The sequence below is a fragment of the Leuciscus leuciscus genome (assembly GCF_965113295.1).
Source record: "Leuciscus leuciscus genome assembly, chromosome: 1".
NCBI classification, from domain to species: Eukaryota; Metazoa; Chordata; class Actinopteri; order Cypriniformes; family Leuciscidae; genus Leuciscus; species Leuciscus leuciscus.
Window position 1 is genome coordinate 29,524,309 of NC_138725.1, and position 205,636 is coordinate 29,729,944.

The 205,636-nt window shown below is 38.0% G+C and overlaps 6 protein-coding genes, 5 long non-coding RNA genes and 1 pseudogene across 26 annotated transcripts in view; 6 read left to right on the top strand and 6 right to left on the bottom strand.

The window, feature by feature from the left end:
- The window catches only part of LOC309502065 (uncharacterized protein), a 15,956-nt gene extending 5,866 nt beyond the window's left edge, over positions 1 to 10,090 (top strand). The window contains exons 1-3 of one of the 4 annotated variants that reach the window (XM_082174365.1): positions 5,085 to 6,959; positions 7,306 to 7,382; positions 7,590 to 10,090. In XM_082174365.1, the coding sequence (XP_082030491.1) occupies positions 8,650 to 9,558 (909 nt within the window). In that variant the 5' untranslated portion in view covers positions 5,085 to 6,959; positions 7,306 to 7,382; positions 7,590 to 8,649 and the 3' untranslated portion in view covers positions 9,559 to 10,090. Of the gene's footprint in view, positions 1 to 5,084 lie in introns of those variants that run through there. The other 3 variants (XM_082174364.1, XM_082174363.1, XM_082174362.1) reach the window with 3 other exon arrangements.
- The window catches only part of LOC309498713 (uncharacterized protein), a 170,939-nt gene extending 140,675 nt beyond the window's left edge, over positions 1 to 30,264 (bottom strand). The window contains exon 1 of one of the 2 annotated variants that reach the window (XM_082169583.1): positions 28,816 to 30,264. In XM_082169583.1, the coding sequence (XP_082025709.1) occupies positions 28,816 to 29,029 (214 nt within the window). In that variant the 5' untranslated portion in view covers positions 29,030 to 30,264. The remainder of the gene's footprint in view (positions 1 to 28,815) is intronic. The other variant, XM_082169595.1, reaches the window with a different exon arrangement.
- A 19,486-nt stretch (positions 30,265 to 49,750) lies between these two features.
- On the top strand, positions 49,751 to 51,870 carry LOC309503949. Its single transcript, XR_014207950.1, has 2 exons — positions 49,751 to 49,835; positions 50,745 to 51,870. It is a non-coding gene; the product is annotated as an uncharacterized lncRNA (long non-coding RNA).
- A 6,427-nt stretch (positions 51,871 to 58,297) lies between these two features.
- On the bottom strand, positions 58,298 to 75,324 carry LOC309494563 (uncharacterized protein; the record flags this gene model as incomplete). The annotated part of the gene is made up of 13 exons (XM_082163988.1): positions 58,298 to 59,862; positions 59,959 to 60,177; positions 60,246 to 60,306; positions 60,392 to 60,528; positions 60,611 to 60,713; positions 60,799 to 60,986; positions 61,550 to 61,687; positions 61,773 to 61,831; positions 61,915 to 61,986; positions 69,607 to 69,904; positions 70,242 to 70,370; positions 72,126 to 72,319; positions 75,315 to 75,324. 13 exons carry the CDS (start codon positions 75,322 to 75,324, stop codon positions 59,767 to 59,769), a joined length of 1,704 nt encoding a protein of 567 aa, XP_082020114.1. The 3' UTR covers positions 58,298 to 59,766.
- Positions 75,325 to 87,959: 12,635 nt separating this feature from the next.
- LOC309502109 (uncharacterized protein) lies at positions 87,960 to 198,681 on the bottom strand. Its single transcript, XM_082174366.1, has 3 exons — positions 198,347 to 198,681; positions 89,779 to 90,067; positions 87,960 to 89,038 (listed from the first exon to the last, which is right to left on the bottom strand). The coding sequence occupies exons 2-3, from the start codon at positions 89,834 to 89,836 to the stop codon at positions 88,191 to 88,193; spliced, it is 906 nt and encodes a 301-aa protein (XP_082030492.1). The 5' UTR covers positions 89,837 to 90,067; positions 198,347 to 198,681; the 3' UTR covers positions 87,960 to 88,190.
- Positions 97,223 to 101,373, bottom strand: LOC309496504. The gene is made up of 3 exons (XR_014205136.1): positions 97,967 to 101,373; positions 97,537 to 97,725; positions 97,223 to 97,337 (listed from the first exon to the last, which is right to left on the bottom strand). It is a non-coding gene; the product is annotated as an uncharacterized lncRNA (long non-coding RNA).
- Positions 101,611 to 106,917, bottom strand: LOC309494657 (GTPase IMAP family member 9-like; annotated as a pseudogene). Its single transcript, XR_014211735.1, has 5 exons — positions 106,899 to 106,917; positions 106,342 to 106,629; positions 104,762 to 106,039; positions 104,514 to 104,653; positions 101,611 to 101,686 (listed from the first exon to the last, which is right to left on the bottom strand). The product of XR_014211735.1 is annotated as a GTPase IMAP family member 9-like (transcript).
- On the top strand, positions 141,984 to 146,186 carry LOC309502459 (uncharacterized protein). Of its 4 annotated transcripts, none has more exons than XM_082174835.1 (9): positions 141,984 to 142,601; positions 143,472 to 143,573; positions 143,771 to 144,004; positions 144,372 to 144,768; positions 144,860 to 144,977; positions 145,064 to 145,155; positions 145,268 to 145,374; positions 145,583 to 145,756; positions 145,903 to 146,186. In XM_082174835.1, the coding sequence occupies exons 4-7, from the start codon at positions 144,478 to 144,480 to the stop codon at positions 145,352 to 145,354; spliced, it is 588 nt and encodes a 195-aa protein (XP_082030961.1). In that variant the 5' UTR covers positions 141,984 to 142,601; positions 143,472 to 143,573; positions 143,771 to 144,004; positions 144,372 to 144,477; the 3' UTR covers positions 145,355 to 145,374; positions 145,583 to 145,756; positions 145,903 to 146,186. The 4 variants fall into 4 exon arrangements, with proteins under 4 accessions (XP_082030961.1, XP_082030962.1, XP_082030963.1 ...); XM_082174836.1 differs by lacking the exon at positions 141,984 to 142,601 and having other exon boundaries at positions 143,241 to 143,573; positions 144,372 to 144,465; positions 144,569 to 144,768; XM_082174837.1 differs by lacking the exon at positions 141,984 to 142,601 and having other exon boundaries at positions 143,241 to 143,573; positions 144,372 to 144,423; positions 144,569 to 144,768.
- On the bottom strand, positions 169,885 to 187,659 carry LOC309502317 (GTPase IMAP family member 4-like). The gene is made up of 5 exons (XM_082174671.1): positions 187,556 to 187,659; positions 186,952 to 186,992; positions 186,805 to 186,838; positions 185,016 to 186,684; positions 169,885 to 170,813 (listed from the first exon to the last, which is right to left on the bottom strand). Exons 2-4 carry the CDS (start codon positions 186,952 to 186,954, stop codon positions 186,017 to 186,019), a joined length of 705 nt encoding a protein of 234 aa, XP_082030797.1. The 5' UTR covers positions 186,955 to 186,992; positions 187,556 to 187,659; the 3' UTR covers positions 169,885 to 170,813; positions 185,016 to 186,016.
- Positions 172,017 to 176,044, top strand: LOC309502994. Of its 6 annotated transcripts, none has more exons than XR_014207455.1 (8): positions 172,018 to 172,317; positions 172,429 to 172,533; positions 172,630 to 172,702; positions 172,786 to 172,858; positions 173,379 to 173,469; positions 173,562 to 173,660; positions 173,882 to 174,005; positions 175,654 to 176,044. It is a non-coding gene; the product is annotated as an uncharacterized lncRNA (long non-coding RNA). The 6 variants fall into 6 exon arrangements; XR_014207456.1 differs by having other exon boundaries at positions 172,634 to 172,702; XR_014207454.1 differs by having other exon boundaries at positions 172,017 to 172,317; positions 172,429 to 172,702.
- On the top strand, positions 188,567 to 195,983 carry LOC309503108. 3 transcript variants are annotated; one of them, XR_014207505.1, is made up of 4 exons: positions 188,567 to 188,721; positions 191,503 to 194,612; positions 195,117 to 195,191; positions 195,325 to 195,432. It is a non-coding gene; the product is annotated as an uncharacterized lncRNA (long non-coding RNA). The 3 variants fall into 3 exon arrangements; XR_014207506.1 differs by lacking the exon at positions 195,325 to 195,432 and adding an exon at positions 195,475 to 195,983 and having other exon boundaries at positions 188,568 to 188,721; XR_014207507.1 differs by lacking the exons at positions 195,117 to 195,191; positions 195,325 to 195,432 and adding an exon at positions 195,475 to 195,983 and having other exon boundaries at positions 188,568 to 188,721.
- LOC309503929 lies at positions 197,006 to 197,634 on the top strand. The gene is made up of 2 exons (XR_014207945.1): positions 197,006 to 197,077; positions 197,215 to 197,634. It is a non-coding gene; the product is annotated as an uncharacterized lncRNA (long non-coding RNA).
- Positions 198,682 to 205,636: the final 6,955 nt, after the last annotated feature.

The following is a 205,636-nucleotide window of genomic DNA, read 5'->3' on the forward strand; positions in this document are numbered from 1 at the left end:
CGTCAGCCTGCGCGAGCGCAACTACGCCATCTCGTGGCGTTCTAAGATAATACCTGCTTTCAATTTAATTTTCTCTCCTTTTCCCCGAGTCTAGCTCCCAAATACTTACCTGCATTCAAAGCTTAGCTTATGCTGATGTTATTTGGAGTTAGACAATTCTCTTTTCTGTTTTGATTGTCACACCTTAAGTGAAGTTCGAAAAAAAAAACTTTTTGAATTAAAGCTTAGATTGATAGTCCACCTAGAAAGGAGCACGCCACCGTGTGGCCATCTTGGGTCGACTTATCAATATCTGTCTCACCCCCAGTCTGCATCGAAGTGTCTCCTTGCTCCCCTTTTCGTTTGATTATTTTTATGATCCATACTAATAACCTCAGTGTTATTGTAAGGATTATAGGAAGTCATTCTGAATTTCAGTTTTGATTATTTTTAGTATTGATACATCACTGTTATCATTCTAATTTTCTTTCCTTCCTTATTATTATTATTTTGGACCTCTCCTTGCATGCTTATTTGAATTTTAATTTAAACAAGTTTGCATTTTTCAAATTGTGTCTATTCAACCAGGTGGACCACTGAGAGGAAACACGGCCCTCACCCTTGTGGCACAAACCCACTGCCGGGGCCTTTTCCTCTGCCTGCGTCTCAAACCTGTGTTGTTTATTCAAATTTTATTTCAGTGATAATTATTTTTCTCTTCCCTCTTTCTCCAGTCTCTCCAAGGGGGGGGGGGGTAGGTTATTCTGATAATTACAACCAATTATCGTAATTTCCTTTTGTTGTATCATTATTTTAGTAAAGCCTTTGCCTCTGACTCCTGCATACATATTTACTCAATTTGATGAAACCAGAAAGCCTTAATTTACTTTAAGTCTAACATTTTAATCCCTCATTGTGTATCTATTGGCAGGACTCAGTCAGTGCACTGTGGTGAGTGAGACGTCATCACTGGTTGGTTTCCGGTGGGCGGGGATCATCTGTCCGACGTTACTGACACTGCACTCCTTCTGGTGTTGGGACCGTCGGAGGGTCTGACCGCGCCCGCTGGTTTCCGCCTGGATGACCTCTATTCACCCCAGGTAAACTAAAATTTGATAGAACCCATCCACTTATTATGAACCACAGAATACTAGCTATTCCTTCGGAGTATTTTAAGTGCTTAGACCCACCTTTCTCTCTCTAAGACACACCTTCTTTCGAGGTCCTGTCCCGATAACCCACGCATCTCCTGGCCCGATCAGGAACTCTCGCAGTGTTAATAAGGCTTAGGCCTCTTTATTTTATTTTATTTTATCTTATTTTATTTATTTTCCTTAAATAACGCTCCCCGTGTTATTGTTTGTGACATTTCATTGCAGACCAATTCACTTCCTTGTGTTGTGTTTCCCTCTGATCTTCCCTACCTTCAACCTTGTCTCTTTCTCCACTCTGTTGTGAGTTGTTTCTTTCATTTCACTTAGACACAGAACCTAAGAGAGACCCCAGGAAAGCTGAATAATAGAGTGACGATCAAAGCGGGCGTCGCTAAAACGACCCCCAGGCTACCGCCTGTCCAAATTTCTATTGTGGGTTTCATCCATACCCACGAAATTGGCTCAGCTAACTGTCGGCATCAGTTAGCCCCGAAATTCTCATAAACGGCATAGCCCGTATGAGTATAGCTCATTTGACCCTAAAACAAACTTGCATTGTGTCTCTTTTTGTGTGTGCTGTGCTTCTCTCACCACAGTAAGCAGAGATGTCGAGCTAACCCAGTCCCACAGTACCTGGACCAGTTTGAGACCTACGATCCAACCCAGAAGTACGACCACGAGCAGCTGGCCAAAATCTTCGGAAAATCGCACTCAACCTCGTCACCAAGGCCCGGGCCAGCGAAAGGCTCAGCCTCGATATGGAACAGAAGGCAGCCGCACTACAGCTCCAGGCCACAGAAGCCCGGAAGGACCGAGCCCACACACAGAGTCGGCTAGACCAGCTAATCTTCCTGACCGAGGAAGAGGACGAGACGGACACAATGCTACAACAGGAAGTTGAAAGACTTCAAAATGCCCTGGACGATCTTCGTCGGCACACAGACCTTACCACAGAGAATCAACACCGTTCCAGGCCAGCAGATGGCAGCACGACGGTGACGGTGCTCATCCAAAGCATCGGACCGAGCGCTCGGAAAGATTCTGGAACCAGCACCACCCGCCGTCCAGAACTCCAAGCCCAGACCGTCGAACCTGGAACCACTCTCCCCAAAACACTGGTGAGCCCGAGTCTTCTTACACAACAGATGAAGACAGTGCAGCCACGTCTGACACAGACACAGAAAACGAACACTGACACCTACTGCTTCAAGGTCCTGACTGACCTGCAGTTGAGTAACCAAACCAATGTCTGCGCCACATACAGACAACCCACCCACCCACCCTAACCATTGCAGTGATTACACAGCACAAACGAACTTTACCAACTACATTGCACGCCTCAGAGCCGCTAAAACGCTACCTCCGCTGTGTACAAAGAAAGTCATGCGGGCCTCTGATGAACAGACTTTTCCTATGCCACCACTTACCCCTCCACCACCCTCGCAGGCCATCCGAGCTCACTGACAACCAGTGCCTCATACAGCTGTCTGCCACCACGCACATGTTGCGTTCACAAGACTTCAATACGCATTGTGCACCTGTTGCCATCACAGCGCCACAGCTCGTAAAGCCACAAAGCACAAGGGGGGGGGCCAGGCGTAACAATGACGCCACATGTGCCAAAAAGCCATGCATGGGACATCAAAGCATGTGGCATACCAACCTCAGCGAACCAAAAAGACTGTCCTAAACCAACTAAGGACCTCCATCGCTGGAATTTTTTTTTTCTCCTTCTCTCTCTCTCTCTCCCTATCGCCTCTAACAGGATGCAGGCCGCAGTGGTTCGCGAGGAAGCAGCCACACTCACCAGGTCTGGCATCCGGCATCGCACGGAGAGAGCAACCCTGAGTCCTGAACACCAAGGCAGGACTCGCACTCAACACAGTCCCTCCAAGCATGGGCAACCGCCCAGCCTGAACACCTCACCTGTGTCCATACCTGGACCGCAGCTGACGCTGCGCTGTGTACCTCCACAGCAACCGACCACGCCCTGACTCCCGTCTTGGCTTTCACCCTGTACCAGACCCTACCAAATGTGAGCAGCCACAGCAAAGCTCACAAAGCCGTGTCTGGTGGTTTCCTATGGAACCGCAAAAAGGGGGTCCCGATCCGGGGCTCGCCTAAACCTCATTTGACCTGAGTCCTCAGTCATCAGCCGCTTGCCATCGACCATTGCGCTAATTTGTTGTTCGATAAAGTCCTTCCGAGGTCTTTATCTAACAAAAAGGGGGATATGTAACGACTATGGCTCGATGGTGTGAGCTTCAAAGACATTACTGACATTCCGATCTCAACAGAAAACCCGCTCTGAACACCCACACACGTACACACACACACACACACACACACGAAAGCCACTAAAGTGCAACGTCATGTAGAAATATGGCTCTTGAATGTATACCTTCCGATATGTATGTGTGTGATTAGCTTTGCCTTATAATAGAGGTGTGTTTTGCTAGAGTAAAATCTTTAATTCTGAAGATTCATTGAAAGAATATTCACTCCATAGTGTTGTAACCCTAACTCAGACCATAAAACTTTACGACCCAAGCCTCAAAGGCATTCCAGAACACACACACACACACACACACACACACACACACACACTCTGGAACTTTGGAAACAGATATTCTTCCACATAACAAGCCACTGAATGTTGATATGTATTCCTATGTTTCTCAAAGTGTCGTCACTTGCCATAACGGAAACACTGACAACTTTATTGTGTGTTTAATCAAACTTTATTTGTGTGTAATTATGCATATAAGTGTAACGTTATGTTTCCCCAATCTTTACCTGTCATAATTGATATCTCTGTAATCCTCTCCCTCTCACGGAGACGAATCTTGACTGCAAGGTACAATAATATGCATTTGATTCCAGGAAATATCATATTTCTAAGTATGAATCCTTTCCCTCATAAGACATATGGTAAAAGGGGGCGTGTTTTTCTTCACACAAAGAAGACTTCTTCCCGCTACAAATCAGAAGTTTTGATTCGCTCTGTCCCCAAAACAGGGCGTAAACAGATGTCTGTTAAAAGGAAGATTCTCTCTTCTCTTCCCTCTCTCATCCTTCCGCTTCCAACTCATCCAACTTCTCTGGACCCTCCTCCCCGGCGCAGCGCTTCTCCAAGGAACATCTGAAGGAGGCCCTGGCCTTCTCCTTCGAACGAACCCATGTTCGAATCGTAACAGCCGGTCTTTGCAACTAAGATTTCCAGCCTCTCCCATCCCGGGAGACGAATCTGAACTTTCTCGGTAACGTTAAATTCAAGTGAGCCTTTACATCGTTTTGCGAAACGACCCAGAAGACAAAGCTAGACGCAAACCAGCCGGACACGCGCACGCGCGCGTCCCCTTTTCAGCATCACACTGAAAGAGTACCACAACTCGCAAGTATATTGATTCCTATAAAAGCTGTTCCAGGTGTCTAGGTCTTAGGTCTGTGGACTAAGTTACCCTCTATCTTCCCTCTATATCTTTCTTTCTTTCATTTCATGTTTTTGTGTTCGGTTAAATGTTTATTTGTTTGTTTGCAATTTTACGTACGTTTATGTTTGTAGTTTATATAATCTCTAGTGTGTGCCATTTTATTAATAAACCCATTTATACTTTTAATGGTCTCTGTGTTTGAAAACCCACCTTATAAAAGTCAATGAAATTTCAAGATCTAAGCTACAAGCTCGATATTGACTACCTTGAGTAGTTTTAATTCATAAACTCAGAAAGTTTGATATTCGCGGCCAGAAGATAAAACTTTCGTGGAGTTTAAAAGGGATACCCCTTCTTAACTGTAATGATCAGACAGTACAGAACAAGGTAATCTCGATAATTGATAAAATAAATGTACATGCGACTTATGAATTATGACCATGCGTTATAAATATTAATATTCCCTATATTCTTGAGCTAATTCACATTTACACCGAGTCGTTATTGTTACAGGGTATTTGCAGTATTAAATCGTTTTTGACGTAATTAATTTGCACTGAAATGAGTCTGACACACGAGTCTGTCGGCTGTCGGCTATGACAGCGTTGCATCATGTGCACCTGCGCAATATCATAGCCTATGATTTCCGAAAATAGTACTATGTAAAAAAAATTGACCAATCAGAATTTTGGTCGAGCCAGACCGTATCGACCAAATAATCGACTGGGAGAATATCAAATTACACAGGAGTTTACCATGCCCGTATTTTGCCGGATTTGAGTCTTTTCATGCAGTGCACCTTCAACTAAACCTTGCAAAGACAGAGCTACTCGTGGTCCCGGCCAACCCAACACTTCACCACAACTTCACCATTCAGCTAATCAGCTGGCCTTCCAGCTTGCACAGTCAAACCTCTGCAACTGATCCAGAATGCAGCAGCTAGAGTGGTCTTTAAATGAGCCAAAGAGAGCATGTGTCACTCCTCTCCTCACAAAATTGCACTGGTTGCCAGTTGCCGCTCGCATTAAATTCAAGTCACTGACGTTTGCCTACAGAACAACCACTGGCTCTGCTCCCTTTTACTTAAAATCATTCGGGCTTATGTGCCATCCAGGAACTTGCGCTCTGCAAGTGAACGGCGTCTTGTGGTGCCATCTCAAAGAGGCACAAAATCTCCTTCTCGGACCTTTACCATGACTGTTCCCTGCTGGTGGAATGATCTGCCTAACTCAACCAGAGCAGATGAGTCCATAGCCACTTTAAAGAAACGGCTGAAGACGCTTCTTTTTCGACAGCACTTGATCCAGTAATACTAACTTTCTCTTCTATTCTATTCTATTTTTAATTATTTTTTTTTAAATAATTAACATGTACTGTGTTAGATTAAAGCCCCATTATGTAGGATTTCCGTTTTGGTCAAACAACGACCCCTAGAGTCGCTGTGGACTACTTGTATTTAACGTTACTGTCGTAAATACCACTCACGCAGCAGTCTCTTCACTCACTGATCCTGAGCCTGATGCTGCTGTATACCGGTCCCTGTTCAGTCGGATAGAAGCTGTAACGAGTGGCAATAAGATGTGTCCCCTTTAAGAGCTGCGCGCGCCCTGTTTAACTGACTCGGCACAGTCTGTATTGTATGTGCGCCTCGAACACACCGTAAGCGGATTGTTTCTGTTTGATGCTCATTCTTGTCCTATTTTTGTCTATCAAGTAATGCTGTGGACGGTAGAACGTGGTGTGACAGACAGTTACACGAGTTCGATTGGGAAATAAACACAACGCGTTACAAATCGTCGGACATCGAACAAGCACAGCTAGCCTCCGAAGATGTCTACTAATCCATCAACAAGAACGCCAGGTGCTTTTTAGCTCACACCAATGAGTAAAAAGCTTGTCCGAGTGATATACAGTATAAGCAATATACTTACAAGTTCAACAGCATGCGAGGACGTGTTGGGGGAAGTGAGGTAGCCTATGCCGTAAAGCAGTCGAATTTTGTAGTTATTTTTGTGCGTGGGTGTTACTACCCGAACCCCGAAGTTTAAAAGTACGATTAAAAACTATACAAACCCCATCAGGCTATGGCAGACACGTCATTCAACCTATTTTAAGTCGATGTACCATCACAAGCGTTTTGGAAATATATTATGAAGGTTGAAAAGTTACTTAGTGTTACTTTAAACTGAGACTAAACTTAGTTTAACTGCTTCTATTGTTCTCATTTGTAAGTCGCTTTGGATAAAAGCGTCTCCTAAATGAATACATGTAAATGTACTTTTTTTCCCTCCCATCCCAAATATTTTCCACCATCTCCCATTAGGGGCTCTGTAGAAATGAGCTTTCAGTGGCCATTTACAGGAGATCTGAAGACATCAGCATAATAAATGAGGTGAAAACAGGAACTATTGTCATGAAATAAAGAGTGTTTTCAGCAGATCTGTTAATATTGATGAGCCTCAGACTATCAACACTCATTCAACAAGCCATTCAGGATCATCAGCAGATCATCTCACTTTATTCTGAGTGTTTGCTGTTAGAAACACATTATTTGAGTCAAGATATAGGACAAAAGCCTATAAAACTGCTCTATTGAAAGATGATGGTTATTTCTCTCAATATGACTGTGGCGAGGGGGGCGTGGTTTTGCGAAGTCTGTAGCAGGAGAGAAAGGAGGGGGCCGATCGGTGAGTAAGTAGGTCAAGTGCAAAATGATGAACACCTGTGTCTGATTGCAGTGATTGGTGTGGAGAGACCGGATATAAGCCAGCATGCGGGAGGAGATGGGAGAGAGAGTTGGACTGGAACCTCACCTGTACGCTGGGTTTGAATGAAGTTGTGATTGTTATTGGTTTCTCATTGTTATTGCTGTGCGTGGCACGGTGAATACGCTACGTGCGCCCTTTTGTTTATTTTGTTCATTTTGAGTTGGTAAATAAAGTGAGTGTTTCAGTCACGCCGACCCCTGTCTTCTTCCTTCCTTACAATACAATATCTGAACCTCGTTACACTGGTGCCGAAGCCCGGGAAGGAAGAAGATCGCCGCCGCCATGCAGACTCCGCCAGGTACGCCATTTGCGGACATCATTCAATCGCTCGCTGGTCTTCACCAGGAACATCATCAACATCTGCTGGCCATAAAGGAGGAGCAGGACAAACGGTTCGAGGCGCTCCTCCGAGGCCAGCATGAAGACCGCGAGCTTTTCCGGAGCTGGATAGACCGGGAGGTTAGGGCCGACCCCCATCATACAAAGACTTGTCCTCGCCGATACCTCTCAACAAGATGGGCCCCGAGGATGATCCGGAGGCATTTCTGGAATTGTTTGAGAGGTCGGCTGAGGATCGGGGATGGCCCTCGACGGACTGGCCAATGCGGCTGATACCCCTGCTGTCCGGAGAGGCGCAGGTGGCCGCACACCAACTGCCAGTCCAGAATCTCCTGGTCTATCAGGATTTAAAGCGGGCCATTCTCCAGTGGGTTGGCCGGACTCCGGAACAACACCGCCAGAGGTTCAGGACGTTGAACCTCGAGGAGTCTGGCCGACCCTTCATCATGGCCCAACAGCTCCGGGACTCGTGCCGCAAGTGGCTGATGGCCGACGTCGAGAAAGTCATCGATCGTGTGGTGCTGGAGCAGTTCGTGGCGCGGTTACCAACAAAGACTGCGCAGTGGGTCCAGTGCCATCGCCCGACGTCGCTGAACCAGGCCATCCAGCTGGCGGAGGAACAAATGGTGGCGTGCCCGGGGGTCGGCGAACCCCTGCCATCTGCTTCTCTCTCTCTCTCTCTCTCTCTACCCCCCCCCCCCCAAGCCATCTCCCCTTCCCAGGTACCGGGCGAATCTGCCGCTGAGGCCGGCTCCAAGGTGGAGGACAGGGGGTGCAGCGGAGCCGGTATCTGCCCCCAGGCCTCTTCCCCGGGGAGGGGGCCCATCGAGGGGGGGATTTTCTCCCCAGGCTGCGCTACCTCTCTCTCCACGCCAATCCCTTGACCCGCTTCCTGCCACTGGAGCGGCAGGGAGGCCTGGGCCGGCTTATTGGCGCTGCGGGGACCCGAGTCATTTTATCGATCGGTGTCCGGTGATGGAGGTGGGGACGCTGATCCGGGTCCCCGATGCGCTGCAAGCTGCCCCCGATCAAGCTGGCCTGTACCAAATACCCGTGAGTATAAAGGGGGGTACTTTTCAGGCTCTGGTGGATTCAGGCTGTAACCAAACCTCTATACACCAAAGCCTGATTCAACCTAAGGCATTAGATAATGGCCGCATGGTTAAGGTACGGTGTGTGCACGGGGAAGTGGTGAATTATCCGTTAATGCCTGTGGATATTCAATTTAGGGGACAAAAGCATAGTGTGGAGGTGGCGATTAACCCGCACCTCCGGCATCCGCTGATTTTGGGGACGGATTGGCCAGCGTTTAATGAATTATTGGGTCATTTATGTGCGGATGCTTCTTGGGTAGAAAAAGATAAAAGGAAGGTGGCAACTGCTCAGTTGGGAGAAGCTGATCCGGAACCTCTGGGTACTGGTTCAGGGGAACAGAGCGCACTGGAGAGAACCATTCTCACAGAGCGCGATGATTTTCCCCTGGAACAGTCCCAGGATGACACGCTGAAACATGCCTTTGATCAGGTTCGCTCTATCGACGGCCAGCTTCTCCACCCCGACCAACCGCTCACCTATCCGTATTTTACAATTATAAAAGATAAGTTGTATCGGGTAACCCAGGATGCCCAATCAAAGCAGGATACAACTCAGTTGTTGGTACCCAAAAGCCGTCGGGAAATGCTTTTCCAGGCGGCTCATTCTAATCCAATGGCCGGGCATTTAGGACAAACAACGACACTAAACCGTCTCATGGCCCGATTCTTTTGGCCGGGCATTCACGAGAATGTACGCCAGTGGTGTGCGTCTTGTCGTGAATGTCAGCTGGTGAATCCACCGGCCAACCCAAAAGCACCATTGTGCCCTATTCCGTTGATGCAGGTCTAGGGGTGTGACGGTTAGTATATAACCGTGAGACCGACGGTTATAGTTGAACACCGTCATTAGAACTCTATAACCGCCAAAACCGTGTTATTAAAATATTTTTTACAAACATTTTTTTATCATAGAGAATGTTTAAATACTAATTAAAAACAATTGTTAACAGTCTGTGTTATTAGTGATCTAAGTCGTTTCCAACTGTATTTGATTCTTTGCCAAGTACCCCCTGACCGACCGCCAATCATTTGAGATAGAAATAAAAGCTACGACTATGATATAGTGATGTGCCATCATTATGAGATTTATTAAACAAAGGAAAAACATTTGCAATAATAAACATTAGCAATAAACATTTGCAATAATAACAAATGTATCATTACCGTGATCGTGCAGTTTAGCCCTTGACTGGCCCCAAACATGTTTGATAAACGAAACACATACAGTGTGTGTATATATGATGTGTATTACATTTTAGCTCAAAAAACAATTGTAATAAAAGATTGGATCATAAGATGCGCAATATTTCGGGAGACATGGTTTTTACTAGGGATGGGACGATACACTTAAACTCACGATACGATGCACCTCGATATGCCAGGGTCACGATACGATATGTCACGATACGATATCAAAAAAGAACAAAAAAGAAAAAAAAAGGTAGTGCAGACTAACTTTTTTTTTTTATACATGCCATGGGATTAATCAATGCATGCTGATGAATGATGTATAATAATAATAATTAATCTGCATACCCTAGTTTTGCACAGATGTAACAAGACTGACAGTGACACAATAAGACCTCATGTTAGCATCTTTTTATTTATGTTCTTTAATGTTTGATTATAATTTTACTGTCTTCACATAGGGATGGGATTTGATAAGATTTTATCAATAATAATGCCACTGACGATTCTGATTATCGATCCAATTCTTTAACGATTCTCTTATCGATTCTTGATAGCACTGTGTGGAAAAATGTTTAAAATGCTTTTAAAAAAAAGTGGTTTTATTTATTTTAAAGTTTAAGCTTGAGTTAGCAAACTGTACTTTTTATATAATGTATGTAATAAATAGAACCTTATTGTAAAGTGTTACTGATTAGTTATACACCGATTCAGACGTCTCCTGAGTTCACTGTTGGAAAGATCAGTTGTTTTAACGATTCATTAAAATGAATCGGTTCAAAGGAGTCATTATTAGTTCGCAAATTGGACGTGTCGTGCGCGTTGTGTGATTATCCCAGCAGTTAGGACATGGACATCCAAGATTTGTGTCAAGTTGTCAACATAGAAAACATTTCATCACAGTATAGTTTTATTTCGTTTAATTAAAGTGTTGTTTTATGTCAGCTGAATGTCCGGAACGCTTTTCAGAGAAGATAAGGAAACTTATTTAGCACAATTCACACCCAGCAGTATAATTCAGGGAAAAAAAATATCCGAATGCTCCACACGAAACTTTGGTCTTCCGACCTTTTACCACCGTGTCGATTTATTTTGATTAATATGTGCGAGGGAGAGAGAGCAACACAGCGCCTAGTTTGGAGACGGTGAAGTCGTTTACACAGAGAGTGCGCGCGCGCGACCGGCTCTCTCTCTCTCTCTGGTCGTTCTTTTAGTTAAAACATGCGCCCTGTCACAAACGCAGCCGTTCATCTACATTACTCACCGATCAAATAAGACTTTGGCGGGACAAAAATTCACTTTGGCGGGCGCTAAAACAAGTTCAATGCAGGAAAATTCATGCGTGAGTTTCCATTAGACTCGCACTATTAGTGTGTGTGCTTCAAGATTATGACGCAAGTGCTAAGATTCCGATTGGCCAAGAGAAAAAGTGCTAAGATTCCGATTGGCCCAGAGAAATGTAAATTATAAGAATTATCCAATAATGTTTCGCAATTCTAGCCTGCATGGCAGTTTACTGTGAGAAACAAACCGCTGTCTTGACGTGACGACGTACCGCACCGTTCCCCGGATAAAATTTTTTTTTTCATTTAGTTTTACCCTGCTTGATCAGCAGATGGTGCTGCCAGCCTGCCACCAACTGTATGTCTGCCCCATATACATACACACACATATAATACACTAAATTATTTATATACTACGCAAATCATGCAGCAGTGCCATCTATCTTTATTTCGCGATCCATTTTTTTCGACCTCGATGCGTTTCGTCACGTTTTGTATCGCGATATTTTGTCAAACGATATTTCGTCCCATCCCTAGTTTTTACCACTTAATGAAGTTTTGTTTTGTAAATCATCAGACATGATTTTTACCACTTCATTAAGTTTTGCTTTGTAGAAAGCCTTTCTTTAAAACGAATTTCGTTTTGTACAAATTGTATCTTAATTTTCATAAATGTTTCATCAACCAATTTCATGTAGCCTATTTAATAAATAAAAAGAAAACATAGTAGACAATATAACAACCGCGACATGCAGGCGCGGGCGCGCCGCGTTCACTTGCATTGCATTTCATTGTGAACTAGAGCGCATCTCATCGTAAATGAATGAAACTCAGCATAGGCCTATACCTCATACATTAGCATTAAATATCTTTGCTGCATCCTTTCTAGAACAGACAAGGGCTTTCTTGCGGCTCGCATCAGCAGAGCATTGCATCGTCCATAGGCCGCAAAACAATCAGCGGATGGCGGGCGGGTGCGGCTTTGAAAAAAAAAAAAAAACATTGGTGCGGATGTTGAGATATTAATTTTCTTTGTTTAATAGGCGACCAAGTAGCTAATCAGTGTCTGCTCGTTTATTCAAACTAAGTTGTCCTATAACAGACGACCTTCGCAACCCCCCGTCCCCCGGCCGACGGTTATGTTATGAACCGTCACATTTGACTCACGTCATAACCGTCATCACCAATTCTGAAACCGGCACACCCCTATGCAGGTCCCCTTCGAACGAATTGGTATGGACCTCATCGGGCCATTAGAACGGTAAGCACGGGGACATCGCTTTGCTTTAGTCCTGGTGGACTACGCAACACGATATCCTGAAGCAGTCCCGCTTCGCAATATTTCCGCAAATAGCGTGGCGAGCGCTCTGTTTCAACTAATCTCCCGGGTGGGAATCCCGAAAGAGATTCTCACCGATCAAGGCACGGCGTTTATATCACGAACGATACGCAAACTTTACGAATTATTGGGCATTAAATCGATCCGGACCAGTGTCTATTACCCACAAACAGACGGGCTGTTCGAACGATTTAACCGCACTTTGAAATCCATGATTCGAAAGTTTGTACAAGAAGACGCCAAAAATTGGGATCGGTGGTTAGAACCCCTCTTGTTCGCCGTACGGGAGGTCCCTCAAGCCTCCACGGGGTTTTCCCCCTTCGAGCTTCTCTATGGGCGTCAGCCCCGCGGGGTGTTAGACGTCCTTAGGGAAACTTGGGAGGACGGACCTTCAGCTAGTAAAAATGAAATTCAGTATGTCCTGGACCTGAGAACAAAACTCCACACTTTGGGGCGGCTGTCAAGGGAGAATTTGTTACAGGCTCAGGATAAGCAAAGTCAGCTGTACAACAGGGGGGCTAGACTGCGTCAATTTACACCGGGAGAGAAAGTGCTTGTATTACTTCCTACCTCTAGCTCAAAATTACTTGCAAAGTGGCAAGGACCTTTTGAGGTTACACGGCGAATTGGAGATCTTGACTATGAGGTAATACGAACAGATAGGGGCGGGGCACATCAAATTTACCACCTCAACCTGCTTAAAAAATGGTCTGAGGTGGAATCAGTGATGCTGGCGATGGTAGTGAGTGGAGAGGAGGATCTCGGTCCAGAGGCGAATGTCAAAACAAAATCTCTCGCCCTGGCCGCTGGGGGAGACCACCTCTCACCATCCCAACTCACTGATGTGCATAATTTACAAGCAGATTTTGCTGATGTGTTCTCGCCCCTGCCTGGTCGGACGGACCTCATTCAACACCACGTTGAGACAGAGCCGGGCGTGGTGGTTCGCAGCCGGCCGTATCGACTGCCAGAGCACAAAAAGAAAGTTGGGAGTAATAGAAGAATCTAACAGTGACTGGGCGAGCCCGATAGTTTTAGTTCCTAAAACGGACGGCTCGATCCGGTTCTGAGTAGATTACAGGAAGGTGAATGCTGTGTCGAAATTCGACGCTTATCCAATGCCAAGGGTTGACAAATTGCTTGATCGGCTGGGTACTGCTCGTTTTTATTCGACATTGGACTTAACCAAGGGATATTGGCAGATCCCCTTATCTCCCTTATCTAAAGAAAAAACAGCTTTCACCACGCCGTTCGGATTACACCAATTTGTCACTCTTCCTTTCGGGTTGTTCGGGGCTCCGGCAACGTTTCAGCGTTTGATGGACAGGATTCTCCGACCGCACGCTGCATATGCCGCTGCCTACTTGGATGATATCATCACCTATAGTGGTGACTGGCAGCGTCATATGCAGCAGGTGCGGGCTGTCCTGAAGACGTTGAGACGGCAGCGGTTGCGACTTGTCCGAGACCCAAGACCAAAAAGGAGGTTAGACAGTTCCTGGGGCTGGCGGGTTATTACAGAAGGTTTGTGCCTAATTATTCGGACCTCGCCAGCCCGCTGACTGATCTAACTAAAAAGGAGGTACCAGATACGGTTCAATGGACGGAGCAGTGTCAGCAGGCTTTTACCCAGATAAAGGCTGCTTTATGTGGTGGACCGCTCTTACCCAGCCAACACAGCCATGTGGGGCCCAAATGGGTTTGACCTGGGCTATCTAACTGGGACCCAGCCAGTTTTGTCCTCGGTTTCCATGTAGGCCCCACATGGGTTTGCCCAGATGAAATGAACACTGCTTAGTGTGCACAGTACAGGCTGTTTAATGTAACACTGAATCAGTGTTGGAGGTAATGAGATAATTAAGTGATTGAATAATGATTGTGCATTAATGATGAACACCTGCTGTTAACAAGCATAATCACTGAAGGAAAGAAAAACACAAGAACTACTTCCAGCCACTGCCTTGGATGAAATCAACTGAAGATAAAATACATTAAATCTCTCAAGATCTGATTAAACAACTCCACAAACAGCATTACCAGCTTCACTTATTACTAACCAGACTGACTTTATTTATGTCAGACGTCTTCAGAAATTCTTATTGAGAATTAACAGAGGTTTAGATGTTGATTACTTATTTGAAAGTAATAGTTTGATTTGATGTTACCATTGTGGCGATCAGTGTGTGCTTTAGTCAGGCTCTTGACTTTTTAACATTAGTTTTTCTCTGGCAGCTGTGTCTGTTTGTTATGGTGAGAACAGCAAGAGAAAATATAATCAGATGCTGTAAGCCGATTGATGATAAGAATATAGGCATTGTTATGTAGTGGTTTAACTCACTGATATTTTGTGTAAGGTTTGTATGGGTAGTATGTCATTCATTTTGTTTTATTGTTGTGATTCTACAGCAAGAGATCCAGCACAGTTTATTCAGAACATCAAATTATTTTTAAAACCCCATTTACACATGTTGGACTACTGAAAGTTGTATTCGCAAACAGACATCAAGAATCAGCATATGAATCTCAACAATGGTGACATGCTTCATGGTGCAATGCATTCTGGGTGCATCATACAAAACTTATCCATAGCTCCCAGAATGCATTGCACCATGAAGCATGTCACCATTGTTGAGATTCATATGCTGATTCTTGATGTCTGTGTGTGAGCAAGATTAGGAGGAGCCTAAAATATGTAAGTGGTGTTAAAAATCATTTGACGTTCTGATTAAATTCTATTATTCTCTTGCTGTAGAACCACAACAATAAAACAAAATGAATATCATACTACCCGTATGAACCTCACACATAATCAATGAGCTAAGCCACTACATGATGATTATATTCTTATCATCAATCAGCATACAACATCTGATTACATTTTCTCTTGCTGTTCTTGCCATAACAAACAGACACAGCTGCCAGAGAAAAACTAATGTTAAAAAGTCAAGATCCTGACTAAAGCACTCACTGATCGCCACAATGGTAACATCAAATCAAACTATTACTTTCAAATAAGTAATCAACATCTAAACCTCTGTTAATTCTCAATAAGAATTTCTGAAGACGTCTGACATAAATAAAGTCAGTCTGCTTAGTAATAAGTGAAGCTGGTAATGCTGTTTGTGGAGTTGTTTAATGAGATCTTGAGAGATTTAATGTATTTTATCTTCAGTTGATTTCATCCAAGGCAGTGGCTGGAAGTAGTTCTTGTGTTTCTCTTTCCTTCAGTGATTCTGCTTGTTAACAGCAGGTGTTCATCATTAATGCACTATCATTATTCAATCACTTAATTATCTCATTACCTCCAACACTGACGGGGGGGGGGGGGCTGCAGGCCGGATGGCTCCCCGGCCTGAGTCGGGCGGTGGGGGTATGTGGCGAGGGGGGCGTGATTTGCGAAGTCTGTAGCAGGAGAGAAAGGAGGGGGCCGATCGGTGAGTAAGTAGGTCAAGTGTAAAATGATGAACACCTGTGTCTGATTGCAGTGATTGGTGTGGAGAGACCGGATATAAGCCAGCATGCGGGAAGAGATGGGAGAGGTCAAAAGATTGACCAAAGGAATAGAGAAAAAGGACACTGAGTCAATACTGATTGAATTTGAGGAGAAAGAGTTACCTAAAGAGGTATACTTTGGATATGTAAGATATAATGTGAGAGAATATGTACAGAAACCAATGAGATGCTACAACTGTCAGGAGTTTGGGCACACTGCTAAAATGTGTAAGGGGAAAAGAAGGTGTGCTAGATGTGGAGGTGAACATGAATATGGGATGTGTGGTGAGGGAACAAAACCTAAGTGTTGTAACTGCGGAGGAAATCATAGTGTAGCATACTGGGGATGTGAAGCACTTAAAAAAGAGGTGGAGGTACAGAAGATAAGACTAAAAGAGAAGGTGTCATATGCTGAAGCAGTTAAGATGAATGGACAGAGGAATCAGAATATAGAGGGAAGAGTGGATAAAGGACAAGAGGAAATGGATGATCAGCAAGGGATGAGGAAAGCATGGATAGAAAAAAGGAAACTGGTCACATTCATTGCAGGAGTAATTAATGCAACACATGAGATTAAGTCAAAAACAGAAAGAATTCAAGTAATTGTGAAAGCGGCAGAACACCATTTGGACATGATAGGGCTGAAGTGGGAGGAAATAAATGATGAACTCAGGATGCAAGCAAGCCAGGAGGCATCATGATTAGGTTTTTAATCCTAATAATGCTGATTTTACAATGGAATGCGAGAAGTCTCTTAGCTAATGGGCAGGATTTTAAGCAATTTGTTGGTAGTAGGGTAGAAAAGCCAGAGATAGTGTGCATTCAAGAAACTTGGTTAAGACCTCAATTGGATTTTGTTTTATATGATTATGTGGCGGTAAGGTATGATAGAAGGGAGGGGGGAGGAGGAGGGTGTGTTACATTTATAAAGCAAGGAATACCGTATAAAATCTTAGGAGTGGGAAATGAACAAGAATATGTAGTAGTGAAAGTATGGGCAGGAAAGAGAGAGTTGGTGATTTGTAATTATTATAATCCTTGTAAAAGACTAGAGAAAACTAAGCTAGAAAAGATAGAGGGACAAAATTGTAATAATATTATATGGTGTGGGGATTTTAATGGACATAATACTTTGTGGGGGAGTAAAAAAAGTGATTACAATGGTCAAATAATAGAAGAAATGATAGATGAGAAGAATTTAGTGTGCTTAAATAATGGTGTAGGTACAAGAATTGATGTTAACACTGGAAAAGAATCAGTATTAGATCTCACATTAGTTTCAAATAAAATTGCAGCAAGATGTGATTGGACAGTGCATAAGGATGGCACAATAGGCAGTGATCATTATCCGGTGTGGTGTAAAATAAATATAGAGGTAGTATGTAGTATTGGGGAAGCAAGTGGAAAATGGATTTTTGAGAAAGCTGATTGGGGAAAATTCCAGGAGGAAAGTGATAGGTTGTTTAGGGAAACTAAAGATGAAGTTAGTGTTGAAATATTAGATAATCAAATTAAGCAAGGTATAATATCAGCAGCAGCAGAATCCATTCCCAAGAGTAAAGGAAGATGTAAAAAGAAAGCAGTGCCATGGTGGGATGGAAAATGTAAAGAAGCAGTGAAAAATAGAAACAAAGCATTTAGATTAGTTAAAAGAACACATAATTATGATCATTTGATTCAGTATAAACAAGCACAGGCAATAGTTAGGAGGATAATCAGACAGACAAAAAGAACATTCTGGAAATCTTATTGTGATACAATAGGAAATACAACACAAATAGGTGAAATATGGGGAATGATTAAAAAGATGGGGGGGGATAAAAGAGAATGGAATTATCCAGTTCTGACTGAAGGAAATGAGAATGCGATAACAAATAAGAAAAGGTAGAGATGATGGCAAAGCGTTTTGTTAGTATAAACAGTTCTAATAACTTGTCAGAGGAAGGAAGAGTAGCAATAGAAAGAACAAAAGCGCAGTATAAGGATGTGATATGCAGGAAAGATAATGGGGATGAGGAGCAAGATGCTCCTTTTAGCATGGGAGAGTTGCAGAGAGCGCTGGATAGGTCAGGGAAAACGGCTCCAGGGAAAGATGAAGTGTGCTACAGTATGTTAAAACATTTAAGTATAGAGGGTTTGGGGAAATTATTAAATTTATACAACAAGGTGTGGGAGGAAGGGAGACTTCCACAAAGCTGGAAAGAGGCAATAATTATTCCAATAAGGAAGCCTGGAAAGGATTCAAGTAATCCTGGTAGTTACAGACCAATTGCATTAACATCGCATATATGTAAGATAATGGAACGTATGATAAATGAAAGACTAATATATCTTTTAGAGAGTAGAAATAAAATGGCTAGATGTCAAAGTGGTTTTAGAAAAGGAAGAAATACAATGGATCCTGTGATCATTTTGGAGGAGGAAATAAGGAAGGCACAAGTGAATAAAGAAACTGTAGTAGCAGTATTCTTTGATGTGGAGAAAGCATACGATATGCTGTGGAAAGAGGGTCTTTTAATCAAATTACATTTAATGGGAGTTGGAGGGAAAATGTTTAATTGGATTATGGATTTCTTAAATAGAAGGAATATACAGGTGAAAATTGGGGTAGATTTATCAAAGCAATATGTTGTAGAAAATGGAACACCACAGGGAAGTGTGGTTAGTCCAACTTTATTCTCCATTATGATTAATGATATTTATTTAAATCTTCCAGGGGATATAGGGAGGTCTTTATTCGCAGATGATGGTGCTATATGGAAGAAAGGTAGAAATATTGAGTATATTTTAAAGAAGATGCAGGAAGGAATTGATCAAGTTGAAAATTGGGGATTAAAATGGGGATTTAAGTTTTCAGTGGAAAAATCAAAAGTAATGGTTTTTACAAATAAAAAGAAGAATAAGGAAATTAAGCTGAAAATGTATGGAAGTATGTTAGAGAAAGTAGAATGTTTTCGTTTCTTGGGAATATACTTTGACACAAAACTAACATGGAGAGAACATATAAAGTATACAGTTAATAAATGTAAGAAAGTGCTAAATGTGATGAGATGTCTTGCTGGGTTGGAGTGGGGTGCAAGTGTTTCAGCTTTAAAATATATATACATTGCTTTAATAAGATCTAAATTAGACTATGGGAGTATTGCGTATGGGTCAGCAGCAAAGACAACATTAGCTGAATTGGATATTGTGCAAGCGTGTGCCTTAAGAATATGTTTAGGGGCAATTAAAACTTCTCCAGTATGTGCACTTCAGGTGGAGGGAGGTGAAATGCCATTGTGGCTTCGACGGAAACAACTGACTGCAAACTATTGGATAAATCTTCGAGGGCATGAGGATAGTCATCCAACAAAAAAGGTATTACAAAAGTGTTGGGAAAAGGAGAGAAGAAAGAAAGAAAGTTTTGGCTGGACAGCTGATTTAATTGCAAAAGAAATGGAAGTGTATAATAAAAGATTTGCTAATACTGTGTTATGGCCTGTTAAGCCAATTTGGACATTGGAAATTCCGAAGGTTGATCTAGAGCTTTTAGTAATTAAAGGTTGTAACAGAAATATAGATTTAATCAATGAATATTTTAAATATAAGAACAAGTATAAGGACAATACGGAGATTTATACAGATGGGTCAAAGGACCTACAAACAGATGCGACAGGGTCTGCGGTATACATCCCTAAATATGAGATAGGAATTAGCAAAAGAACATCTGACAGCATAAATGTTTATGCAGTTGAATTATGTGCTATACTTGTTGCATTAGAATGGATTGAACAATGCAGGGATATTAACATTCTAGTATGCAGTGACTCAGTATCAGCTCTTATGAGTATGAAGACTGGAAAAGCTAGTAGTCATCAAGAAATATTATATGAAATCTTGTTTTTAAATTCAAGGGTATGTAGACAAGGGAAAAATATAACATATATGTGGATACCAGCACATGTGGGCATACAGGGAAATGAGAGAGTTGATAAATTGGCAAAAAAGGCAACAAAAAAAGAGCATGTTGACATTGAAATTAAATTGTCAAAATCAGAAGGGAAGAGTCTAGTGTGGAAAAAGATAATGGAAATATGGCAACATCAATGGGATCATGAAAGTAAAGGAAGACAACTATACATGATTCAAAATAAAGTAGGCAGTATAAGAGAGATGTCAAATAGAAGGACAGAACAAGTGGTACTAACAAGACTTAGGATTGGGCATTGTAAGTTAAGTGGAACTCTTCATATGTTAGGAAAACATCCCACAGGCCAATGCGATGAATGTCAAGAGGAAGAAACAGTTAGTCACATTTTTATGTCATGCAGGAAATTTATAAAAGAAAGACAAGAGTTGAAATATAGCTTACAAGAAATTGGTATAGGACAGTACAATTTAAAAAGTATATTAGGATGTGGAAAGAGTGAGCAAGGAAAGAAATGTTTGTTTTATTTTTTAAAGAGGACTGGACTGGAAAGAAGAATATAATTAAAAAGTGACATGATAATAGACAGCAGATGGCAGTAATGTAACATATTGGATACCAACTGCCTTAAAAACCCAAGGAAGAAGAAGAAGAAGAAGAAGAGATGGGAGAGAGAGTTGGACTGGAACCTCACCTGTACGCTGTGTTTGAATGAAGTTGTGATTGTTATTTGTTTCTCGTTGTTATTGCTGTGCGTGGCACGGTGAATGCGCTACGTGCGCCCTTTTGTTTATTTTGTTCATTTTGAGTTGGTAAATAAAGTGAGTGTTTCAGTCACGCCGACCCCTGTCTTCTTCCTTCCTTACAATACAATATCTGAACCTCGTTACAATGACATGGATAAAACACCCAATACTACAACAAACAAACACTAATGTCACTCATCTTCAACCACTACAGCCACATAACTATGAACTGAAACATGGTTTGATTTTATGATAACTACATTCGTGGTATTAAGGTAATTAGATCTCTAACACGTAACAGTTTTTATGTGCAGAGACTGACAATCTTCAATGACAATTAGATGATTATCTTTGCTTAATGTTGCGAACAGCAGCTTAGCTAGTTATATTCCTTTGGCTTCGCTGTTTTATCTCGGGATGCCCATCCTGAGGTAACTAGAGAGTACGTCAGCTCCAGTCTGGATCCAGCCTCTTATGAAGACTTGAGATGCCCAACACCTATGAAGAGACCAACTCTTGACAGGACTTCAGATGACGCCAAATCTGAATCAACGTGATCTCATGAGAATACGTGTGCACTTTTACATAAAGTGTGGTTATATCACATGTACATTACGTACACGTATGTATGATTATGTAGTTGTAAAGTTAGTATAACTTTATTATTATAAAAAACATCATTGAATGTAATTTAAGTGTTTTGTCGTGTTGGGGCAGGGCTTTTTACATGTCTCAAAAGTAACAGATCAAATTGAAATATTTATGGACATTTATGAGTTACTGTTGAACTTTCTTTTGTACTTTTGTATAAAAAAAACTGACATTGTTGTTTTATCAAATGTTTCCTGAGGTAAATGCAGAGGTGGAAGTAACGAATTACAACTACTCACGTTACTGTAATTAAGTCGTTTTTTTGGGTACTTGTACTTTTTTGAGTATATTTTTAAATCTGTAATTTTACTTGTACTCAAGTACATATTAAGCTAAGTAATCTACTTCGCTACTTGTAAAATCACATTTCGTTACTGAGTACAATTTGAATTGATATTCAAATCTTTGACCGGCATTTCGGTAGCCAATAAAAATATTCGATCGTAAACGGACCAATAAAACCCCTGATATTTGGACTGAATTAAAGCCGCCGCAGTCGCAGCAGGTTTTGAAGAGCTGATCATAGGTGAAGGAGACGAGGAGCTCATAGTGATTAATGGCTGGACTGAAAGTTTGGAGAAACAGCAAACTACATAGAAGTATTGTCAAAATATCTATACTGTATTTTGATACATATCAATACCGAAACATCTGTCAATACTCATTTTCTGCAGTATAGGCCTACACTGATACGATACCAGCTGCGCGTTCTCATTCTCTCATCTCAACGACATCAAGTTTGACACACCCGCCTCCTCTCAGCGCGGGATTGCAGGTAGGCCCATTACGCATAATTTTTATTAATACCTGCAAGTTTCTATGGCATATTTTAATGTCAAATGTCACGAGTGCAATATTATAACGCGAGGGCACATTCATGTAATCGCAGAAAACTGGACGCGAGCTCTCAAATATACGAATGAACTGGACTCGGATATTGTGTGCGCGCTCTCGGACTGTGTCATATCATGTGCAATCGCGAATCTCTCCAAGTGGTTCTCACTGCAGCCTCAAATGACGTCCAGCTCCAATCTCTCCATGCTCTTGAATTAAACGTTGTCAAAAGTTATGAAAAATCTAGTCTTTTGTGAGTGGACGTGTCTCTTCAGAAGACTTGAATTAAACTTTTCCATTGAATAGATTACTGTTACAATGAGTGTTGTGCTTTTCGATGCTTGAAAATAATGATTGCCTTGACAAAATGGATGGACAAAATGTAGATATTAAAATATTTAGTATGTGGTAGTTTTCCTGATGGTATTAAAAATTATAGGCTAGGCCTACTGAATGTTGACATATTTCAAGGTGTCATAGAAATTCCAGTATCATGACCACTAATTAATGTCCTTCGACAATAAGGTAAAAATGTGTTAAAAGTAGCTATTTTCTACATAAATCTATGATTTGGTTGAATATTTATTGGTAATACATTAACTATCGCCAGCTAAAAAGTAACTAGTACTCTGAGTAGTTTTTGAGAAGAGTAATTTGTACTTTTACTTAAGTACTTTTTTGACACCAGTACTTTTACTTGTAATTGAGTATTATTTCAGCAATGTAACGGTACTTGTACTTAAGTACAAATTTTCAGTACTCTTTCCACCTCTGGGTAAATGTTATGTGACATTGTTCTACAGCTGTTTTATTGACCCCTTTGTTTGTTTGATTTGTCGATGTATGAGGAATATACATTTCGGTAAGTTGTAGCCTACTGTATCTTTCAAAAGTGTTAATTCGTGTTTATTTACTATTAGTTAGAGATGATCTGTTCACGTGCCGCTAGGGATCTGTCGCGTCACATTTACAAGCAGCAAAACTGTATTGTCTGCATTTCGTACACTGAAAAAAAATGAGTCGTTGGATCAAAGTAAAAAAATTACTTCAACTTGTTACAAGTAATCGGTTTACATTATCTCAACTTAAAAAAATTAATCAAATCACATTTCCATTGTCAACTTAAAGTAAAAATACTCTTTCAACCAAAGAGATTTGTTTAATTAGCATTAAATTATAAATTATTATTTGGATTAACTTAATTTTTAAAACTTTTATATATTAAATATCAAAATAAATACAAAACAAAATTACAAACAATTTTTGTCTGAAAAAATTAGCCTTTTACACTCTGCAATCAAACATTTAACTGTTTATTTAGTGCAATCTTCCAACAAACTCACAGAAACCGGAATTTCTACTTGTTCTTAAAACATTTGATGAAGAATCAAATGATTTACAAAAGTCAATACTGAAACCGTTTTAGTGCATGACTTGATAAAAAAAAAAAAAAAAATACATTCAATAATAAAACCGTCAACAATGTAATTTTGTACAACAACAAAAACAACATCCATCAATAAATGTATACATCAATTCCATTTGCTATGGTTAAATTGTCACTTGACATTTCAGATTATCTTGCATTAAATTTAGGAATGTAACAGACATTCATTACTCAGGTAGAAGTATAGATACTAGGGTTTATAGATACATGTGTTGTGTTGCTTTTGTGAACACGTCAAGAAGATGAACGAAAGTCTTACGGGGATGGAACAACTTGAGGGTGAGTATAATTTTTTTCATTTTTGAATGAATTAACCCTTTTTAAATCCATTTGCATCTTCGCTATGTCCATGACAATTTTTTTTAAAGGCCACAAAGGTATATTTAAGTACTTCAGGATACCTCAAGTTCTCAGTACGTGATTACAAACATCATGGCACAAGCAGATGATACTGAGGACAACTCATGTAAAACCTCAGTACCACCAATGACAATGCTGATGTCCAGGGGAGTGCTTAGACCATCACTTTCACAGAGCACAAAAACTGTTCAAGTTCTCTCTGTGCTTCATCTTTCTGGCCAATCTGAAAGACACACAAGCAAAAAAAAAAAGAGAAAAAAAAAGGAAACAATTCTTACTCAGAGAGCTAATTCATAAATTCAACTGCTCTTACCAAAAAGAGACCAATTACTTACCATTATCTTCTGACTGGACTACAATGACTCCAAACTGTTGTCTTTCAACATCTGTATCTTAAAAAAAGACAAACACAGCAATCACCAACTTTCATAAAGAAAATTAAAATGCATGGATATGTTTTTGCACCTAAGAGCCAAAATTTTTGCAAGTTTAGATATTTATAAATAATATGTTGTTGTAAACTTTTTCTTTCTTCAAAGCAGAGACCAGGAGACGTTGGGGATCACATTCATGAAGTTATTCTTTATTGAGGACTTCGCGTTGACGCGGCTGCAGTTCTTCCCAAATCTGTCTAAAGTATATAAATTTACGTGGTGTCTTATAGGCATTTTAGGAGGAGGGACTTTTGAAGGTGGAGACAAATCAAGACAAAGCATAGGCATATGATCAATCAAGTCAAAACCAGTTTGGCAGGTTATCCGGCTTGCTCAAGAGAGACAGAACTAATCAGCATAACACTATTATTCAAATGATCCAATCAGCCCTTACGGTATCACCCATATCTTCACATGATCACAGAAGGACAAAGGGTGAGGGTGAGAGTTTCAGGAATTGACTCATTTAGAGAACAACACTGGAAGGAATCTCTTGATATACTCATCATAACCGCTGCTAAACTTTCTCAATTTATATTGGAAACTAAATTAAACATTTAATAAAATATGTAATCCAACAACGTTAAATAAGTTGGTGTAATTTGAACGTTCAAAGTTTCAAAGATGTCATGTCATACAGATTTCATAAAATAATGTATTTTGTGTAACGTATTATGTAATAGCCTAGGTCATTGTGTACATGTATGCATGTTTAAACTTTTATGACGTAATCGGAACCTACTGCAGTGTGTTAAAACGTCAACAACGTAATTGATCAATCAAGTATTTACCATATATTTATTCTTTTAAGGTTATACAGTAGTATGTATATATGAGGCTACTGTCACTTTAAGAATTAACACACATACCAGCAAAGACAAACTCGATTTTTTGGCAAATGTTTCAGACACAACCAAATGTGTTAAAGTGAATACTTGGCAAGGTAGACATTTTCAATTAAAATAAAATATCTATGACCATTCAAACGTCATATGACACTAAAAAGAACTCAATTCAGTGCTGTGCAATATATTGATAAAGTGTAAATTCTCTGATGTCCACTTTGAATACAAACTTTGAATTATTTGATAAAACACGTTATTTGCATTAATCAGTTAACTGATCCTCATGTGATTATAAATGTATGATAGAAACAAACTTAACTTAATTTGTAAGATTACTCACCATATGTAATTTTGTGTCCACCATGAGGTTTTCCTGCAGCAAAAGAAGATGATGGTCGAGAAGAATTTTGTCCGTGCGTGGTCGTCCGTGGTCACGTGGCTTAAACAGAATGCAAACTTGTCATTTGATTTGAAGCATAGTCACACCAACTTAACTGTTGCTTGACTCATTTTAAAGTATTAACCACTCTTGCTACTTTATTTTTCTCATTCACCAATGTTTCTACATCAATCAAATGTCAGAAACTTATGCAATCTACTCAATGAATGAACTGCAGATACGCAATGTATTATAACGTTACAATCTCTACCGATAGTAACAAAATAGTATTTTAGGGTTTTTCCTAGATCAAAATGAGTTGAAGGTGGTAAAATCCTGCTTGGAAAATAGGTATCTGAACTTGGGCTGTCACGATTATTAAATTTGGTAGACGAGGAGTTTTACCGCGACGCGCTGTTTGAATGCTGAATGGAGAATGATTGACAGCTGCAGCGGAGGGAAGACGAGTTTGCGTAAACTTTAATTTAACGATGTAAAATTTCTTCTGTCCCTCACAACAAGATATGAAATGGCTTTACACCACTTAAATCATTATATTAGAATTTGTGAATGATTGAGTAACAATATTTCTGATTATTTGTCGCGACAGGCCTAATCTGAGCCTGTCTGAGTTTTGAGGACAGCTGGATAGGGCACGCCATTTGACGGAGGCGGTCGCCTTGTAATTCTCAATGCAGGAAAAACCCAAATAAATAATGTAATTAAAAGTCCACAAATTATCTAACGTTACTAACGTTACTTAAGCATATTAATGGCTATCCATCGTTACTAGGCCTAACAGTTATAGCTAACATTAACTGTACACTTGAAATATCAGATGACTCTGACCAAAATAAAACAGATATTCAACCAAACACATGCATGAATGCATTGAATTCTACTTTAATATTATACAAATGTTTATCAACGGCGATAAAACTTAATGAAAACTTATTTTTAGGATTACTCACCAATACTGTGGATCCGCAACGGTCTTCATACAGCAAAACAAGATGGCGGCCGAACAGAAAATTCTCGACTCAAGCTTGATGACGTCAGTAGTCACATGGTTTGGACGTGAAATTGTAATTTGATTTAAAGCAATTAGTTTAAATTACACCCAAAACAATTGTTTTACTTCAAGACAACTAAGTATAAAAAGTTCTTTAAACTAATGACAAGCCATATGCACTTTTTAGAGTGTAATAAAAGTGACAGAAACTGAGAGCTGAGTTTTTTTTTTATATCATAAGTAACTTGCTCTGTCTAGTCTGTCGGTCTCCGTGTCCTCTTTGCTTCGCGATTTTTCTGTGTGTGAGAAAATGGATGTGTGGCGTGAGAGCGTGTGGTAAGTGTCAATTGCGTGTGTCTCACAGTGAATGCATGAGAGTTGGCAGCTCTGTGGTTTGCATGAGAATTGTTTACTTGAGGGTGATACTTGTGGATTCTGTTGAAAAAATATTTTACTTTGTTGGTTAAATTATGTTGAAGCATTCATCCTTTCTTTAAAAATAAGGAAAGCTAAACATACAGGTAATTGCTGAAAATATATTAATTTCCATATGTGTGTGAGGGGAGGGGTTATTACATTACACAAAGTACATTCAGAACTACAATAATATAAACAAAAGAAAACGTACAGCCTTGTAGTTTGCCAACAGTTACATACATACTTTAAAGCTTTCCTGTTATCTGAATGGTATTTTAATAGGTTATATAGCCTATTCTGATTTCACTTTGAAGAATAAAAAAGGGGTCTGGTTTTACTCTACATTTGCATGTATGTATATGATATTTAGTGAAAAATGTTTAGATTTCAGTTGTCTCGCCAAGTCAGAAAACGAAATGAATCCAGCCCTTTGGGAGATTCAGCTCGAAGGCCGGTTAGCGCTAGCCTGACTACGTCAGACTTCCTACTCAATTTCATTTCGCTTCTGTAGTCAGTCTGAGATAGCAGCTTATCTTTCAGTTTTCCAGCGGCCTTCGGACGGCCGGGCCAATCAACGAACAGAGGGCGGGCTGAGAGCCGTGATGTAGACACTGATTGTACCGTGGATGCGTAGATTTACTTCACGTAATCTGCAAAATTCGTTCACAGCCATGTTCACTCCGGTATTTCGCTCGATGGTTCTGTTTTCGCATCATACATGTGTTTACAGTGGAAGTTAGATGCGGCTGTGCATGTGCATAACACACGCCATAACCAAACGTCATGTGATTGGCTTACGGGTAACCAGTGATTTTAAACTTCAGACAAGCGCCCCCAGCGAGAAAGAAAACGCTTTTCAATTGTGCCATGCCAGATTCTGTCTACAAAACAAAGCAAAGTAGCAGAGTTTGGTATTACCAGGCTAGGTTAGCGCCCTCTGGAGGAAGACACCATATAGCATATTTGCAGGTAATGGGGACAGATCACAGTCTATAGGACAGATAGGTTTGTGTGCATTTGTGAATCAGGGCCGCGGAACAACAGTCTCAAAAGATTCCATTCTCGCGTGCATTCGTGGATCGCTGTGTGTGTGTGAGAGAGAATCTCTCGCGTGCATTTGTGGATTGATTTGCGTGGATCTCTGGCGTGCATTTGTGGATTGCTTTGCGTGTGTGGATCTCTCGCATGCATTTGTGGATTGCTTTGCGTGTGTAGATCTCTCGCATGCATTTGTGGATTGCTGCGCGCACATGTGGATCTCTCGTGTGCATTTGTGGAAGGTTTTGAGACTGTTTTCACTCAATAGTTTTCCATCCCTATATTGTTTTATTTATGTTGTAGCAAGGCTGTTTCAAACACATACAAACTTTATTTTAATCCCACCAGCGATCGTTGAATGATGGTGTTAAACATTTTCTTTACTGTGGTAAAACCACGGTTAGTCTCGTAATGTGCTCATGCATCTGACGACAGATATTTGGCTACATTCGTTTTGTGGAGTGTGTGTGTGTGCGAGAAAGAGAGTGTGTGTGTGTGTGTGTGTGTGTGTGTGTGTGAGTGCTGATCAAATAATCCCTTCGAGGATTGTAATATTATGAGGTAGAACGATTGTATAAAATGCATGGATATTTCTGCGTGTTTTAACATAAAAATCAGTAGCAAATAACCGCGTATAGAAAAAGTATGAGACTACAGAAAAAAAAAAAAACATACCTTTCTGAAACGTCCTGTAACAGCCGTTCGTGCACAAGTTCTGCTCGATTCCTCTCCACTGATATTCTCTAAGTCTGATTCGAGCTGAAATTGATAAAGCAATATTGACGCCTTTGTTTACATTACACTGAAGCACATGCAACTGGTAACGGACGTGACGTTTCCGGACAGCGTGAACCAGTGCCATAGAGAGAGAGAGTTGCGACACTCCCATAGACCTCCGTTGTAAATAATGGCGGCGCTTTTAACCGCCTACTTCCGGGATATGAAGATCGGAATAGTTCCTAACACTGTCATTTGGGCGTTGGACACCATTCACTTACATTGCTGCGCGTCGAGTTGTTCCAGAGTTAAGTTGCTGAAATATCGACCTCTTTTGAATTGTCAACTGTCTATATTGTATCAGAGGCCCTTTGCGATGCTTATACTGGTCTTCATTTGTACATGCACAGCGTAATTATTTATATTTTATGTTGGTTGTTTCAACCAATTTTCAAGCACTGCCTGCTAGCAAACGTGACTTCGTCAGCTAAGAGTTCGGTAATGAATCGCTACCACCTTTATAGCAACTTTTATTTTATTAAATTTTTTGGGATATACTAACTTTTCATTATGTTATTATTGTCTTGAGTGAAGCGGCTTGTGAGAACAATGCTGGACCTTTAGGATTGTTATGGCCATCACCAGTCCTGTCTGTTTCATGGATCACCTGCCCCTGGTTTTTGTTTTTCTTGTTCACACACACAAGCAAACATTTTTGTTGTCTGTCATTGTTTAATAAAACATATTTTATTTGAAAACCTTCATTTGTATCAGCCATGCTTAAATTCGTTTTTAATCTGTTATAGTTTTGATAATGTGTATGGCCTTAATCTTAAAATAATATTCTTAGTCTTAACATGATCATGTTTCACGTTATGGTCCTGGGGGTGGCCACTTTCATCAGAAGAAGTGAGCTAGCTTCTAAGCGAATTCTGAACGGACCGCCACGGCAGACCTCTTTGCGTGATCACGAAGGTAGGCTAATGGCTGAATCAAAATTTATAAGCAAAATTACGGGAATCAATAGCCCAATACAGCCCAGTTGTGCTAAAATAAATATCATGAGACGTCCATCATCAGATGAATGATATGGAAAAGTTAAGTTAGAGCCGCTAAAGCCAGTGCTACCCATGCGAACATGAACACTAAGCTTTTCCCTCCAAAAATATAGCCTAAAACTTATCTCCAAATGCAAAACTGACATTAACAAAATGCAATAACAGCTGAAAAAGTACTTGGGTGTGTGTTTTATTTTATATTTACCGTTCAATAATGCAATCGCTGCTGTCTGTCCCATAGAAGAACATGACAGCCAGCGTACGTTTTGGAACTATTGGGGCTTACATGAACCACGTGACAGCCATAGCGGCGACATCAAAGAGTGTCGCAACTCTCTCTCTCTATGGCTCTGGCGTGAACTAGGCGGCTAGCGAATCACAACACACTGGGCCAAGCTGACCAATCAGAGCCCGTTGTGTATTTCTGAGGGAGAGGCTTCTTATAACCAGTAATACATCAGACCGTTTTAGGAGAAGAGACACAACGGTGCAGATTTTTTTTTTTTTTTTTTTTTATGAAGCATGAACACATGTTACTGCACCCCATAAACACGATCAAGCCTTCGAAAAAAGCTGATCAACCATCCATTTAACAGCTGCTGAAAACACTCTATATTATGTAAGTCTTGGAGGCTTACAGTGCTATTTTGAACCAATAATATGATCAAAAAACAGTTGAGGGAGAATGAGCATTTAGTTATCTTACTCTAATATAAGTAATCTGACTCCATTTAAGTTATTGTTGTTCTTTAACATATGTTTCAGTGTATAGATTGTACATTAAATACTTTAATATTAAGTTCAGCACAATTCTGTTCAGTTTATAAGCACACTAGTAGATCAGTAGTATGTAGTGGGAATAAGTGTGTGTGTGTAGCATATAGCACAGATGTGTATTAGAGGTGTAAGAGACACATCAGTCCTCAATCTGCATAATGACGATTCCCTCGCATCTGATTCACAGCATTAGCTGTGATGATGAAGGTCATTGTCCCTCGTTTAATTCACATGAATACTTCTAAACTGATAACTGTCGTACTAGGGCAGTAAATATAGTTCTACCCATTTCACGTCAATAGTTCCTGTTTTCACCTCATTTTGATGCTGATGTCTTCAGATCTCCTGTAAATTGACACTTAAAGCTCATTTCACTGGTCTAAGGGTATCTGTTGGTTACAAATATGTGGCTACTGGCTACGTTTTTCTGTGCAAAATCCTGTGCAATCAAGCCTGTGAATGTCCTTGTAATTTGCTTCAATCTTTCCGACCTTCATGAAAGATTATTTTATGGAAGGTTCAAGTGGTGTGTGTGAGAGTGTGTTTTAAAACTACGTTCAGAGTCGATCCAGAATAGTTGGAGAGAAAATCCTGATGCATCCGTGTGTGGCAGGTGGGATACAAATTTACAGGGCTTGAACCCAGACAATTAGCAGACTACGCCACGATGGGATTTACACCCAAAATTAGTGATTTTATTCTAGCAAGGCACTCAAGTTCGTAGATGGATTAGCCAGAGACAGTGGTCCAGTACAAAAATAGATTTTTATTTTTAAACTCAAGAAACACTCACACAATAATTCGCTCTACATAGTGTTTGGATTTCACAGCAAGGGAATGACCACACTTGGTGAACACGCAGCCACAGCACACCCCAAGGGACCCACCACCGCAAGGGGCACTGCTCCCACTGGCAGCTCTCAGCACCTAGACAGAGGGCGACAGGTGAAAGTTAAACTCAAATTTTCACCCACGCAGGTTACAGTTACAGCAGAGTCCTGCACGGGTTCGGGTACCTGCGGGTGCCTGTATTTCAAGTTTATAAAATAATTTAAAATCCATATCAGTTTATTTGTGCCTGCGCCCTCCCAGGAGTCTCTCACTTATATCACAACCGCGCGCGATCTGCCTGCAGTCGTCGAGATGGATCCTGAGGAGTTGACGAAAAGAATAGCTAGTGGAGATTATTGTGAAGTTGTCGACAGGGATGGCCTTTTGACAGCTTCGGCTGAAGTTGTCCTTGTGTTAATGGTCGTGTAACAATATAGTAAGGTTAGATGTTATGGGAAGGAGGCGGGAACCGGCAAACGTTCAACTATTTTAATAATAAAAATGAACAAAAAACGAAAAACGAAAAGTAAAAGATAGCAACCCCTCATGGACGACTGCTGTCACAAATAACAAAAACACAAACACAGGCCTGTCCTCTCTCATCCTTCACTGTTGTCGCTCCTACTTTTAAGCTTCCGCTCCTCCGTGAGAGATACGAGACCGGTGTCGCACAGGTGTTGCTCATATCAATCACGCCACCGGTCTCGCGCCATTCTCTCACGGCCCTCGACCTCGTCCTGCTCGCCACAAATAACTTCTGTATGACCTGGCAATAAACATTGTTGTAAGTGTGTCTATAATGTGATATGCTAAACTGATTTTATTTCGGGTGCGGGTCGGGTGGCAGTTCTATGTTCTATTCTGTGGTGTGTGCGCGAACTGTGATTGACAGGCAGATTTCACACAGCCCTGCGCTGACTGGACTAGAAGAACCGGGAGCAGTGGATTTTTGCCAAACAAATAACAGGCTCTAGAGCAGAGGTCTTCAATCTTGCTCCTGGAGGGCCACTGTCCTGCAGAGTTTAGTTTGCTTCAGCACACCTGCCTTTGAATACTCAAGGATTTGGAAGAGCCTGATGAGCTGATTCAGGTGTGTTTGATTAGGGTTGGAACTAAACTGTGCAGGACAGTGGCCCTCCAGGAGCAGGACTGAAGACCTCTAGGTGGAGGTAGAAGCGCGGGTTTTTTCTAAAACCATCTGATTTATGTTGTTCTGTCGGAGCATAGTTTCGGGTTTCAGTAAATATGATAAAAAAAATCTTGCCGACAGCAGCTTTAAGTAGCCTACCCTGACCAACAAGACGAACAGAAACTTGTGACCGACATTTTTGAATTAGCAGCTAAAAAAACGATGGACGCGATTAAGCAAAAACAACAGTGGTCCGAGGAGGAAACAAGCTGCTCTCTTGCACTCCGGTCCTCTGCAGAAGTCCAGAGTAAAATAGACGGGGCTTCACGGACGAAACCGGTTTTGCAGCAAATTCAGTGAGAGAGAGATGACTGCAGCGGGGTTCCACAGGAGCATCGAAGAGATTAGCAACAAACTTAAAAAAAAAAAAAAAAATTATAGGGACCAAAAATAAGACCTCGGTCGAAGTGGCAATGGTCGCCCATGGCAAAACCAACATTTCGACATTCTCAACTCTGTCCTCGGCGATAGACCGGCATGCCAGGTGACCGGGGCACTGAATTTGGCAACAATAATGCTCGAGTCAATGGTGGATGATTCGCTGCAGCAAAGTTGCACTGATCCTGGTAAGTTATTTTTTTATATTATTTTACTTGTTCCCAGCCTGTGTTTCTCAGCTGTTCAGCGAGGTACTAATTTCTCACATCAGTGTTTGCAATGTTGCTAGCTAGGATTGTATTATCTGTGATTTCATTGTATACAGTATGCTATAACAGAACAGTGTAAAAAGTGTAGTGGACAAAAATCTTTTTTAAAAACACTGTCTTTGTGTTTTTGTTTATAGAATTGTCTGCCATCAATGACGGTGATGACAACGTTGAGTTACCGCCAGCGCTGGGCTGCAGCTCTCCCGCGCCGTCGTGTAGCAGCTCTGGAGACGCATCTTCACAACGGGGTAAGACTTGGTGTGCAAAAGGTCACATCGTACTATGCAAACATTGAGATGTGTGTATATACTGTATATATTACTATCAGGTACTGAAATAATGTTCATATTGATTCTTCATTTAAATTAATTAACCGCAATACAAAATGCTTTGATATGTAACAATTAAATTTGATTACACTACCTAAAACAAAGTAAAAGTCTAGAAAAAAACTGAAGTTTAAAATAGAATGTAAAGTCAATCTGACATTAACTTGCTATATACAATATAATGTTGATGATCTATTATGGGACATGACTGAAAAATAAAGTGATAGTGATGTAGTATGATGCTATATACCGGTCACAAATAATATTTAATCATGTAGCAGATGCAGACGCGTAATTCCCTGCAGAAAACACTTATTCACAATGCTATGACAACACACTGATGATCTGTCATCTGCTATTATTGTTGTAGAGAGGAAAAAAGAAGAGAGACAGCACTTTGGAGCTGGTGCAGTATTTGGAAAGGGCAGATGAGAGGTTCCAGCAAAGAAATGGATGATGCCTTGCGGCGGGACATGAGAGCAGACACACACTCTCTGCTTGGACTCACGGGGCGCATGGTGGCTGTAATAATGGAGGCTCAAGCGCAAAAATTATTGCAAATAAATCAAGTCAAGTCACCTTTATTTATATAGCGCTTTTTACAATACAGATTGTATCAAAGCAGCTTCACACTGATAAAATGAAAATAATACAACAAAGTTTGTTTCTAGAAGAAAATTGCATCGTCCACCCTAATTAGGCAGATCAATAATATCGTTGAATATTAAATGTCCCCAACTAAGCAAGCCAAAAGCCAAGGCAACACTGGCAAGGAACCAAAACTCCATCAGGTGACAGAATTGAGAAATAAACCTTGGGAGAACCCATGCTCAGTCGGGGGCCAGTTCTCCTCTGGCCAACGAGCGAACAGTGTATGATTATGATCCAGGCCGCATTACAGGTCAGAAGTCAGATTGTTCGTGTCGATAAGGCCGGCACTGCACCACGTGCAGATCCACCATCTATTCTGGATACGGCCGGAGTCCACCTCACTTCAGTGACTGGTTGACACTTCAGCACTGCGTAGTCGTCACGTTCAGGCGCAGGTCCTTCATCGGATCTGGATACGGCCTGGATCTGGCGGACTGCGGTAATGCGGTTATGATTTAACGAGTACATCAGGATTCATGGGAAGTGTTCCCGGTATCGGCTGGCCTAATCTACGCAGCCTAATATGGAATTATAGAAGTCTATAATGTGTTATGTGAATGCTAGGTCAAAGGGATGTGTTTTTAGTCTAGCTTTGAACTGACAGAGTGTGTCTGCTTCCCGGACAATGTTAGGAAGACTGTTCAGGAGTTTTGGTGCTAAATAGGAAAAGGATCTACCACCAGCAGTCGATTTTGATATTCTAGGTATTATCAACTGGCTGGAATTTTGAGATTGCAATAGACGTGAAGGACTATAATGCGTTAAGAGCTCGCTCAAGTACTGCGGAGCTAAACCATTTAGTGCTTTGTAAGTAATCAGCAATATTTAAAAATATATACCATGTTTGATAGGGAGCCAGTGCAGTGTCGACAGAACCGGGCTAATATGGTCATACTTCCTGGTTCTGGTAAGAACTCGAGCTGCTGCGTTTTGAACTAGCTGTATTTTGTTCATTAAGCGTGCAGGGCAACCACCCAGTGGAGCATTACAATAATCTAGCCTTGAGGTCATGAACGCATTAACTAATTGTTCCGCATTTGTCAAAGCGAGCATATGGCATAATTTAGATATATTTTTAAGATGGAAAAATGCAGTTTTACAGATACTAGACACGTGACTTTCAAATAAAAGATTGGTTTTAAAGAGCACACCCAGGTTCCTAACCGACGATGAAGACTTAACAGAGCAGCCATCTAGTGTTAGACAGTATTCTAGAATCTAGATTATTACGTGAGGACGTTTTTTGTCCAATAATTAGAAACTCTGTTTTTTTCAGAATTTAGTAGTAGGAAATTACGAGTCATACAATTTTTTATATCAGCTATGCATTCCGTTAAATCACCATAGTATTTTTGTTTGTTTCTTTTAATGTACAATTTTATTTAAATTAACTATTTACAATTTTATTTTCATTTACATTTATTTCACTTTACATTTAGCAAAGTTTGTTTATCCCCTTAACAGGCAAATATCGTATACGGTTTGTGTGTGATTTTCATACGATTTTTATGTATTTTCATATGAATAAAGAATGTGTACATTAAATATAAATATATGCATATAAAGTGCTATATATATAACATATTTCAACATCATTATATGACTAAAAGCCACATTACTGTAGATCGTGATTGGAAGTTAATAAAAAAACTTGGTGGTTTAAAGGGATTTTTGAGTAGAAGTGTAATATTAATCGTTTCAACTGTTATGTAGCTTGATGCTAATTATAGCTCTAATCCACCTGTCGTGCAGGAGCTATATCTATTTCACAATCTATTTTGTTACAAGAATTCACACACAGTCCCAAGAATATGATTTTTGGAGGGGTTTGTTTTCTATAAAGACTTCTGATAATAGGTGAATAGTGGGCCTGGAGTTGATGGCCAAGCCATAATGCCTGAATAAAGGCTATAATGGCTGAATTCAAACAAAAGAATATTTATAAAAGAATGTTTCATATCGGCAGCAGTATGAAAGGGTCTTTGATTGAGGACCATAAAGCAAGAATTGAGCTCCTGGCCAGACATTAGTCAAACAGGGGTTTACAGGGCAATACAATATTTCATTAGCATGTTATCAGCCTTCTCTAAAGCTCACATGACATGCTCTAATGAAATTATTCACAGAATGCATAGTTTTAGAGATACAAGGGTTTATTCAATGGAGGAGAATATAATAAATGTATGACAGTTCAGATGTCCTCAAACACAAACGACAGTGTTACAAAAATATGGCATTGGTGTATTCAAATAATCACTCGTTCCCGCCATTAAACGCATCATTAATGCAGCTCTGATGTCAGCCCCTTCTGCGTTAGCAATGTCAGGTAATGTCTGAACAGGAGGCTCAATGTTTACAGTCCTGTCTGGGTGCTCTTCAGTGAAATTATCACCATGGAGCACACACCGGGTCAGTGCCATCCTCTTGCTCAGCTCCAGCTTGCAGTCATTTCTTTTTAGGAGGCACCTCCATTGTCCTTTTAATCTCCCAAAAGACATCTCCACAAGCGATCGTGCACTGCTCAGCCTGTAATTGTAGGTGTGTTGTTCAGGGGTCAGTCCGCCAGTGTCTGAAAAGGGCTTCATGAGCCAGTTCACCTATCAGGTAATGTCCAACATCACAGCCAGAGATGGTCACTTTGTTTTGCCCTACTAATTCTCTGTCACTTAGGACCTCCCACACATGTGACTGTCGTAGCACTCTGGCGTCATGCACACTCCCTGGATAGCCAACACAAACATCCCAGAAAAGACGTTTGCCATCCACAACTGCTTGCAGAACAATATAATGCCAGCCTTTCCGACTGAGATAGTCTTGTGGATAGTCCTCTGGTGCAATACTGGAATGTGACTGCCATCAATTGCACCGACACACTGTGGAACTCTCCAACGATTATTAAAGACAGTGGCCATTTCTAACAACTTGTCAGCATCAGGAAATCTCCTGTGGACGGGAAGATGAATGTGTTGCAGAATTCCTGAACACAATTAAACACAGTGCTGAGGCCTACTCCAAAAAGATGGCTGATTGTCCTGTATTCACCACCTGTGGCCAGTTTCTAGGTGGCAATTGCAACACGTTTTCGGATTGGGACACACAAACGGTAGGGAATAAATAATCTTTAAAGACAATTGTTACATGTTTGTCTCTTATTAAGTAATAGAAAATTGTTTGCCACCACAACGCCCATCACTGAATGATATTGCTCTGTTTAGAGTCTGAACGAGAGAGAGATCTCGTTGGTACATTTTGTTTGTGAATGAAATGATTGAGAGAGTACCGGGTAGGTCGTCATTTAGCATGTGAGTCAATCTCATTCAGCAATCAGCAGATGCAAAGCGCAGGTATAGGTACTGTGCACATACGATTGTTTATTCATACTTAACATGGAACATAACTCAACGTTAAACATAATCCCAGATTTATGAATGTGTAAATGTCTGACCAAAACAATTACATTGTTAATTATGCAAGAAAACCTTTGTGCTTTGGTCATCTGAACCACTTATTTTGACTTATTTTATTAATTTAATGAGTAAATTAGAAACACATTTTAATAAAGCCAAATAATTTTTTTGTTACAAGTAAATACGTTCGTTGACTTAAGACATAAGAGACTATTTTTCACCACCTGCCGGCGTATTTATGTAATATGTATACTGAACAAATCAATGAACGAATCATTTTGGTGAACAAACTGAAAGTGAACGAATCTCAAAGTGAACGAATGGTTTGAAATTGTGCCGTGCCGTACCAGGCTCAAGTGGAAACACAACTGGAACCTTTTCCGAAGGTGGAAAAGCAGCTTTTGTTTCTCAGCACATAAAGATGAACTTCTTACCGTGATCTCAGACTGTGGTGATGTGGTTTCTGCACTGCATGGATCTTCATGTGTATCTTCAGATGACTTTTAAAAGAGAAACTCTTTCCACACTGATCACACGTGTGCGGCTTCTCTCTGCTGTGGATCCTCTCATGTGATTTCAGAGAAGATGACACACTGAATCTCTTGTCACAGTGTGAACACTTGTAAGGTTTTTCTCCAGTGTGAATCCTCTCGTGCAGTTTTAAACATTTCGCTGTCATAAAAGTCTTCTCACATTCAAAGCACATGTACTCTCTCACACCAGTATGTATTTTCTGATGTCTATGTAAAGATTGCAGCCATGAAAAACTCTTTCCACACACAGAACATGAATGTGGCTTCTCCTTCATATGAACTGTCAGGTGTCTCTTCAGGTGTGATGCCTGAAGAAATGTTTTCCCGCATTGATCACATGAGAACGGCTTCTCTCCAGTGTGGATCCTCATGTGACTTTTAAGGTTTACTGATTGACCGAAACTATTCCCACATTGATTGCATACATATGGCTTCTCTCCTGTATGAATTCTCATGTGACTTTCAAGGTGTGTTGATCGGCCGAATAACTTTCCACACTGATCACATGTGAACGGCTTCTCTCCAGTGTGAACTCTCATGTGACGCTCAAGATGATGTTTGCGTGTGAAACTCTTTCCACACTGAGTGCAGGTGAAAGATTTCTTGGCTCTTCTTTTCTTTAAAAATGTCTTTTTAGTCTTTGAGCGACTCAAATGTTTTTCTCCAGATTTGACATGATGTTCCTCCTCCACTTCTCTCAGTTCTTCACTCTCCTCCTCAACTTCACTCAGTTCTTCACTCTCCTCACTCTCTTCCATTAGCTCTGAAATGAAAGAAAAATAAAATTTTCTAAATAATCAAAATAATTCAAAGAGAGAAATATGGAGTGAGTGGAGATAAAAATTATCCCAGATTTAACAGACAACTGCTAAAAAATATTATAATAATTTAAGACTTTTTATAAATTAATTAAACATCCATGAATCTTTCCATGAATGAGGTACTCTGATCTTCCAGTTATTTTAGGCACAAATCCCATGTTTCTGTAGTGAACTATTAAATATGTTTGATCAATGACACAATTATCTAACATGATATAAACATAAAAATATACAATACTACCGTATTTTGACACTAACTTTTAGATTGATACATGTTATGTTAAAAACTACTAAAAGGTGTTAAAGCCCACGTGAACCGGAAGTTGCGAACGACTTTTCTCCAGTGTTGTGACGTATTTCCCAGTGAAAAGGAATATTGAACAGAGGGCAGGGTTTTACTCTAGCGCTCCTCCTCTCCATCTCTCGCTCATAGCAGACTAACGTTAACGGTTTGAGGGGAGTGGTTAAGCGTTTCCCAAACCAAGCCGTCAAACATACGTCATCAGGGAAGGTCCTCCAATGCAGAGGGGAGGGGCATTTTCAGATTTTGATTAAAGATTACGAAGCCAAAACATTTTTTTGTGTGGATTGACTTGCATGGATGAATTGTTCACCACAAAACGATCAAATTAGGCAAACAAAGTAAATATGGGCAATTTTGATTTCATGTGGACTTTAATTATTATGGGCCGTTCACACTAAACTTCTCCTTCCATTGACTTCACATGCTTGTGGGACACAAGAAACACAAGATCAAGTGAATTTCAGAGCACAAATGTTTGCAGTAAAGCGGAGTAGATTGTAAATTTGTACATTTTGGAATGATTATTGTTTGTTATACATGTTTGTAAAAATACACACAAAATTCAGGTCAAAATTCAGGTAAAATTGTTACAAATTGTAAAGCATATATAAAATAATTATGAAATAAAACATTTAAATTTAGTTTGACCTGTTGTTAACAACAAATATGAAACCTTCCCTTTAACGATCATGTTTAAAAAAAAAGCAAAACGGAAACTTTAGGAACCATTTCACAGTTGAATTGTTTATCTAAAACTGATGAAGCGCTTGAATGTTTCTAACATGAATGTTCTTCAGCATCATGAGTAAATGAAGAATAAACACCAACCTCTTTGTTCTTCAGGATCTTCAGTGTGTTTCATTCTGCAGGGTTCTGGATCACTCATGTTCTCACTGTCCTCTTTAATAAACTCAGTCTTTACAGATTTCAGCTCTTCCTGATGCTTTGCTGCTCGTCTTCACTTGTAGATTGATGGGAATATTCCAGCATTTATTGGAGAATTACAGTGGGAGGGGCTTCACTGATGATGTGATTGCTGTGGGAGGGGCTTCACTGATGATGTGACTGCTGTGGGAGTAGCTGATCTGCCAAAATCTAAAATATATAAATAACAAAGTTTTTTTTTTTTTTTTTGCTCATAGATATCAGAATATTATAATTTAAATTCTTCCAAATATAATAGTAAGAAAAATAGTAGAAAGCATAAACAGGCTAGTAAGCAACAAATACCCTAAGTCTGTTGACACCAATGAAATGAGCTTTAAGTGTCAATTTACAGGAGATCTGAAGACATCAGCATAATGATCATGAAATAAAAAGTGTTTTCAGCAGATCTGTTAATATTGATGAGCCTCAGACTATCAACACTCATTCAACAAGCCATTAGGGATCATCAACTGACTTTATTATGAGTTTTTGAGTTAGAAACAGAGTCAGGATATATGATAAAAGGTTATCGTAGGGTATCAAAAAAATAAATGTATAAAATTAGCCAAGCAAATCCAGAGTCCAGTCTCGAACATAAAATATAGCCTACACCTCAAAGTTTGAGCATTTCCATCCCAGCCTGAAATAGGCAGCCGTAGGTGTTGTATAACCAGCATTAGAGCAGTGATGTGTAAACTGAATTTGGTGTGATACAAAGACATATTATGTATTATACTATGACTATACTATGCAAAAGCATATTTTATCAAACTAAGTGTTGTGGTATGACCAGTAAGAGACCATTGATGTGTAAACTGAATTTGGTCACACTACAGTGTTTAACATTGAAGTTAATTAGTTTTTTTGTAGTAACACTTTTTTGGGTTTTGCACTTTGCAGACTTTCCCTCAGGATGTGTCTCTCCACTGCCAGCTCTTAGAGATAATTTGGAAATAGCTGGCATTTGTGTTTGAACAAAGTTTAGCTCAAGAGTTATTGATCCGGGATGTTCAGATCTGTAAATATATTGACAACTTTACTGAACTCCATGAACCGTGCATTGTTAACGTACGGATCTCTGAAACACTGCCAGCAGGACATTAAACAGGACGTGTTTGTCCGAGCTCACAATAGGTTTTGCGAGGGAACGCAGATTTCTTTGCGAAGGAACGTAAAAGTTTTGAGAGGGAACGCAGATGTTTTGCGAGGGAATGCAAAAGATTTAACTTCTGCTGCCTTTGACACAGTTAACCACCAGATCCTCCAATCAATCCTAAAGATGAAGGGCATCTCGGGATCCGCACTCCGATGGTTCAAGTCTTACCTCTAAGGTAGGTCCTTTAGGGTTTCATGGAGGGGCGTGGTGTCTAAGACACAACATCTAGCTACTGGAGTGCCTCAGGGCTCAGTGCTGGGACCGCTTCTCTTCTCCATCTACATGACATCACTAGGATCTGTGATTCAGAAACATGGCTTTTCCTATCACTGCTATGCTGATGACACACAACTCTACCTCTCATTCCAGCCTGACAATCCGACGGTAGTCGATCGTATCTCAGCCTGCCTGACACACATTTCTGGCTGGATGAAGGACCATCACCTTCAACTAAACCGTAGTTGCGAAGACAGAGCTACTCGTGGTCCCGGCCAACCCAACACTTCACCACAACTTCACCATTCAGCTAATCAGCTGGCCTTCCAGCTTGCACAGTCAAACCTCTGCAACTGATCCAGAATGCTGCAGCTAGAGTGGTCTTTAAATGAGCCAAAGAGAGCATGTGTCACTCCTCTCTAGGGCTGTACTCAACCAAAGAAAATCTTGGTCGACTGAAGTCCTGAAGTTTTCGACTAAAAATTGACTAAAGTCGACTAGAAATGACGTTAGAAAAAAAAAACGTTAAATTAATTAGCTGTGCACTGTGCGCAATACTTGGTAGCATTGTTGTCTGCCTAAATGAATTATAAATAAACATAAAAAAACTAGTAGGCTATTTGCAGTATTAAATCGTTTTTGACGTAATTAATTTGCACTGAAATGAGTCTGACACACGAGTCTGTCGGCTGTCAGCTCTGACAGCGCTGCATCATGTGCACCTGCGCAATATCATAGCCTATGATTTCCGAAAATAGTACAATGTAAAAAAAATCGACCAATCAGAATTTTGGTCGAGCCAGACCTTATCGACCAAATAATCGACTGGGAGAATACAGCCCTACTCCTCTCCTCACAAAATTGCACTGGTTGCCAGTTGCCGCTCGCATCAAATTCAAGTCACTGACGTTTGCCTACAGAACAACCACTGACTCTGCTCCCTTTTACTTAAAATCATTACTTCTGACTTACGTGCCATCCATGAACTTGCACTCTGCAAGTGAACGGCGTCTTGTGGTGCCATCTCAAAGAGGCACAAAATCTCTTTCTCTGACCTTTACCATGACTGTTCCCTGCTGGAGGAATGATCTGCCGAACTCAACCAGAGCAGATGAGTCCATAGCCACTTTAAAGAAACGGCTGAAGACGCTTCTTTTTCGACAACACTTGATCCAGTATTACTAACTTTCTGTTCTATTCTGTTCTATTTAAAAAAAATAAAAAAAAAATAAAAAAAATTAACATGTACTGCGTTAGATTAAACTGAGACTAAACTTAGTTTAACTGCTTCTATTGTTCTCATTTGTAAGTCGCTTTGGATAAAAGCGTCTCCTAAATGAATACATGTAAATGTACTTTTTTCCCCTCCCATCCCAAATATTTTCCACCATCTCCCTTTAGGGGCTCTGTAGAAATGAGCTTTCAGTGGCAATTTACAGGAGATCTGAAGACATCAGCATAATAAATGAGGTGAAAACAGGAACTATTGTCATGAAATAAAGAGTGTTTTCAGCAGATCTGTTAATATTGATGAGCCTCAGACTATTAACACTCATTCAACAAGCCATTCAGGATCATCAGCAGATCATCTCACTTTATTCTGAGTGTTTGCTGTTAGAAACACATTATTTGAGTCAGGATATAGGACAAAAGCCTATAAAACTGCTCAATTGAAAGATGATGGTTATTTCTCTCAATATGACATGGATAAAACACCAATACTACAACAAACAAACACTAATGTCACTCATCTTCAACCACTACAGCCACATAACTATGAACTGAAACATGGTTTGATTTTATGATAACTATATTCTTTGTATTAAGGTAATTAGATCTCTAACACGTAACAGTTTTTATGTGCAGAGACTGACAATCTTCAATGACAATTACATGATTATCTTTGCTTAATGTTGCGAACAGCAGCTTAGCTAGTTATATTACTTTTGCTTCGCTGTTTTATCTCAGGATGCCCATCCTGAGGTAACTAGAGAGTACGTCAGCTCCAGTCTGGATCCAGCCTCTTATGAAGACTTGAGATGCCCAACACCTGTGAAGAGACCAACTCTTGACAGGACTTCAGATGACGCCAACTCTGAATCAACGTGATCTCATGAGAATACGTGTGGTTATACCACATGTACATTATGTACACGTATGTATGATTATGTAGTTGTGTCGTGGAAATTTTAAACTGTATATTAAACTAACCATGTTTATAACATCTAACCTTATTTAACATCTAACATTGGAACAGGATGTACTGTACGAAACCAATGGAAAACTTGTGTCTTTGACTGTGTGCGTATGTATGTAAAAATAACTTAGTTTTGGGAAATAAAACTAGACAGTCTGTTAGAATCTTGTGATTACAGATGAAGTCATCGCAAGATCAGAGTTTGCTTTACCTAGTAACAGAGGGGTTTGCTTATGAAGAACCAATCAAATAGTGGGGATATTATGTAATGCAGCCTGACATTTATGCCATACCTCTATACTATAAAAACTGTTGTATATGTGTTTTACAGTGGGATGTCTCAATGGAATTTGTCTGAGATCCTCCGGCCTTGATTCTTCTTGGGAGAGTTCTCTGAGAACTGCTCGAAGACTCTCCCGGCCGTTATTAAAGCATTTAAAGGACATTTGCTGAAAGTCAGTCTGTTATTACTGCTGCGCAGCAGGTCAGTTTAGGGAATCAAGTAAGTTAGGTTAGTAGACTCGGCCAGTTGTCGACTGAAGACGCAAGAGCTGGAGTATAAAGGTTATTAAGTGTCGATTTGTAGACGCTCTGTGTCGATGAGTAGACGCAACAGTTGTATTATTTATTAAGTGTCGATTAGTAGACGCTCTGTGTCGACAGTAGACGCAACAGTTTTATTTTAGATAGTCAGGTTAAAGAAAATTCCTTTACAGTTGTAAAGTTAGTATAACTTTATTATTATAAAAAACATCATTGAATGTAATTTAAGTGTTTTGTCGTGTTGGGGCAGGGCTTTTTACATGTCTCAAAAGTAACAGATCAAATTGAAATATTTATGGACATTTATAGTATGAGTTACTGTTGCACTTTCTTTTGTACTTTTGTATAAAAAAAACTGACATTGTTGTTTTATCAAATGCTTTCCTGAGGTAAATGTTATGTGACATTGTTCTACAGCTGTTTTATTGACCCCTTTGTTTGTTTGATTTGTCGATGTATGAGGAATATACATTTCGGTAAGTTGAAGCCTACTGTATCTTTCAAAAGTGTTAATTCGTGTTTATTTACTATTAGTTAGAGATGATCTGTTCACGTGCCGCTAGGGATCTGTCGCGTCACATTTACAAGCAGCAAAACTGTATTGTTTGCATTTCGTAATAAAAGTGACAGAAACTGAGAGCTGAGTTTTTTTTTATATCATAAGTAACTTGCTCTGTCTAGTCTGTCGGTCTCCGTGTCCTCTTTGCTTCACGATTTTTCTGTGTGTGAGAAAATGGATGTGTGGCGTGAGAGCGTGTGGTAAGTGTCAATTGCGTGTGTCTCACAGTGAATGCATGAGAGTTGGCAGCTCTGTGGTTTGCATGAGAATTGTTTAATTGAGGGTGATACTTGTGGATTCTGTTGAAAGAAATATTTTACTTTGTTGGTTAAATTATGTTGAAGCATTCATCCTTTCTTTAAAAATAAGGAAAGCAAAACATACAGGTAATTGCTGAAAATATATTAATTTCCATATGTGTGTGAGGGGAGGGGTTATTACATTACACAAAGTACATTCAGAACTACAATAATATAAACAAAAGAAAACGTACAGCCTTGTAGTTTGCCTACAGTTACATAAATACTTTAAAGCTTTCCTGTTATCTGAATGGTATTTTAATAGGTTATATAGCCTATTCTGATTTCACTTTGAAGAATAAAAAAAGGGGTTTGGTTTTACTCTACATTTGCATGTATATGATATTTAGTGAAACATGTTTAGACTTCAGTTGTCTCGCCAAGTCAGAAAACGAAATGAATCCAGCCCTTTGGGAGATTCAGCTCGAAGGCCGGTCATTCTTGCGTGCATTCGTGGATCGCTGTGTGTGTGTGAGAAAGAATCTCTTGCGTGCATTTGTGGATTGATTTGTGTGGATCTCTGGCGTGCATTTGTGGATTGCTTTGCGTGTGTGGATCTCTGGTGTGCATTTGTGGATTGCTTTGCGTGTGTGGATCTCTCGTGTGCATTTGTGGATTGCTTTGCGTGTGTGGATCTCTCTGTGCATTTGTGGATTGCTGCGCGCACATGTAGATCTCTCGCGTGCATTTGTGGAAGGTTTTGAGACTGTTTTCACTCCATAGTTTGTCATCCCTATATCGTTTTATTTATGTTGTAGCAAGGCTGTTTCAAACACATACAAACTTAATTTTAATCCCACCAGCGATCGTTGAATGATGGTGTTAAACATTTTCTTTACTGTGGTAAAACCACGGTTAGTCTCGTAATGTGCTCATGGTTCTGACGACAGATATGGCTACATTAGTTTTGTGGAGTGTGTGTGTGTGACTGTGTGTGTGTGCGAGAAAGAGAGTGTGTGTGTGAGTGCTGATCAAATAATTCCTTCGAGGATTGTAATATTATGAGGTAGAACGATTGCATGAAATGCATGGATATTTCTGCGTGTTTTAACATAAAAATCAGTAGCATTAAATAACCGCGTATAGAAAAAGTATGAGACTACAGAAAAAAAAAACATACCTTTCTGAAATGTCCTGTAACAGCCGTTCGTGCACAAGTTCTACTCGATTCCTCTCCACTGATATTCTCTAAGTCTGATTCGAGATGAAATTGATAAGGCAATATTGACGCTTTTGTTTACAATACACTGAAGCACATGCAACTGGTAACGTGACGTTTCCGGACAGCGTGAACTAGGCGGTAAGCGAATCACAACACACTGGGCCAAGCTGACCAATCAGAGCCCGTTGTGTATTTCTGAGGGAGAGGCTTCTTATAACCAGTAATACCAAAGAGTATAGAAGTAACAAGAGGCGAAACTCCGTTGCAGTTTTGACAACAGCCACTAGGTGGCGCTTCGGTAGCGCGGCCGCCATTTTGGACTGAACCAACGGCTTTACCGTTAGCACAACTACTGTACAGCATTAACATTATGTCTGGAAATAATTGGAAACAAAGAGAAAAACAGTGTTCTGCTATCAACTGCAACAACTACCAGTGTACAACCAATCAACTAGCATTTCATAGATTCCCCAAAGATCCAGAGAGGTAAAGTAGAAAAGGTTTTATTAACTTTAAAGTGAGATAACGTCAACAATAATAGGTGCTGTAACGTTAATGTAAGCTATCCCATAACCGCAGTAACAGTTTGCTAATGTTATGTATTTGGTCGAAATTGTCAAGACTCGAAATGGGCTTTTTAAATCGCATACTTTCAGAGATATATGAACACCTAACCTGGCAAATGACCGCTTTATTAATTCATTGTTATCACTAAATTATAGGGCTGTACTCAGAGGTGGGTAGAGTACCCAAAAACTGTACTCAAGTAAAAGTACAAGTACTTATAGAAATATTTACTCAAAGTAAAAGTAAAAGTAATAATCTTAATAGTTACTTGAGTAAGAGTAAAAAAGTATCCAATGAAAAAACTACTCAAGTAGCGAGTAACTTACTTCGGATCATATAGGCCTCTATTTTATATATATATATATATATATATATATATATTCATTTATATTTCATATATATATATATGCAAAAGCCTCTGAGTGCCATCTGAAACTTTCTTCTAAAACAAGCATTTTTATCAAGCTTGTATATTTAAGTTCAGTAATTTCACTTTAATGACAATTAATAGGTACTTTTCATTGCCATTTAAGTGAAATAACTGAACATAAACATACAAACTTGATAAAAATGCTCTTTAAGAAGAACATTTCAGATGGTACTTAGAGGCTTTTGCATCTGAAGTCGTCATATATATATAAAATAATATTATTTAGATTTTTTTTATTTAAATGACTATTATTTTCATAAGTAGATTGGCTCTCTTTGCAACAAAAAACATTATTTCTGCCATCTGTAGCCCGAAAATCATTGCCTGTCCTTTGGTTTGTATAATAGTAACTTATACAACTACATTTGGATTATTAGACAATGTCGAAATAAAGTGAATCTGCAGAGTGTTGCATTCAAAGGCATGTAATTGACACAGAGAAGAAAGAGTTAAAACTCTTCACATGTGCTCGCGCTCATGACTGCTACTGAACATCTGAACACAAAAAAACAAACACAAGTACATCGACCGATCTTTTTCTGTCTGTTCTCCAAAATATAATCAAATAATGTATATTTCTGCAAGCATGTTTAAACTGGTTAACTGTGTGTACGGCAGGAAAAGGCATTCGTTTTCAAGTCGAGTTCGTTCGCCACTGCGCAACAATACACACACACTACCGCGGGATGGCGGGTGTTCATAAACTGTGAACAATGGTAGCTTATTTAATGTAGAAATTAATGTATTATGTCCAAAAAACGGGTAATGTCATCCTTTCTAGTAGTGCTATCATGGCATAATAATCTGTTTGGTTGTAAAATGTATTACCTGAGTTAAATGAAATCGAATGTATCGTCCTGTGGAATCATTCATTCACAGACAGCTTACGAAGATGTTCAACTAATAAAGATCTTCATCGCTGGCAAATATATGATGCATTTGAAGATTTGCTTTCACTTGACTGTACTGTAGGTCCACGGCCACTTCATCCAACGCTCTTGATGTCCTTAAATCTTCCTGTTACGACTCCGAGTCGAGTGTGAATTGCAATCGCTTCAGACGATTCAGTGCGTGCAGGAACTGAACAGAATCAGGAACTGAATCATTCAAACTGATTCGCGAACCGATTTAGACAGATCTGCCAACTTCCCAGCTAACACACGACGTCGCAGTTACGTAATTTATTCGTACTTTTTGGTAATTTCATGACTTACCAACTGACAACGTAACTACAACGTCGTATGCTCGGAATTTCATTACCATCATATTACCAAACCACAACGTCGTCAGTACGTCGTCCTAACGTTATAAGATAACCAACTACGTTCCAGATACGTACTCTATTCGTAATAACTTGGTAATTTCATGACTTACTGGCAACGGAACTGCAACGTAACAGGACCGTAATTTCATTACCATCATATTACCAACCCACAACGTCGTCAGTACGTCCTCCTAAGGTTATAAGATAACCAACTACGTTCCAGATACGTACTCTATTCGTAATAACTTGGTAATTTCATGACTTACTGGCAACGGAACTGCAACGTCACGGGCCCGTAATTTCATTACCATCTTATCAGACTGCATTTCTATGAAATATTTTATTTGTTTAAATTGTTTGTTTAGTATTCTGTACGTTTGAAATACGTTCATTCTATTCAAGTAAGGTTATAATTCTAGATGTTATAAATGTTGCGTGGCTTTGACGTTTTAATGGGCGTGCGCGTGAACCTTCGAGTCGCCCTCAAACACTGGAGCGGAGATGAGTTGCCATGGAAACGGCGCGTCACCGACCGCCCCACTGACTGCAACTGACAAAGCGGCAGAACTCCGTCTCTCGCTGTTGTTTTCACTGCTTTCAGGTGAGTTTAGTCTCTAAAATCACACAAATAATACACACAACTGTTCTTGACACTTCTCGTACTTGTAAGTGACACGCTTCTGTTGAATATTTGCTTTATAGAAATGGTTTAGTGTCTTCGGAAAAAGTCCGTTAGCATCTCAACCGTTTTCAGAAGAGATAACGTTATGCTATCTTCATAGCTTGAGCTTTTGATATGAAAGTTTAGGATTTTAATCACATTTTATGGGTAGATAAGAGGTTTTGATAGTTTTGTAAAAAATAAGTTAGTTTGGAAGTGAGCTAATTTATTTAACATAAACGTTTTTAACATAAACGTACTCGATGACGTCACTTAACGTTACATGGAGTGTGGAAATTGGCTGAAACTTAGCTCAATGGTAAACACAAATTGATAAAACTAGTTCTGTGATTTCAGGAGCAACAAAATAATCCTTCTACAACAGGGGAAGCTCCACGACTTCAATATTTCTGAAGAAAGCTGCTGCCAGAGAAGCTGGAAACAGGTGAAGTGAGGAAGCTCATTAAATAACTTCATATCCATTTTCTCACAATATTTTGTCACCTACTGTATATCACCATGCATCTGTTATTTTAAATTCTCATATTTACATTTACATTTATTTGTTTAATTTATTTTAAGAAAGTTTTGACATCCAAACTTAAGTGACACTGTATGAGCAACATGAATAAGTGAATAAGTAAAACTAAAACCATAGATGAAACATTTAAGATTATTATCAGTGTTGAAAACAGCAGTGCTGCTTCATATTTTTGTGTTTTTCAGGGTTATTTGATGAATGAAAGAAAAAAAAGCATCATTTATTTGAAACAGAAATCTTTACTCTCTCTTCTGGTCAATTTAATGCATCCTTGCTGAATAAAATATGATTTTTTTTTTTTTTTTTACTCTATTGAACCCAAACTTTTGAACAGTAGTGTATATGTTGGGTCTATTTAACAATGAATCCTGGAGAGAGAAAAAAGAAAATGGATTAAACTTTTACATTGGTTTACACAAAAAGATTAATCAGCACAACTGTTTTCAACATTGATAATACTCAGAAATGTTTAGGACGTTTGCATTGTAAGAATGTATAGTATTCAAATATTAAAATGCTGACTCGTTAGGCCTTGTGTTCTTTTTAAAATCAGATGATTTCCTATTAATTCAATAGAATGTAAGGGAATAACTCTAGAATAACCTTCCTGATAATGTTTGGGGCCCAGAAACACTATCCTAATTTAAATCTAGATTAAAGACACATCTCTTTAGCCAAGCATTCAATTAACACATCTCATAATCTTGCACTATACGTGATGAAATAGTAAAAAGTGCACATGACCATCTTTTGCCTGAAATAATATGAACAGCAGCAATGCTAATCTTTCTCCTGTTGTCTCCTTGTTTCTATCTCAGGATGCTCAGCATATTTTACTAGAGATTACAGCAGCTCCAGTTCGGATCCAGCCTCACTTGGGAAGGCTTCAATGACATCAACACTCTTGAAGACAATGTGTTTAAACAATTTTCAGATGTTAAATTATATTTTAAAGTGTTTAAACTAATTTAAGTTTTTATGTCAGGTGGTACAGCAAAAATATTATGTATTGTAGTTGTACCACCTGACATGGAAAGTGTACCACCAACCTACCCATACTTGAAATTAGCAGTTTTTATCAGTATTTGAGAGAGCTCCACAAACTTTTTCACTCTGCCAAAGAGATCAGTTAGGCTCCTCTGGATGATGCATTATCATCTTTACTGTTATTACCTTGTAAATTCATAATAACATTTGAGAATATACAAATGGCTGGACAAAAGTTTCTCAATTATCTCAACAGCTTTAAAACTACTGATATGTATAAAAAACAATTATATGAAAGGCTTCAAACCTAAAATGATGGCATAGTTTTTTTTGTTATTATTAAGACACCATTTTAAATTGTTTTCTTAATCTGTTTATTTGTTCGGACAGTTGCACCACCACCTGACATTTTAGGAGTTTAATGCTGCCTTCAGGAATAATCATAAATAGGCCTAGTTTCCTAGTTAAAAAAAAAGAAAGGGACATTGTAATTATGACTTCAGAAGAAGAAAAACAAAATATGTATTATTAAATGTACAAAAAAAAATGATTTCAAACTAAGGTTTTATAGAATATAGTGATACATGTCATTAAGTTTTCAAATTATTTTAAAAGGAAATAATGCACTTGCCACAACATAACTTTGTGACAATGTTTAGAAAAATATACAAGTGATTTTTAAACAAAACTGTCTGCTTATACAGATTCTATCTTTCAGTGCTAATTGCTTTTTATATTTAAATGTTAAATGGAAAAACACTCAACTGTTCTTTTTTCTTGCATTTTTCTTTTCTTATTCTTGCTTTGTTATTAGGGCCACCAAAATGAAGACGTGTAGGAGTAGTTTGATGTTCAAGCTTTTGAGGAAAATCTTGTTCATTTAAATGTATAACCTGTTTGCAAACTGTTTTTGCTGTTTGTGCTTTGTTCTATAGTAAATGAACTAAATCAACCAAATTCTGAGTCTGTATATCGTTCATATGTCGTTGAAAAAGTCTCTAAAATAGTTTTGGGCCAATGAGGACAAGTTAAATTAGACCACTGCATGTCCGCCCATATTATTAAAAACTAAAATGACCAACTGGTTACCAATACACGACTGTCGATCCACAACGTTGCCACGACGTCGCCGTTACCTGCTGACAACGTTACAAAGTTACGTTGTAGCAACGTATCTGGGAATTTCACTTTTCCGGTTGCCACGACGTAACTAATTACGTCGCCACGACGAAAGTTTGGTCACCAGATTACGTTGCAGTTACGTAACAGTCACGTATTTGTGTTAGCTGGGATTGTTTGATGAAGTCTTTGAACAGAATCGACTCAAAAGAGTGATTCATTTGTGAATTGAGCATCGCTCAAGCCCAGAAAAAAAGATACAGCGCGCTTGGAATAAACTACGCATTTAACCACATTGCATTAAAATAAAGTAACGAGAAGGACGTCACCCAACGTAACGAAGTAAAAGTACAGTTTTTTCATTAGAAATGTACTCGAGTAAAAGTAATAAGTACCCACATTCAAATCTACTCTTAAAAGTACAATTTTTCCAAAAAAATACTCAAGTAAATGTAACGAAGTAAATGTACTTCGTTACTACCCACCTCTGGCTGTACTCAACCAAAGAAAATCTTGGTCGACTGAAGTCCTGAAATTTTCGACTAAAAATCGACTAAAATCGACTAAAAATGACGGTAGAAAAAAAAAAACGTTAAATTAATTAGATGCGCACTGTGCGCAGTGCTTGGTAGCCTTGTTGTCCGCCTAAATGAATTATAAATAAACATAAAAAACTAGTAGGCTATTTGCAGTATATTAAATCGTTTTTGACCTAATTATTTTGCTCTGAAATGAATCTGACACTCGAGTCTGTCGGCTCTGACAGCGTTGCATCACGTGCACCTGCGCAATATCATAGCTTATGATTTCCGAAAATAGTACTATGTTGTCAACTAGTGATATCATCACAAGAACTGTTGAGGAATATGCAACATAATTTAGACAATTATTTTTGTCATATGTTATAATAAGTTATAACTGTCAGACACTATCATTTCACCGTGCATCTCCTCGGGGACATTCTAAAACGCTTAACGTGAAAAACGCTTAACGTGGCTTACTGTACACGTTAAGCGTTTTCCTCCCATAGAAAACCGTTATAAGAAAAGGCTTAACGTGGCTTACTGTACTAAGACAGTGATATTACATGACCAAACTCTGCACACATCATATTTATAAACCATACTATGTATAAAAAATCAGATGAGCCCAGAATATGAACGCAACGCGTTTGATTACACGTTAAGCGTTTTCCTCCCATAGAAAACCGTTATAAGAAAAGGCTTAACGTGGCTTACTGTACTAATACAGTGATATTACATGACCAAAATCAGTACACGTCATATTTATAAACCATACTATGTATAAAAAATCAGATGAGCCCAGAATATGAACGCAACGCGTTTAATTACACATTAAGCGTTTTTGATGGTTTTCTATGGGAGAAAAATGCTTAATGTGTAATTAAACGCGTTGCGTTCAATTTCTGGGCTTATCTTATTTTTTATACATAGTATGGTTTATAAATATGACGTGTGCTGAGTTTGGTCTTTTAATATCACTGTCTTAGTACAGTAAGCCACGTTAAGCCTTTTCTTATAACGGTTTTCTATGGGAGGAAAACGCTTAACGTGTAATTAAACGCGTTGCGTTCATATTCTGGGCTCATCTGATTTTTTATACATAGTATGGTTTCTAAATATGACGTGTACTGATTTTGGTCATGTAATATCACTGTCTTAGTACAGTAAGCCACGTTAAGCCTTTTCTTATAACGGTTTTCTATGGGAGGAAAACGCTTAACGTGTAATTAAACGCGTTGCGTTCATATTCTGGGCTCATCTGATTTTTTATACATAGTATGGTTTCTAAATATGACGTGTACTGAGTTTGGTCATGTAATATCACTGTCTTAGTACAGTAAGCCACGTTAAGCCTTTTCTTATAACGGGTTTCTATGGGAGGAAAACGCTTAACGTGTAATTAAACGCGTTGCGTTCATATTCTGGGCTCATCTGATTTGTTATACATAGTATGGTTTATAAATATGACGTGTGCTGAGTTTGGTCTTTTAATATCACTGTATTAGTACAGTAAGCCACGTTAAGCCTTTTTCATGTTAAGCGTTTTAGAATGTCCCTGTCCTGGCACCGAGTGAGGCTGAACATGAGCTCAGCTTCGCAGCTGAGACACGAATAGACTATTAACTTAAAGCTTTTACTCTTAATAAACACAAAAGGCACGTCCACTTTAATAAAAAAAGAATATTTATTAAACAAACCAGATCAAGAGCAGAAACGAAATAAAGTGCATAACTGAAAAATAAAGCATCCTAGGCTCAAAACTAACACAACCAACAGCACAGCGCAATTGCGCATTAGGCTCCAAATAAAAAATAAAAAAGTCACTAAAACATTGAAATATGCAAATTCTGATATGTTCATATAGCCTACTCAAAACAGACAGGGCAAGCTAACGCAGACAAGTGAGCTTACCAAGATGATATGTCATTTTTGTCGTCGAGCTGTGGAAAACTGTTGCTTGCAAACTTTGCATTCGACTTTTTTCCTGTTATCAATTTTAACAAAATGATGTTAGAAGAGGCCTGACTATTAAACGCTCTCACAATTAAATAAATAATATTCAGCATCAAACCTTCTAGTAATCGCTTTCTCTTGGGTTGGGCTAATCCAAAAAAGGTGAAAACAAGGGGGGTGTTCTGAAGACAGACTGTTACAGTGAAACAAGGGTACTCTGAAAACACCCCCATTAGCAGTTAGTGCTTTCCACCTGATGAAATGAGCGCGCCTCAGCGCGGCAAAACTGATGAAATAAACACGGCAAAACTGATGAAATGAACGCGGCAAAAAATCGACCAATCAGAATTTTGGTCGAACCAGAACGTATCGACCAATTAATCGACTAATCGACTAGGACAGTACAGCCCTACTAAATTAACCCTTTAACTGTCACCTTTTTTTCGCATAAACATGAAAATCACTATCCAAACTTAAATGGTTGTAACGTTAACGTTAATTCAAGAATGCTTTGGAATTTAGACCTATGGTTGGTCTTGTTTTAATTTGTCAGATTATTGTTGAAGTGAAATAAATTATGAAAGTGAAACAGAAAAAAGTTATATAAGTTTGAGTTTATTAAAATGTACAAATTTAAAAATATAATTATTTATATTTTATATAAAATATATATATTACAAAATATATTTTACTTTAGAACTGCAAGAAAATGAAAGCAAAAAATCTGAACAAGTTGTGTTCCATATTTTAGGTTGATATGTTGATATCTCGCTCCCTCACCCTTTCTGCCGTGTGCTCTAACGTTACACGGTTTGGAGCTGCGCGCTCTTGCTCGCTCGCTCTAGATTCCGGGTGATTTTAGCTAATTTCCGGGCATCAGGGAGCCGCTATCAATATGCGGGAGACTCCCGGATCTTCCGGGAGACATGGGATGTCTGCTCTAGAGATATTAAAAACTAGAAACTACTTTTTAGTTCATTTAACCGCTTTTGACAGGGTTCGAATTATGATTTCATCTTTGTGGGGGTCTCTTAAAAAAAAAAAAAAAAAGAGTAGCCTATGAGCAGGCGCGGCGTAGCTTAATAATGTAATATAAAAATATAAAAATTTGTAAATATAATAAAAATTTAATGAAAAAAAAAGCGTTGGTAACACAATTAAATTTAAATAGTACATTTGGTCTAATTTGTCGTTTAAAGCTGCCGTCGGCAACATTTTTTTGATCATATTCAGTGTAATCGACACTATAATCCGACAGAACAACATAAATAAGGTGGTTTTAGAAAAAACCCGAGCTTCTAACTCCACCTGGAGCGTGTTATTTGTTTTGCAAAAATCCAGCGCTCCCGCTTCATCAGGTCCAATCAGCGCAGGGGGGTGTGAGATCTGACTGTCAATCACAGGTCGTGCACACGCCACAGATCCCCCCTCACTCGCGCACGTTAATATCACATGCACACGCCACACCTGAAGTTCGCCTGGAGATTGCATGAAGCGTGATGGCGGAGAGAAAATCTACTAACAAGCTTCCAATTCCTCGGTTATTGCTATCTATGGATAGATTAGCCAGGGCAGCCTACCTCCGAGTCCATGGTGTTGATAGATGCTGAAGAGACGGACGCGTTCACAGAAAATCAGGTACACACGCACAGTGACGCACTGACGAGCACGACCTCGATGGGAGGGTGCTCGCTGGTAGTGGGGAGGGGCATGAGAGTTGTAAACATTCAAAATTGCCAGACTTGCCGACGGCAGCTTTAATGAGGTCTAAGATGTTGTGAGTTGTAGAATTTTCACGTGAGTAAATAAATAGATCCGACAAGTTTAAACGAGTATTTAAGTGGTCCAGTGGTAGAACTTTTGCCAAGCGTGTCAGAGGTTCTGGGTTCGAATCCGTACTCGTATAGTTTTTTTTTTTTCTTTTTATCAAATCCGATTATGTTTATCAGTGGTTGTATATCAGGCAGAGACACGTTTGTGTGCATTTTGTTTTGTAATTTCACTGGAACGAATAGAGAGTCTCCACAACGGATTGAAGCGAGTGAAGACTGTGCGCGAGCCACAAACAAACACAGTATCCGCGCTATGATCGCAGCGGCAACGAGCACTTTGATCACTTGATTTAAGCATAAGGATGTAGTGTGATGACGATCCGAGATCCCGTGAGATCCATGTGTTTGGCATCTTGTCCTATCTTTTAAGTCACGCTACAGTAGTCCGAAGGAAAAAGTGCTTTATTTGTAATTTAAAATAATGGTGCTGATGATTTTTAGAGACCCCCACAGGTGTATGATTTTACTGCTTTCATGGGAGCTCATCCTCTCTCTATGGGAGCTCAGCTCCCACGCTCCCACGTAATTCGAACCCTGGCTTTTGAATTTGAACCGGTATCGTTTAATCCTATGACAGCTGTGTTGCGTTCAGTCCAAGATGGCGGAGCTGCAGCTCTGCGCATGGGGGAGTTTGTTGCAATGGAACGTTCTATTTAGTTTCGCCTCTTGTTACTTCTATACTCTTTGGTAATACATCAGACCGTTTTAGGAGGAGAGACCAAGCGGCAACCTCCCCGTCTCTCTCTTGAAACCAACACGGAAGTGAGTTAAACTGCAATTCGTTGACTGGCCGCTTGAGGCTGTTGTCAGAAGTGAGTCAAATCTGTATCTCCCCCATGTTAAAATGCCAAATTTTACAGCAGAAAAAAACGTGTTTAAAGCCTGGTGTCTGTATGTGGATTTGGTCTATACAGCTAATTTTGCCCTTCATAACAACTGTGAGGGGGGTGAATTATTTTATAACTCGTTTATAATTGTATAACTAGTTGATTAATATTTAAATTTAAGGGTGTGGCCAAGCCACTTGAGTGACAGATGGATTGCCGCTGTCAGTGCTAGCCGTTTGTCTGCTGTTACTAGCCGTTTGTCTGCTGTTACTAGCCGTCACTTCACCTCAGCAATGTTAGCTGCTGAACTTGCCATCTCTGCAGTGTTTGTGCTTTTTTTCGGGATTATTATTTCATACAATTTAATACTTGGGTAACGTTACAAAGCCCACGTCTTTGGATTCCGTCGTTATCGTTCGAGAGAACAACCAGCGCTGTATTTTAGTTGTTTTCCTCCGTTAACATGCACTAATGGATGTCTGACAATTTCGTTGCTTTTTGGGGTTTTCAAATTTAAAACGTCAATAAATGCTCGTTCGTTCTGCTCCCATGGAACAGATGGATTATAATATGCTTATGTAAGTTACCGTCAGATGAAATCATGCGGGCGTCTGCGCTTTCTCCGTCCGTGAATGAGCGCAGATTTTCTAGCGCATTTACTTGCACTTCAAAGGCAATATATCTATGGTTTAACGGTTAAACCATAACCCATTTGAGAGACGGCCAACATCAGAATTTAAAATGGACTGAATAAGCTCTCTACGAACTTGAGCGATGCCGTGCTGACGGACCATGAAAGAGTGACGGACATGTATGCACATAAATCACTGTCACACACTCTCGAAGTAATACACAGTCTCACTTGTAGCCATGTCTTTTAACTATTATAATATTTCGAAGGGCAAAAATAGGAACGTTTATTTGGCTTTACATCATCAGCTAACGCGATCACGTCGAGCTAGGTGATTTCAGATAGCCAGGCTCCTCAGCTCCACTCACGCCCCGCCTGTTTGTCTATTTTCTGTTATCCGGGAGTGACGCAAGGCCAAGATGGCGACGGCCGGTGTGGTGAAGTATCCAGTCACTCTGAAGTGATGGGTCCGGGCGTAGGACCCAAGCAATCCGATTGGTTCAAAGCACGTTTTATGGGTAATCGCTTTAGTGCCTGGTTACAAATCATACAAAATCACTTTATTATTGAAGACTTTTGTACTACGTTATAACGAGTCATTAATGTATTTAATGTATTTTAAATTAAACGTTTCATATACTAGTATTTAACCGAAGCTATAGATTGTGAAATGAAACATTTCTCGTTGTTAGTGTGTTTTTTAGTTAGCTTAGATAGTAGCATAGCATATAGCTAACGTTATCCGATGATCGTGCTATGAGCTTTACCTGAGCTTATACTGCACTGAAACTGCCTTACCGTATTCACAGCAATTCGGAGTGTAATTATAATTGTGTCATTATTTTTTATCGCAATAATCAGCGCAATATGTTACAGGTACACTTCTATTTATTAAAAGAGACATAAAATAATGTTTATTTGTGTATATTACTATTTTTCGTATTAACAGTTTAGACATTTAAATAAATTACAAAATGCTAGCTATGTTTTGTGGGTATAAATATTAATTGGTTGTCAAAACTTGATCAAAGAACAGTATAATAAAATTATAGAATCACAAATCTTAATGTAATCAAACTACTTAATTCATATACTAATCTTTTATTTTAAAGAAATACCATTTTTAAGTATGTATAGGGCATAATATGCTTTTTTTTTATTACAAGCATGTCATTTGTGTACTAATGCATATGATTTATGGCATAATTAATTCTTAATACAGAACATCATACAACACAATAACATTTAATGTAATAAAATTAGTGAACCAAAACTTGTATAAAAATTTTATTAAATTACACAATACAATACATAATGAATTCAACTGAATTATGAGATGTAATGTTTTACATTTTTATTAACACAAAACTACAAGCAAAATGCACATCTTTTAGGACATTTATAGAGCTTTTAAAAATACACAACAACACAAAGCAGCTTTAAACAGACATACTTTTGTATGTCTTTATTTTCCTAAATACTTTTGTGATAGTTCTCTGGCTATACATTGTGAAGATTTAAAAATAATTAATGTTGAGTTAGCTGTGTTTAAATATTTAATGAACTGTAAGGTTAAAGTTTTTTGAGAACTAATGAGACACAAATAGATGCAGTGTCTTTTGCTGTATGAAAAGTAAAATCTTTAGTTAGAAGTAAATTCATGTTGTATATGCAGTCAATTCTTTGTGGAACCATCCTAAGGCCTAGATGATGCAGTCAGTCATTTTCCCCTTTAGATGGTGGGGTCGTGACCTGGTAGGCGAGGAGGCTGGACTAGGTGTCATGGACTGGCTTGAGGGAACTCTGCAAAAACACACAAACATGCTGCAACACGTCATGTGCAACTGTACACTTGCAAAGTCTTTAGTGCTATGGAACATCACTCACTGTTTTTACTTTGATATGCAAGCCCAAAGGTGCAACGCAGCAGAACGTAGTTAGCTCGTTGAACCTGGGATGTTGTGACATTAAAAGGCTATTTTAATTACACACTCCACAAGATAAGATAAATCAGCCCAAAAGTGACTGAAACCTTCCGTTCGTCTCAGTATTATAAGGCTGATCTGTACAACAAAAGATAAAAAAAAATAATAATTACTTAATGAGTTAGTTCACCAAAACATATAAAAATCAGCCATCAGTTTCTCATCAATGCTTACCTCAGGAATCATTTCACACATTAAAAGGTCGATATGTTCAAGCTTTTTGTCCTTCTTTTGCTCAAACACAATGTTGTCGATGTGTCCTAGAAGTTCCTCAACATGTGCTGACAAGGCTGGATGAAAGCTCTTAGGTTTTGCCATTTTCCCAGTCTTCATTTGCCACCATTTGTTCCACGTGGGTTTCAGTGAGCCTTTCACAATTCCTTGAAACAACTCCTGAAAAAAATATTTAGTATAGCAAACAATATCTAGCCATTTTAAATTTTGTAAAGTCTTATATGTACCTGAATTTCAGTATCACTGACAAGAGAACAAATTCCTTTTTTTTCCACCTCCTCGACTGTCCTATATTTTCAAAATCATCGATCTACTTGATTTATTAAACTTTTAAGTTGATTTGTATGAATGAGGACACACATTTTACACATACCTTTTATACGTCATATGCTGAACAGCATATGCTGCCATTGATGATGCGTGATATCTTCTCAGATGCCACAGATCGTCTCCCTGTATCACCTCGTTTTTCATAGAGGTCCATTTGTCCCTCACCTCCATTTCTGCCATCTAATGCAATAAACACAGTTGTTAAAGTAATGTAGATAAAAATAAAATAAAATAAATAAATAAAAGCATTTATTTAACTTACTGTACAAACCAAAACCCCACAGTTGTTAGAGTCAGCCAGCCTCCACTGTTCTGGGTACTCAACAGTCCATTTTCCCAAGTCCCAAGTATTTCGGAAGGCATTGCTTTTGTGCAAAAGAAAAAAATAATTAATAAATGTACATTAGTAAATAAAGATAACAATTTTGACATTTACAAAGCACATAATACCATAGTATAGTCAGGTCCATCTCAGAAATTGACTTGTAGTTGCCAGTGGGGTCGTAAACTCGAATACGATTCAGCAAACCATCCAAGACCTTGATAGTGAAGGATCGCCACCAGAGCACGAACGTGTGCACCTGTAAAGCAGTTCCACCATGTGCTTTACAGAGCTGTGCAATCCTTGTGTCAAGAATCTAAAAGAAATAGTAGATTTCAATGAAATGTTGTTGAATAATATAAGAAGTACAAATAGGAGGTTCGTGTACAAACGCCCATACAAATAAGCTGCCATTGGACGCATATGGAGGTCTTGCCTGAGTCCCAAAATTTCTCCAATCATGCATTCATGTCTATGTCTCATTACCCTCTAACAGAATCCACGGTTTCGAGAATATCCGAGAAACTTTATTTTTCAACCCAAAAAAACTATAAGGTTTATAGATGTTATACCCTTATAGATATTTTGGGTCGAAAAATAAAGTTTCTTGGATATTCTTGAAATCTTGGATTCTGTTAGAGGGTGCTGAGACATAGACATGAATGCATGATTGGAGGCTCTAGAGCCTTCCAGAGCTGAGATATGGAGATCCCACAAAGCATTTATTCCATTGGGGCAAATAGAGACTCGCATACAGTGAAATTTTGGGATGAAATTTGGCCCTTTTGCAGCTTTTTGTTTGGACGTTTTCTGGAAACCGGGACTAATTAGAGCTATTACAAATATGTCTCAAAAATGTTATCAAATTAAAATTCTAACGTCGTCATTCAGCCATGGGAAACTTTTTTTCTGTGGACACAGTGTCTCGAAATCTTCAACTGTGGCCTGGCATCTCGGAAACTGAATGAGTGGCCGCTTTCTGTCGGTTTCCTCACTCAAAATGCGCATATACATTTCCTAGAAAAAAAAAATGCTTTGTAATTGTCTTACATATATAATATTATATAATATATAACAGACTTCCATTTATTTGACATCTTACCTCTTCTAGCTCCAAGATGTGAAAGCGATCCACTGAAAACTGATTTTTTTTTTCAATTTCTGTAAACACATTTGGATCAGTCACAAATCTTTGTTAAAGTTACTAATTGTACTTTTTTAAAAGCAAATCAAATAAAGCATACCTGTGCGTGATGCATCACCTCCTGCCATGTCTGTCTTCAGGCAGTAAGAATCATGGTCATCATGAATATTCACTGAAAAAGGTTTGTGGCGATTAAGAAAAAAAAGGAGCTTTACGCCACATCTTCGTTTTGTTTACTTTTATTTTTTACTTTCACTTTGCGTGTATGGGGAGGCGCTTTTCAATTAACGGCGGAGGCAAGGAGGATATAAATGTGGGTTCGTACCTGAGAGAGGGCGCGTCATCCGAAGGTTTGAAGCTGAGGGAGTGATTGTTTGGATTACCGTATGAAGGGGAGAGACGGCCGCTTGTGAGCTGAGGTTTCCAGCGAGGGATGTCTGGTGCGTCGCGGAGTTCACTCAACTTCACTGCGTTGCACATCCTGATCATCTGGTTTTAATAAAGCTGAAGACAAGTATGGGCTGCTTAATCCGCCGAAACGGTGCCTGACAACAACACCCCCTAGATCCCTTCATAAACAACAAACTTGGTCAGTACCTGTGCGCCGCCATTACACACTCATTCATTCACGCACTCACTCGCAAAACATTCACGCACGCACTTTTGATATGCTTATATTACTGTGATTGTTTATTGATTATTGTACCTTTTAAGTTTGTTGATGTTAGTAACTTTGAACTAATTAACAGAATGTTTATTCTATGTTTTTTTCTTTTTTGTACAATTTATGAATGGTCCTGGACGCGAATCTGCCTATTGGAAACGTGACACAGGTGACGCGGCGATTGCTACAGGGATTTTTTCTTGTTTCTTTTTCTTTTCACCCTTGAATTGCATTGTTGAACAGTTGTTTTTTTTTTGTTTTTTGTGTTTTTATTTATTTTTTGCTCTTGAAGGTTGTTTTGTGTGTTGTTTTTGGGACATTGAAAAAAAAAAAAAAAATTTTGCTAACAGTTGTCGCTGACAAATATATATTTTTTGTAAATATTGTAACCGGTGGTTTTTTGCTATCCGGGGAAAAATACCATCTTTGTCAGGAAATTCCTGGCTGGCGCCCGAACTGAAAGATAATATTATTTCTTTGAAAGACTTTTTGTGCTAGGGCGGTCACCACCGTTACAGAGTGGCGCCCGAACAGGGACTTGAACATGAACATTGTATTTTTGTGAAATTTTTTTTTCTGGGGATTATTGCAACCTAAATTCCGGATTGAGGTTGTGTGTACCTTAAAAAGAAAACCTCTTGTTTTCTTTGTGTGAACCTGCTACAAAATCTTTAACATTTTAAAAGTGATTGTGACTTGTTGAACATTCAAATTGAAAATTCAATCCCTCAAATCCTGTGACGTGTTTTGACAGAAAACTGTGTTTAAGTGGTCTAACTAGGGGATAATTACTTGTACTGGGGAAAAGTATTTTGTGAAACATTACTTTGTGTGGTGTTGTGAAAACTGTGACTTGTGGTGTGAGGAAAAATTGACACAAACACTATTCCTGATTTACATTTTACATTTACTGATTTACCAACACTGCAACACTTCAATCACACTCGTGAACACAACAAATATGGCGGCAACCCCTCTTTCCCCATCTACTTTTGTAGAAATGGAGTCACCCCCAGACATTGCAACTCCAGTATGGCCACCAGCAGTGCGACCTCTGATACCTCAAGTACCTCCACCTGGTGTCTCTGCAGTGTATAACACCCCTATTCCATTCAGTCCCATGCATCCTGTAACCCTTTTTCCAAGGTTTCCTCCTGTTCTAGCTGGCAGCACTCCCGTGCAAACTCTCACCTGGGCACCCCTAATGGATAACATGCAGCTTTGCACATCATCCGAAGGAACGGAACTCGAAACTCCGTCTTCAGTTGCACAACACGACCTGCCAAACGTTCTACCAACTCCTGGAAGGGAAATTCAACAGGTTACTGCTCAGGTACAAGGGAACTGGGATATTTTATTTGACTTCATGAAAAGACAAGAAAAAAATGTGAATGATCTTACCCAAGAAATGAAAGTCACTTCTTCTCACCACAAAAGTCAACTCGCTGACCTTACTGAAAAAATGGAGGATAACAAGAGTCAAGTCTTCACTCTGTTGACCACCACCAAACAACAGGAGGAATCTGAAACAGACAAGTTGACTAAAGCTGTGAAGCAAATGATTACAGATGAACTGAAAAAGGTGGAATCTAATATGGTGTCGGAAATGCGTTTCATGGTGGACCAACTTCAGTCAGAAGTTCAGCAGGACCTCAAAGCTGTTCAACACGCATTTCAAACAAATCACGATCACCTTACCACAGAACTTCAGCAATGTGTCACGCAAATTAACAAGTTCTCTACATATGTAAAGGAATTGAAAGATGAGATGGAGAAAGAGTTTCAAGGACTCAAAAAACAGATTGAGGAACAAAACGTGGCACCACCAGTTTCCAGCACCCCCATTACTTCAACTCTGCCATCTGAGTCTTCAACTTCAGCAACTCTTCAACCGTCATCTGTAATAAAAAGTGACCATATCAGGTTAACTTTTCCCACTTTTGGAAGGCCATCAGATGATGCAGACCCCCTACTGTACCTAACTAAGTGTCAGGATTTCTTGGCTCTTCATCCCCTCATTGATGTGGATATCTTGGCCACCTTCCGTACTGTCTTACATGGGACCGCACGTGACTGGTGGGAGGTCAGACGTTCCAGCATAACCACATGGAGTGAGTTTGAGGCAGCTTTTCTTTCTGCATTCTTATCTGAAGATTATGAGGATTAACTGGCTGAACGGGTTAGAACAAAGATCCAGGGTGAGAAAGAATCTATAAGAGACTTTGCTTTTTCCTACAGAGCACTTTGTAGAAGATGGAAGGCTGATCTAACGGAAGGTGAAATTGTAAAGATGATACTGAAAAACATCAAGCCTTACCTGGCCAGCCAATTGCGTAGTCGAGTGAGTACTGTGGAAGAGTTGGTTAAGTTAGGACACCAACTGGAAAAAGATCATGAACAACAGCTTCGATATGAAGGTCGACTGGGTCCAAAGCATCCCCCCACATCACAAAAACCCTCACCGAACCGACCTGTTGAGAATGCCCCCGTTCAATGTTGGAGATGCAGAGGACAGCATCCGCCAGGGAAGTGTCCAAACTATATACCTCCACAGTCCCCGCAGCATCCATATTCCTCTCCTCAGACAAGGGGTCAGTCTTCGAACAACTCTGTTACTGCCACGAGAATGCAGAAGCCTCCATCGACCATCAAGACAACCACAATACCCACAAGCCCTAATGCACCGATGTCAGTACCTCAGCAATTGGTTGTTCCCATCAGTATTGCTGCCTGGACTGGAAAAGCCATCGTGGATACTGGTGCAAGTTTCACTCTTATTCATGAAAGTCTCATGAAGCTGTTTCCATCATCCACTCAGCTCCACCCATGGTCCCGTGGACCTCTCTACTTAGCAAATGGAAAAGCAGAGATTCCATTAGGATGGATGAATACCACTTTACAACTCCATGACCAAGCTTTCACTATACCTGCTGCTTTTCTGACGTCACAAGCTCTCGCCTATGCTGTAGTCCTAGGTTTGGATTTTATCTTCTTCAGTGGGATGCAGCTTAATGTCATAGACCAAAAATATTCTTTCAAGTTTTCTCTTGGAAAAGAGTATCCCTTTCAACCAGGTAATGCCAGTGTACCAATTGTAAGTCCACCACAAGGAAACCTGCCACAGAAGAAAATCACACAGAATCTGTCTTTACTAAGTTCTATTCCACCTCCATCTACTCAACTGCTAATTCAACACCCTGACAGTATGGATAAAGAAATGTTAATTCAAAAGGCAGTGGATGAAGCTCATTTACCTCCAGATGGTAAACAACAGTTGCTCCACATCCTGCAAAGCAACCCTCAGGTGTGTACTCCCCGGATGGGACGTACTGATGTTCTGCAACACCACATTTATACTACTTGCCAAGTACCCATTAAACAAAAACCATATCGCATGTCTCCTCTAAAACAACTTGCCATGGATGAGCAACTTGAAGAAATGCTGATGGAAGGAATTGTTGAACCATCTCACTCTGGTTGGGCCTCACCAGTGGTTTTGGTTCCTAAAAAGGATGGAAAACTTAGATTCTGTGTGGATTACAGAAAAGTTAATTCGGTCACAGAAAGTGATGCTTACCCTTTCCCCAACATTACAGAAATCCTGGAGTCACTCTCTGGAGCTGCCATTTTCACCACTATTGATCTCAACAGTGGCTATTGGCAGGTGATAATGAGCCCCGATAGCAAAGCCAAGACTGCCTTTATCACACCTGCAGGGCTCTATCAGTTTAATGTTATGCCTTTTGGTCTCAAAAATGCTCCTGCCACTTTTCAGAGACTTATGGAAACAGTCCTGGGGGAGTTAAGAAGAAAAATATGCCTCGTCTATATAGACGATATAATCATTTACTCACCTTCGATCAACCAGCACTTCCATGACCTTCAGACGGTTCTTCACAGGTTGGAAACGGCTGGGCTAACTATTAATTTGAAGAAGAGCAAGTTCTGTCTGCAAGAAATCACCTTTCTGGGACATGTCGTCAGCATTCAAGGTATTTCAGCAGACCCAGGTAAGACAGAGGCCATTCACGTCTACCCTGTGCCAAAAAACCTGAAGGAGGTTCAAAGGTTCCTTGGATTAGCGGGCTGGTACCATCGGTTTGTCCCGAACTTTTCAAGAATAGCCGAACCCCTCAACTCACTGAAAAAGAAAGGACAACGATTTCAGTGGACAGTACAGTGCCAACAAGCATTCGAACAATTAAAGTCTTGCCTCACCTCATCACCCATCCTTGGCCATCCAGATCTTGCACTCCCCTTCACCGTTTACACTGACGCCAGTGACACGGGTCTGGGTGCAATTCTGGCCCAACGGAAAGATACTAGCAGGGAGGAAGTGATTGCATATGCAAGCAGATCCTTAACAGGAGCTGAATTAAATTATACAGCAACTGGAAAGGAATGTCTGGCAGTGGTGTGGGCCTTAGAAAAATGGCAACATTACCTGGAACACAAACTTTTCACCGTTGTCACAGACCATGCCGCCCTACACTGGGTCATGGGTTCCACCAAAACCACCAGTCGTCTCATCCGTTGGGTACTGCGACTGCAGAAGTTTGATTTTATCATAGAGTACAGAAAAGGGAAACTCAATGTAGCACCAGATGCTCTATCCAGGACTTCTCAAACCTCAAGTTGCAATCTGTACACCAGCCACAAGGACCCGGAGCTTCCATTGTCAGATGTTGTCTTGTGGGAGGAACAACACAAAGACACTAAAGTTACGAAGTTATTACAAGCAGTTGCAGAAAACAGTTTAAGTCTGGTAGAACAATACGAAGTTGTTGAGGACAAATTATATCATAAAACATACCTCCCAAATAACCAGTTGCACTACCGTGTGTACGTTCCCAGTAGTCTTCGGCCCTCTCTGCTGCAGCACTATCACTCCAGTCCTCTTAGTGGCCATGGAGGAATCTACAAAACGTACAAGCGACTCCAGGAAGTAGCATTTTGGCCTGGCATGTGGTCTGATGTGAAACGTCATGTCAAAACCTGTGTGAAATGTCAAACTTTGAAAAATGATAATCGAAAACCTGCTGGAAAATTGCAGCAAATTACCACCACACACCCAAACCAAATGCTAGGAGTTGACATCATGGGTCCCTTACCACGGAGTTCAAATCAAAATGAATACCTGCTAGTGTTTGTTGATTATTATTCGCGCTGGGTTGAGTTATTCCCCATCCGTAAGGCCACTGCACAAAGTGTTGCTTCCATCTTCAGAAAAGAGATCCTGACTCGATGGGGCGTTCCGGATTTCATTCTCTCAGACAGGGGTGTTCAGTTTGTCTCAGTTGTGTTCAGAGAGCTGTGTGAGAATTGGAGCATTACATCCAAACTAACTACAGCCTACCATCCACAAACCAACATGACAGAAAGAGTGAATCGTACCCTCAAAACTATGATGGCAGCCTACGTAGACGACAATCACAAGAAGTGGGATCAGTTCTTGCCCGAGTTTCGATTCGCCCTGAATACCGCCATCCAAGAGACCACTGGACTATCTCCAGCAGAACTCCAGCTTGGCAGAAAGCTCCAAGGACCAATGGATAAAATACTTTGTGGCCCTAACTTATCTCCAGACACTGCTTCTTACGATGTGGTCCATCACCTCCATCAGCTGCAAATGCAAGCTAAAGAAAATAGTGAAAAAGCCAAGATGAGACAACTGAGGAACTATAATAAAAAGAGAAGAGAGTCAACTTTCAAACATAAAGACAGAGTTTGGCTGCGAAACTTTCCACAATCAAGTGCAAAACACCACTTTAGTGCAAAGTTGGCACCAAAATGGAAAGGACCGTACCGTATCCTGAAACAGTTGGGTCCGCTGAACTATCAGATAGCTCTGGAAGATACAGGAGAAGATGTACGTACAGCACATGTCTGTAACTTAAAAATGTGTTTTCCAACAGCGGAAGAATTGGAGTCTCTGGAAAAAAAAAAACTGTATGAGCTATTTCAAGACCCCTCGGATGATGAAGAATTCTTAGGTTTCTAATACATGTTTTTTTTTTTTTTTTTAACAACCATGGGTTGTTTTCTTCCAGGGAGGGAGAGTGTGGCGATTAAGAAAAAAAAGGAGCTTTACGCCACATCTTCGTTTTGTTTACTTTTATTTTTTACTTTCACTTTGCGTGTATGGGGAGGCGCTTTTCAATTAATGGCGGAGGCAAGGAGGATATAAATGTGGGTTCGTACCTGAGAGAGGGCGCGTCATCCGAAGGTTTGAAGCTGAGGGAGTGATTGTTTGGATTACCGTATGAAGGGGAGAGACGGCCGCTTGTGAGCTGAGGTTTCCAGCGAGGGATGTCTGGTGCGTCGCGGAGTTCACTCAACTTCACTGCGTTGCACATCCTGATCATCTGGTTTTAATAAAGCTGAAGACAAGTATGGGCTGCTTAATCCGCCGAAACGGTGCCTGACAACAACACCCCCTAGATCCCTTCATAAACAACAAACTTGGTCAGTACCTGTGCGCCGCCATTACACACTCATTCATTCACGCACTCACTCGCAAAACATTCACGCACGCACTTTTGATATGCTTATATTACTGTGATTGTTTATTGATTATTGTACCTTTTAAGTTTGTTGATGTTAGTAACTTTGAACTAATTAACAGAATGTTTATTCTGTTTTTTTCGTTTTTGTACAATTTATGAATGGTCCTGGACGCGAATTTGCCTATTGGAAACGTGACACAGGTGACGCGGCGATTGCTACAGGGATTTTTTCTTGTTTCTTTTTCTTTTCACCCTTGAATTGCATTGTTGAACAGTTGTTTTTTGTGTTTTTATTTATTTTTTGCTCTTGAAGGTTGTTTTGTGTGTTGTTTTTGGGACATTGAAAAAAAAAAAAAAAAATTTGCTAACAGTTGTCGCTGACAAATATATATTTTTTGTAAATATTGTAACCGGTGGTTTTTTGCTATCCGGGGAAAAATACCATCTTTGTCAGGAAATTCCTGGCTGGCGCCCGAACTGAAAGATAATATTATTTCTTTGAAAGACTTTTTGTGCTAGGGCGGTCACCACCGTTACAGGTTGTATATGTAATATTTTAAATTTGCCATAAACATTTACTTCAAAAAGTGGCCCATCTACTGTAATGTACTGCCTTTCTCACCATTCAGGTTAATGTCACGCCGCAGGAATGGTTTGAGTTGGGACACATTGGTTTTCTGGCGGAGAATGTTGCCTGATTTGTCTGCAAGTGTAGCAACCCCTTTTCCGGTAATGTCTTCGACCACAAAAGGGCCTGTCCAGTTCCCCTCTAAACGTCCACCTTTGCGTCCCTCTTTTCTTTTGTTTGCTTTGAGTACCTCCTCTCCTTCGTGGATGTGAAATGATTTCCCATTTTTTCTTTTCCGGGACTCGTACTCCGCCTTTTGCTTCCCCTGTGCTTTTTCAATGTGACCCCGCACCTTATGAAAATAATGTATAATAAACAGATTTAATAGAATACCTTAAATAATGTGAATTATTGCTTAATTATAGTTCATACTACAGACAATTACCTTTGCCTGTACTGCTGTCACCTCTACTATCCTTGTGGGCATTACAATATTCGGATCCTCTCCTACAAAGCAATCTGTCTCAGATACTACCTTTGTGTTTAGAAGCTCTGGCGTGATTGGGTGCCGGTGAAACATCAAAAAGAATGGTGTATACTTTGTAGAGCCCTAAAAAAAGTGTTTCAACAAATTACATTTACATAATCAATTGCATATAATCATTTCTTTTTAAAGCAGTTCCAATCACCTGCTTTGAGGTGTTGATGGCATGCACCATATCCTCCAGTTTTTCGTCCCAGTCATTCTGCATGTCATTGCAGTACTTTGACAATGACCTCTTTATAGTCTGATTTGTCCTCTCATCCTGTCCATTTGACTGAGGTGGTAAGCTGACGTGACACACTGCTTCACACCCAATTCCTTAAATATGTCCGCATTTAGCTGTTATCAAAAAGGTATCAAAGACATGGTAGATTCTTATAACATATAACCCAAACATTTTATAATAAAATCTTCTTAACTAAATAATAATAACCTGGTTCACAAACTCCCTCCCCTGGTCTGTGATTATTCTTTCAACCAGTCCATATGCATTAAATGCTTGTAAGACCCCTGTAGCCACCTCAACTGCGGTCTTACACTTCAGGGATTTGGCGAAAACCCATTTGGTGAAGAGGTCAGTCATTGTGAGGACATAAATGTTCCCCTGAGGACTGGTTGGAAATGGTCCCATCAAATCCATTCCTATTACATTCCAGGCTTTAGTGACCTTGATAGGGTGCAACACTGGAGCCACTGTTTTAATAGTATCATTACGCTGACACTGTGGACATTGGGCATCTAAAAAAAAAATGTTAGGTGTTTGTAGGATTTTGAGGACACGACTTAACACCATTTAGTGTTGTCACGGTACCAAAATTTCAGTATTCGGTACCGATACCAGTGAAAATCCACGGTTCTCGGTACCAATTTCGGTACCAAAGCTTAATTTAGATTAAATTTACATAATTATATTAAAGTGTATATCACAAAGATGGAAACTGTAGTATTAAAAACACTTTACAATAAGATTCCATTTGTTAGATAACATTAAATAAAATGACCTAACAAAAAAAACAATAGTTATATACTGTCGCAATTATTCTCCTTTAGGGGTTAATTTAAAAATACATTTTTAAAATCAAAAGTTAACATTATTTCTGTTAACATTATTTAATGCACAATGAATGAAGTGAACAAACATGACCAATCAAGTGTTTTGTATTAAATAACATTCACAAACATTAATTAATGTTGTAAAAATATATTGTTCACTCAATGTGTTATGATAACGCATTAAGTGATGTTAATGAATGGTATCTTATTGTAGCATTACCAAACTATACAGGAGATAAAATATGTTTTATTTGACTTGACTATACTTTTATTTAATCCCAAACTGTATTCATATTTAACTTTAAACGGGCTTTTTAAACCTGCTAAGAGTTATCCAGCCAAGAATAAGACTAGAACTGCTTTTCTGACGGACTGATATTAATGACGGCTTTTTATTTCTCATCTCCATAAATATATCTAGTAGTAAAGCTAATGCAAGGGCTAGAAATCAATTAATAGGCCTATGTCACACTTCCTCGTCGTCATGGAGAGCGCAGTTCGCACAAGCGTTTGTACTCCCGTGGCGTCTGTCGTTGCTATGCATCCGTGAACGCACATGGAAAAGCGAGCGCGCCGCTTCTATTATGAGCGCGCTTGCCGCGCGCCATTTGAAATAACGTATCTGCACGCGCAAAAACATCAGCACCACATCAGCAGCAGCACCGCCGATCGCCATCAGCGCTTTTATGATGAGGACGCAACTGCACGCGCTTCGGGCATGCACGCGCATCAAGTACCGGGTTTGAGAAAACCTGGTACCGTGACGTTTAAAAAAAAATAGTACCGACTTGGTACCGAAGTACCGGGTCTTTTGACAACACTAACACCATTAAGTATTTAATAGAATATGATCTTGTGGCCTCAATATAATATGTCGTGGCCTCTACATAACGTACCAATGAGTTAATTATTTACACTTGAGGGGCTGTATGAAACCATCTCGTGGGTCAAGAATTTGAGTCTACAATTATCTTACCCACTTCTTGACGTCCGGAAAGATGCCTTGCCAGTAGTATGCGCTTGCAATCTTATTAAATGTCCTTGTTATCCCCTGATGCCCACCTGTAGCTGGGCTGTCATGGCAGTCCCGAAGGACTCGTTCCTTCTGTTGCTCATCCATGACAACTAGACGGTTTGATCCGTCTGCAGTCTTGTAATAAAGATGTCCACCTGTATTAGAGACATAAAGAGGTAATGTGAGGGAACGCAACACACAGTAAATCACGTTATTTATTGAAGAAAATATTACGTAAAATTAGTTGTTTTATCATAAGCAAACGTAGCGGATACTGTAAATTACATAATACATAACACATTAAAAGGCCATTATATTTTTTCTACTTCCCCTGCACAATGAACTTCTTAGCAGAACGCCTGACAATTCTCACCAGTACTTCTCGGGTAAGACGAGTTGTGTCTTGTCTCTACCACAGGAACTTTTGGTGACTCGGTACAGAAGTTGACTCTTTATCTTTAACTTGTCTCCCTGCCGCTGTAACAGAGCAATGGTAGCATCAGAACTTTTTTTTTCATCACTTTAAGGGCTTTTAAGACAAACTCATTAAGAAGTTTTCTCTCATTTACAACTCTTCTCAATTATAACTCATTTACAAGCAAAGTAATACATTACAAGTAACATGCATTACATAATCAGATCACTTTTTGATGTTATGAGTAAATAAATGCAATAAAATCACATACATTATGTAAGCACATTACATTCTAATAATACAAATACATTTATTTACATGAATGTCACTGCAGATTAAGTATTTTCAAAAACACTATTCACAGTATAAGTATGAATTGTAGCTGAAATATAGCCATTGATGCATGAGGTCCACTACACTGTTAGACCTTACCGGTTTTTTTTACAGTAAAATACTGGCAACACTGTTGCCAGTAATTTACTGTTAATTGTGCAGTTCTTTACTGTAATCTACAGTATGTTACTGTAAAATGCACTAAAACTCGAGTTAACTAATTTCACTTGCAGAAACCTTAAATTGACCAACTGTCATTTACATGTATTAAACTAAAATGTATAATGCATTAATAACGTGAGCAAAGTATTACTGTGAACTTATTTCATTTGAAACCACAACAAAACTTTTGTAAATAAAGAGATTTCCACTGGACCAGCAACTACACAGTCACCGCCTGTTAAATAAAGCAACATGCAGCATTTCATCAATATTTGTAGATCTTCTCCTGGACTGAAGCACAGGCTCTACTCTTCAGCACAATGGTGACCCAAAAAATTAAATTTTACAGTAAACTACTGGCAACAGTGTTGCCAGTATAAACCTGTTTCATAACTTACAGTTTATTACTGTTAAAATACATGTTGTGGGTGTGTCTTTTTATCTTACACTGTTAACCCTTTCAACCCCACAGGGAAATCCACACAACAAAGAGTAAAAAGTAACACTGACGCAGTGTTGCAGTGAGATAATTAAGGGAACATGTAAGTGATTGTGAGCATTAGTGATGAACACCTGCTATTAATAAGCAGAATCACTGAAGAAAAGAGAAACACAAGAACAGAAAATAGAGAAACACAATAACTACGACTGACTTCCAGCCATTACACATTATTACACTTATTATTAACCAGTATGACTTTGTTTCTGTCATACAGAAATTGTTATTGAAAATGTTTGTTTGAAGTTACCATTACAGAGATCAGTGCTTGCTTTAGTTGGGATGCTGATGCTAAAACATTCATTTTTCTTTTGCTGCTTGAGCTGTGTTTTTGCAAGTCATACTTGTGCACACACAGTTTATGAATGATTGCGGTTGTAATGCTTATGATGACAAAATCATCATAATGCCTGTTCATTCACTAAGGAATTAATTCTTATTCATTCAGAGTTTTATCCTCGATCAAAAGTGTTACATTACCACTACTGTGAAACTACAGCAATAAATTACTATGACTAATTTTTTTTAACACATCATGCATAAACCAAAATAAAAACAGAGCTACACTATATTTTAGAAACACAGAGATAGCACAATTTAGCACATTAATCTCAACAATGGTGGCAATATTTCTTTCTATTTCATGCAGCAGTGCATGCTGGGAGTTTTATATTATCCTGGAACCCAGCATGCATTGCGACATGAAACTTTTCACCATTGTTGAGATTCATATGCTGATTGTTGATATCTGTGTGTGTCTGAACCAAGTAGGAGTAAAATAAAATTGAATGCACTATATAATTGTTATTTTTCAGAAGACCTGATTATAGAAATATTGATTTCATTTTGTAGATACACAGATATATTCTAAATATGAAATACCCATAAATTCAATTAATATATACAGGAAAAATCTGAAAATCAGGTAGTCCAAAATGATTGTGACATCATCACAAAAGGATAAAAACACCTGATCATCTTCCTCTTGACTTTTTCTTGCCATATCAAATGTGTTTTATAAACTCACTGTTACAGCAGTCAGAGAGAGATGCAAGGTAAGAAGTCAAGGGACAAGAGACCAACTAAAGCAAATACTGATCTCCATCATGGTGACAACAAATTTTATTATTAACTAAATCTCTGTTAATTCTCAACAATAACTTTTGTACATGTATGAAAGAAATAATCATAAACTGGTTTGTAAACTGGTTTCACAATCAGTGTTACTGGAAGTCAGTTGTAGTTCTTGTGTTTCTCTTTTTTCTGTTCTTGTTTCTCTGTCCTTCAGTGATTCTGCTTATCAGTGTTCATCAGTTTCTCAATTCACTCTCTTCTTTTCATTCAAGTGGACTATATTAGTGAACTAATGTAGGGAATAGTGAATGAGGGTATAGGGTGTGATTGGGAAAACAGCCTCTGAGTGTCGATTTGGAGCACTGTTCATTTACAGTATATTCCTGTAGGCTAGTTTTGTTTTCTAGGGTATATTACTGTTTTAATGGAAAATGGTATGATACTGTCTGAATTACGGCTTTTTTTACAGCAAGGGTTAACAGTGTACAGTGGACAGATAATTAATCAGATTTTTCTCCCAATCTAAAATCAAAACTTGGAAAATTTAACTGTGATATGACTCATTAGATATTGTTTGATGCTGCAAATTTTTTTTTTACCTACAAGAGTCTCCTAGGAAAGAAGGAATGGTTGAATATTCCGGAGCAACTTGGCATTTCTGACTGACCATTGACCATCTTGGTTTGGAGGGGAAAAAAATCGAAACACAACGGCTTGCTACTTGGTTGCAATGTATAGGATGATGCACCCGGGTCCAATAAAGAGGTTGATGTGCAACTATGCCATCAAAACCCGTGCAAATGTAAGCAAATGTTTTTTTAATAGCTGTCCACTGTAGTGACCACTATGCATGAAAGGGTTAATCCATATAAAACAGCGCTTAATCTTGCAAAGTACGTTTTGGTGCTACTGCTATCATTACGTTAGTAATTCATTAAGTTAACTATAAAGTGTCGCTATGTTGTAGATTGTTTTCATAGTTATGTGTGAACTTGTGTGTATGTGTGGTTGCATTAGTTGCAGCCTATAATTTCAGTTTTATTGATCAATAATAGCCATTATAAAAGCAGCCTAAAAGGTATAAGAAGCTATACAAGTCAAGAAATAAATTAAGTAAAACGATTCAGTCAAACATAAGTCAGCAGGCTACATCGTTAAAGATAAATAGCCTAAATAATTTAACGTTATATAAAATTATGAAACTAAAACTTTGCCCTCAGCCAAAACGATTTGCCAGGGAACAAATTATAGATTAATGATATCAAAGATCGTACACGATCGATACACAAGACGAATTATATCTCATGTTTAACCACTAGACTAGAGACATAAGCCAGCGGCAGACTTCAGCATCTCTAGCCGAGGTAAGGTTGTTCCAGGCGGGATACATGAGCGCTGAGCACCCGGTGATCCCTTCGATCTCACATCTCCGAAAACGTCAGATCAAATTTTTAAATAGGCGCTATCTGTATAAACAAACAACATATTTGAGATTGAAACAACTACATTATCGACTGAAAAACTCTTAAAACTACATTTCGTGACACATTAACAGTAGTATTTTTAAATTTCGCGGTCTTTCTCCTGCTATTGACGCAACTTGAGATTTTAAATATTAGCTATAGAATATACACAATTTACATATACAATATACAATTTAATTTAATCTTACCTTGCAGATAGCAGCGGGATTTAGCATTCTACATAAAGCTACCACATAATAACACTAAAACAGCTCACGTAGCAACAAGTTATCGCGAGAACAGATTTAGATCAGGCATACTAGTGGCATACTAATGGGGTCCTACGCCCGGACCCATCACTTCAGAGTTACCGGATACTTCACCACACCGGCTCCGCCCACTTTAGGCTTCAAAAATGCTCTTCAGAAACCTACGGGTGACGTCACGGACACTACGTCCATATTTTTTTACAGTCTATGGGAGAGACAACGGTGCAGAATTTATTTATTTTTTTATTTTTTTATGAAGCATGAACACATGTTAGACTGCACCCCATAAACACGATCAAGCCTTCGAAAAAAGCTGATCAACCATCCATTTAACAGCTGCTGAAAATACTCTTTATTGTGTAAGTCTTGGAGGCTTACAGTGCTATTTTGAACCAATAATATGATCAAAAAACAGTTGATGGAGAATGAGCATTGAGTTATTGCGATTTATTGAGTTATTGTTGTTCTTTAACATATGTTTCAGTATCTAGATTTTACATTAAATACTTAAAGTTCAGCACAATTCTGTTCAGTTTATAAGCACACTAGTAGATCAGTAGTATGTAGTGGGAATAAGTGTGTGTGTGTGTAGCAAATGGCACAGATGTGTATTAGAGGTGTAAGAGACACAGTCCTCAATCTGCATAATGACGATTCCCTCGCATCTGATTCACAGCATTAGCATACTGTGGTGATGAAGGCCATTGTCCCACGTTTAATTCACATGAATACTTCTAAACTGATAACTGTCTTACTAGGGCTGTAAATATAGTTCTACCCATTTCACGTCAATAGTTCCTGTTTTCACCTCATTTTGATGCTGATGTCTTCAGATCTCCTGTAAATTGACACTTAAAGCTCATTTCACTGGTCTAAGGGTATCTGTTGGTTACAAATATGTGGCTACGTTTTTCTGTGCAAAATCCTGTGCAATCAAGCCTGTGAATGTCCTTGTAATTCGCTTCAACCTTTCCGACCTTCATGAAAGATTATTTTATGGAAGGTTCAAGTGGTGTGTGTGAGTCTGTGGTTTAAAACTGCGCTCAGAATCGATACAGAATAGTTGGAGAGAAAATCCTGATGCATCCGTGTGGCAGGTGGGATACAAATTTACAGGGCTTGAACCCAGACAATTAGCAGACTACGCCCCGATGGGATTTACACCCAAAATTAGTGATTTTATTCTAGCAAGGCACTCAAGTTCGTAGATGGATTAGCCAGAGACAGTGGTTCAGTACAAAAATAGATTTTTATTTTTAAACTCAAGAAACACTCGCACAATAATTCGCTCCACAAAGTGTTTGGATTTCACAGCAAGGGAATGACCACACTTGGTGAACACGCAGCCACAGCACACCCCAAGGGACCCACCACCGCAAGGGGCACTGCTCCCACTGGCAGCTCTCAGCACCTAGACAGAGGGCGACAGGTGAAAGTTAAACAGAAATTTTCACCCATGCAGGTTACAGTTACAGCAGAGTCCTGCACGGGTTCGGGTACCTGCCGGTGCCTGTATTTCAAGTTTATAAAATAATTTAAAATCCATATCAGTTTATTTGTGCCTGCGCCCTCCCAGGAGTCTCTCACTTATATCACAACCGCACGTGATCTGCCTGCAGTCGTCGAGATGGATCCTGAGGAGTTGACGAAAAGAATAGCTAGTGGAGATTATTGTGAAGTTGTCGACAGGGTTGGCCTTTTGACAGCTTCGGCTGAAGTTGTCCTTGTGTTAATGGTCGTGTAATAATATAGCAAGGTTAGATGTTATGGGAAGAAGGAGGCGGGAACCGGCGAACGTTCAACTGTTTTAATAATAAAAATGAACAAAAAACAAAAAGTAAAAGATAGCAACCCCTCATGGACGACTGCTGTCACAAATAACAAAAACACAAACACAGGCCTGTCCTCTCTCATCCTTCACTGTTGTCGCTCCTACTTTTATGCTTCCGCTCCTCCGTGAGAGATACGAGACCGGCGTCGCACAGGTGTTGCTCATATCAATCACGCCACCGGTCTCGCGCTGTTCTCTCACGGCCCTCGACCTCGTCCTGCTCGCCACAAATAACTTCTGTATGACCTGGCGTGTGATCTGTGGCGTGTGCGCGAACTGTGATTGACAGGCAGATTTCACACAGCCCTGCGCTGACTGGACTAGAAGAACCGGGAGCAGTGGATTTTTGCCAAACAAATAACAGGCTCTAGGTCAGAGGTCTTCAATCCTGCTCCTGGAGGGCCACTGTCCTCCAGAGTTTAGTTTCTTCTTCTTCTTCTTCTAGGATTTAATGGCGGTTGGCAAACCAACTTAAAAGGTGCATTCCCGCCACCTACTGAAATGGAGTGTGAAGCGCATATTTCGAAAGGAAGTTTAAACTAGATCTACTCTTTAAAAAAAAAAAAAATAAAATAAAAAAAAATAATTACATATATATATACATATAAAATTTACACATAATGGAGTTTTAAATCCTATTAAATAATCCTGTTTCCTTTAAAAATATAAATAACTCATGATAAACTCTTGATTGTTTAGCACCTTGTCCTAGGAGAACCTGAAGTGTCAACTCATTGATTTCTACACTTCTTAAAGCATGTCTTAACTGGGACCGCTCTCTTTCATAAGCTTTGCATTCTAAAAGGACATGCTCTATAGTTTCAACTAACCCACATTTGTCACAATTTCCATTCTCATGTTTACCAATTCTTTGTAAGCTTTGATTTAATAAACAATGTCCAATACGCATTCTTGTTATTAAAACATCCTCTTTCCTGTTTCCGAATCTTCTTCTCTCTGACCCAACTTTTCCTTGAATGCAGTAAAAATGTCTACCTTTTATTCCTTCATTCCATTCTTTCTGCCAAATTTCCTGTATTTGTTTCGCTATTATCACTTTAATTTCTGTTTTACTTAATGCCACTTCAATGTCAATTTGTGAATGATTTAATGCCTGTTTAGCCAGATTGTCAGCCTCCTCATTTCCTTTCACACCCATATGCGATGGAACCCATACAAGATTTACCAGAAGTCCATACTGTCTTGTTCTGTAAAGACTCTGCATTACTTCATTTATCATGTCTTGCCTTGCTGATGATGTTCCACTTTCCAAGCTATTTAGAGCGGATAAAGAATCTGTACATATCACTACCCTTGTTGGTTGGATTTCTTCTATCCACTGAAGTGCTAGACATATTGCAATAATTTCTGCAGTGAATACCGAAACATAATCTGATACTCTTTTTGCCATTCTAATGTTAAAAAGTGGAATATATACCGCTACTGCTGTTTTCCCAAATTCTGGGTCTTTTGAACCATCAGTGTATATTTGAACTGCACTATAATAAGTTTGATCAATGTATTGCTGTATATTTAAATGTCCTAATCCATTTGTATTGTTATGCTTTTCTTTAAGCAATTGAATATCAATCAAAGGCATTGGGAAAAGCCAAGGAGGAATTGCTGACCTAGCCACAGTAGGAGCAACATTGAAGTCACTTAATCCCATTCTCCGGGCTTCCTCACTGGCCTTCCATCCAAAACTTGATAACTTTTTATGTCCATATTCCCAACAATCCTCCAACACCATTTTAACTGGGTGACTGTCCGAGTGTCCCTTTATGCTTATAAAATACCTCATCTTTAACTTGAGCCTACGAATTACTTGAGGCATTACACCCATCTCTACTTGCACTGCTGTTATTGGAGAGGATCTAAACGCTCCACAACAAACTCGCAAAGCTTGTGACTGAATTGCCTCTATTTTTACGAGTTGTGTTTTGGATGCAGTGCAATATACCATACTGCCATAATCTATTGCCGATCTTATTAGAGCACAATATATTATTTTAAGAGACTGGCGACATGCTCCCCAATCAACTCCTGCTAAACACCTCATGATATTTAATGCTTTTTTGCATTTGTCAACCAGTTTCTGGATATGCATACTAAAATTCAATTTCAAATCCATCCATATACCCAGAAACCTCACAACTGCTGTTTGCTTCACATCTTGTCCATACAATCTGATGTTAATGGTAGGGTTACTTTTCCTTTTTGCAAAACAAATTACCTGAGTTTTATCTACTGAAAACCGAAATCCCCATTCATTTGCCCAATTTTCTACCATTTTGACGGCATTCTGCAAACATCTTTCCACATACTTTACATTACGCCCTCTTTTCCACAGTGCTCCATCATCCGCATATAAAGATCTTCCAATGCCCCTATCAACCTTTGTAAAGATGTCGTTAATCATAATATTAAACAGAATTGGACTACTAACGCTTCCCTGAGGTGTTCCATTCTCTATTGTGTGTATCTGAGAAAAAGCAGTACTTACTCTTACTTGTATAGTTCTGTTAAACAGGAAATCCCTGATCCAGTTATACATTCTTCCTTTAATTTCCATTTTTTCTAACTTAATTAAAAGTCCCTCTTTCCACATCATGTCATAAGCTTTTTCGACATCAAAAAATACCCCAACTAAAGCTTCCTTATTTACCTGAGCCTTTCTTATTTCAGATTCCAGGCACAGTACTGAGTCCATTGTATTACGTCCTTTCCTAAATCCACTTTGATAAGGTGATAAAATATTATCCCTTTCAATGACATATATACTAATCTACTCATGACCATACGCTCCATTATTTTGCATAGATTAGACGTTAAAGCTATAGGTCTATAATTATTTGGCTGTGTATGATCTTTGCCTGGTTTTGGAATTGGCACTATGACACCATGCTTCCAGTCATTTGGTAACTTTCCTAACTCCCAAACCTTATTAAAAAGCCTCAAAATTGTCTCTAATGCTGTCTCTGATAAATGTTTTACCATCTCATAACAAATGTAATCTCTGCCTGGAGATGTTTGCTTAACCCCTGCAAGCGCTTTTTTCAATTCATACAAAGTAAATTCTGAATCCATCGTACTTCCTGAAAGTCCCTTTTCCTCCAATAAATGAGGATATTTACTTAGTATCTGGTCCCTAGTTTTCCTCGAATCCTCTGATAAATTCGAATTACTATGAATTTTAACGAATGTTTCTGCAAATACCTCTGCTTTACCGCTTTCAGATATAATTTGTCTATTATTATATTCTAATACAGGTATGTTGTAATCTCTTTGTATCCCTCCCATCTTTCGTATCATATTCCATAACTCACTTATTTCAATGTCTTCCCCTATTCTATTACAAAATTCCCTCCAATAATTTCTTTTAGACGTCCGAATAACTCTTCTCACTATAGCTTGTGCCCTTTTATAACTAATTAAATCATTATAATTAAGTGACCTTCTTACCCTCTTGAGTGCTTTATTTCTCCTTTTTATTGCCTCACTACACTCCTCGTTCCACCATGGCATAACTTTCTTCCTGCTGCCTGCCTTCCTCTTACCTATTACTTCTACAGCTGTACTCTGAAGAACCTTGCATATTTCATTATTAAAAACATCAACATCTTCTATACATTTACTAATGTCCTTCATTTTGCTTCCACATAACTCCTTATACTTATCCCAATCCGCTGACTTGAACCTCCACCTAGGCATTCTTTCCCCCACTCTTTGTTCTATATCTACTCCAACTTTACTGCAAATAGGAAAATGATCACTTCCTACTGTACTTTGTTTTAGTACTTTCCATTCACATTTACTCGCTAAACTTTCAGATACTATTGTCAAGTCTAATACCGAATGCCTTCCCTTATTCAAATCAATTCTAGTATTACTTCCATCATTAATGCACACTAATCTTCCCCAATCTAGCATATCTTCAATGATCTTACCATTATAATCTGTTTTTGCACTTCCCCATATTGAACTATGAGCGTTAAAATCACCACACCACACCGTTTTTTGACTTTCATTCCCTCCTATACTTTCTAGAGTATCCTTGCTTAACCTATCACATGGATTGTAAAAATTAATTTTTCTAATACACCTTGATCCTTCCCATATTTCCACCACCACAACTTCTACTTCCCCATCTACCTCAACTGTTTTATACCCAATTCCTTGCTTTATAAAAGTAGCTACTCCACCTCCATTCCCTTGTTGTCTATCCCTCCGAATAGTAGTATATCCATGTATTAGAAAGTTATATTGTGATTTAAGCCAAGTTTCCTGTATACATATAATATCTGGGCCTTTCTATTGGTCTGCTATAAATTTCTTAAACTCCTGTCCATTTGCAATCAAACTTCTTGCATTCCATTGCAAGATATATAACACCATTAAGATCCACCACATGTTGTCTGACTATTTACTGCTTGACTATTTAATGTTGGAATCTTGAGCCTTTCATTTATCATGTCAACAGTAACATTCCCCAGATCCAAGTACTTTTCTGCAGCTCTGATAATGATTTTGATTCTTTCAGTCCTGCTTTCAGTTTGAGCTGAACAGTTCACTACTTCAGCGATAAATGCTACAAATGCCACCTTATCATCCACTACTACCTTTTCATCTCTTTGTTCTTTCCTCTGTTGTTTTGAATGAATTTCTTCATTCATAGTTTAATTTGTTTTAGGCATCTGGTTTACTTTCTTCAATGCCTCAGCGTATGTTATTCCTTCTGTCGTTCTAACATTTTGAACCTTGACTGCCTTTTTCCGTACCTGACAACCACCGTATCCTGCACTATGATCCCCACCACAGTTGCAGCATTTAGGATTTATACCTTGCCCACATTTGCCGTACTCATGTTCACCTCCACACCGCGCACATCTCTGCTTACCTCTGCATACTGCCGCTACATGACCGAATTTGTGACACTTATAACATCTTAGCGGCGGAGGAACGTATGGTCTTACTGCATATCTTACAAATCCTAAATAAACTTTCTCTGGCATTTTATTTTCATCAAAGTTTATCATTACTGAGAGGCTGTCCATCTTCTCGTTATTTCTAACACACTTGAGCCGTTTAACAAACTTTACTGCTGCTCCCGTGATATTTCTTTTAATCTTCTCCTCCGTGACATCTGTCGGAATCCCTGTTACAACACCTCTAACCCAATTCTTTTCTTCCGGTATTGAGCACAACACCTTATGTCCAATCATCGATTTTATACCCAGAGCTGATTTTTGCTGCCTACTGTCTTTACAAAACAACAACAGATTGCCATCCCTCAAAGTCGTAATGCTTTCAACTGTCCCTATCATTTCTTTCAATGTTTTCGTCAGCTTCAACGGATTAATCGCATTTACCGAGTCAACAAACTTCAACAATACCTTATATTCCTCTCTCCTTCTTCTGGTCTGGAGATTTCCTTTCTCACTACCCGATTCTGAAGATTGTTTCTTTCTTTTCCGATTTTCTACTACACTCCACTTACTACTTCCATTCTCGCCGCCTCCACTATCCACATTTCCGGATCACTTCCGGAATCTACGCTACTTCCTTCCATCATCGCTCCAGTCACAATCCAGCTGTCGCCAACCGCCGGTCGTGCCCAGAGTTTAGTTTGCTTCAGCACACCTGCCTTTGAATACTCAAGGATTTGGAAGAGCTTGATGAGCTGATTCAGGTGTGTTTGATTAGGGTTGGAACTAAACTGTGCAGGACAGTGGCCCTCCAGGAGCGGGATTGAAGACCTCTGCTCTAGGTGGAGGTAGAAGCGCGGGTTTTTCTAAAACCATCTGATTTATGTTGTTCTGTCAAAAACAACAGTGGTCCGAGGAGGAAACAAGCTGCACTCTGGTCCTCTGCAGAAGTCCAGAGTAAAATAGACGGGGCTTCACTGACGAAACCGGTTTTGCAGCAAATTCAGTGAGATGACTGCAGCGGGGTTCAACAGGAGCGTCGAAGAGATTAGCAACAAACTTAAAAAACGAAAGAAGGAATATAGAGACCACAAATAGCACCTCGGTCGAAGCGGCAATGGTCGCCCACATTGAAACCCACATTTCGACATTCTCGACTCTGTCCTCGGCGATAGACCGGCATGCCAGGTGACCGTGGCACTGAACTCAGCAACAATAATGCTCGAGTCAATGGCGGATGATTCGCTGCAGCTCTCCCGCGCCGTCGTGTAGCAGCTCTGAAGACGCATCTTCACAACGGGGTAAGACTTGGTGTGCAAAAGGTCACATCATACACTATGCAAACATTGAGATGTGTGTATATACTGTATATATTACTATCAGGTACTGAAATAATGTTCATATTGATTCTTCATTTAAATTAAATAACCGCAATACAAAATGCTTTGATATGTAACAATTAAATTTGATTACACTAAAACAAAGTAAAAGTCTAGAAAAAAACTGAAGTTTAAAATAGAATGTATAGTCAATCTGACATTAACTTGCTATATACAATATAATGTTGATGATCTATTATGGGACATGACCGAAAAATGAAGTGATAGTGATGTAGTATGATGATATATACCGGTCACAAATAATATTTAATCATGTAGCAGATGCAGACGCGTAATTCCCTGCAGGAAACACTTATTCACAATGCTATGACAACACACTGATGATCTGTCATCTGCTATTATTGCTGTACACAGGAAAAAGGAAGAGAGACAGCACTTCGGAGCTGGTATGAGAGGTTCTTGCAGTGCAGCAAAGAAATGGATGATGCCTCGCGGCGGGACATGAGAGCGGACTCACATTCTCAGCTTGGACTCATGGAGCGCATGATGGCTGTAATGGAGGCTCAAGCGCAAAAATGATTGCAAATAAATCACCACAGTATTTTTGTTTGTTTCATATGTACAATTTTTATTTAAATGAACTATTTACAATTTTATTTTCATTTACTTTGGGGGAGGGGATACACCGCTCTACAGTAATTTGAAAGTGATTGCAGTACCAGTTTTGGCCACAATCTTACATACGGTTCCTTTAAATATAAATATATGCATATAAAGTGCTATATATATAACACATTTCAACATCATTATATGACTAAAAGCCACATTAGATCGTGATTGGAAGTTAATAAAAAAAAAACTTGGTGGTGCTTTAAAGGGATTTTTGAGTAAAAGTGTAATATTAATCTTTTCAATTGTTATGTAGCTTGATGCTAATTATAGCTCTAATCCACCTGTCATGCAGGAGCTATATCTATATCTCTATCTATTTTGTTACAAGAATTCACATAAAGTCCCAAGAATATGCTTTTCTTTGGGTTTGTTTTCTATAAAGACTTCTGATAATAGGTGAATAGTGGGCATGGAGTTGATGGCCAAGTCATAATGCCTAAATAAAAGGCTATAATGGCTGAATTCAAACAAAAGAATATTTATAAAAGAACGTCTCATGTTGGCAGCAGTGTGAAAGGGTCTTTGATTGAGGACCATAAAGCAAGAATTGAGCTCCTGGCCAGACATTAGTCAAACAGGGCAATACAATACAACACAACAGGGCATTAGTCAAATAGGGCAATACAATATATCATTAGCATGTTATCAGCCTTCTCTAAATGAAATTGAAATTATTCACAGAATACATAGTTTTAGAGATACAAGGGTTTATTCAATGGAGGAGAATATAATAAATGTATGACAGTTCAGATGTCCTCAAACACAAACGACAGTGTTACAAAAATATAGCATTGGTGTATTCAAATAATCACTCGTTCCCGCCGTTAAACGCATCATTAATGCAGGTCTGATGTCAGCCCCTTCTGCGTTAGCAATGTCAGGTAATGTCTGAACAGGAGGCTCAATGTTTACAGTCCTGTCTGGGTGCTCTTCAGTGCTCTAACAGTGCTCATCCAATGCCCCTAAAACGAGGTTTACCTTACAGCCAATTTTTGAGACTTCACCGCATTTGTTCTGGGAGAAAAGACTTTGAGTCTAAAGCCCAGAGCTTGTATATGGACTTTAAATCACGAGGCTATCCCAACCAGTGGCTTGATACTGCACTTGAAAAGGTTTCCATTGTACAAAAACAGGAGGAGAGACATTTGACTATGAAAAAAAGAAATACGAATTTTTCATGCATTTTTAAATCCACATTTAGTCCACTGAGTAATGATATTAAAACCATTATCAAGAATCATTGGCACATTATTCAAAGTGATCCCCAGTTATTGAATGTATTTAGTGAACAACCACTTTTTGTCTCTTCCAGGAGCTCTAACTTGAGGGACAAGCTTGTCCATGCTGACACCCACATCTCCTCTCCAACTACTCTTGTCGATGCCCAGGGTAATTTTCCATGTCACAATTGCTCTTCTTGTACTAAGTATGTCAAATGTAAATCATTTACACATCCTTGTACATTAAAACGTATAAGATTAGACAACTGATTACTTGTAAGAGTACATATGTTGTTTACATTATCATTTGTCCATGTCCACAACTATATGTTGGCAAAACTACACGTGCATTACGCACAAGAATGATTGAACACACAAGTGCCATTAGGAGACAGGATGATACATCTTCAATTTCTCGCCATTTCAAGTCTGCTAACCACTCTCTGTCTGACATGAAGTTCCTGGGCATCGAGAGGATTCTTCCTCACAGGACAGGTGGAGATAGAGATAGAAAATTATTGCAAAGGGAGGCTTTTTGGATCTTTGAACTTAAATCTTTATTTCCTGAAGGTATGAATGAAGAACTTGAATTTTCTTGTTTTTTGTAAAACACATTCTTTCTTTCTGTATGTCTGTAATGCTGTATTATCATTGGAAGCTGTTCATTTGAAACATATACTTGTTTGTAATTCTACTTGAGACAATTGAGATTTTGAGATAATTGCATTTAGCTGATTGTCCTTAATTGCTGACTTGCTTAAAAAGGGTGAATGTTGTTTGCTAAATGAGCACTGAAGATAGAAATGTGCTGAAACGTTTGCTTGCTGGTGTCTAGTCTGTTTTTAACCCACATGCACTTTGCACTTTTTTTGCACGATGCAATTTGAAAAATAAAATATGTTTTTGTAGACTTGAGTGGATCAGTGTGCAGCCAGCCACTCCTCTTGTTTATTCTATATGCCATTGGCTCTACGCACCTGAAGTACAAGGACCTGTTTTTCTGTTTGGAGCGCTACATATTTTTTCTAGTTCTGGGTGCTCTTCAGTGAAATTATCACCATGTTCCTCACACGTTATGGAAGACACACTGGGTCAGTGCCATCCTCTTACTCAGCTCCAGCTTGCAGTCTTTTCTTTTTAGGAGGCACCTCCATCGTCCTTTTAATCTCCCAAAAGACATCTCCACAAGCGATCGTGCACTGCTCAGCCTGTAATTGTAGGTGTGTTGTTCAGGGGTCAGTCTGCCAGTGTCTGAAAAGGGCTTCATGAGCCAGTTCACCTATCAGGTAATGTCCAACATCACAGCCAGAGATGGTCACTTTGTTTTGCCCTACTAATTCTCCGTCACTTAGGGCCTCCCACAAATGTGACTGTCGTAGCACTCTGGCGTCATGCACACTCCCTGGATAGCCAACACAAACATCCCAGAAAAGACCTTTGCCATCCACAACTGCTTGCAGAACAATATAATGCCAGCCTTTCCGACTGAAATAGTCTCGTGGATAGTCCTCTGGTGCAATACTGGAATGTGACTGCCATCAATTGCACCGACACACTGGAACTCTCCAACGATTATTAAAGAAAAGTCACCACCTGTGGCCAGTTTCCAGATGGCAATTGCAACACGTTTTCAGATTGGGACACAAACGGTAGGGAATAAATAATCTTTAAAGACAATTGTTACATGTTTGTCTCTTATTAAGTAATAGATAACTGAGCGAGAGAGAGATCTCGTTGGTACATTTTGTTTGTGAATGAAATGAACTTTATGAATCACTTTATGAATCTTCATGTGTATCTTCAGGTGACTCTTTCCACACTGATCACACGTGTGCAGCTTCTCTGCTGTGGATCTTCTCATGTGTTTTCAGAGATGATGAATAACTGAATCTCTTGTCACAGTGTGAACACTTGTAAGGTTTTTCTCCAGTGTGGATCCTCTCATGTGTTTTCAGATCTGCTGACTGGCTGAATCTCTTGTCACAGTGTGAACACTTGTAAGGTTTTTCTCCAGTGTGAATCATCTGGTGCAGTTTTAAATGGCTCGCTGTAATAAAAGTCTTCTCACACTCAAAGCACATATACTCTCTCACACCAGTATGAGTTTTCTGATGTCTTTTTAAAGATCCCAGCAGTGAAAAACTCTTTCCACACACAGAACATGAATATGGCTTCTCCTTTGTATGAACTGTCAGGTGTGCCTTCAGGTTTGATGCCTGAAGAAATGTTTTCCCGCATTGATCACATGTGAACGGCTTCTCTCCAGTGTGGATCCTCATGTGACTTTTAAGGTGTCCTGATTGACCAAAACTATTCCCACATTGATTGCATACATATGGCTTGTCTCCTGTATGAATTCTCATGTGACTTTCAAGGTGTGTTGATCGGCCGAATAACTTTCCACACTGATCACATGTGAACGGCTTCTCTCCAGTGTGGATTCTCATGTGACGCTCAAGACTATGTTTGGTTGTTAAACTCTTTCCACACTGAGTGCAGGTGAAAGATTTCTTGGCTCTTCTTTTCTTTAAAAATGTCTGTTTAGTCTTTGAGCGACTCAAAGGTTTGTCTCCAGGTTTGACATGATGTTCCTCCTCCACTTCACTCATTTCTTCACTCTCCTCCCTCACTTCACTCAGTTCTTCACTCTCCTCCTTCACTTCCATCAGGTCTGACATGAAAGAAAAATTTAATTTTCTAAATAATCAAAATAATTCAAAGACAGAAATATGGAGTGAGTGGAAATGATCCCAGATTTAACAGACAACTGCTATAAAATATTACAATAATTTAAGACTTTTTATACATTAATTAAACATCCCTGAAACTTTCCATGAATGAGGTACTCTGATCTTCCAGTTATAATTTTTTTAACATTATAGGCACAAATCCCATGTTTCTGTAGTGAGAACTATTAAATATGTTTGATCAATGACACAATTATCTAACATGATATGAACATTAAAATACACAATACTGCCGTATTTTGACACTAACTTTTAGATTGATACATAATTATGTTAAAAACTACTAAACTCTAAACTTCTCCTGCCATTGACTTCACATGCATGTGGGACACAAGAAACACAAGATCAAGTGAATTTCACTGTGAGAAGAACACAAATGTTTGCAGTAAAGCGGAGTAGATTGATTCAAAATTCAGGTAAAATTGTTACAAATTGTAAACCATATATAAAATAAATATGAAATAAAACATTGAAAACATTTAAATTTAGTTTGACCTGATGTTAACAACAAATATGAATCCTTCCCTTTAATGATCATTTGTTTAAAAAAAAAACTTTTACAACCATTTCACAGTTGAATTGTTTATCTAAAAGTGATGAAGTGCTTGAATGTTCTTCATGAATGTTCTTCAGTATCATGAGTAAATTAAGAATAAACACCAACCTCTTTGTTCTTCAGGATCATCAGTGTGTTTCATTCTGCAGGGTTCAGGATCACTCATGTTCTCACTGTCCTCTTTAATAAACTCAGTCTTTGCAGATTTCAGCTCTTCCTGATGCACCGATGCTCGTCTTCACTTGTAGACTGATGGGAATATTCCAGCATTTATTGGAGAATTACAGTGGGAGGAGCTTCACTGACCATGTGACTACTGTAGGAGGAGCTGCACTGATGATGTGACTGCTGTGGGAGGAGCTTCACTGATGATGTGATTGCTGTGGGAGGAGCTGATCTGCCAAAATCTAAAATATATAAATCACGGAGTTTGTTTGTTTTTTGCTCATGGACATCAGAATATTGTAATTTAATTTCTTCCAAATATAATAGCAAGAAAAACAGTAGAAAGCATAAACAGAAACAAACAGGCTAGTAAGCAACAAATACCCTAAGTATGTTGACACCAATGAAATGAGCTTTAAGTGTCAATTTACAGGAGATCTGAAGACATCAGCATAATAAATGAGGTGAAAACAGGAACTATTGTCATGAAATAAAGAGTGTTTTCAGCAGATCTGTTAATATTGATGAGCCTCAGACTATCAACACTCATTCAACAAGCCATTCAGGATCATCAACTGACTTTATTATGAGTGTTTGCTGTTAGAAATAGTGTCAGGATAAAAGGTTATCGTAGGGTATCCAAAAAATAAAAGTATAAAATTAGCCAAGCAAATCCAGAGTCCAGTCTCAGTTTAGCCTACACCTCAAAGTTTAGCATCTGAGCATTTCCATCACAGCCTGAAATAGGCAGCCGTAGGTGTTGTATAACCAGCATTAGAGCAGTGATGTGTAAACTGAATTTGGTGTGTTACAAAGTCATAGTTTAGTCATAGTATAAAATATGCAAAAGCATATTTTATCAAACTAAGTGTTGTAGTATGACCAGTAAGAGACCATTGATGTGTGAACTGAATTTGGTCACACTACAGTGTTTAACATTGAAGTTAATGACTTTTTTTGTAGTAACACTTTTTTGGGTTTTGCACTTTGCAGACTTTCCCTCAGGACATGTCTCTCGTGCTAATAGAGATCATTTGGAAATAGCTGGCATTTGTGTTTGAACAATGTTTTGCTCAAGAGTTATTGATCCGGGAAGTTCAGATCTGTGAATATATTGCCAACTTTACTGAACTCCATGAATGTTAACATACCAGACTGATCAAAAACAAAATCTAAAGTTAATAATATAAGGGTCAAGAGCCCAACTAAAGCAAACACCCATCACCATAATGGTAACTTACAATTTGAGATTTTCTCCTTCAGTGATTCTGCTTGTTAACATCAGGTGTCTTCAATAATGATCAATTATCACTAAATTAATCACTTAATTATCTCATTAACTTTAACCTGTTAAGCTGGACCAGTGCGTCGGCGCACTGAAGCGTTTTTTTATTTATTTAATTCAAAGTTACTATCAGATTAAATGTTTTACCTTGACAAACTATACATCATTAAAAAGATATAAGACTCAAGTTTCAGTATTTGACAACTATTGTATTCTGAGAAACTTATAGTGACAGTTATGTCTTAATTTGTGTCAGGAGTTATGAAATGAAAAAATGCGTTGATACCTTTAATATGATTTATGAGCGTCAGCTGGTCCATTCGAAAAAAAAACTCCGTGCTGTTGTCATGACAGCGATTCACAAAACAACGTCCCTCAGGGCTTTTAGCTCAAAAATGGTCAGACTTGGAGAAATATTGATATATTCTCATAGATTCACATCATATTTCTATAGACAGGAATAATATTTATTGAATTTATACCCAAATGCGTCGATGTAATCATTATGAGCGCTTCTTACTGAGATGTGCTGTGTTTTCAATTCATACCAATAGCCTGAGGGCGCTAGATGCACAAAAATACTCCATATATGGAACATGAAGAAGAGACATAATCATGTGACCTTCAAGGACATCACTGATAGCAGCTACACTCAAAGCTAACACAGAGATCGCTGTAATATGCAGATACAGACGTTTTGAAGACAATAAACATGATTGCAAATGATATTTGATATTTGAGTGTTCTTCAAGCAATGCCAGGTATTTGTATAATAATAGATTATATTTATAATGTAATGCTAATCGATATAGACTTTATCATCGTGCATACTATAAATAATATATTTTCTGTCAGATTTTTTTTTATCTGAAGCCAAATTAGATCACAGAAGATTATTTAAAACACTCGCTTGCGTTTTAAAGTAAGTTTGGATCACAAACATAGTTTTAATCTCATAAATGGTCGTGTATTGATGGTGTGCTAAGCTAACATGCTAGCTAGCTCAGGTGCACCTGTCACCTAGAAGTTATTCTTTTATGGGTTTTTTTTTCTAAATAGTAATGCTTTTCTGAAATGTTTTAGTGCATTTGATACAGTTTCAAATGTAAGTGAGAACTTTGATAAAATAAATTAGGGACTGAAACCCTATGAATAGCATGTGAATAGCCAGTCGTTAGTAACTATAATGCAGACAAAAGATATGCATATTTAGAGCCATAACCAGGCTGGAGAGGTGTGTGAATGTGTACTGGGGAGACTGAGACTGAATGGGGCTCGTTTGCACCACAAAACAATAGAGACAATAGACTGAATAGATGACTTAGATGATGACTAAACATCAGTAGCATTTTTAGAGTCTAATCAAAATAAAGTAATTTGACATGATCTTGAAAAACATTGAACTAAATACAGAGTTTTAGACTTATCATTTTCAGATTTTAAATATAACATGGTCACACATATGGCTTTAGCTGCAGTGCATTTCTAGATTGCTCCAGGGCCCACTTCAATTTTATTTTCATGAAGATGTTTAATAAAAATAAATTTCTAATAACTTTACAAAACTTTGAAGCTATTTAAAAAAATTATTTTCATTATGACAATAATTAATTCTACATTTACAATAAACTACCAGGTGTCAGCTTTCAAATGAGATCATACTTGTGCTTTTAGTGCAAAGGGTTCATGAACTGTATCTGTTTCAGTTTGGGTATGTCATTTCTGGGGATTTTTCAAAAGTGGCTTTGCAGCTTAACAGGTTAACACTCTTGAGTGTGGACTCATACACTCCCAGGAGTGTTAAATTAACACTGGAGTTTTTGCTGTGAAAGAGCCGTAGTTAACTGACAAGCTGAGCCATATCGCATTAATTATCGCTGGCGATCGAATTATGCAATATGGCTCAGCTTGACAGTTAACTACGGCTCTTTGTAATAAATGCCGCTCGATATATATCGTGAGATTGTTATGCGTATCTCGTCAGTAAAGCCGGTTCTTTGATTAGTAGTAAATCGCCTTCACCTGCTTTCAGATGGAGCGGCATTTACTACACAGCAAACACTCCAGTGTTAAATTAAGAAAGAAGTTAGAGAAGTTAATGAGATAATTAATTGATTAATTTAGTGATGATTGAGCATTATTGAAGACACCTGATGTTAACAAGCAGAATCACTGAAGGAGAAAATCTCAATAACTCTGGGTTTGGTTGACTGATTTGTACATTGTATAATCATGCCATTATTTAATACAATCTACATATACAGTATATTTAGTAATAATATACTGATTGGCTTCACTGTCTCCTCTCCACTAATAAGCTGGTGTGTGGTGGGCGTTCTGCTTGCCGTCGCATCATCCAGGTGGAGCTGCATATTGGTGGTGGTTGAGGAAACCGAGTTTAGTTTGTTTCAGCACACCTGCCTTTGAATACTCAAGGATTTGGAAGAGCTTGATGAGCTGATTCAGGTGTGTTTGATTAGGGTTGTAACTAAACTGTGCAGGACAGTGGCCCTCCAGGAGCGTAGAGGTAGAAGCACAAGTTTTTTCTAAAACCATCTGATTTATGTTGTTCTGTCGGAGCATAGTTTCGGTTTCAGTAAATATGATAAAAAAATCTTGCCGACAGCAGCTTTAAGTACCCTGACCAACAAGACGAACAGAAACTTGTGACCGACATTTTAGAATTAGCAGCTAAAAACGATGGATGCGATTAAGCGAAAACAACAGTGGTCCGAGGAGGAAACAAGCTGCTCTCTTGCACTCTGGTCCTCTGCAGAAGTCCAGAGTAAATTAGACGGGGCTTCACGGACGAAACCGGTTTTGCAGCAAATTCAGCGAGAGAGAGATGACTGCAGCGGGGTTCAACAGGAGCGTCGAAGAGATTAGCAACAAACTTAAAAAAACTAAAGAAGGATTATAGGGACCACAAATAGCACCTCGGTCAGTCACCCACGTCAAAACCCACATTTCGACATTCTCGACTCTGTCCTCGGCGATAGACCGGCATGCCAGGTGACCGGGGCACTGAACTCGGCAACAATAATGCTCGGGTCAATGGTGGATGATTCGCTGCAGCAAAGTTGCACTGATCCTGGTAAGTTCTGTTTTTACATTATTTTACTTGTTCCCAGCCTGTGTTTCTCAGCTGTTCAGCGAGGTACTAATTTCTCACATCAGTGTTTGCAATGTTGCTAGCTAGGAAAAAAACTTGTTGGTGGTTTAAAGGGATTTTTGAGTAAAAGTGTAATATTAATATTTTCAATTGTTATGTAGCTTGATGCTAATTATAGCTCTAATCCACCTGTCGTGCAGGAGCTATATCTATTTCACAATCTATTTTGTTACAAGAAAACACAAAAGGTCCCAAGAATATGCTTTTTTGGGGGTTTGTTTTAAATTTTGGATTTTGCACACACAAGTTGTATTGTATTAGTTTAAATGTAGTGACGCACATTTGTAAATTTGTCAAATAGATGGGTAGTTGTGTACACATTAATAATTAGCACCAGGCCTATTCATTTGTAGTTGTTTGTGTGTGGGTTGTGGAATGCTTAAAAACAGCAAAAAGAAAGTCTCAAAATCCAAATGAATCAAATGAGATCGACTCAGAAAATACGTCACTGAATGCACGCGTGTCACCTGATCCACACATGCACATCTTCTGTGTTGCATGCGCAAATTATGATACACTAATACAAAAGACAACATTTGTATTCACAAAAATATCTCTATTTGTACAAATTTCTACACATTCATTAAATTTTGAATTTTGCACACGCAAGTTGAAAGGCAACTTTCATAAAAACTGTAACATAAAACATTTCTGTTACATGTATCAAGTTCATTGATAAAGTGTGCTTGCACGTGTTAATCATTTTGATACTATATTCATCCCATACACATACCTCTGCTCAGCCATGAACTGGTCGAAAGCTGATGACCATACAGGTAGGCCTGCCCTGACGTGATACTGATTGGTGGATTGATAGGCTTAAATCTGATTGGCTAAAGAGTACGACTGATCTGTGTAGGAGGAAAGCGCTGCCAGGAAAGTCTCAAAACACACACACCCACACACACACACACACCCGAGGCGATTCACACGTGAGTGACGATTTGCACATTCACATTCAAGGATAAACTTGTACATTTTAAACATTCATAGGTTTTTGTGCACAGTTGTATATCTACGAATTGTGTTTTGCATTTGTGAAATGTATTTTATGAATATATAATTTGATTTTGCACATGTGAATTGCTTTTTGTGAATATATTTTTTTCACGCACGTGAATTTTTTGTGTGTGTACGTGAATTAGGGTTCATGCATGTGAAATTGTCTACGCATGTGTGAATCATGTTTTTTGCGTGAATTATAATTTAGACTATTCTGCCTCCATACCACCTAGTGGTAAAATTAAAAATGCTTTTAACTCTGGGTTTGGTTGACTGATTTGTACATTGTATAATCATGGCATTATTTAATAATGGCATGATTATACAATCTACATTTAGTAATATATACTGATTGGCTTCATCACTGTCTCATCTCCATCAGTAAGCTGTGTGGTGGGCGTTCTGGTGCAGTATGGCTGCCGTCGCATCATCCAGGTGGAGCTGCACATTGGTGGTGGTTGAGGAGATCCCCCCCCCTTCCATGTAAAGCACTTTGAGGACCCAGAAAAAAGCGCTATATAAATGTAACTAATTGTTATTATTATTATTATTATTATTATTATTATTTCCCAAGTTACCAGTTAAGTTGGTCAGCTTGTTTCTATGGTTTATGGTCATGACCTCTGGTTAGATATAGTCTTATAGTCTGTTCAGATCAATGGGGACTAAATAATATATTCTAGAATGAGCAAGTAGAGTACAGCCTTAAGATACAAGTCAATCGCCTCTGTCTAATGACCAAGACTGATGAGTTTGTGATTATGAGATCCGTTTACCCGGCCGGCCAATGCGAGACTCAAAATGTTTTAGGAATCTGGATGAACGAGTACAATAGCAAGTAAAGAGTTAAATAAAAAATAATACAATTTAATGATTTTTACATTTTTAATGAATAAAATGTCTAGAATCTAATTCTTTAATTAGTAATTGATTACTTAGGCCATTTATCTTGAAAATGCAATAAAATTAACAAACAGCTTTCATTTAAACAGCAGGGACAGAGACTTTTTAAACACATTAAATAAAAAGGCAAGTTCATTAAATTAAAAGTTTCTATAATATTTTGAATGTGTGTCTACTTGGTGATTGCTAAGGAAAAATAAACCTAAAAAATGTCAATTTAAGGCCTATTAAATGAAAAAACATAATAATAATAATAATATAATAATATATATATATTAATTTCTTACTGTATGTTACTGTATGCTGAATGGCAATTACAAATTTCATCCCCAGAAATTGAAAAGTAAAAAGCTCAGACTAAACTGGTCCTGTCGGGTTGTGATGTCTGAATACTGAGATGCCTGCAGACCAGCACACACAGCAGAGGGTCTGAAATCAATCTCACACTCAACAAGAAACGAGGAATATACCAAACATGAAGAGGCTGAGGAAAATCTGTAGTAAAGAATAAGAAGAGACTGAGGAGAACATTGGGCAGAAAAAGCACCAGCAGAGTGAATGTGGAAACAACCCAAATATAACGATCTAGTTCTCTGGATGTGTGAGAGTGACGATCAGTACAATACAAAGCTAAACAAGATAACGTCCATGTGATCACTGATATAATGAACACGAAAAGATAAAAAATAAAAGATTCTGACAAAAAAATGTCACCGATAATGATAAAGAGAAAAGCCAGTATGTAGAAAGTGATGAAAAAGGGTGAGGAGAAAACCGAAGCAGTGTACGATGGATATTTCACTGCGAGAATTCCCTCTAGCGCCACCAGCGGGTTCAGGAGGAGACCACAGAGACTTGATGACAACCATAAAGATAGAGAAACCCAATTCCAGTGCATATTTAAGACAAGGCTTAACACTATGACGGGACTGAAGATTATCTCAATAAAGTCAGTGAGGAGGAGGAGGATGATGAAGGCTGAAATTCGGAGTCCATTCTTTCTGTGATGAATTAGATCGCTGGCAGACCAAAGAAGAGCTGCTAGACCTGCACACGCACAGATGGTGATGAAGATGGGCCATCTGACCCTTATCTGTAGTGGGAAATAGATACATTTCCATATTCCAGTCTGGCTTTGATCTCTTTGCTATATCCAGTTGAAAATATGTAATTAAATAAATGAGTGAAAAATTTGTATCTGCTTAAAACATGCAGAGCAACTTTCAGAAGTCACAAAGCATCTTATTCCAGCTAAACATAGATAGACTGAAAATATTAATTTATTCTGTAGTCTGTATGACGTCAGTTCATCTTTAATGACTTGAAGTGAAAAAACAACAACAACCATGTCTTACCTAGATATATTCAGGAGATTTCTGCAGCGCTGTGCTCATAGCATAAGAACGTTTGCAGTCTTGCTTGGTTTCTTCTCTCGTTCTGTCTGTGTTTTTGCTCTTTCTACTTTTTTCTACTGCTGGTTTCTGGTTTATCTGCTTGTTCGATCTCAGCTCTCACTTTTGAGCTCTCACTGTGGTTTCAGTAAGAAACAGATAATATTTACTTAAACCATCTTTACTTAAATGTTTAAAAGCAGTAAGTGAAATTATATAGTACCTCTGTAAATGTAGAGTAGATAAATTAAGTATATTCCTGCAATTTTAAGTTTTTATTTAAGTTTAATTATCATACTTGGAATTTGTCCTCTGCATTTAACCCATCCAAGTTAGTGCACACACACATAAGAAACAGTGAGTAGAGACATTACTTACCATTCTTGAGAATCGAACCTGCGACCTTTGGGTTACATGTCTGACTCTCTTATGCCCCCAATAGAGAAAAGATAATATTAATATATAACATCATAAAACATAGACTTGTAGAAAATAACATTAATTGATGTACTTTTGACGTTTAATCAGCGTAAAAAAGCCCTATCTCTGAAACCACAGTCAGAATTTGTGAGCTGAGAACTGCAACCACACAGAGTTTTAAACCACCAGATAAAACTAACAACCAGAAACCAGTGGAAGAGCAACACATTCTCACTCTAAAGACGTCGAAAAACTGAGACTTAGTGTATCACTATTGTAGTTCAATAGGCAATTCATAACTAATTTACAATTTGGCAAGTTGAAAGTTTGAAAGAGACAGCTAAATAAGTGTTACTCTCAACCTTTTTTCTGCATTTGTAAATTAACTGTATATCAAATCTTAATGTAGTGTAATCTGTAAATGTTGCATTTTCACAGTGTAAATATAATAATGAATTACATATTCACAAATAAAGAACCAAATTCACAAACGCACTTCAACAAATGATGGTGTTTAACACTGCCTGTGTGCTGTTCCTGAACTATCCACCTTTAACTATTTCCCATGATGCTTTGTGGGATTTATGGGAGCAACTTCTGTTAAACTGTAAATAATCAGTGAAAGGTTCGCTCATGAACATAAAAAGCATTTTCAGAAAGAAGGTACAAGATTACATACAAATCCTAATTTTACAGAAAATAACTTTTTTTAACAGTTGTTTTCTTTTATTTTGATTTGTACTCAAAACTCTATTATACAGAAATATTACTGTATTATTTATAGTTTTCTTAAAGTACACACAAACATGTAAAAATACAAAATAATGGTGACAATAATGTGTGAAAACTCCACCAGATGGCGCAGAGAGACAGTTGGCACCATTGCTCATTGCTCACTGTAAACAAAACAAATTGTAAAAAAAAAAAAAAAAAAAAGGAAAAAATAACATGGTCAAATGTAATATGTTTTTCTGTAAACATGTAATGAAAATTTTATGATAATGTTAAATTAAGTTCTCCAAAGGGCAGTACTTGTATTAATACATTCAAAGTAAAGCAGAATATAACAGAGTCTAAAATCAGGGCCCGTAGGTGTAAAGCCGCTCAGAGTCAAATTTTAGTCTGAAGTGTGTCAAAATTCTAAGAATAATGATAATACATTTTATTTATAGTGCGGTTTTCTAAAACCCAAAGCGCTAAATGACTAGAATGACGTCATTGTACTCTTTCCTGAATAAGTGCGATTCATAAAGGTTCCCAAGTGTCAAGACTAGCTCTCAGCTCCTACATTATTTAACAGTGCTGAAGAAATTTCCTAACCTAGACAGGAGAAACAACAACACAGTTTCCATCAAATATATATTGGAGTTATGTATATTATGATATGATGACAGGGATTTGATTAAACAAAACAGGATTGATCGTAAGGTTTTCTGGTAACACTTTACAATAAGGTTCATTAGTTAACATTAGTTTATGTATTAACAATGAGCAATACATGTGTCACAGTATTTATTAATCTTTGTTAATGTTAGTTAATAAAAATACAGCTGTTCATTGTTTGTTCATGTTAGTTCACAGTACATTAATGTTAACAAATACAACCTTTGATTTTAATAACGTATTAGTAAATGTTGAAATTAACAAACTAAGATTAATAAATGCTGAAGAAGTATTGTTCATTCTTAGCTCATGTTAACTGATGTAGGTAACTAATGTTAACTAATGAACCTTATTGTAAAGTGTTACCGGAATTAACTGACCTTGTAAGAAATGTAATAACTTCTCCCACTCTACAAATGAATGCTCTAATTACAAAATTGAAAGTAATGACGACATGTTTTGTCGACTGGAAGAAAGCATCAGTGCATCAGTGATGACTTGAGCTCTTCAGTCCACAGTTAGCAGGGTCTGAATCACACTATTGAGACACTGACCAAACATACAGTAGTGGCCATTTTGTTTTCAATGACCTAACAAGTTCAGTTTATAAATATATTTTTAAATACTTTAAAATATGAAGGAAGAACAAAACACTAAACTAAGTGAAGGTATTCACCTGACAAATTTATTTAGCAAAATAAAGGCGAACTACAGCTTCATGTTTTAATAGAAGCACAAAAAAAAAAAAATCTCACAGGAAAAATAATAAACTAACAACAGCATCAGTTATTAATATTGGCCTGGTTCTCTTTTTTTTTGCATGCATGCATCCATAATTTCTTTGTATGATTTGTCATGTTTCCTTGCATTATTATCACAAATAAAACAATTGAATCCAAGCACAACTACGCAATATGATTGCAAAGTCTTGAACTCATTTTTAAAAGTATTTGGATAAAGGGTGAAGATAAGAGTTTTCCTCGGCTGGTCATCACTTCTGGCCTCTACTGAAAAGGATTCCATGGCATCGATACTAATTCATGATCATTTTTCACAATGCCATTATTTTTTTTTTTATATATTAAAGTTTCAGTGTCTTAAATGACTATAAGACCATTGATCATTGTAGTCCTCAGTTCACAGCACTTCAGTGCCACTTCATCAGCTCTTAACAATCAGTCCTAGACTTCACTGAAAGATGCTTTTAGCTTCTCTATAAAAGTCTCAGACTCCTAGACTCAAGTCAAACTTTTTACTAAGAATTTTCTGACACTTAAAAATCTGAAGAAAATCGGCTAAAATCTGAAGTCTTTGATCGTTAGTTTGACGTGTTCACCGACAGCCGATTAATGACCGTTAAGATCGAATTTGACCTTTGACGAAATTCTGTGACTGTCCTGCAGTGTGACTTGTGTGACCACCGTTAAATTGTCTTTGTTTTTTCAAGAAAAGCCGTGACCAAAAAAAACGTTACAGATTTCTTGACACCGAACGGGTCATTGATTGACGATGTAAAAGTTTTTGCGTGTCTGTTTTTAACGAGTCTTGACTGTCGTACAGTCTGACATGAATGAGCACTGATATCTTACAGTGTGACATGACTTACAGCGAGGATCATGATCCTAACAGTCTGACAAGCAACAATTGTAAAGGACTATTATAAATCACACAGTGAGCACAGGGCTTAAGTCGAACCTTAAGACTATTCTTAAGAGCATTTCTGAGACGTTTTATACCTATGAACAGTAGGTCTACAAAAGCACAAACTACTGAGAAAACAATCCAGAACTGAATCCAGGAACAACACTGAACATGAATAAACAAACAATTCAGACAAAAGACTTCTTAAACAAACAATTAAGTGAAAGAAATGACTGCTTGCTTTGTAACAGTAACTCATGAAAAGACTGTCTTCTTGTTCATTAGTTGGTCAATCTCATGAAGGCAAAGTTCATGATGTGTCTTGAAGATCTCACTGTGTCGAGTCCCTGAAACACAATGAGTTGCATCTGCTGTTAAACGTGATTATGGTGATAGTGTGAGTGAACATATTTATGCTAAACATGCAATAATACGCTTGTGGCCATCAGTTCATTCATTAACATCTCACTTTATTCATTAAAAACAGACTGGTTATCTTGCTTTAACTATAAGGAATGATGAAGAATTCCTAAAACTGTTTAAGAATGTTTTACTTAAAAAGATCATAATGATAAAGAAATAACTCAAATCTGGTTTTCGTTTGAGCCGCATGTGTCTGCTTTCCTCTCTTATCTTCAGCGTATCTGAGGTCTACTGGAATATAAATTACACTGATTTTAGAAATAATCGAGCAGGATTTACTAAAGCAAATGAGTATCATTATGCATTATGTATTAATGTTCTATTTATGCTTTAATAAAGCAAATGCATTAGATATTTAATCATAAAATGAGATCATAATCAACAGTATACGAGGAGCAAACAACACCAGAGTTCAATAATATAAGTAGAGAAGGTAAAGTAGACTTCTAAAAGAAGGTGAATGTTTGCTTGATATTAAAGGATTAATTCACTTCATAATTCATATTTCCTGTCCTGATAATTTACTCTCCCCACGTCATCCGAGATGTTCATGTCTTTCTTTCTTCAGTGGAAAAGAAATGAAGCTTTTTGAGGAAAACATTCCAGGATGTTTCTCCATATGTGATGCGATCTGGGAAAACCCACCATATGGTGAAATTTGACACATATTTAAGCTGGTTTCAAGCCCATTCCAAATCAGTTTTTATTTATTTCATCCTTTGTCTGTAACAAAAGTTATGGTTATCTGAAGTCGGCTGATTGTTATGGTTTTCAGGAACAGAATTTTGAGAAAAACAGGTTCAATTAACTGTCACGTTCTGCTAGCGGGACGACTGGTGCTCTTTTATTATTGCCTTTTTTTCATATCACATATTTTAGTAATCATCATAGATTAGGTATCATTCGAAAGCTTATGAACTCAATTCATCCTGTGAAAACCGTTCTGAAATTGGACGATTTAGAGGCGAGCAAGATATTTCAAGCAAGCAGCAACTTCAGACTCCATTGTTCTCTTGAGCTCTGCATCTCACGATAATGTTGGATAAAAAAAACTTGTGTCGTTGTAGTTTACACAGGACAGGCGGGACCTTTATTCTGTTATGTGGTTTATTTTGATAGGTGAACTGTCTTTGTAGTGTTAAGAGAAGGAGAGCTCTAGGGGACAATTTTTTTATTTTATTTTTTTTGCACCTCCTCTCCGCTGGGCGTGTTCTTAAAGAGAAAGACACAGTCTTTTCAGCTTGCTACTATAAATTGCTATTTTTCTGCACTAAACTAGTGAATTTTCCCCAGATTTCTTCAGGGATGATAGACAAGATGTTATAGAACAATAATTTAATGAAAACCCAATTTTGAAAAAAAAAAAAAAAAAAAAAAATTACATTCAACCTATTTTTAGACCTTACTGAAAACATACCAGTGTGACATCTGACAGGCTTTCCCAGATCACATCACATATAGTGACTTCAATGGGGTACAACGGGTTGAAGGTCCAAATGTGAGTTTCAGTGCAGCTTCAAAGTCTCGACACGATCCCAGCTAAGGAATAAGAGTCTTATCTAGACAAACCAGCGGCCATTTTATAACAAAAATAAACATTTATATACTTTTTAACCACAAATGCTTGTCGTGCACTAGCTGTGATGCGCCACACATTACGTCATCAGGTTGAAAGGTCAAGCGTGGCGAAGACGGAAGTACCGACCGAGTGTTTACAAAGCCAATGTGCAAAGACTAAGTCAAACGCCATTTAAAAATCATTAAATATATAAAAGATAAAACAACGATGTCGGGCTATTTTGAAGTTGGAGGAGAAAATGAGATGGAGTTTTTCGCCCTTTCCTACATTTATGAACCTGAACACGCATGACCCTTCACAGCAAAAACTCCAGTGTTGTAAAAACTCAAGAGTGTAAAGTGTTAAAATATGAGTGTTAAATTAACACTCAAGAGTGTTAAAGTTAATGAGCTAATTAAGTGATTAGTTTAGTGATGATTGATCATTATTGAAGACACCTGATGTTAACAAGCAGAATCACTGAAGGAGAAAATCACAAATTGTAAGTTACCATTATGGTGATTAGAGTTTGCTTTAGTCGGGCTCTTGACCCTTATACATTTACTTTAAATTTTGTTTGGCTTTTGTATCTTATAACTGCCAGTTGAACAAAGAAAAAAAGTGATCTTATGGTGTTGGTTATATTATGACAATCATCATTTGAAAATGATCACTGAACTCATTAAGATCCTTATTTCTGACTTAGATTTATGTTGTTGATTACAGCATAACTGTGAATCTGCATAAATATCCAGAATTTTAGATATAATACAAAGGATTTCTTAAAAGTTGTTTTGAAAAAAAAAATCTTTCTTTTAGGCACACACAGATGTCAAGATTCAGTCTATGCATCTCAACAATGGTGACGAGCAGAATATTCAATTAGGAAAAGTAAATTACATAGACAATTCAGATCATAATTTATTCATACCGCAATGCATGATGGGAGCCATTAATGAGTTGTGATTGGTGGCAGACACTGCAACATGCTTTATTATTGTCACCATTGTTGAGATTCACAGGCTGATTATTGATGTCTGTGTTTCTAAATAAATTAATTTGAAAGTCTTTTGATCAGAACAATGATTATGAAATATTTTTGGATTATATGAAAAATACTGAAAATCATGTGCTGTAGAATCACAGAGCTGCTGTAATTAACAAGGTAAGCCATCTCAATAAGTTTTGTTTTACGGATCACAACATGATTATGTCAAAACATAACCAACACCATCAGATCACATTGTCTCTTTGTTCATCTGACTGTTATAAATCAATAACAGCAGACAAGCAAAATTTTAAGTAAACATATAAGTGTCAAGAGTCCAACTAAAGCAAACACCCATCACCATAATGGTAACTTACAATTAGTGATTTCCTCCTTCAGGAATCTTCAGGACATTTTAATTCTGAAGTGAACTAATCCCTCAAGAATGAAGCGTTGTTAATGCCTTAACAATAGCAGAAAACCAAAGAAGGGCAGAAGTAGTGAGAGCTCACCTCATCCTCATCATCATCATCTTCATAATCTTCTTCACCATCCTCCTCCTCCTCAACCTCATGCAGCTGAAACACTGAAACACAGTGTGTGGATGTGCTGAAGTGTTGAATAGTGCTGATAGAGATGTGCAGGTTCTGCTCTGTGTGAACAAGTGACAGTCAATGAGGATTCAACAACTGACTTTATGCAACAAATGTAAAAATCATAATTAATCACAGTTTAATATAAACAATCAACATTTCTATACCTGACTGCCACTGATCCAGTGCCATATATGAGCTGGATGCAGATGTTCATGTCCAGCTGTTCTGCTGGGTTGTGTATTACAGTGTTTCATCCTGTTCTTGAGTTCTTCATCTGGAGAACAGCAGTGATGAGCTGATATCAGCGGTTAAATTAAACATGCAGACACTTCTCTTGCTGCTCTGTCCTTCTTTCTTCAATCTCTGAATCCTCTCTTTTGCTCGTCACTGTTTATATTCTTCTCTCCTGTGTGCTTTCTCACTCTCACTGGTCTTAGTTTAGTCCTCTAGTTGTTTTCTGTCCTCTTCGTCTCCGTCTCATCAGCTCCACTAACAGATGAATGATGCAGAACTGCTATAGTTTTCTCTTCTGTCTCACTTTCACAATGAGAAGAGCATGTAGACCAGAATTGAAGATATCTCTGTCATTAACTCATCAGGTTTTCATGGAAGTGTCAAATAATCCAGGAGTATCAACTACAGACACAGCTGTCTTTCTGTCTCTCCTCTCTTTTTCTCCATTCCATCTCTGCTCTGATTCTCTCCTCTGTCTCCTTTATCATTCTCTCAATCTCATCTTGTATTTGCTTCTCCACTTGTTGTTTTCTCTTCTTTTCCTCTCTCAGTTTCTGCTCTTCTTCCTCTCGCCTGAATCTCTGAGCATCTTCATACATCCTATTACTGTAGTGTCCTCCTCCATTCTGCTCTATCATTGTGTCAATCTTCCTCAGTAGATCATTCACCTGATCTCTGTTATTCACATCTCTATTGTTGAAGACGTGAAATCTGCCTCCACACTGATCAACTAGATATCTTAATCTACAGTTCTCCTCAATGACTTTCTCTATGGGCTTTTCTTCTAGCTGATCTCCATGAGTGAAGAGAATGATGGAGTATTTTAACACTTCTTCACCAAACATCATCTCAATCTGCTGAAGAATCTGCTGATCCATCTCAGTGAATCTCATATTCACAGGAAACACAATGAGAAAAGCGTGCGGTCCAGGACTGAATATATAAACACTTCTCGCTATCTCTGTCATTAACTCTTCAGTTTTCATGTGTGTGTCGAATAATCCAGGAGTATCAACTACAGACACAGATCTGCCAGAAACAGTGGCGTGAGCATCTGAACATTCACTGGTTACTGAACTCATTCTCATCACAGATATAAACTCTCTCTGTCCCAGTATTGTGTTTCCAGACGCACTCTTGACTCTTCCCAACTCCACTTCTACCCAGAAGAACAATCCGTCTGGATGAGGGACTGGCAGCAGGAGTGTCTGGGTCAGGACAAAAACAGAAAAAAATAAAAAGTGAATAAACTTGATATACATCTAAGGATTACATCTTTGCGTAATCAATAACACTTTTTGCGCAAATAACAACCTATTTATCTCTACACATAATTCAACCACTATATGCAAACACACAATGTTCAATTAACTTAATTTAAATAACTGCAAGTTTGGCTTGTAGCGGTCTACTTGCATATTAAACTCAAAAGAGACATTCAGTGAAAAATAAATGCAGTTCATCTTCAATGTGATCCACTATTCAACTAAAAAAGTACAATAACACTCACCCTTTGACCCCAAAGATCTCTGGATGTTTACAAGCAGAAGTCTTGCTTGGTCACTTGGTCCTTTTGTCTTGATGTTGAACACATGATATCTCTGGTCATATTTCTGAACGAGTTTCTTCAGTGGTTCAGACAGATTAATGAATTCATTAATTGTCATGTTTTCATCCTCCAGTTGATTTCCTCTGGTGAAGAGAATCCAGGTTTTCTTCAAGCGCTCTTTTCCCAGAAGCTTCTCAATCTTCTCCACAGTTTCTCTCTCTTTTTCAGTGAATCTGTCGGGTTTAATGACTAGCAGAAACACACAGGGACGCGATTTACATCTCTGAAGAACATTTGCATAAATCTGCTGAATCTCCTCTTCACTGAGCTTTGTGTTGAATAATCCTGGTGTGTCATAAACAGTGACCCTTCGTCCACAGATAATCCCAGATTCAACAGCAACATTTTGTGTGACTGAAGTGGAGCTTTTCTTTGATGTGAAAGCTTCTCGTCCCAGATTGTGTTTCCTGATGCACTTTTGCCAATTCCTGTTATTCCCAGTAACACCAAATTCAGACCTGCCGTCCCTTCTGCCATTTTTAAAATGTGGCCTGAAACTAAAGTGCTGCAAGATAAAAAATGAACACACATGATTGGGTTAGTCAGCAGACAGTGCTGCCATGAAGAACACATGGAGGAGTGATCTTGCCCCCTGTTTACCAGTTGTTTTACTATGTGTGAGTTAGGCTTGCTGCGATAGTCGGTGTTTCACTCAAAAAAATAAATCGTTGGTGTAACTTAATATAATTATGACACACATTTCCACGCATTTGAATTATGTTATCTCAGCTTAATCTAGGCAAATAGAACCCATAAGCAAAAATCATTGATTCAACTTATTTACTATGGTTGGACACAGCTTAATTTAATGTCAACATTTGTCAGCCCAACTAATTTGCAATGTTTTGGACCAAAAAAATTTGCTTCCAACTTATCCGATTGTTATTTTCAACATACATTAACATTTCATTTATTTTAGTGACACAGAAGTAAATTGATAGACTACAGCTAACTATTTGCTAGCAGTAGCACATATCAGCATCTTAAATGCTAAGATTTACATGCTCCTTCAACCAAAGCAGTTGAAAGTAACTGAATCAGTCCATAGCCAAACAAAATGCTCCACACGTCTCCACAATGGTAACCCACTGTAATTTAAATGGTTATAATAATTCCAATGTAATTGAACATTACACACAATTACACACTATCAAGTCCTCCCCTTTTCTCATTTTCTCAAAAAAACACATAAAATAACACTTAATTTTAACATTTATTCTCTCTTAATTCAACCATATGCAAAGCATGCTGGAAACTAACAAGCACTGCCCAGTTTCAGTTAACGCAACACAAATCATTCATGTAATCCAACACAAACGGATTAAGTAACCTTAAATTTTACATATTAAGCAGATTGAACACAATCAAATTAAGTTAGGGCAAAATGGCAGTTGGCGTCGCACTATACTGCCACCCTCTGGATGTAAGAATTTTTTACTTAACATAAATGGTTTGTGTTTAGACAACACGTTAGGATTTTGTACTGTTAAGTTGAGACATAATTACGTGGACCTTAATAGAAAAAAACATTTAAAGTCAACAAACACAATTATTATAAGTAAACTAAATATAAATATATTATGTAAAGTAGGGCTGGGCGATTTAAATCGCGATATTGTTATGCGCATCTCGTCAGTAAAGCCGGTTCCTTGATTAGTAGTAAATCGCCATCACCTGCTTTCAGATGGAGCGGCATTTACTACAAAGAGCCGTAGTTAAAGGACAAGCTGAGCCATATCGCATTAATATCGCGGACGTATCGCCAGCGATAATTAATGCGATATGGCTCAGCTTGTCAGTTAACTACGGCTCTTTGTACACAGCAAAAACTCCAGTGTTAAATTAACACTCCTGGGAGTGTATGAGTCCACACTCAAGAGTGTTGAAGTTAATGAGATAATTAAGTGATTCATTTAGTGATGATTGAACATTATTGAAGACACCTGATGTTAACAAGCAGAATCACTGAAGGAGAAAATCACAAATTGTAAGTTCCCGTTATGACGATCAATGGTTGGTTTAGTTGGACTCTTGACCCATATATTATTAACTTTAGATTTTGTTTGTCTGTTGTTTCTGAATTATAATCATCAGTTGAACAAAGAAAAAAGTGATCTGATGGTGTTGGTTATGTTATGACAATCATCATTTGAACTTGATCACTGAACTCATTAAAAACCTTCTTTCTGACTTCGATTTATGTTGTTGGTTAGTGAATCTGCATAAATGCCCAGAATTTTTGATATAATATAAAGGATTTCTTAAAAGTTGTTAAAAAAAAAAGAAAATCATTATTTTAGGCACACACAGATGTCAAGATTCAGTCAATGCATCTCAACAATGGTGAGGAGCAGAATATTCAATTAGGAAAAGTAAATTACATAGACAATTCAGATCATAATTTATTCATACCGCAATGCATGATGGGAGCCATTAATGAGTTGTGATTGGTGGCAGCCACTGCAACATGCTTTATTATTGTCACCATTGTTGAGATTCACAGGCTGATTATTGATGCCTTTGTTTTAAATGAATTTATCTGAATGTGTTTTGATCAGAACAATGTTTATTAAATATTTTGAATTATAAGTAAAGTACTGATAATCATAGGCTGAAGAATCACTAAACTGCTGCTAACAAGTTAAACCAAACTATCTCAATAAGTTTCCTTTTTCAGATCACAGCATGATTATGTCAAAACATAACCAACACTATAAGATAACATTTTACTTTGTTCATTTAACTGTTATAAATCAATAACAGCAGACAAACAACAATAAATATTAAAGTAAACATATATTGGTCTAGAGCCCAACTAAAGCAAACACCCATCACCTTAATGGTAACTTACAATTTGTGATTTTCTTCTTCAGTGATTCTGCTTGTTATCATCAGGTGTCTTCAATAATGCTCAATCATCACTAAATTAATCACTTAATTATCGCCTCAGCCCTAAATGCCGCTCCATCTGAAAGCAGGTGATGGTGATTTACTACTAATCAAGGAACCGGCTTTACTGACGAGATGCGCATAACAATATCGCGATTTAAATCGCCCAGCCCTAATGTAAAGTGCACAACCTTCCTAGTTCATTTTTTTGAGTGTACACGGGTGTTCAGCTGCACAACGATTACATCACTCTCTCACTGTCATTTAGATTTTTTTAATAATAATAAATGAGTCTTCTGCACAACGCTGTGTAACCCAAATATGGGCATTTCCTTTCTATCAGTAACCAATCGTGAATGTCCAAAGGGGGATTTAAAGCTAACAACAATTTCTCATTTAGAGCTATTTAAATCTTAACTGCCGTTTTCTCAAAATGAGTTTTTTGTCATTCTCCAGTAGAAACATCTCAGCCTATGTAGTACCTATGTACACCAAACTTTCCAGTTATACACTTAGCAGTATTCTGAAGATATTTTCCGAGGGATTTGTTAATAAATCATTCCTGGCCTGATTTATGTGACATTTTATTTAAAAAAATATGGCGAAAATCAATTTTTTATGGCTATGGACAGTATATTTTGATTCCCTAGGTAATGAAAGCATATATCCTGAATTCCCTCTGAGTTTTTATTTTCATCTTGTGTGTAAACTAAATTAAAAAATAATTTTGCACCTGGCTTTATCATATGTTCAGATCTATCTACTGAAAATATATGCAAAATTGTGCATATTTAATGAGATAATGCCTAATTTGCATAATTAAACATACAAATTTCTAAAAACATCTTTTCTTTTTTTTACTGGTCAATTTTGAGATTTTGGACTATTTGTCTTCAATAACATGTCTTCTTTCAGACTTGTGGTGAAAAAGTCCGAAATACACATTTAGGTCTTTATTTTACTGCACTTTGTCTGTTTGCGTCTGTAGATTTCTCATAAATTCAACAAAAGTTGGCGTTCTTAATCAACATGCTGCTCCCTAGTGCTTTGCCTGTGCTTCCCCCTAATATAGTCCCAAGTCAATATCTGCCTAGGAAATCGCCTAGTGTTAATCTGCATCTCTATTTGTACTCGTTGTGAATACGCAGGCCACAAGAAGTAATGTTACGTGTTTTTTTTTTAAATTTTTTTTTTAGATCACCTTCACTCAGGCCATGCTAGCTGGCAACAAAGGATTCCATTCATTGTGCTAAGCTAAGCTAGCGCCGACCCTGTCAAACTAAAACAATGCATGCACTCAGACAAAAATGCATTTACCCACCTATCTAAATGTATGAAAGAATGTGAATAAGCCCTATTTCAAAAAACGGTGGAGTGTTTCTTCAACTAAAAAAAAAATATATTTTGGCTAAGTCTGTGTCTCTCAGAAACTTAATAACAAAGTGATAAATGTTACGGGATGTTTTCCCTAATAAACCTTGCATTGTAAAATTATTCTGATTGACCATTCTGAGAGACTGAAAAAGCTGGTTTCTTTCTTGGCTGTACATTGTGCAATGAAATAAAATATGCTCTACACTACAGTTTCTAAATGACTACAATGTTGGCATTACTCAAAAAAATGATTTTAGCTCTTTGTTCAATTTCATTAATTAAAATGAGCATATACGACACAACCCTTCATAGAAATGATTCCAGCTTAATTTCATTAAATGTGATCAATGTAATTTTTTTAAAATTTGGTTTACCAAATTTTTTTTAATTGAGTCAACATGAATATTTTTCGTTCGTCTTAACCGGATGTCACTCAAAAAATGAATTTTGGCCTCTTGTTAAAATAATTAATTAAAATAAGCAAAAGTAACACGATTGTTTAATATTGTCACAACTTAATTTAATTGTGTTCAATCAACCTAATTCATTTGTATGAAAACTACATGAATCATTGTTGTTGACATCTAACTGGGCAGTGGATCTGTAGTTCCCAGCATGCTTTGCAAGGGACTGCATTAAGAGGGTCTATTTAGGGAAAAAGTGTTATTTTACGTGTTTTTCAGTAAATGGAAAGATGTTGTCAGTTAATGTTAGTGTTTAATGTTCAGTTATGTTAGAAACTTAGAGGACTTTCTGTAATGTTTTTGAATTTTGTGGTTACCATTATGCAGAAGAGTGGCGACTGTGTTTAGGGTGTGGGCTCAGTATTACACTATATGTGCATTAAACCTCGTGTTCAGGCTGTGGGTACTTAGTATACACTATGTGTAAACCTCACTCGCAGACCTGCACAAGTAATATTATATTACTATGTAAAAGATGGTTTTAATTCAATTGAACACTAGTATTGTCTATGATTAGAAGTGACATAGAGTCAAATTAACTAAAATTATAATGTTGGTGATTTAAGGCAGGACAAAAACTAAATGTAGTTAACCTGACAAAACTTTATCTAGCAGTAATGACTAAATTAATTTAAATTCATACAACAAAATGACAACAAATTATTTCAAACTAATTAGATTTTGTTGGAAAAATGTAATTCAATTTCGTGGAAAACCTTTCCTTAATTTAATTAAGTTCGTTCAACAGATTATTTTTTTGAGTGCTGTTGGATGTTTCCCTATTATCTTCAATGAAGAATTGAGCGCTGTGTGTCCTATTCTTATTCTTGTAATTATACTTTCCTCTCTTCTACTCCTACACTCTGTCCACTTCTGGTTGTATATTATATAAATGTCTCCCTTTATCATGATCCACCCAATACTCCTGCCATGTTGATCTTGCATATGCTTTAATGAACATTTTAGCTTCAGATTTGCTATATGGAACTTGTAATATTCTATTGTGTTTCAGTGTTTGTTTTGCAAGTTTATCAACCTCCTCATTCCCTTTCTCTCCAACATGTGCAGGTACCCAAAGAAACCTGATTTTTAAATCCTTTGCATTTAACTTATACAAAACCATACAAATTTTATGAATTATATAATTTCTTATAGATTTCCCAGATTTCATGCTTTCTAAAGCTGAATAACTATCAGATATAATAAATCATTTCCCTCTATCCATTCCAAGGCCAACAAAATTGCAACCATATCTGTTGTGTATACTGATAAATGATCTGTTATTCTTTCCTGACATATTACCCCATTCTTTAGAATATATACTGCTGACCCAGCGTGTCCTGTCTTTGGATCCTTGGAACCATCTGTAAATATGGTCAGAAAAATGCATATCCAGATAATATTTAACAATATCCCTCACTGCTACTTCCTTTGATTTATTTTTGATTTCCTTATGAATGCCTAAATCTACATCTGGTATAGGGAACAACCATGGAGGAATAGGAGGGACTGAAACCATTGAACAGTACTGTAACTTATGTAACCCTATATTCTCAGCTTTCACATCGCCAATCCACCCAAAACTTCTGTAATTGGACTTACTATGTTCCCAGCAGTCTTTTAAGATAGCTTTAGCTGGGTGGCTATCAACTTGTCCCTTCACATTAACCCAGTATGCCACTGGATCAGTTGTACCATTCTGATCCTCAAAGGCATCTCACCCATTTCCACTTGCATAGAAGACACTGGAGATGTTTTAACAGATCCACTACATATCCTTAGAGCCTGAGCTTGCATGACATCCAATGCTTTGATATTAGACTCTGCTGATGACATAATGCTATACATCCATAATCAAAGACAGACCTCATTAGTGCCCAATATATATTTTGTAAAGATGTATGAGTGGCACTACGGAGCCCCTGAAGGGACATGGTGAAGAAAAAATAATGAGGCGGGAGGAAACATTTTTGCGTTCTCCTCACAAATTATTAGAATTTTACAGAGCCCCTAAAGGGACATGTTGGTCAAAAAAAAAAAAAAAAAAAAATGGTAACACTTTACTTGTAGGGGTGTGCATAAGACTGACATGACACTGTCATAATCATGACATGACACATGTCATGAATATGAATGAGGTTTTATGCATGTTTATGACAAATGTCATTAAGTGTCATTCGCTCAATTATGACATTTTTAATGCAAATATGACATTGTGTGAGATGTCTTTGTTATGGAACTTGACATTACTAAAACAACACAACCTGTCATAAATATGTCATAAACATGACATAGCAGATTAATTATCAAACTTACGAAACCACTTAGCTTTATGGGTTAACATTTCATTAAACTGTCATTAAAATGTTATAATGGCCTCATGACAGCCAATGTCAAAACCAACCACCTGACAGTTTAATGAAATGTTAACCCATAAAGCTAAGTGGTTTCTTAAGTTTGATAATTAATCTGCTATGTCATGTTTATGACATATTTATGGCAATTTATGTTGTCTTGGTAATGTCAAGTTGTCATGACAAAGACACTGACAGGTTATGATGTATTGGTTTATGTCAAGTTGTCATAACAAAGACATCTCAAACAATGTCATATTTGCATTAAAAATGTCATAATTGAGCGAATGACACTTAATGACAGTTGTCATAAACATGCATAAGACCTCCTTCATATTCATGACATCTGCCATGTCATGATTATGACGGTGTCATGTCAGTCTTATGCACACCCCTTCAAGTAAAGTGTTACCTAAAAAATAAATAAATAAAATGAGTGAGGGAAAAAAAGTATGAGAGGAAAAATAAATTGTCAACGTTTTTGCGTTCTCTCTGAAATATTTTGTATTCCCTGTGAAAAAAACTTTTGCATTCCGCCAAGAAACAAACTCAAGTTTTGTGAGCAAACGCAAATGTTTATGAGAGGGAACGCAAAGTTTCTTGGAGGAAAGCAAAACATTTGTGAGAGAATGCAAAATCATCACATGTTTTTTTTTTTTTTCTCCCATCCCAGCTAACAGAGACGTTCTCCTAACTTTGGCTAACATTCTCTAAAGGATCTCTCAAAGTTCTTGCAGGAACGTTAGTAGAACGTTTTCTCAAGGTTATGTCATTTGTAAACGTTCTAAAAACGTTATTTTTGCATTGTTAGTGGAACAATTTAAAAACATCATTAAACATGTCTTGACAAAATGAGTCATACTTTTTTCTTTTGCAATTAGACTAATACAACAAATGAAGAACAGGGTTGACACATTCCAATGGTTAAAAGTTTATTTTTATTCCAATTTTCTTGTCTTTTTTAATGTATATATTTATATTTTCAGCAGGAACAAATTAAACAGCTATTCAATTAAAGAAAGCTGTAGAGCTGTGTCCCAGCTAACAATTTTTGGTTCACAAAAGGTTCACAGGAATGTTAGTTTCTGTTAAAAACAAAAAACAACAACAGTCAAATGACCATAAACAATAAACATACAATTAAAGTAAAATCCCCTTATTTAAAAAAATCGATACACACTGTTATTTTACAGGTATTTCCTAAATCATTACAATCTTTTTTTTTTTTTTTTTAACGGTCAAATGGCTGGCAGCAGCGGCTTCAAAACAAAAAAACATAAAATTTAAATAAAATATCCTAATTAAATAAAGTGCAAAAAACAAAAGATAACAGAAATTTTCCTTAAATGTTTTACAGAAAAAAAAATGCTGTTATTTTACAGTTATTTTCTGAATTAATTCAAATGACTGGCCGCAACATTAAACACTAACAGACCTCTCAAGATCTCAGCATCTTCACTTAAAATTTCTTATTTAGAATTAACAGAGGTTTAGATGTCTTATTGAAAAAAAAAAAAAAAAGTTTGATGTCACAATTATGGTGATCAGTGTTAGCTTTAGTTGGGCTCTTGACTCCTGACTTTACGGCATTAGTTTTTATCTGACTGCTTTAACTGTGTTTCTGATACAAGCGTATTATGGCTAAATAAATAAATAAATAAATAAATAAATAAATAAATAAATAAATAAATAAATAAATAAATAAATAAATAAATAAATAAATAAATAAATAAATAAATAAATAAATAAATAAATAAATAAATTCCACAGGAGAAAATCTCATCAGATGATGATTGCCATCAAGCCGGCATAAACTATTGTTTTTCCTTGATGCCTCACCACAGCTAATCACCAGCACTTGATTTGGGCACATCATACATGCCGCATGCTTATTGTTTCACTGACGTTGACAAGATTAACCCCTCAGGTATCGCAATTTGATACCGAAAGACAAGACATTCAATGTGTCAATGTGATTGGTAAGTTTGGTCCAGCTGTCTACACCTCATTATCTTTAGTTTATACGTTCATGTGTGTTCCCTTTTAGTTTTTCCGGTCACGTTCGTTGTTTGGTTGTCTGTCTTTTGTATAGTTTGCGCATGTGGATGATTAAAGCCGTTTTGAACCTGACCTTCTCCTATTCTTCCTGCAACCCAGTGTGACAGATGACCGGACCAAAAAGTTAATACACACCAAGGTTTGCTGCAAGTAGCTCGTAAGACCACAATTTTTTAATCTACCCGGAGGAGTTTTAGCATCTAGCCATCACCAGCCCCTTTGACAACGAAACACTGAAGTCTTTGTTCTGGATCGGGGCTAATTATTACCATCCCGTCAACCTTTATATACTGTGAATTATCTTTCTGTTCTGAATCATCGCTGTTTCAAGACTGAGACTGTGTCCTTAACCCTCCTGTTACCCTCAATTTGACCACAGCAATTCAAACCCCCAAAATGTGATTTTTTTATTTATTTTTTTCAAAGGTTTAAGTCAGGTACTTTATGTTTCTTTGTTGACTACTTAAAGGGATAGTCCACTTTGAAATTAAATTTTGGTATGTTTTAGCTTACCTCAAGGGCATCCAAGATGTAGGCTAGGGTCAAACTGACCCCAGAGAACACCTATCATCATGTCAATTTTATGTTTACCCAGTTGTCCCCAATTAAATTAGAAAAAGTCTTTAATTATGAAGCACATTTTTTTGTGTGTTAATTATGTATTTAGAGACGTTAAACACTGAATGGGGTCAAATCTACCCCAAAGGTATTAGGAGGATTAAAGGGTTAGTTCACCCAAAAATTATGTCATTAATGACTCACCCTCATGTCGTTCCAAGCCCGTAAGACCTCCGTTCATCTTCGGAACACAGTTTAAAGGGATAGTTCACTTTGAAATTAATTTTTGGTATGTTTTAGCTTACCTCAAAGGCATCCAAGATGTAGGTGTCTTTTTTTCCGGAGTAGTTTCAATTTTGATATTTTTAGGTCAAACCGTTCTTGTCTGTCAGTCATATAATGCAGGTCTATGGTCACTGTCTCAAAACAGCATGCACAAAGTCCAAATTAAACAATTCCCCATCGTCCAAATTAAACAATTCCCCATCGTAAGTACACATTGATGGCTTAAGACACGAAACGAGCGGTTTGTGTGAGAAAACGAACAGTATTTATATAGTTTTTGTCCTCTTGTAAACACACACACCCAAATGATCAGAGGACGCGGGTGCTTCGGTCTGCGCAAGCGCCGGAAAGCGCCGGAAAAGGTCAGAGGGCGCGGGCGCTTCGATCTGCGCAAGCGCCGGAAATTATCTCTCGCGCGTGTACGTCACTCATTGTTTACACAGAACAGAGATTGTAGGTAAGACGGCTAATCGAAATGGTTCTAATTTGCGCTTATCCAGGATGTTTAAACCGACGTAAAAGAAAACAATTTCGTATGCTCGCGCGAACTCATCCGGGAGTGGTGAGTTTTCACGAATTCCCAATTTATAATCCTTCCCTCTTGAAGTTCTGGTTGATCGCTCTTCGGCTGGATATCAACACACCCATAAACGTACTAAAGTTGAGGAGGGTCTGCAGCGATCATTTTTCCCCTGATGATTTTATAAACCAAGGAGAGTCAGCTGTGCCTATGGTGTTTTCTCATCCAACGGAGGTATGTGAACAACGTCTTTGTATTTGTAAAGCTGGCATTACATGAAATGAGCAATACAATGTATTTCTGCACCATATATTTGGTAAGAATGGTTTTAGTTATAAGATATGTTATAAGAAGAGAAGATATGTGTAGCCTATACTAAGCAGCTGCTAGTCAAACCAATGTGAAACTATGTGTACTACTCATAAGGGTGCAGTCAATGATACTACTACTACTACTAGCCTAATAATAATAATAATAGTAATAGACAGTGTGGATTCATGTTCGTGTAGCTCTACTTAGTGTTGACTTTGTAATGACAAGCAATATTTTTTTAGGAAAGCGTACAGGAACCATACCAGCCAACAGAACATGAGTCAGATGAAGAGCAAACAACAGAGTGCCTTGGTGCATACATCGGACTAAAAGATGTTTAAATCTCTGTGTAAACAATGAGTGACGTACACGCGCGAGAGATAATTTCTGGCGCTTTCCGGCGCTTGCGCAGATCGAAGCGCCCGCGCCCTCTGACCTTTTCCGTCGCTTTCCGGCGCTTGCGCAGATCGAAGCGCCCGCGCCCTCTGACCTTTTCCGTCGCTTTCCGGCGCTTGCGCAGACCGAAGCACCCGCGTCCTCTGATCATTTGGGTGTGTGTGTTTACAAGAGGACAAAAACTATATAAATACTGTTCGTTTTCTCACACAAACCGCTCGTTTCGTGTCTTAAGCCATCAATGTGTACTTAAGATGGGGAATTGTTTAATTTGGACGATGGGGAATTGTTTAATTTGGACTTTGTGCATGCTGTTTTGAGACAGTGACCATAGACCTGCATTATATGACTGACAGACAAGAACGGTTTGACCTAAAAATATCAAAATTGAAACTACTCCGGAAAAAAAGACACCTACATCTTGGATGCCTTTGAGGTAAGCTAAAACATACCAAAAATTAATTTCAAAGTGAACTATCCCTTTAAGATATTTTAGATTTAGTCCGAGAGCCTTCTGTCCCTCCATTGAAAATGTATGTACGGTATACTGTCCATGCCCAAGGGTAATACAAACATCATCAAAGTAGTCCATGTTACATCAGTGGGTTAGTTAGAATGTTTGGAAGCATTGAAAATACATTTTGGTCCAAAAATAACAAAAACTACGACTTTATTCTGCATTGTATTCTCTTCCGGGTCTGTTGTCAATCCGCAGTGACACTGCTGACGTAAGCTCTCGGACTAAATCTAAAATATCTTAAACTGTGTTCCGAAGATGAACGGAGGGCTTGGAACGACATGAGAGTGAGTCATTAATTACATAATTTTCATTTTTGGGTGAACTAACCCTTTAACCTGTTGGGAATTGGAATTACCGTCACTGATCTCTGTCACCATCACCACAGAGCTCAGCCGGTCCTCCAACCACGCCTCTGCTGGAGGTTTGCAGCCCTTCGCCAACTCTAAGGATGGCTTGCTATGATTTCATAGCAGCCTCAGGTCAAGCATCCTCCATCAGTGCCTAAGTGAGTGGATCCTGTGACTCTGCCTCCAGCCTCTGATCAGTTTAATTTCAATTTCAGAGTAAAACTGGGAGCTGAAAAAAATATGATACACCGGTGTTTTGCCAGATGAGAAGTTTAGCTATGTATCATCCTTTCACTCTTTTAATTGCATCTATAACTGCATCTTCATATCTCTTTTAATTACTTTTATAACTGTTTTAATTTTCCTTGCTTTCATTTTGTGATTATTATAATTCCTTTCTGTGTAAAGCACTTTGAAATACCATAGTGTATGAAATGTGCTATATAAGGCCTGTTATATAGCACATTTCGACCTGTCGACTCCACCATGGCTCCTCCCACCTTCGGCTCCACTCAATACTCTCGGCCTTGTGGCTTCATCGGCTCCCTCTTGGTCAGTCGTCACTCTGCTTCCGCCACTGACTTGCTGTTCTCCATCCCTCCACGCCTTCGGCTCCACCTCAGACGCTCGTCACCGCGGCATCGCTTAGGTCTCCGGTGCCAGCGATCCTGCTCAGTTCCACCGGCTCTCTGTCTGCGCCCTGGGATCCATCGGCTCCACCTCCGTCTGTCGTCACCAGGATATCATCAGCCACAGATACACTTTGGCTCCTCCCTCTCTCGACTCCAAAAGGAAAGGCTTGTCTTGTCTTCAATGGACAAGAGCCCACGTCACACCTCTCTTCATCGCTCTGCACTGGCTACCACTTGCGGCTCGCATTAAGTTCAAGGCATTGACGTTGGCTTACAGATCTACCACAGGCTCAGCTCCCTCCTACTTTCACTCGCTCCAATGAGTCTACATCCCTACCAGAAGCCTACGATCGGTCAACGAGCGATGTCTCGTGGTTCCATCACAGAGAGCCACAAAATCACTCTCATTCTCATTAACTGTTCCTTGCTGGTGGAATGATCTCCCCACCTTCATCCGGAATGCAGAATCCCTGACGACATTCAAAAGACAACTGAAAACTTATGTCTTCCGTGAGAACCTCTAAAAAAAAAATCAATTCCTTTGATCCACCCTTGTCTGGCTTATGCTACTCTGAGCAATACTTGAACTTTGTATTTTGAGCACTTCTTGTGTTGTTTTTGCCTCTTTTTTCTTCAAATCTTTTTTTAATTCTCAAGTATTTCAGCAGACAATTCTTTTAACAGAGGGTTTTCACAGAAGTAAATTACAAAACAAGGAAATTTAAGAATTACAGAGAATTCCCCCCCACCCCCACATATCAACAGGAAGGGTATACTTAACATAAGCATCTGAATAGATATGCATCTACACAACCGCTGCATGCATATACATACATACTCTCACATACCGCACATACTCACATATACATATATATACATATGCACACGCACACATATATGTGTACACACACATCCATTTGTACACATCAAAGTATACATATACACATAAAAAAAAAAAAAAATTACTAAATTTAAAAAATAAAAAAAAATAAAAAAAAATAATAAATCAATTTAACCGTCAGAGTTTCTCATTAAAAGAATAAATTTTCCCCATACCTCGTCAAAAGCCATCGAGTTCTTTTTCAAATTGTACATGAAAACCTGTACATTCAACCACATATTGAAGCAAGGGGGTGTAACACTTTTCCATTTCAGTGCGATACACTTGTTAACAGCCATCAAAGCCATTTTAACAAATCTAATATTGTAGAAAGAATATAGAGGTAACATAGATTCATCTCCAAGTAGAACCAGTCTTGGATTTAAAGCCAAGTCAGAACCAATAACTTTTTCAATAGTATCTTTAACAGCTTTCCAAAGGTCATCCAAATGGGAGCATGACCAAAACATATGAATAAGAGACCCAGTCTGTGTTTTACATCGGGGACATAATGCTGAAAGGTCAGGGTTCATTTTATTTAGACGCTGCGGTGTATAATACACTCGATGAATCAAATTGAATTGCTGCAGTCTATGACGACTGTTAAATGAGAATGTCTGACTCTTTTGACAGATTGCTTCCCATTGTTCCTCTTTAAAATCAACCCCCAGGTCTTGCTCCCATTTCAGCTTGGCCCCCACTGGGCCACAAACAGAAAGCTTCAGCAACATTTTATACATAGTTGAAACAAATTTCTTTATACACTGTTAACCCTTGCTGTAAAAAAAGGCCAAATTCTGACAATATCATACCATTTTCCATTAAAACAGTAATATACCGTAGAAAACAAAACTAGCCTACAGGAATATACTGTGAATTAACAGTGCTCAAAGTCGACACTCAGAGGCTGTGTTCCCAATCACACCCTATACCCTCATTCACTATTCCCTACATTAGTTCACTAATAAAGTCCACTTGACAAAGTGAATGAAAAGAAATGAGTGAATTGAGACACTGATGAACACCTGATAAGCAGAATCACTGAAGGACAGAGAAACAAGAACAGAAAAAAGAGAAACACAAAAACTACAATTGACTTCCAGCGACACTGAGTGTAAAACCAGTTTACGATTATTTCTTTCATACATGTACAAAAGTTCTTGTTGAGAATTAACAGAGATATAGTTAATAATAAAGTTTGTTGTCACCATAATGGAGATCAGTATTTGCTTTAGTTGGTCTCTTGTCCCTTGACTTCTTACCTTTCATCTCTCTCTGACTGCTGTAATAGTGAGTTTATAAAACACATTTGTTATGGCAAGAAAGAGCAAAGAGGAAGATGATCAGGGGTTTTTGGCTTTTGTGATGATGTCACAGTCATCCTGGACATGTCTGATTCTCTGATCTTTTCTCTATTTATTCTTTGAATTTATGGGTATTTCATATTTAGCATATATCTGTAAATCTACAACATAAAATCAATACTTCTGTAATAAGGTCTTCTAAAGAATATTGTAATTATATAGTGCATTAAAAAACTACTGCTTGACTCAGACACACACAGACATCAACAATCAGCACATGAATCTCAACAATGGTGACAATCAAAAGTTTCATGTCGCAATGCATGCTGGGTTGCAGGATAATATAAAACTCCCAGCATGCTCTGCTGCATGAATAAAAATATATATATCGCCACCATTGTTGAGATTCATGTGCTAAATTGTGATATCTCTGTGTTTCTAAGAGACAGTGCAGCTCTGTTTCTCTGGTTATGCATGATGTGTTAAAAAAAATGAATCATTGTAATTTATTGTTGTGGTTTCACAGTGGTGCTAATGTAACACTTTTAATTGAGGATGAATTCCTTAGTGAATGAACAGGCAATAATGATGATTTTGTCATCATAACCGCAATTATTCATAAACTGTATGTACACAAGTGTGACTTGCAAAAACACAGCTCAAGCAGCAAAAGAAAAACAAATGTTTTAGCATCAGCATCCCAACTAAAGCAAGCACTGATCTCTATAATGGTAACTTCAAACCAAACATTTTCAATTAAACATCTTAATAACAACTTCTGTAGATGTATGAAATAAAGTCATACTGGTTAATAATAAGTGTAATAATGTGTAATGGCTGGAAGTCAGTTGTATTTCTTGTGTTTCTCTATTTTCTGTTCTAACATCAGGTGTTCATCACTAATGCTCAACAATCACTTACATATTCTCTTAATTATCTCACTGCAACACTGTCTCAATGTTACTTTTACTCTTTGTAGTGTGGATTTCCCTGTGGGGTTGAAAGGGTTAACAGTGTAAGATAAAAAAGACACACCCACAAAATGTATTTTAACAGTAATAAACTGTAAGCTAAAAAACAGGTATATACTGGCAACACTGTTGCCAGTAGTTTACTGTAAAATGTATTTTTTGGGTCACCATTGTGCTGAAGAGTAGAGCCTGTGCTTCAGTCCAGGAGAAGATATACAAATATTGATGATATGCTGCATGTTGCTTTATTTAACAGGCGGTGACTGTGTAGTTGCTGGTCCAGTGGAAATCTCTTTATTTACAAAAGTTTTGTTGTGGTTTCAAATGAAAGAAGTTCATAGTAATACTTTGCTCACGTTATTAATGCATTATAAATTTTAGTTAATACATTTAAATGACAGTTGGTCAATTTAAGGCAGTCGGTTTCTGCAAGTGAAATTAGTTAACTCGAGTTTTAATTTAGTGCATTTTTTCAGTAAAGAACTGTACAATTAACAGTATATTACTGGCAACAGTGTTGCCAATATTTTACTGTAAAAAAACCCGGTAAGGTCTAACAGTGTATCTTTACCCACAATAAAGGTGTCTAGTTCCAAAGGATAAAGAGATAACAATTTACCTCCTTGCTGAACTCTAATATAATCTCTAACCTGTAGATACTTAAAAAAGTGCTTGGATTCCAGAGAAAATTTTAACTTTAACTGTTCAAAGGGTAATAATGACCCTTTGTCAAATAGGTCACCAAATACACAAATATCTTTTCTATACCATAACAAGCACAATTCATCTTTTAATATCTTGGGTAATGCCGGATTAGCGTAAAAAGGGGTATCTGTGTATATTTTTTGAAGGTTTTTAGTCCTTTTCCTAATATCAGACCAAACTTTACACCCCTGTAGAACAAAGGGATTATTAAGAGTTCTTTTAAAGGTATGCACATAAGGGATATAAGGTAAGCTAGAAAGAGTAATATCTGCTAATTGATGTTGCTCTATTTGTCTCCAAGAAGGGGGGTTGTGTCTATTAATTTGCCAAGCCCATATGACCATTGATTGTGCTGCTAAATAATATAAATAGAAGTCAGGGAGACCGAGTCCTCCCTCACATGGGTTCAAACAGAGGACTTTCAATTTTATTCTTGCTGGCTTGCCCTGCCATAGAAATTTTGTTATTAAGCTATTTAAGTGCTTAAAAAAAGATTGAGGGACATGACAAGGGAGAGTCCTAAATAAATAAAGAAACCTGGGGAGTACACTCATTTTAATACAGTTTACTCTACCTATTAGTGAGATAGGCAGTGTTTTCCATCTATCTAACTCTTGCCCTATCACCTTCATCAAAGGGACATAGTTTAGCGTAAATATCTGGTCTAACTTATTTGAAATTTGTAGGCCAAGATATGTTAAGCTAGTATCATTCCATGAAAATGGTACATTTAATTGAGGCATAACGTCTGCAAAGGAATTAAGAGGCATAATAATACTCTTTGTACTGTTTACCTTATACCCCGAGATAGAACCATATGCCTCTAGTATATCGGCCAATGCAGGGAGAGATGACTCAGGCCTGGTTAAAAAAAGCATTATGTCATCAGCATATAATGAAATGGTATGTTCATCATTTCCGACTACAACTCCATGGATCTGTGGGTTTGATCGTATTGCAATAGCTAACAGTTCAATTACCAAAGTAAAAAGAAGAGGCGAGAGGGGACACCCTTGTCGGGTTCCTCTTGTAAGTGGGAATTGAGAAGAGGTATCGAAATTTGTAAGAATTAATGCCTTTGGATATTGATACAGAGTTTTAATCAACGCCATAAATCTGGGACCAAAATTCATTTTCTCTAGAACACAGAATAAAAAACTCCATTCGACACGGTCAAAAGCTTTTTCCGCGTCCAAAGAGACAGCTAAGACGGGTACATTAATTTTTTTTGAAAAATTAGTAATATTGTAGAACCTTCGGATATTATCATAAGGAGAACGGTTAACGACAAACCCAGTTTGATCCATAGCCACCAGTTCAGGTATAAGGGAAGCCAATCTATTTGCAATAACTTTAGCTAAAATTTTATAGTCCGTATTTAATAAAGAAATTGGTCTATAGGAGCCACATAGATTAACTTCCTTCCCTGGTTTGGGTAACATGATAATCAGTGCTTGTTCTAATGTGTCAGGTAATTTCCCATTATATAAAGTCTCCTTATACATTTCTACCAAGGGACATAGAAGCTTTGGTAGAAACTTTCTATAAAAATCAATACGGAATCCATCCTGCCCAGGGGCTTTACCACCTGACAGACTACAAAGTGCCCTTTGAACCTCCTCCTCAGTAATATCAACTTCTAAGCTTACCTTATCCTCCTCCGATATAACAGGTACGGATAAGGAGTTTAAAGTCGGCATGAAACGGAAGTTGAGATTGTCATTTTTTCCTTGTTGTGACGTAAATCCGAGTGAAACGGCTTCTGAAATTAGAAAAAAAATGTAGGGCGGGGCTTGATTTCGTCCTTCGGGAATTGATTGGATCGTTGGAGGTTGGGCGTTGCAAACAAAATGGAGGCAGATTTGAATGCCAGTTTACATACAGTTGTGGAGGATTTCTCTCCACCGGACTCCCCACCGTTACTCTCCCATGAAGGATTTTTTTATTGAGGAGCCCGGCGACGAGGACGAGCAGCTAAATTTTCAGGCAGGAATCAGCCCATATTTATATGAGCCTCCCGCGAACCAAGATGAGTCAAGTTATCAGTCAAGTTCACCATCGAGAGCATCTCGACGTGTCCGATAAGTAAATAACTAGATTTAGATAAGATAGATAGCCTACCATTAGGACTCTTCGAGATGCTCTCGAGGGTGAACTTGACTGATAACTTGACTCAAAACGCTCAAAACGAGACAGACATCGATAGCCGCACCCTCATCGGCTCTGGCCGCACCCTTTCGCCATGGCACGTGACCGAAAGAGAAGAGAGGTCGTTTCGAGGGGGGAGGGAAGGGTAATGTTTTTGATTAAAGATTATAAGGGTAAATGAATTTTTAAAAAATAATGAAGTGCACAGATAAATCATTTATAATAAACACTACAATATTACATATAAAAAGAAGATTTGTCAAATTTGATTTCATGCCGACTTTAAGAACATTTTTATTTAAGCTAAATTACTCCCCTGAGAGGAGTATAGGGACCTATAGAACTCTGCAAAGGCAATATTAATTAGCTGTGGGTCCCTAGTTATCGAACCATCTTTTTGTTTAATTGAGGGGATTAATTTACTAGCATCATCCCTTCTAATCTGCCAAGCAAGTAAAGAACCAGACTTTTCTCCATGTTCATAATATTGCGCTTTAGTTCTTAAAAGAGCATTCTCTGCTTTATGGCTAATAATGATATCATATTCAAGTCTTTTAGTATTTAACTGTAGTAGATATTTATCATCCTGAGTTTCTATGTGTTTTTTTTCCAGGGTAGAAATAGCCAACTCTAAGGAACTTAATTTCCATTCATTCTGTTTACGTTTCCTCGATGTATATGAAATAGTTAAGCCTCTTAAAAAAGCTTTCAAACAGTCCCAGATAACTAATATGGAGGCAGTGTTTTATTCAGTTCTAAAAAGATCTCAATGTTGGTATTAATAATGTCAATATATTCTAAATCATTGAGAAGGTAGACTGAATCTCCACCGCTTCTTCCCAGCAGTTTGTCCATACTTAACAAGCATCACTAGCGGAGAGTGGTCAGTGATTACTCTTGGTAAGTAATCACAAAATGATACAAGATGTTGCTTCCCAGAGTATATATTGTTGTGGAAAAAAAATTATCTTTTCTTTGTATTTTATTTTCAATGATTTAGCAAATGAATGCCATGCGTTCTTTGGATGTATTTTGAGTTTCTTTTATGATGCTGATACAGCTGGAAGGTGTGTGTGAGACTTCAGAGGTGAGAAGACCCCCGGGCTGGGGAGGGTTCAAGGGGGGGTCCCTTTTGTTATTTTGTTTAGTGGGGGCTGTAAGAGATAGCCTTTGAATAGAACACTATAAAGTAGCTGGTCAACCTCTGCTCTGGGTCTCACTCTGCCTGCAGCTGGACTGTGGGTAGACTGGGAACATTTCTTGCAAGAAATAAATATCTTTTAAGGACAATTTGAATCCTGATGTCTCTTATGCCTGATGCTGTTTTGTTAGTTATTGTTTTTGCCACAACAATTGGTGTCAGAAGTGCGATCCATGAGGTTTCTTCTGGCCCTGAGAAAGCGTATTGACGGACTGATCACCCTAAAGCACAAAAGGCTTTAGTCTTACCTCGCCGAATTGAGAGAGAAGAGCCAAAACTGCTATCAGGGCCAGGAGGAACCCACTGGAATCAGAAAGAACTCGGTGGCAGTAAAAGCATCTCGGGTAAGAGACAGTAAAATTATTTTAATTTGTGTGGTGTAATTTGATAAAACTGTGGGTGAACCATAGTGGCTGGAACTATCTCTTTGGTACGGGCAGAGAAGGTTTTCGAGGGGGAGATTGTCAAATCAAGTATATTTGTATAGCGCTTTTCACAATACAGATTGTATCAAAGCAGCTTCACAAACACAAAAGTCAAGTCAAATTTTATGCCGAAAACTAGCTCGTAAGTGGACGGAAGAGCCACACGTGGACGGAAGAGCCACACCTGATTAATTAGTTTGGTAACGCTTTAGATTACAGCCCGGAAAGTACTGCGTAATTAAAATGAAATTACAGTGTAACTTTCGGTAATTACAGTGTACCTATAAAGTTCTTACGTGTAAGTATAGGGGAATAATATGTAAAGTTTTGGGAATAAAGGGGTAACAACCAGGAAAATAACAAATTATTTAGGCAAATTATTTCACTCTAAACAAAAATGGTGCTAAATAGCACTAAAAGTGGTTCATTGGCTTGTAATCATAGGGGAACCACTTTAAGTGCCATATAGCACCTACCTTTGTCAAATGGTGCTATGTAGAACCATAAGAGGTGCCATATAGCACCTTAACCACCCCAAAGAACCGCTAAAGAACCGCTGAAGAACCAAACTGGGCTTAACAGGTTCTTTAAATGGTAGTGGTGCTATATAGCACCTTAACCACCGCAAAGAACCCCTGAAGAACCATTTTTTTTTAGTGTGTAAGTATTCCATGTAGTTACAGGGTAAGTATGACATTGCGGGCTGTAAATTAAAGTGGTGTTTCTTACCCTCTTGTTTCATGTAGTTACAGGGTAAGTATGACATTGTGGGCTGTAAATTAAAGTGGTGCTTCTTACCCTCTTGTTTCATGTAGTTACAGGGTAAGTATGACATTGCGGGTTGTAAATTAAAGTGGTGCTTCTTACCCTCTTGTTTCATGTAGTTGCAGGGTAAGTATGACATTGTGGGCTGTAAATTAAAGTGGTGCTTCTTACCCTCTTGTTTCATGTAGTTACGGGGTAAGTACAATAAAAACATGTACACACAATCTGACATCACTTGGAAAACCTTTATTTGAAAAACAACTTATTTCAAAACAGATTTACAACATATTACACTTCTTATTCTTTATTATTTTTAAAAAATCAACTTTTCATTTCAAATACTAAAGTCCTGACAGAAAGTGCATGTTTTGTCCTTTTTTGTCCCTCTTGGTCCTCTCTTCTTTTTCTATCGTTCCACTGATTAGCCTAATCTCAAGAAGGAGTCTTTTTCTATTCTGTATTATGTATTAAAAGAAAATACAGTACACCCAGAAATGTTCTCATAATTTACTCATCTTTTCGCTACCGATCAACTGTCACCAGCGAGTGCATGAGAGTCGGCTTCATAGGGTCGGCTTGAATGGCTTCGCGTTTGGTGAAGCTTTAAGCGTCCATTGCATTCTCACGGGAGTTTGATGTGAAACTCGCGCGAGAACTGGTGTCTCTGTTCTTCTGCATGGTTTGTTTTTCATTATTATTATTATCTGTTATTGTTTGTATTTTGTTGTAAGCAATAATGAAAACATAAAAAAATAATAATAATTCGACATTCGGTTTTTCGGTGCGCTTACGTCACGCTTTAAATTGTCTAGCGTAAACGTACTCAACCCTCTCATGAACGCGCAGGTGACAGTTGGTCGGAAGCGATAGTCTACAGTTTAAAAATTTAAAATATTTGGTATTTTTCTTACAAACGCTTATCGTTTCACTTCAGAAGACATTGATTCATCCATTGGTGTCGTATGGATTACTGTAGTTATTGTTGTGCTGTTGTCAACTTTTAGGAACACATGAGCTTGCATTATATGCATTCACAGAGATTATTTATTTTTCTAAAAACCTTTGTTTGTGTTAATCTGAACCAAGCAAGAGAAACAAATTGCTGTAAATCCGTTTTGAAATAAGTTGTTTTTCAAATAAAGTTTTCCAAGTGATATCAGATTGTGTGTGTGTACGTATGTTTTTATTGTACTTACCCTGTAACTACATGAAACAAGAGGGTAAGAAACACCACTTTAATTTACAGCCCGCAATGTCACACTTACCCTGTAACTACATGGAACAAGAGGGTAAGAAGCACCACTTTAATTTACAGCCCGCAATGTCATACTTACCCTGTAACTACATGAAACAAGAGTATATTTTCCTAGCATTTAAAAAAATTAAAAGTTGCAATAGTTTTACTTGCCTTGAAACTTAATCAGTGGACCTTTGCAATAATAACAAATTAGCCTACTTTATAAATGCACTGATATGTACCCCGCAATAAAAAAAAAAGCCTTTATGTATTTTTATACACGTATTATTACAAAAAGGTGCAGTGTATGTAGCCTACTCGCTAAATTGCTCCCAAAAGTAAGATTCTAAAATACTTAAATAATCTAAATAATTTGCCTAAATAATTTGTTATTTTCCTGGTTGTTACCCCTTTATTCACAAAACTTTACATATAATTCCCCTATACTTACGCGTACATATTTTATAGGTACACTGTAATTACCGAAAGTTACACTGTAATTTCGTTTTAATTACGCAGTATTTTCCTGGTTGTTACACCTTTATTCCCAAGACTTAACATATTGTTCCCCTATACTTACACGTAAGTACTTTATAGGTACACTTTAATTACCGAAAGTTATACTGTACTTTCATTTTAATTACGCAGTACTTTCCGGGCTGTAATCTAAAGCGTTACCATTAGTTTTACTCAAAATCTCTGTAATCGAGCACTAGAAAGTGCTCACGGAAAGATTGAGTAGACCGTAATTACAGGAAGCATATTTGCTAAACCTTGCCGATTTGAGGTGACAAAATTGGATCTGTTGAAGACGTTTAACAGATTATTAGACGCGCGTCGAAGGAAAATCCAGGAGAGATAGAAATCAGCCAATATGGGGTCATCTCAAAGCAAGCTTGAACAAAATTTTATAGGCTACACCAGTTTTTCTGTAAAATGGGGAAAAATTACAGCCAGAAATGCATGCAAGAAATTGGGAAACGGAAAATTGTTAAACAAAGGGTTGTTGTAGTTTTGTTCATGAGTGTAAAACTGTGAACAGACAGTAGTTTGTTGAACTGAAGAAGATAGAAGAAAACGAAAATAAATGCAGAAAGGATTAGCATTTAGGGAAAGATAGAATGTTTTTAGAATGTTTTTCTTGATAGAATTTACAAACAGTGAATTGTTGAATGGAAAAGAAGCAGATAAAAAGAGAACAGAGTTCGATGCAGAAAGAACTGGCATGTACTGTAAGAGATAGAATTCATGGAACTATTTATGAACGCCTGTTAAGGTAAATTAAGTTGAAATGGTATGAAAAGTGAGTTTTAGATAAAAATAAGGCATTGAGTATGATTAACAGGGATTAACATGATATAAAGATAAGGAATGTTTATTAAGTAAAACGATTGTCTTTTGAACCTAAAGGGTCCAGCTATGCTGGGAGTACAGCAACAGCGCTTGCTTGTTCAAACCAGCTTCTGGATGTTAAATGTATACTTGTTTTGTAATCAGTGTTGTTGATGATAATATCAAATTAGAAAATGTCCAAAGATTGGATATTTTGTTGATATTAAGCCATTTAAGGAAATATATTGTTTTATAAAGGAAATTATGGGTTGGAGATAATTTCCCTAGACACGTGTGACTAAAGTTAATCAGAAACTTTGTGAAACCCATTTAGAATATTTAGATTTTCCGTGTCGCTTATGAAAATTAATGTTCTGCCAATAATAATGATGTGAATGTGCTTTATTGTATTAATGTTATGAAAACAAGGGTATTTAAGAATAGATTGCCATATTTTTGTAACAAGAGTTGAAGGTGCAAGCGGCTAGGATAGCTGTCTGTGTAATTTAGAGACTGAGAAGATTTAGAGAATCTTGTGGTTTCTGTGAAACAGTAGAGATAAGTGGGACTGAATAATTGTAATACAATCTTGTGATTTAAGTTGAATCTGCAAACTAACCATTTGATAGAAGAATAAGCTTTTAAAACCAGTGTTGATGAAATTAATGACACGTTGAAGTTTTAATACTGTATTGTTGGATTACAAATTTATTAAATGTTTAATTTAGTTTGCAACATACAGTATAACAGTAAAAGTTGAGTACATTGAAGTTAGCATTTTAAGGTTAGGTTAGGATAATGGTATCAACAGTTTCTGCCAGGCTGTTTTCTCTATTATAATTCACCCTATTGTCGTTAATGGCTCGAGCCAGTAGCCCCAAGACACACCTTTTGTCTTTAATGGCTCTTCGAGTCCCAGTATCACTCAGACTGATGGGATTAGCACACGAATGATTCGTCTATGCAATTTGCAATGCAATAGACTGTTATGCTGACTGAATTAGGATAGGCCAGACATTCAGTCTAGGGTGGTAACTGAACAGTCCTGATAAATAGTGAGATAAAAGAGAGCAAATGCTGTAAGCAGCTGCAGAGATTTGCAGATGATGTTTTGTAAAAGTTTGATTGTGATTGGAAAGATAAACAATAACTTAACTGGCTCCAAACAAAGAAAGTGCCAAAATGACACAAATTTAGAGAAAAGTCTGTGTTAATATGGGTTAGAAAGTAGATCAATGTTAATATGATGAAGATTGTTTCATCTATTGAAATTGAATTTGCAACTGGGACTGTAAAAGAAAAGACAGAGAACTGCTTATCAATGGCTCTGTTTGCATTTCCTGAATACAACACAATGTTTCAGAAGTGCAAAATAGGGTGAAGCTGTTAGAAAGATAAAAGGCAGAATAACAGAGAGTGTTTTATTGCAGTCAGCTGGGTCATTCAGTGACTGTATGCGCACTGTATGACTGTAAAAGTAAATGAGGGAGAAATAAAGTTGATAGTTGGAACTTTTGAAAGTTGTAAGAAGATTGAAAGATTTAAGTGTAAGAAATTCCTTTTGAAAGGAAAGAACTATAACAAGTACCGGTTGACGTAAAATTACGGATAAGACTAAATGAGTTGCAAAATATTTTAAAAGTACCGGTCACTAAAAGGATGATTGTGTCTTGAATGAAACGCTTTGATAAGGTTTTAGATGGTATGGAGAGACAAATCTAATGAATGATTTATAATGATAATCAAAAAAATTATCACAAGCAGGGAGCGCAGCCTCAAAAGTTGAATCATAGAAGCAGATTGATAAACTCCTAGAGAAAACATTGAAGTCAGGTATTAAATTATGGCAATTGAAAACCTGACAACTAAAATTGAAATGAAATTTTCAACGTTATTAAGACCTAGAATAATTCTTATTATTTCTTTAAGATAAAATAAACAGAAGCAGTGTTACAGGATTAACAGTTGCTAAATGTAAAATGTGTAAAAGGCATTTGATTAAACAAAGGCTTGTTAATGTTGATTTTAAAAGATAAGATTGTGATTTGGCCAAATCAGGTTTGCTTATCTGAATCTGGCATGTGCTGTGACTGAAACTGCCACAGTTTCAGTGCAACAGAGACTCATTCTGAGTGGATATTATGTCTAAATTACAATACATGTAATTCATGGAAAAGATGCCTTAAGATGGGCTACAGTTGAAAAAGATGGTAGATAAAGTCTGAAGTTAAAAGTTTATGAGAATGCAGTGTACCAGTCCTGAATGCCTCAAGAGTCTCTCTCTCATTCAATATCAGCTGAAAGCTGTTGTCTGAGCCTGTGTAAAGCACAGTGTTTCAGTTGAAAATCATAGACACAGAGATGTTAAAGGAAATCGTTGCCATTCAAAGGGCAATTTGTACTAAATGTTCTAGAAGTAAAACTGAATGACTTTAAAGAAGTCTTTAAAATAATACTGTTTAGGACTTGTTTATTTTAGGACCAGAGACTTTTAGCTCTCATTTTAGCTTCCACCATAAAACAGGGCCGATGGCTCCGGCTACAGACGTAGATGTACACTGAATGTATACGATTGTGATCTAAATTCACTGACTATAATCTAAGCAGCTAGGTTGCTACCTTTAAGATGATTAATGAATTTTAAGTGATTAAATACTGTTGTTATTAATCTGTCTCCCTATGTTTAACACTAGTAGGTAGTCCGAATGGCTCTGATGACTCTTGAATGCACCTTTTCCTAAGCTCCAGAAAACAACAGATTATGTTGAAGAAAACGGTCACAGATTCTGTGATGGGAAAGAGTGGTAACCAAGTGTGTACGAAGTGATTACCCCAGAGACGGGTAAGACCTTTTTGGCCAAAAGGGCAACCTAAGACAGGGGAAGTCACGCCACAAACACTGGGCATCTCCTGATGGAGGTGTTTTTATGTGAGATGGGTATGAGAGTGGCGCTGAATGACTGGCAGAGGCCACCAGCATCAGCAGATCATTGAGAGAGGAGATGAGCTGTGAGAAGTTCAGTCTGCCCCAGAAAATGTGAGTCCCTCTATGCACTCACGAGAAAACCGCGTTGATTATATGGCTTGTTTTTCATCGTGACAAGTGTCTACAACTATGCCAGGGGACAACACCCTGAAGAAAAGACAATTATAGCTTAAGAGCTGATCTGAATGGGCATTCAAGAGCCAGCAGAGACCATTGAACTAATAATTATCTGTTGTGGAGACCGTAACAAAAAACTTCTGTAATGTTAGTTGCCTGATGGGCAAGGGAAAAAAAAATGCAGAGATTGTGTTGATGTTGAACTAATGTGTCAATTCTGACTCCTGCAGATCATTAGACATGACAAAGGACCATTATAAGATATGGTGGTGGCTAAAGATGAGAACAGCTTGTGATGAGTCAAGAGAATTTTCTGGAAAACAAAGGTTAGGTAAATTGGGTATTTAAACTAAAGATAACCTTAGAAAAGATCATAGCATAATGTATTTTAGATTGTTGTAATGGTTCTAATTTGAGTCAAACATTTGTATTTTGACATGTGTGAACTATTAAGGATTGACTATGACTATGATTATTTTAGTTACAGTCCTAGGAGGCTGTTGAAAAGATTATTCGCTTATAGTGAGAGAGAAAGAGACTGCATGAGTGGAGGAAGGGATGGTACTCTGTCTGTCTTTCTGTTATCAGTCAGCCAAAGAAAGCTGAAGCAAAGTAATAATTATGTACCAAAACAATCCAGCTGACTTTTCTAAAATCAAATGAATAATGAACAGACATGCTTTGAAATTGGTTAATAGGCCATAAAACATTAGATAAAAGATACAGGAAAAGGTTAGAATGTCACTTAGAATTTAAATCTTTTTAGATAAAAGATATTAATAAGAAATATGAGCGGTTCATAGTCAGGGAAGAGTGTGAGTGTGAATTCATGTTTTGTACAGTATGTGTTAGTTTAGGACAACTATTCTGTCTGAATAGTGTGTATACATGTGTCATTAACCTCTGGAAAGAGTGTTTTAGCATTATAGATGGGTTAAGTAAGCTGAGGATTGTGAGTCAATCTGATGAGAAGACAACACAGAACATAGGACAAGCTTTAAGTTGATTGATCATCGAGCTCTGTCTGTTAGATATTACTTTGGTAATTTATGATGTACAGTAAATTTGATTTACTTTCTGGACAGGTTTAAGTATTGATGTGTAAATTAGAATTGTGAAGTCGTAGATAGCCGTCAGTCATGTGTTGAGAAAAAAGTTATAAATTTGACAGCAACAAACACGTACAGTAGGCTAAGTAAATATCAGATTATCCAGAGAGCCCTTAACAGTTATGTATTGTAAAAAGGGGAAGATTGTTATTCGACTGACGTTGACGAAGTGTACACGACCTGACCTGACCAATTGATGACCTGGAGAATGTTCGTAGATGACAGTTGATTAAGAGACCAAACAATAGGCCTGAAAATCAAGAAACGCTGTGAGACTAGGGGCCGTTGCCTTAAAAAAACAATTTGATAAGAAGATGAAATTGTGGCTTTAAGTAATATTTTTATTTCAGAGGCAGAGAAAGATGGGAAATTTGGCTGAAGGACAACGTTTGGGTTAGCAAACTTTATCCAAACAAATGTTACCAAATAAATATGAACAAATATTGCAGTTTTCCTTTAGCTCAAACATTAGAGTTTGGCACCTGTAACGCCAAGATCATGGGTTTGATTTCCGAGGGAAAGCAAGAACTAATAAGAATGTAAATGTGTACCTTGAAATGTGGGTCGCTTTGGATAAAAGCGTCTGATAAAAGCAAGAGAATTGTATTATGATGCACGAGATGGGTCGTGCATCAAGAGGAGGATGATAACAGTTGCCAAATATGGTTTACTAAGGGGTTCAGATTTGCTAAAAGCAACCGCACAGGTGGGATCTGTCTGTAAGTGTGCAAATAACAAAGATTGTTTCAACAGGAAACGCCAGGGCAGATGTGGCAACAAAGGCCACGGCATGACAGCCGACAAAATCAGGGCAGAATGTGCCCAATAAAATAATGGCTACGGCTAAACATCCTAGCCTGGGCTATTATTGTGGCAGAAAGAAACAGTGCCTAACCTTGCGCAGCGCTTAACTTAAAATTTTAATTTTGCAGGATGTCAGGATGGATTGAATCAAACAGAACTGATTCTGTATTGTTTTGTTAACATGAGCAATGTGGGTTGAGTGTTTTTTTCAGGGGAAAAGGACCCTGAGTGCTATTCAATGAGCAAGAAATTATCAGATGATATGTTTCAGGTTGAAAATTCCACAGGTCACAACCAAAAGGGACGACAAGACAAGCGGTCACTAACAAAATCACTTAAGGTCTGCTTTCACAGGTGACAGCAGACAGTAAATGACTCATTCCAGTGGGGGTGCGATCGTGATTTAAGGGAAAGTCTTGTAAGGATTTGAAAATGATTGAAGAGTGTTAGACCTGAGTCCAAGCATCTCACCTTAAACTACAAAACCAACGTCAGCAACCCCACACGCCAACGCAAAGAATAAAGTGGGGGGGATCAATGATATGTGCTAGAAACATATCTCCCCTGCCTACGGTGGAAAATCCTCTCTACGGCATGCAAAGTGTCATATTGGTGAAAACGGAACATCCATGGGGCAACGAGATGATCAACATATCTGGAGAAAATGTTGACCAATTAATGGTTGAAGAAAAGTTTTGTGATTTTATTTGATTTAATCAAATTAGGGCTTAGTATTGATATAAATCTAATAATTTGACTTGTGCAAAGAAAAATGTGTTTTCAGGTAGAAGATCTATTAATTAATGTGAAGTATGGTGATAAGAAAAAAGACGGTATGTAATGGAAAAGTCAGGGATAATTTCAAACAACGAATGATCAAATTATAAAACTTTTCTGGTTAGATTTTATTAAATAGATTTTAATTAAATATAGCTTTAGAAGTAAAACCATTTCCTGACAAAATATTGTGATTAATTGAAAAAGGCTGAATACATAGTGTTATGATTGTATGTGTTATTCTGATAATTTTCTTATCAATGGGTACGGTCTATCCTAAGGGTGAACAAAATTATGCAGATCGTACGAGTAACAGAAGTTGAAATTATAATCATTTATGTTTTTTTTCGGTATTATAATATCCTTTATTCTTACTATACTTTAAGTTGTACTGGAGTGCCTGAGGGTCCGATTTATCGGGAATGCGGTAGCAGTGCTTATCCATTTAGCCCGGCTTCAGATAAAATGTTTACTTGCTTGCTGCTAAATTTTTTTTTTTTTTTTTTTATTATTTCTTTCAAGGTTCAAGTAGAGTGATCAGGTATATGAAAATCAGATATGAAAGGTAACTGTGATGTAAAGACTTGAAACAACTCTTATCATTTATGGGTTTGATGCAGAATTAGAAACAATCGTTTTTTTTAATTTTGAAAAAAAAAATATATATATATATATTTTTTTAAAGTTGTTATGACCAAACCTAATGTTAATGAAACCAAATTGTTTATCAGAGAATGATAAAGAGGAGGAATTGTTGTGGAAAAAAATTTATCTTTTCTTTGTATTTTATTTTCAATGATTTAGCAAATGAATGCCATGCGTTCTTTGGATGTATTTTGAGTTTCTTTTATGATGCTGATACAGCTGGAAGGTGTGTGTGAGACTTCAGAGGTGAGAAGACCCCCGGGCTGGGGAGGGTTCAAGGGGGGGTCCCTTTTGTTATTTTGTTTAGTGGGGGCTGTAAGAGATAGCCTTTGAATAGAACACTATAAAGTAGCTGGTCAACCTCTGCTCTGGGTCTCACTCTGCCTGCAGCTGGACTGTGGGTAGACTGGGAACATTTCTTGCAAGAAATAAATATCTTTTAAGGACAATTTGAATCCTGATGTCTCTTATGCCTGATGCTGTTTTGTTAGTTATTGTTTTTGCCACAACAATATAAAATAGGTCTATTCTAGAGTAGCTATTATACTTGTGAGAGTAAAAAGAGTATTTCCTTTCATTTTCATTACGAGCCCTCCAAATATCAATAAGATTATGGTAGGCCATTTCTTGTATTAATACCTTAGCTGCAGCTGTATGTGAAAACCTATTAGTAGCCGATCTATCTAATATACCCAGGGTCAAATTCAGATCACCACCAATTATAAGTTCGGAGGAGGGGTAATTTAAATTCAAGAACAAATTGTAGAAAAATTGTGGTTCATCAAAATTTGGTCCATAAACATTTACCAAAACTATTGGTTCTGAGGCTACATAACCCCTTACTATAACAAAGCGGCCCGCTTTATCTTTAATTACTCTGTCCTGTTGAAATTGTACTTTATTACTAATCAGTGTAGCAACCCCTCTTGCTTGAGAAGAAAATGAAGAAAAGAAAATCTGCCCTTTCCATTGGCACCCTAATTTAACATGGTCTGCTACTGTTAAGTGAGTCTCTTGTAGGAAAATGAAATCAACACTCTGCTTATACAGAAAATTAAGAATTTTTTTCCTTTTCAAAGCTTGATTTAACCCATTAACATTCCATGTCATATATTTATACTGTATAGAGCTATTCATAACTTAATTGTGGTCCTATAGCCAAACTCAAGTAAAATAAAATATCACCATTCAACAACAGTAAACACAGAGAAACAATGACAAAAATAAATAAAAAATAAAGAATAAAGAAAACAGAAAACCCTTATCAAAACCAAAAAAGTTACCCTGATATTTCATTAACAGCAACCCTATCCTGATCTATGTGTCTGCCTTCCTAAAGAAATGCAGATCGATCAAACACTTCACGTACTGGTGATATCGTCACCTTCCCAACCCAGCAACTGCTCCATTGCAGGGACTTAATTCATATGAATAATTATAATAAAAATGAAATAAAAATTAATATAAATAAAGAAAAAGGTTAGTCATTATTTGCATAATATTTCATTTTATTTCTTAGAATCCCTCATTTTCAATTTAATCTAAACTGCCCAGTAGGCTAAATCCAAACATATAATAGCCTATACAAAAATATATCACTTATAGTTGTCCAGCAGAAAAAAAAGAAACTAAAAAAAAAGAAGAAAGGAGAAGAGAAAAAAAAGGAGAAAAAAAAATGCGTACCTTGAAGGTTAGCGTGATCAAAAGTATTCCACTGTAGAGTAACAATAATCTGTGCCCACACAAACAGAAACAAAACGATAAATAAATAAATGTAAGTCTGTATGGCACCTGTAAATCAGATGGCCCTTGTCCTTGTCCCGCTGTTGCGGTGAAGCGAGCCTGGGGATAGTTATTAAGTTGACCCGGCCTCAAAAATATTCAGGATGATGTTGTCGCAGATATGTCTCAGCTGATTTTGGAGAGGTAAAGGATCGACGTCCTCCTGACAAGTCGATCCGTAGCGTTGCCGCAGTGGTGTAGTCTAGTTTTTTGTAGTGAGTATACTGTAATATAACACCCCCCCCCCGCCGCCTACCGGCGCCGCATACTCACCCATCCCATAGCGTCACCCCATAAGCACCACCATAATGTGGTGGACACACTAATGCATACAGTATGCATTGACATGTAATTGAGAGAATTATGAAATACTAAGTGTTATCAACATGTCAATTTATTATAAGCAACACAAGACTTTGACAGCCAATGACATTTACAGCTGGGGAGACTGGACTGATTTTCTACTGTTTAGTGTTAATCACCAAGTCAGTTAAGAGCTACCTTTAGCCTTAGATGTTATATGAATATGGTCCCTGAAGCACAGGTTTTATCAGTTGACAATTATCAACAATTTAAAAAAAAAAAAACATTATAGGCACAAATACAAATTTACTTTTAGAAATGGTGTTTTTGAAAAAAAAAATATTTTAAAATACATTTTACTGTGCAATTCCTTTCTAATTAATTTGAGTTAGACCGAACTTTTATTTTGGTGGGTTGTAGACATTTGAGTTTCTGTGTGTTTTAATAAACTATTATTATTATTATTGTTATTATTATTATTAGGCCTGAAGTATACTCTGTGCAATAGTAGTATATTTCTGTTATAATTTCTTCAAGTTATACAGAACTTTTATTTTGACAGGTAGTCGTAAAGACATAACAGTTTCTGTGTGTATATGAAACGAATGAATGACGATAGTTTTATCAAATGAAATGGTGAAATTCTCATCAAGTGACTCTCAAAGCAGCTCTGCGATGAAATGCACATGTGTAGCTTACATCATGTCTCAATACAGTGAAACGCTGAAAACAGAGCTCGAATTGAGTCAAGTCTTATGGGGGGTCCCCAAGTTTTTTTTGGGCGGGGGGTTGGTTAGTCTCGCAATATACACTTTATACAAAATATACAGTATATTTGATCATAATATGCGTATATATACTATTTATTAAAAACGCTGGATAAAGAATTGTGTATATATATATATAATTCTTCTTTTAAATTACTTACTAAAGTAATATGGATTTAGAGGGTGAAAATTTCTAACCTCCCTAACTCAAAATTTTCTAGTGACTGATAACATCTAAATTTTGCAATTGGCCCAAGTGAAATTCTGTAAATTAAATTTTATAATTTACAGATTTTCACTTGGGCCAATTGAAAAATTTAGATGTTATCAGTCACTAGAAAATTTTGAGTTAGGGAGGTTAGAATTTTTTTTACAGTGTAGGCTACTTAGTATATATAAACTCAGTCTCTTTTGCCACAACTGAAATGGAGAACTGAACATAACTATATATAATGTGTTACATAGAAATGTAGAAAACACGTTTCGGCCCAGATCCGGCCCACATCTGGCACTTGTGGAATGCAGATCTGGCCCACATGCAGCGTGGAATGATGACACTTGGGCGGCTCACTCCTGTTTGCCAGATCTGGGCCACAAGCAGGCCATAGCAATGCCACATGTCAGCCAAGAGCAAAGAAATAAACCAGAACTGGACCTTATCTGAGCCGCAAAACCTGTGTAGGGGAGAGGCGGGACGATTGAAACGCGGGACGGATGAAACACTGAGATGTTCTTGAAAACCACTCACGTCATGTACGTCAAATTTCGTCAGCACGTACAGCACGCAATGCCTAACATACCCGCGAAAACATTTCTTCTTTACGTCGTGTCGTTTTGGAGTTAAAGCCGCAAAGCTGTTTTTGAATGCGGTGAGTGAATTCTTTCGTGCGGTACTTTTTTTTGACTGACAAGTTGTATTTATTGTTTCATGTGCCATTGTAATGATAATACGGCAGGTGTATTAGTACTGCAACACACCCTTAAGTGGGCAAAATCAGAGTTTTTTAGTTTAAGAGCAAAAGAGGTTTAAATGACAGGAGGCGCTGTCGGGACGGTTGAAACAGTGTTTCAACCGTCCCGCCCGCGCGTCCTGCCTGTTAAACCTGGTCATAGCCTATACTGTTCATAGATTCATATACTGTTTCTAGACTTGTGTTTCTTTTAATGCAAATTAATTTTCAATTACGCAACACATGCTATCTCTGTAATAATCATCAATTGTCCAATCTTCAATATTCAATAAATTTCATTTATCGTCGTCTGGTTGACCTCGTTTTCTTCATAATAACAGGCTATTCAACTAGCAAACACTCAATATGACTCAAGGAAGAAATGTAAGAAAATTAATTGTAAACTGATTTGTCTGTCTTCGTCAAAATAGCCTGTTAGAAAGATTACAAAATGCGCATAGGCTTATCGCTTATTGTTTATTGGGCGACAGAACAAAAATGGTTAATATGAACCTTTAAATGAAAATAAATTACAAAATATGTTTGTAACAATATGTACATAAGTTACTTGTCAGGTGTTGTTCACAAAAAAAAAAGCATTAGATGAATAGTTGCCATTTAAACTGTCATGTTTCATCCGTCCCACCCCTGTGTTTCAACCGTCCCGCACAGGCGGGACGATTGAAACAAAGCACAACTCCCGTTCAAAGTCATATTTTACTTAAATCATTCTATATTTGTACCGAATAACCAACCCGTTCTCATCTCAGGGCGTCATATAAGGCCGTTTTGTCACGTCCTTCGGCGTTTTCTGCCCACGCATATAGCACCCTTTTGCGTATAGATGACACGCACATGGCTTTCAACCAACTTCAATGTAAAACCATCCGCGATGTAATTACACGCTCAGGGCTTCGCCAGTCGTCAATTCACCTCAACATTGATCGACTGCACAGACTAAAGACGTTTTCAGCAACGACTTATGTTTGCTCTATGATTAGGATTGCCTACACCTAATATAGGAGGTCATTGTTTTCCATTATTTATCTTTCAAGAGGAGATATTCGCCATTTTCAACACCCTTATCGTCTGTGAGAGACGCTCGCGGCTTAACCACCTCCAATGCAACCCACCCGCGTTTTACAGTACGCAGTTGGACTTTGCTAGCCAATCCAAGTGCGTGATATCAGACGCTTTCAGCAACAGTAGCATGCGTAGGCTACAATTTCGTTTAGTTTTAAATAAGCCTGTGGTAGCCTACTCAATTTAAACGTGAATGTGTGCTAGGTATCCTAACTAAAAACACGACAATATAGGTTCCATCATCCCTTAATTGCCCGCAGGAGTATATTGGCCGAATTCAACACACACCCTTTATCGTGTGTGAGAGACGCTCATGGCTTTCAACCATCAATGCAACCCACGGGCGTTTTACAGGACGCAGTTGGACTCGTTAAATATGGACGCTTGGCCAGGACCCCTTGGCGGCGTCACTTTTTAACGCACTGGGTATACCTTTGGCGTCATTTTTCAACGTGCAGGGTAGTCTGTTTGACTTCTATAGAACTCTGAACCGGAGCCTGCGACGTTGAAATTTGACGTCTTGGGACCACAACCCGTCTGCTGTGTATGGGTCGAGGCTACAATAAATACAAATAAAAAGGAATAGACTACAATAAATGATCTATGCCAGGGCTAGTCAAATGGCGGCCCCCAGATGATATTTATCTGGCCCTCCAACTGGTTTTTGATGTTTAAAAACCCTCGCAATCTGATATCAAAGTGCCCTCTCTGCGCAAAGGTTTAGCGCGTTCGGCAACCGCATTCAGCGGTGAGTTTAACAACGCACATGGTGTGCAACCGCATTCAGCGGTGAGTTTAACAACGCTCAACTGCAGGTAAAACGGCATTCAGAGGTGAGTTTAACCAAAACAACGCTCAACTGCAGGTAAAACTGCATTCAAAGGTGAGTTTAACAACGCTCCACGGCGTGCAAGTAATTAGTTTAATCGTTTTCTTGTCATAGGTACTGGTACATAGGTACACTGCTTTAACTAGAGCATGCTGGGTAACGTATTTTTATCGGAGGTTTGTTGATGTTAATAAATATATATAATATGCTACGATTGTGTTCAATTAATATTTAATTTTTTATTTTATTTTTTATTGATTAAATTCTCTAAATGAATAACGCTGACGTCACTGTATGGGGCGATCCCAAGGTCCATTGCGATTTCCCACTTGGTAAGTAGAAGAGTTCATTAATAGATGGATACTATTCTTAAATTTACACATCTAAAAACTGTTGAATCAGGACAAGAAGTTGTGTTTAGAACCTTTAGATGTGTAAGGTGGCAATTTCGTATGACGGTAAATAATAGAAGGCATTATAAAAATATAGCTTAATTGCTGCACCAAATGTGCAGGCTAGCAAAGTTAGCTAATTGAATTCAAGTTCATTTTTGTCGCATATAATCATCATGTATCGTAGGGGAATGTAATATTTTCAGTATTACATTAGCCCACAACTATTATCCAATATTAGAAATGTTCAGATGAAGAACAGTTGCCAGATTGGTTTGTTTTACAGCCTAATTGTTTAAAATCCACGCAAAATTATATAATTAACACCCAAATAAATCTATAATTAACAATACAAATTAATTCATAACTACTAAATTGTGGCTCATCACAATTTTTCAATATGAAATAAAACAATTAATGTGTATAATTAATGTAACAAGTAATGCTGTCATAACTTATTGACTGATTTATATATATATATATATATATTAGAAGTTCTGCTGTGGCTTTGTTTGGAACTTTTTTTTTTTTTTTTTTTTGCGAAATAGAGCAAAACTTACATTTATTGAAAATTTTTGTCTAATTTCTATCTAAAATGTAATTAACAATATTCACTTCTTGTTTATTGAAAAGGAATATCACATACAATTTAGCCCATTCTGGCAACACAGATGAAGAGAATACTGGTGTAAAATGTTCAATTCTGTTTTTTTTCTTTTTTTTCTTTAGGTCCCTCTTCGGCAGCTTCAAAAATTATTTTTAGCCTTACCCCCTTAACATAATTCAAGTGTACTGTATGCTCTTTTTCAGTCTGGCTTGTACCTGTGGAGATGCCTGACAAAATCTGTGGTTGTTCACCAGAGTTATTGAGGGTTAGTCCAGGAAAGATTGTTGCTGTGGTCACAATGAATGGTAAGAATGTGAAGAACTTTATTTTGTCCTGTTTGAGAAGCATCTTTAAAATAAATATATATCCATACGCGACTCCCTACAAGTTTGACATAGATATAAAACTAAAAATATATGAAGTATACAAAGTAATATATAAATAGTACAAAGAACCCAAACCCTGGTTTACATTACAGTGGATGTGTTTTTGATATTTCCAGGATGACATGATCTAACCATGCCCGAGTTAATTTGTGAGGCATGCCAATCCACTTGGACTGCTGGAGTCGATGACCTAAACAGAAGTGACTACTGGCCTGCAACCCTTCAATTTGCCACACTTTATGCCACAGATGTCTTTTTTTTCATTTGAAGAAATGAAGATGGCGGCACCAGGACTGTCCTGCCAAGCATTTTTAAGAATACTGAATCAGCCAACGGTCCGCTTTGGTCGTGTGAGTATTGAATTGATCTATCCTGCAGTGTTGTTGATATCTTTGAGTTGTTGGTTGATAAGCAAGATCTCAGCAGACAGTTTTCTGAAAAGTTTTTTTGAGTGGGAGGCTGTGCGATTTGAGGTGGACAACATATGCAAGGAAGAGCCCTTCAACTGTCCTGCATGCACCCCAGATATGCTTGCAGTTTCAGTTGATGGAAACCGCAAGCATTACCGTTTCAAGAATGCTGCTAGCTACTCCAAACTGTGTATCACAGTGTTTGTATTAATAAGAAAACATAGCTCTTTAATGTGAACTAAGAAATCTCAGATTTTAAGTTATAAATTGTTGTCAATCATCAATTGTTGTTTTTTTGTTTTTTTAGATCTGAGGAACAGGCCATCTTTGAAGGCGTCTTCATAGCCAAGGATGAAGACGTAAAAAGATTTGTAGACCACATTCACAACACAACCAAACATGTAAAATTCTAGATGATAATTAGACTACAGCACTATAATAACCTCTTTCTGAAGAGTTTGTTTAGGAGAGTCTTATTTTCATCAACAATTTTCCATATTGTAGTTCAGTGGAAGAAGTGTTTGTGGAGGGGAGTGGTCAGCAGCCAGAGATACCTCATAAAGATCTGCCAGCAAGGTAGACGAGGAGGGATTGGAGCTTGTGGTGTGTCGGCACGGAGTCCTGCTCCAGAGCTCCAGCACCTTCTTAACATGAAGCCATTCCTTTCGGTATTTCATGCCAAAGCCCATGATTTTAAATACGAGGTAAGGAAGTGTTGCTATGTGATAGAATCGTATTATCTAAACTGAACATCTGCAAACATCTGTTTATTTTTATTTTTTTATTCTTAACCAGGTAAAATGGAGTGGGGCATATCAGGACGGTGCTGGTTTAACACTAGGGGAGGAGGTGGAACAGTGCAATGCCTTCCTATCTAGGATTGCAGTAACCAGAAAGCATATGTCAAAAGCAGGTAAGATTACCACATACTACACTAGTTACATCCTTACATAATACGTAGGAGGAATATGGTAACATCATATTTTCTTTGTTTTTCAGGATGCACAGACATGCTGACTCTCATGGCCATGCGCTGGAATCAGCAAAAGTTCAACAATTTGGCTATCTCACTGACCTGCCGATATCAAAAGGTAATGACATCAGTAGAATTAATTTTAGATGTTCAGTACTGCATGTTAGCAGTGTATGAAGCTGTGCATTGAACATTTGTTTTTTGTTTCTTACCACTGTTTGTTATTGTAGACCACAAAAGCTCTGCAAAGCCAGTTACAAAACCTAGAGTCCATGAAAGCGCAATTGACAGTGACAGCGAGCCAATTGGAAGAATGATGTAAAGGATTGGGCTGACGGTGAGGAAATGATTACTTGTAATACATTTAGTCACAAATAATTGTAATTGTTACTGTTTGTTGACTGCTTCTGACAAATCTGATACATAATGACACATAACCCACAATGCTTCAAATGTCATTCTGTAACCCCATACTATTTCAGAGATTCTTTGAAGGTTGATGTTTAATACAAATTCTTTATTTATTTATCATAAATGCATTCCAGACTCTGTCGATCTAAGGACAAAGAGAAAGGCGTTTGACATCATGTCAGTAAGGAGACTTGAGGAGGAGCAGAAGATTCTTGTTGCAGAGATGGACCACCATTGGAAATCTCTTTCAACTCGTTCCGATACCCTCAGAGAGCTGTCCTGCTTGTTTTCCAGTGAGATAATGAAAAGTATGTATTTGTAATAAATTACATAAACATAGGGTTGCCCCGACCAAAGATTACTATTAGGGGGCAGCCCTAATAAATATACACAACAATGATGACTGTTTATAAAGTTTCTAATGCTGGTCTTATATTCTTGTTCCTCTTTTAAGATTCGCAATGTGGCCTAAGTGAAGAAGGTTTGAAAGGTCTGCAGAGCATCATCCTCAGAAAGCGACATCAAATCAGAGAAATGAAGGTGCAAGCAAGAGACTGTTACCTGCAAGTTTTGTCTGGAGCAGAGGACATCAACTTCTTGTACAGTGCTTCAGCTGATGAGTACGACAGTGACTATGAAATATCTGATGATGGACTGTAATCTACAAGACAGTAACACCTTTCATACTTCTGGACAATGACCTTAACTATTAATATAAAGCATGTAATAAAATCTGCTTTTTATCACCATAAATATAACCAAAGTGTTACCTCTTCTTTCACATACATAGAAATGTGTGCATGCATGCATGCACTGTGTGGTACAGTAACTTTCTTTAGTTGAACTGTAGGGTGCTGTATAACAATTGAAACCTGTTAAGAGACATGGAAGAAGCAGATTATAAGGAAGAACACCATAATGATGAGGAATAATTTTCTCCCCAACATAATATTCAATGTGCTTTCTGTGTAATCTAGAACAGGTTTCATAGTCAACTGATGTGATTCTGTGGTACTCAGAACATTTCACCACTCAATTGTGTAGATTTATCAGCTGTGACCTGATTAACAGTATAATGTTACAGTTTTCTGGATTGCTAAAACACATTTCTTGAAACTCACATTCTCAAAACCTTAAACACAAAACCAAATTTTCAAACCACATTCAGAGAACATCTGACTCTTATGGCAAAATCAAACAATTGCCTCAAAACCATTTTATCTGTGCTCAAATCAAACAATGCTTTCAGATCATACACACATCAGTCAATATTATAAACACTACAGATCAACCGTTAGACACTACAGAGAAAAACGAAGAGCAGAATCCGAAACACGCAGTTACCGAAATAAAAGTATATCGTAACTAAGTAAACAAATTTTGCAATTGCGTAAAAAAAGTATAGTAATGACAACTTACAGTAGTAAGGTGAATAATTTGTATACTGTATGCACTGCAAGTATAGTATTGTACTGAATATTGTATAGTATTGAAGGTCTGTATATTCAGCACTTTTTATACTGTGAAAATACAGTGACCCAACTGCAAAAGACAAAAAGGTTACAGTAAAAAATTCTAAATAAAAAGCGTTACAGTCACTCAGAAGAGTTGTGCAACTAGAGGAATCAAGGTCAGTGAGAGAGATTTTATTCTGCTTCAGCATCATGTCTTCATGTTGGTCCGGCCTGATGACTTCTTCCACATAACAATGTCATCTCAGGAAAAGGGAAAATCCCTAAAGCAGATCCAGCCTTGACAACATTCTTCACACCTTGCTCTTTCTCATCCTCCTCCTCTTCCTCTTTGTTCACCACCTATTTCACATACTCTTCTTCCTCCTCTCCCTCTTATATTGTTTCCATCCATTGTTGGTAACATTCAGTGTAACATTTTGAGTCAGTTTTGGCACTCTGAACTGACTTGTATGATGTACAGTTGGTTTGGTCTCATCATTAGAAATAAGTGAACAATTTTGAGTAGTTGTGTGTTAACGATGACAACTGTGTTGTAGTTGTTTAACTTTTGCCTGCCCGTGTTTAGTGTTTTGAAACATAAATGTGTCAGTGCGAAATGTGTTTTAGTGAGTGAGAATGTGTTTAGAGTTTTGCCAAAAGAGTGCATGAGATTTGCAAACAGTGTTTTAACTACCTGAACTTGTTTAATGTTTTACAGAAAGAGTGATTTACTCGACAAATTCGATTAGGCTATTGAGAATTTGGGAGGTTTAGTGTTTTAGCAATTCAGAAAAGGTATATTTTACAACATTTGTAAAATATTACTGTATTTTTGTATTCCGAGTTCAGAGTCTTGCAATATAATCATAACCTAACACAAGCATGATGTAAATATAGAAAAGGCGGGAAAGCAAAAGAATGTTCAGATATAAATGTGACTCAATACAGTTTGTTGTCCATGATGAAGAGAGTACATATGTGTAGGTTTTACTGCCCTTCCTCCCCCAGGGGTCCCGTAGCACCCCTGGAAGAGCAAAAAAAATGCACATTCTGCAAAGTCTGCAAATGCAAAGTCTGATAAGTGTATAAAAGTGAAAATTGGTAGGACAATTATTTATGCTATGTTTAATACATAATGTTGGACAGAGATGTCTGGCATGCATGGAAAGGTGTTAAAAAAGCATTTTAAAAAGTGCTCACAGTAAAATACCAAATTTCAGTCTGGCTCTCAAATATGTCAAAGAGGTTTGTATAATGAACATATTTAGATGTCCCTTTGTTCATTAAAGATTGTATTTATTTAATTCCATTACTAAACGTTTTTAAACTACATTACCCATAAGCCTCTATCATTGTGTCCATGGGACGGGCGCTGTAAATTGTAATTCATTGAAGTGTGTAGTTACACTATAGGGTTAGGGTTAGGATCTCGGTAAACGTGTAATTTCTTTCAATATAGCAATACCTTATTGTTAACTGACAGTATTACTGACAACATAACGCCAGCAAAACATAGTGTGCGATATGGAGCGCTTTTTATTCTGACCTAAACGTTAGTCCAACCACAGCTTGTCCTTCTGGGGCCATGGAAACGTCAAAGCCACGTCACACTTGTCCATATATGGTATTTACAGGCTCTTCCGACTTTTGATGTACGCAAATCCAGGATATTTATTTATTTTGTTGTTGTTATTTTTCATTGAAAGATATACAACAACGCTTAATTTCCATGATCATGTATGTATAAGTTCTGCAATAAAAAACAAAAAAACAAAAAAAACAGACACTTCCGAGTTCTGACTGAAGATAGGATGTAACCCTACAGGGATCTTACAAAAAGAAAATTACTCTTGATAGTTATTCTGGCATGCAGTATTTGTTTTAAACAGATATAAGTTAATCTCTTAATCAAATAAAATGCGTCTGTAACATTTAAAGATGATTGTGCTCACACTTTGTACTAATTTCCCAAAATGTATTGATATGCCAAACTAATTAATTTTTCTTTTCTTTAAAAAACAACAACAAAAAAAAAAAAACCAGGAGATGCAAGGCTGCCACCAGAAAATACATTATTTTCTTCCCTTTGAAGAACACTTTGCCCCCCAAAATAAAAACAATATATATATTTACATGATTAATTTTACATTATTTTGTAAAAAGGCAAATATAAATAGGTAATTACAATTATAATTATAAATGTTAAAGGAATTAATATCGGAAATTGTAGGATTACAACATTTTAATATCTTTAGGAGTATTCTGTGGTATGTATTCATGGCTGGCATACCAAACAAATAGTTCAAGTAGACTAACCTAAACTATATAAAAAAAAAATTAAAAAAAAAGTACAAATAATGCCTTTGGGAATGCCATTATGCCAAACAGCACTCATTTTCTCCCTTATGATCTCCATGGCACATTTCCTGGCTGTTGTGCAGTTAATGAAAATGCAAAAGTTTTTTTTTTTTTTTACACACCATTAAGAAAATAAACACAAAAAGAGACTGGGTATTGTGCAAAAAAACTTTAATGAACAAAAGCAAGAGAAAAAGAAAAAGAAAAGAAAAAAACTCAAAAAAAAAAGAAAAGAAAAGAAATTAAGGGTGCTTGAGTCCAGGTGACTAGGCTGTCATGCTGAAAGCTGGTTGGGATGTGGGGAATTAGGCATAACAAGCAGGAATTCACTGGCAGGCTCCCATGTGTCATCCCAGGTTTTGCCACTGTAAAATATCATAAGTGCAAAACAATTCATTAGAACACAGAAAAAAAAAAAATCTAAATCACTGTTGGGTTAAATTTAGAGAGTTCATTGAAATGTATTTATGTTTGTTAAAGTAGCATTAACCCTGGTTAAGCCCAGTAGTGGAATGCAACTGAGTACATTCACTCAATTTACGGTGTTTTTTCATTTTACACATTTTTATACAACATTGCATCTCACAGGAAACTATTGTACTTTTTACTAAACGACAATTGTCTGGCAGCTCTAGTTACACAATGTTCCACACAGTTCCTGTACATTGAAAGCCATGTATCTCAAAATTTACGGATTTCAAAATGTTTCTGATAAACTGAGGGATGAAGTTGTCATTAGTGGGATGAGGAAAATCACATTTCCAACACATGTACAACAGGAAACAACTAAATTATGACACATAAGTGTTTCAGATGCTGAAAGATTAATTTATGTGTGCATGAAACACTGCTACTTTTGTACTGCATTACCAAGTGGATGTCCTGCAGGCTCAATAAATAAGATAGTTCAGAGCTAGAGCTAGCCACTAGAGAACTTACTAGAAACAGTAAAACCAGATCACATCAGGACCATATTATTGTCCATACATTGGCTGTCTGTCAGCTAATTTTAGAGTTCTATTAATTACTCAGCAAGTACTGAATGGTTCAGCTCCTCATTACCTACAATCCATTGTGTTAAAGGGATAGTTCACTTTGAAATTAATTTTTGGTATGTTTTAGCTTACCTGAAGGGCATCCAAGATGTAGGTGTCTTTTTTTCCGCAGTAGTTTCAATTTTAATATTTTTAGGTCAAACCGTTCTTGTCTGTCAGTCATATAATGCAGGTCTATGGTCATTATCTCAAAACACAAGCACAGAGTCCAAATTAAAACAATTCCCCGTCGTCCAAATTAAACAATTCCCCATCGTAAGTACACATTGATGGCCTAAGACACGAAACGAGCGGTTTGTGTGAGAAAACGAACAGTATTTATATCGTTTTTACCTCTTATACACAGCCATGTCCAAGTGATCTGATCTGACGTGTACGCAGACTGGTGCATAGATATATATACACTAGATGTCGCCTTAAAGACATTCGTTCCAATGAACTGCCGTAGACAAGGCGACATCTAGTGTGTATATATCTATGCACCAGTCTGCGTACACGTCAGATCAGATCACTTGGACATGGCTGTGTATAAGCGGTAAAAACGATATAAATACTGTTCGTTTTCTCACACAAACCGTTCGTTTCGTGTCTTAGGCCATCAATGTGTACTTACGATGGGGAATTGTTTAATTTGGCCGATGGGGAATTGTTTTAATTTGGACTCTGTGCTTGTGTTTTGAGATAATGACCATAGACCTGCATTATATGACTGACAGACAAGAACGGTTTGACCTAAAAATATAAAAATTGAAACTAGTGCGGAAAAAAAGACACCTACATCTTGGATGCCCTTGAGGTAAGCTAAAACATACCAAAAATTAATTTCAAAGTGAACTATGCCTTTAATCACAAAATTCCAGGATCTTACAAATAGAATATTCTAAATAAAGACAAGGAGGTAGATCATTCGCCCATTTGTCTTTAAAATTATGGAATAGTCTTCCGAGCATTCCAAATTCAGACACACTCTCTCAGTGCAGACTAAAGACAGTCCAGATATTTGTCTTTAGTCTGGACTGAGAGAGTGTGTCTGATTTTGGAATGCTTGGAAGACTATTCCATAATTTTTCATCATCGGAATGCATGTCCTAAAGGTTACAAGGGCCTACCTGCCGGATCTAGCTCTTCCAAATGCCTCCACCTCATCGCTATTTGCTTCTGAGTACGGAGAATTAAATAATAAATAAAATATGACTTACCACACAGTGCATGGCAACCAGTGGACTTTCAATTCAGCTTTCCCCTACACACAAAAACATGAATAATAATTATTTTAACTGTTTTAGCAATCACTGATTAGGGCATAACATATTGTTTTATTATCTTTGAAAGGTCAGAATCAGTCATTTAGACAAGAAAGCAGCCTAACAGAACACATTTTACCTCATTTATCCGTTCCCCAGTTATTCGATCAAAGAGGAAAACCTTCTGCCTACTACATTTTCGGCAACCTGAAATGATGAAAAGACACGGAAAGTTTATTAAGCCATGATGCCATGCTTTGTAGCTGAATCAGTTCAAATTTATCATTTCAAATGTGAGGTAATATGCAGTCCTTTTCATTCATGTCAAAGTAAATTTGTCCCTGTTTTTGAAAGCAAAATGTACAGGATTGGCTTTCCCAAAGTCCTCTTAGCTTAATGGTCCTTGCACACTGACTCTGAAATACGACAAATAAATATGTTTTGTCAATCACGTTTCCACACTGCCGTCATAAAAAAATCGGATCGGGTTCGATTTTCTGCGTTTTTCGGATCAGTAGCAAGAATTTGGAATGGTGTTTTGACAATTCAGAGCCACCAAATGACGAATACGGAAAAACGCATACGAAAATTTCAGACTCAGTGTGGAAGGACCTTAAGTCAGGGACTGACATTAACCACATGCCTTGGACATTGGCCACAGCTAAATAACTAAATACTGTGAACTGGCTACCAATGACCCGGTTAGCCAAATTAATCAAATTTACATGAAGTCAACTCTGACTGGGAGCAAATTTATTACCAGTGTGGGGTAAGATGTACCATGCAAAAAGTTACCTTTTCTTCTGTTCTTCACACGTGGCCCTTCCTGACACAAAGACGTGGAAATGTAAGAGGCAGACGGAGATGGAAGAGAGACAGAGGGAGAATAGTGTGAAGAGGCAGAGGTGTTTGTCCTTTTCATTTGTTGCAAAGACTTAGAGCATGGCAGTGGAAGTTTGGAAGAAAGTGAAGGAAGAATAGTTGTACAAGTAGAAGAAGAAGTAGAAGAGAGAGAGGTTGGAGAGAGTGGGGAAGACAGAGGAACAAGGTTAAGAACAAATACAGTCTCAGACTCCTTGGTTTGACTCTCCGCCGCCGCTTGACTCTCTGCCTGCTGCACCATTTGACTCTCCGGTTGCTGTGCTGTGGAGGTTGCTATAATACAAGTTTACTTTCATTTAAAATCTTTACATATTAACAAAGAAATATACATTTTAAACATTCATAATTTCTAAATCAAAACATTACTTACATTTTGTCAAGATAAATTCATAGGCCCTCCGCATCTTCTCCAAAAGAATTTTAGTGACAGGAGTGGGGTGCAGATGGGTTATTATATCTGCAACCCATTTATTCGAAGCCCTTTTATCTGGCTTGCCAATAAATAAAATTGGCTTGTATCCTACAGCTTCAAGTTTACTCACCTGAAATGAACAAAAGCAGTTATCAGACATTAGTTAAATCCACTGAATTATTAGAAACATCAGTAATATATAAATCAATTTTATTTTAAGGACATTTAATGGAGTTGGAGTACAATGCAAGAAACATTCCTCTTGAACTGTATGCAATCAATGGCCAGTTTCAGATAAGGCCAGAGGTACTCTGCAGTTTCTGCCATTGCCATCATGACTTACTTACAGTAATACTTGACAGAAAAACACAAGACAGACGTGGCTCTTAAAAGTGCCTTTATTGTGTGTGTTTCTGTGTGTGTGTATGTGTGGTGGGGGATTAGAATAAAGAGCAGGCAAAACTGAAGGACCTGATGAGGGAGAAAAAAGCAATTCAGAATCGAACACCTTATATTTTACACCAGTATTCTTCATGTTGCCAGATTGGATAGTTTCCCAGCCATTTGGTTGGTTTTGGGTTGATCTATGTGTGATAAAAAAAGGCTTGGGCAAGTGGAATTTTTTTATTTTAAGGCAAAGGACAGAAATGGAAAATAATTTTACAGTTGCACTGTTCACTGTAGTAGCCTTAAATAGCCTCTGAAAGAACACACAAATTATATATCATTTCATATTGTGATGAGCCACAATAATGTTGTAGTTATAAATTAATTTGTATTGTTAATTATAGATTTATTTGGGTGTTAATTATATAATTTTGCGTGGATTTTAAACAATTAGGCTGTAAAACAAACCAATCTGGCAACTGTTCTTCATCTGAACATTTCTAATATTGGATAATAGTTGTGGGCTAATGTAATACTGAAAATATTACATTCCCCTACGATACATGATGATTATATGCGACAAAAATGAACTTGAATTCAATTAGCTAACTTTGCTAGCCTGCACATTTGGTGCAGCAAGCTATATTTTTATAATGCCTTCTATTATTTACCGTCATACGAAATTGCCACCTTACACATCTAAAGGTTCTAAACACAACTTCTTGTCCTGATTCAACAGTTTTTAGATGTGTAAATTTAAGAATAGTATCCATCTCTATTAATGAACTCTTACTACTTACCAAGTGGGAAATCGCAATGGACCTTGGGATCGCCCCATACAGTGACGTCAGCGTTATTCATTTAGAGAATTTAATCAATAAAAAATAAAATAAAAAATTTAATATTAATTGAACACAATCGTAGCATATTATATATATTTATTAACATCAACAAACCTCCGATAAAAATACGTTACCCAGCATGCTCTAGTTAAAGCAGTGTACCTACCCAGCTAGAAATGTTACGTTCCCAGGACGTTCTCAGAACGTCCCCACTGGTGTCAAGGACGTCGCCTAGTAACGTTCCGGGAACGTTCTGAGACGGTCATGATGTGGAGTTCTTTAAAGGGTCGGAGGACGTTATTTTGCGGACCTTCACGGAACATTCGGGACGTTCTCGGGACGTTTAGGGGACCATGTTTTATTTGGAAATGTAATGTTTCCAGGACGTTCTCAGAACGTCCCCACTGGTGTCAAAGACGTCGCCTAGTAACGTTCCGGGAACGTTCGGAGACGGTCATGATGTGGAGTTCTTTAAAGGGTCGGGGGACGTTATTTTGCGGACCTCCACGGAACATTCGTGACGTTATCGGAACGTTTAGGGGACCATGTTTTATTTGGAAATGTGATGTTCCCAGAACGTTCTCAGAACGTCCCCACTGGTGTCAAAGACCTGTAGGGACCTATAGGGAACCAAACTAGAATACACTTGTTCTTGCAGAACCTTAATCAGGAATAAGCATGCACGTTTAACACATTCAAAGATAAAACACAAAGCAGGGATCCGTCATTTATTTATTTATTTTGTGTGAACAAAAACAGATAAATTATATATTATATATAATTATATATATATATATTTATTATTTAAATAATATATATATTTATAATTATAAATTAATATTAATGTGGTCATGCATAGGAAGCATATACACGGGTTTCTTGTATACAAACAATACCGGATGCGCGCGCATCCAGGAGGCAAAAAAACGCTATGTTATGCCGAGTTCTGTAATAAAAGAATAAAAGAACATTGTAATCAACGTAGATTTCGCATTGTTTGTAATTTTTTGTTGACTCAATAATAAACTGCAATTTCAGAGTTGGATCTGTTTGTTTGTGTTTCATATTAATATAACATTATGTAAAATGTCCAACTGTTTACGAATCAAAATCCGGACATACTGTGATGCATGTATGAATTATCATGTTAGACTAAGTTAGTAATGTAATAGTCAATGTTAGCAGTGCAGCATCTAGAGCCCGAATTTGCTTTTATATAAGTTAACCTTGTTTACGTTACTTTACGACCTGCAACATTTCATGACTGCACACATATAACGTTACTTACTGTAAATCAAAGATTTGACGATGGATTATGTGCTGTCATGAGCACATACTAGAGTTTAACTGCTCAGCCAGTTATGAACTGTGAAAAAAATACGTTTATTTTTTCAAACAGCTATTTAGATCGCAAATTTGACATTTAGTATACCAAGTGTGTAGTATACACTGTTAGACCTTACCGGGTTTTTTTACAGTAAAATATTGGCAACACTGTTGCCAGTAATATACTGTTAATTGTACAGTTCTTTACTGAAAAAATGCACTAAATTAAAACTCGAGTTAACTAATTTCACTTGCAGAAACCGACTGCCTTAAATTGACCAACTGTCATTTAAATGTATTAACTAAAATTTATAATGCATTAATAACGTGAGCAAAGTATTACTATGAACTTCTTTCATTTGAAACCACAACAAAACTTTTGTAAATAAAGAGATTTCCACTGGACCAGCAACTACACAGTCACCGCCTGTTAAATAAAGCAACATGCAGCATATCATCAATATTTGTATATCTTCTCCTGGACTGAAGCACAGGCTCTACTCTTCAGCACAATGGTGACCCAAAAAATACATTTTACAGTAAACTACTGGCAACAGTGTTGCCAGTATATACCTGTTTTTTAGCTTACAGTTTATTACTGTTAAAATACATTTTGTGGGTGTGTCTTTTTTATCTTACACTGTTAACCCTTTCAACCCCACAGGGAAATCCACACTACAAAGAGTAAAAGTAACATTGAGACAGTGTTGCAGTGAGATAATTAAGAGAATATGTAAGTGATTGTTGAGCATTAGTGATGAACACCTGATGTTAGAACAGAAAATAGAGAAACACAAGAAATACAACTGACTTCCAGCCATTACACATTATTACACTTATTATTAACCAGTATGACTTTATTTCATACATCTACAGAAGTTGTTATTAAGATGTTTAATTGAAAATGTTTGGTTTGAAGTTACCATTATAGAGATCAGTGCTTGCTTTAGTTGGGATGCTGATGCTAAAACATTTGTTTTTCTTTTGCTGCTTGAGCTGTGTTTTTGCAAGTCACACTTGTGTACATACAGTTTATGAATAATTGCGGTTATGATGACAAAATCATCATTATTGCCTGTTCATTCACTAAGGAATTCATCCTCAATTAAAAGTGTTACATTAGCACCACTGTGAAACCACAACAATAAATTACAATGATTCATTTTTTTTAACACATCATGCATAACCAGAGAAACAGAGCTGCACTGTCTCTTAGAAACACAGAGATATCACAATTTAGCACATGAATCTCAACAATGGTGGCGATATATATATTTTTATTCATGCAGCAGAGCATGCTGGGAGTTTTATATTATCCTGGAACCCAGCATGCATTGCGACATGAAACTTTTGATTGTCACCATTGTTGAGATTCATGTGCTGATTGTTGATGTCTGTGTGTGTCTGAGTCAAGCAGTAGTTTTTTAATGCACTATATAATTACAATATTCTTTAGAAGACCTTATTACAGAAGTATTGATTTTATGTTGTAGATTTACAGATATATGCTAAATATGAAATACCCATAAATTCAAAGAATAAATAGAGAAAAGATCAGAGAATCAGACATGTCCAGGATGACTGTGACATCATCACAAAAGCCAAAAACCCCTGATCATCTTCCTCTTTGCTCTTTCTTGCCATAACAAATGTGTTTTATAAACTCACTATTACAGCAGTCAGAGAGAGATGAAAGGTAAGAAGTCAAGGGACAAGAGACCAACTAAAGCAAATACTGATCTCCATTATGGTGACAACAAACTTTATTATTAACTATATCTCTGTTAATTCTCAACAAGAACTTTTGTACATGTATGAAAGAAATAATCGTAAACTGGTTTTACACTCAGTGTCGCTGGAAGTCAATTGTAGTTTTTGTGTTTCTCTTTTTTCTGTTCTTGTTTCTCTGTCCTTCAGTGATTCTGCTTATCAGGTGTTCATCAGTGTCTCAATTCACTCATTTCTTTTCATTCACTTTGTCAAGTGGACTTTATTAGTGAACTAATGTAGGGAATAGTGAATGAGGGTATAGGGTGTGATTGGGAACACAGCCTCTGAGTGTCGACTTTGAGCACTGTTAATTCACAGTATATTCCTGTAGGCTAGTTTTGTTTTCTACGGTATATTACTGTTTTAATGGAAAATGGTATGATATTGTCAGAATTTGGCCTTTTTTTACAGCAAGGGTTAACAGTGTACTACAAGAAAACATTCAAATAAATGCTGTTCTTTTGAATTTTCTATTCATCAAAGAATCCTAAATAAAATATGTCACAAAAATAAGAAGCTGCATAACTGTTTTCAACATTGATAATTATCAGAAATGTTTCTTGAGCATCAAATCATCATATTAGAATGATTTCTGAAGGATCATGTGACACTGAAGACTGGAGTAATGATGCTGAAAATTCAGCTTTGATAAATTACACTTTTTCTTTTTGAATGCATTTTAAAATGTATGTTCCAATAATATTTCATAATATTCCTGCTTTACAGTATTTTTGAGCACAAGAGACTGCTTTCAAAAACAAAAAAATCTTACCAACCCCAAACTTTTGAACAGTAGGCTATACATGGATTTCGAATAAGATATTTATATATATCAGGCCCTACAATTGCTGGCCACTTGTCATCCACAATCCAAAGATCGTCATGTATTGCGTAGGGATCCGGCAAGATCTCACCATTGCTGAGAGTAAGTTTTTTTAATATAATCGCCACGTTATATGTGTGTGTGCAGTCATGAAATGTTGCAGGTCGTAAAGTAACGTAAACAAGGTTAAATTATATAAAAGCAAATTCGGGCTCTATAGATGCTGCACTGCTAACATTGGCTGTTACATTACTAACTTAGTCTAACATGATAATTAGCATTTTGACTTAGCGACAACACCACCACTATGCTACTAGACTACCCTAAACCCTTTACTCTGGTACGAAGACCGCGGGTCTTTTCTGCCTCCTGGTTGCGTGCGCAAGCAGTGATGACGTCGCCGAGAAATCCATGTATAGGCCAGTAGGTTACAGTCCAGCTTTCGTTTGGTTCTGTCTTGACCATCACCCCAAAATGGACTCAGGAGCTGAAATTAGAAGAATACACACCACAAAGGGATATAACTCCAGACACTGAATTCAATCTTAAATGCATAAATAATAGTGGTAATAAATCGCACGTATTCTGTGTATAGTGAGCAGTGGTGCTGAGCACATTCATACAAGAAGTGACGACACCCAACATCACTTATGGCGCGTTTCCACCGAGCGGTACGGTACGGTACGGGTCGGGTCGGTACCCTTTTATTTGCGTTTCCACTGCCAAAAGTTGAGAATGGTACCAAAAAGCCGAACCGTACCGTACCACTTTTTGGGTACCCTTCCGTTGGGGTACCTAGCACAGTGGTACGGTACTAAAAGGTGGAGCTAGACTCACTGCAGGACGTTGATTGGTTGACAGAGAATCGTCACTTGCGCGTGCTACGAGGAGAATGACAACATAAGAAGCGCCATTTTTTTAATATACAGTTTAATATAATACTACTGTTACTGTGTCACGAAATGTAATTTTAAGAGTTTTTCAGGCGAGAATGTAGTTGTTTAAATCTCAAATCTGTGGTTTATTTATAAAGATGATTTGTTTTTCCCCGGTTGTGAGATCCATGCGATCAGCGGGCGCTCGGCGCTCATGTTTCCCGGCTGGATGAGCCTTTTCTCGGCTAAGTTAGTTCTTCTGACGTTCGCCGATGACTCCGACGGTAGTGGTTAAACATGAGATATAATTCGTCTTGTGCAGACCTAACGGGCGATCTTTGGTCTCGTGAATATATAATTCATTCCCTGTCAATCGTTTTGGCTGAGGGCTAAGTTTAGTTTCATATAGGCTATTTGTATTTAACTTTACTGTTGTAATGTTAGACTAGAGCGCAGCATTTGGACATTTGACTGAATTGTTTGCTTTATTTCTTATTGTATAGCTTCTTGTACCTTTTACTTAAACTTTTATATTGGCTATTATTGATAAAACTGACATTTTATAAAAAGAAATATGGTTTCTTGTCATTTTCTTATTACAAGATTATCACTGATGTTTATTGCAACATTTGTACAAATGCATATATTGCCTGTAATATGTGTATTTTTTTTTATTATTTAAACGAAAAGAGGTAACGTTAGGGTTGTGTTATAACGTATACTTGCAGTGAATAATCAATATGCGTTGCGCATGAACCACATTTGTGTCCCTATAATGTTTAATTTATTTAAATGAAAACGAAAAGAGGCAGAGTATTGTTTTATAACATATTTCGTTTTATTGTTGCTTAAAATGTACATACAGAGTAACAGAGATATCCGGATTAGCAGAGCGAGCTGAGTGACGCTTTTAAGAACGCGCAGTACCATTTGCATGTAGGACGAGTCGCACATGGCAAGTACAAACTTTGCGTACTTAATATTGAGAAAAGCCTAATGTCGGCGCTTGTCTTCTTGTGACAAACATGTCGAGGAGCAAGAACAAGATCTGCTGTATATGTCATCCATTGTAGTTTATATGTTCTTCTTCGCGCGAAAATGACGTCGATCGAAACACCACGCCTATCAAGTAAGGGTACTGTTGGCAGTGGAAACGCTAGCCAGATCATGGTTAACAGACCCGACCCGTACCGTACTGTACCGTACCGTACTGTACTGCTCAGTGGAAACGAGCCATTAGAGCACCTTTAAAAGTATAACATTTAAAGCCCCTTAAATTAACGAAATGACTTGAAAAAAAGATTTGTTCATTTTGATGAACGAGAACAAACAAGAGAGTCAGTAAAATTATCCGGACTTCCCATCACTAAGACTAAGCTGCACAGGTTGTTGCTGGGATCCTCTTCCACTCCTCCATAATGACATCACAGATTTGCTGGCTGTTAGACACATGGCGCTTCTCCACCTTCTGCATCTGGAAGCCCCACAGTTGCTCATTAGGGTTCAGATCTGGAGACATACTGGCCACTCCATCACCTACACCTTTATCAAGGCAGTTGTCATCTTGGCGGTGTGTTTGGTGTCGTTATCATGCCGTTAATACCAATACTGTATGTTTGACATTAGTTGAAAGTTTTACTTACAAGTCATAGGGTTCACAGCGCCATAGAGATGTTGATCTGCTCCAACTCTGCTACTGTGCAGGCCATCAGCATGGAAGGATCTAGGAACACAACAAACCGCTTGCCAGGTTTATTTAAAGGCAAGGAAAATAGAAAGAATAAATTAGCATAACAGAATTTATGTTTTTAGGTTTACTTATTCATATTGCTCCAACAGTGTCACTTACATTTGGATGTCAAAACCTTCTCAAAATAAATTAAACAAATAAAATAAATAAGAAAACAGATGCATGGTGATATAACGTTAGGTGGAAAACATTGTGAGAAAATGGATTTAAAGTTATTTAATGGGCTTCCTCAGTTTACCTGTGTCTTTCTCTGGCAGCAGCTTTCTTCAGCAATGTTGCAATAGTAGAGCTTCCCCTCTGTTGTTATTTTGTTGCTGCTGAAATCACAGATCATTTGTTTATCAATATTTGTTTACCATTGAGCTAGTTTCAGCCAATTTTAGCGCTCCATGTAAGTGACGTCACCGATTAACAGCACATATGTTTCTGTTAAATAATACATACGTTTATGTTAAATAAATTAGCTCACTTCCAAGCAAAACCCTTAACAAAACTATTAAAAACATCTAATCTACATATAAGATGTGATTAAAACCCCAAACTTTCATAAACAAAAGCTCAAGCTAGTTAGCCTACGTTACCTTTTCTGAAAACGGTTGAGATGCTAACGGATTTTTTTTCCAAGACAATAAAGCATTTCTATAAGTAAAAATTCAACAGAAGCGTGTCAATTACAAATAAGATAAATGTCAAGCAAACTTGTGTGTATTATTCGTGTGATTTAAGAAACTAAACTCACCTGAAAGTAATAAAAACACCACGAGAGAGGGTTTAGCTGCTCGTCAGTTGCAGCGGTGGCCCGCCGTTTCCATGGCGACTCTGTGCCGCTCCAGTGTTTGAAAAAGCGTCTCGGACGTTCACGAGCACGCGCATTAAAACACATCAAAGTCACGCAGCATTTACAAACATAAACATCTAGAATTAGAACATTACATAAATACAATTCGTATAAAAAAAATTATTAAAAAAATATATATTATTATTTAAAAAAAATGTAAGAGTAATTATAACAACATAAATTGATTTTGCACTAAATCCTAATTGTAATCGTATTGCCCATATAAAAGAGTTGTTTTTAATTTTCTATACTGATACTGCCTCGTTCAAACTCCTTTTTTGGTTCTGTTAACGTCCCGAATGTCCTCTTTGTAACGTTGTTGTGTGACCATATAATAACCAATATCGAACGTCCCCTAAAGCAATAAAGGGAACGTTATTATATGACCAACAGAGGACCATACGAGAACGTTCTGTTAACGTCCCGAATGTCCTCTTTGTAACGTTGTTGTGTGACCATATAATAACCAATATCGAACGTCCCCCTAAAGTAATAACGGGAACGTTATTATATGACCAACTGAGAACCGTATGGGAACGTTCTGTTAACGTCCGGAATATACTCTTTGTAACGTTGTTGTGTGACCATATAATAACCAATATGGAACGTTCCCCTAAAGTCACATTGGGAACGTTATTATATGACCAACAGAGGACCATGCGAGAACGTTCTGTTAACGTCCCGAATGTCCTCTTTGTAACGTTTGTTATGTGACCATAAAATACCCCAAATAGAACGCCCCCCTAAAGTCATATAAGGAACCTTGAACTGCAGCACTTTCATAACCAAAAGAGGACGTTCTATGAACGTCCCTAATGTTCTGTAAAGGTTCGGAACTTTCGTTACCTTTAGACAACTTTTAGGGAACGTTCCACAAGGTCGCGAGAACGTCCCCTCCTACGTGGGTATGTACCAGTACCTATGACAAGAAAACGATTAAACTAATTACTTGCACGCCGTGGAGCGTTGTTAAACTCACCTTTGAATGCAGTTTTACCTGCAGTTGAGCGTTGTTTTGGTTAAACTCACCTCTGAATGCCGTTTTACCTGCTGTGGAGCGTTGTTAAACTCACCGCTGAATGCGGTTGCACACCATGTGCGTTGTTAAACTCACCGCTGAATGCGGTTGCCGAACGCGCTAAACCTATATGCGCAGAGAGGGCACTTTGATATCAGATTTCGAGGGTTTTTAAACATCAAAAACCAGTTGGAGGGCCAGATAAATATCATCTGGGGGCCGCCATTTGACTAGCCCTGGCATAGATCATTCATTGTAGTCTATTCCTTTTTATTTGTATTTATTGTAGCCTCGACCCATACACAGCAGACGGGTTGCGGTGTTACCCAAGACGTCAAATTTCAACGCCGCAGGCTCCGGTTCAGAGTTCTATAGAAGTCAAACAGACTACCCTGCACGTTGAAAAATGACGCCAAAGGTATACCCAGTGCGTTAAAAAGTGACGCCGCCAAGGGGTCCTGGCCAAGCGTCCATATTTAACGAGTCCAACTGCGTCCTGTAAAACGCCCGTGGGTTGCATTGATGGTTGAAAGCCATGAGCGTCTCTCACACACGATAAAGGGTGTGTGTTGAATTTGGCCAATATACTCCTGCGGGCAATTAAGGGATGATGGAACCTATATTGTCGTGTTTTTAGTTAGGATACCTAGCACACATTCACGTTTAAATTGAGTAGGCTACCACAGGCTTATTTAAAACTAAACGAAATTGTAGCCTACGCATGCTACTGTTGCTGAAAGCGTCTGATATCACGCACTTGGATTGGCTAGCAAAGTCCAACTGCGTACTGTAAAACGCGGGTGGGTTGCATTGGAGGTGGTTAAGCCGCGAGCGTCTCTCACAGACGATAAGGGTGTTGAAAATGGCGAATATCTCCTCTCGAAAGATAAATAATGGAAAACAATGACCTCCTATATTAAGGTGTAGGCAATCCTAATCATAGAGCAAACATAAGTCGTTGCTGAAAACGTCTTTAGTCTGTGCAGTCGATCAATGTTGAGGTGAATTGACGACTGGCGAAGCCCTGAGCGTGTAATTACATCGCGGATGGTTTTACATTGAAGTTGGTTGAAAGCCATGTTGCGTGTCATCTATACGCAAAAGGGTGCTATATGCGTGGGCAGAAAACGCCGAAGGACGTGACAAAACGGCCTTATATGACGCCCTGAGATGAGAACGGGTTGGAATAACACATGATACTAAGAGAACACATGTGAGTTGTTAATCACAAAAAAATAAAAAATCTATTTGTAACCTTATTTTAGAAAACGACATTTATCTGAAAAGTGTTTCAACTGTCCCGGCTCTCCCCTATATTAAATATGGAGTCATTTCAGCCTTAATAAGCCTGTTAACAAGCAGAATCACTGAAGGAAAGAAGAGAACAGAAAAAGAGACGAGCAGAAACACAAGAACTACAACTGACTTCAGCCACAGTCTTAGGTGAAATCAAGTGAAGCGAAAAGGAGACATTAAATCTGTGAAGATCTCAGCAGAGGAGGATTAAACAACTCCACAAACAGCATCTTAGGCTGTGGCTGAAGTCAGTTGTAGTTCTTGTGTTTCTGCTCGTCTCTTTTTCTGTCCTCTTCTTTCCTTCAGTGATTCTGCTTGTTAACAGGCTTATTAAGGATGAGATGACTCCATATTTAATATCAGACATTGTGGCTCAGATAAGGTCCGTTTATCAATGACAGCCTTTAGATTTCGATTGTAAAACTAATTAAAATATAAACTAATGGTTTAAAAATGTGTTATTTGTTAAGTGACCATGGTATAAGCGGGTTAATGCCCTGCGAGGTGTCCATTGTCAGGTATTAATGGACTTCGGCGGAGGCAACCGTCCGACGCGCATTAATACCTGACAATGGACACCTCGTCGGGCATTAACCCTTACTTATCCATCTTCATCGAGATCTCTAGCACTCCTGTAGAACCAGGAGGACTATTAATAATGAAAAATTAGTAACTTAAGCCTAAGTGTTTCCAATTTATGCAAGGAATACAAAAGCCCCGGCATGGAGTGGACAGATATAAAGTAGAAAGATATACAGAGAGAAACAATTACCCCTCAAAAAAGTCAGTAAGAAGCTTTCTCTTCCCGACTGGGAGTGGAGGTTTATTTTTCTCCATTTTTTAAAAAGCTAAAATTAGCTTCACCGGAGCGGCGCCAAACAAACAATCCTGTCAGTCAACGATGTCATGCGCGCGCACAGCGCTCTTTAGATGTGGGGCGGGGCGTTTACATTTTAAAGAGACAACTAGCTATAAACAATCTTAAAATAAATTATTGTAAATAATCAATTCACGAAATGTACTGTATCCATTGCATGCATTTAATCAGATTTGTCATTATTATTTTTTACTAAAATAAAAATATCTGAGGATCCGGGACCCCCCATAAGGTATTAGGGACCCCCCATAAGAAATAAAAAATAGAATTAGGGGGGTCCCTAATACCTTATGGGGGGTCCCGGATCCCCCCAGCCCCCCCCCTCAATTCGAGCACTGGCTGAAAACACCACGAGCGTGAGTCACGCGTGCTTCTGTGTGTGTGTGTGTGTGTGTGTGTAGTGGAGCACACATTGAGCGCTCATTCCCAGAGACGCGTAGAACAATTGCAGTCTCTTTTAGCTTTAATATTCATAGACACTAGTCCATATCGAGATTTTATTCATTGTACAGCAGCTACTTTAGATTTATTCATTCAAAAATAGCCAAATGCAAGTTCCATTTGTGACTGGATTCCGCGATTCGATCCGTCGCTTCGCAAACACTGACGGGGTGAATTTATGAATGAAAGTGTGAAAGTTCTGACACAAAATGAAGTTGATACGTATCCTCACGCTTTTTTAACGCTTTTGTATACGCAAATCCTTGGCCTTTTCTAGTGGGTATACGGCGTATACCTGCGTATCACGTAGACTACACCACTGCGTTGCCGGGTAAAGCAGGCTGTATTTTATGTCACATCTCTGTAGCAGTTTCTTCAGATCAGTGAACGCTTTGCGTCTTTTGTACAATGCCGTAGAAACATCTCTGAAGACCATAATAGTAGAATTGCCGTATTCCAGCTTCTTTAGTTGTCGGGCGGCTGCAAGAATTTTCTCCGTGTCGCTACTGCGCAGCAGACGAATAACCAGCGCCCGTGGTCTATCATGTTCAGCTGGACGACGGTGCAGAGTGCGGTGGCAGGCCTCAATTTCAAAAGAAATGCTTACTTTCAAGATCTTTGGTAGCCATTCCTGTATGAAAGCTACGCCATCACTGCCTTCAACTCCTTCAGGGAAACCCACCAAGCGGAGGTTATTCCGCCGGGCTCTATTTTCCATATCATCAAGTTTTCCTCGGAGCTCTTCAATTGCAGCATTAGTCTCTTTCTTAGAGTCGGCAATATCTGCACGCAAATCCACAGCGGTTGCTTCATATTCTGACTGTTTGGCCGAAAGATCCGCCAACTTTTTATTAATAGCAGAGTGTTCGTTGTGAATTTTCTCTACTACCTTGTTTATTTTACTCAAACGGTCCTCGACCATGTCGTGTATTCTTGAGAAACCCTTTTCCATCTCCGAGAGAAACCAAGCAGGTGGCGTGTCCTCACAGGACTGTGATTGCGTGATATTATCCACAGGTGCAGCTGCCGGCGTGCCATCGTCTCCTCGCCTCAGGCCCTTCCTGGAACTCATTCCGAAGTAGTAGTAATAGTAGAAGAAAAATCAATAATAACCAGTCCAGACCCAATATAAGACGGCTTGTAACTTAACTCGTTTCAAAACTCCAACAATAGGCTATACTGAATTAGAGGGATTTATATTTTCAATGGAGAAGAGCAAGTTGCGACGTGTGCGCCGCCTATGCCGCCATTTTGCCTCACATCTTGTGACCTTGTTTTTGCCTCTTCGTGATGACTCGCTTAATTTAGTCCTAATTTGTAAGTCGCTTTGGACAAAAGCGTCTGCTAAATGACTAAATGTAAATCTAATGAAATTGTCATTGTATCCTCCTGAACCGCCTCCATCCCTCCCTCTGCTAACTTTCTGTTATGGCACTTTCTTTCTGATGTCACCATTCTGTTCAGTTTGTTTGCTTTCATGGACATTTAGTTTGTTTTCATTCATCACGTGTTTCTCTTTCTTCATTTCCCGCCATTAGTTTCCATGGTCACTGTGATTATTAGTTTGGTTCAGCTGTCTACACCTCGTTATCTTTAGAATATAAGTTCATGTGTGCTCCCTTTTAGTTTTTCCGGCCATGTTAATGCTTGTGTTTGCTCGTCTACCTTTTGTATAGTTTGCTTTTGTGTATTAAAGCTGTTTTGAACCTGATCTTCATCCTCCTGTTCTTCCTGCAATGCAGCGCGACAACTATAAGTCAACAAATTGCCATTCAAATTTAAAAGTTGTCTATCTAACACAATACAATTTTCATACCAGCTTTTGTAGAAGAGAGATACATTTTTTGTATTGAATACTTATATTATTCCATTGTAGCATTTATTTGGAGAGAAATTGTGCATGAACACCAGCATCTAAGCCATAAAGCTTGCTTGTGAAACTTCGCTAATTTTTACAGGCAGTTTATCAGTTTTCTAATCCTCAACAAATCGAACACATGCTGTCCTTTTCTTTCATTAATTTAATTAACCAATTTACCTTACATGTATTATTCAAGGTTTCTATAGAAATAAGTAACATGACAATGAGGCCTTGTTAGAGTTTATTAAATAGATGTCAGTATCTGTCAGATTTAATGAATTCCAAAAACGTATACAAAAATTACACTTTGAATAAAATGTCCAGTATAGGCATAAACTACTAAGCATACAAAGTAACAGCACAACACCACAAGCAGAGATCATCTGTAACATTTAGACAGAAAAGCAAACATTACTTAGTGTTTTTAATAGGCAAAACTTAAACTGTTGAGATATATAATGCATATGAATAGGTGCCTGGTGAATATGAAATGACTAAAGAGACATGAAATGTCTAAGACAGTTTTTTTATATTCATATATTCAGAAAGGATATATTTACATAAGACTCTTTTTAATGAATAAAACATAAAGATTAAGTAGTACATCTTGCATGCTGTTTTAGAACCAAATATGATCTAATTTAATATTTAACATTTAATAACCGTCTTTTCAAACACGTGGAAGTACAGTGTAACTAAAATATGAACCTTTCAGTTCACACACAGATACTTTAGTAATCAATTAATTTTTAATTTCCGATACAAAATTTTCCCTCATAAACAGAGCAGGCTGTTACCCACATTTAGGTTTTATTTAATCAGGTTTCATGAAAAAAAAAGTTCTTTGTTCTTTAGAGTCTCATGTATGGCGCCAATGTTTCTTTCCAATAGTTATAATCAAAACTTTTACTCAGGTTCTGGAAAAAGGCAATTACCGCTGTAAAGCCCGCAATATATTGGCCCAATCTGCCGGTTCGCCAATACACGGGGAAGGTTGTCACGTGTTCTGTCCTCACTCATGCAAAGTATTTGGTTGGTTAAATTTGCAATACATTAATCATATGTATTTACTCGTTAATTCATCTGACTCCATAAATGAAAGGTTTTAATAATATCTGTGCCTCACTAAAAGTGAGCGAATGTTTGACTATTTCTTTTAACCATTAAAGGAACAATATCAAAATCTGTTAAAATAATCACATTGTAGTAATTTAATATTTCAGATATCAGAGACCAATTCCACAATCAATTCAAATATCTAGTGCATTGTTATACATTGGTTACACCAAATAATCTTACCCAGCTTGTACCTGAGATAGAGAGAGAGAAAGGGAAAGAAAGAGAGAGAGGGGGAGAGAGAGAGAGAGAGAGAGAGAGAGAGAGCGAGAGAAACCACCTAGTCAATTCCACGTCCAGCCAAGAAGAAGAGACAGAGAGAGCCAGAACACCTTCCTTTATCCTCTGGCCAGGTGAGAAGGGGGATGGGGTGAGATCACCCTCAAATGGCTTCTATCCCACAGAAGGGGGGTTGCCTTATCTGGCATTATCTCTAAACCAGTTTCCTATGAACTTCTATAAACCTTATTTCCTTTTATTTTATCTATCTGGATATGAGATATCTGTACCACTCACTTTGAGACATTTCAAATGACACCAAAAGCATAACAGTCAATGATAAACATTCACATTAAACCATGCTCTTGTGTGGGTTCTTTGTTGTTAGTTCATGTGCTTCTGAGAGTTCCAATGTTAATTAGCCAGCCGGGCCCTTTTGTCCCATAAATCAGGCCTCAACCAGTATTTTCAGTCTTACAGTTTCCCTCCTTGATCCCGTGGGTCACATTCCGATGAACACTTACGGGGTCACAGTAAGACGTTTGTTATAGTCCTTGAAGATGTAGCACAAAAATTGTCTTTGCAATGTTGGCATCTGTAGAAGCTCAGTGGGCGGTGTTCACCTGCAGAACACCTGTTCCCACCAGGTGTATAGCTTGAGTCCAGCGTGTGGATGAATGCGTTCAGGTTCTCTTCCTGTAATCCTGTGACGTGAGCAAAGTTCATAGAGTCAATCTGGACCTTTGCTGACTTGTTCAGTTGACGTGTCATTCCTTCATGGAGAAACTTCCGCTTCCCTGGCACCTTCTCCACGATGATGATCTGACCCTTCTTGACCAACCCTGTCACCTCCAGCGGTACGGTTGTCTGGGCAGATCTCAGTGGATGAAGGGCTTCTCCTTTGGTCCACACGGCTTTGTGTGCGACACCTGAAAAGCATCTTAAATGTCCGCTTCACGATTGAGCACATATGAACTTACAGTCGTAAGGAAATGCATAGGAACGCATAATGCAATAAGGAAAAATCATGTCATGTTCAATGTAAAATACCATGTTCATGTCAGCAATTGTGAGTGGTACGTTTAGTCTCATTAATTACCTGATTTTTAATTACCACGTCAATAGTACTCCTATAGAGGGTCAAGGAAGGACAAAGGAAGATCTTACAAGCTCTTACCCTGTTTCTAGAAACATTTAAATAAATGGCATTCTAACAAAACAACCAGTGCTATTTTGGTGTAACCAAACATAGAGATTCAATTGAATTGATGTCCAAATACATTGTTGCAAGTAAAATGGACAATATACAAATATGCAGATAAGTTTCAGAAATGTTTTTCTGAATTACTCAAAGGAAATCAAAATAAGTTTCAGAAATTAAAATCAAAATAAGTTTCAGAAATGTTTTTCTGAATTACTCAAAGGAAATCAAAATAAGTTTCAGAAATTAAAATCAAAATAAGTTTCAGAAATGTTTTTCTGAATTACTCAAAGGAAAAAATGCAGAAATCAAAATAATTTTCAGAAATGCAGCAAGAGGTCGGTGTAAACCAATCAATGGTTTTGTGTGTTTGTGTGAGAATTTTTTAGAATGTCAGAGTGTGTTTTTGTCTGTGAGTGTGTTTTTGTGTGTGTGTGTGTGTGTGTGTGTGTGTGTGTGTGTGTGTGTGTGTGTGTGTGTGTGTGTGTGTGTGTGTGTGTGTGTGTGTGTGTGTGTGTGTGTGTGTGTGTGTGTGTGTGTGTGTGTGTGTGTGTGTGTGTGTGTGTGTGTTGGTGTGTGTTGGTGTGTGTGTGTGTCTGTGAGAGAGTGTGTTTGAGAGTGTGTGTATTGATCTGGCTAAGTCACAGTCGATGACAGAGTTGAATTGTAAATTTTTGTACTTGATTGAATTGGTCTCACTTCAGATTTATCTATTTTAATTATGTTTCTGTTATTACTGGTAAGTTGAGAAATCAGGGGCCCTCTGATCTTCCAACTCCCACCAACAATCATAGAGTTTGAAATTTAATGGCAGGTCTGCCTTAGAATTTGTCTTGATTTGTGACTGTAGCCATTCAGTTGTTCATGTGTGTTACATTAGTTAGCAGTTTGTTGTGAATAGCGTATGCTATTCTCTGTGTCTCTGTTAGACCATGATCATGAGATCAGCTCCACCCTGTGTGTGTGAAGCTATCTGGATCTGTTAGTGTGAAGATGACACATCTTCGTCTGATGTGTAGTGTTCAGCCTGGATAGACCATCTACCCCAGGTGATGTTGCTGTGAGGGTATAGTGATGGAGGGGTGTGTTCAGTGTTCATGTCTAGGAGATGGGTGGAATCTAATCTATAACAATTGTGTTGCAAATTTCGATCCAGTTCTAAACTGGGAGGCCATATTTATGCAGTAATGTGATAGTGTGACGTGTGAAAAGGCCTTTTATAATGTCTTTTCACCCATCTCCCGAGTCTCAGGTTATGTTCGAACAATTCCGCTGTCCTGGATTTGCTCCAGGTGGGCTCCACCATTTTGCAGAAGTAGCCTAAGCCTGAGACAGAAAACACAGAAGAGCGAACCACAGATAATTCCAATATTTCAAAAGCATTAAATTCAGACGCGTAGAATTCTTTTACTTGTTAGCAATTTTAATTCCAGATGTCACATGAAACCGAGTTTCATTGACCACGTCTGAATTGTTGCTGTTGTCTCAGTGTGTTGTGACACCTGAAGCTGCTTTTTCAGTTCAGCCTTCAGTCTGCTGCATGTGCAATGCATTCACACATTTTAATTTGTGCAGATATTTTTTGACCTGCAAAAAACTGTGGTACTTCTGTCTGCTGTTTAGCATTTCACACCCTCCTCGTAAATTTACTTATCTTATCAGATTCAATTCAGTTGGTGCACCCCAATCAAGGATTATTTAGCGTGCTATTACCTGTGCCACACTCCTAGCCGTGTTTTCTAACGGTGAAAAATAAAGGCATACTCCGGCCCTTTTTGGCACTGGGTAGCACACAAATGAAATTCTGTTTCAGAAATTCAATTTTAATGACGAAAGTCACACTTCTCCAATTATTGTCCTGCTCGGCGAGTGTAATATAATGTTTATTATAATTCAAGTTATAATATAATTATATTCTTTAACAATACAAGTCAAATTATATTGTTTTCGGTCTCTGGAACAACTTAACGCATGGTCAAATCTCTACTTGTTCTCATGTCAATACATTTGAATATTAAAAGGCCTTTTGGCTCAGGGCTGATAAGATGTACATTCGCTGTTTTTCTTTTTCCCTTTGCTAGGTTTCAAATACCTTTTCTTCTCATTTAGTCTTTTTAAATGGCCATTATAACGTTTGATTCTTCTATTTACTCTTACTTTATATTTTTCCGTTTATAGATAAGGAAACTATATCGCTTTGCAGTCCTTCTCCTAAGGATGCACGACACAAGTGGTCAGCCCCGAAGATCAGAAGCTGAGGCAATGGCTAAATATCTAGGACGTTGCCGTAATCCCAACGCGCAACAATCAAAGATATATTCAGTAGCCCTCTTGGATGCCCTTCAGGAACTCAATTCAACCGTTTTTCAAAACTATTAAATTAGAACAGAAGTCATCGGAAGCGTCCAAGCTAGGTTAATCAACCAGCGTAAAGCTGATCCTAGTCGGACTAACCCATCCTCTCATCCAAGTCGCCCGCACACTTCCTGATATCAGCTATTAGCCGTCCCGTCGCCAATCTCTGACACAATCTTGTGGAAACATACACTGTAACGGATTTCTGTAATTTGAACAGTATTTTACTGTAATATGTACAGTAAGATACTGTAAAATATGTATACAGTATGTTACTGTAAACAGCAAAGGATTATGGGAAAATATAGGGTCACTACTGTAATTCTTCACTACTGTAAATCAATTTACAGTAGTGAACTTGCCCGCGAAAAACTGACCAATGGCAAGAGGGATTTCTTTTCAAGTGTTTTTTTGAGGGGTGAAGTGGCAGTTAATGCACGGACAAAAGATCATGTAACTCACCAAAAAGGTTAGTATATAATTTCTATTTTATGTAAAACAAACATTTTCAAATGTTTTTACTTATGTTAACAGCAAACTAACATGATGTATCGTTTTGTTTTCGTCTGAATGGTTTTAGTGCCTTTTTTTCCTGACTGTCGTCAGAATGTTTTTTTGGTGCCTTTATTACTGTCTTTTTTCCTGACTGTCGGCCGGGTCGCTGTCACGGTGATAATATTAACTGGTGAGTAAGTTAAGTTCACCTATATTAGCCGAAATATTCTTTAGTTAAAACTACAAAAAATAATGGTTGTGTGTTCCTCTGCCTCTTTAACGCAAGTTAGCTCATCAGGCGGGCGGAGTCGTCGGTAACGTTAACCGAGCTAACAGCGAACTCAACGTGAAATACTGAGGTAAAGTGAGATAGACGAAACCCTTGTTAAAGTGCGGGTTTTAAACAATATTTTCACGTCTGGCCTATATGATTTATTTTCAGGTTTGTGATCTGGATAATGCCATCTGCAACGATGGAGTGTGTTGGAGCCTTTTCATTGTGATAACATCAACTGGTATGTAACGTTATGGTCAACTTCACCTAAATTAGCCGAAGTAAACTTATTAAACAGAGAAGCATAATAACTTTGGTATGTTCTGTCTCCTCTTTCACAACTTTTTGGCAGATGTACAACGTAAATACTGAGTAAAACTAAGTTAAAGGGATAACGTAGTACACCTTAAACAGAAAATTATGTATGCCATCATTTACTCGCCCACAACGTGTTCTAAACCTGCATGAAGTTCTTTCGTCTGAACATAAAATAAGATATTTTGAATAATGTTGGTAAATAGTGGCTGGTCCGCATGGACTTCTATAATAGAAAAAATACTTTGGATGTCAATGGGGACCAGTAACTGTTTGGTTGCTCATGTTCTTTAAAATATCTTCTTTTGTATACAGCACATTAAATAATTTAATGGAAGTTATGAACAAGTTGAGGGTGAGTAAATGGTGACAGAATTTACAATTTTGAGTAAACTAACCCTTTATCCAACACCATTGTTAATTTCATCTTTTGTTTTATTTTCAAGTTTGTGGTCTGAATTATGTCGTCTGAAATGTCGGAGGTGTATTTTGGAGTCTTTTTTGTGATTGCCTTCGTAATGGTGATAACATCTACAGGTGAGTAAGATGACATCAACTAAATTAGCTGAAGTATGCATTAGTTAAGCAGGCAAACATGTTCTTTTCTGTTCTTTATTTTGAATTTGCAGCGGCCATTCCCTCCGGACTGTACATCACTGCTGACGCTCTCCACTAATACACAGAACGGGTTGACGTTGGAGGAGGAAGAGGAGAAGGAGGAGGAAAGGGTTAGCAATATACCATTATCAATATAGCAAAGTTTTGCTAACTAAAATTTTTAATGTTGTTTAATTGATTAAAAACTATAAACACCATACAACATTATATCTTACCTCATCTTCACCCCACATGTTATTGTTGTTAGTAATAAGTTCTGTTAACTTATTGTATTTTAGTTTTTTCTGTAAACTATAACACTAAAAGGCTGCTGTGACTTTGTCTGTTTCAGGAGAGTCTGTTCTCAAAGCAAAAACATGGATGCTGACAATGAAGGGCAGAATCATCATCCAGTTACAACTGCTAACAGACGACTCTTCAGCATTAGCTGTCTATTTTGTCGAATGCAGAATCAGGTAAACCAATATATATATATATATATATATATATATATTATATATATATATATATATATTTTTTTTTTTTACATTACATTACATTTACATGCATGCATTTGGAAGTCACTTTTATCCAAAGCAACTTACATTGTATTAAGTTTAATTTAAATTATCCATTCCCTGGAAATCTAAGCTACAGGAATGTATTGAAAAAGAATGAAGCTTTAATGATTTTAATGTAATGTATTATGGGGTAATACCATCCCTGTAGGTTAGGGGTGGAAATCGGCAAAAATTTGATGATTCGATAGTATTGCGATATTTGGGCCACAATTCAATATTATTGCGCTTCCTAACATTGCGATACAGCAAGTATTGCGATTCGATTCTGCGATATATTGCGATTCATGTCCCCCATATTATTCAAAGACATTACAAAAAATAAGACTGCTCAACTCACTTCAAATGTCACATTAAATCTGTGAACATCTTCTACACATTTACTGGAGGCTAGTGCAAAAACTTTGTCCTTGAACATTCAGGACACAGGACCTTAGTACAGAACGTAATTATATGAACTGTACATCACTGCTGACGCATTAGCACCAAAAACATGGAGATTTTATTTTAGAGAATAATTACACAACCTATTCGATATACTATAATTCTATAATTAAATAAACTAATCGAATATCCAAAAATTGTGACTCATCCCTGCATGTAATACCTTGTTTTTTTCCCAAAATCTTCACTTACGTCTCGATTTTCGAAGGGGATTATAAACGTTTCTTCCTTGGTTCGCTTTTATTTAGGCCTATTACATTCACATTCTTTACTCTGGTAAAGTAGAAAAACGTTGTAGGACAGATAGCCTACATTTTTACTTGCACGTCAGATTCATTTCAACACAGTTTTTGCTTGTTATTAGACATGTAGCCTACGGCGCGTCAAGTTTATTTGATTTTTAGTTTCGCTCTCTTTGGCAGCGCAATTTCAAACATAGCTTAAATGTCTTGCCCTTGTGGAAGATTAAATTCACTTTTCATACCTTTTACAACAAGTAGAAAACATGAAGATATCAGAAAATAGATCGATGGTCTCTTTTCTCCTCGTGTCATCCCTCTCAAAGCACAGAGCGCTATGGCTTCATGTGGAATCACGTGTCTTTGTGTGGAAGTTTTAAACGGAAGTTTTTTTTTTTTAAATAGATTTAACTTTTCTATTGTGTAAGTTTCTAATATTTACTGATATGTATTTGAATGCTTTACAGGCTTTGTGTTGCTTCTTTGACGGAATTGCTCAAATAAAGACTTTTTTGCTCGAATAAACAAAAAAAATGTATTTCAATTTTCATAATAACCCCCCCAACCACTGCAGGTAGTTGGTCCATTACCACCGCAGTGGTAAAAAAAACTGCCACCGTCACAGCCTTATAACCTTTATTGGAATACTTTGCGCTACTGTATCAATATAATTGCGTGCGCAAAATATCGCGACACTGAACAGAATCGATTTTTCCCCCACCACTACTGTAGGTGGATTCAGAATCAGATGTAGTGCTTTTATTAACGCCAAAGTACATGCAGCATCAAGTTTGAGGGTTAGGGAAAATTCTGCCAACACCGGTCTGAAAAAATTATATATTTTTCCCTGCTTGTGCTTGCAGGTTCATTCTGAGAGTCAACCCTGATGGCACCAAACACCAAAGGCACAGATCAGATGGAAATCTGGAAAGGTCCAAAGAAAAGCATCAGCCTGAAACCCTCAGTGTTTCTCATCAGAGAGCTTGTCAACTTTGACTGGCAAAATTACTGAAATGTAACAACACAACACTGACTTTGACTGTATTTTATTGTTTTAAGGCCTGTTTTGCTTTTCAGTGTGTGTACGTTTTTGCCATGCTACAGATACAAATGGTCACCAGGAGATTAATTCTATGGACTTTGGAGATGTTGCCTTTTTTTTTCTTCAGCTAGTGGCTCCTAAAGGTCAAGATTTGTAATTTGTACTTCTAAAACAAAATGTTCAACGATTAAAAAGAATATTATAAGGACAAATGTTTGTGAGTTATTGTGATTTTTTGGGGGGTGGGGTAAACATAAATTAAAAAAAGAAAATTTAAATGATAAAAAAAAAAACTCAATACTAATACTGTAAATGAAAATACGGTAATAATACTGTAAATGCAAGTACAGTAAATGATACAGTATACTATAAGTGAAAATACAGTAATAATACTGTAAAACATTTTACAGTAACTTACTGGCATCCAGCTGCCAGTAAGTTACTGTAAAATTTACAGCAACCTCTTTACAGTGTACGAATCCGTTAATCTATTTTGGAAAAAACAAATCTCAGAGTAATTCAGAATGCATTCAAACATAAAAATATTTAGTTCTCTGAAGCCTTAAATATGAGATGTGTTCGCTGTTTCTGATTTTCAAATTCATTGTGAATCACATTATAGCCATCAAATTCAGCACAGACACACGCGTTCACTTCAGTTAACACAGGACACATGGCCTAGAATACAACATCTACAACCCTTTTACCTAAGTGTTCCAAATACACCCACAGCAAAACAATAGAATACAACATCTATATCACCTTTGCCTAAGTGTTTCAACTACACTTACAGTAAAGTAATCCTGTGTTTAAAGAATAAACTTTAAATTAGCCTATGTGCATGTTGTAGCACAAACAACCAAATTGTGTTCTATGTGCACGATGTGTTAAGCACAATTTCAAATTTGAAAATGCAGAATTTAGATGTTAAACTATTAAGCTATTTGCTATTGGGCTGCTACCCGACTAGCAAATGACACTAATAGCTGAAGGCCTTGAGCATCCAAAGTTGTTAGGTCAGTAAGAGTTTTAGATGCATTTGAGCTTTGGTTACTTGCAGAGTGCTGTTTTTTTTCATTAGATTGTGATTGTCTGCGTTTTATGAAATAGGGTGGAGGTCTGCCTCTGCCCAGTGACCAACACTTTTCCTCTGTATGGCCTGTTTTGTGACAGGAATTACAGAATCTGTTCAGTTTGCCACAGTGTGGCTTTCTGAATTGTCCTGCAGATGGAGGATCTTCATGACATTCTAACACAGCTACCTCATCATGCATTTGTTTCCGTGACTCAATTCTTGTTGCCCAGCTAACTATACCTTCGAATGTGTTTTGTGCTGGAGAAGCACCACACATGAGTGATTGCTGTACACGCGGCCCTGCATTTGTAAGCAGGAATTCAAGGAGAATTACATTGTTGTGGTTAATACCTTCAATTCCAGAATACTCCTCAAAAAGTTCAAACATATTTTCTGCATATGTCTCAAACGATTCTTCAGTACTCTGTTTCCGATTGAAAATCAATTCCCATCCAACAGGACTACAACCACGCAGCTCGCGAAGGCATTGTTTTAGTCTATTCAAGATTTCGCTCTCAGGCTCATTTTGATGCATTGACTGCACAATGGTGCCTGTCATCAAAACCTGTGGTATCTTATAGTTCAGAACATCTGGAATTGAGCTGATAACAATTTGCCAAATATCTTTTGGTTCGAGCTGAAATGCATGTTTTAGACTAACAATGTGTCTCCACCATGGTTCGAATGGCCCTTTCAAAGGGAACGGTCCGATCTCTGCTTTAAACAAGCTACATTCAGTTACTGTTAAAGGACGCCGAATGGTTGATTCTGTGCCGTTTGGGTGCCGTATCACCTTAAAGGGTTAGTTCACCCAAAAATGAAAATTCTGTCAGTAATTACTCACCCTCATGTTGTTCCAATCATGTAAGACTTTCGTTCATCTTCGGATCACAAATTAAGATATTTTTGATTAAATCTGAGAGCTATCTCACTCCTCCATAGGCTTCCAGAGGGACCGAAACTCGCCGGCCCAGAAAGTCAGTGAAGAAAATGTTGAAATAGTCCAAGTGACTACAGTGGCTCTACATTAAGTTTATCATGCGACGACAATACTTTTTGTGCGGAAAAACAACAAAAATAACGACTTTATCCAACTTTTAGTGTTCCTCAATGTGGGCCTCTGACGAGAGTTCACGGGAGCGCCAGGACGCATGCGCGAGAACTGAGCTTACGGCGTTCTTCTTCTACTACTACTTGTTACTGGCTGCTCACTCCTTGGGAGTATTACCGCCATCTACTGTTCAGGATGACGTCCCGACATTGCCGGGTGCGCAAAACGGTCTGTTCATAAGCCGAGGAAGACGCGCACTGTATGTAAAACTGTATTCGTCAATATGTCAGCAGATTTCGATGTAGATGAAGATGAAGACTTGAGTTTTTTTAACCAACCATACTTATTCGAGCCAGAATACACAGACACTGAATTACAAGAGATGGAAGAGGCTGCATCACAACCGCAGTCTCAAGGTTCTGAAAGACAGAGAGCTTTGGACAGCTGGTGGTGTAAATGTAATCAGTGCCAAGCGATGCCTACTGAACAGGAGAGCGTGTGCTGCATCGATTGGGACACTGTCATGCCACAGCTCGAAAGTTTGGATAGCGCAGACAATGGGTCGACAAGTGTATGTCGCTGTATAATAGAGGATCCCGGTTTTCCACCCCTGCTAAGTCGCAGTGTTTTAGAAGTGTTTTTTTATTTGCCAAAAGTGAACTGGAAGGGACGTCCGAGGCCAGAAGGACCGGGTGGCACGCTATCTATGGAGTAAGTAGGTTTGTTTATATTGTAGAGTTATTACACATGCAGCCTACTGTAGTTATTTATTCTGCATCTTTTTACTATGCTATTTGGCAATTAAGCTTTTTCTGATTCTGATCTGTTTTCTGTTTACAGTCAGTGCAGACTGGTGGCTTACCGGGTTGTTCTAGAGTGGATACTGAAAGGTCAAAGACTTGGAAGACACAACAGAAAAGTTCTGCCGTCATGTGTTGTGCGAGCCATACGGGAAAAATATCCGTCACTATCTGGTGCATATGTTGGTTTCAAGGAAGCCGAAGAAGCTTTCAGGTTAATTTAAAGAAAGGAAAAGCAACACAATAAACATTTTCTATTTTATTTTTATTTTTCACTATTAGTACAAATATTTTCAAATAAAACGTGTGGGCACTGCTTGTATGAATACTTGTTAAATAAAAATGTACATAAACTTAAATTGGCTTATGTTTGTCAATTACAGTTTATAAAACCGGTTTTGTTGAAATGTTTTAGAATTTCTGCCAGAGTATGGCTTTAGCATATGAAGGACCTTTTTTGTTTTGATATCACTGCAATAGAAAAGCAATTTTTGTTATTCCCAGCAGTTTTACACTTAATAAATTTGTTATTACACAAACAAAAATAAATACGTCAACATGCATGTTGAGGTAGCATTTTACCAAACGAAAAATCGAACAAAAAGAAAATCCAAAAAAAATTGTACAGTATGCCGCTGACAGCCGTTTACTTGGTAAACCTTGACACATGTTTTGCAATAACTGCTTCCTTTCCTGGTTTGGGTTTTGTTGCAATATTGCGCGGTAAAACAGGCAAAGAAACGTGAGAGGTTGGGTCCTTGAAAAGTACAGTAGGGTCACTGCGCCGCTCCTGTACCTTTTGAAGAAGTTCTTCCCTGAAGGTTTGTGTAGTTGGTTCATAAATTTTCCTTGCCAACCATTCTTTCTTTTGTTTTGGAAAAACAACGTTGTATCGCGGATCACCTATAAAATTGCAATATATAGTCACAAGGCAATATTTTCTGTCCTGATTAAAGTACCCTGTTCATTTTTTTCTCTGTTAGTGCGCGTAATTCACACACACACACACACACACACACACACACACACACACACACACACACACACACACACACATATATATATATATATATATATATACATATATACACACATATATATATATATATATATATATATATATATACACGTGTATGTATATATATATATATATATATATATATATATATATAAATAAATAAATATATATATATATATATATATATATATATATATATATATATATATATATATATATATATATATATATTTGTGTGTGTACAATTGAATTGAGCATTTAGTGTTGTAAACACCCCACTTTTTGGAAGCTGAATACTTGCCTGAGGAGGTTGTGGCCTGTTGACGGTTTGCATTTTCGTTGTGATCCATGACAGCAAGTTGAGTACGAGCTGTCATCGAGGAGTAGTGGAAATGCAGATTCTTTCTACAATATTTCAGAAGAACTGAATGGTAGACCTCAAGACTGCCTGAGAAAAAAAAAAAAACATTTTATAGTTTCCCTTTCCAAGTGAAGTTGAATAAATTTTGATGTAAAAGTAACTTGCCTGTGTGCTTGAAGGCGGCCATTTGCCTCATGTCCTTCAAGAGATTTGGATGTAAAACAAGAGATGATAGTGTGTGAAAGGCTGGAGACTCTTTTAGTAGCCATCGTTTCCTTCTTTGCTGGTCAGGAGTGAGGTCATCGTGGGCACATCTTTGCTGCTGTCCATTTTCTTCCCAAATGTGTTCTCCGCAAATGTGATGGAGAAGGGATTTCCACTTTTCTGTCAACAGCTGTTTAAAAATATTTACAATGTAATTTTTGAAAGAAGTTTTTCTATATCAGATTTAAAAAATATATTAGATAACATACATCTGGGTCACCGCTGCAGGATGCACATGCATACCACAAATGGTTGCATATGCTTTTTATCCATGGCTGAAGGTCTATATTTTGTTTTTTTTTGCAAACTGATAGTATTTTTTTGAAGAAACCTGAAAAACATTATGTCAGTTATGTATTCAACATTATGAGGTTGTGGGGTAAGCCTAGTGCATACAAACAGCAGTTATATTTTGTTATTGTCTACTGCTGTAGAGATCCTAAAAAATTAAATTCAATACATGTCAACAAACATATTAATTATTGAGGAAAAATGTACATACCCTTCACAACATGCCAGATGTCGAACTCGTGATGAATTTGTGGATAATCAACCCTCATGATCTTTCTTATAGACGGCGATCTGTCCGTAGTCATTACCTCAATTTCAATTCCCTTTTCCAAAAGTGAGTTTACACTTCTCTTAAAGCCTATGGGCTCCATGCCAACAGAGCTTGATGCTTCTGTAACCTTTATTTCAATTTTTGAATGTTTATAATTATATCATTAATTGTTATTCCTGCATAAGACTTAATAACTTATAATCATCAACATTTAAAAATAATAATACTAAAAATATTTTAAGTGCACCAATATTTCAAAAAGCATGTTAAATACACATGTTGATAAATTGGTAAAAACATATATATACACTGACCTGCACCAACTCGTAGTGGACTACCAGATTGGTTGAATCATCCATTAAACTGTATGTACAGTACTTTGCTGAGAATCCAGGGCTGCAAAAATATCATCAATGGGGTTAAAACATTTTTTGATAAAGATAAAATAAGTTACAATTTGTTTCACTTATACACACAATTTATATATACACTTACAGTACCTGTCATTTCTCCCATCCCCTGACAAATGCACACCTTTGTGCAGTATGTTTTCCATCCTCAAGGCTTCCAACATTTTATCCTGTTGTTCTTTGTACATAACATCTACAACAGGGATTAGATAAGAGGACTGGATAGCATAGAAGGTTGTTTTCTTTGGTAGTTGGAGGTTGAGCAATGTAGCCCAATCATCAATGTCCGTATATGTTGCCCCAGTGAACAGTGTACACGCTGACACAAGAAGGTTGTTATCTGGCATTCCTCGAATTTCATCACACGATTTCCATTTTCCATTATGACCATTCGAACATTCCCAATGAACACATATGAGGCTACCACAGGTTGTTTTTTGGGTTTCAATGACTGCTGCTCCGCAAATATGGCATCTACTAAACAGCTCCATCAAGCTGGACTCATTGACAATCCATTTTAGCTCTTTGTATCTACTGTTGTCTTCATCTTCCTCTGTAGTTGGAGTTGATGTTGAGGTCGAACTTAGAGGAACAAAACTTAGGTCCTTCTTTTCTGTTTGAGGATTCAGGGAAAGCATGCTGACATCAAGACTAAGATCTTCAAATTGGTTCTCACTTTCAACATCTGTTTGTTCATACTGAAAAAAACAAACAAACTATATTTGTGTTTGACAAATTACAAAGAACAAAAACATAATAGAATTGTAAATAACAAAGTTAACCCATTGTACATTTTATGCCCATCATAAAATTTCTAATTTTAATATTAAAAAACACAAAATAAGGACATTTTATTTTAAAAGTTCACTTACTGATTGATATGACTTAGTTGCAGGTAAGGCGTAGTACGTTCCTGATGTTGATGGCTTTGAAGACTGTACTGTTTCTGGACTTGATAACACCAACAGAAGTTTTGACGGAAATGAATAGTCAGGTTCTTGCGTAGAACTATGGATTTTGCTTTGCTTAACTGGTGTTGACTGGGGAACACCAGCTAAATATGCAGCCGAAAATATTTCCTCTGTACATGTGTTTTCACTTTGATCAGTTACTTGAGGGCAAAGACTGGTAAGGAGTGGACCTGCTGACTGAGGGTCCTGACTGAGCTGTGATGGGTCCTTTGTCTCCTAAAACATTTCAAGTCACTGTTGTAAGGATGTAATTCATTGTATCATAGGCAATGCAGTTTTTTTATATATATATATAGGGAAATGTAAATAAAGTCAAATAACTAAATTACTGTATCGTTACTTTAACAAACACCACATGGAGATTCCACTTATTACCTTTTTGTTGTGTAAAAACAAGTTGGGCACAGCTGTTGATTTCAGTAATCGTCTTGTGTTTTGTTGAACTAGTTTGAAGTCGTCTGTTGAGAAATGTTCACTGCACAACTTCATGTTCTTAACGACTTTATGTGGTAAATTAAGATCCCGCTGAACTGCCAGCAGCCATAGCTTCAGTCGCTCACGATCATTTAATGGGAATTTGTGAAAGGTAATCTGTTCATTTTGCAGAATTGGTAAAGCACCTTTACGTTTTTTCGTTGGTTTCTCACGATTCCGACATCCAGGAAATGCACATTTTTTAACCATTGTAAAAACTACATCTAGACCGAAATCACAATAAGTGTCGAATTACTTATTCATACGAGCTCACATACAGTGCGCGTCTTCCTCGGCTTATGAACAGACCGTTTTGCGCACCCGGCAATGTCGGGACGTCATCCTGAACAGTAGATGGCGGTAATACTCCCAAGGAGTGAGCAGCCAGTAACAAGTAGTAGTAGAAGAAGAACGCCGTAAGCTCAGTTCTCGCGCATGCGTCCTGGCGCTCCCGTGAACTCTCGTCAGAGGCCCACATTGAGGAACACTAAAAGTTGGATAAAGTCGTTATTTTTGTTGTTTTTCCGCACAAAAAGTATTGTCGTCGCATGATAAACTTAATGTAGAGCCACTGTAGTCACTTGGACTATTTCAACATTTTCTTCACTGACTTTCTGGGCCGGCGAGTTTCGGTCCCTCTGGAAGCCTATGGAGGAGTGAGATAGCTCTCAGATTTAATCAAAAATATCTTAATTTGTGATCCGAAGATGAACGAAAGTCTTACATGATTGGAACAACATGAGGGTGAGTAATTACTGACAGAATTTTCATTTTTGGGTGAACTAACCCTTTAAGGGCAGAAACAGGCACTCTTTTCATAACTTTATCACATGCTTCATCTGCCTGTAAAGATACAAGATTATTAGAGCAGGCTGCCTCATCTAAGAAGTGTACATTTTTAGCCCAATCACTGTTAAGCTTGTTGGGAGACTTGCTTTTAGCATTTAGCTTAGCCTTAAGATCTGCAATGGTGTCTTTGTGATTTTTACACTTTTTAGTCAGGGCTAACAGCTCAGCTAGTAATTTATCTAGCTGTGTTTGAAGATCTTGAATCTTTTCCTCAGACTTTTGTGCCTCTGCATTTTTAGAATGCACTTCTTCACATTTAGCATCCATAAGCGAAGATAGAAATTTTGTTAACTCATTTAGCCGTTTATAACTTATGAAGTTTAAAGCCTCAATTATTCCACCATGTTTTGATTTCTTCTGTTTACTACCCACTGTTTTCCACCAAGTGAAAATTTCATTGTCAATAGCATCCATGTTAAGACCTTTTCTACTGAGTTTGTACAGTGTAGGCTCAACCTTTTCAGCCCATAATGTAAACAAGACATGATCAGTACACATGATTTCACAATAATGGGCTTACAGTTAATTTTCCCAGATTTTTTACTAGATAGTCTTCTTTCTAAAAAAGATATATCTCCATCCCAGCATATCAAATACTTTAGGGGTTTACTTCTCAGAGGAACTTAAATAAGCCAAATTAAATTGAATTACTTAATTTAATTCCATCTGTGTCAAAGTTTAAGATTTTAATGGAATATAGAGTTTGTCAAGATTAGTTTAGGTTTAGTATAGGATATTAATGTTTTCAATGTGGCTTTTGGGCCTACCAGTCAGTCAGTGAGACAAAACATGGTTTAAGCGTTTGGACGCAGCATGGCTTTAGCCTTTAGCATTAGCCTTGGGCACAGCATGGCTTAGCATTGACAATAGCACTTAGCATTAGCCTTGATATTTGAGTTTTATCTTGTAAATCATTTCATCCTGTTTTCCCCAAATTTTCTTTTCATAAACAATGCATCGATCTGCCTTTTTATTTATAAAATCATGTGTTTTCCGATCTTTTACAAACTTAGATTTTTCTTTCTCTGTTTTCTGTTAGTTTGCTCATTCTTTTCACGTGTTGCTGGTTTCAACAATGGCCGGAAAACATGCGCCTGATTTTAAAACTTTTCGGCTTTACTTTTTTAGCTCTTCATCGATTATTCATTATTTGGAAGATGCTATACTTTAGGTTTCGTTTCTTGTTGCTTAGGCAAAACAAGGAGATCTTTAAAATCTAATGCACAAGGGTTTTCATTCTTCATCTAGCTACCGCATCACGTTCTAAACAAAGGGCTTTAATTCCGACCCGTAAACAATGCAAACATTTCTTCAACACTTCTATAAAGGGCAGAAAAAGTTTACTTACCATCGCGGCGGAAGAAAGAGAAGATGTTCAAACCTCTTGTTGATTTTAAAATCCCAAATACTTGCTGAAAAGGACATTTCTCGTGAAACTGTTTTGATCTGTTTTGAGATCACGTCCGAGGTCACCATTTTGTAAAGCCCGCAATATATTGGCCCAATCTGCCGGTTCGCCAATACACGGGGAAGGTTGTCACGTGTTCTGTCCTCACTCATGCAAAGTATTTGGTTGGTTAAATTTGCAATACATTAATCATATGTATTTACTCGTTAATTCATCTGACTCCATAAATGAAAGGTTTTAATAATATCTGTGCCTCACTAAAAGTGAGCGAATGTTTGACTATTTCTTTTAACCATTAAAGGAACAATATCAAAATCTGTTAAAATAATCACATTGTAGTAATTTAATATTTCAGATATCAGAGACCAATTCCACAATCAATTCAAATATCTAGTGCATTGTTATACATTGGTTACACCAAATAATCTTACCCAGCTTGTACCTGAGATAGAGAGAGAGAAAGGGAAAGAAAGAGAGAGAGGGGGAGAGAGAGAGAGAGAGAGAGAGAGAGAGAGCGAGAGAAACCACCTAGTCAATTCCACGTCCAGCCAAGAAGAAGAGACAGAGAGAGCCAGAACACCTTCCTTTATCCTCTGGCCAGGTGAGAAGGGGGATGGGGTGAGATCACCCTCAAATGGCTTCTATCCCACAGAAGGGGGGTTGCCTTATCTGGCATTATCTCTAAACCAGTTTCCTATGAACTTCTATAAACCTTATTTCCTTTTATTTTATCTATCTGGATATGAGATATCTGTACCACTCACTTTGAGACATTTCAAATGACACCAAAAGCATAACAGTCAATGATAAACATTCACATTAAACCATGCTCTTGTGTGGGTTCTTTGTTGTTAGTTCATGTGCTTCTGAGAGTTCCAATGTTAATTAGCCAGCCGGGCCCTTTTGTCCCATAAATCAGGCCTCAACCAGTATTTTCAGTCTTACACCGCATTAAAAAAGTCCTTAAGTATTTTCCAGAATTTTTCCCATGGCCACTTCTGTGCCAATTCATACATGTCATTAGTGTAGAATCCTTTATTCCACTCCATCATTGTGTCAATCTTCAGCAGTAGATCATTGACCTGATCTCTGTTAGTCAGATCTCTGTTGTTGAGCACATGATAATCCTGACATTTCTCTACAACTCTTTGGACAACTTCATTCCCATTAATCTCTTCCTGCATATTCTCTCTGTCACACTCATCCCCGTATGTGAAGAGGATGATAACATGCTTCAGCACATATTTACCATAAACCTTCTGCACTTTTGTCAGGATCTCTTCCTCCTGCTCTGTGAATCTTCCAAACGGCACAACAAATAAAAACGCATGAACTCCTGGAGCGGAGAGATACACACTCCTCGCAAACTCCCTGGAGAGCTGCTCTTTGGAAAGATTAGTACAGAAAAACCCAGGAGTGTCGATGACCGACACAGATCTGCCATTAATCTCTGATTTCTCAACACTAGATATATCAGTAACAGCAGACAGACTTCTTCCACATCTGAATCTGTTCTCTCCTAAAATAGTGTTTCCTGAGGAACTTTTCCCAACTCCAGTTTTCCCCAGGAGGACGATATTAATATTGCCATTGTTCTGCAGTGGCACTTCTACGTTCCAAGAGGAAGAGAGAAAATCTCAGGAAGAGACTAAATGTTCTGACATCAATCTGGATATTATTGGTGTGTGTGTGTGTGTGTGTGTGTGTCTGTGGTCAATACAAGATTTACCTGCATTATTCCTCCTGTGACGCAGATTTTCAGCCTGTGTGAGATTATCAGACACATTCATAACAAAATATTATATATCAAAAACATAACATGAGCTGATGTGTCTATGATTTTAGGTGAAAAATGTCTGAATTCATGTTTTTATACCATTGTCTGCTGTCGTTCTGTTCGTAGCTGAGCTGAGAGATCTGTAAAAACAGCAAATCTTCATTATAATAATTTTGCACAAATTTATCTAGTGAACAGAAACATATGAAATATGAAAAACACAGTTTTAAACCCCTGAAGTTTCTCTTTCATTTCATTCCTTTCTATTCAAAAATTCAAACAAAAATAAAAATAAATGTTAAACATAATCAGCGCTGTTTATCTGAGTTGCAGTTGCAGAGCTTCTGACTTCTGTTTTTGTGCTCTTTGTTCTCCAGCTGATTTTATCATGTGTGATTTTATCTGGATATTCTTTTAGACCAACAGATATGAAGCTTGAAGCTGGTAAAATGGATAACTTTGATGAAAATGAAGCCCCAATTAAACACTGCGTTCAAAGATTTAGAGCACTAAACTGTTTAGGACCAGTTAAAAGTTTAAAGTATACAGTAAAAAGTTTATTCTTTGGGTTCATCTTTTGTTCCAGCATCACTGAGAATACTTTTCTGTGTCTGTTTTATAACACACTGACTAAAAGAAGACAATGAAGGCAAATAACCATCTTAAATCTGCTATCAAAATGTAAGGATGTGAAAATACTCACTGCAATGCTGATCTTCAGACGCTTGAACTGTGTGTATTTAGTTTCAGTTTTTGACCCATCACAGATTTATAAACTCTCCAGATGTGATCGGCTCCAGCCACATGAACCAGAAAGAGCTCAATGGAAATTTAATGAGTCTAAGATGAAACCGCATATAACAGAGAGCAGTCATTTTTTCATGATTATAAATGATGACTTGATATTTACCTTTACAAGTCTGTTTGAAACTATACTGATATTTAATTATAAATTTGTGTGGGACACTTTATATTACTTATATAACACAATTACATGCAAGATCATCATCAGTTTCAGTGACTATTGTGAAACCTTTCTGTAAATGATTAGCAGATGAAAGTTATGGCTCATATTCCCTGAAGATTTAGTCACTCTGGGCTGATGTAGATTTATGAAGACATATGATATGCCATAATATCCACTTAAAATAGATACATGAATAAACAGCATAAATAGTAATGAGGACACAAAGTTGGATTTGACTAAACAGTAAACTATAGCAAAAATTTAATGTTGTATTTGGTTGAAGCTCTAGACAGTGAAAGGTTGTTGATGATCTGGTTCACTATTACCTAAGGCAAAACAACAACAAATAGTCTTTGTTTCACCCCATGTGGCTTTACATACGTTTGTCCAGCAGATCTCTCTCTCTCTCTCTCTCTCTCTCTCTCTCTCTCTCTCTCTCTCTCTCTCGTTGAAAGACTGAGTCATTTTCAGACCCAAAGCTTCATGATTTCACCCTGATTTCTCTCAATATAGTGATAACACACATTGATTGTGAGCAGTCAATGTTTAACATTAATTAGTTTCATTATTAACATTAATTAGTTTTTTGTTTAATACACATAAATCATGATTTTTTTTCTTGTTTGTTGACCTTTATTTCCAGATAACAATACATTTTGAATCTCGGACCCTGGTCGTAAAATCGTAGGCTTGAAAGAAAAAGATTCACTTGAAGAAGAGTTCAGAAGTGGGCGGGTCGATCGAAAGTGAAACTACAGAACCGCCATTTTGATGAAGTCAGTGTCTGTGAACCATTTTACAGCATTTCTCTCAGTGCTGTGAATGTGATCATAGAAACCTGAGCAAGATCATCTGCAGATATTGACCTATTTCAACCAACAACCGAGACAGAACAACTAACGGTAAGCCGACTCTTCTGGGTCCTAAACATAACAACTCGTAAATGACTTGAACAGTTTGTTTTTAACGCCTCGGATACTCGATAACATTACGAGCTGATGCTGAACGTGCGCCGGTTTCACACACACTCCGTTTGCAATGCGCAACTGATCCGCGGCTCTACTACAAACACATACTATTATTATTTCAACTCCAAAAGTTGTTATTCAACGTTTGTCAGTATTGCGATTCTCTTTGTACACAGTACAGTTACAGGCTATCCTCATTAAGTTGCTCAAGCAAGTGGCAACACGTAGGGGAGCGCGGGGCACAACCTAACGCGGGGTTAGTTGTAACACGCTTGTTTTAAATACTTCCGCACATGCTTGGATGACGAAACTTTGTGTATTTACTAGTTGCCATATCAACACTATATAGAAAAAAAAAAATCGCCAAAATTATTTATTTTTTTGGAAGATATCCATAGACATTTATTAAACCATAGCAAAAGTAAATTTCTTACTTAAGTAACTTTTTCATCTCTATTTTTTTGTGTTTATTTAAAATAAGACAAATCTGATATTATTTTAATCTCCAAGATGTTATTTAACAGTTGAGATAGTTATTTAATGCTTCGCAAACTAGCAGAAGACACTATCAGGTTTAAATCCCAGTTGTGCAGGCGGGGCATGTTGTCACACTGCGTTACAATGTGCCCCTATTAGAAATATGCTATTATATTCTATACTTTTATTAATTTTATTGAGAAAACGTGAGAAAAAGGTAAATAAAGACTGAGAGTCAATGTTCAGAAATTACTAATTATTTATTTGTTTTGAACTATGTTGTATAGCTGTGTTTTCATGTGTTCGTAGTCAAAACTCAAAAATGAGTTTATATTTAATTATTAAAAATTGCCATTATTTTATATGAAAAAGTTTTTAAATTGTATTTTATTTAGAAAATATTTTAGTTTGTTTTGTATATATTTTTTATTAGATCAGATAACGTTTTAAGCTGTCATATGGTCATGTTACAATGTGCCCCTGCACATGTTACAATGTACCCCACCTATGGGGCATGTTGTCACATTTCACTTCCATTCTTTCGGGGTATATCAAGAAAAAAGTATATACTGTATTGATAAAACAAAAACACATAATTGTACTAGACATGTGGGAAATTAATGTGGGAAAAAATAAATACTCTGAACCATAAGTAGATTTACACAAACTGAGAAAGTTAAAAAGCGTTACTTTGTGCCCCGCTCTCCCCTACTTATGCTAAAATAGCAAACATTTTAAGTTAAAACTTACAACTGACAAAAACAGCTGTATGGAAGTAAAATAATGACACGTATGTTTTTGAAACAAACAAGCTTGTTGAATTGCACAACTTGAAAAAATATGCATTGCATTAACCATGCTTGCATTTTAATGCATTGTATTTGTATGGGCTGAAATTCAACATGGTTGTATATTTAAGCTGTGAATATTTCAATTCAAAACACTTAACAGACATTTTGATTATTAAAAATTAAGTAATCCATATTCACGTTTCAGATTTCACTTCCAAAATGTTCATTCTGTTAAAAAATACAGCCTATAATATTCAACTGGCAATTTTCAGTCCATTTTATTTTGCTTTACAAATTCGCTTCCACAAATTCAGAGGTTCAAATTCAATAGAAAATTCAACATTTGACATCCGGGAACTGCAGGAATATCAGTAGATTGCCGATTAATAATCTCCATAGCTGTTAGTCAATCTCACTAGCAGGGGGTGTAAGCGGCTGTTGACGAAGAAAACTATAGAGCAATGGGTGAGACTCATTCATTCATAAAAACGGATTTACAGAAATGGAGAAAGTGGTCAGAGTGTGTGATGATTATCAGGGTCAGTATATATATGGGAAGGCTGATAAAAACACAAACGCTGTGTTTACATTAAAGTCTTCACTGTTACTTTTGTACCTACATGTATGGCTCTTGCAGACAGGACACAGAATGCGCTATGAAACTCAGAAGCGCTATTTCAATGGCTTGCGCCGCGCAGCATTGGCGAGCTCAAATTAGTTCAACCTTTGCCACTGTGCTTTGTGACGATTACCTGAGCGGCCAATACAAATGGGAAAAACGGGCATCCAAACAAGCGTTTTGAAAACTCAGCCTACTTTTGCTCTGGCCAGTGTAGTGCAAATAGTTTTGTATCTGAAGGTCTTCGATTAACTCTGCGTCCTGTCTGAAAGGGCCTTAAGCAGAAACGGCCTTTCTTACTTCAATAGCATTTTAAGAGAATGACTTACAGTCATAAAACCAACTGTAAAGTGTTCATGTATGTGCCAGGCATGATGCACACCTTTTAGATTTTTGATATTTAATAAAATAAACTGTCGTCATGTGCAAATATTGCTATTTTTTCAGTACCGCATTAGCTCATATTTATTTTAATATTAACTAGATATTGTGCATCATATCTGAAACCTGCAACATCACAAAGACAAAATCTGTATTTACATCAGCATCAGCATACATCTGTATTTAGATTCATTTTTTGATGAGAATTTAGATAAGTGTTTGCTCTTCTGCAATACGTCTCTGAGACATTTCTTGTCAGATGTTAAATATACGTTTAGAAAATGTCTTTGAGATGTTTATGATTTAGAATGTTGGCCTATATAAAACTGATTTTTCTCATATGTTTATCAGATGTTTGTACATCGAAATTAAGCAATCTTTAGCAGACATCTTAGAGACGTATCTGGGATTCCTATATAAATAAGCAATATTTCTTGTGTGTTTCAGTGATGGAGCGAACCGTCGGCCATCTTCAGATTCTGCTGACGGGTAAAACCGGTTCAGGAGTGAGCGCTTCTGGAAACACTATCCTGGGTCTAAATGTGTTTCAGTCCGGCCGGAGCCTGACCTCCATCACTGACAGATGCCAAACACACACGGCTGAAGTGTCCAACAGAAGAGTTACAGTGATGGACACCCCAAACTTCTTTAATTCAGCTGACATTGATCTGAGCGTGGAGATAAAGAGAGGACTGAACATGTGCTCTTCAGGACTTCATGCGATCCTTCTGGTTCTGCCTTTACACACTTTCACTCAGCAAGACGCTGATGTCCTCTCCTTATATAAGCAGATGTTTGGTGGAAGCGTCATTAAACACACATTAGTCCTCTTCACACATGGAGAAGTGCCGTCGGCGTGAGCTGACTGTATGTGTGTTGGTTTCGTTTTTACAGAAACCGTGGAACATGCAGTGTGTAGTGTTTGTGGGCACTGGGTCGTGGGCACATACACTACGTTAAATGCACAATTGACATGAGTCGATTTTATGTGTGCAAGCCCTGTATTTTGGCATTTTTACTACACTCATAACACCATCGGCCATTGCCGGATCTTGAGTGAATGTGGGCGCGGGACAGCGGGCATACTCATAACACTGAAAACACCGTCTGCTTGAGCAGACTGTATGTGCGTTGGTTTCGTTTTTACAGAAACCGTGAGACATGCAATATGTAGTGTTTGTGGGCACTGGATCGTGGGCACATTCACTACATCTAATGCACAATCGACATGAGTCGATTTTATTTGTGCGAGCCGCGTGTGGCGGGCTGTGCTTGTGTGTAGGAATGAGCACTGGGCTGTGGCCATTTTACTACACTCATAACTCCATCGGCCGTGGCCGGAATACCAGAAAATACACTCTTTATGGGATTTATCTGGGTTTGTGTGCAGGCAAACGGGCTGTGAAACCGGCTTGTTTTCTGCTGAATACACTGGAACAGTCACATTTTCTGGAACTGAACGAGCGAGAAGTTTTGGTGGAAGTCCGGCCACAGCGGGGCTTGAACACCGTCGTTTCCCTAGACTGGCTAGGAAGACTTTGAGTTGCCATAGAAACAGTGTTTGGGTGCAGGCAGCGGGTTGTACAACGTGCCCGTTGGCTGCAAAATACATCTGCAGTTGCCTTTTTTAAAGGAACTGACAGAACAAAAGTTCTGAGAATAATTTTATCTGCCGGTTGACACGGGATTCGAACATGGGTCTCTGGCGCGAAAACCTAAGATTCCACCACTGAGCCACAGGGGGGAATACATAAGCTTTCAGTTAGCGCGAGTATATAAGAGAGCGTCAACGTGTCTTGTGATGGCGTTTGTTTGCAGGCATGCGTGTATTACAACAGGCTCGTTTACTGCAATATTGACATTTCCAGTTGCCTGAACTTCAGAGGGGAATGAGAAATGTGTGAGAAATGGAGGTTGGCCCGGCCTCAGCGGGACTAAAAACACTCTCTTTTCTCCTTTCGCCAGTGACGCACGCGACGAGAGAGAGCGTCATCATGTTTTGCTTCGGCGTTTGTTTGCAGGCGTGCGTGTATTACAACAGGCTCGTTTACTGCAATATTGACATTTCCAGTCGCCTGAACTTAAGAGGGAACTGAGAAATGTGTGAGAAATGGAGGTAGGTCCAGCCTCGACGGGACTAAAACACTCTTTTCTCGTTTCGCCGGTGAGTGACGCGTGAATGGGCGGGGGTAGCTTTCTTGTAACGTAAAGAAAAAACTAACCCCGTGACCGTCCGCTCCTGACATCCCCTGTGAACGGCGCAGTTTGCGCGGCTCGAACAGAGGGAGAGCAGGTATCATCCCCCACAGACGCGGCTTCTTGGTCGATATCCACGGAAGCGGTGGCAGACGGCGGCCACTGTCCATCAGGAAGAGACTCTAGCGAAGCAGGTGAAGTAGGCGGGCGAGCTTTGCGGGTTGGGGGAGGTTCCGGGACCCGTTGAGCACGGCACTTTTTACGGCGCGGTACCGCGGCGGGAGGAGGTGCAGTCTCGGAGAAGGATGCCAGGCGAGTCCTCAGAGTCACCATAGGCATTAGTTCGCTGAGGGCAGCCACCGTCAGCGAGCGCGAGAGCTGCGTGATCCTCACCAGGAAAAGGGGCGTCTTGAAAAAGACTCTTTTAGTGCAATGAGAGTGTGTGTCGCGGCGGCGAACACACACACACACACACAAAACACAGTAGCAGAGAAAGGATATAACGCCGGATAGCGCAGCAGGAACGGCGACTGAAGGCGGCGCGGCCAGCGGCTTCAGGTGCAGTGGCTTGTCCCACTGAAAGGCTTTCTCAAACGGCGCGGCTTCTCTCAGGATCCAGCGATGCGTGAGCTCCGCTGAAGAGATGAAAAATCAGTGAGCTAGCCTCTCGAAGCTATATTTATAGCCCTAGGCCACGCCCGTCTCGGCGGGACGTGACGTATTGGGCGCGAAGCGCCCCCATTGGAGTTGACGTCACGATAGGGCCTTATCAATAGGCTGCTGCAGTTGCCGCAGGGCAGCCAATAGGCGCGTGAGCCGTCTCGCCTGTGTCTGCATGCTGCCGCAACGGTGTAACCACCCAAAGTTTGGTTACTGCTTTTTTTGTAGTACCACTACTCTGCAGTAGGGGGCTCTATGTGTCATGCTCCCTTGTATATAGCCATGTGGGAGAAGAAGTCAGGTTATGGTGTGGAGAGCATGGGCTGCGTTCGAAACCGCATACTTCCCTACTATTTAGTATGGGAAAAAGAGTAGGCGAGCGAAAAAGTATGTACGAATCCAAAAGAGTAGGCGAGAATTACCTGGGTGACGTATTAATTATCGCGAGATTCGGACTTAAGTGCGTTCGAATATGCCTACTTTCCTACTATGTAGTAGGCGAAAACAGTACGTGAAGGAAGCAGTACGTTCGAAACATCAGTATTCATAAAAGAGTAGGCGAGAAGTTCCCGGATGGCTTACTGCTTCCACACAGATTTTTGAGTGCTGATCCGTGGATACTCTTCTATCCCAGGAGGCCACGCGAGAGGATACGTCATTATCAAACATCGCGGAGATCAGCGACGCGGGTGCTTTCAAATGTGAGTAAACACGGTTCCTTGTGTTAAAATTGCATGTGTTGAACTACTGTAGAGTAAACTGTTGAATTGTTGAAGGTGTAAAGACGTTACACAGTGTAGTATAGTTGTGATTTTGCTGTAAAAACACGTTTTATTATGTATAACGTTAGCTAACAGGGGAGCTCCAGTAAGGACACGTAAGTTACGTCTCTAAAGTGGATTTACATAAACCATATATATCTTAAAGACGCTTATTTTAAATGTCTATTTACATCTGACAGGAAAATATTCAGTAAGTATTGCAGAAGAGCACATCACTACATGAAATAGACATCTGAGTGATGAATGTGTGCTAGAACAAATCTATAAAGTAACTAAACATAAGTTATCTATTTTATTTGTCCATTACTGTTGATAAATTGAGGAACATTTATGTTGGATAAAAAGTTAAAACAACCTCAACATGTAAATGTAGTGTTGCTCATAAATCACAGAGGTAATGTGAATCTTGTCTGAATGTTACAGGGACAGATGAACAGGTGTGTGTTTATCCAGTGGAGAGTGGCTCATGAAGCAGAATGCAGCCATCAAAGGCTTTGAGTGAGTATACTACAGAAATAAATAACAACAACTATTTAAATATTAAGTTGTAGTTTATTTTAATTATTGTCATTTCAAACAGAGCTATTACAGCACTTTTCTGATTCTTGATTTCTGTGCATTTGCTGCATAGCTTTTGTGGTGGAGCAGGACCTACAAGGAAAGATGATGGCGGCATTTGTGGAAAAAAAACACGGCTTTGTCTTCTAAATAATACTGAAATCAAATGACATTGTGCGGTTAAAATGACTGTTTTTTGTGTTATGTTTGTGCATTTTTGTAGGATCTGAAATGTCAGCAGGCTGGTGTGAGCACTGAGGATGAGGAGCCCAGAGCTGAATCCTGGAGATGATGCCATGGATGAGACCCTCCATCACTCCACCTGCCCTTACGAGACCCTCCATCACTCCACCTGCCCTTATTGCCTCAGATTGTGAAGCACAACACAGCACGCAACAACCTCAGGCACGAACTAACGGCTCACCTGGTGGTCAGCTGATTCATAAGAATAAAGCCTCAGAATGGGAACCGCTGTGTTGAGATGGCAGTAGGATGTGGGGTTCAGCGCCTGTAGTCTACATACATGATTGTAGTTTGAATAAAGCTTTGTTTCATGTGTTGACTTGTATATGCATTTGTTTATTGTGTGATGGTGACTTTGATTCATTCTTTTATTAATTTATTAATATTTCTCATTGTTGTCAGTAAATAAAATATAAATATTTAATTAATGCTTTATTTATTGTTTGAATGAAAATGTAGATATGTTCACTATACACATCTAGAGTGTATTCATGCATAGCTTTGTTTTATTGAATTATTTTCAGTAAAAATTAATATAATTAAGTATTGGTCAGCATTTATCGTTGTTGTTATTATTGTATGTTTTGGGGTGGGATAGCAATGCAATTCATTCTGGGGTAATATTAATTTTTAACATTAATGATACTTACATTTTTCGAGTATAAAATCAACAGTTTTCTCCAAAGGCGAATCTTCGCACAGCTGCCCTTTGTGCAGACATTACAAACGCTGGAGAAAACCGTTCTAGGTAGGGCTGTTGAGTTACTGATGTTATGAGGTATATATATATATATATATATATATATATATAGGCCTATATATATATACACACACATATATCAATCATGGGTTTGCATACATAATATGAGATTTTATACACAGGAAAAAAGAACCTACAAGGTTGAATATCGTAATATATATTTTCTTAAATAATTAGTTATAATACACTTAAAAAATTCTTTTTTTTTTTTTTTTATAGGCCTAGGCCTGAGGGATGAAACAAGAGTTAAATTCATCAAGAAAAAGGGGAAAACATAAAGCAGTAAGCCATTTTTGCTTGTGGCTGAAAATGTTTGGATATTAAATAAAGAAATTAACAACATATTCAAGAGATGACAATTTTGGGATTTTGTAATAAAAATAAATAATATCGTTAAGGATAAAACGGTGGGTCACATTAGTAGGGTTAAATATAAGAACTTAAATCAACCCTAAATGTATTCACAACATAAATGGGCAGCAGTTTCTTCAAAAAGACCACAAAATGAGCAAGTTTAATCAATATCAAGATATTTACAGATAGATGAATTAAACGTGTCGTTCAAATTTTTCAAGTTGTGGCTCTTGTGATAACGCGTCGTAGGCATGATAACGTCAACATGGCAGATGTCCGGTTCGCATTCATACTCAACGAGATCTGGCTATAAAGTACCTACTCTTTTAGCGCTCGTTAAGTAAGTACTTATTGAAATTAAGTACCTACTCATTGAGTATGCGGTTTCGAACGCAGCCATGGTTCTTCTCTCTTAGTTCACCCAAGCTGTTTAGAGTCCAGGTTGAGAAATTGTTTCAAGCTCAATCAAGTAAGTGTTTTTCTTTGTCTGATTTATGTCAACTGTGGTTATTTCCTGTGTAAACTGTATTTAGTTTGTTGGGTTTTATGGTTGTTGTTTGTTTTGAAACCAGCGTGCTAATGCTAGTTTGTATGTTTTGTTTGTAGAAGGACTCTTTGAGTATCATCTATTGTCCTTTTTGTCAATGAGGCTCAAGACTGAAATTCGAACAGGAACATGAATTCTTAATGGACAGGGGCATCAAAGCCCGACTGCGTTCGTTTGGGATTTAGAGTCATTGTGGATTGTTTCTAATTGCTGCTTCACCTCAGTCACGGGACTATTATTCTATTCCTCTCCATCACTGCAAATGGAACAATTGATTCTAAGGCACAAAACATTGGATGAACTCTGGATCACAGGACAATGAAGAACTAATGTTATTAGTTCTTATTACTATTGCTACTCATCAACGACAGTATTGCTTTTGTGTGAATCTTTGGGGTTTATATTATTGTATATTGAGTGTCTGCTGGGTGGTGTCTATACTTGTATGAGTCATCTGATATAAATTGAAAGCATTTCTATTGGTGTGTTGAGGTTTATCTTTGAGCTGTTTACACTCTTTATATTCTTAAAACCAGTTTGGTCTGTGAGTCCCTCCCTCAAAATTATCTTGTAGCATGTCTCACTAGGAGTGGATAGGGAGACGGTTACAACGGGTTTTACTTTATTTCAAAATTAAGGATAATTTTTTGGCTTCAGTATCTCGCGGAAAATAGATTTTCCGGCTCCAGGGGGATAAACGAAGGCCTTCTGAGGGTAATCTGTGCGGTTTTGTCGTAAAAATATACATATTTAAAACTTTATAAATGAAAATAACTGGCTTCCGGTGGCGGTCGACGCGCGTTTATAAAGTTTTAAATATGTATATTTTTACGACAAAACCGCACGGATTACCCTCAGAAGGCCTTCGTTTATCCCCCTGGAGCCGGATGGATTACTTTTGTGAAGGATACATGCAAATTTTTTGGACTTGAAGGAGTGGACCCCATACATTGTAACCACTGAAAGATCTAAGACATTTTCTAAAATAACTGAAAAATGTCTGAAAAATGATTGACATATGCATCTCGAACGGTTTGAGGGTGAGTAAATCATGGGTTTAATATCATTTTTGGGCGAACTATCCCTTTAAGCATATGTTCATGGCTGTAGGCTCCATGACTTGTACAAACATTTGACATATTAAAGGGGATAGTTCACTTTGAAATAAAATTTTGGTATGTTTTAGCTTACCTCAAGGGCATCCAAGATGTAGGTGTCTTTTTTTCCGCAGTAGTTTCAATTTTGATATTTTTAGGTCAAACCGTTCTTGTCTGTCAGTCATATAATGCAGGTCTATGGTCACTGTCTCAAAGAGCATGCACAAAGTCCAAATTAAAACAATTCCCCATCGTCCAAATTAAACAATTCCCCATCGTAAGTACACATTGATGGCCTAAGACACGAACAGTATATCGTTGTTACCTCTTGAACACAGCCGCGTCCAAATGATCTGAGGGCGCGGGCGGGTATAGATATATACACTAGATGTCGCATTGGCTACGGTTTCGTTCCAATGAACTGCAGTAGCGAAGGCGACATCTAGTGTATATATCTATACCCACCCGCGGGTGGGTATAGATATATACACTAGATGTCGCATTGGCTACGGTTTCGTTCCAATGAACTGCAGTAGCCAAGGCGACGTCTAGTGTATATATATCTATACAGGGGCGGGTCTACGTGGTGGCCAGGGGGGCACCGGCCCCCCCTGAAATTCGATTGGCCACCCCAGGTGCCCCCCCTATAAGATGTCTTGTGATTGGTTCATTTTACAGCCAATCAGTTTATAGACTCTACTGAAGTTCGCGATTCAAAGAAGTGCAGCGCCAGAGAAACAACGGTCGCAAGTTGTGAGTAAGTAACCCATCTTAAGTACACAATGATGGCCTAAGACACTAAACGAGCGGTTTGTGTGAGAAAACGAACAGTATTTATATAGTTTTTTACCTCTTGTACACATCCGAGATCACGTCCGGCTCTTTCCGGAGCTAAGCCAGAACGCGCGCACACGTCACACACCAGGAAGCGCGTGCGCCCTCAGATCACTTGGACGTGGTTGTGTAGAGGTAAAAACTATATAAATACTGCTCTTTTTCTCACACAAACCGCTCGTTTCGTGTCTTAGGCCATCAATGTGTACTTACGATGGGGAATTGTTTAATTTGGACTTCATTGTGCATGCTCTTTGAGATAGTGATCATAGACCTGCATTACATGACTGACAGACAAGAACGGTTTGACCTAAAAATATCAAAATTGAAACTACTGCGGAAAAAAAAGACACCTACATCTTGAATGCCCTTAAACATACGTAAGCTAAAACATACCAAAATTTAATTTCAAAGTGAACCATCCCTTTAACTCTGAGTTACTCAGCTTTTTTGTAAATGAGTCTGAAAGAAATGCTGAATGAAACACTGATGTTTTGGCCAAACCATTTGAATTATTACAGTGGGGGGGATTTGTTTTTATTTTTTTATTATTATTATTTGAAAGAGATTGTGAATAAAACTACTGTATATTGTAATGGCCAAACTAATTAAAAGAAAATAGTTGACATCGTAGAAGCTTCTGGGTTTTTAAAATGGCTCATTATTAAAATTGCTTTTATTTTATAAACTTGTTAGTTTTATGAAAACACAAAAAATAATAAACACTGGCTCTCAAATTTAACTTAATGGATGCAGGGATGACAAAAAACTAAATTAATCAAAAATGTGCTTTATTACTACATTTTTTTGCAAGTAACTTTATTCAAGTTAAAAAAATAAAATCAGTAGGATTTACGTAATATAGGCTACTGTAGAATTTAGCTTCTTTTTTTTTGTCACTGGCGGCCACCCCGTTTGGAGGCAGTGCCCCAGCATGGCCCCCCCACTGAAAATGCTCTAGACACGCCCCTGTATCTATACCCGCCCGCGCCCTCAGATCATTTGGACGCGGCTGTGTTCAAGAGGTAACAACGATATAAATAGCCTACTGTTCGTTTTCTCACACAAACCGCTCGTTTCGTGTCTTAGGCCATCAATGTGTACTTACGATGGGGAATTGTTTAATTTGGACGATGGGGAATTGTTTTAATTTGGACTCTGTGCTTGTGTTTTGAGACAGTGACCATAGACCTGCATTATATGACTGACAGACAAGAACGGTTTGACCTAAAAATATCAAAATTGAAACTACTGCGGAAAAAAAGACACCTACATCTTGGATGCCCTTGAGGTAAGCTAAAACATACCAACATTTTATTTCAAAGTGAACTATCCCTTTAAATAGATATAATTCAGTGCATATGCCACAGCTGTTTCCATGTAGTATAGGCTAATGCTCTTTTCACTTTTTAAATGTTCTCTAATCCAATTTCTTAATTAGTGTAATGAAATTAACATTTGACTTCTACTCCGCCAACAGCAAGAAGGCAGAGGTCCTGCACCACCACTGATAGAAGAGGAGATGCACAATACTGGAAGAATATTAAAATCCAACAGGAAAAATAATTACTGTTGCTTCTGCATTTGTAGTAAATAAAAATGACCAAATAAATTGTGAATAATTAGTATTTAACAGCTGTGGTGGTTACGACATATATCTCTACCCTTCCATCTGGCCTCCTCCCATTCCATACAGTAATCTGTTTCATTTTCAGAAGGTGCGATGATGGGAATATGTGTGTCATCAATACATCCAACCACACTGGAAATCCTAAAGGAAATTCTAATTATTAGGTTACTTCCAAAGGTCACAGCAAAATGTTATCAAGTGAACGTAATTTATCAGATTAGCATTTAAACCGATTTCTCCACCATGACCTGCAATCATGTGAATCTCCTCTTTGATGGATCTCACGGGTTTGTGTCTGGGAAACAACACATAAACTCACAGAAAGGGTGTGAGAGCGAGGCACACTTTCCTTCCCGCTCTGATACAGTGGCCTTAGTAATGTGCTCTGCATCTCCGATGTTATATAAAAATGCACAATGAATGACAGCCTGGCAGCCTGGCACACGTGGGTGCTCGAGCCCCGGAGGTGATATTTTTTTTCCCAGGATGGTAGGGGAAGACTCATGAATATTCATTAGGGAAGTCATCCCTGATTGGTCTGATGACCTACCCCTAACCCCACCTCTAAACCTAACCGTCACTGGGAGTCTGATGACCTACCCCCCTAACCCCGCCCCTAAACCTACCCGTCACTGGGGTTAAGACCAATCAGGGATGACTTCCCTTATGAATATTCATGAGTCTTCCCCTACCATCCTGGGAAAAAAAAAAATCGCGCCCCAGAGCACCCACGGTATCGGCACCTATGTCACAAGAGTAAGTTACCATGGTAACTGACAAGTTTCCTCTCTTTCAGAAACGGGCTTGACTTACTCTGCTTTCTCGGGTTTGACATTCCTCCCATTCTGAAACAGAAAACCAGTTTCCCTCATTTCAGGGTTAACATTTCACTTAACCTCCTTTCTGAAACAGGACTCCTGGAAAACTAACTATAACTAGTAACTATTTGAAAAATGTTCAAATATGTCAAGTAACTTGGATGCCCCCAATATTAAGTAGGCCTATGTTAAATTAATGAAATGGACATTAAATAGAATACATTATTATTATAACATTGTACACTAATCTTTAATATTTTAATGACGCTGTGGGACAATGTGAGAGACATCTATTAAATCCAATATATTATTGTAAATATTATCATTAATATATAGTGGAACAATAAAACACAACAGATGGTTTAGAACTTTTAATATTTATTGCACAGACCAAAACCGGCCAACAAATAAGTCAAATAAGAAATGGACCAAAAAAATGAAAAGTAATATTACAGTTTTTCTCGATTGCTTAAACTAACCTAAAATTTCAAAACCATAATGCCATTTATCAAAAAGCACACCCATTTCACTAAACTATAAACACTATTCACTGTTTTAACACATGAGTCAGATTTGTTGAACTGTCACTGCAAAACTCTACACACAAATCCCCAATTTCTCATTGCCTAGACCATGTTGTCATTTAGAAAGCACTGGAATTCAATATTGTTCATTCAAGTCAGCACAGCTTCAGCTCAGTTAGCACTCAATTACCCAGGTGGAAACACTAAGAGTCAAAATTGAACACACACCAATCAGAACCTTCAATAGATAGAGAAAAGGGCCCAAATCAGTTTATTGAGTTTTGGAACAATGGATCCAGAAAGACATGAAGGAAGAGATCGAGGAGGGATAAGGAGGAGGAGCAGGGGCGGATCTAGAAAAATATTTATGGGGTGGCGAGAGGGGGGCAGGAATTTTTAATGGGTGGCAACTGGCAACATATGGCAGACGTATACTGAATTTAATCACAGTTAAATTGGCCATCATTTTTAATTCATTGCTGCCAATAGGGATGGGTATCGTTCGGTATTACTACTCTTACCAATACTCCTTATCGATCTGGTACTTTAACGGTATTATTATCGGTTCTTTTTGTTATATTAAAAAAATTATTTAGAACACAATTAATATTGCTTTATATTTTGAAATGTAAAATAAATATCTATAGCAAAAGAAAAAGCAATGCTTTAACAAAACAAATAAAACATGTATGTTATGCAGAAGAGTGCAGGCTTTTGTGTTTTATATTCAGAAGACATAGGACACCAAAAAACAAAGTACAAACACATGGTCAAACAAAAAAAGTATACAATTAAACAAATATACAAATTATATATCCAGTGCTTTAATTTCAGTAATGTGTACTGAAAATAACACTGCATAGTTTATCATAGATAGATTAAAGCTTATATCATTCAAGAGCTGTGACTGATTTTCTCTTTGCCTTTTGTTGTTTGATTCACATTAATGGAGCAATCGTCCGCAGGTTTATTAGACTGCTGCCTCTTTAAGACCAAATGCAGATCGAATCATTATTACGCATCATATTTTCTCCCAACTATTAACGCCCATATTTAATCCTATTGTATTTGTTATTTCCCCAGTTGTAACCTGGTTTCATTGCTGTGATATCTGAGAGGAATTGGATTTAATAGGACTGCTTAGCTAATCAAATGATCGATCTCCTGACTGGCACTGTATTGTGTGTTGTAACGTAATGTACTACGGCGTAACGGCGACCATCAGTAAACCACGTTATGGATACAAACAATATTTTATATTTGGAGGAGGACGAATATATATAGGAGGACGAAGGAGGACAAAGGGCAAGAGCAAGAAGACAAGCAGTCTCAGATGAAATTCAAGCCACTCTAGTTGCCCATGTCTTAGTCAATGATATGACTATGAGGGAGGCTGGGCTACGAGTAAGGCCAAATTTGAGTCGCTTTACCGTCGCCTCAAAAACCTTCAGGGAGGTGTGGTGGCAAACAACATAACTTACCAGTTTTGGAAATGTTGTTTTGAATTTATTGCACCAGTGTGTTAGACTATGCTGTAGTGTGTGTGATTTTGAGGGCTTGTGTGTCCTGTCTGAGGGAAAAGTTAGGTTTTTCAGCAAGAGTGAATGGTTTTGAGGGTAGAGCTTCATTTTGACCTGAAAATAGGATGTTTGGGGAATTGGGTGAGACGTTATGGATTTGTGTTTACAGTTTTGAGAATACGAGGCATAGTTTCAAGAAATGTGTTTAAGCAATCGAGAAACACTGTAATAAAAAATAAAAAAAAAACTCATATACACTCTTTTTAGTGCAAATAAAAATAAAAATTTCACACAACTTCACAACTGGTAGACATAGCCTACTGCATACTTGAAGTATTTTCTTCCTCACAAAAGTAAACATTTTAACGTTGCTCTCAATACTGAATGTATTGAAAATAAATAATAAAATATAATATTTTGGGTTTTATTCCAGGCGCGTTTGCCGCACGTGTTCACAACCTTCAAACAAAAGATGTTTTCTGTGAATGTTCCCTGCTGGTTATTTTTTGATTTTATAACCATGTAAACTAATTAAAACGTTGCAGATTATACCAATAGCCTACAGGGATTATTCTAATGCTGAAATGTCATTTATTTATAAACAAACTAAATAATGCTCGGACACACTCGGTCTCTCTCGCGCACTGTCTAGCGGCATTCGCATCGCTGTTGTCCAGTCCGGCGCCTCACACACACACACACAAAAAAAAAAACCTTTGCAGGTCCAATGGCGGAGAGAGATACTCGGATGAAAGCCACTTCAGTGAGCTCAATTATAGTAACGCCACATTTTATTGTCAGTAACGGTAATGGCATTGTAACAGGGGAAACCGTAAATCCTTTGATTACTCGTTACTGAAAAAAATAACGCTGTTTATTTATAACGCCGTTTATTTATAACGCCGTTATTTCCATCACTGGACACCATTATATGAGAACTGAGCTGGATGATGACATCACTGTTTTCTCCAGAAAACTAATGATGTTTACGACCATTTCTACTGAGAAATGTAATAACTGAGAAAATATGAGACCAGAATAATCCAGAACTGAAGGAACACTAGTGAACAGGAACAACAAAACAATTCAGACAAAAGACTAATTAATTAACTATTTTAAATGACAGAAATGTCTGCTTTGTTGTCTTGAAGATGAAAGTCCCTCAAATAAAACAAGTTGTACATGCTGTTAAAGATGGGATTTTATTAATAGTACAAACTTATAAAAAGCACACATACATTTGTGGCCATAAGTTGCTTCAATGATGAAGAATTTCTAAAACTGATATTATGATTTATATATTATGATTAAATAAATAAATAAAACCTACATCTTGTTCTCACTTGAGCTGCATGCGTCTGTTTTATTCTCTCAGCTTCTGCATATTTGATTTCTACTGGGAAAAAAAGTACATTATTTTAAAAAATAAAGTAGGATTTACTAAATATCTGAGGAGCACTAAAATGCTCTTTGAACTTTAACATAGTAAATACAGTCAATGTTTTATCAAAAATATATACAGTGGGGAGAACAAGTATTTGATACACTGCCGATTTTATAGGTTTTCCCACTTACAAAGCATGTAGAGGTCTGTAATTTTTATTGTAATTTGACTCCAACCTCTCCACAATGGCCAAGACCAGAGAGCTGTGTAAGGACATCAGGGATAAAATTGTAGACCTGCACAAGGCTGGGATGGGCTACAGGACAATAGGCAAGCAGCTTGGTGAGAAGGCAACAACTGTTGGCTCAATTATTAGAAAATGGAAGAAGTTCAAGATAACGGTCAATCTCCCTCGGTCTGGGGCACCATGCAAGATCTCACCTCGTGGGGCATCAATGATCATGAGGAAGGTGAGGGATCAGCCCAGAACTACACGGCAGGACCTGGTCAATGACCTGAAGAGAGCTGGGACCACAGTCTCAAAGAAAACCATTATTTACACACTATGCCGTCATGGATTAAAATCCTGCAGCGCACGCAAGGTCCCCCTGCTCAAGCCAGCGAATGTCCAGGCCCGTCTGAAGTTTGCCAGTGACCATCTGGATGATCCAGAG

Bases quoted from the DNA above. Each gene is read 5' to 3' on its own strand.
- LOC309502109 (XM_082174366.1), bottom strand. From the start codon at position 89,836: ATGAGTGATCCTGAACCCTGCAGAATGAAACACACTGATGATCCTGAA. The intron at 89,039-89,778 runs GTTGGTGTTTAT...CTTTCATGTCAG, and splicing joins TGATCCTGAAGAACAAAGAG to ACCTGATGGAAGTGAAGGAG.
- LOC309502459 (XM_082174835.1), top strand. From the start codon at position 144,478: ATGATAATTAGACTACAGCACTATAATAACCTCTTTCTGAAGAGTTTG. The intron at 144,978-145,063 runs GTAAGATTACCA...TTTGTTTTTCAG, and splicing joins AAAGCATATGTCAAAAGCAG to GATGCACAGACATGCTGACT. The intron at 145,156-145,267 runs GTAATGACATCA...TTGTTATTGTAG, and splicing joins TGACCTGCCGATATCAAAAG to ACCACAAAAGCTCTGCAAAG.
- LOC309502317 (XM_082174671.1), bottom strand. The intron at 186,685-186,804 runs GTAAATCTTGTA...CTTGGAACGTAG, and splicing joins TCACAGGAGGAATAATGCAG to AAGTGCCACTGCAGAACAAT.